Source organism: Siphateles boraxobius, unplaced genomic scaffold (assembly GCF_051911475.1).
Source record: "Siphateles boraxobius isolate OS27281-9 unplaced genomic scaffold, OSU_SipBor_1 13, whole genome shotgun sequence".
Lineage (NCBI taxonomy): Eukaryota > Metazoa > Chordata > Actinopteri > Cypriniformes > Leuciscidae > Siphateles > Siphateles boraxobius.
In genome coordinates this window covers 8,563,523-8,770,000 of record NW_027508733.1, presented here as the reverse complement: position 1 = coordinate 8,770,000, position 206,478 = coordinate 8,563,523, and the positions used below count along the sequence as shown (strand labels likewise).

The window sequence follows — 206,478 nt, the reverse complement described above, 5'->3', positions numbered from 1 at the left end:
TCATTCAGTAAGAAACACCACATGTTGTTAAGAGCTGCAGCGGTTCTGTGGAGTTCGGAAGTTTTTATTTTTTTGGCAAACGACAACAAAAATTCAGATAAACACTCTTCTCGTGTGATATCTATTATATCATATTATGTTATATAATAAAATGATCACATACATGGGCTTTTTTTACAGCATTTTTTACAATTCTTAATATATTTATTCGTGTATTTATTTACGTTTTATTATTTATTTATTATTATGTCAGCTTTGTCATTCAATAGTTGTGTACACTCCAGACAGTGCACTTTATGGTTAAGGCTTGTCTCCTTGTCTCTTCACTACACTTCCCAGAATCCTCCTCGTCGAACTCACTCCCTCACTTACCAGCCTGTTCCTCGTTATCATCATCTTTGTCACCTGTCTTCACAACATTATGGTTCATTTGTCTCTGTATTTAGTTAGCCTCGGTTCATTCAGTCTTTGTCGGTCGTTGTTGTTATCAATGTGAATGTTAGCACATGTTGAGTGTATGCTGTGTTTCTCGTGGATCTTCAACCCGTCTACCTGCCTGTACCATTTTGTTTCATTTTTATTAAGTAAATGTTTGTATTGGACTTCTGCCTATTGATTCATTCTTCAACCAGCACCTCGACCCTGACAGTAACACAATAGTAAAAAATCTAAATACATAAATAATATTATTGAGAAAAATTATCCAAAATTACTGTTGAGTCAAAAGTGAATTTCCATGTGCTTTAAGTTGTAAATAGATCTTTTAGATGCGTTTCTGGATGCAATGCTATTCGTGAACCACTAAATTAAACTAACACAGAAAACACAATTTCAGACATTACAATAACTATGAGGTGTGAATCAGGGCCGTATGAGCTCTAACATTTATTCCAGATACGGTACTTGATCATCGTTTTTGGGGGACATTTTCATACACAGCCTCCTCCTTTGATTTATATATATTATATATTTATATATATTAGAAAAAAAGTAACATTTGGCTTCAAATTTAAATACCTTATAATTAACTGTTTCTGTAAATAACTTTTTTGACTGGTCATAGTTTTAAGATTTGAAAATTGTAATTTATTATATGTATTGTTTAATGTTCGCTGTCGTCTATGTAATGTATAATCTTTTTATCTGGAGGATAGTCTGTTTTCTAGTTTGCAACAACCTCTTGCAACACAGTCATAATGATCTTACCATTTTCGTTTCGTACCATCTTACCATTGTGTTTTTTGTTGACAGGATGCTGAATTATTTCTGTCTTCCTCCCGGGTCTGAACTGCATTAACAATAATCACAGATACAATATGTTAAAACAACGTTTTTTAATCCTATGTTGAAATTTGTACCTTTAAAAAAGAGAAATATTTCACCTTATGCATTCATTGCTTGCTTTTCTGACCTGTTTTTCTACATTTCCTACAGATGCAGAAGATCCTAATGACTGCAACAACAATCAGCAGAGATCCAGCAGCAGAGATCAACACTATCAGAGACACTGAGTCTGGTTGTGAAGTAGACTGACCATTCCGATCTGTAATGATAAGAAAGAAGTGAATGCATCAGTCTGATCTACAACAGAAGACAGAGATCAGGTCAGTAAATACACACATATATCATCAGTGCTGTGGTACCTGCACATGTGTGACAGAGTGTGTTGATGTCCAGATGTGTGGTCTGGTTGCTGATGGGATTGTTCAGCACACAGCTGTAGGTGTTTTTATCCTGATATTCCACCTCCAGAGGTAGAGAGAGACTGATGCTGAGATCACACACACTGATGCTGGACAATACACTGATTCCTGCGTACCAGGAGAGAGTCACATCACTCACATTCAACACTGATGAACACACCAATGAACATGATGATGATGATGAACAGTTTGAAGAGTTACTGATGATGACAGGAACAGGCAGACGAGCTGAGAAAACATGAGAGAATAAACAGAAATCTGGATAGATCTAGTCAACTAAATTGTATTTTCGGCTCAATGTGTTGATTAAGTGTTTAGTGTGATGGTGGTGTTTCTATAATCTCAAACTACAAAATGATTAAACATTTCAAAAAGTAAATGTAACCAGTAATATTCTGGTTTCAGTGCTAGTTAATCTCAATTGACAGCATTTGTGGAATAATGTTGATTACCACACAAATGATTTCCATTTGCCCCTATTCATCAAGTAGCTTGGATGAATGGGGCTAGGGCTGGGCGATATATCGCACGATATTGTTATGCGCATCTCGTCAGTAAAGCCGGTTCCTTGATTAGTAGTAAAATCGCCTTCACCTGCTTTCAGATGGAGCGGCATTTATTCTACAGCACAAACTCCAGTGTTAAATTAACACTCAAGAGTGTTAAAGTTAATGAGATAATTAAGTGATTAATTTAGTGATGTTTGAGCATTATTGAAGACACCTGATGTTAACAAGCAGAATCATTGAAGGCGAAAATCACAAATTGTAAGCAACCGTTATGGCGATAAGTGTTAGCTTTAGTTGGGCTCTTAACCTTTATACATTCACTTTAAATTTGTTTGTCGGCTGTTATTTAATTATAACAGTCAAATGAACCAAGAAAACTGTGATCTGATAGTGTTGGTTGTTCTGGCATAATCATGCTGCGATCTGAAAATGAATGGTATTGAGACAGTTTGGTTTAACTTATTGGCAACAACTTTATGATTTTAGAGCATATATGAGTATAGGTATGTTTCTTACAATCCAAAATATTCAATAAACATTGTTCTGATCAAAACATTTTCAAATAATTTTATTTTGAAACACAGACATCAATAATCAGCCTATGAATCTCAAGAATGGTGACAATAATAAAGCATGTTGCAGTGGCTGTCACCAATCACAACTCATTAATGGCTCCCATCATGCATTGCGATAGAAAATTCAGATCATAATTTATTCATATGTAATTTACTTTTCCTAATTGAATATTCTGCTCGTCACCAATGTTGAGATGCATAGACTGAATCTTGAAGTCTGTGTGTGCCTAAAAGAAAGATTTTTTTTTTTTTAGAAAACAACTTTTAAGCTATCCTTTATATTATAGCTAAAATTCTGGATATTTATGCAGAATCACAGTTATGCTGTAACAAACAACCCAGATAGCAAAATCTTCCGGGCCTTTTCTGGATTCTTCTGGCATTTGTTTGGTTTGTGTACGATGTTGGCAAATGGATGGCAACCCTGAAGAGTTCCGGAATCGGTGGTGGCGCCTCTAGAGGTGGAGGGATATTATGGCATGAATATGGGCCCGTTTAGGGTCTTCTGGCTCTCGTCTGGTAAGGCATTGGCATTTTTCTGAGATGGTTCTCACTGCGGAACATGAAATCCACGGGGAGGAGTCGGATCCAGATCCAACTCCTCCCACCTTACATACACCTAAACCTAGCCAACTCCGCCCCCGTATCCCTAAACACACCCCTAATCCCTAAACCCAACCCTAATCCTATACCCATCTCCACCCCTTGGATCTTGATCCGACTCCTCCCCGTGGATCTCATGTACTGCATTGAGGTGCTACTGATTTTTCTGGCAGCTTTCTGGCGTGCTTTTGGCAAAACTGTTTGGGCCGGTTTTGGCCCTGCATTCCTGGCGGTATGATTGCCAGTTTTTGGGCCATAAAAGGCCCGGAACAATTTTGCCATCTAGGAACATAGATCAAAAACATAAAGTTCAAATGATGATTGTCATAATATAACCAACAGCATCAGATCACTTTTTTTCTTTGTTCATCTGGCAGTTATAACTCAGATAAAGCAGACAAACATAATTTAAAGTTAATAATATAAGGGTCAAGAGCCCAACTAAAGTAAACAATAATCGCTATAACGGTGGCTTACAATTTGAGATTTTCTCCTTCAGTGATTCTTCAGGTGTCTTCAATAATGCTCAATCATCACTAAATTAATCACTTAATTATCTCATTAACTTCAACACTCTTGAGTTTTTGCTGTGTACAAAGAGCCGTTAACCTGTTAACCTTCAAGGCCACTTTCGAAAAATCCCCAGAAATGGCATGCCCAAACTTAAACAGATACAGTTCATGAACCCTTTGCACTAAAAGCACAAGTATGATCTCATTTGAAAGCTGACACCTAGTAGTTTATTGTAAATGTAGAATTAATTATTGTCATAATGAAAAAAAAAATGTTTAAATAGCTTCAAAGTTTTGTAAAGTTATTAGAAATTTATTTTTATGAAACATCTTCATAAAAATATAATTGAAGTTGGCCCTGGAGCAATCTAGAAATGCACTGCAGCTAAAGCCATATGTGTGACCATTTTATATTTAAAATCTAAAAATGATAAGTCTAAAACTCTGTATTTAGTTAAATGTTTTTCAAGATCATGTCAAATTACTTTATTTTGATTAGACTCTAAAATGCAAACTGATGTTTAGTCATCTTCTGAGTCATCTATTCAGTCGATTGTCTCTATTATTTTGTGGTGCAAACGAGCCCCATTCAGTGTGAGTCTATCCCTGCACACATTTACACCTCTCCAGACTGGTTATGGCTCTGAATATGCATTTCTTTTGTCTGCATTATAGCTACTAACGACTGGCTATTCACAGGCTATTCATAGGGTTTCAAACCCTAATTTCTTTTATCAAAGTTCTCACTAAATATTTGAAACTGGTATCAAATGCACTGAAACATTTCAGTAAGCATTCCTATTTAGAAAAAAATCATAAAACTAGGGCTGGGCGATATATCGCACGATATTGTTATGCGCATCTCGTCAGTAAAGCCGGTTCCTTGATTAGTAGTAAATCGCCTTCACCTGCTTTCAGATGGAGCGGCATAGCCTATACTACAAAGAGCCGTAGTTCACTGACAAGCTGAGCCATATCGCATCAATATCACAGACGTATCGCCAGCGATAATTAATGCGATATGGCTCAGCTTGTCAGTTAACTACGGCTCTTTGTACACAGCAAAAACTCCAGTGTTAAATTAACACTCCTGGGAGTGTATATGAGTCCACACTCAAGAGTGTTAAAGTTAATGAGATAATTAAGTGATTAATTTAGTGATGTTTGAGCATTATTGAAGACACCTGAAGAATCACTGAAGGAGAAAATCTCAAATTGTAAGCAACCGTTATAGCGATCATTGTTTGCTTTAGTTGGGCTCTTGACCCTTTTATTATTAACTTTAAATTATGTTTGTCTGCTTTATCTGAGTTATAACTGCCAGATGAACAAAGAAAAAAAAAGTGGTCTAATGGCGTTCGTTATACTATGACAATCATCATTTAAACTTTATGTTTTTGATTTATGTTGTTTGTTACAGCATAACTGTGATTCTGCATGAATATCCAGAATTTTAGCTATAATATAAAGGATTTCTTAAAAGTTGTTTTAAAAAAAAAAAAAAAGGTGCTTTTAGGCACACACAGACTTCAAGATTCAGTCTATGCATCTCAAGAATGGTGACCAGCAGAATATTCAATTAGTAAAAGTAAATTACATAGAAAATTCAGATCATAATTTATTCATATCGCAATGCATGATGGGAGCCATTAATGAGTTGTGATTGGTGGCAGGCACGGCAACATGCTTTATTATTGTCACCATTGTTGAGATTCATAGGCTGATTATTGATGTCTGTGTTTCTAAATAAAATTATTTGAAAGTGTTTTGATCAGAACAATGTTTATTAAATATTTTGGATTATAAGAAAAATACCTATACTCGTATATGTTCTAAAATCACAAATTTGTTACCAGTAAGTTAAACCAAACTATTTCAATAAGATTCATTTTCAGTTAACAGCATGATTATGCCAGAACATAACCAACACTATCAGATCACACTTTCCTTTGTTCATTTGACTGTTATAATTAAATAACAGTAGACAAACAAATTTAAAGTGAATGAATAAAGGTTAAGAGCCCAACTAAAGCAAACACTTATCGCCATAACGGTTGCTTACAATTTGTGATTTTCGCCTTCAATGATTCTGCTTGTTAACATCAGGTGTCTTCAATAATGCTCAAACATCACTAAATTAATCACTTAATTATCTCATTAACTTTAACACTCTTGAGTGTTAATTTAACACTGGAGTTTGTGCTGTAGAGTAAATGCCGCTCCATCTGAAAGCAGGTGAAGGCGATTTTACTACCAATCAAGAAACCGGCTTTACTGACGAGATGCGCATTACAATATCGTGCGATATATCGCCCAGCCCTACCTTTGTATATGGCAGGCAGAGAGACAGCCCTGGTAACTTACCGTCGGCGTTGTCACGCGGCGCGCACACACGCACACACCACCCGCTCGCTGCCAGTGAGTGCAAGCACAAAAAGTAGTCCCAGCCCGCGCGTGTAGCCTGCCTGTCAGATACCCCGCCGCCAATCAAATTACGGCTTATCTTGTACTGTCGTCGTCCAGGGCTGCGTTTCCCAAAAGCATCGTAAGCCTAAGTTGATCGTAAAAACGATCGTATGACTGATCTAAATATTATGGTCTGTTTCCCAAAAGCGTCGTAGCTTAAGTAGCACTTGAAAATCTTCGTAGAACTACGAGTGCTCTGGAGTAATCGTACATCCCCAAGTGCATCGTAAGAAGACAGAGTTATGAGGACACCTGTAGGACAACCGGCAGATTACACTTTTATCTAGATTTAACACACTGCAACACGAGTAATAATAATGTTTTGATTGTACTTTATTGTACACTTTATTGTACTCGTTTTTAGTTTACATGAATTTGTAAATGAAATAATTAAAAAGGGAAGAAAAAGATAGAAATACACATCTAAATTGAATGAACAAAAAAATCATAAAAGAAGTAATGTGGGAAATATGCTTCAAAGACTGCATGGGCAAAATAGGGATGAATTCAAAAAAATCTGTCAATGGCTTGCTGACGTGCACGAAAACCAGCCATGTATTGAGCATTTCTTGGTTGGCCATGTGGTCCCATGCCATCTTCGTCCTCCACATCCTCCTCCTCCTCCTCCCTGTTAAAAGTAAGGGCACTCTCATCTGCACTGTAATGTTGTGCAGCATAGCTGTTACTATTATTACTGCACAGCACTTTTGTGGAGCAAACAAAAGACCACCGCCGGACTGGTGAATTGCCCAAAAGCACATCTTCCACCTCCCTATTGTGCGTTCCACAATACTACGTGCAACACGGTGTGCCTCGTTGAAATTTGTCTCCCTGTTATTCGTAGGATTAGCCACAGATGTGAAGAGATATGGACTCAATGGGTAACCACTGTCCCCAAGCAGCCTCCACTGTCCCTGTGAGTTTTGTGCCTCCTGACCCACAGATGAATTGGTGAACATGAAGGATTCGTGTGTGCTTCCGGGCCACCTTGCCACAATGTCTGTGATCAAACCCTTATGGTAACAGATCACCTGGCAGTTGATAGATGCATAGCCTTTGCGGCATATATATACATGGCCATCCACAGATGGTGTAAGGATCGGGATCAAGGTACCATCGATCACTCCAATGACCTGTGGGATGTGATGATGTGTTAAAAAATACTGTTGTATTTCTGTGATGTCCTGTCTTGATGCTGGATATTGAATGTGTTCCACAGCAAGTGGAAGTAATGCATTGGTGACTGCTTGAAGAGCTCTTGAAACTGATGACTTACTTAGTCCAAGCCCATCACCAAGTACCTGGAGAAAACTGCCTGTTGCATAAAATCTCAAGGGCAAGGCAGATAGGAGTTGGACTTCAGAGGACAAGGCAAAATTTCTCCTGATGGCACGCATCAGCTGAGGTCCAATGCTGTTTAGCAATTGGGCTATTTGTTCTCTTGGCAGACGGTATCGCCTTATTATAGCCATGTCATCAAGGATATCCAAGGGGTTTTGATGCTGTCTGATGAAGGCATTTAAAGTCACCAATCTACTTCGTGGTCGTCTCTGTCTTTGTCTGACCCTCAATTGAAGAACACGCTGTAGTGCAGCCATGATTTCCTCTGCAAGTCTAGTGCGGTGTAAACTCTATACTAATCCTAGCTTAATTGAAGGAACCATGTGAAGGTTATCAGGCTGTAATTATGTTCACATATCCCACTGCCTATCATCAATTTCAGTAATGATATTAGGCCCTACCCTGAATAAAGTGAAGGTGTGGAAATTGTATAGATTACATATTCCTTTAATCTATCCTCGGTATAATGATGAAAAGTTGTGCTTATAAAAATGTATACATAGAACAGTACTAGTAATTATTTTTTTTGTCTATACCTGTAGAAATGTATTGGCTATATGAAGTACATACTGTATGCATATTTGTGTTATCTGTTACGCTAAATATATACACTTTATATATTAATAATATTTAAACTTAAATGCTTATGTCTAAAAATAACCATCAACCATTAGCCATTTAGGCCTACTTCAGAAACATTTGGAAGAACTCATAACAATTATTATAGTATTTCATATGGCCTTAGGCCTTGTGTGCATGGTTCAACAAACACATGGACATCAAAAACATTGCATCTAGCTTTATTAATAAAAAACATTGCACAGTTTTATTAATTTGGATTATTCAGTTCCCCAACACCTGCAAAAGACCTTGTACAGTGAGATGAGTCATAACTACATATAGAAAACATTTCACATTGCACAATAAATGACTGAAACAATAAATCACATTACCTGTGTCTTCTGGCAAGATAATTGGCACAGAAATTGAGGGCCTTGCAAAACTCATCTCCTCTAGTGCAAGCCTCCTCTCTTCTAAGGCCAGTTTGGCCTTCTTGAGCTCAATGAGCTGCTGTTGGAAGTTGTTGTCTCTCTCATTGGCTTCTTGAAGCTATTGCCTAATGTCTTTCAAGACATCTAGCTTATCTCCCTCCAGCTGCACTAGGTCACGACTACAGCTACAGACATTCTCAAACTGCTGAGGTGTTGTGGCTGCAGTCTGGACCACTGAAGATGGAGGCTGAGGCATGCGAGGGTTGTTTGGAGGACTAGGAGATGGTAGGTGCTCAGAGGTGGCAGATGAAACTGATGGTTCCCCTGAGCATGAAGGACCTGTCTCAGGATCAGGTTGAGGTATCCCTACTCCTCCGTGGATGTCAATACCACCACTAATGCCATCTGAAGCACTTGTGCCAAGTATTGACAATGCCTTTTCTTCCTCGGCTGTGAGAAGGGGGGACTCATTGGTCCCACCACCTGTTTTTTTAATTGCAGTCCTCTGCAGTGCCCTCTTCCTTTTTGCCAGGCTTGCAAAATCCTGCCACTTCTTGCGGACCTCCTTCCCTGACCTTTCCCTGTTTAAATGTATATGTATTATGAGTGATTATAATCAAGGTATTAATCAATATGTTTCCTTCTAAATATCACATGAGTTGAATAACTTCTCTGGGCTTGTGAGATTTTACTCTGTTATGTATGTCTGTGTGTGGTGTGTGTGTGTGTGTGTGTGTGTGTGTGTGTGTGTGTGTGTGTGTGTGTGTGTGTGTGTGTGTGTGTGTGTGTGTGTGTGTGTGTGTGTGTGTGTGTTAGTCTTCTTGGTTACAGGTTAAGGAACCACTGGCATTATTGGAGATTGACTGAGTTGTTCGGGACATGTTGGCGCCCAGCAACCCAAATCTGCGACCTGGAAGGTCACGACGTGCCTAACTTCAGTGTCTGAGTATCAGCTGCATAATCCATGGAGATATGCTTCCGTCTCTCTAGCTTAGACCTTAGTGTAGGGTGTAATTGCTGTGATCTTTGTAACTGTAAGCGGGACGGCCTACAAACTCCTGTGTGAATCTTGAAACTGATGAAACTGTAAACTATCTTCATTAAATATTTCCTTTAATTTATTATAATTCTGACTCCAGGTCTTCTTTCATCATATCTGGTCCTGGGTCTCTGACGGGGCGACTTTTTACCGCTCCCCTTCACTATATAATAAAATGATCACATAAATGGGCTTTTTTTATTAATTTGATGTTTGCGAAGTGACAAAAGAAAGTAGGCCTATAAAGTGACTGACGACAGATGTCAGCGAAGGTTGGCTGTTTTTTATCATGGTGCGCAACTTGTAGTAAGTCGCAGTCCGATAAACGTGGATTATGGTAGTGTACAGATAAGAGATACAGTTGGGTTAGATGTACGGTGGCCGAGAGAGCTCAACCTGCTGCAACCTAAAGTAGACGCATGCAAAAAGAAAAAAACGCATGCAAATAGAAAAAAACGCATGCAAAAAGAAGAAAACGTATGCAAATAGAAAAAAACACCAGCAAATTAAGAAACATCTTCATCAGTTTCACAGCACACGTGTACTCCAAATACTCACAACACAACCAAATACAGAAACGCGTTGCAAGTGACTCAGACCACAACGGAAATGTTTCCGGGGGAACCAAATAAGTGACGAACCCGGCTGGGACGTGCTTCCAGCAAAGAACTGACAAGAAGTGAAAGCCTATTTTTTTTATATATAAATACACTATAATTTTAAAATAATATTGTATATAGAAATAATATTATAATATTATATTGTAATAGTATACTTTTTATAGTTCTTCTACTCTTTGCTTACAGCTCAAAATTCTACTTTATTTTATTTTATTTATTTTAACTTTTTTTTCCGCAAAACATACAGAGATTAATTTTTTATGACAACTTGTATACAATATAAATGTATTAACAATATGTTCAATGTCATCAGAAATGAGAAAAGAACAATGAGCTGAAAACTAAAATAAATAAAAAAGATAAAGAAGAAGAACATGAAGGAAAGATATTAATCTTTACATCAATTACACCAGAGCCATTCTCTCTATGGCTCTGAGTTACACTATACAAATTGTTTCATGTTATGTTTAAATTTTCATAAAGAAAAGTTTCATAAGAAGGTGTAGGTAATGTAGGGTCCAATGTTTTAAAGTTGAGACACTGACACACAGATATATAACGGATATATACAACGCATATTTTAACAGTTTTTTTGTAAAGTAAAAATAAATTTATTTGCAACCGTTATGTTAACAGCATTTCTGTCCTCAGAACAGCTATTCAGCTGATGGACAACGTGCTGCGTTGTCATGGGAACATCCCAGGTGAAAATAATTACGTTTGAAGTTGTCTTTCACTGCTCCCTTCATCAAGTGCATTCCAAACGGCTACATAAATGGCACACTACTGCCATGCTCACTCCAAAGTCCCACTTGAAGAGCTCTGCCGTCTGCCCTTGTAAGGGAGTAGGGCATAGGGATGCTCACGTGCAATAAGCACGTCCCAGCCGGGTTCGTCACTTATTTGGTTCCCTCGGAAACATTTCCGTTGTGGTCCTGGCTCCAAAGAGACTTGTCTTTACGAGGAAGAGCCCTCCTCGCCAAAGCGGAGGGTGTTTCTAGATTGACCTACCCTGCTCTTTCTTTACATGTGGACAAGACAATTTGTGTAGAGGTTGATAGAATGCTTTTTGATTTTTTATGGAAACACAAGAGACATTACATTAAAAAATCAGTTGTCATAAATAGCTTTGAACAGGGCGGTTTTAACTTTCTTGATTTTGCTTCTCTAAACAATACGTTTAAGATCAATTGGTTGAGGCAGTTCTTGAATGATTCTGATTCTATATGGAATACTATTCCAAATTATATTTTTTCTAAAGTTGGCAGTCTCCCCTTTCTATTAGTATGCAATTATAATATCTCTAAATTGCCCATCAAATTGTCAAATTTCCACAGGCAGGTGCTTCTGGCCTGGCACTTGATTTATAAACACAATTTTAGTCCCCACAGGTATTTTATTTGGAATAACCATGATATCCGATATAAAAATAAAACACTTTTCATTTCAGATTGGTTTAATAATAATATTATTTTGGTTTCTCAACTTGTAAATTCAAATGGTCATTTGTTTTCTTATACTGAATTCTTGACAAAATATTGTATTCCTGTCACCCCACGAGACTTTGCCATAGTGATGGATGCCATCCCCAGTGGAGCTATTGCACTTTTAAGAAACTCAGCTGATTCTTTACTCTCTTCTACCTCTTGGATGCATCCATGCGAAACTGCAATAGGGGAGATCTGTTTTTTATCCTGTCCCTCTTCAAGGAATAGAAAGATTAGACATCTTTTTCAGAGTGATATTATAACTGTCCCTTCTATAATTTCATATTGGAGTAATAGCTTTAATGATATTCCTTGGAAGAAAGTGTGGTCTCTATCCAATAAATATTTAATCACTAATAAGGTTAAAGAGGTATCATTCAAGTTGTTGCATCGATTTTACCCAGTCAAAGTCTTTATCAAAAAAATGTTTCCAGAGTTGGATCCCCTTTGCTCCTTCTGTGGAGTGGAAGATGAGTCTGTTCCTCATCTTTTTTGGGACTGTATTCATGTAGCTACTTTTTGGGAGAAATTTTGTCTGTTTGTACGTGCTTCTTTATTAGTCAACTTTTCTTTGATGTTTAAGGATGTCTTATTAGGATTTTATAATTCTGACAAAAATCTAAAAGAAAAGTATTTTCTTATAAATCTATTTATTTTTCTAGCCAAGTTTTTTGTACACAAGTGTAAGTTTTTGTCTGTCAAACCTCTTTTTATAATTTTTTGCAAAGACCTTAAATGTTATTTGGGTACCATCTCTTCTTCTAACAATGCCAAAGCATTAAAGTCTGTTACAATGTGCACAAAGTATAATATTTCAGCTTTTTTGTAATGAAAACTAAAAGGGTCTCGAGGCTTTTCTCTCTCTCTTGAATTTATTTTAAGTTGTTGTTACCCCTGGCTCAATTTTATGTTTTTATTTTTATCTATTTATTTTTATCATTTTTATTTTTCTTGCTTTTATTTTACTTCCCTTTACTGTATTTTTGTCTTCTGAATTATTGTTGTTTATTTTTGCTCTTGATTGTGACACTGTACTTGATGTTATATTTGTTCAATAAAAAAAAAAAAAAAAAAAAAAAAAAAAAATTTCCGTTGTGGTCTGTATTACTTGCAGCGCGTTTCTATATTTGGTTGTGTTGTGAAGTTTTGCAGCGCGTTTCTGTATTTTGTTGTGTTGTGAGTATTTGGAGCACATGTGTGTTGTGAAACTGATGAAGATGTTTTCTTAATTTGCGGGTGTTTTTTTATTTGCATGCGTTTTTTTCTATTTGCATGCGTTTTTTTCTATTTGCATGTGTTTTTTTCTAATTGCATGCGTTTTTTCTATTTGCATGTGTCTTCTTTAGGTTGCAGCACGTTGAGCTCTGTAGTCCACCGTATTGATGGGCCTACTTTCTTCCACCACTTCAAAAACATCAAAACGTAGACATAAATACATATATACATAAATAAATGTGAAAATAAATAAATGCATACATAAGTAAATGAAAAAATAAATATATTAGGAAAAAATACAATTATACATAAATAAAGAAATAAAAGTATAAATGCTCATTTATTTTTGTTAGTTTTTTGTACGTTTCTTAATATATTTATTTGTGTATTTTTTTATTTATTTGTTTTTATTTATTCGTATATTTATTTATTTATTATTATGTCAGCTTTGGCATTCCAGTTGGGTACACTCCAGACAGTGCACTTTACGGTTAGGCCAACGTAACTACATGAACATACAATAAGATACACGGTACAAAATAGGCAACAGAATCTAAATAAATGATTAATATTATTGACAAAAAATGTATCCAAAAAATACTGTATTTAGCTATAAATAGATCTTTTAGTTGAGTTTTTTTCGTCAATTCTATTCGTGAACCACTAAATTAAACTAACACAGAAAACACAATTTCAGACATTAAAATATCAACACATGAGAGTGTAAAAAGCATGAAACTAAAGTTAAAACATTGGCAGAGAATTAATGTGAACTATACATGGATTTCTCGGCGACGTCATCACTGCTTGCACACGCAGCCAGGGGGCAAAAGACCCGCGGTCTTCGTACCAGAGTAAAGCGTTTCTGATGGCAGATACATTTTGATAGACGTACCCTGCCATGCATTTGCATTTAGCCGCAAGGATGTAACCAAGGCCCTTATGGACATAAACCCAGGCATCATAAGGGTTGGCTTTAATGCCTTGCCTTTGACTAGGGAGGACATCTGACCTCAACACGCAAAAATTCGGTGCAGCATCAAAGTATTTGACGAAAGTATTTCAAAGTATTTGACGAGCTGCATATGACCACATAGTAGCTACGTAGTTGTATGCATCAAGGGATTTGTACGCTCGAATCATTTCTCTTGTATAGCCTACACACTTGGTGTCTGAATTAGATAACCTATATTTATGCAGGCCATACAATTGCTGTCCACTTCTTGTCATCCACAATCCAAAGATCGTCAGGAATTGCGTAGGGATCCGGCAAGATCTCACCATTGCTGAGAGTAAGTTTTTTAATATAATCGCCACGGTCGGAGGTAGGCTACTAGCCTCCCACATAATCCATCGTCAAATCTTTGATTTACAGTAGAGTAACGTTTTATGTGTGCAGTCATGATATGTTGCAGGTAACGTAAACAAGGTTAACTTATATAAAAGCAAATTCGGCCTCTATAGAGGCTATTATACACTACCAACTTAGTCTAACATGGTAATTCATAGATGCATCACAGTATGTCCGGATTTTGATTCGTAAACAGTTGGACGTTTTATAATATTAATATGAAACACAAACAAACAGATCCAACTCTGAAATTGCAGTTTATTATTGAGTCAACAAGAAATTACAAACAATGCGATATCTACGTTAATTACAATGTTCTTTTACATAACTCGGCATAACAGATAGCGTTTTTTTGCCCCCTGGATGCGCGCGCATCCGGTAGTGTTTGTATACAAGAAACCCATGTATGAGGTGTGAGTCAGGGCCCATATGAGCTCTAACATTTATTCCAGTAGCATATTCCACGGTATTTGGTCAGGGTTTTTTAGGGACATTTTCATACACCGCCTCCTTCTTTGATTTCTGCAAGGAAAAATGCAGTCATATTTGAAAACAAACAAACAAACAAAAGTAAAGTGGACATTTCAAGCTTTAGCCTACATAGGCTATACTTTGTTTGAGTTCTCGCACTCCAGTTCACGGAGATCATGAAAACGCGCATGATTGTTTTATTTTTGTCATGATCCTGGTATTCTTCTTTTACACTCTTCCTCCCTCTTCTGGTCACACTCATTGTTACATCCTTTTACACACACACATTCTCATTCATTATCTCGTTCGCTCTCAGCTGTTTCTCATCACCTCATCTCATCACTCTCTCTCCTCCTCAGCTGTGTCCCATTTTCTCTGATTATACCCTCTATTTCTAGGCTTTCCTTTCTTTAGTTTTTTGTCAGATTATTGCCGTATGTTACGTACCTGTTTGCCCGCTGCTCCAGCCTCTGTCCTTGTCTCGTCCTGTCTGGTGCCAGCTCTTTAATGACTACAATATTAGCTCGCCTCTCCTTTCACCAACCTCCAACAGACGTGAGTGGTCCACGGTTTGGCGTTCCCGTGCTCACTACGGACCCAGCCTGTCTCATCCCCCGGGGTTTCCCGTTGCCGGTCCTGACCGCGTATTTTCTGTTCCATTATTACTGAGAGACTTTCTGTTCCCTTTGACTGTGAGTGACCTTCTTCTGTTGGATTTAATACCGAGAGACTTTCTGTTGGATTTGGATGCCTTGCGGCCACCTGTTATTTTGCCTGAACTGTTTGTCATCTATTAAATATTGTCAAACTGCCTTTTGCTTTTGAGTTCTCTTCTAACTCGTGAGAATTTTAGCCTATTTTACAAAATCACAACGTTTTCTTGTTATTGTGAGTTTACACAAATAAAAGTATAGTTGCGAATAATGTATTATTATTTTCTGTATGACCAGAAATGATATGATTTCCATTACACGAGAGTAGATGTTAAAACTTCATGCTGATTTGTACTCGGCTTTCGCCAAGATAAGCAACACTAAGACGTAGCTTTACAGTAAACTATGCTTCACCCATTTACGCTTCTTTCCATATGGTGGTGTGACTCCCCTTCTGTCCGGCATTAACGACTGCAGTGTACTTGGCGCGTCAGCACTAGTGATGGCGAGATGAAGCTTCATAAAGCATTGAAGCGTTCCATCCAATTGGTTCACTCATGTGCCGAAGCTTCATGGTGCTTCATTTGCTCTATTGTGCCATCAAGTGGACAAATGTAAAACGTGCAGAGTGAATATAATGACATTGCATGGTTCCATCGCAAAAAAAAAAAAGCTTGAATAGATCGCTAACAAACTCGCAAAGTCCCAAGTCCACAAAATGTGAGGGGGAATCCATTGCATATTGCTGGCCCTTATATTTCAAATAGACCGCCAAACCGCAAACCACTTCCTGAAGCAGTCACGTGGTACAGGCGGCTCGCGAGGCTTCAAACGTGACCACATACGTCACCGACACAAGCCTCGATACGCGCTTCACAGAAATCATCCCGGATTACTCGACACACGCTTCGAAGCCTCGATACGGGAGGACACATCACTACTCAGCACACGCGACGGCTGCAACTACAGTGTGGTCTCCCTAGTGGACCAGCGCGACAACCGTCTGGATTGAGCCAAGTAGGGGACATCTCTAGGGTCTTCAAGTGGGTACCTTCCGTCCTCAGTGTTTCATCGACTAGCCCACGACACCTCAAGAGGGCTCGACAGTGACTCTGGTGTCCCAGAGTCACCCCATTCCGTCCCCCACTCAACTCAGCCCAGCTTACTGACCTCTACATCCCTCCTGCTGCGGAGACCTAACCACAATCTCACGATCTCTCCGCAACCCAACCATACGCGCCAACCCGTTTGACTAAGGCTGTCGAGCCCCACTGGTGCATTAATATGCAGTTTCAGTGGCAACGGTTCCGTATGGCATACCACCTACCGCAAAACACAATATCTGCCCAACCACCCGTCATTCACGCAATATACACAGGAACTTAATGACTGTAAATACTATACAACCTATACAAATAAACTAACAGACTCTTCAAGTTTTCAAGAATTCTATGAAACTGTAGCATGGTGGCCTGTACACAGCCAGCTAGAATCTTTCCGTCTCAACCACAGCCAGTTGCTGCTCCTTTCTGCTGCTTCAGATAAGTTCTTTACTGTTCGACGCAACTCTTGGCCATTGAATCCGACGTCTCTGAGGAACCGGGTTGTAGATGGGCCACAAAACCTCGGCAACCCACTTAAACTGGATAAACCTGGACTCTCCATCCTCGCTGTTCTGCTTCAGTGGCCAGATGAGCATACCGCAGTTTCTTCCTCTCATATGCCTCATCTACCGCATCCTCCCATGGCACTGTTAACTCTATCAGTTGAACAATTCGTGCTGATCCAGACCACAAAACAATATCTGGTCGTAGGTTAGTGGTGACAATCTCAGGTGGAAAAACAAGCCGTTGATCAAGATCAGCCAGCATCTTCCAGTCCCTAGCAGCTTCCAGTTGTCCTGGGCGAGAAATGGTGTTAGCACCTTTTCTTGGTGGTTGCTCGCCTGGGCGGAGGAATATTGTCTTCTGGGTGTAATGTTTTGCTAGAACAGGCGGCAACTTATTGGTCATACTACGCTTGCCTTCCAATGCTAAAGCCAAACATCGCAATACTTGGTCATGGCGCCAAGTAAATCGACCTTGGCTTAGAGCCACCTTACATCCTGTCAAAATGTGCCTTAATGTGGCAGGTGATGAACACAAAGGACAAGAGGGATCCTCTCCTACCCAGAGGTTTAGGTTCTGCGGTGATGGGAGAACATCATATGTTGACCTAATAAGGAAACTGATCCTACTCTCTTCCATTGACCAAAGGTCTTGCCAGCCCATTTTGCGTTGTTCCACACTCTCCCATCTCATCCACTCTCCCTGCTTGGCCTGGGAAATGGCCTTTATACATCTCATCCTCTCCTCCTGCTTTCGCACCTCGTTGACTACCAGCTTCCTCCTTTGAGCTGGGCCTGCCTTGTGCCATTTAGGAGGAGCTAAACTGAGCCCAATACCCCCTCTTCCATGCTGTACCTGTCCCACTATATCCCCAATTTGAAGGTCAGCCTTTGCCTCTACTACACATTTCTTTGCTGACCACTTTCTACCAGTTTTTACCACAGGGGCTGCCTCCCTTACACATTTGTTGTGTGACTCTGCTAAAGTCATGTCCAGTCTGACCTTGGCACACTTAAACTCCTCGGTTAAAGCAGAGACTGGCAGCTGCAATACTCCTTTACTATAAAGTCTCATTTACTATAAAGAACTCCCAACCATTTCCTGATGTATGAACTTATTAACGCATCCAGCTTATCCACTGTTGTCAAAGAAACCTCGTACACAGTCAGTGGCCACAGCAACCTTGGCAGTAGACCAAACTGAAGCACCAGAGTTTTAGTTTGCCTGGTAGAGAACAGCTGTTTATGCTCTTCAACCCTTCCACTGCTTGTCGTCTAACTTCTCCCACTCGAACTGTGTCCTTTAGATCCCCATCGTACCATGTCCCAAGACTCTTCACTGGCTTCTCAGAAACTGTTGGTATTGCCTCACCATTAATGAAGAATGTTTTATCTACTACCTTTCCTTTAACTATCGAGATGCTCCTTGATTTAGAGGGCTTAAATTGCATGCGTGCCCATTCAATACACTGCGTCAAAAGGGGTGTATGCGGGAGAATTCAGACAATGAATACGCCCGCTAAATGTGCTGTTTGGCAGGGATCTTTGGAACTTTGTTACGCGTACCTGTAAATGCCCGCAAAGGCCCAAAAACAGGAACTTGTCTGACCACATGCTGTTAGTTGATGGCTTGCTTTGTAAATGCTAATTTGTTTTGGGACTGGCAGCTCAAGATGCCCCCATTCCCCTGCCCCCCTCATTAGTATTCAGGAAAGGTGGGCTGATAAGTGCTTTACATTGTGTCAATCTACAACAAAGACTGTAGACCCTGAAAAGCAGTTTGTATCTGGGTGTCCTCTGCTCTTCAAGATGGCTTGCAAAAGATCGCTGGAGTTTTACGGAGAGCAGGGTAGAGATGTTACTCCTTTACGTCGGGACAATGTGGCTTTTCAAACTCCGAGTCCGAACGAAAACAGACTGGTGTATATGGTAAATGCAAGTTTGAAGAGGATATTTGAAAAGCTGGAGACGATGGACAAGAGGTTGGATAAGATGGAGGCTGACATCAATGAGCTCAAAGAGGCAAAAGAGGAGCCTGCTTCAAAGAAATTAAAGAGAGCTGGGAATAATTCTGTTGCGGTAAGTTATTTTCTGACCGTCACAAACATTTGGCGGTGTCCGCTTAACTTCGTGTGCTTTATTTATTAATGTATTTGAATTGAGTCCTCATACTTTGTTGGATGTTTACAGAAAGCTGTACGGAGATTGCACAATGGGGAAAACAACATACACAAATATGACCCACAGACAAGGTATATCTTTAAAACTATTGTTTCATAACAGTCCTTTCTTCTAAATTATATTTTTAATCAACCTTCTTTAATTACTGCTCCACAGTATATCCTCCCCCCACAACCTCGAGGTCACAACCTATCTTTATAATGGCGTCTCCATGGCTGTACTGGACGTAGATCCTGCTGTTTTTAAAGGTAAGTCACAAGAGAATGTCCCAAGGCTACAACTATTTAACTGTATAGATTAGTTAGTTATAAATAAACACATTCTCCCCCCTCACTATCTTCCTCTCTCTAGCATCCTACAAGACGTATTTTGAAACTGTTAAAAGGGGTTACAGGATGGCCCAAGATGAGAACAAAGACAAGATGGAGGACAGCAGGATCATTGTGCGCATGAGACAAAGAAAAAGAAGAGTAAGTGTAAATAAATATAAATCTCAGTAAAAGACTCAGCCTGGGAGAGGCTCCCATCCCAACCAATTTGATATTTTCAGTGGTTTAATTACTTTTTTCCCTCCTATTTTGCAGCTGCTGAGCAGCAGGACTGGCGTTCTCCAGACAAGAGGAAGAGGCAGCTATCTGGAAGACTACAACAGTTGACCACATGTCTGAAGAGGAGGATGCTATCTTGGATGGAAAGTCAGTGTGGGTAGTACAGTTTTGTCTGCGCTATGTGGGGTGCTACAAAAAAGACTGGAAGCAGACCAGAAGTACTTGGGAACTCACCATGCACGAGTTGGTGCAGATCGAGTCGCGGTGGAGACCACAGAAGCTGGCCTGTGAATTATTTTAGTATTACGCATCTAAATATTATTCTATAGTATAATTTGAATATTCTGTTGTTTTTTTATATGTAGTATTATTTATATTATAAAGTATTATTTATAGATTGTATTATATATAATTCTATATAGTTTTCTATATATATACTGCATTTATATATTCTATACAATTCCATACTGTTATCTATTTATAAATTGTATTATTTATATTTAAAAAAATGTTTTTTAATTATTTATATATTGTACTATTTATATATTCTAAAGTATTTGTATATTATATTGTTTTCTATATATTATACACAGGCCTTATATATTATGTGGGGTTATATATTGTATGACTAATAGTAAAGTGTATTCTGTGCTAATGTATTTTTATTTATAGAATTTTGAATGTGTGTATATATATGTCATGTGCCCAGTGTCATTTACAAATAATAAAAATAACAAACTCAACTTTGTCTATCTGATTGTCTTGACATTATAACCATGAACACCAATGATAATACATATTAATAATGAGTAATAATAAACCCAAATGAGGCCATAAACTGGACCAATAGTGTGGGGGTTTAGAGGAGGGACAAAGCATTGAGCAGCCAATCCTATGTAAGACCTCTGACCAATTGAAGGAGGCCACTGCCTTGTGTCCCATAGGTGTGAAATGCTAATATTCCCTTGCATTGACCCCGACCGGGGGATTATTCACCATGGCAACTGATGGCCCTTAGTGGCTCCCTGCTGTGCCCCAAACTTGGTACATATCCAGGAGTATTCGGGATTGTGTGACGGGACAGCAAACTCCCGTACACACACGTTTATTTGTGGAGTACACAGGAGTACTCAGGAGTTTTACATGCCCGATTACAGCTCTTTTTCATGCAATGATATTATCTGTTAACTTCCCCAATAACGGATTAGTGCAGGCTACTGCTGTAGTCATGGTTGTCATGGCATCCATGTATGCTCTGATTGGTGGTAGTTGCATCCCAGAAGCCAAGCGTTCTCCTCCTACTACCCATCTTGATGCCCTAATGATTACTTCCATTGCCATGGTAAAAGCCAGTGGAGAAATGGTGCATCCTGCCATTATTCCAACCTCTAAGCATTGCCATGCGGTGCTGAATTTTGGAGTTGAGAAACTAAATTGCAAATCTCCAAAATAGGCTTTCACTAAATTTATTATTGACATTGGTACTCTGAAAAAATCATGTGGCACTGAACCATATGCATTAGCCAAATCCAGGAATGTCACATGGAGCTCCTTCCTCTCCTTTTTTGCTGACTGAATTCGTTGCCAGATAACATTGTTGTGTTCTTAGCATCCTGAGAACCCTGGAATGCCCGCTTTTTTAACTGAAGTGCCAATGAACTCATTCTTTAATAGGTAGGTGGACAATCTCTGGGCAATAATGCTGAAGAAAATCTTACCTTCAACGTTTAATAGTGAAATAGGACGAAACTGACTGATGCTTGTAGCATCTTTTTCTTTAGGTATAAAGACTCCACCAGCTCTGCGCCATGCTCTAGGTACAACCTGTTTTTCCCATGCCACTTTTATCAATTTCCACAGAATTCGTAGAACTCCTGAAGCACTCTTGTACACTCTGTACGGAACTCCATTAGGCCCTGGAGATGATGAAGCCCTTGCCTTTCTCATAGCCTGCTCTACCTCTTTCCACTTAGGTGCACAGACCTCCATTTGGTATTCTGGTGGGTTGATAGGTGGTATGTCTGATGGAATTGACATAGGCTCATGCCTTTTTGCATCTGTATGCGTTTCCTCCAAATATCTCTCTAGCTCAACCCTAGATGCTTTTAAAGTGTCATTCTTCTCCCTGGTGAATAACTTCTTTACGAATTTGAATGGGTCTTTATAGAAATTAGCCCTCACACGTTCCTTCTTTTTGTAGCGTTAGACGCTCAGCTCTGCGTAATGTTGCCAGTTTATCTTTAATGGCCCTTTGTAAGAGATTGAGTCCCTCCTTCTGACTTTGTTCTGCTCGTTTCCATTGCTTCCTCAGCTGTCTCCTTTCTCTATCTAACCCTTCAATTTTCTGCTGACGTCTAGACATTCCAGGAGTAGTCTGTACTTTTTCCTTCCTTTTTTCCACACCAAACCTCTCACTTCCATATGCGTAAATGATGTCCCCAAATTTATCTAGCTTCTTTTCAACTGTACCAGTTAATCTTTCCAATGCAAAGCATAGATCTGTGTTTACCGTGTCCCATGCAGTTTTCTCACAAGCTCTTGGCCATCTAACTCCAGGCCTATGCCCGTTGAGGTTCTTTTCTCTCTTATGCTGTTTAGTCTGACCGGGTTCACAAGTATGAATATGTTCATCACTAACTGTGCAAGCCCTCCTCTCCTCTATGACAGGGGTGCTGATATCCTGCCAGCTGTGGTTTGCTTCCTGTCACTGGATTTCATTCGACTGACTTGACTGACTTCGTAAGAAGTACTGATCAATGTGAGGCCCTTGTCCCTTCTCCCTCAAGCATTTCATTTTCCCTTGATGAACCTTCAAACCCCTGACCGTTGTCGCCTTGCTCCAGCCACAGACACAAACTTGGAGTTCAATAACTTTACTAACTGCAGATCTTGGACTAGTCTTACTCTCCATACTCATATCCGTTTCCATTCCTAAGTCGTTAACCATGTTGTCCAACATTGAGTCATCTTCCGCCCCCGCTCTCGCAGACTCTAGGGGTATTTTTCTCTTTAATTTCTCAGAAGCCTTGGGCGGGTGTCTCCAGCATCCTGTAAACACGGAGCTGGATACTACCGACAATGGTAGCTAACCCTTACCAGCCCCATTGGGGTCTCTTTCCTCCTGTCAGCTGTCTCTCCAGGCTGTCACAAGGTCTTTCCCTTGTTGCCAGCACCACTATTCACCGCAGTCACTGGACGTATCTAGATCTTCATGATTTCCTCTTCTTTTCCTCTTCATGATAGAGTATTTTAAGTTGTTTGTTTTGTAGTGATATTTTTCTTTGTAGGAAAGTTAGAAGCTCAGACCAGGAGACGGTGGAAGTTTTCCAAGCAGAAGTTCTTTATTGCTTGTCGGTAGCTGCAGTCATTCCAACATCGTCTAACTAAGGGAACTTTACATTGTAGTTTATATACATTTCAAGGGGGAGGGATTACATATAGGTGAAGACTTCTCTGAAACAAAGCAAATGTAAATAAGGTATACAGATTGTGGAACCTGCTCAACAGGAGACACGAGAACAGGAAAAGTATAGACTTCTCGTACTGAGATGAGAACTCCAAAACAAACGGTCTCAGTAATAAAATAGCAGATGTTCAAACTTGCTCAGCATGAGTTCCACCTGGTGAGACACGAGAACAGGAAAGGCCTAGCCTTCTCGTACTGAGATGGGACAGTCAGGAATATGATGCTGGGAACCTCTACCGTTTGCAGAGATTTCCTGGTCTCATCATTTATAAACTTTACTATTGTATTGGAAATCTAAATTAAACATTTAAATAAAATTTGTAATCCTACATTTGAGAGTTCTAAATAACTCTTATTTAGAACTCCCTTTGAGAGTTCTAAATAACTCTCACAAAATACAAATTTAAACACTTAAACAAACATGCAATTTTAGGGTCTGTGACGTCCCTACGGGTAATAGTCTTTTCTGGTAGGAACTGTGATTTTCTCGAGAGAGGCGTGATTCATATGTTGAATGAAACACTTGATACTGTGGACGCATAGATAGTACGCCAGTAGAACAAACAACAACACAATTTCTATTTCCTTTATCCACAGCCAGGGTTTCCCAATCAGGTTTCCGAACCATGAAAAATTAATAGTTGGTTCGGCAGTGGGTCTAGTTATTTTCTGGAGGTTGTGGCTTCATACGCAGGTGAGGAGGTTGGTGCGTATGGGTCCCGGACTGTCATCAAGTGGTGTCTGCACAGAGTAAGAAAGAAAAAACAAAAGACAGTAGAGCAGTATTTGTTCAAACACTAGGATTGTGAACTTTTTCTGAGTCTGCTAGACAGTGGAGCAGTATTTGTTCAAACACTAGGGTTGTAAACTTTTCTGAGTCTGCTATGGTTGTTCCCTCTTTCCCTATTTCTTAAACCTTTGACACCTAAGGAACAGTGAGGTAAGGATGGACTAGGATAGGGCCTATGAGGGAAGTCTTCACCCCAGGGTTAACCCCCGAAGCCTGTTGCGTTAGGTTCTTCCCGTGGCTCCTCACTGGTTCCGTGTCCTAACCTATCCCTGTTGGTGGGGGAACAACCTTACAGTGTGTACAATGAGTCCAGGTTTTCCTTCCCTGACACAATACTGCAGCGGCTGTAATCAACATCACTTGATGTGGCCCATGCCACTTTGGTTCTAATGGCTTATTTCTGAATGACTTTATCATGACCCATTGACCTGGGATGATTGGGTGTCCACCTTCTGGTGGAGTCTGCCAACATGACTCAACTCTCCCTCTGGCACTCTGTACCGCCTTTGTTAGGTGTTCACAGTAAGCAATCAGGGCATCTGAGGCAATGTGTACATCAGCATTTCTAAGATCAATCACACCTGGCATCTGCATGGGGCGTCCAGTAATAATCTCATGAGGGCTCAGTCCTATTGTTCTGTTAGGTGATGCTCTCATACTACACAGTACTGCTGGCAGTGCTTCGACCCATGGTACCCCTTCCTGATGCATTTTGCTTAGTCTGGTTTTGATTGTTCTGTTCGATCTGATTTGAGAACCTGTGATTCATCGTTGCTGGACCACTGTGACCCAAATTGTGTATTTGTTGAGCCAAATATGGCAACAGTGATTCGGGAGCAACATACTTTCCCCCTTTGGTCCAGCAACCGGATGAATCCACGGTGGCTCCTTTGTCTGACCATGTCCATGCTTCATACAGAGGAACGTCTTTGTAAAGATCAATTATTGATTCAGGAGGCATAATTGTCTTCTGTGCTGCACTAGCTGACTATCTGTGCTGAACACACTTGTACAGTTGCATAGAAACAAGCCTGTTTAGCTGCCATATCAGCAAGAGCATTATCTTTAGCTTCCGTAGTATTAGTTGTGAGATGTGCTTTCACTTTGATCACTGCTAATTTCTTTGGAAGTTTCATGGTGAAGGGGGTGGATTGGAATCCACTGCTGCTTCAATGTATATGTAATGATTGATTATAATTAAGGTATTAATCAATATTTTTCCTTCTAAATATCAAATGAATTGAATGACTTCTCTGGAGATTTTACTTTATTTATATAAGTTACCAGTGTGATTACTGAAATGTTCTTTTCATGTATTCTTTAATGTCTGTATTTGATATCTGAATGCAGTGCTTGCTTATTTAACACAGCTTCCAGAAATGAAATAGGGACTTGTTTTGTGTTTGAGAAAGGTCTTCAATGTGTTAAAACATATAGGGGTCATTGAAGCCAATAGTTTAAGGGGCCATTTCTTTGTTAAAGCCTTTCTTTCCAGTTAGACTAAAGTTTAGCTATCCTTGAGAGAAAGAACGCATTATCTTGATGTTTTGAGAGGACTCTCCTGTTTATAGTGAGAGCCTGGCCAAATCCAACCTTGGAAAAGCTGTGTGTCGGTGTGTGTGTTAGTCTTCTTGGTAACAGGTTAAGGAACCACTGGCATTATTGGACATTGACTGAGTTGTTGTTCTGGACATGCTGGCGCCCAGCAACCCAAATCTGCGACCTGGAAGGTCATGACGTGCCTAACTTCAGCTGCATAATCGATGGAGATATGCTTCAGTCTATCTGTATATGTGTGGAAAATTACTGTGTTTATCTATTTCAAAGCCAATGAGAATCATTCATCCTGTAAGCAATGACGTAGCTTAGACCTTGGAAATCGTATAACTGCTGTGATCATTGTAACTGTAAGCGGGGCGGCCTACAAACTCCTGTGCGAGTATTGAAGCTGACTTCTGCTGATGAAACTGCAAACTATCTTCAGTAAATATTTTCTTTAATTTTTTTTATAATTCTGACTCTGGGTCTTCATTCTTCATATCTGGTTCTGGGTCTTTAACTGTATACCCCTTACAGTTTGGTGGAGGATGCGGCGGGCAATCATTCCGTGGTGACATCTCTGGCAAATCAACACAAAAGGTAGTAAGCTTTTATTAATTGTTAGGGCTGTCTGACTGGAAGAGATTTTGAAGGAGAGCGGGAGAGCCTTCACTCCGATGAGGCGAGTGAAGGAGTAAGTTGTAATGCTGAGAGGATAAGAAGTCGCTGAGAGTGTCGTTAAGGGTAACGGCAGCAGACAGCGCAAGCGAAGCGTGCTCTGTGGGGGCCCCGCTGGGCATTAATGGTGTAGCACCACCCCAGCAGAGTACGTCAATGGACGGGAGGTCCAGTGGCACCGTAAACCTGCTCAATCTCTTTCATCTCAGATAGGGGATCCCCGAATTTAGTGAATCAGGCAGTTAGGGATACTAACAAAAATAGGGTTGTTTACCAGGGATGCATCAGGAACGATCCCGAGAGAGAGAAAAAAAAAAAAAGAATTTGTGACCCAAATTGGCATGGACCAGTATATGTAACTGTGATTTTGGAGTATACTCTGCAGTTTCATCACGGAGAAGCCAAGCTGTGTTGTTCAAAGATCGCCGCCTCCATTTCTGCAATGACTTCAGGTGAGTTTGAACTCTTATTAAGATATGGCAGACAAACTGAATAACTTGATCAGTAACCTGAACAGTACTGAAACAAATAATGAGACAGAAAAGAGTGAACGCTGTAAGCAGCTGTGCTCTGAAGCCCTCACTTCAGAGATATTTGCAGAAATTTGTAAGTAGGCTAAATGGTAGTCTTGATAAGTTTTGATTCTGTTTGGAAAATTAAACAACAACTTGACTGGCTATAAACAAACAAAGAAACTGAAAAATTAAAATGTTTAGCCTTGTATTGCTTACGATGATTACAAAAAGCAAGTATATTAAATTATGTGTCGGAGATCATTTCCTTGGACAAGTGTGACTAAAGTTAAACAGAAACTTTGAAAAACCCTTTAGAGAATGTTGAGTGATTTTCAGTGCAGCTTATGAAAATTAATGTGCTGCCAATGATAATGATGAAGATTATGATTCGGCTATTGTGATTGAATCCGCCACTGCTAGACTGTAAAAGAATACAGAGAACTGCTTATCAGCTCTGTTTGAATTCCTGTTTGGGACACACTGCTTCAAGAGTGTGCAGTAAGTTGGAGCCGACAGAGAGTGTTTTAATTGTGGTCAGCAGGACCATCTAACATGTAACTGTAAATGCCCACTGAGAAGGTGTTTGAAAATGTGATAGTGGCACATTTCTGGTAATAATGTGGGTTTGAAAGTAGATCAGTGTTTATATGACGATATTAAAATTTTCGTCTGAGAAAGAATAAGAGATAAAAACAAGGTCAAAAGATTGAAGTCTTAAAGTGAATCCTTTTGAAGAAAAGATCTATAATAGTATTTTTTTTTTATAAGTGAACTGATGAATACAGGTTAATGTAAAATTACAGATAATGATTAAAAAAATTAGTTGCAAATTGTAAAAGTAACTAAAAGGATGATTTAAAATGATAACTGCAAAATATGTATGTGTATCAAAATGTGTCATAACCAGAGCGTGATAGCCTCGTAAAAGTTATTGTGAATCCTAATTGGAGATTGATAAACTCCTAGAAAAAAATAATAATTAAGTCAGTAACTAAGTCATAGTTTAATAATTAAGTATTAAACTATGATAATTGAGAAATTGACAACTAAAATTGAGTACAGTAGTACGGTTGCTAAAATGTAAAATGTGTAGAAAGGCATTTGATTGAACAAACAGCTTGAAAAGTGTTGACCAGGAAAGAACTAGAAGCTGAAGTTTTACTTTCAAAAGATATGCTTGTGATTTGGCTGAAACGGTTTGCTTATCTGAATCTGGTGTGTGCTGTGGCTGAAAGTGCCAGTGCGACAGACTCAATCTGAGTGGAAATTTGTTACGTCTAAATTCCCTGATGTATGGGCAAAAGACAACTATAAAATTATGTTTATTTGAAAACGCATGTAATTTCTGGCAAAGAGGCCTTACGCTGGGCCTCTTTGACAGTTAGGGATACTAACAATGGAAAACATTAGATCTTTCACTAATTCAGCATGCTTAATGGGGGATCCAGCAGAAGTTAGAAACTGTCTGGTTTGCCAAATGACACCAAAATCATGAATTACCCCAAAAGCATATCTGGAATCTGTGTAGATATTAGCAACTGATCCTGAAGCTAGCGTGCATGCTCTTGTTAGGGCTACTAGTTCTGCAGCTTGAGCTGAAAAATGATCTGGAAGACGTCCTGAAGCTAACACTTCCATGGTGGACGTTACTGCATAACCTGCTCGTCTGTTACCTTCAATTACTTGAGCTGAACCGTCAACAAACAACTCAAATTCTGAATTCTCTGTAGGAGTTTCTTTTACTTCACTCATAGGTGTATATGTAAGCGTAACACAATCGTGTGTCATTTCTCCTTCATCCTCTAACAAAACTTCAGTCATAGCAGACATCATACATGAGGACGGATTCGTGACAGGTGCACGCTGTAAGACAATATTCGGGGCTGTGAGAGTTGCTAACCAATTTCCCCAGCGAGAGGAAGTGACAGAAGTGACTTTTGCTTGATTCATTAATGCGGACACTGCGTGCGGACATCTTACTTTTACAGACTGTCCTAACACCATTCCTGATGAAGCCTGAAGCGCTAGATGCACTGCCTGTACTGCTCTGAGGCATGGGCCCATACCTTGAGCTACTATGTCAAGTTTACCAGAATAGTAATGAATTGGGCGTAAACTGCCCCCATGATCTTGCATTAGACATCCAGTCATGAAGCTTAAATGTCCATGGACATAAAGCACAAATGGTCTATCAGTTTGGGCAATTCCTAATGCTGGTGCTTGACATAGTGCTCTCTTCAAATCATTGAACGCTTTGAGATGACATTCTTCCATACAAACAGTATCAGAATCTTTACCATGGCCTTTCAATAAGTCATAGAGCGGCTGTGCAATTGAGGCATAGTCTTCAATCCAAGGTCTACAGTAACCTGCTGTTCCTAAAAATGATCGGAGTGTTTTAATGGTAGTAGGCGGGGGTATGGCTTTGACTGAAGCCGCTCGATCCTGTGTAATGGATCTATTTCCTGCACCAATTGTTTGACCCAGAAATGTGACTTGCTTTTTAGCCATTTGAGCTTTGTGAAAGCTGCATTTGTCTCCTTTCTTATGCAAATAGTCCAACAATGATGCCAATTCATGTTTAATGTACCTCGTGATCTGTTGAGGCAATGAAAATATCATCGACATATTGGATCATAGTGGACTGTTTTACCGGACATTCTGGGTCACACTAATCACGTCTTACAGCCTGGTGGTATATGGTTGGGGAGTTTTGAAATCCCTGTGGCAAACGTGTCCACTGGTATTGCTCATAGTCAACTGTGAAAGCTAACCTTGGCTGGCTGTCAGAGTGCAACGGTACAGAAAAGAATCCATTAGACATATCAATTACTGAAAAAATCTTACTCTCTAATGGTATGCCATTACAAATTGTGGAAGGATCTGCCACTAGAGGGGTGATTTTATCAATATTTTTATTGGCTACTCTGTAGTCTATTGTAAGTCTCCATGTCCCATTGGATTTCTTGATGGGCCATATGGGCGAGTTACAGGGACTATTGGTTTTAACTAGCACTCCCTGCATCAGCAACTTTTCTACAATAGGTTTGATCCCCTGTATAGCTTCCTTATTCATCGGATATTGTTTGGTGACCGGGGGTGAAGTCCTAGTCAATTTAATTGGCTCTACACCTGTCAACAAACCACAATCATCCTTGTCTTTAGCCCAAATTGGATGATTCTGTAAGAAAGCATACTCAGGAGGGACACATTATTGGTAGAAACTTGTGCTGAGGAAATTTTAATGCTAGCAGATTCTGAGGACATGTCTAAAGTTAGATGTATTTGTCTCAGGAGATCCATGCCTAAAATTGTACCTGTATTTAATGGAGCACATAACAATTTTGTAGTCAGAGTTTTCGGGCCAAATTGTACATCTATGGGCGGGGTTTCATACAAATCAGAATCTTCACCTATTACGCCAGTTAAAGAAAATTTGGTTTTCTTGTACGGAATGTCTAAACCTTTAGCCAATTTTGTAGGAATTATGGTAATTTCTGCACCTGTATCAAGCAAAAAATCAATTTCTTTCTCTTGTATGCTACCTTTCATAAAAATTATTGTGTCATTATGATGGATTACAGGGGTAAGGTAGCTACTCACAGCCCCAACAATTAGTTTTTTTCCTGGTCTTTTTGTGCTCTTAAAAGAGCCCGAACAAGCTGTCCTAAAGTTTCAGTGGACACTTGCGGAACTGCTTCCGGGTTGTAAGCAGGCTGAGAAGGAGCAGAATTATGCATAGCATTTCTTTTTGTATCTTGCAATTTCTTCCTACACTCTTTCTCCCAATGTCCTAATCTTCCACAATAGTGGCAGCTGCCTTCTTTTTTAGATCACCTGTTTTCTTGTTTTGCTGTGCTAAATGTAGCTGCTGCTGCTACTCTCACTTTGGCTTTAACATCAGCATCTCTTTCCCATGCAGCTAACCTCTCAACGTTACTTCTGAGAGTTCTGTTAGACCAAGTTAGATCTAGGAATGGCAAAGCTCTTCTGTATTCGGCTACAAGGCCATCTGACCAGATACGAATTAGTGGTCCTTTGTCATCGAGCACACTTTCAGAATCATCCGCTATTCCACTGTAAGTTATGGCTGACTGACAAAACCGTTCAGTATATTCATTTACCATTTCTTTTTTCTTTTGTACACAGCTATTAACTCTAGACCAGTTTTTTTTTTGGGTCCTAAGATAGTCTTTAGGATTTTCAAAACACCTTCTCTCATATCACCTCTACTGGCATGTTGTAGTTCAGAAGTCACTGCAGATTCAAAATTGTTGAATTCAGAATCAGTTAAAATTTGTGACATTAACTGTGTGACTTCTGTTAACGACATGTCATATAGACGAATTTCGCTGATCAATGCCCTTCTAAATTCAGAAAACTGTTTACGAGGTGAGGGTAAACTCTCAGAGAGTCGTTCTATATCCTTAGGTCCAAGGGCTTTTGAGACAGTTTGTATTCGGACTACAGAAGGGTGGGTAGAAACAATTTTCCTCAATTCCCTGTGATCTTTTTCTAGCTCCACACACATAACCTGAATTTACAGGCTTATCAGTGACTGATTGGATGGCTACATCTGTTTCAAAGTACGCTCGTAAATCAGGGTAAATGTTATCAGGCTGACTTACTTCTTCCACATCAGTTTTTTCTGCATCTTTGTTGCGGTTCAATTTCTTGGTCAGCGCGGAAACTCTGGCACGTAGCTCTTTGTTCTCTTTCTCTAGCTCTGAGTTATGCTGAGACTGTTCTGTAGCTTTTGCTAAAAGAAATTCTCTATGGCAACAAATTATGGCTTTCACATTGTTCTTGCGAATACTTGCTCCTAGTACTTTGTAGGGTATGAACCAATCAGACACATACTAATTATTCATTATATACAAAGGTTTATGAAACTCCTCACACAGCCCAAATGAACAAACACAAGGGCAGAAACAGTGTCATGTTACAGGGCATGATAAGGAGATTTTACGACCTCCGAGGAATGTGGCCACATACTCAAGAGTGAGACTATGAAACAGAAACCCTCTTTAAAACAGACTTTGCTGCATTAATCATAGACTAACTGATCTATAAATGAACATGCATAACACTGTGAAAGAAACAGTGTAAATGGTTTACTGTCTCGTGTACTATTAGGTATATATTATGGTATGTATCTTGGTATACAACCAACTAACGATCAATGTAACCTCACCTGTATCATGCCTCCTACCTAATTAATCCTCATTTAATGACTCACACTTTGATGTACATCACCTTCTTCTAGAATGCAGTGTGGATGTGTTATAGCTATCTGAGCATTAATGAAGGTATAATCATGCTAGGGACAAAGATCCGTAAATCAACTAAGAGCCACTTTCCCTCTTAGACCTGTCACCTTTCTGTTTGGTCGAGTTCAACCCTTAGGGGAGGATCTTTTCCAGGCCTTATTAGAGACAGTCCACATGTGACCTCCCTCTCTTAGTTCTTTCATCCAGCCGCAACACTGTTCTGGTTATACTGGGGAACCCCCTCCCCTTCAACGGGGGCCCCAGGGCCCAGCAGGCCTCGATTCCAACCAGATATGGGCTCAGGCAGGAGAGAGATGACTCTCTCACAAAGAACCAAGGACAATCTCAAGAGTTTTGGAACAAAGACTCCAACCAACGACGACTCCAATCACCCATCCTTCCAACTTCCTCACTTCTCCTGGGTGCTCGGCGTGGCCTCAACAGAGGGCCAGGCCTTGACCAAACCAGTCATGCGTTTCTGGAGAAAGAGAACGCTCAACCAACTTCCACTTGACACTGCCGGAACCATCAACGACTTCAATTTTCAACAACTTCAAGAATTGTTCCCATTACAAATGCAAGTATTCAATTCAATGAAATGTGAAAATGAAATTCTGATGGTTCTTCTCATAGACCCTCTTCCGGTTTCCAATTTCATCCTATCACTAACCTATTTATGTATTCATGTGTGTATGTTTTTTAGTTTATTTATATTCATATACATATCTATATTTAGTTAATAAAACTTGTACATAATATGTATGGTTCTGTTTTGTTTGCAATACAAGTCACTGTAGCGACAATGAGTCTTACATTAAATTAGCTCAAATTATATATAGGGAATTTAATAATTAATCATGAATGATTAATATATTGCATATTACAGTTAAATTATCGAAGCTGAAAATAAATCGATTGTATATATGAATGATCACCATAATGGGTTATGGTTCGTCATTAATATATCAATAGTCTTATTACAGATCGATTATATGAGATAACCTTAAATGGAATTAATTTAGTTATCGAACAATCTGTTTGTCCAGCAAACGGCCGTAAGATTAACTTATCAATTTTCAACAAAAATTATCTCTTTCTTATAATTCCCAAAAAAGCTATTTTCTGGCCATGAAAAATCACCTTCTTGTTATTATAAAATTTAGGTTACTGAAATAGTAACGAATTGTAAAGCTTTGTAGCAAAAGGGTCGAACACTTCATTGACTTTGTAAAAATGAGAACTTTAGACAATTAGCAATCAAGAATATAATGGTTTTAATAAAATGAAACTACGGATACAGAATTCTACATTTAAACCCGGGATACATGTATGTACAATAAACAGTAAAACTAACGAGAAAAACGAATAACAACGGGAGTGAGAGAGAGAGAGAGATTGAGTGAGAGAGAGAGAGTGAAATATATATATATATATAGAGAGAGAGATAGAGGATGAGAAAGTGAAACTAACGGTCAGGATGAGAGAGATCACCGGGGTGATCGCAGCATGGCAAAAATCACAGACAATAACCCTTAGAGAGGCAACAAGAAATCACATCAATCAAATCAAATCAAATCAATAACCTATACTTGCGTATATGGTTCTCTTTATGTGAGCTGAAGAACGCAGAGTCGTGTGCGTGTTTGTCCTTCGGCGCTATAGGCTTGTTCTCTCGTGTCTTCCGGGGCGAGCAGACTCGCGGGAAGTTTTAAAGGTTCACCGAACGTGAAGTTACCAAGGAAATCGTTCAGAGCTCATCTCCCTCAGGAGGGAGAGGCGAAAATGAAAATAAAACTTAGTAAAGAAAGGAAAAGAAAAGAAACGCGGTGTAAAGCTCCCTAAGGAGCCATGGGACCGGGGACCTCTCACAGGGAAAGTACTCTCTTTTTTTGAAACTCCTGTGTCAGTTTCTTATAGAGAGGAGGGGTTCACGCCTGCTTCGCGTATGTGAACCAATCATCTTAGAGCATCTCGAGCGGGAAAAGTTCTTCTTTGTCTTGTCAGGATAATTGATGATGCTATAAAATTTTGTCATTACTAGCCAGAAAGATTGTACACACAGAACAATACATTTTACTGTAATATCCTATGTATGACTGGTTTAGTCAAAACAAGACGGTCAAACAGGTACCAAGAATGGCCGGAAAGAGTAGAAGAAACATAAAGTTACATTCATATGCAGAATTACACACATTTAATGTTCACTCACATGACTATAAAGCCATAATACCGGCTACCATGACCTAGGAAAGATCAAATTCATGTTTATACATTTCTTAAGTGGTTATACTTATAGAAAATATATAATTGCAGAGTCTATTCCTCTTTCTTTATCAGAATTCAAGTGGGAGCTGTGATTCCCTTGGAATTCCTTTTGGGGGTCATAAAGTTTTATGACCTAGCAAGAGGGAGAGTTTACAGAAGATGATACTGTTAGGTAATCTTTCTTTAGAAATACACTTAAGATTTGAAGTTACAGACCAGTCTCCAATTACATCTATAGAATAAGACAAAACTAATTAGATATGCATGCATACAGGAAGGTTAGATACAATTCTGTGTTATATACATTAAGGACATTCCTATCCTAAGTTGCACACAAAGGACGTTTGTGTGCGGGTATGTGTGGTGTGTGTGTGTGTATCCTTAGGGCATATTGTCCATCCGTGGTGTGCACCCCGTGAGGGTTTCGAGAACAACGGGGACCTGTTTCTTGATTGCGCAATGCGTCATAAATGGAGTTAATCAATGACCTGCTGGCAGACATTGGGGCACCATTTCACATGATTCAAGGTTTTGTGAATTAAACATATATGTGTTCATATTTGTTCAGTAGTGAAAGGAAAACAGGATTCGGTCAGTCGCTACATCACTTTACGATCACAGTTTTTGCTACTGGCTCAAAGTACTGTACAGGCGAAGAAATAATTATTCTTCTGTGGCCAGGGAAGATACCCTTTTCTTAGAATAAATTAATAATCAAAAGAGTTCGTTGGAAGAACTGATTAATTGATTGTAATATTAATTCAGCCACATCAAGTTAATTCAATTAACTGACCCAAATATTTATAATTAATAATAACAAGATATTATTGATTATTAATATTTCCAAAGAGCTGAGTTCCTTACATCTTTTTTTACACTCTTCTACAGACCAAATCTTATCTGGATGAATCTCATATTTCTGTGTTAGTTCTTGTCTAACTTTTTCAGTGACTATTAGATCCATCTGTTCTCCAAACAGTGTTTTAAATTCGCTATCTGACCACAAAGGAGTAGCAAGACCACCTTTTTTAGTTGTGGAGATTAGTGTAGCACTTTTCTTAATCATTTTGTGGATTTCTTTGTTACCACACAAACAAACACTAAACTTCTCTGATCACAGAGGGTACGCTTGTTAACACAAATCAACTATTGTTAAACTTCCTTGTTACCAACACATCACAAACTATTAGTACGTTACGCTAATCTTCCCTAAAAGAAAAATGCAAAAGGATCTTTCACCTTCTTAACTTTTAGAGGATAAAACAAACAAAAACACTAAATCTTCTCTGATCAAAAGAGGCTACACTCGATAACACAGTTAACCTTCCTTGCCCAGAGCAAAGGGTAACACACAAAATATTAGCACGTTACGCTAATCTTCTCTAAAAGGAAATGCAAAGGATCTTTCACCTTCCTAACTTTTAGAGGATAAACACATCCCTGTTTGAACAGAGGTTCACCAATATTAACACGTAATGTTAACCTTCCCTAACTTTAGAGGATACCTTCTCTAGCAACGTAGAGGCTATACTTTCATCTTTAAAATAAACTTTTAAAGGGTAACTTTGTTAGCCAGACACTGCCTGATAACTGTTCTCTGACGGCGCAGAGATTTGTACTGGTCTTCAGTGGTTCTTTGTATAGAGTGAAACCCACCAAATCGTTGTTTATACGGAAAGAATTCCGTCTGGAACTCAGTCAAAAAAAAAGTTTGTTCTTTGTTGAGCTTTGAAGCTTCAGGATTCAGCTCTGGAACTCAGCCTTTGTTGAGTGGAGATTTCAGTTCTGGACTCAGGTAAGATTCTCTCTGGAATGCAGTCAGATCTTTGAGCTTGAATTCCAATCTGGATTCAGGTGAAGTTAATTCTATCCGGGTCACGGCACCATCTGTAGTGATCTTTTTCTTTGTAGAAAAGTTAGAGGCTCAGACCAGGAGACGGTGGAAGTTTTCCAAGCAGAAGTTCTTTATTTCTTGTCGGTAGCTGCAGTCATTCCAACATCGTCTAACTAAGGGAACTTTACATTGTAGTTTATATACATTTCAAGGGGGAGGGATTACATATAGGTGAAGACTTCTCTGAAACAAAGCAAATGTAAATAAGGTATACAGATTGTGGAACCTGCTCAGCATGAGACACGAGAACAGGAAAGGCATAGACTTCTCGTACTGAGATGAGAACTCCAAGACAAACGGTCTCAGTAATAAAATAGCAGATGTTCAAACTTGCTCAGCATGAGTTCCACCCGGTGAGACACGAGAACAGGTAATGCCTAGCCTTCTCGTACTGAGATGGGACAGTCAGGAATATGATGCTGGGAACCTCTACCGTTTGCAGAGATTTCCTGGTCTCATCATTTATAAACTTTACTATTGTATTGGAAATCTAAATTAAACATTTAAATAAAATTTGTAATCCTACAGTTTCCACTGTTGATAGGAAAATGCAAGTGTTCGCGCCCGCGCCTCCCTGCCGTGCGCGCTCCACACTCCGCACAAACACTTGGATATGCGTCAAAATCTTGTGTTTATTTGTGATAATCTTAGCCCTGTATTATTATTGTCTAACCATTATGAATGACATTTGACGAATTGCTTTGTTCCTTTTTTGGATAAAAGCGTCTCCTAAATATGTAGCCTAATAAATGTTATAATAATGATGATAGGCCTAATTATTAGCCTATTATTAATTGCGTATACCACACGGACCCCAAACACACATCGTCTTCTAAGTCAGGTGACTGTAAATGCGCAAAAACTGTTCCCATTGCAGTTTTGCGAAATATTCCTTTTTCGAATTGCCTGAAAAACCACCTCATGTGAGCGTAAAAACTTTTTAGTGATAAACAAGAGTTTTTGCGAAATTGATGTGTTTCCATTGTGCGTAGGCTATTTTCAATTCGCAGGAGGGGGAAGCTAACTCTGGGCTGCTGCTGCTGCACTCGGGGTCTTCAACGGGCACGGATGAAATTGAAGCAAAGTAGTTAGTTAATTTAGGAATTTTTGCATCCCTTTTCTGCCTTTCGAGTTTGTTTTTCCTTTTTTGTGCACCACTATCACTTTTTTTCATAATTTTTGAACTCCAGCCAGCGATTTATACCCATGTTCTACATAAAAGCATAACGAAAAGAGGCGTTTACCAACATCATGGCGCAAATTGTAGAGTTAATTTGATTGGGCGGTGAATTATATCAGTCAGGCACATTTTCCAATAACTTCTTGTTATTTTATTATACACAAATCAACCACCTATGACTTGACAATCTAATTTCCTCCAGCCAATCACGGCCCCCATAATCCCGCGGGCCCTGGGGCTTCAGCCCCACCTAGCCCTTATGTTAATCCGGCCCTGTGTCCTGCCTTCTTTATTTTGTAATTTGTTTGAGCTCTGTTTCTTTGGCAGGGAGTTATGTAAGCTAAATAGATTTTCTTTTGTTATTGGATTAGGTTATTAATTCTCTCCTCTTTTCTTTTTATATTTGTTCTGTTTGTTATTTTGGCCTTTGGGACACCCTGAAGAGATGCTCTTCATTTAACTTGTTATTTCTTAATAAATGTATTACCTTTTCTGCTTCATTTTGTGTAATTTGTTTGATTATCGACCGGAGTGATTTGTTGCTGGCATTCCCCAACCACAACCCAACTTATTTATTATGCCTCTTAAGAGTTTTCCGATTTCCCCTAGAGACGGGGCGTTCTAGCGCACAAAAAGTATTCTCATTGCTTGATAAACTGAAGATTGAGCCACTGTAGTCACTTGGACTGTTTTAACGATGTCTTTACTAACTTTTCAGGGCCGGCAGATGCAATTACATAGCAGCCTGGAGGAGTGGGCAGCTATCAGATTTCATCAAAAATATCTTAATTTCTGTTCCGAAGATGAACAAAATTCTTACAGGGTTGGAACAACTTGAGGGAGAGTAATTACTGACAGAACTTTCATTTTTGTGTGAACTAACCCTTTAAGGCATATTATTCACAAAAGCTTGAATCAGACTGACTGCAACAACTTCTTGCAACACAGTCATAATGATCTTACCATTTTTTGTGTTTTTTGTTGACAGGATGTTGAATTATTTCTGTCTTCCTCCCGGGTCTAAACTGCACAACAATAATCACAGGTACAGTATGTTAAAACAACAATGTTTTTTAATCATGTGTTAAAATTTGTACCTTTAAAAAAGAGAAATATTTTGCCATATGCATTAATTGCTTACTCTCCTGACCTGTTGTTCTACATTCCCTGCAGATGCAGAAGATACCAATGACTGCAACAGCAATCAACAGAGATCCAGCAAAGATCAACACTATCAGAGACACTGAGACTGGAGGATGAGAAGGAGGAGCCCGTTCTCATCCTTTGGCGGCATATGTGACGCCATATGACAAAACGCGAAATACTACGCACATGGCACCCTTTAGCGTGAATATAACACGCGAACCCAAGGCGTCATAAAGTTGACTGGCATCCTTTAGCGTGAATATGAGACGCAGACCCTACCCCACACCTAAACCTACCCATCACAGTGCGTGTTATATTGACGATAAAGGGTGCCATGTGCGTAGTATTTCGCCGTTTTGTCATATGGCGTCATAAGGATGAGAATGCGTTGGAGCGAGAGAGTGTGTCCAGCTCTGTAATAAAGAAAGAAGTGAATGTTTCAGTCTGATCTACAACAGAAGACAGAGATCAGGTCAGTAAATACACACATATATCATCAGTGCTGTGGTACCTGCACATGTGTGACAGAGTGTGTTGATGTCCAGATTTGTGGTCTGGTTGCTGATGGGATTGTTCAGCACACAGCTGTAGGTGTTTTTATCCTGATATTCCACCTCCAGAGGTAGAGAGAGACTGATGCTGAGATCACACACACACTGATGCTGGACAATACACTCATTCCTTTGTACCAGGAGAGAGTCGCATCACTCATATTCGACACTGATGAACACACCAGTAAACATGATGATGATGATGAACAGTTTGAAGAGTTACTGATGATGACAGGAACAGGCAGACAAGCTGAGAAAACATGACAGAATAAACAGAAATCTGGATAGATCTAGTAAACAAAATCGTATTTTTGGCTCAATGTGTTGATTGAATGTTTAGTGTGATGATGGTGTTTGTCATCTCAAACTACAAAAGGATAAAACATTTCAATTTGTAAATAGTTTTGTAATATTCTGGTTTCAGTGCCAGTTAATTTCAATTTACAGCATTTGTGGAATAATGTTGATTACCACAAAAAATATTTTCCATTTGTCCCTATTCATCAAGTAGCTTGGATGAATGGGGATATTTGTAATTTAAGGAGAGAGTGCAGAAAGTTAGAAAGTGCATGGAAATCAATAAAACTTAATGTTGATTTTGAGCAGTTGAAAGGGCTTTTAATTTTATATTTAACAATTTTATTTTTCCTGTTATCTCTGTAAAGCTGCTTTGAAACAATCTGTATTGTAAAAAGTGCTATACAAATAAAGGTGACTGGACTTTAAGTTCATCAGCAAAGGCTGCAAGCTCTGCTAATATCTCAAAATTAATAACTTCTAACTGCCACAATGCAGGGTTTTTAAATTAAATCCATGAATAGGCACTGTTCCATTGTCAGGCCAGTGCAGGTTTAGCTCCTGTCTTCAGGGCCGGCGCTAGCTATTTAGGTGCCCTAAGCACAAATGATTGGTGGTGCCCCCCGCCCACCACTCACCCCACCCCCAACCACCCACCCACTCACCCAAGGAATAACAACCATTCGGAATTTCTTAGTTAGGTTCTCTTTACTTCCAAAATAACTGCTGCAAATAAATAATTTTACATTAAAAATGGCACCAAATATGAAAAGAAATAATATAAAGGTTAAAATTATAAATACCAAGAACCACCACAATTACTAAAAACACAGATTTGGAACTGAACAATCTAAACACAGAAAGTTAAAAGTACAAAAAAAGTTTATAACTGTACAAGTATGAATTTTAAAGTGCACATTTTAAACTGCAAATAACCATACATAACTGCACAATAGAATTTACTCAACAGAGGGACTGTCTACATCTCTATAAAGAGACCATTCTGCTATTCTATAGGGCTGGCATCCAAAATAAAAGTTTGTGTCTACATGAATGATATATAGTATGTGTGTGTACTGTGTATAATTATTTTGTGTATATATATAAATACACATTTCCATGTATGTATTTAAGAAATATTTGTTATTTATATATAAAATATTTAAATGTATATATAATATAAATTATATATAAATATATACAGTATATATATGCAAATATTTCTTAAATATATACGTGTATATGTGTGTGTATTTATATATACACAAAATGATTATACACAGTACACACACATATATCATGTAGACACAAACTTTTATTTTGGATGCGATTAATCTTTTCCCAGCCCTAATAATTTGACAACTCTGTGAATATGAACATATACAAACACTGAGATTGTGGTTTTTTTTTTTCCTAATTGCAGTTTCACCAACAGATGTCGCCCTTGGGCCTTGGCCTATGAACCTCTTGAAAATTTCCGCATTAACCGCATAGAACAACAACGAAAAAACGTATCTAAGCGGTCTTCCTTTTCTTCTCAAACAAACTAACTGCATCTTAAACAGCCCAAGTTTCAAAATTTCCCGGGGGAGAAACCGGACCCCCGTTAAAATAAAATATTCAACATGCAGGGCTAAAAAAACCTGCCCCGGATCATTTGCACTACTAGCGACGCCCCCCTGGACATGCATACACGACGCAAGGGCGCCCGCGCTACAAAACTAACATTTTTATTTAAAACATTGTCTTACCTGCAAGTGACGCACGAGTATCATTCCGGTGTCTCTTCTTTTTCCTTTTTTCCGCCCCGACTCTTGGTGCCTTTTCGAGGCCATGTCTGAGGTCGGTGTCTGCTACATTTGACATTGATTGAGGCATAATCGAACAGACCACTGGGAGGTGGGGAAGGGGGGGGGCACCAGAGGGAGACTGGCACAGGAGATTCACCTTTTTCTCGACTAATTTGGTCTAGGCCTATATTACTTTTGTATTGCTTTTGTATATTAACATGTTTTAGACATATTTTATTTGTTATTTATACTAGTAGCCTATTGTGATGATTTTTCACGACCCAGATTTTTTGGTGCCCCCCCAAGCACTTGGTGCCCTACGCGCAGTGCGTGATGTGCGTGTGCGGAGCGCCGGCCCTGCCTGTATTTTAAACTGCCCTGCTCTAAGCAGGACTCAAAACTGGGCCTATCCGCACGGAAGCAGGGAATCTAACAAGTAGGATAAAATATCTAATGTCAGTTGCTAGAGCACCTCTTGAGATCAGGGAAATGAGGTTTACTCATACAGTTGGAGATAATTAATCCTCCTCTTCTACAATCTACTGTGGTGTTCCACAGGGCTCAATGCTGGGACCAAATTTGTTTTCAATTTAGATGTTCCCTCTTGGGTCTGTAATCATAATTCCCTTTCAAGGGAACTTCGAGCTGCGTCAAACGCTGCGGGAACGCCCCTGCGTTGTGCGTCATGAAGCACGTATGGAATCAGCCCAATGGAGAGATGAAACGTCATAGGCGGGTGACGTCATCGACCAGGAAACTATAAAGCACCCCAAAAACACAAGCGCATTAGCTTCTGTGCTTTCAGTCGCGCTACATGTGAATCTGTCCCTGTGTGATATTGTCTGTCTTACATACCCTGCACCACACAAACAATTAATCCCTATATATATATATATTGAGAGATTATGGCGGACGAACAGCAGTTTAGAAAGTGTGTTCCTCCCTGCTCGCGTTATTTAACGAGCGGGGATACACATGATCTTTGTGTTGTTTGTTTGGGAGTTCAGCATGCCCAGTTTGCTCTCGAGGGAGCAGACTGTGAGCATTGCGAGCGTTTGCTGTTAAGGACGCTCCGCTCCCGCCGATCGCTCTTTGAGGAGAGCGGTTCGGTGCGCTCCCCCCGCGGTTCGGGTCCCGCTTCTGCCGAGGCAGAGCGGCGGCGCTTATCGTGGGGATCGCAGATGGATCTCACAGCGGGGTTTGAGACGGGCTCTGCCTTATCTCTCCCTTCACCTGTGAGATCCAGTGCCTCAGTCCCGGGTTCGGAAGCACGCGCTGCGGTTTCTTCCGCTCGGGCTGAGGCACCAATGCTGCAGCTATCCAGTTCTGAGGAACTTGATGTTGTTAGTGTTGAGGGAGATGTGGAGGATTCGCCACCCCACACTCCTGAGAGTGATGAGCTTATGGAGGTGTTAACAAGAGCTGTTGAAAAACTTAATATTGAATGGCCAGTGACTAGACAGGAGTCTGTTTCTAAATCAAAGTTGGATGAGAGATTTTTGCCGTCACGTGTGCAGCCTCCACGCCGGTGCCTGCCGTTTTTCCATGATCTCCACACCGAGGTGTCGAAATCATGGAGAAAACCGGTGTCATATAGAGTGTTTAGTCCCCAGACTTCAACATACGCTAATATTATGGGAGCCAAGGCTCATGGTTATGGTGCTTTGCCTCGTGTGGAAGAGACGCTTGCGAGCCATCTCTCCCCCGAAGCAGCATCGTCTTTTAAGGCACCGGCATTACCCACCAAGCCTTTAAGAAACACTTCGGCTTTGGTGGGTAAAGCATATTCGGCAGCAGGTCAGGCTGCGTCATGTCTGCATACTATGTCAATCTTGCAGGCATACCAGGCTGATCTGCTAAGGGACATGAGTGAGAGTGAGGAGGTCAGTACTGACGTAGTTCGCGAACTGCGTCAGGCTGCTGATTTATCCCTGCGTGCCACCAGAGAATCGGCCAAATTAATGGGTCGTTCTATGGCAGCTCTGGTGGCCGCAGAAAGACATTTGTGGTTAAATCAGACTAATATTAAAGAGAGAGAAAAAGCTTTTCTTTTAGATGCTCCTCTTTCTCCCATGGGGTTGTTTGGTGATGCTGTGAATTCAGTTATCGATAAATTCCAAGAAGAAAAGAAACAAACTGCAGCTTTTAAAAAGTTTCTTCCCCTTAAAGTTCATGTCCCTGGGGCTGCTGGGCGGGAGCAGCCCCGGCCGTCTTCGAGCTCATCACATAGAGCGCAGCAGAGGCAGAGTGTCGCGTCTCGTGCTCCCCCTGCTGGACAGTGGGCTCAGCCGCGACACTCTCAGCCGAAGCCTTCTCCCAGTAGAACTGATCTGAGGACAGTTATATTGGCTAAGAAGGCTTCGGCTAAGAAGAAGTCCTGACGCCAAGCCGTTCAGGATGCTGAGGGTGGTCCCCACCGAGGCGGAAAGGTGTTCACCTCTTTTTACGGTGCCCATTCCTCCTCGGTGCCCTCAGGGGCTCGTTCTGCCAACCCCGCCTTTATGCCGGGGCACAGACGATCCCAGCGAGCGCTTTCCCGAGGGACGCTCGCTCCCTCTGAGGAGGGTCTCAGAGCGGTCAGACCAGTTGTTCCCTGCCGGTGCGCCGTTACAGGGCGCTGCGTCTGCTGCTCAAGTTACACCAGAGGCCAGTCTCGAGAGGCTGGTACCCTTAGTAGAATTTCTGGCAGAGTGGAAAAGCCTTCCAAAAATATCTCATTGGGTCCTGCAGACAGTAGAAAAGGGTTATGCTATCCAGTTCAGGTGTCGTCCACCAAAATTCAGAGGGGTTCTGCACACAGTGGTGGGCCCCGAGCAGGCTCTGGTATTGGAACAAGAGGTGAAAACGCTCCTTCAAAAAGAGGCTATAGAACGGGTTCCTCCTCCCAGTTTGGAGTCAGGTTATTACAGCCGATATTTCATCGTTCCAAAGAAGGATGGGGGGTTGCGTCCAATTTTAGACCTGCGCATATTGAATCGCTCGGTAGGGAAGCTAAAATTCAAGATGCTCACTATCAAGCAGATCGTGTCTCAAATCAGGTCCGAGGACTGGTTTGTCACGATAGATCTGAAGGACGCATACTTCCATGTGTCCATCCTTCCACAACACAGGAAGTTCCTGAGGTTCGCCTTCGGGGGCGAGGCGTACCAGTACAGGGTTCTTCCGTTTGGCCTAGCTTTATCTCCCCGCACTTTCACGAAATGCATGGATGCAGCACTAGTGCCTCTGAGGCTTCAGGGCATTCGTATTCTCAATTACATCGACGATTGGTTGATTTTAGCTCAGACCGAGCAGATGGCGGTTCGGCATCGAGATGTCGTCCTCGCTCATATCAGAAAGTTGGGGTTGAGGCTGAACGCAAAGAAAAGTGTATTATCTCCTTCCCAGAAGACCACTTTTCTGGGTGTCGTTTGGGATTCGGTATCGATGCGGGCGCGACTCTCTCCGACCCGCATCGCTTCGATTCTCTCAGCTGTGAAACAAGTGAAGCTAGGCCAGCTACTCACTGTCAAGCAGTTTCAGAGACTGTTGGGTCTGATGGCAGCAGCGTCCAACGTTATACCTTGCGGCCTGTTGTACATGAGACCGCTACAGTGGTGGCTCAGGACCAAGGGATTCTCCCCGAGGGGAAATCCGCTCCGCACGTTCAAAGTCACGCGGCGCTGCCTTCGTGCTCTGGTCATGTGGAGAGAAACTTGGTTCCTATCCAAAGGTCCTGTGCTGGGGGCTCTTTGTCGTCGCATAACGCTAACGACGGATGCTTCCCTCACAGGGTGGGGGGCGGTCATGAGTGGTCGCCCAGCCCAAGGTCTGTGGCAGGATCATCATCTTTCGTGGCACATAAATTGTCTAGAGATGTTGGCTGTGTTTCAGGCTCTGAAACACTTCCTAACAGACCTGAGAGGCCATCATGTGTTAGTTCAATCAGACAACACGTCGGTGGTCTCTTATATAAATCATCAGGGGGGCCTGCGGTCTCGCCGGCTTTACAAGTTGGCCCGTCAGATCCTCCTGTGGTCCCAAGGGAAGCTACTATCTCTGAGAGCAATGTATCTCCCTGGGTATTTGAATGTGGTAGCAGACTCCCTGTCGAGGCAGGGGCCGAGGCCAGGGGAATGGAGACTCCACCCCGAGGTGGTGGAGCTCCTTTGGTTGAGTTTCGGTCGCGCCGAGGTGGACCTATTCGCTTCCAAGGAGACCACTCATTGTCATCGGTTGTTCTCCATCACTCTTCCAGCCCCCCTGGGGTTGGATGCTATGGTGCAGCCGTGGCCGAGGTCACGTCTGTACGCCTTTCCCCCGATTGCTCTGTTACCAGGAGTTCTGGAGAGGGTCCGCCGGGACGGGGTCAGTCTACTACTAGTAGCCCCGTTCTGGCCGGCCCGAGTATGGTTTGCGGACCTGATTTCTCTCCTGGACGGTTCTCCTTTGGAGCTCCCGGTCAGGAGGGATCTACTCTCCCAGGCGGGGGGCACGATACTTCACCCCCGCCCAGAATTGTGGAAACTGTGGGCTTGGCCTCTGAGGGGGCCCAGCTCATAGACTCCGGTCTCTCAACCGAGGTTGTTGAGACCATTCTTAACTCCAGAGCTCCATCCACGAGGAAGCTTTATGCCTTGAAGTGGAAACTTTTCACTTCTTGGTGTGGAGAACACCTGCAGGACCCAGTTAACTGCCCAGTGGGTGCAGTGCTGGAATTCCTGCAGGAGCGCTTCTCCACAGGGTTATCCCCCTCCACACTAAAGGTGTATGTGGCGGCACTAGCTGCTTACCACGTCCCTTTCAGTGGTGTTTCTCTTGGGAGACACCCGCTTATAACTCGTTTCCTCCGTGGCACTTTGAGGCTGAGGCCAGCAGTTCGTACGAGGGTGCCGACTTGGGATCTGGCCATTGTATTAGAAGGTCTTTCCCTAGCTCCTTTTGAACCTATCGAAGAAGTTCCCGAGAAGTTTCTCACTTTTAAGACTATCTTTTTGCTTGCTATCTCTTCACTAAAAAGAATCTGAGATTTGCAGGCTCTGTCGGTTTCACCCTCGTGCCTGGAATTTGCACCTGGCATGGTTAAAGCTTTTCTGCATCCTAGACCAGGTTACGTTCCTAAGGTTCCTACTAATATTGTTAGACCTACGGTTCTGCAGGCTTTCTGTCCTCCTCCATTTATGTCATCGGACCAGGAGAAACTTAATTCACTCTGCCCTGTTAGGGCATTAGACGCTTATGTCCACAGAGCTGCCCTGTGGAGGAAATCAGAACAACTTTTTGTATGTTTCGGGCCACCCAGGAAAGGGTGTCCGGCGTCTAAACAGAGAATGAGCAAGTGGGTGGTTGAGGCTATCTCACTTGCTTATGAGTCGGCTGGCCAGCCTTCACCTTTGGTTGTCCGAGCTCACTCTACCAGGAGTATGGCTGCTTCTAAAGCTCTTTTGTCGGGGGTTTCCCTGAGTGATGTTTGTGATGCGGCTGGATGGTCTTCACCGCATACTTTTATTAAGTTCTATGACCTAGACTTAAGCTCTACCCCTGGGGCACAGGTGCTCTCGTCCTCTGTGCGCTAGTCTCACATGACGGTCATTTGGTCCTATGGCGACGTGGGTATTCGCGTTCCCGCAGCGTTTGACGCAGCTCGAAGTTCCCTTGAAAGGGAACGTCTCGGTTACGTATGTAACCCTAGTTCCCTGATAGGGAACGAGACGCTGCGTCACTCCGCCATACTCCCGGCACTCCCGTTAGCGCTTCCTTCAAGCCTATCAGAAGCTAATGCGCTTGTGTTTTTGGGGTGCTTTATAGTTTCCTGGTCGATGACGTCACCCGCCTATGACGTTTCATCTCTCCATTGGGCTGATTCCATACGTGCTTCATGACGCACAACGCAGGGGCGTTCCCGCAGCGTTTGACGCAGCGTCTCGTTCCCTATCAGGGAACTAGGGTTACATACGTAACCGAGACGATTGCATATTATAAAATATTTATATTTTATTTAATATAGTTATTTTTATCGCTGCACTTCAATTATCGACAAGCTTAGATGTCCTCCAAGCATAAGCAGATATAAATAACTGGATGGCTTGTAATTATCTGCAATTACATACTAAGATAACTAAAGTCATGGTAATCATTCAGGGCTTTAATAAAGTCAGATTGAGTTATCTCTTAATAGGGTGTTCCCCAATATTCAGCAAAAATGTGGGTTTTTATTTTCACACTAATTTGAATTTTGAATATCACGTTAAGAATTAAGTTGAGTCGTCTTTTTATCAGTTATGAAATATTTGCAAGGTGAGCCAGTTTTTAAGTTTTAAAGATATAGAGAAGCTTATTCTTGCTTTTATTTAATCTCGTCTGGATTATTGCAACGCCCCGGTTTCTATTTTAAATCAACACACTTGATCACGGCTTCAATTAATACAAAATGCAGCTGCCAGATTACTGACACAAACTAGATCATATTAGTTTTAGCTTCACTACATTGGTTACCAGTTCATTGAAGGATTGTTTTCAAGATATTAATATTGGCATTATGCTTACAATGAAAAGGCAATGGGGTCTATCTGTAAATGTTCAAAAACTATTACAAAAATAAAGACAAAATACGTAAGCCAAGAGTGTTAAGTTAACTAGTTTGGAGTAAAAATATAATTACATAATTGTATCTAATTGTATAACTTTATTTCCATTAAAATGTAACTCCTTAACCCCCTAAAATTACTTTAAAATTTATTTAAATTAAGCAATTGCATTGACGCAAGCGCTTCACCTTGAGTTATGCTTAATAAAATAAATAATTTTTATGATTATATTTTTGGTAATCAACATTACACGACAAATGCTGTTGATTGAACATAATTTGTACTGAATATTCCTTTAGAAAACAAGAATAATTGAAGGGCTGGACAAATGATCTCTACTCACCATTTACAGAAACATTGAATGTTTTTGATGTCATTTTCAGTCCATTTATTTCTAGTTGATAATCTCCAGTATGTTCAGTTCTGGTGTTTGTGATGATCAGAGATCCAGTTTGATCGTCCAGCTTCAGTCTGTCTCTGAATCTCCCATCATCATCATATGTGGAGAAGATTTGCTTCTTTTTATTCATTTTAGCTATGAGAGCCTTTTTAGCTCCAAATGTCCACATTATGTAGTCATCTTCAGGTATTTGAGTATGAGGGTTTAGAGTAACAGAATCTCCCTCCATCACTGACACTGAATCACCAAACACACCTGATGAACAAACAGATTTTACACAGATTAAGGCTCCTGATGGTTTACAAAGCCTGAAATCAGCTGTAATTTGTAAACTAATTTACTAATGAAAGGTGAGATATATGAACGTTATTAATGGTGTAATTACAACATGGAAAGTTGAGTTTTTCTGGAACTTAAGATCAAAACCCACGAAACGTGGCTTAGCTGTGAAGAATGCTACTGATATTTAGCAAAAAAATATAAACATTTTATAACTTACCTTTCAGATGGCACCAGCAAAAACAGAACAAAACAAGCGTGTGAAACATTCTCACATTGTGACACTAGCAGCTCATCTGAATCAAACTGAAACTGCTGTGGTCGGTTTTCTACAGAAATGTGTTTTGATCTGGGCAAACATCTTAAAGTTGAGAGGGGGCATTTAATGTATTTGTGTTTAGTTTGCAGGTGAAGTGTTTCTTCCTGTCCTGCTTTTAATGAACTTAAGAGTTGATTCCCTCACAAAACAGCTTTAAAGTAAAAAAAAAATACTAAATCCATAAAAAAACGTACTCGGTTACTAACGTAACCTCGGTTCTCTCTAGAGAGGGAACGAGTACTGTGTAATATCTTACGCTATGGGGAAACCTCTTTTCCAGGAGATATTGAAGCCAAAAATGATCCTTTAATTTTGATTAATGTAAAACGCTGTGCGGCAGCGTGCAGACATAGGCAAGATGGCTCGCGCGCCTATTGCCTGCCCTGCGGCCACAGCAGCAAGCCTATCGAGGGAGGCCCTGCGTGACGTGACATCCAATGGGGGTGCTTCGCGCCCATTTCGTCACGTCCCGCCAGAATAGGCGTGGCCTTGGCCTGTAAATACACTCGACAGGCTGATACAAACTGGTTTTCATCGCTGAAGCGAACCAGCGCTGTTGTATGCACGGCAAGATACGCAGTACTCGTTGCCTCTTACGAGAGTATCTCTCGTACTGCGTAATATCTTACGCTATGGGGAACACAATGTAAGACGCCGTGCGTACTGGGATCCCACACTAAAGTCCCAAGGGCAGTAGCCCGGGGCTCATATAGTGCATAATCACCGTAGACTCACAGAGAGTCGGAGAAGAGAGGCTACAAGCATCATTCCCCATGAAATAGCATCCCACAGGAGCTAGTTATGTTAACAGTATTTCCCGCAGACAGGGTGAACGCGTTCAGCCTGAACTGGGCAAAAGTACGGGTTATTCAACACCCATGGAGCTGTTCTATCGATCAGTGAGCGATACTCAAGCAAAACTCAGCATTCTGCGCCGGCGCAGAGGGACAGATAGTACTGAATTCTAGACCGACAGCAGCTTGGCCTGTAAGGCGGGAACCTCTAGGTTATAGAACCTTATAAATGTAGACGGCGAGGCCCAGCCCGCCGCCATACAGATATCATGCATGGAAATCCCACTAGACCACGCCCATGAAGAGGCCACGCCTCTCGTGGAGTGCGCTCTGGCACCCAAAGGACATTGCAGGCCCTTAGAAGTTTAAGCCAGTGCTATGGCATCGACTATCCATCTGGCTCTGTTTTGATGCGGCCAGTCCCTTGGAGCGTCCGCCAAACAAAACAAAGAGCTGCTCGGTCTGCCTGAAGACAGACGAGCGGGACACATAAGCTCTCAGCGCCCTGACGAGGCAAAGGAGATTAGCATCCGCCTCCTCATTGTTCACCGGGAGGGCGCACAGCGAAATAACCTGGGCCCTGAACGGTGTGTTGAGGGATTTGGGCACGTACCCGTGCCTTGGTTTGAGTATGACTTTTGAGTCATTAGGCCCAAACTCCATACAGGACGCGCTTACTGAAAGCACTTGTAAGTCCCCCACGCGCTTCATTGAAGCAAGAGCCACAAGAAATACCGTTTTGAAAGACAGGTGCTTCATGTCTGACAAATGGATTGGCTCAAATGGGGCACCTTTCAGGGCTTCCAGAACTGTAGAAAGGTCCCACATAGGGACTGAGGGAGGTCTGGGAGGATTCAGCCTCCGAGCTCCCCTGAGGAATCGCACGACTAGGTCGTTTTTCCCCAGTGACTGGCCAGACGTCAGTTTTGCAAACGCCGTTATGGCCGCCACGTATACTTTGAGCGTGGACAGGGTTCTACCCTTATCCAGCAGCTCCTGAAGGAAGGAGAGCACTTCCGTAACCCCGCAGTCTACGGGTGAAAAGTCCTGAGCTTGACACCAGGCAGAGAACACTGACCATTTCGAGGAGTAGAGCCGTCTAGTAGACGGGGCCCTAGCCTGCGTGATCGTGTTTAACACTCCCTCTTTCGTTTCATCAGCCTGTAATCAGCTTGACACCAGGCAGAGAACACTGACCATTTCGAGGAGTAGAGCCGTCTAGTAGACGGGGCCCTAGCCTGCGTGATCGTGTTTAACACTCCCTCTTTCGTTTCATCAGCCTGTAAAGGCTTCGGGACCTGACGTCACCCTGGTGATTTATGTACGCCACCACTGACATGTTGTCCGACCGGACTAAGACGTGGCGGCCTTTTATCTGGGGACAAAAGCGCCTTAGCGCGTTGTCTACTGCCAGCATTTCTAGACAGTTTGTGTAGATTATTACATAATCATAAATAGAGTGCATGTTCACAATGACACTTTAAATAAATAAAATAATGATTTAAACTATGTTTTACTTTTTATATAAACATTTAGATTAAATATGCCATTCCCATTAATGGAGTTAAACACTTAAACCACATGAAATCATTACTGAGAAGTTACAACATTTTTTTATATTCAATAAATAGAAATATTTGTTGTGGATGCAATGCTTTTGAACACTTTTCCTCTGGCATTCTGTGTTTTAATGTTTTACATACATAATTGCTTATCATGATAATAGCAGATTGTCTGAGAAAATAGTTTCGTGCAAATAATGCACAAGGTCTATCGGTTTCCATTAAAAATATAATCAATTAAAAATACTATTTGGCCAGTGAGATTGAGACACTTTCTCTGAAATGTATTTTACACTGTTTGATTTATTTATTCAAAAACAAGGCAAGGATAGGCTTATGATTTTTATTGATGTAATGTGACGGCACATCCGTATTTCATATTTTCCTAATATCTTTTATCGTTAAACACGGTAGGCTATCACGTGGATGAATAATCATATGCAAATGATATGCAGATGAGGATATGCATAGTAAAACTAGGCGTTGTAAGCTCCATATATGGTTATTTAGGGGAGGAGATGCATGTGCGCACATTCTTCCGCTGACTGGGATTCATAAAGTGAACATTGCGCAGGTTCTGGCGTACGTACGGTTTTATAAATCTGAAAACTTTTGTGCGTACGCAAATTCTGCCTTATGTGCATACGCACGCTTTAAGGATGAAATCTACGCAAAGTTTTATACATGAGGCCCCAGCGCTGTGCTGACCAATTTACGTAAACAGCGCAGCGCAAACCATACATGCAAATAAATGTACAATAAAGAAACCCCTCCTTCCTTACAAAATATTGGTTCTCTGCTGAAGTTTAGGAGTTTTTCCCCACAGAAGACAAAGAAGAAGAAAGACAAGATGAAATGCATACATTTCTTATGTTTATTATCTTTAATAGTGTTAGTAAAGAGTAGTGTTATGCGTCGATACTGTGAAGATCTGCACATATGTATAGAGGCTACGGAAAAAGATGTACAAAGCATAAACTTCAATGACTTTCAATATCGTAGTCGTCTTGAGGAGCACGCCAACCTTCTGGTAATTATATCGGACAGTTTACATGTTCAGGTAATGTATTTTATTATTGTAGTAAGTTTTGCATTCAGCCATCATTTGTAGACTTTAAGCTTTTGATATGTGAATTTCATAATTAAAACAATAATTTGTTAATTTTGAATAAAATGTTAAAACTAAAGATCGATTTTATGTTATTGACATTTTGTGATATTGATTTATAGGGCGAATTCAGTGTGATTTGGACACTTTTTGCCATTGAGATTAATTGGAAAAAGTGTCCCTCCCAATCAACCTGAATACACACACACACACACACACACACACACACACACACACACACACACACACACACACACACACACACACACACAATATATATATATATATATATATATATATATATATATATATATATATAATGCTTTAGAATGACCTTGACCTCATCACCACAATCAATGAACTTCAAGAGGCTATACAAGACTTATGTCTTCTGGTGGACCATACTTTCAACCCTCCTGTGAACGCCCGATTTTTACTAATTTTACATACCAGGTAACGGCCAAGGTAATGTTAATTTTAAGTTTGACACAGCAGTTTTGCAATTATTAATTTTGCAAGGCTTTTTCTATAGGTTCATGCAAATCAAAATCTGCTGTGCAGTGACAGGGGAATCTGTCAGTTGATGGGTCCCACACACACTACTCTTTACTAACACTATTAAAGATAATAAACATAAGAAATGTATGCATTTCATCTTGTCTTTCTTCTTCTTTGTCTTCTGTGGTGAAAAACTTCTAAACTTCAGCAGAGAACCAATATTTTGTAAGGAAGGAGGGGGTTTCTTTATTGTACATTTATTTGCATGTATGTATGGTTTGCGCTGCGCTGTTTACATATTGGTCAGCGCAGCGCTGGTGAGGATTGTTCGCGCCGCGCTGCCCACTGGGTGTCGCGAGGAAACACTTCGGCGCTGCGCTGACGAATCGGCCGCGCGGCTCGGACCATTGAACCGCGCAGATGACATGTCAGCGCGGCGCGAGCTCTGTAAACCCCCGCTGTCTCGTCCCACTTTTGGTTTGCTTGCTGGCGAGTGGCGAACATGACTTCTTTGTCAGAAAGATGTCGTTGGTGTAGACACTTGTGAATCAAACATGTCTGACCAATAGAGAAGCACCCGCCCACTGCGGAACGTTTGTGTCAAAATGATTCAATTAAAAAAAATTTAACTTCAAAACTTTTTGCACTTCAAACAAAAAAGTGATTCAAACTAAAAAATCTGAACTTCTAAACTTTTTTCACCTAAAAAAAAAAAAAAATGATTCAATCAAAACAATTTGAACTTCTAATTTTTTTTCACTTCAAATAAAAAAAACTAAAACAACGAAAAAACACATTCTCTTCAATACTTTTTTTATTCACGGGGTAATTTTTTTTTCTGCATTTGAATAGTTTTTTATTTGATTGAATTTTTTTTTTTGGATTGAAACAACTTTTTTTGGAATTGAATGATTAAGACACCATGTATCCTACCTATGTATGCCCAAACACAAAAAGATTACTTCAATCAAAGAGAACATTTTCAATAAAAAAAAAAAGTGTTCAAATGCAATTTTTGGAGTCTCAAATATTTTATTTGCATTCAAAAACGATTTTCTATATTTGAAAATGTTTATCTTTTCATTGAAGTGACCTTTTTATTGATTCTGTTGTTTGTTTGAAGCAACTTCTTTTTTGATTGAATGATAAAGACACAAATGTCCTACCCATTATATGATCCAATCAAAAAACAATGTTACTTCAATTAAAAAGGTTGCTTTAAACAAAAACAAAAAAACGGACTTCTATCAAACAAAACATTTTCAATCAAAGAAATGCAGTGTTCAAATGTATTTTTTTTTTGAGTCTCAAATATATTTTTGGATTCAAATACTTTTTTTCTTTAATTGAGAAGTTTTTTTTTTCATTGAAGTGAAGGTTTTTTTAATTGAAAATATTTTTTTTGATTGAATAATAAAGAAACAAAACTACCTTCATATATTGTTACAGTCCTGACTAGCTTCTGTTTCCTCATTTGTGTTTTCCTGTTGCCCAGGGGAATTTGTCTTGTTTGTGTGTGTGTTCTCTCTTTGTGTGTCTGCAGTGTCGAGTCAGGCTGTGGTTGATGTGGGCGATGAATCGACTGATAAAAAGTTTCTTCTTCCCCAGTGTGGTTGTCGATTGAGGCATTTCCAACAGCAGGAGTTTTTGAGTATTCATTTGTTATGTAGATCTTTTTTTCTGTTTTGATGTTGTTTGCTTTATTAATTTATGCGTTACCTTACTACAATCTACTTTTTGGTTAATTTAATTTGCGTGTGGCCTCCCCGTTTGTTATATTCCCTGAGTCAGGTGGTTTTGTAAAGGAACTCAATACTCAGTCATCTTTATTCCTCTCCAAGTAAAGAAGTTAGAATAGAAATGTATAGATAAAAAAGTAGTTGTAATGCTTCTCATTGGAGCTCTATCATGGGATACATGCTTTTATCTTTGGTTAACAGGCCCATCTGACCATCAACAACCTCTCTCTCATTTACATTTTTATTAATTTTTTTAATTTTATTTAGTGTGTTTTCATCATGGAGTAAAAATAATAATAAAGGCAATTCACCTCACAAGTCTGATATATATTTTTTTGCATTTTATTTCACACAATTCTTACTTTATAACTCGCAATTGATATGTTTAAGCAAGCAATTGCGAGGAGAAAAAAATGAATTGGAAGATAAAGAGTAAGAAAAAGATTCATCGTGGAAACAAGCTTCCATATATATTTAATAATACACAAGCATATTGCAGTCAGTTATAATGCTTATTGTGTAGTTTCAGGTTCTACCAGCAGGTGCTTATGGGACAAAAGTATTTTTTTGTATTTAGACTCATATGTATTTTATTTATTAAGTCTCTCAAATTAGGCTACTCATGTTACATGATAGCCTTGTTTTTACATACAACAAAAACAAAAAACAAAAAAAAACTATCATTTAAACTTGCTGTCAGGATAGTTTCACTTACAAGCAGCGGCACACTTTTATGAATCAGAATAGTCATTAAATTTCTGTGGGGAAAATGTCGCTTCTAGTTCATTTGCTCTCGGTGATCTTGATTTCAGCCGACCACGGTAAGACAAGACTTTTTACAATCTCTTTTCCGGCGTTGCACCGATTTATTTGAACGAATATGTATCGTATTGATGGTATAGGATTATTAATCTAACGTTTGACAACAAATCATACAATCTGCCCAAATCAGTTTCAGTGGCGTTAAAATGTGAACTTTGTAAATGACTTCGTATAAAAACAAAGCAAACAGACATAAGACAATACAGGAGTGTCAGGGCTCTGTCACAAAACCAAGAACAAACTACACCGAAGTGACACAGAACCCTGACAAACATGGTGATTCTGTTAGTAAATATTATTTTACATCAGTGCATTAACTGATCAAATGTAGCTTGAATGTAATGTGAGTGAGCTTCTGCCAAATTAATAAAATGTAGCCTAAACATGTTATTTACGGGGAGAACTAAACATATTTTAAAGAAAAGGTCTGTATTGTGAGTCTTGATGCTGTGGAAAATAGCATAATTTTTGTAAGGGTACTATTTATCGAATGTACATTATGAGTTTATGAAAATGTGTATTGGGTGTGTGTATAATATCATACATGAGATTCATATGTTTGTCTGATGAGTGAAAGTGTGAATCGATGTTTTTTCTGCTGTTTGTTTCCATGTGTTACATTACGAATCCAGACATATTTCTCTGCTCATAATCTGTATGATACGTTATAAAATAATAGTTGCATAGTTTTGTTTTTCTTATGTTAACTGTTTTTTCTTCAGGTGCCTCTGGTGTTGGATCTGATGAAGTGTTTGTAATGGAGGGAGATTCAGTATTTTTATACACTGGTGTTAAAACAAACCGACAAGTAGATATTAGATGGTATTATAAATACACTCGCATCGCTCAAATCAATGGAGATCTCAGTAAGATCTGTACAGATGTTCAGTGTAATGAATACACTGAGAGATTCAGAGACAGACTGAAGCTGGATCATCAGACTGGATCTCTGACCATCACAAACACCAGAAACAGACACTCTGGAGAATATACACTGAAGATCTTCAGCAGCAGCAGCAGTGGAAAGATCTTCAGTGTTAATGTCCAAGGTGAGTCATTTAATAACGTTTAAATGCAGTTTATATATTTTTAAAGCACATTGTTAATGTGTGTTTATAGGCACAGACCAAAATGTTTCTTTTCAAATCAAGAGTCAAGAAAGGACTTATGCAAAGTCATCTTTACAGTTCTTTCTTGTTGTGTAGTTTTTGTTTGTTTTCAGCAAAATATCCTCCAGCATCTGTTGGTTTGTGTTTCAGATGTCACTGCTGCTGAAATAGATGAAGTGAAGAGAAACAATGGAGAATCCATCACTTTTGATCCTCCTGTATCAAGAAAACCAAATGATGTGATGACGTGGTATTTTAATGACATTCTCATCGCTGAAATCACTGGAGATCAGAGTAAGATCTGTACAGATGTTCAGTGTAAAGAGAGATTCAGAGACAGACTGAAGCTGGATCATCAGACTGGATCTCTGACCATCACAAACATCAGAAACACAGACTATGGAGAATATAAACTACAGATCATCATCAACAACAGCAGCTTCAGCATCACTAGAGTGAAGAGATTCAATCTTACTGTCATTGGTGAGAATATCACTTAATCATTCAATGCATTTTCCTTTGAGTTGATTTAAAAAATATTGAACTGTTAATTTTTTATTCCTCAATGTTGAGTTGACTTTTTTTGAGCTTTGCCAAATAACACTTTGATTAATGTTATTAACTTAATAACTTGAAAAATGCATAATATTAGTTTTCCAGTGAACGCAGCTGTTTCCTGTTGATGTAGAAGTGTCTACAAAAAAAGAAAAAAAAAGTACTGGATGGATTATCATTCTCAATAATGTCTGTTTATCTGTAGATGTTCCAGATTCAGGTCTGTCTTCAGGAGCTGTAGCAGGAATAGTTGCTGTTGTTCTGCTGGTTTCTGCTGGTGCTGGTGTGATTTACTATCGTCACCACAGGACCCATGCACCAGTACTACAGTGACTGTAAGTATTACATATCAGCTGATTTAACAAGATATAAGAGATTTAATGTACAAAAACAAAGTTTTGCTCTTTACTTTTTTTATTTTTAACAGTTCAGAAGCAGATATTCACCGGTGAAACAGTCAAAACAATCAAAAACACCAATAACTCCCAAATAAACATTTTGTACAGTTTGTGTAACTGAAACATCAGTCCTTCTCATCTCTGTAACTGTCACATTTTGGGTTTTGTTTCTTGTTCTTGTCATTGTCATGTTTCTGTGTCTTGTTAATGTGATTTCTTGTTTGTCATGTGATCCTGACATGTGTCTTGGTCAGTTCTTATCTGATGCACTATTGTGGTTCTTCCGTTCCCGAGTCTTGTTCCTGTTGTAACCGCTAAGCTTAAAGCAGCTGAGGGCTACACAGAGGGTTGAAGTAGGCTAGTTGACACACTTACCGTGGCCGCTTTGTTCGGTTCAGAAATAATGTAACAGGAGTTTAAGTTCTGATTTCTTCTCTGTCGTGAGAGATATGATTTATTGTTACACAAGGTCTTCATTATCCAGAACGAAACGATATTGCATCTTCATCGACACTGTCACAATATCAAACATGCAGCCACAGCATCGGTAGCCGTCAAAAACTAGTTGGTCTTTTGGTCTCTCCTAAGTAGATGAGCCCCAATTAGATATGCCATGACCCTAGTACCACCGGGGGTGCTCCGAGCTCAGGATTTGGCCCGTACCAAGAGTACTCCACAAATAGTTAGAACTGGAAGTGTGGAGAAGGGGTGGTGGAGGGATGCTGATAAACTGTCAATGAACATGTATGTATACAGTAAATACACCTCTTATTGTTGATTAACTGAATGCTTTCCTCTCGTGTTAATTATGTTAATTATCTGAACATGCTCCTCCTGAACTTTGTTAAATGTTATTTAAATAGGGCATCCAAAACTGTTAGAATATATTAAATGATTTCAATGATAAATTAACACATTTAGCCTTAAACAGTATATGAGCAATAAAGTAAGAAACAGAGCAACAGTTTCCAGCAGTAGATCAGTGAGAGCTTGATGTTTATCAGTATATAGAGATTTATTAAAGCTGTTATAGTGATACAGACACAAACAGTGAGTGATTATCTCTGTTTCTTAACATTTGCACTATAATGCTGATCTGGTTTGGCAACTCAGTTATTTTGTCCCGTCTGTTTACATCCTCTTATTTAATCATTACCTCAACAAGACGGGCATTATGACTAAGATTTTCCTCCTCAGCACAAAGACAGTCTGCACTACTGTTATTGTCAGTGATTTTACTGGTATTGTTGCTGTTACTGGAAATGTCTGGTATTCTTATGTTGCTAATATTTATGGTTTAAACTGTTACATTAACCCTTACTTATCTACCTTTATCAGAAAACACTTTCCAGCAGCTAGACTGAAACCTAAACCAGCTTTAATAAGCGTGAAATATCATTTATTTGTTTTAAAGTTGGTGAAACATTCAGGTATTTATTGTTCAATGCCTGTAACTGGACTCATGTATGATACAGTCTGTGTTAAATGTTGCTGCGTTAAACCTGAGAAATACTTATGGAGGAGTGTTACAGACATAATAACACACGTGTGTATACTTGATAAAACAATGCAATTAAACTTGTAAATCTTCATACATTAGGTATATAGATATTTATCTTCATGGTTGAAATGTGCAAAAATTTAGTTTACATGAAGTTGTGAACAAACATCTGTGATATTTTATGAGGTGCTGATTCATTCTTTCATTTTATCTGTTAGCATGAGGAGATGAAGACATGTCGTGTTATATAACTTTTTCTCCATCTCGTGTCTTTTTCAGTTCTATTGAGCTGTGATTGCTGAGTGTGATTTAATTTTATTTTACTTTTTTAACTGATGGAATTATTGTATTTTGCTGATATTATTGTATTTTGCTGATAAATTTTGATCCCTTTGTTCTTTGGCAGTAATCTTGATCCATTGTTCCTGTTTTCGGATTTTTCTTTTGTCTGGTGCTCATTGTAAATATATAAAACAATGCTAATATATGCTAAACTCCTCTCAAAAGCTTTTATCACCGATCTTAATAAGATCATCTTATCATAAGTCAATAAGAACTGGACATGAATGTTTTTTTTTTTTTTTTTTTATAAGCTGTTTTAGTGAGAAAAATATTGTGTTTCTTGTATTCTGGGCAGAATTATGTCCTTATCTTTACATCAGCCAAGGGAAAAAGGTGCCTATAAGTAAAACCCACAAAACACATTTCTCTTCTGAAACAAGAATATGAACTTGAAAAATCGTTGTAAGCATATGTGATATTATTATATTATATAAACATATGATTCATTCTTAACATCTGGAATCTATGCATCTCCAAAATATTTTTGTTATCAGAAATTTCTAAGCTAATATTGAATCATCTAGTTATAGGAATTTCCTCTGTAAAAGTCAATTGGAGCAAAAGTGAAGCTCTACTAGTGGGAAACTGGAGTGGAGATCTTCCCACTTTACCTGGAGGATTGATTTGGAAAAGAGGAGGTTTAAAATACCTTGGTGTCTAACTTGGAAATGAAAACTTCATTTAGAAAAAATGGGAAGGTCTAATTGAGAAAATAAGGTCGATTGGAAAAATGGAAATGGTTGCTCCCTCAGATATCTTCTAGAGGACGTATTCTTATTATTAATAATCTTAACATCTTCATTATGTCATAAACATGCTTTTGTAGACCTTCCAAATGGACTCCTTGTAAATATTCAAAGAGAACTGGTGAACTTTTTTTGGGACAAGTATCATTGGACTTCTCAAAGCATTCTGCTTTTGCCCAAAGAAGAAGGAGGTTTAAGGTCTGGTTAATCTCGCAAGCAGAAGAGCCACTTACCGTCCCCAATACATACGGAAACTCTTAATGGGACCTTATTCACTTGTGTGGAGACCATTGGCTCTAAGCATTTTGAGAAGAGTGGGCAATATGGAAGTAGATTTAACATTGTTTTTAATGGATCATAAAAGATTGTCTTTTACTGGAATTCCTCCTTTTTATCAAAACTTGTTTAAAGTGTGGGGTCTCTTTAAACATCGGTGGATGGAAGCAGCAACTTCTCTGTATTGGTTGTTGGAAGAACCAGTTGTATTTGGAGCTAGGTTTGATACTTCAGGAGAAGATTTTCCTGGTCTAACAGATTTATTATGTTGTAAAAAAAAAATCATCATAAATGAATCAGGATATAGCTTATTGAGAGCTGAAAAAGTTGCTGTCCTTTAAGGAGTTCGATCAATACGTTGCGCAAAGAAGTTTTTGATAAATGAACTATAAATTGAACTGCTGAAGAGAAGACACTTTTAGAAGAGTTTGGAGCAGTGAAATGTAATCCCTCACAGTAAAGATCTAATTAATGATTATATTGATTTTTGCACAGAAGATAAAATATTGTATAAATGCATTGTGAAAGTTATTAATCAGAATGTTTTAATTACTAAAACAGATACAGTATGGAGAGAAAATTAGGAATTAATTCTGAAACTAAGCAACAAGAGCTTTACAAACGACCATACTTTACAAACGACCATTACAAAAATGTGGTGGTCTACAATAGAGGATTTTACATGGAGCTATTGCTGTAAATGCCTTTGTATCTATTTTAAACCCGACTGTAAGTGACAAAAAATGTCTTTTTTGTTTAGAATGAGAGACCATTTTTCATTATTTTATGTACTGTAATCGACTTAACCCTCTTTTTGACTTGTTTTTTTTTAGATTCTTTTAATATGACTTTTTCAAAGCAAGCTTATATATATATATATATATATATATATATATATATACACACTTTTTTACATTAAAAACAAAAATTCAAATGTCATGTCATTATTTTTTTTATGGGACAAGCAAAATATGCTGTCTATATCACTAGGAGAAATAAGAGAAGAGAAGTCAGGACAAGATGTATCAGTTTTTAAAAATATGGTAAAATCAAGAATTCTTAGAACATTTCACATCTTTCAGTGGTGTTGTAATTATGCTTTGTGTTCAGTTGACGATGAAGAAATTGTTTTTGTAAGAGAGTTAACGTATTTTTTTTTTGTTAGGTGTGTGTAAAGTTATATAAATGTTAACGATATTTTAAATACATAGATTGTAAAAATAAAAATCTCTCTCTCTCTCTGATGATTGACAGCAGAGACGAACCAATCAGCACATCACCTGCAAAAGTTGAAGTAAAAACGGAGAGCGGTAGAGAACAGCACGGAAGAGAGAAAAATATCAATACATCCAAACGTCACATAATGACGTAACAATGACAGTATGTGACTTCTTTTATTTATTAGAATAAACAGAAAATACTACACACTTTGCTAAAGTGATCGTTTTGAAAAAGTATTTACTTAGACATTATTTAAAACGTTATTTTAGCTTAAGTAATTTGTATCCATACTTTGAGCCTCTTGTCCAAAGTGTCTGTGGGGTAAAGGCTACTTTGCCACCTCATTCATTTATAATATTTTTAAATAAAATAATACACTTAATGTTAAAAAACGTCTCAGGTTACGTATGTAACCCTGGTTCCCTGATAGGGAACGAGACGCTGCATTTGAGACGCGACGGGAACGCTCTGTGTGATTACGTCGTGAAGCACGTGTAAAATCAGTCCAATGGAAGCCCACTACGACATAGGTGACGTCATAGACAAGGAAACTATAAAGCAGCCCTGAAATCAGACCGCGACAGCTTCTGAAAAACCTGAAGCAAGTCGATCAGGGCATGCAGGAAGTATGGCAGGCAAACGCAGCGTCTCGTTCCATATCAGGGAACCAGGGTTACACACGTAACCTGAGACGTTCCCTTTCAAGGGAACTCGACCTGCGTTTGAGACACGATGGGAACCCCATACCCACGCCATAGTGACAAATGCCCGTTCTGTGTGAAGTCCTGCGCACACTAAGAAGCAAGCAACCTCGCCCCAGGAGTGGAGAGGTCAAGGTCATAAAACCTGACAAATGTATGCGGAGAGGACCATCCTGCCGCATTACATACGCCAAGAAGGGAAACTCCCGAAATTAAGGCCATAGAGGCCGCCATACTCCGAGTAGAATGGGTGAAGGCTGTCCGGCCGCTTCATAAGCCAATGAAATAGCCTCGACTATCCATTTACTCATCACCTGTTTAGATGCAGGGCATCCTCTCTTGAGTGACCCAAACAAACAAATAATTGCTCAGATTTACGCCACAGAGAAGCTCTTTGAACGTAGGCATCTAAAGCCCGGACTGGACATAACAGGTTAAGCTGTTCCTGATCTGGGGTATTAAAGGGTGGAGGATAAAAGGCCTGCCGCACTATTGGGCCCCCAACATTTAGTGGGACCTTAGAAATATAACCCGGTCTAGGGTATGGAATCCTTTCACCATACCAGGTGCAAATTCCAGACATGAAGGAGCAACCGACAGAGCATGTAAATCACCAATTCTCTTGATAGACGAAATAACAAGGAGAAATATAGTCTTTAGAGTGAGGAATTTTTCTGAAACCTCCTCGATGGGCTCGAAGGGAGCCAAGGCCAGACCCTCAAGTACAATGGCCAAATCCCAAGCCGGTGCTCTAGATTGCAGTGCAGGCCTGAGCCTCAATGTACCACGGAGAAAACAAATAATAAGAGGATCTCTCCCAAGAGAAGAAGCCCCGAGAGGGGTGATAAGGGGAAAGGGAACCAGTCTCTCGAGACTGGCCTCTGGATTTGATTGAACAATCATTTCGGTGCCCTGAAGCGGCGAACCGGCAGGGAACAACCGAACTGACCGTTCTACAACCCTCCTCAGAGGATTGCACGGGGACGCTGACACCTCTGCACCCTGAAGCGGCGAACCGGCAGGGAACAACCGAACTGGCAGCGCTGCGACCCTCCTCAGAGAGTCGCACCCCAGAGGGTGCCGAGGAGAAACAATTTCTCAAAACCGTCCCTCTTTTTTTTTTTTTTTTCACAGGATATCTTGTCTAAGCTTTATTAGAGATGACGACAGTCCTGAGATCTTGCCTACCTCTAACTAGCTTAGTTCCTACGACCCTCCTCGGAACTGGAAATCGCAGCACACTGGATCTGCAGGTGAAAGCTGAGATAGGGCGGGGCCCGTCCCAACCCACGCTGTCAGATCCGTTTGCGAACCCCAAAATGCGAGTCACCGCCGTGTCTAGGCAACAGCGGGACCCGCGCGGGGAGCGCAAACCGAACCGTCCTCCTCAAAGAACGATCGGCAAGAGCGGAGCGTCTTCATAGATAGACTCATACAATGCACACAATCAGCCCCCTCGAGGACTGACTGGGCATGCTCCACTCCCAAACAAGCAACACAAAGCTGATGTGTGTCCTCACCCGTAATATAACGAGGGCAGGGAACAACACACCGTCTATAATCTTGCTTGCTCGCCATAATAATGATAGATATATTGGGCTTGACAGACAACAATAAATAGACAAGGACAGATATACAGAGAGTGCTTGCTGAAGGTACAGAAGCTGTCACGGTCTGATTTCAGGGCTGCTTTATAGTTTCCTGGTCTATGACGTCACCTATGTCGTAGTGGGCTTCCATTGGACTGATTTTACACGTGCTTCACGACGTAATCACGCAGTGCGTTCCCGTCGCGTCTCAAACGCAGCTCGAGTTCCCTTGAAAGGGAACATAATTTATTTTGTCACACAAAATCTGTTACTTTACATTTTTGGATTTAAATAGGCAAATACTTAAGAGCCTATGGATTTCACACATGAATTGGCACCTCTGAGTCCAGACCATAGACTGTAAAAGATCCAGGCTTTAAAATCATTTATTTGGGATGTGCTGGAGGAGACTTTACAGTGTGCTTGACCCTTGCATCGTCACTACAAGATCTTGACCAAAAATTGATGCATCTCTTTATTTCCATTGAGAGGTGCATACATTTTTGGTCAAGATCTTTTATATAATTATGAAAATACTTATGAAATAATTTCTGATGCAATTTGGTCGTTACATTTTATTTCGCTTTTGATCCTCTTTAGTTTCTCATAGCAGGCCCAGCTCGTGCGTGTCACATCAGTGAAGCTGACACAGTCAGAGTCTAAATAAATTTATTTTTACTTATATTTAGGGAGATCGGATAGTTAGTTTTTTTTGTTTTTGTTTGGCAAAACAGCAAAAAAAGAATTTTTTTTTTTCAGATAAACACTCTTCTCGTGTGATATCTATATCATATTATGGATTTTGGAATCCACTGCTGCTTAAATGTATATCTAATGAGTGATTATAATCAAGGTATTAATCAATATTTTTCCTTCTAAATATCACATGAGTTGAATGACTTCTCTGGACTTATTAGATTTTACTTTGTTATAGAAGTTACCAGTGTGATTACTGAAATGTTCTTTTCATGTATTCTCTAATGTCTGTATTTGATATGAATGCAGTAACAGTGCTTGCTTATTTGGCTTCCAGAAATGAAATATGGAAAGATGTTTTGTTTTGTTAAGAAATGTCTTTAACATGTGCAAATACATTACATCTGTTTTCCAAGGGTACCCTGACGACGATAAGTCATTGAAGGCTATAGTTTAAGGGACCATTTCTTTGTTAAAGCCTTACTTTCCAGTTAGATTAAAGTTTAGCTCTCCTTGACAGAAAGAACATATTAGAGGACTCTCCTGTTTATAGTCAGAGCCTGCCAAATCCAGCCTTGAAGAAGCTGTGTGTCGGTGAGTGTGTTAGTCTTTTTGGTTACAGGTTAAGGAACCACTGGCATTATTGGAGATTGACTGTGTTGTTGTTCTGGACAGGCTGGCACCCAGCAACCCAAATCTGCGACCTGGAAGGTCACGGCGTGTCTAACTTCAGCTGCATAATCAATGGAGATATGCTTCAGTCTATCTGTATATGTGTGGAAAATTACTATGTTTATCTATTTCTTAGGATAGCTTAGACCTTGGTAGACCTTAGACCAGAGGAAATGGTATAACGGCTGTGATCTTTGTAACTGTAAGCGGGGCGTGCTATACAAACTCCTGTGTTAAGTCCTGAAGCTGGTAAAACTGCAAACTATCTTCAGTAAATCTTTTCTTTCATTTATTATAATTCTGACTCCAGACTCCAGCTTCTTTCATCATACCTGGTCCTGGGTCTCTGAGGGGGTGACTTTTTACCGCTCCCCTTAAAATAAAATGATCACATACATGGGCTTTTTTTTATTAATTTGATGTTTGCGAGGTGACAAAAGAAAGTAGGCCTATAAAGTGGTTGACAACAGAAGTCAGCGAAGGTTGGCTGTTTTTATGGTGCGCAACTTGTAGTAAGTTGCAGTTGGATACACGTGGATTATGGCAGTGCACAGACAAGAGATACAGTTGGGTTAGATGGGCCTACTTTCTTCCATCACCTCAAAAACGTCAAAATGTAGACATAAATACATATAAACATAAATAAATGTGAAAATAAATAAATGAATAAATAAGTAAATTAAAAAAATAAATATATTAGGAAAAAATACAATTATACATAAATCTTTGTTTTTTGTACATTTCTTAATATATTTATTTGTGTATTTATTTATGTATTTGTTTTTATTTCTTTGTATATTTCTTTATTATTATGTCAGCTTTGGCATTCCATAGTTGAATATACACTCCAGACAGTGCACTTTATGGTTAGGCCAACATAAATGAACTAAATGAAAATACAATAAGATACACGGATACAAAATAGGCAACAGAATGTAACACAATAATAAAAAATGTAAATAAATAATTTAATATTATTGACCAAAAATGTTTTACCTAAAAATACTGTGTTAAATCAAAAGTGAATTTCCATGTGCATTTAGCTATACATAGATATTTTAGTTGAGTTTCTGGGCAATTCTATTCGTGAACCACTAAATTAAACTAACACAGAAAACACAATTTTAGACATTACAATAACAACACATGAGAGAATGTAAAAGCATGAAACAAAACTTAAAACATATTGGCAGAGAATTAATGTGAACTATGAGGTGTGAATCAGGGCTCGTATGAGCTCTAACATTTACTCCAGTAGCATATTCCACAGTATTTGATCATCGTTTTTTGGGGAAATTTTCATACACAGCCTCCTTCTTTGATTTCTGCAAAGAAAAATGCAGTCATATTAAAAAAAACAAAAGTAACTTCTTTGACCGAAAATTGCCTATTGTTTAATGATCGCTGTCGTCTCTCTCTCTCTCTCTCTCTCTCTCTCTCTCTCTCTCTCTCTCTCTCTCTCTCTCTCTCTCTCTCTCTCTCTCTCTCTCTCTCTCTCTCTCTCTCTCTCTCTCTCTCTCTCTCTCTCTCTCTCTCTCTCTCTCTAGAGCAGGACAACTTGCACTTTGAAGAGGACGCTCTGCCAGTGTGCTCCTTACCACTGGGAGCTCCCTCTGCTGTCCATAAGGTGCCTCTGCGCACCAGCCATTTCAAACCCAGCCTCCAGTATTTGGCCCACGCCTCCTTATTTGCATACACTCCTCAATCCTCAATCCTCAAATGCCCAATCCTAAATCCCCAAATTCCCAATCCTAAATCCTAAATGGCAAAATGACTAAATGCCCAATCCTAAATACAAAATGCCCTATCCTAAATACTAAATGCCCTATCCTATATACCAAATGCCCAATCCTAAATACCAAATTCGCCTCATTCGCGCGAATTGAGCATCTGGCGTGTTACGCGCGAATGATTTATTTAGTGCTTTTTGTGCATTCACGCGTTTGACGCGAATTCGCATCTGCCGCCCAAGTTGAAAAATCTGAACTTCTGCGTCAATTCGCACCGCGTTAACCAATCAGGAGCCAGCTTGCTGCCGTCACGTGAAGTAAATATTTTATCACATAAAAACTTGATTTTAATATATGAGACATTCATTTTGTATGCTATTTATTCCATATCTAATCTAGATTATATGAAACATTATTATTACTCTAATGTAAAGAGAACGTCTCGGTTACATATGGTAACCCTCGTTCCCTGAGGGAGGGAACGGAGACGTAGGTCATGACTGACCAATAGGAATCTCGCTAGAGAGGCCAATCTACTTCGAGTGAAACTAAAACAAGCCAATACACATTGGCGTGCAATCATTTGTATCAGCTGCGCGCCCTCGTTAGCGCGGGTATAAACGAGCAGCTGGTGCGATTGCACACTAGTTTTTTGCTGAGGAGCCAAGCCTGAGAAAGCTGGCCGCCCCGGCGGGCGGCAGCGGATGTGGCGACGGGACCTACGTCTCCGTTCCCTCCCTCAGGGAACGAGGGTTACCATATGTAACCGAGACGTTCCCTATCGGTCAGTCACTACAACGTAGGTCATGACTGACCAATAGGAATCCCTACCAAAGCGCCACAGCCGCTGCACCCCATCCAGCGCCCCCGTGCAAGCCTCTACACCTTCTTGCCTGGAAGGACGATAGGCGGAGGCTTACACAGAGTGAGTCTGACACTGTTGTTCCGTAATAACCCATACAGTGAGATATTGGATAACACTGGGAAAGCGTGCCCTTTCTGTTTAGGAAGGAACGCTGCGGAAGCCACTTCTTCAAAGAGTTATGTGGAAATGCATATGGACTAGCCGAAGGCTGTACTGCATATGAAATAAAGGGTGACTTAGCCCAAGGGAAAGACACGGGCTTCCGATAGGAGCAGCCGTGGAATATACACATATGGGATCCCCGTAGGGTCACACAAATGGAACCCAGCCCAGATCCGGTTCTCAAGGATTCAGCGGATAAGGGCCTGGCGCCGGACGCTCCGCCAAGTCCGGGCCGAGGGGTTTTGGAGGACTCAACAGGTTTTACTCTGGAGCAATAAGGGTGCACAGTAGGGTGCAGCAAGCCGACAGAGCCAGACCTCTCAGTGCTTCTACCCGTCTAGGGTGAGAACACGGGAGGACACCGGCTCTACACGTAGGCTATAGTATCTAGCGAACGTGTTAGGTGTCGCCCAGCCCGCAGCTCTACAGATATCTGTTAGCGAGGAGCCACGTGCCAGCGCCCAGGAGGATGCAACGCCTCTCGTGGAGTGTGCATGCAACCTGAGCGGGCAGGGCACGCCTTGTGCTTGGTAAGCCAAGGCGATGGCATCCACTATCCAGTGGGCCATCCTCTGCTTGGAGACAGCCTTTCCCTTCTGCTGGCCTCCGTAACAGACAAAGAGCTGGTCTGAGGTCCTGACGCTTTGAGTTCTGTCCACGTACATACGCAGAGCGCGAACGGGACAGAGCAAAGCCAGGGCTGGGTCTGCCTCCTCCAAAGGCAGCGCTTGCAGGTTCACTACCTGGTCTTTGAAGGGAGTGGTAGGAACCTTGGGCACATAGCCAGGCCGGGGTCTTAGTACCACGTGGCTGTCACCCGGCCCGAACTCTAGGCACGATTCGTCGACCGAAAAAGCGTGCAGGTCTCCTACCCTCTTGACAGAGGCCAGTGCAACCAGCAGCAAAGTCTTCATGGAAAGAAGCTTTAAGTCTACTGACTGCAGAGGCTCAAAGGGAACATCCTGAAGTGCTCGAAGCACCAGGGAAAGATCCCAAGAGGGTATGGAGGGGGGTCGAGGAGGATTTAATCGTCTCGCCCCCCTAAGAAACCTGACGACCAGGTCGTGCTTTCCCACTGCTTTGCCATCTATGTGGTCGTGATAAGCTGAAATAGCGGCAGCATGTACTTTGAGGGTGGAGGGAGACAGTCTACGCTCCAACCCCTGCTGCAAGAAGGAAAGCACAGACCCTATCGGACATCTTCGGGGGTCTTCTCGGCGAGAAGAACACCACTCGACGAACAGGTTCCACTTCAGGGCGTAAACACGTCTCGTGGACGGCGCCCGTGCTGAAGTGATGGTGTTAAGTACCTCAGGGGGTAAGTCACCTAAACCCTCCGCGTCCCGTCCAGGGACCAGACATGGAGTTTCCAGAGGTCTGGACGCGGGTGCCATAGGGTGCCCCGTCTCTGAGTCAGAAGGTCCTTCCTCAGAGGAATGGGCCAGGGAGGGACTGTCACAAGGAGCATGAGTTCTGGGAACCAAGTCCGGGTGGGCCAATAGGGAGCCACCAGAAGGACCTGCTCCTCGTCCTCCCTGACTTTGCACAGTGTCTGCGCAAGTAGGCTCACTGGGGGAAACGCATATTTGCGAAGGCCCCGGGGCCAGCTGTGTGCCAGTGCGTCCGTGCCGAGTGTTCCCTCGGTCAGGGAGTAAAACAGCTGGCAGTGGGAGGTCTCTGAGGAGGCAAACAGGTCTACCTGAGCCTCCCCGAACTCTCTCCAGATCAGCTGAACCGCCTGGGGGTGGAGTCGCCATTCTCCCGGGAGCACAGCTCGTGATAGCTCGTCGGCCACACGGTTGAGCAAGCCGGGGACATACATGGCTCGAAGCGACCTCAGATGCTTCTGACTCCAGAGGAGGAGATGGCGGGCGAGTTGCGACATGCGACGGGAGCGTAGACCACCTTGTCGGTTGATGTACGCAACGGTCGCAGTGTTGTCCGTACGGACCAGCACGTCCCTGCCCTGTAGCCGTCTTTTCAAGCGGGTCAGGGCGAGATGTACTGCTAGCAACTCGAGGCAGTTGATGTGCCAATGCAGTTGAGGGTCCGTCCACACCCCTGACACTGCATGCCCGTTGTACGTGGCACCCCAGCCGGTGGCAGAGGCATCTGTGAATACCACAGCATGCCTGGACACCTGTTCCAAGGGGACTCCTGCCCGCAGGAACGAGGGGTCTGACCACGGGCTGAAGGTCTGGCGGCACGCCGTTGTGATTGCCACCCGGTGAGTGCCATGATGCCACGCCCATCTCGGGACTCGGCCGTGAAGCCAGTGCTGAAGCGGTCTCATATGTAGCAGGCCGAGCGGGGTTACCGCTGATGCTGCTGCCATATGCCCCAGGAGCCTCTGAAAGAGTTTCAGTGGGACCGCTGTCCTGCCCTTGAACGTGTTCAAGCAGTTCAGCACCGTCTGAGCACGCTGCTCTGTGAGGCGCGCTGTCTGGGCGACCGAATCCAACTCCATACCGAGAAAAGAGATCCTCTGCACAGGGGAGAGTTTGCTCTTTTCCCAGTTGACCTGAAGACCCAACTGGCTGAGGTGCCTGAGCACTAGGTCCCTGTTTTCGCATAGCTGATCTCGAGAGTGTGCTAGTATGAGCCAGTCGTCGAGATAGTTGAGGATGCGAACGCCCTGTTCTCTCATGGGAACAAGGGCCCCCTCCGTGACTTTCGTGAAGACACGGGGGGACAGGGACAGCCCAAAGGGTAGGACTTTGTACTGATATGCTCGACCCTCGAACGCAAAGCGCAGAAATGGCCTGTGTCGAGGAAGAATCGAGACATGAAAGTACGCGTCCTTCAGGTCGATCGCTGCAAACCAATCTTGGGGACGGATGCATTCGAAAATGCGTCTCTGCGTGAGCATTTTGAACGGTAGCTTGTGGAGGCTCCGATTCAAAACTCGCAGATCCAAGATCGGTCGTAACCCACCCCCTTTCTTGGGTACAATGAAGTAGGGACTGTAGTGCCCTGACCTCATATCGGCTGGAGGGACCGGCTCTATCGCATCCTTCGCCAGTAGGACTGCGATCTCCGCACGCAAGACATGGGCATCGGCTGCTCTCACTGTAGTGGAGTGGATGGCCCGAAACTTGGGGGGACGCCGGGCGAACTGAATCGCATAGCCGAGCCTGATGGTTCGAATGAGCCAGCGAGACGGCCTGGGGAGCGCTAACCAGGCTCGCAGAGACCGTACAAGCGGGACCAAAAGGACCGAAGGCGTACCCGGAGTGGGGCAGCGAGGTGGAACACAGGGACGCAGCTCGGGAGGCTCTCTCTGGGAGGCGGCCCGTAGCGGGGTCTGAGTGTGCTGTGCAGCACTTACCTGGTTCCACGGGGCAGGAGGTGCGGGAGGCGGCTCGATGGCGTTCTCGGACCGTACGCAGCTGCCGGCTGGCGATAGAAGAGGCGGATGAGAGTGGTGAGGATTCTGACCCCCCACTACTCTCCGGGCCCTCTTCGGACCCAGAGATGATAGAAACTGCTCTTTTATTGAAAATTTGGGTACCGCTGGTTTTAAGGCCAGCGGCGGAACACAAACAAAACGGAACAAAGGATTTTCCACCCGGCCCTCTTCCGGGGGAGGGAGCGATGCAGTCATCGTCTCCTGGAGAGCAGTCCCTTCCACCTCTGGGTCGCCCGTCCTAGGGCCGCTTACCTTTGGCTTTGCCGCCCCTCTTGGCGGGGGCCTGGACGGGCGGGGCGCCCTGCCTGCGACTGGCTCCACGGTGCCGCTTGGATGGAGGCTGCTGCTGCGGCGCGGGAGCAGGGGCAGACGCAGGCGGACGCCCACGGCGACGAGCAGACCGAGGAGCCGCGGGCGGTGGGGTGGAGGCAGCAGCTGACCGCCGCGGCAGGATATGTTTAATGGCCTCAGTCTGCTTCTGTACAGCCGAGAACTGCTGGGCGAAGTTCTCGACCGCGTCGCCGAAGAGGCCGGTCTGGGACACGGGGGAGTTAAGGAACCTGATCTTGTCGGTCTCCCGCATGTCAGCCAGACACAGCCAGAGGTGGCGTTCCTGGACCACTAGTGTGGACATCGCACGACCCACTGACCGCGCAGTGACCTTCGTCGCACGAAGCGCGAGGTCAGTTGCGGCACGAAGTTCTTGGAGAACTTGTGGATCATGACCACCCTCGTGCAGGTCCTTCAGTGCCTTGGCCTGATGAACCTGCAACAACGCCATAGCGTGCATGGCAGAGGCAGCTTCCCCACAGGCCTTGTAAGCCTTGCCGGTCAGGTCCGACGAGTACTTACAGGCCCGGGAAGGAAGACACGGTTCTCCACGCCAAGTGGAGTTAGGGCACAGTTGCATAGCAACGGCCCGTTCCACTGGCGGGATACGCGCGTATCCCTTAGCTGCCCCGCCATCAAGGGTGGTGAGGGAGGAGGAGCCACCGAGACGGTTTCGGGCAGTAAAAGGTGCCGTCCACGTCCCTGTGAGCTCCTCATGCACTTCCGGGAAGAAAGGCACTGGGGTGGGTTGCTGAGAACCAGCGCGCGCCACCCCGAGATACCAATCGTCCAACCTCGAGGGCTCGGGACACGGTGGAGGGTTCCACACGAGCCCGATCCTGTTGGCGGCCCGGGAAAGCATGGCCATCATCTCCGGGTCCGACTCGGGCACCGCTGACACACCTGAAGGAGGCAGCGGCTCCGAGCCGTCGTCCGCAGAGAGGTCTGACCCACCCTCCGATGCAGCGATCGACATCTGGTCGTCGCAGGGAGCGCCGAACGAAACGACCGGTACACATCTCGAGGACGGTCCAGAACGTTCCGTTGGCAGCTCAACTGGTTGCGGAGCATGAGAGGAGTGAGGGTTCCTAGGGGGTTGGTTCCCCGAAGGAAGCGCGCTCACTGTAATCCTCAGGTCACCCGTGTCACTGCCCGAAGAAACCCGCGAAGGGGGGTTGGAACGAGGTGCAGGCACGGGGACTCCGCCCCTTTGCAGGAACGTGAGTCTCGACCTCAGCTCCGAGATGGTCATCTTCCCACAATGGGTACATGACTCATCCACGAACGCTGCCTGTGCGTGTTCGAGGCCCAGACACACGAGGCAGCGATCGTGACCATCCCGCGACCCCAGGTAACGACCGCATCCAGAAACACACAGATAGAACGTCATCTTGAAAAAGACGCGAACTATCTGTGTGAGCTCTTTTAGGGACTACTCTCACTGGTGCTGAAGCACGCAGGGGAACAGCCACAGCGATCACAGACGGGAATGTGCACCCGTCTGTGCGCTGGATCTCTCTCGCTGGAGGTCTTACCAGCTGTTACAACAGCTTTTGAGCGCTTGCCAGGCGCACCTTACCAGCTGTTATAACAGCTTTTAAGCGCTCTGAAGCGCACCTCACCAGCTGTTAAAACAGCTCTTTTTCTTTGCTCAGTTTTTAAAATAAAAATAAAAAAGAAAGAGAGAGAAAGAGAAACTGCTCGCGCTGCCGTGCTGTCACGCCCGCACCGGGAAGGAGAGGTCCAGAAAGGCTCGTAGTAGTTGGTTTCAACTGAAAGCAGAGACATCGAAGTGTTTGGCTCCGAAGCAAAAAGCTAGTGTGCAATCGCACCAGCTGCTCGTTTATACCCGCGCTAACGAGGGCGCGCAGCTGATACAAATGATTGCACGCCAATGTGTATTGGCTTGTTTTAGTTTCACTCGAAGTAGATTGGCCTCTCTAGCGAGATTCCTATTGGTCAGTCATGACCTACGTTGTAGTGACTGACCGATAGGGAACCAACATACTTTAGTGCAAGAACATAGTTCATGTCTGGACAGTTTTTTGTGAGGGAAAAAAATAATAGGACAGTTTAATCAATTTTGTAGTAGCCTAGGCTGGCTCCATTCATCATCAAAACAAAAATAAATGACAGGTTAGGTGGGTGAGGGCGAGGGTGACCCAAATATGGCGACGATTATCCCTACGCCGCTGTTCTGCTCTCCAGAGCAAATACAGAGTGGTGACTCTCTCGATGAATGCTCAATCAACATTAGCCGTCTTGTAAAAAGATGGCCGGCAACAGATTTCGCCTCCGACGCGCGTGACGCGTGTAAATTTCGCTTCAAACTTTTGTTTTTTTACTCGTGTCAATTTCGCTCTTGACACGAGAAAGGATTCAAAGTGTTCAAGCATATAACTAGATGCGGCAGGCTCAAATGTGACGCTCTATTCGCGTCTGGTGTGAACGCAGCATTAGACTTTTAGTTTCAGATTTAGACTTTTAGTTTTCGTTTAAGACTTTTAGTTTTAGACTTTTAGTTTTCAATCTGACCCAATAATACCTCCATAGTCCTGACATGGTTAGAGAGAAAGAAATAAGGGATGATGATACGCTTTCTGATATTTCTGAGATTGGGTCTCAAATATGGAGGAGATGTACTGTTTGGATGAGATCAATGATTTTTCGGTAAAGATCAATGATCTTTACCGAATTGAACTTTCGGTAAAGTGGTAGAGGTCACATCAGAGGCCCACACAGAAGAAAATGAACAGGTCTAGTTGAATAAAGTCGTTATTTTTGTTTTTTTGCACACATAAAGTATTCTCATTGCTTGATAAACTTAAGGTTGAGCCACTGTAGTCACTTGGACTATTTTAACGATGTCTTTAATAACTTTTCTGGGCCGGCAGATGCAATCACCTAGCAGCCTATGAAGGAGTGATCCCGCTCTCAGATTTCATAAAAAAATATCTTCATTTCTTTTCCGAAGATGAACGAAAGTCTTACGGGGTTGGAAGAACATGAGGGTGAGTAATTACTGACAGAATTTTCATTTTTGGGTGAAATAACCCTTTAAGGCATATTACTCACAAAAGCTTGAATCAGACTTACTGCAACAACTTCTTGCCACACCGTCATAAATGATCTTACCATTTTTTGTGTTTTTTGTTGACAGGATGCTGAATTATTTCTGTCTTCCTCCCGGGTCTGAACTGCATTAACAATAATCACAGATACAATATGTTAAAACAACAATGTTTTTTAATCCTATGTTGAAATTTGCACCTTTAAAAAAGAGACATATTTTGCTTTATGCATTCATTGCTTACTCTCCTGACCTGTTTTTCTACATTTCCTGCAGATGCAGACGATCCCAATGACTGCAACAACAATCAACAGAGATCCAGCAGAGATCAACACTATCAGAGACACTGAGACTGGAGGAACTAAAGGAGAGGAAAAGAGAGACAGTCATTAATGTGAGTGAATGCATCAGTCTGATCAACAACAGAAGACAGAGATCAGGTCAGTAAATACACACATATATCATCAGTGCTGTGGTACCTGCACATGTGTGACAGAGTGTGTTGATGTCCAGATGTGTGGTCTGGTTGCTGATGGGATTGTTCAGCACACAGCTGTAGGTGTTTTTATCCTGATATTCCACCTCCAGAGGTAGAGAGAGACTGATGCTGAGATCACACACACTGATGCTGGACAATACACTGATTCCTGCGTACCAGGAGAGAGTCACATCACTCACATTCAACACTGATGAACACACCAATGAACATGATGATGATGATGAACAGTTTGAAGAGTTACTGATGATGACAGGAACAGGCAGACGAGCTGAGAAAACATGAGAGAATAAACAGAAATCTGGATAGATCTAGTCAACTAAATTGTATTTTCGGCTCAATGTGTTGATTAAGTGTTTAGTGTGATGGTGGTGTTTCTATCATCTCAAACTACAAAATGATTAAACATTTCAATATGTAAATAGTTTAGTAATATTCTGGTTTCAGTGCTAGTTAAACTCAATTGACAGCATTTGTGGAATAATGTTGATTACCACAAAAAATAATTTCCATTTGCCCCTATTCATCAGGATGAACAGGGATATTTGTAATTTAAGGAGAGAGTGCAGGAAGTTAGAAAGTGCAGGGAAATCAACAAAACTTCGTGTTCATTTTGAGCAGTTGAAAGGGCTTTTAGTTCATCAGCAAAGGCTGCAAGTTCTGCTAATTTCTCAAAATGAATAACTACTAACTGCCATAATGCAGGGTTTTTAAATCAAAACCATCAATAGGCACTATTCCACTGTCAGGCCAGTGAAAGTTTAGCCCCTCTAGTTCAAACTGCCCCGCTCTAAGCAGGACTCAAGACTGGGCCTATCCGCACGGGAGGCGGGCGATCTAACAAGGAGGCTAAAGTCCGCAGTCTCTAGTGTCAGTCACTAGTGCGCCTCCTGAGATCAGAGGAGTGAGGTTTACTTGCACAGTTGGAGATCATTTATCCTCCCCTTCTACAATCAGCTGTGGTGTTCCACAGGGCTCCCTGCTGGGACCAAATTTGTTTTCAATTTAGATGTTACCTCTTGGATCTGTAATCCAGAAAATCATAAATTGCGTATCATTTACAGTTATATTCATCACTGAGCTCAAATTATCGACAAGCTTAGATGTCCTCCAAGCATTAGCAGATATAAGAAACTGGATGGCTTGTAATTATCTGCAATTACATACTGAGAAAACTGAAGTCATGATAATCGTTCAGGGCTTTAATAAAAGTTAGATTGAGTTAGCTCTTAATAAGGTGTTCTTCAATATTCAGCAGAAATGTGGGTGTTTATTTTGACACCAATTTGAATTTTGAATATCACATTAAGTATTAGGTTGAGTCGTCTTTTTATCAATTACGAAATATTTCCAAGGTGAGCCAGTTTTTAAGTTTTAAAGATATAGAGAAGCTTATTCTTGCTTTTATTTAATCTCATCTGGATTATTGCAACACACGGTTTTCTACTTTAAATCACCACACTTGTTCAGGGCTTCAATTAATACAAAATGCTGTTGCCAGATTACTGACACAAACTAGATCATATTAATCTAGTTTTAGCTTCACTACATTGGTTACCAATTCATTGTAGCATTGTTTTTAAGATATTACTATTGACATATGCTTACAATGAAAAGTCAATGGGGCCCATCTGTAAATGTTTAAAAACTGTTACAAAAATAATGACAAAATACGTAAGCAATAAGTTTTAAGTTAACATGAGTTTAGACTAAAAAAATAAATTAATAACTGTATCTAATTGTATAACTTTATTTCTATTACAATGTAACTCCTTAAACCCCTAAAACTATTTTAAAACTTATTTAAATGAAGCCCTCCAAAAATTGCGTTGACGCAGCCGCTTCACCTTAACTTTGAGTCTTGCTTTAATAAAAAAGTAAGGAAATATTTTATGTTCATATTTTTTGTAATCAACATTAAACCACAAATGCTGTTGATTGAACATAATTTGTACTGAATATTCCTTTAGAAAACAAGAATATTTGAAGGGCTGGACAAATGATCTCTACTCACCATATACAGAGACATGGAATGTTTTTGATGTCAATTTCAGTCCATTTATTTCTAGTTGATAATCTCCAGTATGTTCAGTTGTGGTGTTTGTGATGATCAGAGATCCAGTTTGATCGTCCAGCTTCAGTCTGTCTCTGAATCTCCCACCAGTGGCATTATATGTGGAGAAGATTTGCTTCTTTTTATTCATTTTAGCTATGAGAGCCTTTTTAGCTCCAAATGTCCACATTATGTAGTCGTCTTCACGTATTTGAGTATGAGAGTTTAGAGTAACAGAATCTCCCTCTATCACTGACACTGAATCACCAAACACACCTGATGAACAAACACATTTACACAGATTAAGGCTCCTGATGGTTTACAAAGCTGAAATCAGCTGTACTTTGAAACTAACTTACTAAAGAACGGTGATATATATGAACATTATATTAATGATGTAATTACAACATGGAAAGTTGAGTTTTTCTGGATATTAACATCATTTAAAACCCACGAAAATGTGGCTTAGCTGTGAAGAATGTTACTGATATTTAGCAAAAAATATAAACATTTCATAACTTACCTGTCGGATGGCACCAGCAAAAACAGAACAAAGCAAGCGTGTGAAACATTCTCACATTGTGACACTAGCAGCTCATCTGAGTCAAACTGAAACTGCTGTGGTCTGGTTGGTTTTCTACAGAAATGTGGTTTGATGTGGGCAAGCATCTTTTAGTTGAGAGAGCACATTCAGTGTATTTGTGTTTAGTTTGTAGGTGAAGTGTTTCTTCTTGTCCTGCTTTTAATGAACTTAAGAGTTGATTTCCTCACAAAACAGCTTTAAAGTAAAAGAAAAAAATACTGAATCCATAAAAAAACATAACATACACAGATTGACAGCTGAGCAATAGGTGTTATTTGCAGGTGGAACGGGAGGGACATGTCCCCACCTCTTTTTGAAACGTCTTGTGGTACAGATATACAAAGTAAACCCTGTAGTTGAGTAGCAGACTCTCTTTTCATTCTGGTGAAATTACAAAACAAAATGCACACAAACTTGTCCCTACTCTTGATATACAATCACCGATGAGCATCTTTGGTTTTAAAGGTACACTATGTAACTTAATGATAATAATAATAATAATATATATATATATATTTTTTTTTTTTACATTTTATATAGTGCTTCCCTGGGTACTCAAATACTAAAAACACATCTCTTTTGCCTAGCATACACATACCACATTATAGACTGAGATAACAATAATAACTGATAATCGTTTGCACCTTGGAAACTATTTTGGGGAGTGCGTTCTCGAGACACCAGGCACTGTTTTGTGCGGATGGGCGGCCAGAGCATGTTAAAGAGTTAGTTCACCCAAAAATGTAAATTCTGTCAGTATTTACTCACCCTCATGTTGTTCCAACCCCGTAAGACTTTCGTTCATCTTCGGAACATAAATTAAGATATTTTTGATTAAATCTGAGAGCTGGATCACTCCTGGCTTCTAAGGGGTTGAAACTTGCCGGCCCAGAAAAGTTATTAAAGACATTGTTATGTAGCAAATTAGCTCTATGAAATATTAATAATCAATAATAACTGGTTATAATTGATTATGAATATTTGGATCAGTTAATATAATTAACTTAATGTAGTAAAATAATATTTTCAATCATCCCACCTGTTTGTCCCGTGAACACTCAGCATTGTTAAAAAATATACATTTCCGGGGAAGGGAAATGTCTTTCTTACTGTACAGTACTATTAAGAGCATGTAGTCACAATCTAAATCGTAAAGTAAACTTCGTATGCAAGCAGATAATCAGAACCAAATACATATTGTGCACAAGTTTTATTAACAAAAACACGAAAACATAACTAACATACAAACAATTACACATTCATTCATGCAATCATGGTTAAAGTGACAGAATGAAAGATTGGTTGTTGTGGCCAGTGATCTCCCGGCCGTGAATAAAACTTAATTTCTACAAAGAGCAACTTGGAAGTCGTGTCAGTTATATGCTGCGCAGCTGAGAAATAGATTCTACGCTCAGAAGAAAACAACAGAACATCCATGTGTGATTGAGGTAGTAATAGAATTACTAAAGATTCTATGCTCAAAAGACAACAATAGAACATCTATGTGTGATTGAGGTAGTGATAGTAGCTTCTTGACGGGACGCCGTCACCTTACTTCAGGGAAGTGTTGTATTGTATTGTAAGATTATTTTAACAACTGCAAGTTGTTTAAATTGTCCGTGGTGAAGAAGTCAGATTAAGTTGATTGTATACGTTGTATACAAATTAAAGGGCACCTATTATGCAAAATTCACTTTTACATGGTGTTTGAACATAAATGTGTGTTGGCAGTGTGTGAGCAAAACCACCATAGAATGATAAAAATCCACCCAGTGTTTTTTTTACAATCTCAATAAATCATAAGCACTGTCTCCGAACGAGCTGTTCTAAGATTCGGCTCAGTGTGACCTAGAATTGCGCAAGCCCCACCGATGTGGTTTGATTGACACTGTGGTTCTGGCATAGACCCGGCCCTTGGTGATCTGTTCACCATCCTCCATTGTTTCAACGACAGCCGGTGTGCTGACGATTTGTGCTGCCTTGTCGAAAATGTCTCCTAAGAAACATAAGTGTTCTGTTGTGGGATGTAATAATGTACATAGTAGTTTTCACTTCCTTCAGACATCAGAGCCACTGAAAACGCAGTGGATGGATTTTATTTACGAAGGAAAGGCGCCACTTAAACTTCCAAAATACTTTTATGTTTGCGCAAATCATTTTCTGACTGACTGTTTTGTGAACGAGGGTCAATTCAAAGCAGGTCTTGCTTCAAAGTTAATCCTCAAGTGTGGATCGTTGCCTACTGTTCGCGATCCAACGTCACCTCCAGTAGAAGTAAGTGTATTTTATGATTTTTGAGCAAATAGTCATTTCAGTCGATGTCAGCCAATTCAACAACATTTGCCACATAAGCACCAGTATGACAAGTAATGTAAACATGACGCAACAGGTCCCTCGCATAAATGAAATTTCGTTTGTACGTAGAAAACGTTATCACAGTATTTGTGTTTGTAGTTTCAAAAAATTGCGCCAATCTTATCACAGTTAGTGTGTCTCTTTCTGTGTGTTGCACATCCATAATTGCAAAGGGGACGCGATTACAACTCTATAAGTACATAAATGTATCAAATAACCATTCCGAGACGTCCTGGTCGCGATTTTTTTTTTTTTTTTTGCAGGATGGTAGGGGAAGACTCATGAATATTCATTAGGGATGTCATCCCTGATTGGTCTTAACCCCAGGGACGGGTATGTTTAGGGGCGGGGTTAGGGGTAGGTCATCAGACCCCCATGCAGTGACGGTTAGGGGAATGAATATTCATGAGTCTTCCCCTACCATCCTGCAAAAAAAAAATTTGCGTCCTGGTCCATTCTCATTTGTGTTTCTTCTGCCGGAGTCTCTTCATCATCTGGGTCTGATTCCGGTTCAAACATGTACGGCTGAATGCCATACAAAACAGCGGGTCTCTCACTCTCAGCCATTCTGCTTTTACCGACTGTTTATTGCCAAAGGTATGCAAGTTACGCCCTCATCCAAAGGCAGGGCGGGGATATGCAGCTCATTTACATTTGAGGTGGTACACACCCAAAACAGCTCTTTTTAAAACAGGCCCCAAAAATGACATTTTCAAATGGTTATAATAAATTAACTGTGGGGTATTTTGTGCTGAAACTTCACAAATACATTCTGGGGACACCCGAGACCAATATTACATCTTGTAAAAAGGGGCATAATAGGTGCCCTTTAAGGATTTCCATGACAGGTCCCACCTCTCAGGGTTGGAAAGGTGGAAGTTCCAAGCGGGAGAATTTGGTTTATGGCTCTTTGTTTCAAGGGTGCACATTTGCATGTGCACGTTGGCGGGGAGAGTGAGTTTGCTGGGAGAGTTTGTTGGGAGAGTGAGTTTGCCGGACTATTCATTAAATAATGAATAATTTGTGTGTGTGATTGCTCCAGACGCTACAGTTAAAATAGTCCAAGTGACTAGAGTTGCTCGATCTTAAGTTTATCAAAAAACAAAAACAAAAAAAAAACGACTTTCAACTATTTTCAACTATTCAACTATTCATTTCCTTCTCTGTGGGCCTTGAGTGAGTTCACGTAGTGTAACAGCGTACGCAAACACGTCAGTGTACGTCACACGTAGGCTCACTATTGGCCCATGTACAACACAGAAGCGCTACGCTGTTACACTACGTGAAGTGACTCTCGAGGCCCACAGAGAAGGAAATGAATAGTTGAATAAAGTCGTTATTTTTGGGGTTTTTTCGCACCAAAAGTATTTTCGACGCTTGATAAACTTAAGATTGAGCCACTGTAGTCACTTGGACTATTTTAACGATGTCTTTGATAACTTTTCTGGGCCGGCAAGGGTTTTCTTCAACCCTTTAAGGGGCTCACACACCAGACGAGAAGCGCCGCGTCAAGCAGCGCCGTGTCTTTAAAATTCGAACACATTATTCTCTATGAGTGTACACACACCGGGCGGTGCCATTTGGCGTCTGTCCGCGGCGCCCAGCTACGGCTCAGGACCTTGTTCAAAACCCTGCCGCGCCACAGAGCGACATTTACATTACATAAGTTTTATGTTAAATTTACATTTATTTGTCTCAAATCGTCGTTAATGTATATACTGACTTCACCCTGTGCTGCAATATACATTTAGTTTAACATTCCTAATTTAACAGCTTGAATAAAGTCATATTGGAAAAAAAATATATAACAAACATAGCCCTTTTAAATCTTTAATTTTCCCCTGTTGGGCCATTTTTCAATACTCTACCATTCTAACCATACTCTAACCTCAGTGCGAAATATTAAAAGCATAGGCTATGTAACGTTTGTCTCTTGTGGTTACATTCACTGTCGTGTACTGCCACCTACTGGATTTACCAGTTCACAACACACTTCAGGTAATTTCTGTAGCGTAGTAGCGGAGCGAAATGATAGACACTTTTACTTGATTAACGTTCAAACATCAGCTATTATTCAATTAACATAAACAAACAAATAATAAATCAAGTTAAAACACAACCATCGTGCAGCTCTTCTACCAGGAGTTGATTCAAAATTGAGCTCGCATGTATAAAGTGCGCGATACCTGTGAGTTGTCCTAGACACTAGGCGCTTCGCTTCTCGTCTGGTGTGTGACCCCGTTTAGAAGCCTATGGAGGAGTGATCCAGCTCTTAGATTTAATCAAAAATATCTTAATTTATGTTCTGAAGATGAACGAAAGTCTTACGGGGTTGGAATAATATGAGGGTGAGTAATTACTGACTCATTTTTGGGTGAACTATCCCTTTAAGAGTTTTTCTGTTAGAACGGTGTCATGTTAGCGGCCCCTAAGTTAATAACTAATAATCTTCACAATGGAAGTGAATCAATCAATCAATCAAAACTAACTTTAGCTGGACAATAACTTTATTCTAGAGCTGCTGTAAAGCCAAAACAATCTCTGTTACTTTAATTTCCAATTATCACTGTAAAGCTGCTTTGAAACAATCCATACTGTTAAAAGCGCTATACAAATGAAGGTGACTTGACTTGACTATATGGGGATGATTAGGAAGAGGATGAAGGAGGACAATAGGCAAATTTGGCAAGGATGCTGGGGTTACACCCCTATAACTCTTTTTTCGAAGTACATCCTGTGATTTTTTAATGAACACAGAGAGTCAGGACCTCGGTTTAACGTCTCATTCGAAGGACGGTGCTTGTTACGGTATATTGTCCCCATAACTACTGGGGTGTTAGGACCCACACAGACCACAGGGTGAGCCGTACCCACTGCTGTTCTCACTAACACCTCTTCCAGCAGCAACCTGGTTTTCCCAGGAGGTTTCCCATCCAGGTACTGACCAGGCTCAGCCCTGCTTAGCTACAGTGGGCAACAGGGTGATATGGCTGCTTTGGCCCTTTGTTAAAAAACAAAACTCCATGCATTTTGCAGAATAACATTGTTTTGTTTGTGCTTGTGCTCTGCGTGACTGTGAAACTGTAAAAACATTTAGACCACTTAACTTATTGATTGCTATCAGGATGTGAAGAGAGTTTCGTCCAGCATAACAAAAAAAAAAAAAAAAAAAAAAGGTTTGGAACAAGGGATATAGGGGCCAATGAAATAGGAAAGTTGAGTTTTATTGTATTTTCTTTACTTTTTTCCACTAAATTAGATGTTTAAATTTTTTTTTAGTTTTTTGCTTAAGTTGCTTATTGAAAAATAAAACCTTAAAAAAGATTTCTATTCACTGATGCTTATATGTGTTCCCTTATTGCTAGACTATTTGTTGTCTTCAATTGCAATTCCTTATGCTTCTTTCTTAAAGCACATTTATCAGCATATCTCATCAGATCTGTTTCTTCTGAGTTCAGTACAAAAGTATCCAATGCATGGAATGAAATCATTGAGTATTGTTATTGTTCTTGGTTGCATATGCTTGAGCACATCTGATAAAGTTGTCAGTGACAACCAGTATGTATTGTTACAGTCCTGACTAGCTTCTGTTTCCTCATTTGTGTTTTCCTGTTGCCCAGAGGCATTTGTGTTGTTTTTATGTGTTCTCTCTTTGTGTGTTTGCAGTGTCGAGTCAGGCTGTGGTTGATGTGGGCGATGAATCGACTGATAAAAAGTTTCTTCTTCCCCAGTGTGGTTGTCGATTGAGGCATTTCCAACACCAGGAATTTTTGAGTATTCATTTGTTATATAGTCATTTTTTTTCTGTTATGATGTTGTTTGCTTGATTAATTTATGCATTACCTTAATAAAATTTACTTTTTGGTTTTTGCGTGTGGCCTCTCCGTTTGTTATATTCCCTGAGTCTTTTCCCTGAGGTTCAGTCATCTTTATTCCTCTCCAAGTGAAGATAGAAACGAGTTAGAATAGAAATATAGATAGAAAAGCAGTTTTAATGCTTCTCAATGGAGCACTATCATGGGATACATGCTTTTATCTTTGTTTAACAGGCCCATCTGACCATCAACAACCTCTCTCTTATTTACATTTTTATTAATTTCTACTTTTATTTAGTTAGTTAATGTTTTTCCATCATGGAATAAAAATAATAATAAAAGGTAAGTCACCGCACAAGTCTGATATTTTCTTGCATTTTATTTCACACAATTCTGACTTTATAACTCGCAACTGATATGTCTAAGCTAGCAATTCCGAAGAAAAAAATTCTGAATTGTGAGATAAATAGTAAAAAAAAAATTAAAAAAAAATCAAGCTTCCATAGATATCTCTATTGCCATAACATTAATACAGAATCATATTGCAGTCAGTTATAATGCTTATTGTGTAGTTTCAAGTTCTACCAGCAGGTGCTTATGGGACAAAAGTCTTTTTTCTTTATCTAGACTCATGTATTTTATTTATTAAGTCTCTCATATTGATCATGTTACATGATATATAGCCTAGCTTTGTGTTTACATTTTTTTTTAAATAACTAAAATAAACTATCATTTAAACATGGTATTTGAATTCTTTTTACATAATAACAAATTGGCTATACTAATACCATAAAGGTACATTTAGGCTATACGATATTTTACAAACGGTTGACTGAAAACCCGTTTTGCATGCAAATTGGAACGTTCACTACGTCATCGTCTCCTCTACATTCCATTCAGGCTGTCAGGATAGTTTCACTTACAAGTACGCCCTTAAAGCGGCACACTTTTATGAATCAGAATAGCCATTCAATTTCTGTGGGGAAAATGTCGCTTCTAGTTAATTTGCTCTTGGTGATCTTGATTTCAGCCGACCACGGTAAGACAAGATTTGTTACAATCTCTTTTCCGCCGTTGCACCGATTTATTTGAACGAATATGTATCGTAGTGATGTACTGATGGTAGGATTATTATCGGGTGATAAGAAATCATAGAATCAGCCCAAATCAGTTTCAGTGGCGTTAAAATGTGAACTTTGTAAACGACTTCGTATTAAAACCAGCACACACACATAAGATAAGACAATACAGGAGTGTCAGGGCTCTTTCACAAAACCAAGAACAAACTACACCGAAGTGACAGAACCCTGACAAACATGCTATGATACTGTTAGTAAATATTATTTTACATCAGTGCATTAACTGATCAAAGCTTGAATGTAATGTGAGTGAGCTTCTGCCAAATTAATAAAATGTACCCTAAACATGTTATTTACGGGGAGAACTAAAAATATTTTGAAGAAAGGGTCTGTATTGTGACTCGTGAGTCTTAATTGTAGCATAATTAAAATAGCGTAGTTTTCTGAAATATTTGTATGGGTACTATTTATCTAATATACATTATGAGTCTATGAAAATGTCTATTGGGTGTGTGTATAAGATCGTCCATGATACTCATGTATGTTTGTCTGATGAGTGAAAGTGTGAATCGATGTTTTTTCTGCTGTTTGTTTCCATTACGAATCCAGACATATTTCTCTGCTCAGAATCTGTATGATCCATTAGAAAATAATAGTTGCATAGTTTTGTTTTTCTTATGTTAACTGTTTCTTCTCCAGGTGTGTCTGGAGTTGGATCAGATGAAGTGTTTGTAATGGAGGGAGATTCAGTCACTCTAAACACTGGTGTTCAAACAAACCGACAAGTAGATATTAGATGGTATTATAATGATACTCGCATCGCTCAAATCAATGGAGATCTTAATAAGCTCTGTACAGATGTTCAGTGTAATGAAGGCACTGAGAGATTCAGAGACAGACTGAAGCTGGATCATCAGACTGGATCTCTGACCATCACAAACATCACAGACACAGACTCTGGAGAATATAAACTGAGGATCTTCAGCAGCAGCAGGAACAGTGAAAAGATCTTCAGTGTTAATGTCCAAAGTGAGTCATTTAATAATGTTTAAATGCAGATTATATATTTTTAAAGCACATTGTTAATGTGTGTTTATAGGCACAGACCAAAATGTTTCATTTCAGATCGAGAGTCAAGAAAGGGCTTATGCAAAGTCTTGTTCACAGTTCTCTCATGTTGTGTAGTTTTTGTTTGTTTTCAGCAAAAGATCCTCCAGCATCTGTTGGTTTGTGTTTCAGATGTCACTGCTGCTGAAATAGATAAAGTGAAGAAAAACAAGGGAGAATCCGTCACTTTTGATCCTCCTGTAGCAAGAAAACCAAATGATGTGATGACGTGGTATTTTAATGACACTCTCATCGCTCAAATCACTGGAAATCTCAGTGATATCTGTACAGATGTTCAGTGTAATGAAGATACTGAGAGATTCAGAGACAGACTGAAGCTGGATCATCAGACTGGATCTCTGATCATCACAAACACCAGAAACACAGACTCTGGAGAATATAAACTACAGATCATCATCAACAACAGCAGCTTCAGCATCACTAGAGTGAAGAGATTCAATCTTACTGTCATTGGTGAGTATATAACTTAATCATTCAATGCATTTTCCTTTGAGGAATAAAACAGAAAACAGTTCAATATTTTTTAAATCAACTCAATGTTGAGTTGATTTTTTTTAGCTTTGCCAAAAAACACTTTGACTAATGTTATTAACTTGATAACTTGAAAAATGCATAATATTAGTTTTCCAGTTAACGCTGCTGTTTCCTGTTGATACAGCTGATGATCAATATAGAAGGGTCTAAAGTAAAAATATTAAGTACTGGATGGATTATCATTCACAATAATGTCTGTTTCTCTGTAGATGTTCCAGATTCAGGTCTGTCTTCAGGAGCTGTAGCAGGAATAGTTGTTGTTCTGCTGGTTTCTGCAGTTGTAACTGCTGCTGTGATTTACTATCGTCGCAGACAGAGCCATACAGCAGTCCCACAGAATGTAAGTATATCGGCTGATTTATCAAGATATATGAGATTTAATGTGCAAAAACAACGTTTTTTTTCTGGATGTTATCTTTTTTGCTCTTTACATTTATTTTTTTATTTTTAACACTACAGAAGCAGATATTCACAAACAGTCAAAACAATCAAAAACACTAATAACTCCCAAATAAACATTTACAGTTTGTGTTTGTGTTTGTGTAACTGAAACATCAGTCCTTCTCATCACTGTAACTGTCAAGTTTTGGGTTTGTTTCTTGTTCTTGTCATTGTCATGTTTGTCTAGTTAATGTGATTCCCGGTTTGTCATGTGATCCTGCCATGTGTCTTGGTCAGCTCTAACCGTTGCACTATGGTGGTTGTTCCGTTCCCGAGTTTTGTTTCTGTTTCTGAGTCTTAGTCTGAGTTTGTATTTGTGAAGTTTTGAGTTTATTTAATAAAAGACTGCTGTACGTGGATCCTGCTTCCTCTGCTTCAACCAAACGTAACAGTAACCTTCTGTGATTCTGTATTTTCTTACAGGACAATAACCCATCACCTAATCCCAATGACATTCCTTTGGAGGACATGGAACATCATTAAATCAGACTCAGGCCGAGGCTCCCAATAAAACAATGGACACTGAAGAGAATTATGAAATGATGGAAAGACGAGGATCAGCTGAAACACTCATCGCTCACAGAGTAATTGTGTCACGATTTCAAGATTTCAGCACTCGGCACCAATACCAGTAAAAATTTCACCTTTTACATACCAATTTAACGAGTTCACCTTTACATATAATTATATAGAGTAAAGGTTTATGTGTATTTGGCGTGCTGTCTGGGGGAAAGGCTCCGAGCTCGGGATTTGGCCCAGAGTATTCCCCCGGAGGCAGGAATAGTTATAACTAGAAGTGTGGAGAAGGGGTGATGGAGGGATGCTGATAAACTGTTAATGAACAGAGGTAAGTCTGCTGTGTATATATATATATATATATATATATATATATATATATATATATATATATATATATATATATATATATATATATATACATACATATATATATACCTCTTATCGTTGATTAACTGAATGCTTTCCACTTGTGTTAATTATGTTAATTATCAGAACATGCTCCTCCGGACTTTGTTAAAAGTTATTTAAATATGCATCCAAAACTGTTAGAATATAATAAATGATTTAAATGATAAATTAACACATTTAGCCTTAAACCGTATATGAGCAATAAAGTAAGAAACAGAGCAACAGTTTTCCAGCAGTAGATCAGCGAGAGCTTGATGTTTCTCAGTAAATAGAGGTTTATTAAAGCTGTTATAATGATCCAGACACAAACAGTGAGTGATTATCTCTGTTTCTTAACAGTTGCACTATAATGCTGATCTGGTTTGACATCTCTGTTATTTTTTCCCGTCTATTTACATCATCTTATTTAATCATTACCTCAACAAGACAGGCATTATGACTAAGATTTTCCTCCTCAACACAAGGACAGTCTGCATTACTGATACTGTCAGTGGTTTTACTGGTATTGTTGCTGTTACTGGAAATGTCTGGTATTCTTATGCTGCTAATATTTATGGTTTAAATAGTTACATTAACCCTTTCTACCTTGATGATAGATGATCTACCTTCATCAGAAAACACTTTCCAGCAACTAGACTGAAACCAAAACCAGCTTTAATAAGCTTGGAATATCATTTATTTATTTTAAAGTCGGTGAAACATTCAGGAATTTATTGTTCAATGCCTGTAACTAGACTCATATATGATACAGTCTGTGTTAAATGTTGCTGCGTTAAACCTGAGAAATACTTATGGAGGAGTGTTACAGCCATAATAACACACTAATGTGTGTATACTTGATAAAACAATGCAATTAAACTTGTAAATCTTCATACATTAGGTATATAGATATTTATCTTCATCGTTGAAATGTGTGACATTTTATGAGGTGCTGATTCATTCTTTCATTTTATGTTGGCATGTGAGGCGATGAAGACCTGTCGTGTTATTTAACTTTTTTCCATCTCATGTCTTTTTCAGTTCTATTGAGCTGTGATTGTTTTTTTTTAACTCATGGAATTATTGTATTTTGCTGATGTGTTCGTTAGAACATTATCACTGTTTGATGGAGACGATTGTCTTCACTTTAATGCTGTTTTCCAGTCTAGCCTTCAGCTTTAAACTTGCGGTATCTCTTTGTTCTTTAGCAGTAATCTTGATCCCTTGTTCCTATTTTTGGATTTTTCTTTTTGTCTGGTGCTCATTGTAAATTATATAAATCAATAGAGGTGTTTCGTTATTTTTATTTATGTCAGGTAAATATTTTAAGAAAAGCCATTTAAGTTTCAAATCTATATGCTAAACTCCTCTCGAAAGCTTTTATCAGATTACAGATCTAATCATAAATCAATAAGAACTGGAAATGAATGTTGTAGTTTTCCTAACACTAAGGTTTTTTATTTTATTTTTTATAAGCTGTTTTAATGAGACAAATATTGTGTTTCTTGCATTCTGGGCAGAATATTTCCTTATTATTTACATCAGCCAAGGGAAAAAGTGACGAAGTAAAACTCACAAAAACTCAGGAAATGAACGTGAAAAATGTTTGTATGTTTATGTGATAAATATGATTAAAAACATATGATTCATTCATAATGTCTGGAATCTGTGTGTCTCTAAAATACGTTTGTTATCAGAAATTTCTAAGCTAATATTGAATCATATAGTTATAGGAATTTCATCACTGATACAGAACTTTCACTAGCAACTTTATTATGGTTGTTACGTCTTGTAATGTCATAATCGATGGACTGAGTTTGTTTTTCTCTGTTCTCTTCCTCTCTACTGTTCATTTTTTCTTTGTGCTGCTGCTCTAGATATTGATCACATAAACCCAGTCAAAGAAGCACAGCAAGCAGAGATATGTGGACTCCCTCTGCAAACTGTCTGGGACAGAAGAGAATGTTGCTTTTTTACCTTTGATGTTCATCAGTTGATCTTTAGTGTTTGTTGAACTGAAACTACAGGAATGTTCAGCCAACCAAAATATGTTACCTGTAGTGTAGTGGATGCCATTGCCTTTGTAATCTACCTTTATCTCCTGTTATTCTGGGCGAGACAAGGAAGTAGTCTACTGGAGGACTTCTTTTAAATAAGGAATTGCTACCAATAAATTACTGGCAGAGCCACCGTGAAACAGCAGATAAATGTATTGCAATGATCGGCAACATATGTGTGTGAATGTATATATATATATATATATATATATATATATATACACACACACACACACATATATATATATATATATATATACACACACACACACACACACATATATATATATATATACACACACACACATATATATATATATATATACACACACATACATATATATATATATATATAGAGAGAGAGAGAGAACCTGAGAGAACATGATTTTTAATTTATTTATCCAAATAAACAGAAAATACTACAAAATTTGCTAAAGTTGGTGTTTTTAACAAGTATTAACTTAAACATTATTCAAAACATAATTTTAGCTAAAGTAATTTGTATCCATACTTTGTGTCTTTTGTCCCATGGTTCTGTGGGGTAAAAGGCCCCTTTGCCACCTCATTCATTTATAAGATTTTTAAATAAAATAAAACACTTCTATGATTTATTTTCACACAAAATATGTTATTCCATTAGTGATCAATAAAAAAAGCATGTATTTTTCTGGGAAAAGTAGGGAAAAGCACATTTTTCTTAAAGTGGGACTTTACCCCCGTTGTTACTCAATCCCTCTAGTGTTCAAATAATGTTTAATTTCTTATGTTATTGTTTAATTCATAATGCTAGCATTCATTTTGTTGGTGTGTGACAGAGAGGGTATAATTTAGTGACACTGTACTAGTCTATTAATAGGTTTGTGTAAGGGTTTGTATCAACTGTGTATATGTGTACTGTATACACTGCCCGGTCAAAACATTTTTATTGAAATGACATCATTTATTTCCAGTAAGAGGTGCATACATTTTTGGTCAAGATCTTTTATACACTTATGAAACAATATACTTATGAAAATAATTTCTGGTACCATTTGGTCATTACATTTTGTTTTTTGTAGTGCTGTCAAACGATTAAAATATTTAATCGCGATTAATCGCATTAATGCCATAGTTAACTCGCGATTAATCGCACATTTTTATCTATTCTAAATGTCCCTTGATATTCTATTTGTCTCATTATTTTTTCTAATTTTAATGCTCTTATCAACATGGAAAAGTGGATCAGCAGTAAGTTTGTTCTTAGCTGTGGTATCCATGTGCTTCTGTCTGAAGTCATCCATTGTAGAGCTTAGATCGGGCCCAAAAAATCAAGCCCGACCCGAGCCCGTGCGCATTGTGTCCGAGCCCGGCCCGACACATAAACTGTAATTATGAGCCCAAGCCCGATTTAAACCCGTCAATTTTTTTCATACGTGGGTCGTTATAACTGACGTTCTCAACTATTTTCTATGTTACTTTCTCCCGCCCGCAACATTTTTGTCCCGCTCCCGCCCGCAAATAGACTCTTTTTTTGTAGGCTACCTCCAAATACTTTCGCCTACGTGTCGCCACCATACACATCAGCATAAATGCTCCTGATAAATTATTTGTTATTAAAGCATTAACACACAAACCACTGTTATAACATAAAGCAAGCAGGCTACTGAGTGCATGGTTTGGCATGACTGAATGCGCGCCAAGTGCGCCCCCTTAATAATTCCTAAAAAGCTGACATCAGTTCATCGCAATCTCACACATCTGTTATTATCAGTGAAGCTGACTGCACAATGCATCTTTCATAATATATACACTTTGTTTGCTAAAATTTGAGGATTTGCCAGCTTACAGAATTCAGCACTGAAAAAAAAGTCTGTTTTGAGCGGTGAGGGGAGTCTATTTTAAATGCTTCTGATGCTTCTTCATATGTCTGTGATTGGCTACATCCCTCAACGCTGCAAACATGTTATAAAAAGAAACTCTGGCCTGTAAATCGTTTCTATTTTGTTTTAGTTGTTCTTGTTGCTTTTCTGCAACATGAATAAAAATGTATTAGTTTTTATGTTTTATTCATAGATATTTCTAGTTTGCGGGAGTCCCGCGAATCGTTTTATTCTCCCGTATCCGCACACAGAGTGAGTGCATTCAGGGGCGCTGCTAAGGATTTTGGGCCCCATGAAAAGAATCTTGACAGGGCCCCCAACACAGCTGAGACTTTTTTCATATTAATTTACATAAAATCATCCGCTTTTATGGTATTTTGACTATCATTCTCATATATTTAAGTCAATCAGACAATTGAACTCTATGTCCTCACCCGTAATTTGTCCTCTGTAATACAAAGCCGTGCACCCGCTGCACCCTGTCGAAACGTGCTAACTTGTCGAAAAATGCTACCATATAGACCTGGGGCCTCATGTACATGTAGTCTGGCTGGGGAGATTGTAGGAATTGATAAGAAAAGTAGAACGGAAAGAGAAACGGGTAGTGTAAATAAGCAATCAATTTTTATAAGAGGAACAGATGGAAAAGAAATAATTGATATTGTCAGATCATTTAAAAATAAGAAGTCAACTGACTGGAATGACATGGATATGTCTGTAGTAAAACATATTATCGAGTGTGTTGAGAAACCCCTGGTACATATATGCAATTTGTCTCTTCAAAATGGCATTTTCCTAAAAAAAATTAAAATAGCTAAAGTTATACCCATATATAAAACTGGAGATAGACATACCTTTTCAAACTATAGGCCCGTTTCTTTGCTTTCACAATTTTCCAAAAATATTGGAAAATTTATTTTACATAAGATTAAATGATTTTGTTATAAAATACGATATACTAAGCAAGCAACAATATGGGTTTAGAATTAATAGAACAACCTCACATGCATTAATAGATTTTGTGGAAAAAATATCTAACGCAATAGAAAATAAACAATGCACAGTTGGGGTATTTTTAGATCTTAAAAAAGCATTTGACACTGTCGAACATGACATATTACTAGAGACACTGAAAAAATATGGAGTAAGAGGGGTAGCTCACTCTTGGATAAGTAATTACTTAGAGAAAAGGCATCAATATGTCAAAATAGATAATTGCAAGTCACAATTGGTGCAGGTAACATGTGGGGTTCCCCAAGGCTCTGTGCTGGGCCCATTGCTTTTTCTGTTATACATTAATGATATATGTGAGGTTTCCAAAGTATTAAATTTATATTATTTGCAGATGATACAAACTTATTTTGTTTTGGTGACAATCTGAAACAACTTCTGGATACAATGGAAAAAGAAATGGTACTGCTAAAAAATTGGTTTGATTCGAATAAACTAACATTAAATATAAGGAAAACAAAATTTATTGTATTTGGTAATCGTTTATCGAATACAATAGGAAAATTAATGATTAATGAAGTTGAAATAGAAAGGGTGTCAGCTATTACATTTCTTGGAGTGATTATAGACAATTTAAATTGGAAGCCCCATATATCTGAACAAGATATCAATTCAATCGCAATATTGTATATAGTTAAAGATCTCTTAAATGAAAAATCATTATATACTTTGTATTGTTCCCTTGTGCTTCCATACATTACTTATTGTGTGGAAGTATGGGGAAATACATATAAAACAAACACTGACCCAATATTTATGCTTCAAAAGAGAGCCATACGAATAGTAAAGAAAACCACCAATAGGGAGCCAACAAACTCCCTTTTTATTGAATTAAAGGCTTTAAAGTTTAAAGAATTAGTAGAACTTAAAACATGACAAATCATGTACAAAGCAAAAAAACATCAATTGCCAGAAAGTATCCAAGGGTTGTTCACAGAAAGAGAATGCCAACATGACTTAAGGGGAACTTGTATATTCAAAAAGTACCAAGTGAGGACCAATGTAAAATACCATTGTATTTCAGTTAAAGGTGTAAATCTATGGAACAGCTGTGATGAGGAATTAAAAAACGTGGGACACTTAGCAAGTTAAAGAAATTATTTAAAAATAATGCAATGAAACTATATGAAACAATTTAAAGAGCGATAAATGAACAAACTGTTTTTGTTGTATTTTGGATGGTGCAACTGTATTTATAGGAAATAAAAAAAATTGTATTCTGTTTAGATTTGTTTGTCAAGATTATAATGATAATTACTTTTATTTTTTAAATATGAGAGGTTTTCAAAAAAGGGTATAAGCAAGAGCTTCAGCCTACACCTGTTTCAGACTGTTGTAAATATGCTGCTGTTTGTCAGCTCAAATGTGTTGAGAGAGACTAAGTTTTTTGTCTGAAACTATCTATCTACAAAGCGTCCTTTCTTTTACTGTCTATGCAAAGCGTGCGTACGCCATAGCTGTCAACATTGAAAATAAGGGAGATTTCCCGGAATCCATCCCCAAAATAAGCGATTTTTTTACACGATTCTTAACCACACACTTTAAAAATAAAGCACTAATCATTAAAAGTCTAAAGAGTTTATAACTAGCCTACATATGTGTGAGAGAAAGAGAATGTGTGTGTATGAGACTGAGAGAAAGAGACTGTGTCATTTAAAAAAAATTATCATAGAGAATGTTTAAATACTAATATCAGCTTATGAGGGAAACGGAGGCGGAGGCTGAGTGCTGGAGATGATTCGGGAGAGGTCTGTGCACCTTTACCGATCAGAGCGCGCGCTGACACGGAGTAAAGTTTATAGCGTCCGCACGAGCGCGGCAAAAGTGACAAGTTCGGTGCGCAAGACCTCATTTCGCTTAGCGGCACCGCATCCGAGAATGAACGACTTCAAGCCGTATCTGTCCTAGCGTGTAACTTACGTCTCACACAATCGGAGCGTAAAATACGTTGCCTGAATACAATTTGGGCGGACTGAACCATTTTAAGATAATCGAGAGGGGGAGAGGGGCCCACGGACTTTTTGTGTTTCCTAAACAAATACATTTTTTGACACCAGGAAACAGCAAATAGAATAATTTAAAGTTCATTAGTTTTACTATCAAATATATTTTTTTAGCACCACAATTTTATTGGGGGCTTCTCTGGGCCCCCTCTTAGTCATGGGCCCCGAGAATCGTCATCGTTTACCCCCCCTTTACTGCGCCCCTGAGTGCATTACCGCTCGAGCCCGCCCTTGCACTCGGCCATCAATCTAGTCCCGCGCCGCACTCTACTGCGTTGAGAGTGCACGTCTCTAGATCGGCGTCTCGCGCTCGCGCCATCCACTCAAAACGTACCGTTAGCCTACTACTCTTTGGCCGGCGCGCAAGCCCAAACAAGTACGTGCGGCGTGCCTGTTGTTTTGTTTCCGGTCTAGCTATCCGGTGTGATGTTGTTTGCTAGGCCAAAAAGAGCGTTAATCTCGCGATAAAAAAATTGACGCCGTTTAAATGTGTTTGCGTTAACGCCGTTAATAACGCGTTTAACGCACAGCACTAGTTTTTTGCTTTTGATCCTCTTTAATGTCTTATAGCAGGCCCAGCTCGTGCGTGTCATTGAAGCTGACACAGCCAGAGTTTAAATAAATGTATTTTTATTTATATTTAGGGAGATCGGATAGTCCATAATATTTTTTTCATATATTTTTTCATTACTGGAAATCTCAGTGATATCTGTACAGATGTTCAGTGTAATGAAGATACTGAGAGATTCAGAGACAGACTGAAGCTGGATCATCAGACTGGATCTCTGATCATCACAAACACCAGAAACACAGACTCTGGAGAATATAAACTACAGATCATCATCAACAACAGCAGCTTCAGCATCACTAGAGTGAAGAGATTCAATCTTACTGTCATTGGTGAGTATATAACTTAATCATTCAATGCATTTTCCTTTGAGGAATAAAACAGAAAACAGTTCAATATTTTTTAAATCAACTCAATGTTGAGTTGATTTTTTTTAGCTTTGCCAAAAAACACTTTGACTAATGTTATTAACTTGATAACTTGAAAAATGCATAATATTAGTTTTCCAGTTAACGCTGCTGTTTCCTGTTGATACAGCTGATGATCAATATAGAAGGGTCTAAAGTAAAAATATTAAGTACTGGATGGATTATCATTCACAATAATGTCTGTTTCTCTGTAGATGTTCCAGATTCAGGTCTGTCTTCAGGAGCTGTAGCAGGAATAGTTGTTGTTCTGCTGGTTTCTGCAGTTGTAACTGCTGCTGTGATTTACTATCGTCGCAGACAGAGCCATACAGCAGTCCCACAGAATGTAAGTATATCGGCTGATTTATCAAGATATATGAGATTTAATGTGCAAAAACAACGTTTTTTTTCTGGATGTTATCTTTTTTGCTCTTTACATTTATTTTTTTATTTTTAACAGTACAGAAGCAGATATTCACAAACAGTCAAAACAATCAAAAACACTAATAACTCCCAAATAAACATTTACAGTTTGTGTTTGTGTTTGTGTAACTGAAACATCAGTCCTTCTCATCACTGTAACTGTCAAGTTTTGGGTTTGTTTCTTGTTCTTGTCATTGTCATGTTTGTCTAGTTAATGTGATTCCCGGTTTGTCATGTGATCCTGCCATGTGTCTTGGTCAGCTCTAACCGTTGCACTATGGTGGTTGTTCCGTTCCCGAGTTTTGTTTCTGTTTCTGAGTCTTAGTCTGAGTTTGTATTTGTGAAGTTTTGAGTTTATTTAATAAAAGACTGCTGTACGTGGATCCTGCTTCCTCTGCTTCAACCAAACGTAACAGTAACCTTCTGTGATTCTGTATTTTCTTACAGGACAATAACCCATCACCTAATCCCAATGACATTCCTTTGGAGGACATGGAACATCATTAAATCAGACTCAGGCCGAGGCTCCCAATAAAACAATGGACACTGAAGAGAATTATGAAATGATGGAAAGACGAGGATCAGCTGAAACACTCATCGCTCACAGAGTAATTGTGTCACGATTTCAAGATTTCAGCACTCGGCACCAATACCAGTAAAAATTTCACCTTTTACATACCAATTTAACGAGTTCACCTTTACATATAATTATATAGAGTAAAGGTTTATGTGTATTTGGCGTGCTGTCTGGGGGAAAGGCTCCGAGCTCGGGATTTGGCCCAGAGTATTCCCCCGGAGGCAGGAATAGTTATAACTAGAAGTGTGGAGAAGGGGTGATGGAGGGATGCTGATAAACTGTTAATGAACAGAGGTAAGTCTGCTGTGTATATATATATATATATATATATATATATATATATATATATATATATATATATATATATATATATATATATATATATATACATACATATATATATACCTCTTATCGTTGATTAACTGAATGCTTTCCACTTGTGTTAATTATGTTAATTATCAGAACATGCTCCTCCGGACTTTGTTAAAAGTTATTTAAATATGCATCCAAAACTGTTAGAATATAATAAATGATTTAAATGATAAATTAACACATTTAGCCTTAAACCGTATATGAGCAATAAAGTAAGAAACAGAGCAACAGTTTTCCAGCAGTAGATCAGCGAGAGCTTGATGTTTCTCAGTAAATAGAGGTTTATTAAAGCTGTTATAATGATCCAGACACAAACAGTGAGTGATTATCTCTGTTTCTTAACAGTTGCACTATAATGCTGATCTGGTTTGACATCTCTGTTATTTTTTCCCGTCTATTTACATCATCTTATTTAATCATTACCTCAACAAGACAGGCATTATGACTAAGATTTTCCTCCTCAACACAAGGACAGTCTGCATTACTGATACTGTCAGTGGTTTTACTGGTATTGTTGCTGTTACTGGAAATGTCTGGTATTCTTATGCTGCTAATATTTATGGTTTAAATAGTTACATTAACCCTTTCTACCTTGATGATAGATGATCTACCTTCATCAGAAAACACTTTCCAGCAACTAGACTGAAACCAAAACCAGCTTTAATAAGCTTGGAATATCATTTATTTATTTTAAAGTCGGTGAAACATTCAGGAATTTATTGTTCAATGCCTGTAACTAGACTCATATATGATACAGTCTGTGTTAAATGTTGCTGCGTTAAACCTGAGAAATACTTATGGAGGAGTGTTACAGCCATAATAACACACTAATGTGTGTATACTTGATAAAACAATGCAATTAAACTTGTAAATCTTCATACATTAGGTATATAGATATTTATCTTCATCGTTGAAATGTGTGACATTTTATGAGGTGCTGATTCATTCTTTCATTTTATGTTGGCATGTGAGGCGATGAAGACCTGTCGTGTTATTTAACTTTTTTCCATCTCATGTCTTTTTCAGTTCTATTGAGCTGTGATTGTTTTTTTTTAACTCATGGAATTATTGTATTTTGCTGATGTGTTCGTTAGAACATTATCACTGTTTGATGGAGACGATTGTCTTCACTTTAATGCTGTTTTCCAGTCTAGCCTTCAGCTTTAAACTTGCGGTATCTCTTTGTTCTTTAGCAGTAATCTTGATCCCTTGTTCCTATTTTTGGATTTTTCTTTTTGTCTGGTGCTCATTGTAAATTATATAAATCAATAGAGGTGTTTCGTTATTTTTATTTATGTCAGGTAAATATTTTAAGAAAAGCCATTTAAGTTTCAAATCTATATGCTAAACTCCTCTCGAAAGCTTTTATCAGATTACAGATCTAATCATAAATCAATAAGAACTGGAAATGAATGTTGTAGTTTTCCTAACACTAAGGTTTTTTATTTTATTTTTTATAAGCTGTTTTAATGAGACAAATATTGTGTTTCTTGCATTCTGGGCAGAATATTTCCTTATTATTTACATCAGCCAAGGGAAAAAGTGACGAAGTAAAACTCACAAAAACTCAGGAAATGAACGTGAAAAATGTTTGTATGTTTATGTGATAAATATGATTAAAAACATATGATTCATTCATAATGTCTGGAATCTGTGTGTCTCTAAAATACGTTTGTTATCAGAAATTTCTAAGCTAATATTGAATCATATAGTTATAGGAATTTCATCACTGATACAGAACTTTCACTAGCAACTTTATTATGGTTGTTACGTCTTGTAATGTCATAATCGATGGACTGAGTTTGTTTTTCTCTGTTCTCTTCCTCTCTACTGTTCATTTTTTCTTTGTGCTGCTGCTCTAGATATTGATCACATAAACCCAGTCAAAGAAGCACAGCAAGCAGAGATATGTGGACTCCCTCTGCAAACTGTCTGGGACAGAAGAGAATGTTGCTTTTTTACCTTTGATGTTCATCAGTTGATCTTTAGTGTTTGTTGAACTGAAACTACAGGAATGTTCAGCCAACCAAAATATGTTACCTGTAGTGTAGTGGATGCCATTGCCTTTGTAATCTACCTTTATCTCCTGTTATTCTGGGCGAGACAAGGAAGTAGTCTACTGGAGGACTTCTTTTAAATAAGGAATTGCTACCAATAAATTACTGGCAGAGCCACCGTGAAACAGCAGATAAATGTATTGCAATGATCGGCAACATATGTGTGTGAATGTATATATATATATATATATATATATATATATATATACACACACACACACACACATATATATATATATATATATATATATATACACACACACACACACACACACACACATATATATATATATATATACACACACACACATATATATATATATATATACACACACATACATATATATATATATATAGAGAGAGAGAGAGAGAACCTGAGAGAACATGATTTTTAATTTATTTATCCAAATAAACAGAAAATACTACAAAATTTGCTAAAGTTGGTGTTTTTAACAAGTATTAACTTAAACATTATTCAAAACATAATTTTAGCTAAAGTAATTTGTATCCATACTTTGTGTCTTTTGTCCCATGGTTCTGTGGGGTAAAAGGCCCCTTTGCCACCTCATTCATTTATAAGATTTTTAAATAAAATAAAACACTTCTATGATTTATTTTCACACAAAATATGTTATTCCATTAGTGATCAATAAAAAAAGCATGTATTTTTCTGGGAAAAGTAGGGAAAAGCACATTTTTCTTAAAGTGGGACTTTACCCCCGTTGTTACTCAATCCCTCTAGTGTTCAAATAATGTTTAATTTCTTATGTTATTGTTTAATTCATAATGCTAGCATTCATTTTGTTGGTGTGTGACAGAGAGGGTATAATTTAGTGACACTGTACTAGTCTATTAATAGGTTTGTGTAAGGGTTTGTATCAACTGTGTATATGTGTACTGTATACACTGCCCGGTCAAAACATTTTTATTGAAATGACATCATTTATTTCCAGTAAGAGGTGCATACATTTTTGGTCAAGATCTTTTATACACTTATGAAACAATATACTTATGAAAATAATTTCTGGTACCATTTGGTCATTACATTTTGTTTTTTGTAGTGCTGTCAAACGATTAAAATATTTAATCGCGATTAATCGCATTAATGCCATAGTTAACTCGCGATTAATCGCACATTTTTATCTATTCTAAATGTCCCTTGATATTCTATTTGTCTCATTATTTTTTCTAATTTTAATGCTCTTATCAACATGGAAAAGTGGATCAGCAGTAAGTTTGTTCTTAGCTGTGGTATCCATGTGCTTCTGTCTGAAGTCATCCATTGTAGAGCTTAGATCGGGCCCAAAAAATCAAGCCCGACCCGAGCCCGTGCGCATTGTGTCCGAGCCCGGCCCGACACATAAACTGTAATTATGAGCCCAAGCCCGATTTAAACCCGTCAATTTTTTTCATACGTGGGTCGTTATAACTGACGTTCTCAACTATTTTCTATGTTACTTTCTCCCGCCCGCAACATTTTTGTCCCGCTCCCGCCCGCAAATAGACTCTTTTTTTGTAGGCTACCTCCAAATACTTTCGCCTATGTGTCGCCACCATACACATCAGCATAAATGCTCCTGATAAATTATTTGTTATTAAAGCATTAACACACAAACCACTGTTATAACATAAAGCAAGCAGGCTACTGAGTGCATGGTTTGGCATGACTGAATGCGCGCCAAGTGCGCCCCCTTAATAATTCCTAAAAAGCTGACATCAGTTCATCGCAATCTCACACATCTGTTATTATCAGTGAAGCTGACTGCACAATGCATCTTTCATAATATATACACTTTGTTTGCTAAAATTTGAGGATTTGCCAGCTTACAGAATTCAGCACTGAAAAAAAAGTCTGTTTTGAGCGGTGAGGGGAGTCTATTTTAAATGCTTCTGATGCTTCTTCATATGTCTGTGATTGGCTACATCCCTCAACGCTGCAAACATGTTATAAAAAGAAACTCTGGCCTGTAAATCGTTTCTATTTTGTTTTAGTTGTTCTTGTTGCTTTTCTGCAACATGAATAAAAATGTATTAGTTTTTATGTTTTATTCATAGATATTTCTAGTTTGCGGGAGTCCCGCGAATCGTTTTATTCTCCCGTATCCGCACACAGAGTGAGTGCATTCAGGGGCGCTGCTAAGGATTTTGGGCCCCATGAAAAGAATCTTGACAGGGCCCCCAACACAGCTGAGACTTTTTTCATATTAATTTACATAAAATCATCCGCTTTTATGGTATTTTGACTATCATTCTCATATATTTAAGTCAATCAGACAATTGAACTCCATGTCCTCACCCGTAATTTGTCCTCTGTAATACAAAGCCGTGCACCCGCTGCACCCTGTCGAAACGTGCTAACTTGTCGAAAAATGCTACCATATAGACCTGGGGCCTCATGTACATGTAGTCTGGCTGGGGAGATTGTAGGAATTGATAAGAAAAGTAGAACGGAAAGAGAAACGGGTAGTGTAAATAAGCAATCAATTTTTATAAGAGGAACAGATGGAAAAGAAATAATTGATATTGTCAGATCATTTAAAAATAAGAAGTCAACTGACTGGAATGACATGGATATGTCTGTAGTAAAACATATTATCGAGTGTGTTGAGAAACCCCTGGTACATATATGCAATTTGTCTCTTCAAAATGGCATTTTCCTAAAAAAAATTAAAATAGCTAAAGTTATACCCATATATAAAACTGGAGATAGACATACCTTTTCAAACTATAGGCCCGTTTCTTTGCTTTCACAATTTTCCAAAAATATTGGAAAATTTATTTTACATAAGATTAAATGATTTTGTTATAAAATACGATATACTAAGCAAGCAACAATATGGGTTTAGAATTAATAGAACAACCTCACATGCATTAATAGATTTTGTGGAAAAAATATCTAACGCAATAGAAAATAAACAATGCACAGTTGGGGTATTTTTAGATCTTAAAAAAGCATTTGACACTGTCGAACATGACATATTACTAGAGACACTGAAAAAATATGGAGTAAGAGGGGTAGCTCACTCTTGGATAAGTAATTACTTAGAGAAAAGGCATCAATATGTCAAAATAGATAATTGCAAGTCACAATTGGTGCAGGTAACATGTGGGGTTCCCCAAGGCTCTGTGCTGGGCCCATTGCTTTTTCTGTTATACATTAATGATATATGTGAGGTTTCCAAAGTATTAAATTTATATTATTTGCAGATGATACAAACTTATTTTGTTTTGGTGACAATCTGAAACAACTTCTGGATACAATGGAAAAAGAAATGGTACTGCTAAAAAATTGGTTTGATTCGAATAAACTAACATTAAATATAAGGAAAACAAAATTTATTGTATTTGGTAATCGTTTATCGAATACAATAGGAAAATTAATGATTAATGAAGTTGAAATAGAAAGGGTGTCAGCTATTACATTTCTTGGAGTGATTATAGACAATTTAAATTGGAAGCCCCATATATCTGAACAAGATATCAATTCAATCGCAATATTGTATATAGTTAAAGATCTCTTAAATGAAAAATCATTATATACTTTGTATTGTTCCCTTGTGCTTCCATACATTACTTATTGTGTGGAAGTATGGGGAAATACATATAAAACAAACACTGACCCAATATTTATGCTTCAAAAGAGAGCCATACGAATAGTAAAGAAAACCACCAATAGGGAGCCAACAAACTCCCTTTTTATTGAATTAAAGGCTTTAAAGTTTAAAGAATTAGTAGAACTTAAAACATGACAAATCATGTACAAAGCAAAAAAACATCAATTGCCAGAAAGTATCCAAGGGTTGTTCACAGAAAGAGAATGCCAACATGACTTAAGGGGAACTTGTATATTCAAAAAGTACCAAGTGAGGACCAATGTAAAATACCATTGTATTTCAGTTAAAGGTGTAAATCTATGGAACAGCTGTGATGAGGAATTAAAAAACGTGGGACACTTAGCAAGTTAAAGAAATTATTTAAAAATAATGCAATGAAACTATATGAAACAATTTAAAGAGCGATAAATGAACAAACTGTTTTTGTTGTATTTTGGATGGTGCAACTGTATTTATAGGAAATAAAAAAAATTGTATTCTGTTTAGATTTGTTTGTCAAGATTATAATGATAATTACTTTTATTTTTTAAATATGAGAGGTTTTCAAAAAAGGGTATAAGCAAGAGCTTCAGCCTACACCTGTTTCAGACTGTTGTAAATATGCTGCTGTTTGTCAGCTCAAATGTGTTGAGAGAGACTAAGTTTTTTGTCTGAAACTATCTATCTACAAAGCGTCCTTTCTTTTACTGTCTATGCAAAGCGTGCGTACGCCATAGCTGTCAACATTGAAAATAAGGGAGATTTCCCGGAATCCATCCCCAAAATAAGCGATTTTTTTACACGATTCTTAACCACACACTTTAAAAATAAAGCACTAATCATTAAAAGTCTAAAGAGTTTATAACTAGCCTACATATGTGTGAGAGAAAGAGAATGTGTGTGTATGAGACTGAGAGAAAGAGACTGTGTCATTTAAAAAAAATTATCATAGAGAATGTTTAAATACTAATATCAGCTTATGAGGGAAACGGAGGCGGAGGCTGAGTGCTGGAGATGATTCGGGAGAGGTCTGTGCACCTTTACCGATCAGAGCGCGCGCTGACACGGAGTAAAGTTTATAGCGTCCGCACGAGCGCGGCAAAAGTGACAAGTTCGGTGCGCAAGACCTCATTTCGCTTAGCGGCACCGCATCCGAGAATGAACGACTTCAAGCCGTATCTGTCCTAGCGTGTAACTTACGTCTCACACAATCGGAGCGTAAAATACGTTGCCTGAATACAATTTGGGCGGACTGAACCATTTTAAGATAATCGAGAGGGGGAGAGGGGCCCACGGACTTTTTGTGTTTCCTAAACAAATACATTTTTTGACACCAGGAAACAGCAAATAGAATAATTTAAAGTTCATTAGTTTTACTATCAAATATATTTTTTTAGCACCACAATTTTATTGGGGGCTTCTCTGGGCCCCCTCTTAGTCATGGGCCCCGAGAATCGTCATCGTTTACCCCCCCTTTACTGCGCCCCTGAGTGCATTACCGCTCGAGCCCGCCCTTGCACTCGGCCATCAATCTAGTCCCGCGCCGCACTCTACTGCGTTGAGAGTGCACGTCTCTAGATCGGCGTCTCGCGCTCGCGCCATCCACTCAAAACGTACCGTTAGCCTACTACTCTTTGGCCGGCGCGCAAGCCCAAACAAGTACGTGCGGCGTGGCTGTTGTTTTGTTTCCGGTCTAGCTATCCGGTGTGATGTTGTTTGCTAGGCCAAAAAGAGCGTTAATCTCGCGATAAAAAAATTGACGCCGTTTAAATGTGTTTGCGTTAACGCCGTTAATAACGCGTTTAACGCACAGCACTAGTTTTTTGCTTTTGATCCTCTTTAATGTCTTATAGCAGGCCCAGCTCGTGCGTGTCATTGAAGCTGACACAGCCAGAGTTTAAATAAATGTATTTTTATTTATATTTAGGGAGATCGGATAGTCCATAATATTTTTTTCATATATTTTTTTTATAATTTCATTGGTGACCAGGTGTTATTCCTATTATGATATGTATATGGCAACAGTGATTTATACTGATTTACTGATTCATTCAGTAAGAAACACCACATGTTGTTAAGAGGTGCAGCGGTTCTGTGGAGTTCGGAAGTTTTTATTTTTTTGGCAAACGACAACAAAAATTCAGATAAACACTCTTCTCGTGTGATATCTATTATATCATATTATGTTATATAATAAAATGATCACATACATGGGCTTTTTTTACAGCATTTTTTACAATTCTTAATATATTTATTCGTGTATTTATTTACGTTTTATTATTTATTTATTATTATGTCAGCTTTGTCATTCAATAGTTGTGTACACTCCAGACAGTGCACTTTATGGTTAAGGCTTGTCTCCTTGTCTCTTCACTACACTTCCCAGAATCCTCCTCGTCGAACTCACTCCCTCACTTACCAGCCTGTTCCTCGTTATCATCATCTTTGTCACCTGTCTTCACAACATTATGGTTCATTTGTCTCTGTATTTAGTTAGCCTCGGTTCATTCAGTCTTTGTCGGTCGTTGTTGTTATCAATGTGAATGTTAGCACATGTTGAGTGTATGCTGTGTTTCTCGTGGATCTTCAACCCGTCTACCTGCCTGTACCATTTTGTTTCATTTTTATTAAGTAAATGTTTGTATTGGACTTCTGCCTATTGATTCATTCTTCAACCAGCACCTCGACCCTGACAGTAACACAATAGTAAAGAATGTAAATACATAAATAATATTATTGAGAAAAATTATCCAAAATTACTGTTGAGTCAAAAGTGAATTTCCATGTGCTTTAAGTTGTAAATAGATCTTTTAGATGAGTTTCTGGATGCAATGCTATTCGTGAACCACTAAATTAAACTAACACAGAAAACACAATTTCAGACATTACAATAACTATGAGGTGTGAATCAGGGCCGTATGAGCTCTAACATTTATTCCAGAGACGGTATTTGATCATCGTTTTTGGGGGACATTTTCATACACAGCCTCCTCCTTTGATTTATATATATTATATATTTATATATATTAGAAAAAAAAGTAACATTTGGCTTCAAATTTAAATACCTTATAATTAACTGTTTCTGTAAAATAACTTTTTTGACTGGTCATAGTTTTAAGATTTGAAAATTGTAATTTATTGTATGTATTGTTTAATGATCGCTGTCGTCTAATGTATAATCTTTTTATCTGGAGGATAGTCTGTTTTCTAGTTTGCAACAACTTCTTGCAACACAGTCATAATGATCTTACCATTTTCGTTTCGTACCATCTAACCATTGTGTTTTTTGTTGACAGGATGCTGAATTATTTCTGTCTTCCTCCTGGGTCTGAACTGCATTAACAATAATCACAGATACAGTATGTTAAAACAACGTTTTTTAATCCTATGTTGAAATTTGTACCTTTAAAAAAGAGAAATTTTTCACCTTATGCATTCATTGCTTGCTTTTCTGACCTGTTTTTCTACATTTCCTACAGATGCAGAAGATCCCAATGACTGCAACAACAATCAACAGAGATCCAGCAGCAGCAGAGATCAACACTATCAGAGACACTGAGTCTGGTTGTGAAGTAGACTGACCATTCCGATCTGTAATGATAAGAAAGAAGTGAATGCATCAGTCTGATCTACAACAGAAGACAGAGATCAGGTCAGTAAATACACACATATATCATCAGTGCTGTGGTACCTGCACATGTGTGACAGAGTGTGTTGATGTCCAGATGTGTGGTCTGGTTGCTGATGGGATTGTTCAGCACACAGCTGTAGGTGTTTTTATCCTGATATTCCACCTCCAGAGGTAGAGAGAGACTGATGCTGAGATCACACACACTGATGCTGGACAATACACTCATTCCTGCGTACCAGGAGAGAGTCACATCACACACATTCAACACTGATGAACACACATGAACAATTTGATGATGATGAACAGTTTGAAGAGTTACTGATGATGACAGGAACAGGCAGACGAGCTGAGAAAACATGAGCGAATAAACAAAAATCTGGATAGATCTAGTCAATTAAATCGTAGTTTTTGGCTCAATGTGTTGATTGAGTTTTTAGTGTGATGACGGTGTTTCTATCATCTCAAACTACAAAATGATTAAACATTTCAAAAAGTAAATGGTAACCAGTAATATTCTGGTTTCAGTGCTAGTTAATCTCAATTGACAGCATTTGTGAAATAATGTTGATTACCACACAAATGATTTCCATTTGCCCCTATTCATCAAGTAGCTTGGATGAATGGGGATATTTGTAATTTAAGGAGAGAGTGCAGGAAGTTAGAAAGTGCATGGAAATCAACAAAACTTTGTTCATGTTGAGCATGTTTGTCACACTTCGTCTAGTATTCAAAACCAGACTAATTTCCTTAAGATTTATATTAGGGAGGGAACCACCGGCTACGGTCTGTGATAGTCTTAATACTCAGTAAGACAAGAACCGGATGCAAGAGTGAGTATTTCGAGTGATTATTTTGTAATTCGCAAGAGAATGATGTAAAGAATACATACAACCGGCAATACATGATAGGAAGTCACACACATAAAAACCAGAGACGAAGCATTTCAAAACTAGAAGGAAACAATCACACATCAACAACAACTCTATTTACAGTAGTGCAAAAGTTCTTATCTGGATAGACAGAAATGACTAAGTCCTTTCTGCTGTTCTCAAGTGCACGAAAGCCTTGTGACGAAGTGGCCTGAATCAGGCCATTCTAATCTGTCAAATCATGTGCGTAACCAGACTTTTCTCCTTGTATATCGACCCAGACGATAACAAGGAGGGTAGAAGTAAGGTGTCCTGGGGTTAAACAGTCTTTTTGATGATTAATCCTCCTGGGTATTATCAGGAAGGACTAAAGAGTCCTTCTACAAACAAGCAAACAAAAATCAACATCATACCATACGTGCATCAACACAGGCCACAAATAACCAAAAATAAAACAAAAAAACACCAACATCTTACATTGACTGAGCAGAAAATCCCATAGATTCCCAGTCTGGACTCCAGGCACCACCCACCATGCTGTTAGCCTCAAAGAAATCTTCATTACCTTACTGATATCCAAATCTATTATTACCTTACTGATCTCCTAGAGCAATAAGCACACTACCTCCCCCTAGTGTCAGTTAGTAGCTTTACATACCAAAGGGAAACTAATGTGACAGGTCAAGTCTGTAACAAGTTGAAAGGGCTTTTAGTTCATCAGCAAAGGCTAAAATGTTTTGCTAATATCTCAAAATTAATAACTACTAACTGCCATAATGCAGGGTTTTTAATCAAAACCATCAATAGGCACTGCTCCCTCTGTCAGGCCAGAGAAAGTTTAGCCCCTCTTGTTCAAACCGCCCCGCTCTAAGCTGGAGTCAAACCTGGATGATGCGACGGCAGCCATACTGCGCCAGAACGCCCACCACACACCAGCTTACTGGTGGACAGGAGACAGAGTGATAGAGACAATCAGTACATGGGGATGACTAGGAGGAGGATGACCGAGGCCACTGGGCAAATTTGGCCAGGATGCCGGGGTTACTTTTTTTTTTTTTTTCGATGGACATTCTGTGATTTTTAATGACCACTGAGAGTCAGGACCTCGATTTAACGTCTCATCTGAAGAACGGCGCTTGTTACGGTATAGTGTCTCCATCACTATTGGGGCGTTAGGACCCACACAGAACACAGGGTGAGCCGTACCCCCCTCTGGCCTCACTAACACCTCTTCCAGCAGCAACCTGGTTTTCCCAGGAAGTTTCCCATCCTGGTACTGACCAGGCTCAACCCTGCTTAGCTTCAGGGTGATACGACAGAAAAACATTGTTTTGGTTGTGCTTGGGCTCTGCGTAACTGTGTGGGTGAATATGATTATCGCGTTCCGGGGGACACCGTGATACGACCGAAAAGTGTGTTATAGCATAGCATGAGACACGCTGATGACGTGTGATGTCTGTGCGAGCAGGTGCGCGGAGGTATGAAAATACATACGCTGAACGGCAGGTGGGACCATTCTGTCATTGAAATCGGACTGAATGCAATGATTAGACGAACATTTTATGGTCCTACGCCTTCCACAGATGATATATATATATATATATATATATAGAGAGAGAGAGAGAGAGCTCTAGAAAAAATCAAGAGACCACTGCAAAATTATCAGTGTCTCTGGTTTTACTATTTATAGATATGTGTTTGGGTAAAATTTACATTTTTGTTTTATTCTATAAACTACTGACATAATTTCTCCCAAATTCCAAATAAAAATATTGTCATTTAGAGCATTTAATTGCAGAAAACAACAACTGGTCAAAATAACAAAAAAGATGCAGTGTTGTCAGACCTTGAATAATGGAAAGAAAATAAGGTCATATTCGTTTTTAAGCAACACAATACTAATGTTTTAACTTAGGAAGTGTTAAATATATTATAAATAATACCAATTTTTGGTGGAATAACCCTGATTTTCAATCACAGCTTTCGTGCGTCTTGGCATGTTCTCCACCAGTCTTTCACATTGATGTTGGGTGACTTTATGCCACTCCTGGTGCAAACATTCAAGCAGCTCGGCTTTGTTTGATGGCTTGTGACCATCCATCTTCCTCTTGATCACATTCCAGAGGTTTTCAATGTGGTTCAGGTCTGGAGATTGGGCTGGCCATGACAGGGTCTTGATCTGGTGGTCCTTCATCCACACCTTGATTGACCTGACTGTGTGGCATGGAGCATTGTCCTGCTGTAAAAACCAATCCTCAGAGTTGGGGAACATTGACACACGTCAGCATGACATCAGAGCAAGGCGGACCGCACTCGGACACATTTCTAACCGGCATGCATTACGCGCTGATCAGCGGTGATCGGTTCTGCGCAGATTTTGCTCATCTCAAACAAGCCTAATGTCTAATCTTTGCTGCGTTCCAGTCCACTTTTAGACACGCACTTGCGAACTTCCCTAAGCACTTCCCATCGGGGAAGTTCCCTCCCTGCCGCCATTTTGAAGAGCATTCCACTTCATGAAGTGGACGTGGGAAGTGTATATGGACAGACCCTCGTTCCCTCGATTTTGACCGAGGGAGCAAGTCTACTTCATATGTACACTTCAGGCAGCTCCATTTACCACAATGCAATACGATTGTGACGTCACTGCAGATCTCGTCTAATCACCATCACCAAAAACAACTCTATGATATATTAATTAGATTTTTTTTATATAAAACAACACAAACACACCCATATACATTTGGATGCTGCATTAAACAAATTCTTAAAGGGAAAAAAATTGTAAATAATAAATCAACTCCATAGCTGATTCCATGTGATCAAGGGCTTAGGACGTTCCAGTTCAGCCAATTGCAGTTTCCACCAGAAGTGGGCACTCGTGCAACGTAAGCAATGACGCACATCCGAGTGAACGAGACGGAGGGAAGTTAGCGAGTGAAGGGCATGCCAATCAATATACATGCCCTTCACTTGCTAACTTTCCTCCGTCTCGTTCACTCGGATGTGTGTCATTGCTCATGCAATGGGCTGAACTGGAACGTCCTAAGCCCTTGATCACTTGGAATCAGCTATGGAGTTGATTTTGCTCATCTCAAACAAGCCTAATGGTTCACCGCTGGAGCGTGGTGATCTCCGTCAACCCATGAATCATGAGGAGTCATTGAGAACCAATGAACAAGTGTCTGTGGGTTTTACCTGATCTCTGATCAGTTTTATACATTTGTAGACATTTTAATTAGACAATAGGCTTGTTTGAGATGAGCAAAATCTGCGCAGAACCGATCACCGGTAATGCATGCCGGTTAGAAATGTGTCCGGGTGCGGTCCGCCTTGCTCTGATGTCATGCTGACGTGTGTCAAAAAGCTATCGCGAGCGCAAGGCGTACGTGTCGGATTCTGCAGTCGCGCGCAGTTGCTCTCCACCGACTGCGCTGATCAAAAGCATGATGGGAAACGACTTGCTGACGACACAGCTCAATGTTGATTGGTTTAAACAACCGTGATGTATAGATACAGTCGGCATCTAGTCATAGTTGGGTGCGTGGTCGGTGTGGGGGAAAAACCCGCGAACGTCATGTGTATTTGAATGACAAAATGTCGGATTTCATGTCATTGATGCCTGCCGACCGGGAACGGTACATTGCAAAATTAACTGCAATACATTATGATTGCCCTTATTTAATTAAAAACTGGATCAATGACCCAACCAAATGGCCGGAGGTGTCGTTTCCAGACATATTTTGTCATCTGGTTGAATCTCCAGGTAAGACATCGCGGTAGCTGTAGCGGTAAATTAGCCTATAACTCAATCAACTTTCGTATATGTTGCATACTATAACTCCATAAAACCTTGTCACTTACCAATTGTACGCATGCTTCACTCCAAACTATTAATCCTTTTGTAAAACGGTGATCAGTAGTACGAAGTTGCCGAGGGACTGTGCTGACAGTTATCCATAACTCACAGACTGCAGTCTGAATTGAGTGTAGACCGTAGCGATTGGCCTATCAAGCGAGCCTTCAGCTGATAACGCTAATGTGCATGAGACATCCCTTATGAAAAACAACTATAGGAATCTTGTAGTATTTTAGGACAAAATATTATAGTAATCCTATAGGAATACTATAGTATTTTGGGACATACTATAGAAGTACTATAGAGATATTACAGAACATCACAGAAGTATTACACTACTATTTATTGCTTTTAGCCATTTTGTCCTCCTTTCCGGTTCTGTGTGTTTATTAGGAAGGATGTAGAACTTCAATTCATAATTTGTTTGTTTATAGGCTGTACAGAAAACGACACAGCACCTCTTCGGCATGATTGTCGCGTGTATTTCAATGAGCGCCAAGGCAATGTTTTCCCCCACGGGCTAAATTCACATCACGTGACGGGGCGTTCCCGGGGACGTTCCCAGACCAACCGACTGTATCTATCCGGTTGTTAAGTCGTGACGTAACCACTCTCCGATAATACTGTTTCCTCTCTACCTACCTTCGACTTTCGCTGGTGTTTTTGCCTCAGTGCTATAAAGTGCTACCATGCCGCAGTGCTATTAAGATCAGACTCTGTTTATCTGTTAACAGATCAGAGTCAACAAAAAAAAAGTGACATTCAGTTGTAATTTTACCGCTTTCCCTGTGACGAGAAAGAGAAGAGGAAATGGCTGCAGGTGATAAGGTAAGTTACAAATCTTAAACGAATGAAGACTCTGGGGCCAGAACAAAATACCTTTGAGAAAAAAGCTATGTAGTCTATCAGTTTTATATGTTGTTTGTTGCTAAAACCCTAAATCTTGCATGTTTGGTTGTTATGTGCCGCCTAAAGATGAAACTAGCTAGCCACGGTTAACTAGCTAACGTAAGCTTTGGACAAGCTGAAGCACGAAGGTGTGTGTACGTAGCTAGAAAAACATTAGACAAGTTAAAGTATGAAAATCTGCTAACGTTTTCATTTCTATAATACATCCTGGACATCTTTTAATATAACTTCTATTGTGTCCGTCTAAAAGAAGAATCATGGGCTAATTTTCATTTTTAAGTGGACTATCCCTTTAACTGTATTTTACATACAGGTCCTTCTCAAAAAAATTGCATATTGTGATAAAGTTCATTATTTTCCATAATGTAATGATAAAAAATTAAACTTTCATATTTTAGATTCATTGCACACCAACTGAAATATTTCAGGTCTTTTATTGTTTTAATACTGATGATTTTGGCATACAGCTCATGAAAACCCAAAATTCCTATCTCAAAAAATTTGAATATTTCATCCGACCAATAAAAGAAGTGTTTTTAATACAAAAAAAGTCAACCTTCAAATAATTATGTTCAGTTATGCACTCAATACTTGGTCGGGAATCCTTTTGCAGAAATGACTGCTTCAATGCGGCGTGGCATGGAGGCAATCAGCCTGTGGCACTGCTGAGGTGTTATGGAGGCCCAGGATGCTTCGATAGCGGCCTTAAGCTCATCCAGAGTGTTGGGTCTTGCGTCTCTCAACTTTCTCTTCACAATATCCCACAGATTCTCTATGGGGTTCAGGTCAGGAGAGTTGGCAGGCCAATTGAGCACAGTAATACCATGGTCAGTAAACCATTTACCAGTGGTTTTGGCACTGTGAGCAGGTGCCAGGTCGTGCTGAAAAATGAAATCTTCATCTCCATAAAGCTTTTCAGCAGATGGAAGCATGAAGTGCTCCAAAATCTCCTGATAGCTAGCTGCATTGACCCTGCCCTTGATAAAACACAGTGGACCAACACCAGCAGCTGACATGGCACCCCAGACCATCACTGACTGTGGGTACTTGACACTGGACTTCAGGCATTTTGGCATTTCCTTCTCCCCAGTCTTCCTCCAGACTCTGGCACCTTGATTTCCGAATGACATGCAAAATTTGCTTTCATCCGAAAAAAGTACTTTGGACCACTGAGCAACAGTCCAGTGCTGCTTCTCTGTAGCCCAGGTCAGGCGCTTCTGTCGCTGTTTCTGGTTCAAAAGTGGCTTGACCTGGGGAATGCGGCACCTGTAGCCAATTTCCTGCACACGCCTGTGCACGGTGGCACTGGATGTTTCTACTCCAGACTCAGTCCACTGCTTCCGCAGGTCCCCGAAGGTCTGGAATCGGTCCTTCTCCACAATCTTCCTCAGGGTCCGGTCACCTCTTCTCGTTGTGCAGCGTTTTTTGCCACACTTTTTCCTTCCCACAGACTTCCCACTGAGGTGCCTTGATACAGCACTCTGGGAACAGCCTATTTGTTCAGAAATTTCTTTCTGTGTCTTACCCTCTTGCTTGAGGGTGTCAATGATGGCCTTCTGGACAGCAGTCAGTTCGGCAGTCTTACCCATGATTGCGGTTTTGAGTAATGAAACAGGCTGGGAGTTTTTAAAAGCATCAGGAATCTTTTGCAGGTGTTTAGAGTTAATTAGTTGATTCAGATGATTAGGTTAATAGCTCGTTTAGAGACCCTTTTCATGATATGCTAATTTTTTGAGATAGGAATTTTGGGTTTTCATGAGCTGTATGCCAAAATCATCAGTATTAAAACAATAACAGACCTGAAATATTTCAGTTGGTGTGCAATGAATCTAAAATATGAAAGTTAAATTTTTTATCATTACATTATGGAAAATAATGAACTTTATCACAATATGCTAATTTTTTTAGAAGGACCTGTACATGAATTTCTGCATATTTGCTTGCAGAAATCAGATTAAAAAGTTTTTTTTTTTAAAAAGGTGTGGTGTAATGGGTGTAATGTTAATGAGAAACGTTAGCAGCTTATCATACTTTACCTGGTCTGTTTTTTTCTTGCTATAATAGAGTATTGTTGGAAGGAGTCTGAGATATAAGATAAGAATCATGATTAATGACCAGGTATGTTTACATATTTTACACTTTTTATGATTGTTCTGTGTACACTGAGAGCAATGTAAGATCAAACAGCACAAGCTGAATAAAAACACAAACTACAGTGTACAATACACACACCTGAAACAAAACATGTGTAGACAATTATTGCCAATGACTGCTTTACTGTTATTGTAGTGCGTTCACATGACAAATAATTTAAGTAATATTTAACTATCTTTTTTCTTGTTTTTTTACAGACGTGAAAACTTCACCCCAAACTGCAAATCAAGGGTGTGCAGTTGGCATTGCCCCAGTGGAAAAGCTGCTCTCATATCAAACCATCTAGTACGGTCTCTGCACGGCTTGGCTCCCCCTATCTCTGTAACCTGCTCCACCCCTACACCCGACTCACACTTTACGATCCTCTGATCCTCCAGATCATTCAGTGTTGTTGCACCTAAAATGTGGAACTCTCTCCCCCGATTACTCTGTTCTGTTAACACTATTTCAGAATTCAAATCCATGCTCAAAACTCACTTATTTTCTGAATGTCATAATTCTTAAGTTGTATTGCATTTTTTTTTTTTTTTTATTCTGCTGGGTGCCACCCTTTCTACCTAATTTATCATTTACTGTACTTTACACTTTCATCTACTGTTGTTTTTTCTGTGGTCTTTGTCCATTGCCTTTATTGTTGCTTGTTTATTGTAAAGCGTCCTTGAGCCCTGGAAAGGCGCTATATAAATAAAACTTATTATTATTATTATTATTATTAAAGGGATAGTTCACCCAAAAATGAAAATAAGCCCATGTCCATTTACTCACCTTGAAGCCACCCTAGGCCTATATGACATTCACCCTTGAACTTGACACACAACGTAATGACGAAGATGGTTGCACAGCCCTGTTTGTTTGAACCATGAGAGGCGTCAATTGCAGTCATTGCTTTGTGTGTCAAGTTCAAGGGTGAATGTCATATAGGCCTAGGATGGCTTCAGGGTGAGTAAATGGACATGGGCTAATTTTCATTTTTGGGTGAACTTTACATTAACCTGTATTGCACATGAATTTCTGCATACTTGCTTGTAGAAATAAGTTAATGGGTGTAATACAATGTTTGTATATAAATAGCTGTGTATATATAGTTGTATTTGGTTACTCTTTATTTTAAAGGGGTTTATTTGAATGCCCTTTTTACAAGTTGTAATATGTTTGTGTGTCCCTTTAAATGCAAATGAGCTGTAAAATAAAGTGTTACCTTTATAACTTCTGTGTGTGCAGCATGAATGGCCTACAAACTTGTATAATAAATAAATTAGTGTGAAATGCCAAAATTTCATTTATTTTCAAGTTTAACAGTACTTACATCTGTGAGAGAATGTATGGTAGGAAACAATCTTTATAAAATGTTTCCAGAATGTCAATGTTAACAGCCCATGTAGGGTCTTTGAGCACTGGCAGAAGGACAAGGTCAAGAGGAGTCCACACAAGCAGGTGACAGCTGTTAGCACCGGTCAGGAGCAGGTTTCCCTGGATCTGATGCCAGTAGTTCGAGTTTGTTTTAGTGTCAGGGAATCTACCACTTAATCAAACTCTAGGAAAAAGTCCCTGTTCTCTGCTGCCTGCAGGATAATCTTAGTTCTGGCTGACCACGGACACTTGACTTCAATTGCGCTGTGTTTATAATAACGTTAATACTTCTGTAGCTAACGTTAACACGGGGCTGTCAGATCATACTACTAAATTGACCTAATTTCACTAACGTTAACCCCTTTAAAACCTGGCTGTCACATATTTACCTTTTCATCTTCGTTTACATCCACAATTAGAGGAGTTCTATAAATTTTTTTATGTGGACGAGCGGAGCGCTTGGACCCGGAAGACGCTAAACGTCACGCGTGACGTCAGACTTAACAACCGGATAGACCCCTTTTGCGACGACGTCACAGTTACGTCACGGCGCTAACTGGAGGCAAAACAAAGTGAAAACTGGAGGCGGCAAATAGCCTACAAACCAGCACAGATTCGGCTACATAATAAGGAGCTTAAATTAGTATTATTATTATTAAATGTCATCTTGTTGTGTTGTTGGGTGCTAGAATCAATGAAAAATGAATATGCTGTATCTGGAATTTTTATTTCTAGAAAATATTCACATCATTAAAATTGCACTGTAATGTCACTCTTTACATTGTCGTCTTCTTGGCGCTGGCTAGGCAGAACTTCGGATCATACCTGTCGTGGAAATTCTGTTCACAGACCTTAAATAACAATTGAAAGACAACTGGAGATCTCGAAAATCATAAGTACTTTATTTCTTGCAAGAAAGGCAGTTCACACACAGACAGAGTCTGACATGAGAAGGGCAAAGGTCTTCTCATTTTGCACAGTTTATATACATAAGAACATCCCCAAAAACATACCCCTCCCTTGCTTATCTTTGTTCAAGAGCTCATCTTTTCTCCTAGCCTGAGGCCCCTTGCACGTACACATTTCTTAGTTCCCCATATTCTAACACTTCTTATCTAAGTATATACACAGACATATGTCATTTCAAAAACAACCTCTTAAAAACAACTAAATACGTATATGTTTTGCTCTTGGTGCAAGCAGGCTTATCTATTTTTGAGAAGAACAGAACTTGCTGTTCTTCTGCACACGTCCCTTTGACCCTTTCTTCTTCTGTATAGAAGATGATGCAACTTGCAGTTTCTTTAAACACATCTATATTCTTAAGAACACATCTAATATAATATCTAAAATAAAATTTTCTCTTACAAGTCTATTACATGACCATTCAGCACATAGTTATAGGCATCTAAAGATGTATATGCCTTCAGTTTCTCTTTACGCTCTGTTTCTCTATCGGATAGGTGTAGAAGTCAGGCCACTCAACCGGAGGTAACGTTAGCCTAGCGTTAACGTTAATCCTGTCAGATCGTCCATCCATTGAGTGAGCGTGTAACGGCGGGTCAGCCAATCTGGTTCCGTCCGTTAAAATTAACTTTTGCAAATAACAATCACGGTCCTGGACAGTGAGTGGCCTTGCACATTAAGATAAAATCGGATTTTCTCCAGTCATTGTTAAAAAAACAAGCTAACAAAACTTGCAAACTAACGTTAGTGAAGCGGCCAGAGTGATCGTTCTGCCTCCACCTAAGCTCCGCCCACAAAAAAACGTCACCATGTTTACCAACTGAAAAGGGGTCTAGTGTTCTCTTTTAAAATGTTTGATTTTAACACTCGGATATCATGTTTTATGTGTATATGCTATGTGTGAATATTCCCAAACTCTCGGACAGTGCGATCTCTATGGGTTATGCAATGTCATTTTATTATATATATATTTAAATATATATATATATATAAAAACACATAGCCTATGTCTGTATTAAAGAAAAAATGATTGATAAACACTTATTTGGAATGGAATTAAATAACAAGTAGCTTTGGGTGTCTTGTTCATTATATTTATTTTCATATAAAAGCAACAGAGCTTAAATTACATCCAGTTTATTAGCAACACTGTGCACGAGCGTGCACATGTTTAATTACAGATTATATTTGTAATTTTACATACATTTTTATGTAATTTAAGAAAACAGAAAATAATACTGTATGAAAAATACAATAAATTTTCTGTATAAAAAATGTGAATTACTGGAATTTGTCATTAATGTCACAATACCTAAAATAACAGCTGAATTTTTATTTTACAGATATTATTTGTAATTTTACACTGTTTTGAGTGCAATTTAAATTTAAAGAAAATGATCACAGTTATATTCTGTAAAATTAGGATTTTTTTACAGTGTAGTTTACCAAGGGAAAGAGAGCAGAAGAAGAATACAGGAAAGCAATAAGTTATAGCATTGTTTGAAATTCAGCAGATTCAGCAAATTCAAACCCATCAGTTCCAACACGTCCTTTAAAAGGTGTAAGTAACTTGTATCAATGTATCAAAAAATTAGACTAAGTTTGATACTTGCATGTCTCGCCCATTTGAATTAAACTGTCCTGATGCAATTTGTTAAGGCTCCAGTTGATCTTTGCTGATGTTGTTTTGATGAAAGAGAACCAGTTGGAGTCAGAGGATCTTTGGTGAATGGAAAGACAAGGCCACAGCCTGGCACAAGCTTGGGGGTCCTTAGAACATTTCTAGTTTAGCATCATCTTCACATCTGGACTTCTCAGGAAGGACCAAGAGAAAGAGAAAGCTAAGAGAAGCTCAGAGAGTCAAGTGGGTCCAGAGGGTCAAGAGAGAGCTGATCTTGTGATCAGTGAATTTAAAGTGTGAAGATGTCACACCCTCTGGAGGTGTGTGAGCCAATAAGAAGTTGTCCCTTTGGAGGGAGATTTTACAACCCTTTGTGTTCACGCTGGACATTTGAATCTGTAATTTTTTGGGTGTTTAAGAAAAATTATCTTCAAGATTCTTATAATACCCATTCGTCACAAAGTTAGCAAAATGTAATGTAAATTAACAAATGGTGAACAAAGATTGGAGTTTATAGAGACCAAATATGCCACTCATATGATTTTGGTTTACCATAGTATGCAAAGTCTGAAACATTAACCCATTCAAGTTTACAAGAAGAAAAAAAACAACATAAAAGAAAAATCATGAGATGGGAAAATTAGATACATGTTTATACATTTCTGAAGTGGTTATATATATGGAAGATATAGGATTAACAGGGTTTATTTCTCCTTCTCAGAGGAATTAAGTGAGTGTCACATCTCTCAGGAAAGCCTTATCAATGTAACAGGACACTGTGAGTGTTATGCCAGTGGTGTTAGCTTCGGGGGAAGTTACACAGATCTTTGTTGGGAGAGTGAGTTTGCCGGACTATTCATTAAATATAATGAATAATTTGTGTGTGTGTGTGATTGGTCCAGACGCTACAACAGTATTTGATCATTGTTTTTGGGGGACATTTTCATACACAGCCTCCTTCTTTGATTTCTGCAAGGAAAAAAGCAGTTTTATCAAAAAAAAAAAAAAATGGCTTCAAATTTAAATATAACTTATAATTAACTGTTTCTGTAAAATAACTTATTTGACCGGTCATAGTTTTAAGATTTCAAAATTGCCATTTATTGTATGTATTGTTTGATGATCGCTGTCGTCTATTTAATGTATAATCTTTTCTTCTGGATGATAGTCTGTTTTCTTGTTTGCAACAACATAATATCAAAATTACCATTTTTCGTGTTTTTTGTTGACAGGATGCTGAATTATTTCTGTCTTCCTCCCGGGTCTGAACTGCATTAACAATAATCACAGATACAGTATATTAAAACAACAATGTTTTTTAATCCTATATTGAAATTTGTACCTTAAAAAAAGAGAAATATTTCACCTTATGCCTTAATTGTTTGCTCTCCTGACCTGTTTTTCTACATTTCCTACAGATGCAGAAGATCCCAATGACTGCAACAACAATCAACAGAGATCCAGCAGAGATCAACACTCAGAGACACTGAGTCAAGTCAAGTCATCTTTATTTGTATGGCGCTTTTTACAATACAGTTTCAAAGCAGCTTTACAGAGATAACAGGAAAATAATGATGTAATATTATTGTTAAATATGAAATTAAATGTCCCCAACTAAGCAAGCTAAAAGCCAATGATGACAAAGGTGAAGAAAGGCGAGAAAGGCAACAGTGGCAAGGAACCAAAACTCCATCAGTGACAGAATGGAGAAAAAAACCTTGGGAGAGTCCAGGCTCAGTCAGGGGGCCAGTTCTCCTCTGGCCAACAAACAAACAGTGTATGATTATGATTAAGGCAGCATTATAGATCAGAAGTCAGACTGGATCAGAACTTTCACAATATTTATCCAGTTCCATCTGGTTGGGGGTCGGAGTCATCGCGCCAGTACGGAGACGAGTTTGTTGAGGTGTAGTAGACTAACCGTCCCGTTCTGAAATGATAAAGTAAAGAAGAGAATGCATCAGTCTGATCTACAACAGAAGACAGAGATCAGGTCAGTAAATACACACATATATCATCATGCTGTGGTACCTGCACATGTGTGACAGAGTGTGTTGATGTCCAGATGTGTGGTCTGGTTGCTGATGGGATTGTTCAGCACACAGCTGTAGGTGTTTTTATCCTGATATTCCACCTCCAGAGGTAGAGAGAGACTGATGCTGAGATCACACACACTGATGCTGTACAATACACTCATTCCTGCGTACCAGGAGAGAGTCACATCACTCACATTCAACACTGATGAACACACCAATGAACATGATGATGATGATGAACAGTTTGAAGAGTTACTGATGATGACAGGAACAGGCAGACGAGCTAGAAAACATGAGCGAATAAACAGAAATCTGTATAGATCTAGTCAACAAAATTTTATTTTCGGCTCAATGTGTTGATTGAGTGTTTAGTGTGATGGAGGTGTTTCTATCATCTCAAACTACAAAATGATTAAACATTTCAATATGTAAATAGTTTAGTAATATTCTGGTTTCAGTGCTAGTTAATCTCAATTTACAGCATTTGTGGAATAATGTTTATTACCACAAAAAATAATTTCCATTTGCCCCTATTCATCAAGTAGCTTGGATGAATGGGGATATTTGTAATTTAAGGAGAGAGTGCAGGAAGTTAGAAAGTGCATGGAAATCAACAAAACTTCTTGTTCATTTTGAGCGGTTGAAAGGGCTTTTAGTTCACCAGCAAAGGCTGCAAGTTCTGCTAATATCTCAAAATTAATAACTACTAACTGCCATAATCCAGGGTTTTTACATTTACATTTACATTTATTCATTTAGCAGACGCTTTTATCCAAAGCGACTTACAAATGAGAACAATAGAAGCAGTGAAACTAACAGTATGACAACAATACGCAAGTGCTATAACCCCTCTCAGTTTAATTTTAGTGCAGTTTTTTTTTTAATAAATAGAATAGAAGAGAAAGTGTTAGTATTACTGAATCAAGTCATATGTCTGAAGTAATGAGTTTAGGTAAGAGGGAGCAGTGCCAGTGGTTGTTCTGTAGGCAAACGTCAGTGCCTTGAATTTAATGCGAGCGGCAACTGGCAACCAGTGCAATTTTGTGAGGAGAGGAGTGACGTGTGCTCTCTTTGGCTCATTAAAGACTACTCTGGCTGCAGCATTCTGGATCAATTGTAGAGGTTTGACAGAGCAAGCTGGAAGACCAGCCAGGAGAGCATTACAATAGTCCAGTCTGGATAAAACAAGTGCTTGGACAAGGAGTTGTGTAGTATGCTCTGTAAGGAAGGGCCTGATCCTCCTAATGTTGTGCAAGGCAAATCTGCAGGACCGGGCAGTTCTAGCAATGTGGTCTGTGAATTTCAACTGATCATCAATTACAAGCCCTGAGGCACCCCAGTAGCTAGATGTTGGGTCTTAGATGCCACACCTCTCCACGACACCCTAAAAGACCTACCTGAGAGGTAAGACTCGAACCATTGGCGTGCAGTTCCCGAGATGCCCTTCATCTTTGGATTGACAGGAGGATCTGGTGGTTAACGGTGTCAAAAGCAGCAGACAGATCCAGCAGGATGAGGGCTGAGGATTTGGAAGCTGCTCTTGCCAGTCTCAGAGCTTCAATTACTGAGAGCAGGGCGGTCTCAGTTGAGTGTCCGCTCTTGAAACCAGACTGATTTTTGTCCAAAAGGTTGTTCTGTGTAAGAAAGGAGGAGATCTGGTTGAAAAGAACTCGTTCAAGTGTTTTCGCGACAAATGGAAGAAGAGATACCGGTCTGTAACTTGTTAGATGTGCTGGATTTAGATTAGGTTTCTTAAGCAGTGGGGTTACTCGAGCCTGCTTAAAAGCTGTGGGAAAGGTACCAGTGTGAAGAGAGGTGTTTATGATGTGCGTGAGTGTGGGTACAACGGAGGAAGAAATGGCTTGAAGTAGATTAGTGGGGATAGGATCAAGCGGACAGGTAGTAGGGCGATTGGAAAGGAGGAGTTTAGAGACTTGTGCCTCTGAAAGTAGAGAGAAGGAGGGTAGAATGTGTGCATTTGCTGGTAAAATGTGTGTGTCAGTTTGTGGATTGGTAAATTGGCCGCTGATGGTGGTTGTTTTTTCTATGAAGAATGTGGCAAAATTGTCAGCTGTTAGGGTTGATTAAGGAGGAGGAGGGTTAAGAAGAGAGGAGAAGGTTTTGAAAAGCATGCGAGAGTCAGAAGAATTGAAAATTTTGTTGTGATAGTAAGCCATTTTAGCAGTAGAGATATTAGCAGAGAAGGAAGAAAGGAGGGATTGATAAAGACCCAGGTCTGTCGGATCTTTCGATTTGCGCCACTTCCTCTCTGCACCCCTGAGTTTAGTACGATGTTCGCAGAGAATATCAGATAACCAGGGGGCAGAGGGTGTGGCGCGGGCTGGCCTGGAGGAAAGGGGACAGAAGTTGTCCAAGCAGGATGTTAAAGTGGAGAAAAGAGTATCAGTTGCACTGTTAGTATCTAGTGTTGAGAGCTGATCAGGTGGAGGAAGTGTGGATGAGACCAAAGAGGATAGATGAGAGGGTGAAAGTGAGCGTAGGTTCCGTCGAAAGGTGACCTGTGGAGGAGTGTGTGTTGTGTTCTGAGGCAGGTTGAGGTTGAGAGTGAGGAGGAAGGGATCTGAGGTGTGCAGTGGAGTGACCAGTGTATTGTCCGTGGAGCAGTAGCGCGTGTAGATAAGGTCCAATTGGTTACCTGATTTGTGAGTAGCCACAGTAGATACTCGTTTGAGGTCGAATGATGCAAGCAGGGTGTGGAAATCGGCAGCCTGAGGTTTTTCTAGGTGGATGTTGAAGTCTCTAAGAATTACGAGAGGAGTACCATCTTCAGTTTGGTTTTTAAATCAAAACCATCAATAGGCACTATTCCACTGTCAGGTAAGTGAAAGTTTAGCCCCTCTCGTTCAAACTGCTCTGCTCTAAGCAGGACTCAAACCTGGGCCTGTCCGCACAGGAGGCGGGCGATCTAACAAGGAGGCTAAAGTCCGCAGTCTCTAGTGTCAGTCACTAGTGCGCCTCTTGAGATCAGAGGAGTGAGGCACAGTTGGAGATCATTTATCCTCCCCTTCTACAATCAACTGTGGTGTTCCACAGGGCTCCCTGCTGGGACCAAATTTGTTTTCAATTTAGATGTTACTTCTTGGGTCTGTAATCCGGAAAATCATAAATTGCATTTACAGTTATATTTATCTGAGCTCCAATTATCGACAAGCTTAGATGTCCTCCAAGCATTAGCAGATATAAGAAACTGGATGGCTTGTAATTATCTGCAATTACATACTGAGAAAACTGAAGTCATCATAATCGTTCTGGGCTTTAATAAGAGTTAGATTGAGTTAGCTCTTAATAATGTGTTCTTCAATATTCAGCAGAAATGTGGGTGTTTATTTTGACACCAATTTGAATTTTGAATATCACATTAAGAATTAGGTTGAGTCATCTTTTTATCAATTACGAAATATTTCCAAGGTGAGCCAGTTTTTAAGTTTTGAAGATATAGAGAAGCTTATTCTTGCTTTTATTTAATCTCATCTGGATTATTGCAACACCCGGTTTTCTACTTTAAATCAACACATTGATCACGGCTTCAATTAATACAAAATGCTGCTGCCAGATTACTGACACAAACTAGATCATATTAATCTAGTTTTTGCTTCACTACATTGGTTACCAATTCAGTGTAGGATTGTTTTTAAGACATTACTATTGATTTATGCTTACAATGAAAAGTCAATGGGGCCCATCTGTAAATGTTCAAAAACTGTTACAAAAATAATAACAAAATACATAAGCAATGAGAGTTAAGTTAACATGAGTTTAGAGTAAAAAAAAAAAATTTAAATAACTATCTAATTGTATAACTTTATTTCCATTACAATGTAATTCCTTAAACCCCTAAAATTACTTTAATTATTTATTAATGAATTATTTATCAATTAATTATTTAAATGAAGCCCTCCAAAAATTTTGTTGACGCAGCCGCTTCACTGTAACCTTGAGTCTTACTTTAATAAAAAAGTAAGGAAATATTTTATGTTCATATTTTTGGTAATCAACATTACACCACAAATGCTGTTGATTGAACATAATTTGTACTGAATATCTTTAGAAAACAAGAATATTTGAAGGGCAGGACAAATGATCTCTACTCACCATATACAGAAACATTGAATGTTTTTGATGTCATGTTTGCTCCAGTTATCTCTAGTTGATGATCTCCAGTATGTTCAGTTCTGGTGTTTGTGATGGTCAGAGATCCAGTTTGATCGTCCATGGTTCAGTCTGTCTCTGAATCTCTCATCAGTGCCATTATATGTGGAGAAGATTTGCTTCTTTTTATTCATTTTAGCTATGACAGCCTTTTTAGTTCCAAATTTCCACGTTATGTAGTCATCTTCACGTATTTGAGTATGAGAGTTTAGAGTAACAGAATCTCCCTCCATCACTGACACTGAATCACCAAACACACCTGATGAACAAACACATTTACACAGATTAAGGCTCCTAATGGTTTACAAAGATGAAATCAGCTGTACTTTGAAACTAACTTACTAAAGAATATATAAGAATTATATTAATGGTGTAATTACAACATGGAAAGTTGCGTTTTTCTGGATATTAACATAATTTAAAACCCAAGAAAATGTGGCTCAGCTGTGAAGAATGTCACTGATATTTAGCAAAAAATATAAACATTTTATAACTTACCTGTCGGATGGCACCAGCAAAAACAGAAAAAAGCAAGCGTGTGAAACATTCTCACATTGTGACACTTGTAAGGAACTCAGCTTTTTGGAAATATTAATAATCAATAATATCTTGTTATTATTAATTATAAATATTTGGGTCAGTTAATTGGATTAACTTGATTTGGCTGAATTAATATTACAATCAATTAATCAGTTCGTCCAACGAATTCTTTTGATTATTAATTTATTCTAAGAAAAGGGTATCTTCCATGGCCACAGAAGAATAATTATTTCTTCGCCTGTACAGTACTTTGAGCCAGTAGCAAAAACCGTGATCGTAAAGTGACTTGTATCGCAAACAAAACAGAACCAAATACATATTATGTACAAGTTTTAGAGGTCACATGTGGACTGTCTCTAATAAGGCCTGGAAAAGATCCTCCCCTAAGGGTTGAACTCGACCAATCAGAAAGGTGACATGTCTGAGAGAGAAAAGTGGCTCTTAGTTGATTTACGGATCTTTGTCCCTAGCATGATTATACCTTCATTAATGCTCAGATAGCTATAACACATCCAAACTGCATTCTAGAAGAAGGTGATGTACATCAAAGTGTGAGTCATTAAATGAGGATTAATTAGGTAGGAGGCATGATACAGGTGAGGTTACATTGACCGTCAGTTGGTTGTATACCAGGATACATACCATAATATATACCTAATAGTACACGAGACAGTAAACCATTTACACTGTTTCTTTCACAGTTTTATGCATGTTCATTTATAGATCAGTTAGTCTATGATCAATGCAGCAAAGTCTGTTTTAAAGAGGGTTTCTGTTTCATAGTCTCTCTCTTGAGTATGTGGCCACATTCCTCGGAGGTCGTAAAATCTCCTTATCATGCCCTGTAACATGACACTGTTTCTGCCCTTGTGTTTGTTCATTTGGGCTGTGTGAGGAGTTTCATAAACCTTTGTATATAATGAATAATTAGTATGTGTCTGATTGGTCCATACCCTACACACTAGCAGCTCATCTGAGTCAAACTGAAACTGCTGTGGTCTGGTCGGTTTTCTACAGGAATGTGTTTTGATCTGGGCAAACATCTTTTAGTTGAGAGAGCACACTCAGTGTATTTGTGTTTAGTTTTTAGGTGAAGAGTTTCTTCTTGTCCTGCTTTTAATGAACTTAAGAGTTGATTTCCTCACAAAACAGCTTTAAAGTAAAAGAAAAAATACTGAATCCATAAAAAACATAACATACACAGATTGACAGCTGAGCAATAGGCGTTATTTGCAGGCGGAACGGGTGGAACATGTCCCCACCTCTTTTTGAAACATCTTGTGGTACAGATACACAAAGTAAATCTCTAGTTGAGTAGCAGACTCTCTTTTCAGTCTGGTGAAATTACAAAACAAAATGTACACAAACTTGTCCCTACTCTTGAGATACAAAGACTAATGAGCATCTTTGGTTTTAAAGTTACACTATGTAACCTAATAATAATAATAATAATATATATATATATATATATATATATATATATATATATATATATATATATATATATTTTTTTTTTACATTTTATATAGTGCTTTCCTGGGTACTCAAATACTAACACATCTCTTTTGCCTAGCATACACATAACACATTATAGACTTATATAATTCAATGTTAGGCTGCGTAGTTTAGATCAGCCAGAACCGGGAACACTTCCCATAAATCCTGATGAACTTGTTACATCATAAGAAGGATGGCATCTACGCTAATATAAGTCTCTCTGTTTATCCCGAGGTTTATCGCATTCCGCCGGATCCAGGCCGTATCCAGATCTGATGAAGGACCATCACCTGGACACGACGACAACGCAGTCCTGAAGTGTCAAGTCTCTCCCTGTGAAGGCCCCCTTCTCCTTCCCTTTACCTCTGTACAGATTAAACGTTGTTGGGATAATTCATTTTGCGTGGCTACGTGGACGTGATAAATAATTCTGTTTTATACATTTTTAAGGCCAGACAAGTAGTTTGTTGAGGGTTGATTTATAAAGAAGGACTGCATGCCTGCGCACATTTATATTCAAACGCGCATACCTATCGACTGAACACGTGATGCGCATATGCGCAGAGATAACTGATAATCGTTTGCACCTTGGAAACTATTTTGGGGAGTGCGTTCTCGAGACACCAGGCACTGTTTTGTGCGGATGGGCGGCCAGAGCATGTTAAAGAGATAGTTCACCCAAAAATGAAAATTCTGTCAGTAATTACTCACCCTCATGTTGTTCCAACCCCGTAAGACTTTCGTTCATCTTCGGAACATAAATTAAGATATTTTTGATTAAATCTGAGAGCTGGATCACTCCTCCATAGGCTTCTAAGGGGTTGAAACTTGCCGGCCCAGAAAAGTTATTAAAGACATCGTTATGTAGCAAATTAGCTCTATGAAATATTAATAATCAATAATAACTGGTTATAATTGATTATGAATGTTTGGATCAGTTAATATAATTAACTTAATGTAGTAAAATAAAATTTTCAATCATCCCACCTGTTTGTCCCGTGAACACTCAGCATTAATTGTTAAGAAATATTCATTTCCGGGGAAGGGAAATGTCTTTCTTACTGTACAGTACTATTAAGAGCATGTAGTCACAATCCAAATCGTAAAGTAAACTTCGTATGCAAGCAGATAATCAGAACCAAATACATATTGTTCACAAGTTTTATTAACAAAAACACGAAAACATAACTAACATACAAACAATTACACATTCATTCATGCATTCAAAGGGAGATGGTTAAAGTGACAGAATGAAAGCAGAGGCAGGAAATGGAACTATGGAAAATATCCATTTAACTATGAAAAGAACCATCAATATTATCATTTTCAAAGCACCTTCTTAAAAGCATACTTGCATGGCCTTGCAGTGAACACAATTCTTAAAGTTGTTGAAAATTGACGTTTGTTGGTTCTGTGAGTGTCAAATGTTGAAGTTGCAATCGTTTTCTTCTCCGTTGGATGAAGAAGATAACTTGCGTGGTTAGTTCGACTCTGTTGGGAGAGTGAAGGCCTGCAGCCTCACAGCCTGCCTGGGCCCATGCAGACATCAACCCGAAGAAGCAGCAATGAAGGCCAGAGGAAGAGAGGACTAAGAGAGCAAATGGTAGGAGTTGCGATGGACTTCTTCTGCGTTGAATGAAGACGTTGTGCCAAACTCCTGAGGTTGTCCTGGATTCTGTTGCGGTAGAGAGAGCCCTCTCTCTCCTGAATGAGCACATGGCTGCTTGTGAGTCAAGGCCTGGGGCCCTGGGGCCTGCTGAGGCCACGCAGGACAGCACAACACCGCGAACGTACCGAGAAGTCAAGAGAGCAAATGTTGGGTGTAGATGCAATATAAAGCCTGAGAAAGGTCTGTGATAGAAATATCTTATTTAATAGGTATTTTCAACATTAAATGTACAGAGAAATGCAGACTAAGGATGCTCAGGTCAAAGGTCATATATACTTAACCAAAAAGTGCTTAACACAGTAGAACTAACAGTCACATGATTAGCTTAGATCATTACAAACCAATCACCAGAACAAATCACAGTGAAGAAGACTTGAGTGACATTGATTTTTACTCAACTGTATGATATAAATGTACATGAAGACAACAATAGAACATCTATGTGTGATTGAGGTAGTGATAGTAGCTTCTTGACGGGACGCCGTCACCTTACTTCAGGGAAGTATTGTATTGTATTGTAAGATTATTTTAACAACTGCAAGTTGTTTAAATTGTCCGTGGTGAAGAAGTCAGATTAAGTTGATTTTATACGTTGTATACATATTAAGAATTTCCACGACAGGTCCCACCTCTCAGGGTTGGCTCGGCCAATAAGAAAGGTGGAAGTTCAAAGCGGGAGAATTTGGTTTATGGCTCTTTGTTTCAAGGGTGCTCACTTGCATGTGCACGCTGGAAGGGAGAGTGAGTGTGCGGGGAGAGTTTTTGGGAGAGTGAGTTTGCCGGACTATTCATTAGATAATGAATAATTTGTGTGTGTGATTGCTCCAGAAGCTACAGTTAAAATAGTCCAAGTGACTACAGTGGCTCGATCTTAAGTTTATCAAGCGACGAGAATACTTTTGGTTCGCAGAAAACCCCCCAAAAAACGACTTTATTCAACTATTCATTTCCTTCTCTGTGGGCCTCAAGTGAGTTCACGTACTGTAACAGCGTACGCAAACACGTCAGTGTACGTCACACGTAGGTAGGCTCCCTATTGGCCGACGTACAACACAGAAGTGCTACGCTGTAACACTACGTGAACTGACTCTTGAGGCCCACAGAGAAGGAAATGAATAGTTGAATAAAGTCGTTATTTTTGTTGTTTTTTTCGCACAAAAAGTATTCTCGTCGCTTGATAAACTTAAGATTGAGCCACTGTAGTCACTTGAACTATTTTAACCATGTCTTTGATAACTTTTCAGGGCCGGCAAGTTTCAACCCTTTAAGGGGCTCACAAACCGGACGAGAAGCGCCGCGTCAAGCAGCGCCGTGTCTTTAAAATTCGAACACATTATTCTCTATGAGTGTACACACACCGGGCGGTGCCATTCGGCGTCTGTCCGCGGCGCCCAGCTACGGCTCAGGACCTTGTTCAAAACCCTGCCGCGCCACAGAGCGACATTTACATTACATAAGTTTTATATTAAACTTACATTTATTTGTCTCAAATCGTCGTTAATGTATATACTGACTTCACCCTGTGCTGCAATATACATTTAGTTTAACATTCCTAATTTAACAGCTTGAATAAAGTCATATTGGAAAAAAAAATTAACAAACATAGCCCTTTTAAATCTTTAATTTCCCCCTGTTGTGCCACTTTTCAATACTCTACCATACTAACCATACTCTAACCTCAGTGCGAAATTTTAAAAGCATAGGCTATGTAACGTTTGTCTCTCGTGGTTACATTCACTGTCGTGTACTGCCACCTACTGGATTTACCAGTTCACAACACACTTCAGGTAATTTCTGTAGCGGAGCGAAATGATAGACATTTTTACTTGATTAACGTTCAAACATCAGCTATTATTCAATTAACATAAAAAATCAATAATAAATCAAGTTAAAACTCACCCATCGTGCAGCTCTTCTACCAGGAGTTGATTCAAAATTGAGCTCAATAAAGTGTGAGTTGTCCTAGACACAACGCGGCGCTGCGCTTCTCGTCCGGTGTGCGACCCCGTTAAGAAGCCTATGGAGGAGTGATCCAGCTCTTAGATTTAATCAAAAATATCTTTACTTATGTTCCGAAGATGAACAAAAGTCTTACGGGGTTGGAACAACATGAGGGTGAGTAATTACTGACTCATTTTTGGGTGAACTATCCCTTTAAGAGTTTTTCTGTTAGAACGGTGTCATGTTAGCGGCCCCTAAGTTAGTAACTAATGATCTTCACAATGGAAGTGAATCAATCAATCAATCAAAACTAACTTTAGCTGGACAATGAATTTATTCTAGAGCTGCTGTAAAGCCAAAACAATGTTTCTCTGTTACTTTAATTTCCAATAATCACTGTAAAGCTGCTTTGAAACAATCCATACTGTTAAAAGCGCTATACAAATGAAGGTGACTTGACTTGACTATATGGGGTTGATTAGGAGGAGGATGAAGGAGGACAATAGGCAAATTTGGCATGGGTGCTGGGGTTACACCCCTATAACTCTTTTTTCGAAGTACATCCTGTGATTTTTTAATAAACACAGAGAGTCAGGACCTTGGTTTAACGTTTCATCCGAAGGACGGTGCTTGTTACGGTATATTGTCCCCATCACTACTGGGGTGTTAGGACCCACACAGACCACAGGGTGAGCCGGACCCCCTGCTGTTCTCACTAACACCTCTTCCAGCAGCAACCTGGTTCTCTTACGAGAGTATCTCTCGTACTGCGTAATATCTTACGCTATGGGGAAACCTCTTTTCCACGAGATATTGAAGCCAAAAATTATCCTTTAATTTTGATTAATGTAAAACGCTGTGCGGCAGCGTGCAGACATAGGCAAGACGGCTCGCGCGCCTATTGGCTGCCCTGCGGCAACAGCAGCAGCCTATCGAGAGAGGCCCTGCGTGACGTGACATCCAATGGGGGCGCTTCGCGCCCATTTCGTCGCGTCCCGCCAGAATAGGCGTGGCCTTGGCCTATAAATACGCTCGACAGGCTGATACAAACTGATTTTCATCTCTTCAGCGAAGCACTACTGCATCGCTGGATCCGGAGTGAGAAGCCGCGCCGTCTGATAGTAAGCCTTCTGCGGGACGAGCCTTCGAGCCTGAAGCCGCTGGCCTTCACCTCGCCGCCTTCAGCCGCCGTACCTGCTACGCTTTCCGGCGTTAATATCCTTTTTCACTGCTAGAGTGTGTGTTCGCCGTCGCGACTCACACTCTCTCTCTCTCTCTCTCTCTCTCTCTTTATCTAAAAGAGCAGCGTCTTTTTGAAGTCGCTTCGTTCCTGTGGAACTATTGCCATGGTGACTCTGAGGACTTGCCTGGCATTTTTTCTCAGAGTCTGCACTCCCGCCCGCTGTAGTGCCGTGCCGAAAAGCCCGTACTCAGCGGGTCCTCGAGCCTTCTCCAGCCCGTGAAAGCTCGCCGGTTCGCCCGCCAGCTTCACCAGCTTCAATCGAGTCGCTCACTGACGGACAGCGGCCGCCGCGCGCCGCCGCTTCCGCCATTAGTGACGACGAGATAGCTGCATCGGTAGAGGAGGCCAGCTATTGCCATGGTGAGTGAGACTCCCGCCCGCTGTAGTGCCGCGCCGCAAAGCGCCGTACTCAGCGGGTCCCCGAACCTTCTCCAGCCGTGAAAGCTCGCCGGTTCGCCCGCCAGCTTCACCAGCTTCAATCGAGTCGCTCACTGACGGACAACGGCCGCCGCGAGCCGCCGCTTCCGCCATTAATGACGACGAGATAGCTGCATCTGTAGAGGAGGCCAGCTGCTCTATCCCCGCGTCGGACAGTGAGGATTGGGCGAGCTCTGTGGACCTCCCCCTTCTGCCCGCGGGCCAGCATCAAAACTGCGGCTAGCTTTCTTTACGTTATAAGAAAGCTACCCTGCCCCCGCCCCCCGTGGGCATGCGTCACCGGCGAAATGAGGAAAGAGTGTATTTTTAGTCCCGCCGAGGCCGGACCAATCTCCATTTCTCAAACATTTCTCAGCTCCTCTTAGTTTGAGCGGCTGAAAATGTCAATATTGCAGCAGTGAGCCTGTTGTATAACACGCACGCCTGCAAACAAACGCCAACACACACAAAACTGTGATGACGCTCTATTATGTGCTCGAGCTATTTAAAGCTTTTGTTGTTTCACCCTGTGGCTCAGTGGCGAAACCTAAAGCCATCGCACGGGAGACCCGTGTTCGATCCCAGCTCTCGCAGCAGATAATATTTAGTCTCGCCGCGGCCAGACTTGCACTGAAACTTTTCGCTCGTTCAGTTCCAAGAAAATGTGACTGTTCCAGTGTATTCTGCAGTAAACAAGCCGGTACCATGGCCCACTTGCCTGCACACAAATACCGTTTCCACGGCGACCCAGAAAAATCATATAAGCAATGTATTTTCTGGTATTCCGGCCACAGCCGATGGTGTTATGAGTGTAATAAAAATGCCCACAGCCCAGTGTTCATTTCTACACACAAACACAGCCCGCCACAATGCAGGGCTCGCACATATGAAATTGACTCATGTCAATTGTGCATTAAATGTAGTGAATGTGCCCACAACCCAGTGCCCACAAACACTACACACTGCATCTGCCACGTTTTCTGTAAAACGAAACCAACACACATACAGTCAGCTATGACCCACGGTGTTTAAGTCTCGCCGCGGCCAGACTCCACCGAAACCTCTCGCTCGTTCAGTTCCAAACAATGTGACTGTTCCAGTGTATTTCGCAGTAAACAAGCCGGTACCACAGCCCGCTCGCCTGCACATTAACGCCATTTTTACGGCGACCCAGATAAATCCCAAAAAAGAGTGTATTTTCTGGTATTCCGGCCACGGCCGATGGTGTTATGAGTGTTGTAAGAATGCCCACGTCTCAGTGCCCATTCCCACACACAGACACAGCCCGCCACAGTTCAGGGCTAGCACAAATAAAATCGACTCATGCTGATTGTGCAAACGTAGTGAATGTGCCCACGACACAGTGCCCACAAACACTACACGATGCGTGTCCCTCGGTTTCTGTAAAAACGAAACCAACACATATTCAGTCAGCGCAAGCCGACAGTGTTTTCAGTGCAGTAAATGTACCCGCTGTCCCGCGCCCACATTCGCTCACAGACACGCTGAACCCTACGGGGTTTGTCCCGCTCGCTCTCTCTCTACAATCTGTCATAGAGAAATCGAGCGCGACCAGGCTGCCTGCCGTGATCGGCGCGCCCCCCGCCTCGCACACTTTAAACACAGAGCCGGCGCCAGCCGAGCGCTGATGAGGGGGCGTCTGAAATACCGAGAGGGGGCGTTCACATTAACGCACGTCACCACTTTTTGCCAGGGTCGATCTTCTCCCCACCACTTTTTAAAACATCTTCGCGGCACGGATGTACCAATACAAATTAATAAAACATCTCCAGTTAACTAGCAGAGGATTCATTTTGTTCGTTTGTCAAATTAGAGTTGTTCTAGCGCTGAAATGTGTTGCTTTTTAAATCAAGTGATCAAGTGCTCGTGGCCGCTGCGATCAGTGAAGCGGATACAGTGTTGTCTTGTGGCTCGCGCAGTTTTCACACTTACGCGCGTTTCAATCTATCGCTGTTGCGGGAGACTCTATTCGTTACAATGAAATCACAAAAGAAAATGCACACAAACGTGTCCCTGCTTGATATAGACTGTTATAGACGATTGATAAGACGTTTTGATGAGAGAGAGAAAAAAAAACTTTTTGCTAAAAAGGCTTAGCCTTCCCCTGGCCACGGACTTGAGACTAGCAATATACAATTCGAGTGAAATTTTCTCCCTCAAAAGCAGCCTGACTGCTTCTACTAGTTGCTTTTATAAAGAAATGCTGCACATAATTGCTGGTCTAGGATCAGTTTCCTCCACTCCATAACCAAATGATAAGCGCGACTGGGCTGGCTCAGCTGTGGTCTGTGGAAAACGACGTAAACTGCATGCGTGCGCACGCGTAGAGATAATTCATGCGCGTGATAATTCATTTTATGCAGGATTTATGCATTTTTTTTCGATAAACAATTTTTAAATAAATGAAAGAAATATAATTTATAAATTGCAGGATTTATGCATTTTTTTCGATAAACAATTTTTTAATAAATGAAAGCATTATAATTTATAAATTGCAGGATTTATGCATTTTTTTCGATAAACAATTTTTAAATAAATGAAAGCAATATAATTTATAAATTGCAGGATGTATGCATTTTTTTCGATAAACAATTTTTAAATAAATGAAAGCAATATAATTTATAAATTGCAGGATTTATGCATTTTTTTCGATAAACAATTTTTAAATAAATGAAAGCAATATAATTTATAAATTGCAATGTTTTTATTAAAATTTTATCACTTTAAATACTCATTCATTTGCACGTTGTGTCCGAGCCCGGCCCGGCCCGACAAATTAACTGTAATTATGAGCCCGAGCCTGTTTAGGGATAAAAATTGCTAGCTATGAAATTAGCCTTGGCAAGACAAAGACGTCAGCTATTTTGTTTAAAAAATCAGCAACATTTCCTCTAAATTTACTGACGTTCTCAACTACTTTCTACACTGTAAAAAAAAAAATCGTAAAAAAACGGTCAATGACTGGCAGCTGCGGCTGCCAAACAAAAACCGTAAAAATAAAGTAAAATATCGTAATTTAAATGAAATGCAAAAAACTTTTACAGAAATTTTCCTTAATTTTTTTTACAGAAAAACACTGTTATTTTACAACTATTTCCTGAATTATTATGATCAAACACCTTCATTGTAAAAAAATCCCATAAAAAACAATCAAATGACTGTCAGCAACGGCTGCCATACAAAAACCATAAAATTAATGCAAAATATCCAAATTTAAATAAGTGCAAAATACTTTTACAGAAATCTTCATTAATCTTTTTTAACATAAACACACAGTTAAAACACACAGTTAAAACAGTTATTTCACATTTATTTTCTGATTTATTTACTGAAAAACATGCAGTTAATTACATGCATGATTTGCTTTGACTATATACGTCACTACATCAGCAACTACACAGTTACTGTCACTTAAATAAAGAAACATGCAGCATTTCAACAGTGTTTATTTGCTCATCCTGGACTGAAGCTCAGGCTCTACTCTTCAACACAATGGTGACACACGAAACACACCATACAGAAACACTTTAAACCCCAACAGAACATTAAACACTACCAGATCTCTCAGGATTGCAGCATCTTCACTTATTACAATCCAGACTTTATTTCTTTCATACTAACATTATTGAGAATTAACAGAGGTTTAGAAGTTGAAGCTTTATTGAAAAGAATAAAGTTTGATGTCACCATGATGGAGATCAGTATTTGCTTTAGTTGGTCTCTTGAACTTTTAGTGTTGAACTTTAATGTTTCTCTGGTTGCATTAACTGTGTGTCTCTGATGCATATTTGTTATGGTAAGAGTCTAAGAGAAACTCAGGTCGGTTAATGTTGGTCGCTTAGTAGTGAGTATAGTCATCATGTAGAGTCCGGCTCCATTGATACCATCTGAAGTATAATATCTGATTATGTCATTAAATATTAGTTATTCATTTTGCATGACAAGGCTTCTATAAAACATTCTCCAGTGCTGTGATAATAAGATTTTATGAAGTCATTATACAGAAAATATTTGACAGGATCATATAGACTCACTCAGACATCAAGAATCAGCGTATGAATCACAACAATGGTGACAATGAAAAAAAAACTTTTTTGGTTGTCACCATTGTTGAGATTCATATGTTGATTCTTGATGTCTCTATACAACTAAAAATCGACAAAACTATTTTTTGTAGTATATATATATATTTTTAAATGCAGGTTATTATAATACTGATACCACAATATTCAAAGGTCATGTGAAAAATTATGACATTAATTAAAAACTTTGTACAAAGCTAAATTCCACCTAAATACTCTGTAATCTAAGCTATCACATACAGAGATTTGACTGTCATATCGGTGAATCAGATCATCATATGATGACTATAACATCATCAATTAATGATTGAGATCATCTGATATTTTCTCCAGCATTTATGACGAACGTGTATCAAATACACAGTTAAAGCAACCAGAGAAAAGCATAAGTTAAATCTCAAGGGTCATGACCCCAACTAAAGCAGACACTGATCCCAATCATGGTGACATCAAATTTATTTTAAAGTTTTTTACACTTTATTTAAATTAGCATATTTTACTTTAATTTTATGGTTTTTGTTTGGCAGCCGTAGCTGCCAGTCATTTGACCCTTTTTTTACGATGTTTTTACAATGAAGGTATTTGATCATAATAATGCAGGAAATACCTGTAAAATAACAGTGTTTTTACGGTTTATTTAAATTAGCATATTTTACTTTAATTTTATGGTTTTTGTTTGTTTGTTTGTTTGTTTCAGTCATTTGACCATTTTTTTACGATTTTTTTTTACAATGAAGGTATATGATCGTAATTATTCAGGAAATACCTGTAAAATAACAGTGTTTTCCAGTTTATTTAATTTAGGATGTTTTACAGTTTTTTGGGGAGCTGACAGTCATTTGACCATTTTATCATTTAACTGTTTTGTTTCTATTAAATTACAGATTATATTTGTAATTTTACATAAATTTTTATGTAATTTAAGAAAACAGAAAATATACTGTATGAAAAATACAATCAATTTTCTGTATAAAAAATGTGAATTACTGTAATTTGTCATTAATGTCACAATACCTAAAATAACAGCTGAATTTTTATTTTACAGATATTATTTGTAATTTTACAGTGTTTTGAGTATAATTTAAAATTAAAGAAAATGATTGTCAAAAATCACAGTTATTTTCTGTAAAATTAGGATTTTTTTTTACAGTGTAAGTTACTTTCCCCCGCCCGCAACATTAATGTTTTATCCCTCTCCTGCCCACAAATAGACTTTTTTTCTGTACCTCCAAAATACAAATACTACGTGTTGCCATCATACACATCAGACATAAGCATAAATGCTCCTGATAAATTTGTTACTAAAGCATTAACTTTAAAGCTTGTTAAAGCACACATATAGTTGTTCTTGTTGCTTTTCTGCAACAGAAGAATAAAAATGTATTACTTTTTATGTTTTATTCATAAATATTTCTAGTTTGAGGGAGTCCCGTGATTCGCGAATCGTTTTATTCTCCCGCAACCCGCACACACAGAGTGAGTGCATTACCGCCCGCGCTCGGCCATCAAATCTACACTGTAAAAAAAAAAATCGTAAAAAAACGGTCAATGACTGGCAGCTGCGGCTGCCAAACAAAAACCGTAAAAATAAAGTAAAATATCGTAATTTAAATGAAATGCAAAAAACTTTTACAGAAATTTTCCTTAATTTTTTTTACAGAAAAACACTGTTATTTTACAACTATTTCCTGAATTATTACGATCAAACACCTTCATTGTAAAAAAATCCCATAAAAAACAGTCAAATGACTGTCAGCAACGGCTGCCATACAAAAACCATAAAATGAATGTAAAATATCTTAATTTAAATAAGTGCAAAATACTTTTACAGAAATCTTCATTAATCTTTTTTAACAGAAACACACAGTTAAAACAGTTATTTCACATTTATTTTCTGATTTATTTACCGAAAAACATGCAGTTAATTACATGCATGATTTGCTTTGACTATATACGTCACTACATCAGCAACTACACAGTTACTGTCAGTTAAATAAAGAAACATGCAGCATTTCAACAGTGTTTATTTGCTCATCCTGGACTGGAGCTCAGGCTCTACGCTTCAACACAATGGTGACACACGAAACACACCATACAGAAACACTTTAAACCCCAACAGAACATTAAACACTACCAGATCTTTCAGGATCGCAGCATCTTCACTTATTACAATCCAGACTTTATTTCTTTCATACTAACATTATTATTGAGAATTAACAGAGGTTTAGAAGTTGAAGCTTTATTGAAAAGAATAAAGTTTGATGTCACCATGATGGAGATCAGTATTTGCTTTAGTTGGGCTCTTGAACTTTTAGTCATGAACTTTAATGTTTCTCTGGCTGCATTAACTGTGTGTCTCTGATGCATATTTGTTATGGTAAGAGTCTAAGAGAAACTCAGATCAGATAATGCTGGTCACTTTGTAGTGAGAATAGTCATCATGTAGAGTCCAGCTCCATTGATACCATCTGAAGTATAATATCTGATTTTGTCATTAAATATTAGTTATTCATTTTGCATGACAAAGCTTCTATAAAACATTCTCCAGTGCTGTGATACTCAGATTTTATGAAGTCATTATACAGAAAATATTTGACAGGAACATATAGACTCACTCAGACATCAAGAATCAGCGTATGAATCACAACAATGGTGACAATGAAAAAAAAACTTTTTTGGTTGTCACCATTGTTGAGATTCATATGTTGATTCTTGATGTCTCTATAAAACTAAAAAAAAAACTAAAAAACTTTTGTGTAGTATATATATATTTTTTTTAAATGCAGGTTGTTATAATACTGATACCACAATATTCAAGGGTCATGTGAAAAATTATGACATTAATTAAATACTTTGTATAAAGCTAAATTCCACCTACATACTCTGTAATCTAAGTTATCATATACAGAGATTTGACTGTCATATCAGTGAATCAGATCATCATATGATGACTATAACATCATCAATTAATGATCGAGATCATATGATATTTTCTTCAGCATTTATAACAAACGTGTATCAAATACACAATTAAAGCAGCCAAAGAAAAGCATAAGTTAAATCTCAAGGGTCATGAGCCCAACTAAAGCAGACACTGATCCCAATCATGGTGACATCAAATTTATTTTAAAGTTTTTTACACTTTATTTAAATTAGCATATTTTACTTTAATTTTATGGTTTTTGTTTGGCAGCCGCAGCTGCCAGTCATTTGACCCTTTTTTTACGATTTTTTTACAATTAAGGTATTTGATCATAATAATGCAGGAAATACCTGTAAAATAACAGTGTTTTTTCGGTTTATTTAAATTAGCATATTTTACTTTAATTTTATAGTTTTTGTTTGGCAGCCGCAGCTGCCAGTCATTTGACCATTTTTTTACGATTTTTTTTTACAATGAAGGTATATGATCGTGATTATTCAGGAAATACCTGTAAAATAACAGTGTTTTTCAGTTTATTTAATTTAGGATGTTTTACAGTTTTTTGGGGAGCTGACAGTCATTTGACCATTTTATCATTTAACTGTTTTGTTTCTGTTAAATTACAGATTATATTTGTAATTTTACATACATTTTTATGTAATTTAAGAAAACAGAAAAAATACTGTATGAAAAATACAATCAATTTTCTGTATAAAAAATGTGAATTACTGTAATTTGTCATTAATGTCACAATACCTAAAATAACAGCTGAATTTTTATTTTACAGATATTATTTGTAATTTTACAGTGTTTTGAGTATAATTTAAAATGAAAGAAAATGATCGTCAAAAAATCACAGTTATTTTCTGTAAAATTAGGATTTTTTTTTACAGTGTAGTCCAGCGCCGCGCTCTATTGCGTTGAGTGCACGTCTCTAGATCAAAGGCCCGGCCCGGCCCGAGGATATTGGCAATGTTTATTTATATTGGCTGCCAGGCATACAGTGCTTGTTTTTTTTTTTGCTCAAATTAACAGTTTGTAAACGTATAGTTGCGCTAATAACAAGTGAGTTAACGGGAGCGTTTATACTGGGACGCTTAAGTTGTTGTTGGCGACGTTGGTTAAAACTACATGGTTAGGAAATCTATTTAAATGCAGGGGAAGCGCACATCTTAGCCTGACCCTGGAGTTGGTTCACCCTCCGCCTATGCCGACTCTCCCAATTGCCCCCGATATGCATTATTCAACCTTGAAATTATGGAATATCCGTTCTACAGTCCGTAGCCGTCGTGTGATCTTTCCCGTATGAGAAATTTAACGTAATGCTAGGGTGAGCGAGCACGCAAAATCAAACGACCAATCAAAATACGACTTTGTCTAACAGACTGTCCTTAATTAAAATATTATTAATTCAGCTTAATATTCACAAAAACAAGAAAATGTGAAAATGTAATTGGCAAATGTGATTTTTAAATAGCATATTTTATCAGTACAATCCCGTTTACATTCATGGTGATCTGAGGGGGCGGGAGAGTCCCGTTGAGGGGGCGTCGCCCCCTCACGCCCCCCCGTGGCGCCGGCCCTGTTTAAACATAGTGTTTATGTCTCAGCACACCGAAGCTCTGCAGCTGCCGCTATGCCGCGGCCAGAGCCGGATCTCATTCTGCCTCTAGCTATTCACGCAAATGCGTGGGCAAAGCTTCCCGGGGTATCAGAATGGGTGTTGAACACTATAAAAAGAGGCTATTCGCTACAGTTCGCTCGACGTCCGCGCCGTTATACGGCGCGTGTCGAAACCATGGTAGACAACGAAGTATCTCATCTACTTCGAACCGAAATAGTGAAACTACTGAGCAAAGGGGCCATAGAACCTTTATCTCAGGCTCAGAGCGAAGGGGGTGTATACAGCAGATATTTTCTGGTACCGAAAAAAGACGGGGGTCTCAGACCCATTCTAGATCTGCAACAGTTGAACAAAGCGCTTCTGAAACGCAAGTTCAAAATGCTGACAACCAGCAAAATCCTCGCGCAAGTGCGCCAGGGAGACTGGTTCATGTCAATAGATCTGAAAGACGCCTATTTCCAAATACAGATTGCGTCACGTCACAGGCGATTTTTGAGATTCGCCTTCGAGGGCCAGGCATATCAATACACAGTCCTACTGTTCGACCTGTCCCCAGCATCCCGTATATTCACGAAGTGCATGGACACGGCTCTCGCACCCCTGAGACTTCAGGGCATGCGAATTTTTAACTACTTGGACGATTGGTTGATTCTAGCTCGATCACGATCAGAGCTCATAGAACACAAGACCACATTACTCGAACATCTCGAGAATCTGGGTCTCACAGTCAATTGGGCGAAGAGTTTGCTGTCTCCCAGCCAGAAAATTTATTTTCTGGGAACAGTGATAGACTCGCTGCCTATGACAGCAAGTCTGTCGCCGGAGCGGGGACTGGACATTCAGCGCGCCGTGAAATCCTTCCGCCGCGGCTCTATAGTCCCGCTCAAGCGGTTTCAGAAAATGCTGTGTCTCATGGCCTCTGCATCTTCGGTACTTCAGCTGGGCCTGCTTCGCATGCGCCCACTGCAGTTATGGCTGAAAGCGCGAGTTCCGCCCGGGGCATGGGCCGCTGGTCTGTTTCGCCTCAGGGTCGACAGGAAATGCGTCTCGGCTCTGAAACCTTGGAAAAAAGCCGACTGGTACCAGTCATGCGTGAGTCTGGGGACTCCCTCGAGTGTGATGGTGGTGTCCACGGACGCCTCCACCTCGGGATGGGGAGCGCTGCTCGAGGGCAGACCGTTCTTTGGCCAGTGGTCAGAACGGGAGAAGCTCCTACACATAAACTGTCTAGAAATGCTGGCAGTAGACAACGCGCTAAGGCTCTTTTGTCCCCAGATAAAAGGTCGCCACGTCTTAGTCCGGTCGGACAACATGTCAGTGGTGGCGTACATAAATCACCAGGGCGGCGTCAGGTCCCGAAGCCTTTACAGGCTGACGAAACGCCTCCTGGACTGGGCTCAGCACAACCTGCTTTTACTGAAAGCAGCGCATGTGCCTGGTCACCTGAATCTGGGACCAGACAGACTGTCCAGAAACAATGTCCCAGCAGGGGAATGGTCGCTGCACCTGCAGACGATCCAAATGCTGTGGGAGACATTCGGCAGAGCGCAGGTGGACCTGTTCGCGTCCCAAGAAAACGCTCACTGTCCGAACTTTTTCTCCAAGAGCAGGGATGCGCTGGCCCACGTATGGCCCCGACGCCCCCTCTATGCTTTTCCCCCCATCTCGCTCCTGCCTCAAGTGCTGGAACGAATCAGGGAAAATGGATGCCCAGTGCTGCTCGTGGCTCCGCTATGGACGAACCAGACTTGGTTCCCAGTCCTGATGCAGCTGACCAGCACTGCCCCGTGGCCGATACCGGTGAGGAGAGACCTCCTCTCTCAGGCAAAGGGCTCGATTTGGCATCCTCGCCCGGAATTATGGTCCCTACATGTGTGGGCCATCAACGGGTACCCTCTAACCTCCCGGAGGGAGTGTTAAACACGATCACGCAGGCTAGGGCCCCGTCTACTAGACGGCTCTACTCCTCGAAATGGTCGGTGTTCTCTACCTGGTGTCAAGCTCAGGGCTTTTCACCCGTAGACTGCGGGGTTACGGAAGTGCTCTCCTTCCTTCAGGAGCTGCTGGATAAGGGTAGAACCCCGTCCACGCTCAAAGTATACGTGGCGGCCATAACGGCGTTTGCAAAACTGATGTCTGGCCAGTCACTGGGGAAAAACGACCTAGTCGTGCGATTCCTCAGGGGAGCTCGGAGGCTGAATCCTCCCAGACCTCCCTCTGTCCCTATGTGGGACCTTTCTACGGTTCTGGAAGCCCTGAAAGGTGCCCCATTTGAGCCAATCCATTTGTCAGACATGAAGCACCTGTCTTTCAAAACGGTATTTCTTGTGGCTCTTGCTTCAATGAAGCGCGTGGGGGACTTACAAGCGCTTTCAGTAAGCGCGCCCTGTATGGAGTTTGGGCCTAATGACTCAAAAGTCATACTCAAACCAAGGCACGGGTACGTGCCCAAATCCCTCAACACACCGTTCAGGGCCCAGGTTATTTCCCTGTGCGCCCTCCCGGTGAACAATGAGGAGGCGGATGCTAATCTCCTTTGCCCCATCAGGGCGCTGAGAGCTTATGTGTCCCGCTCGTCTGTCTTCAGGCAGACCGAGCAGCTCTTTGTTTTGTTGGGCGGACGCTCCAAGGGACTGGCCGCATCAAAACAGAGCCTATCCAGATGGATAGTCGATGCCATAGCGCTGGCTTACACTTCTAAGGGCCTGCAGTGTCCTTATGGTGTCAGAGCGCACTCCACGAGAGGCGTGGCCTCTTCCTGGGCGTGGTCTAGTGGGATTTCCATGCATGATATCTGTATGGCGGCGGGCTGGGCCTCGCCGTCTACATTTATAAGCTTCTATAACCTAGAGGTTCCCGCCTTACAGGCCAAGCTGCTGTCGGTCTAGAATTCAGTACTATCTGTCCCGCTGCGCCGGCGCAGAATGCTGAGTTTTGCTTGAGTATCGCTCACTGATCGATAGAACAGCTCCATGGGTGTTGAATAACCCGTACTTTTGCCCAGTTCAGGCTGAACGCGTTCACCCTGTCTGCGGGAAATACTGTTAACATAACTAGCTCCTGTGGGATGCTATTTCATGGGGAATGATGCTTGTAGCCTCTCTTCTCCGACTCTCTGTGAGTCTACGGTGATTATGCACTATATGAGCCCCGGGCTACTGCCCTTGGGACTTTAGTGTGGGATCCCAGTACGCACGGCGTCTTACATTGTGTTCCCCATAGCGTAAGATATTACGCAGTACGAGAGATACTCTCGTAAGAGAACGTACTCGGTTACTAACGTAACCTCGGTTCTCTCTAGAGAGGGAACGAGTACTGCGTATCTTGCCGTGCATACAACAGCGCTGGTTCGCTTCAGCGATGAAAACCAGTTTGTATCAGCCTGTCGAGTGTATTTACAGGCCAAGGCCACGCCTATTCGGGCGGGACGTGACGAAATGGCCGCGAAGCGCCCCCATTGGATGTCACGTCACGCAGGGCCTCTCTCGATAGGCTGCTGCTGTTGCCGCAGGGCAGCCAATAGGCGCGCGAGCCGTCTTGCCTATGTCTGCATGCTGCCGCACAGCGTTTTACATTAATCAAAATTAAAGGATAATTTTTGGCTTCAATATCTCGTGGAAAAGAGGTTTCCCCATAGCGTAAGATATTACGCAGTACTCCTTCCCTCTCTAGAGAGAACCGAGGTTACGTTAGTAACCGAGTACGTTTTCTCAGGAGGTTTCCCATCCTGGTACTGACCAGGCTCAACCCTGCTTAGCTACATTGGGCAACAGGGTGATATGGCTGCTTTGGCCCTTTGTTAAAAAACAAAAGTCCATGCATTTTGCAGAAAAAACATTGTTTTGGTTGTGCTTGGGCTCTGCGTGACTGTGAAACTGTAAAAACATTTAGACCACTTAACTTAGTGATTGCTATCAGGATGTGAAGAGAGTTTCGTCCAGCATAAAAAAAAGGAAAAAAAAAGGTTTGGAACAAGGGATATAGGGGCCAATGAAATAAAGTTGAGTTTTGTTTTATTTTCTTTACTTTTTTCCACTAAATTAGATACTTGAAAAAAATTGTTAGTTTTTTGCTTAAGTTGCTTATTGAAAAGTAAAACCTTAAAAAAGATTTCTATTCACTGATGATTATGTGTTCCCTTATTGCTAGACTATTGTTGTTTTCAATTGCAATTCCTTATGCTTCTTTCTTAAAGCACATTTATCAGCATATCTCATCAGATCTGTTTCTTCTGAGTTCAGTGCAAAAGTATCCAAAGCATGGAATTAAATCATTGAGTATTGTCATTGTTCTTGGTTGCATATGCTTGAGCACATCTGATAAAGTGGTCAGTGACAACCAGTATGTATTGTTACAGTCCTGACTAGCTTCTGTTTTCTCATTTGTGTTTTCCTGTTGCCCAGAGGCATTTGTCTTGTTTGTGTGTGTGTTCTCTCTTTGTGTGTTTGCAGGGTCAAGTCAGGCTGTGGTTGATGTGGGCGATGAATCGACTGATAAAAAGTTTCTTCTTCCCCAGTGTGGTTGTCGATTTAAGGCCTTTCCAGCACCAGGAGTTTTTGAGTATTAATTTGTTATATCGTCATTTTTTTCTGTTTTGATGTTGTTTGCTCGATTAATTTCTGCATTACCTTAATAAAATTTACTTTTTGGTTAATTTAATTTGTGTGTGGCCTCCCCGTTTGTTATATTCCCTGAGTCAGGTGGTTTTATAAAGGTACTCAATACTCAGTTATCTTTATTCCTCTCCAAGTGAAGATAGAAACGAGTTAGAATAGAAATATATAGATAGAAAAGTAGTTTTAATGCTTCTCATTGGAGCTCTATCATGGGATACTTGCTTTTATCTTTGGTTAACAGGCCCATCTGACCATAAACAACCTCTCTCTCATTTACATTTTTATTAATTTTTAATTTTATTTAGTTAGTGTGTTTCCATCATGGAATAAAAAAAATAAATAAAGGTAAGTCACCTCACAAGTCTGATATTTTCTTGCATTTTATTTCACAAAATTCTGACTTTATAAGTCACAACTGATATGTTTAAGCTAGCAATTGCAAGGGAAAAACAAAAACAAATTGGGAGATAAAGAGTAAAAAAAAAATCATGGTGGAAACAAGCTTCCATAGATATTTCTATAGCCATGACATTAATACAGAAGCATATTGCAGTCAGTTATAATGCTTATTGTGTAATTTGATCATTACACTTACATGCAATTTACATCCACATGACACACTGGCCATTAATACATTTATTACAAAAGCAAATTTGACAACAAATAAATAAACGTTAAAAATATTACAGTATTTTACAAACAAAATATTAAATAAAATACATTATAACAAATATTAATAAAATACCAACAACATAAATTGTGCATATTTGCACTTTATTAAACATTTCTTTGCTTTTAAACAGGCCATTTTTTTAATTTTCAACTTCTACATATTTTCCTATTTAGCAATGTTCAGATAGACATTTCAATTTCAACGTCTTTTTATTTTTAATTGCTGATAAAGATTTTCTAATCTTTAAGCTTCAGATTGGTGTTAAGGAAAACTACTTGTAAGTGAAACTATCCTGACAGCTGAATGGGGAGTAGGGATGTGCACATCGATGCTGCAGTATCGATATATCGATACTCACAGGCTACTTACTTGGTATCGATATCCTACCTCTACAAAAATATCGATATTAAAATTATATTCATAATTTCTGCATCGTAAAGTGTTTTTGGTACTTCTGTTTAATGTTTGTGCTAAATAGAAAACACCCCTCCCTGACATATTTAGCTGGCCCGTGAGAGAAGCGAGCGATGTGCCCTGCCCACACGTACACGACACGCATCAGACAGTTGCACACTTCCGCATAGACCGGCTCTATGGCAGAAAGAAAGCGAAGCGTGGTGTTACTTTTACAATTACGCCCTTAAAGCAGCCAACTTTTATGAATCAGAATAGTCATTCATTTTATGTGGAGAACATGTTGCTTCTAGTTAATTTGCTGTCGGTGATCTTGATTTCAGCCAACCACGGTAAGACAAGATTTGTTACAATCTCTTTTCCGGTGTTAGGGATCAACTGGGGATCATGGGAACTACTCGGTTACTCACGTAACCTCAGTTCCCTGAGTTAGGGAACGAGTATTGCGTAGCTATACGCAGTGGGGGGGAAACTCCTTTTCCTCGATTTACTGAAGCCTTTATGTAAAGCGCATTTGCAGCTGCACAGCTAGAACATGAGCGTCTGGCTCGCTCATAGGCTGCGCTGCGGCAACTGCACATCCAATGGCGCAGGCGCCTCTGACGTGCAACCAATGAGATCACTCTGCGTCATACACGTCAGAGCCCGCCAAGGGGGCGTGACCTCAGTCTATAATAGTCCCCGAATTCGCCATTATAGCAGGTTTAACGACTGAAGCGACAACTTGCCATGTTACTATAGTGCGGCTGGCTACGCAATACTCGTTCCCTAACTCAGGGAACTGAGGTTACGTGAGTAACCGAGTAGTTCCCTTTCGAACGGTCACTTCGTATTGCGTAGCTATACGCAGTGGGGACGCCATGCAAAACGCCGCACTGAGTAACTGGCTGCCACTGCAACTCAGGCCCCTGAGCATACAGAACAAGCCATAACCGCATAATTATGTATAAATAGACCAGACACCGTCAGGTCTAAAATAGTACACATCAGTTAGAAATAACCCAACATACTACACCAATGAACCCAGACACTGTCGGGGTTATTGGTATATGAACATATAACCAGTCAAGTGGGTTTATATATGAAATTATAACCGGCCAAAGCAGGTTTTATATATGTATGGAATTTAACCGGCAAAAGCGGGTTTTATATATGTCATATAACCGGCCAAAGCGGGTTTTATATATATGTAAATATAACCGGCAACAGCGGGTTTATGCATGAATACAACCAGCCAGCAGCGGGTTTTATATATATATGTGAATTTGATAGTGCACAGTAATATATGACAAGACCAGCCACCGACGGGTCTTAATCATACCGAAAGCACCTTCGCCTGCAGGGAAGGCACTTCCCTATTATAGAAACTCATAAATGTGGAAGGCGAGGACCAGCCGGCCGCATCACAAATATCACTAATGGGAATGCCAGATGACCAAGCCCATGACGAGACATACCTCTGGTCGTATGGGCCTTGATACCTATAGGGCAAACTTGACCCGCTGCGGTATAAGCCATAGAAATAGCATCCACTATCCATCTAGACAGTCTTTGCTTAGTGACTGGATCCCCCTTGGATCTACCACCAAAGCAGACAAAAAGCTGTTCTGATTGTCTAAAAGACGCAGAAAGCTCCCGATAGATTCTCAGCGCTCAGACAGGGCAGAGAAGATTAACCTCTCCATCCTCTGCAGAAGGAGGGAGGGCTGATAATGTCACCACCTGTGCTCTGAACAGTGTTGAGAGCACTTTAGGAACGTAACCATGTCTGGGCTTGAGGATGACTCTGGAGTCATCTGGACCCAACTCCAAACATGCAGGGCTCACAGAGAGCGCCTGCAGATCTCCCACTCGTTTGATAGATGCCAACGCCATAAGGAGAGCGGTCTTCAGCGAGAGGGTTTTTAGATCAACCGATTGGAGCGGTTCGAAAGGCGGACCTTTCAGAGCCCCCAGGACCGTGGAGAGGTCCAGAGGCGGCACAGACGGAGGCCTGGAGGGGTTCATTCTCCTCGCACCTTTCAGGAATCTTACGACCAGGTCGTTTCTTCCCAGTGACTGGCCAGCCGTCAGAACATGATGTGCTGCTATGGCTGCCACATACACTTTGAGCGTGGACGGGGAGCAACCCGCGTCCAGCAGCTCCTGTAAGAATGAGCGAACCACTGATATCACACATGACTCTGGGTCAGCCTGATTTTTCGAGCACCAGCTGGAAAAACCTGACCATTTTGAAGCATACAGGCGCCGAGTCGACGGGGCCCTGGCTTCAGATATAGTGCTTAAAACCTTCTCAGGAAGGTCCTTGGGTACCCGTTGAGGGGCCAAACATGAAGGGCCCATAAATCGGGTCTCGGATGCCACAATGTCCCGTTCACCTGTGTGAGGAGGTCTTTCCTCAGTGGGACAGGCCATGGGATTGTGTCCGATAACTGAACTAGTTCCGGGAACCACGATCTGGTTTTCCAGAGAGGGGCCACCAGAAGGACTGGGCACCCGCTCTCTCTGACCCGTTTGATGACTTGTGGAATCATCGAGACGGGGGGGGGAAAGGCATAAAAGGGACGGTTGGGCCAGACATGGGCCAGCGCGTCCCTGTTCTTCGAGAAGAACAATTTGCAGTGGGTTTTGATTCTCGAGGCGAAAAGGTCGATTTCGGCCTCGCCAAACACCTTCCATATTAGACTGACCGTCTGTGGGTTCAGGGACCACTCGCCGAGGGGAGTGTTGTCCCATGAAAGCATATTCGCGCCCACATTCTGGACGCCCGGGATATGCGCTGCTCTCAGAGAGCTCAGGTTGGTTTGTGCCCATATAGAGGAGGTCTCTCGCCATCGCATGCAGGTTCCCTGACCTGATGCCCCCCTGGCGATTCATGTAGGCCACCACTGACGTATTGTCTGTGCGGACTAAGACGTAGTGACCTCTGAGGTTCGACAGAAATGCCTTCAGGGCCAACCCAACTGCTTTCATCTCCAGACAGTTGATATTTAAGCTCTGCTCCGTGCTCGACCAGAGGCCGGATGCAGGCATGCCCTCGTGCAGCGCTCCCCAACCCAGGTTGGACGCATCTGTAAGAACCACTTTCCTCCTGGAAATTGTTCCCATTGTCACCCCCTCGTGGTGCCAGTTCTGAGCCCGCCAGGGAATCAGGGTTCTTAAACAACCGTGATTCACCATAACGCGCAAACTGCCTGACTGCCATGCATGAGTTGGCACACAGCGTTTCAGCCAATGCTGCATCGGGCGCATGCGCAGTAATCCCATGCGGAGTACTGGCGATGCTGCTGCCATGAGACCAAGCAGTTTCTGAAATTTCTTCAGTGGCGCGCGCTCGCGCAATCTGAAAGTGCCTGCAAGCGCTCGCACCGAGAGCGCGCGCTCTGTGTGAGTCACGCTGTCATAGCTCTCGAGTCTAAAACTGTGCCCAGAAAGATCATGCTCTGGCTGGGGGTTAGTTTGCTTTTTGAAACATTGATTGTGAAACCCAGGCATTTTAGATGGCCGAGAATCAAATCCCTGTGAGCTAATAGCTCGATTCTCGACTGTGCCCGCACCAGCCAGTCGTCGAGATAATTTAACATGCGCACTCCCTGAAATCTCAGAGGAGAAAGCGCTGCATCCATACACTTCGTGAATGTACGGGGTGCCAACGATAGACCGATCGGCAGAACGGTGTATTGATAAGCCCGGCCCTCGAAGGCGAATCTCAAGAATGGCCTGTGACGAGGATTTATTTGAATGTGAAAGTAAGCATCTTTCAGATCCATTGTGACAAACCAATCCCCCGGGCGCACTTGCGCGAGGATATGTTTGATAGTTAACAATTTGAACGGCCGTCTCATGAGAGCTTTGTTCAAATGTCTCAAATCTAGAATGGGTCTGAGACCGCCGTCTTTTTTCGGAATCAGAAAATAGCGGCTGTAAAAACCCATATTTTTTTAGCGCGGGGGGGACTAATTCTATCGCCCCTTTTGCTAATAGATTTTGTACTTCGGTGCGAAGCACGTGACCCACGTTACTTCTCACCGAAGTCTCGAGAACCGCCTGAAATTCCGGGGGTCTGCGAGCGAATTGGAGCGAGTAACCTCGCTTTATAGTGTTTATGACCCAACTCGACACATCGGGGATAGCTTGCCAGGCTAGAACCCGTGTGGCTAGGGCTTGACACACTGATTGGGGCTGGTCGCCTAACGTAGGGGGACCTGATACCCTTATATTGTGATTTGTGCACACATTGAGTATTGGACTGACTGTACAAGCATTTGCGTGTGGGGAAGTCAGTGTTACAACGGGGGAGGGGCCACCTAGTGAAGGGGGACCGTGAACCCATATATTGTGATTTGTGCACACATTGAATGTTGGACTGACTGCACAAGCATTTGCGTGTGGGGAAGTCAGTGTTACAACAGGGGAGGGACCGCCTAGTGAAGGGGAACCGTGAACCCATGTGTTGTGCTTGTGAAACTGATAGCTAACATTTTGAACGGCCGTCTCATGAGAGCTTTGTTCAAATGTCTCAGATCTAGAGTGGGTCTGAGGCCGCCGTCATTTTTCGGAATTAGAAAATAGCGGCTGTAAAAACCCGTATGTTTTAGCACAGGGGGGACTAATTCTATCACCCCTTTTGCTAATGAATTCTGTACATCGGTGCGAAGCATGTGACCCACGTTGCTTCTCACCGAAGTCTCGAGAACCGCCTGAAACTTTGGGGGTCTGCGAGCGAATTGGAGCGAGTTGCCTCGCTTTATAGCGTTTATAACTCAACTCGACACATCGGGGATAGCTTGCCAGGCTATAACCCGTGTGGCTAGGGCTTGACACACTGATTGGGACGGGCCGCCTAACATAGGGGGACCTGATGCCCTTATATTGTGATTTTTGCACACATTGAGTGTTGGACTGACTGTACAAGCATTTGCGCGTGGGGAAGTCAGTGTTACAACAGGGGAGGGGCCGCCTAGTGAAGGGGGACCGTGAACCCATATATTGTGATTTGTGCACACATTGAATGTTGGACTGACTGCACAAGCATTTGCGTGTGGGGAAGTCAGTGTTAAAACAGGGGAGGGGCCGCCTAGTGAAGGGGGACCGTGAACCCATATATTGTGATTTGTGCACACATTGAATGTTGGACTGACTGCACAAGCATTTGCGTGTGGGGAAGTCAGTGTTAAAACAGGGGAGGGGCCGCCTAGTGAAGGGGGACCGTGAACCCATATATTGTGATTTGTGCACACATTGAATGTTGGACTGACTGCACAAGCATTTGCGTGTGGGGAAGTCAGTGTTACAACAAGGGAGGGGCCGCCTAGTGAAGGGGGACCGTGAACCCATGTGTTGTGCTCGTGTGCTTTATTTGAGTCGCCGTGAAAACGGCGTTTGTTTGCAAAGACGTGCTCACTGCTGCGGGCCTGTTTACAATAATAAAATCCCCAGCCGCCTGAACTGTACAGGGGGCTGTGGGAAGTTTTGCTGGCTTCTTTGAGGGTGGTCCGGCAAGCGCGGGATACGTGCCCTCTCTTTCCTTTGCGTGCTAGGACGGCTTTGGCGGGAAGCGTTCGGCATCAGCCGCAGGGCGGGGCTGAGAGGCCTGTTTCGCGGGCTTTGCTGGTCGGCGCCAGCTAGCACGGTTAGTTCCACTCGAGCTCGAGGTCCGCGACGGCCTGTGTTAGGATCCGAAGCATTTCAGCGTCGGAGTTAGTCCTGCCTCGCTGGGTCCGCCGAAAGAGACGAGGCCCGCCACGTGGTGGTGGGGGGGCGCTGATCTCCCTCGAACGGGACCGGAGATGACTGAGCTGGAGTGAGTGAAGCACGCGGGGACGTGGCCGGCGTGCATTCACAAACGTCCGTGCTCTCTGGATGCCGTTGGCTGCGGCGCTTCTTCTTCCTCGGCTGAAGTAGGGCCGGAGAAGGGAGCGCGGGAGATGCGGCGCCGCCGTCTCGAGAGAGAGCTAACGTTAGCCGAGTTCGCAGCACGGAGATAGGCATGCACGCGCAGGCCGCACATCCGCCGACAGAGAGTGCATTCTCTGCGTGGTAGAGTCCCAGGCATGAAATGCAGCTCGCGTGTTCGTAGGCCTCGCATAACACGAGGCATATGGAACAACGCTGATACAGATATAAACACATAATAAACAGATATTGAAAAGGATATCGCCGGATAGCCACAGGAGAGACGGCGTCAGGAGAAACACGGTTGAGATGTGTAGTCTGCTGAACTGTAGCTCGCTCAGGCTGAAGGCTTGTTCGACGGCGAAGGCTCAATAAATGGTCAGAGACGTGAAGTTTGTCGCTGAAGGAGTAAAATCTGCTATAATGGCGAATTCGGGGACTATTATAGACTGAGGTCACGCCCCCTTGGCGGGCTCTGATGTGTATGACGCAGAGTGATCTCATTGGTTGCACGTCAGAGGCGCCTGCGCCATTGGATGTGCAGTTGCCGCAGCGCAGCCTATGAGCGAGCCAGACGCTCATGTTCTAGCTGTGCAGCTGCAAATGCGCTTTACATAAAGGCTTCAGTAAATCGAGGAAAAGGAGTTTCCCCCCCACTGCGTATAGCTACGCAATACGAAGTGACCGTTCGAAAGGGAACGCGCGTGCACGCAGATAGTTTTACCTGGATTTCCAGCAGATCATGTAAAACTTCGACAGATTCATGCCCTATTTCACGGATCACCTATTAAAAACGATTATTTCACCAGTTGTATACACTGGTATGCGAATAAAGCGCGTTGTTTTTGCAGTGGATGCTATATTCCTGCGTATTTGACGCGATTTCAAAGAAGTTTAACATACTTCAGTGTCAAGCTCAGAAACCACGCCTATGTTAACATGTGACAATCGGTTTCATTGGATGAACAGACTTGCTAGCGCACGTGTAAGAATTTTCTTCTCAACATCATATTTTCTTGTGTGTTGTCATGAGTTCTAATCACAAATAACAACAGATGTAGATTATAGCTAGGCTACCTAAAATAAACATAAATTGCAAAGTCATTTCCATTTGTTCAACATGTTGCATTTATTGATCTGCATATAGGCTATAGCCTAATTTTATAATGGATCTATTATTTTTTATTTAAAAATACTTATCGGCTTATTTTACTCTGCTGATTATATTAAGATCTCTATACAACCAGCTCTCTAATATAAAGCAGCTATGCTTATAGGGTCATGAAGTTAATTAGCTCATAAACTTGTAAGACTGAAAAATCTGGAAGGACTTTAAGAGAGGGCCACTCTCTGAGAAAACAAAGGAAATTAACATTGGAACTCACTCTTGTGCTAATTTACATCTCTTTCCCTCGATCCCCACTCGTGGTGAGATCTCCCAAACTCACACAAGAATCTAAATGGTTTAATGTGAATGATTATCATTTTATTATCGTTTTATACATGTTTGGTATTATTTGAAATGTCTCAGTGCGACTGGTACAAATGTCTCATTCCCAAAGAAGTAAACTAAAAGGTAATAAGTTCTGAAGAGTTTGTAAATATCTTCCACACAGAAGGGTGTGAATTAACACCTTCCGACCATTTGTCTGAATGCAAATGTCTCACTGTTAGCAAATGGTTACTAGCAGGTAAATTTCCACTGTGACTGTTGTTTAGATCTGAAATGAGGTCTGGGTATATAATGAAACGCAGCGAGAGCTCGGGGCCTTTTCTGTACTTCAGATCGGTCCGTGAGGCTGAGAGGAAGACCTCTCAGCCTCATGTATTTCTTAAAGTCGGGTTTGCATTTTCTCTCTATTCCAGAGCATTTGATGTTTTGTATCGATTATCTTTGAATTGATTATGAAATTGGCATGATACATTTACCTGACATAATAAATTGTTACATTTGATTATTTTAACTGACTCTGACATTGTTTTCATTGAAGAGTTAAATGGAATAGTCAAACATTCGCTCACTTTTAGTGAGGCACAGATATTATTAAAACCTTTCATTTTATGGAGTCAGATGAAACGAGTTAATACATAAGATAAAATGTATTGCATTTAACCAAAAATACTTTGCCGTGAGAAAAGACAGTAACACGCAGAGACCTTCACCGCTAATTCGAATACCGCCATTGGATCGAGTTAGACGGCCTTACAAACTTGTAACATTTCCAACAGATAATAAAAAAAAATCATTTTGACTCTTCTTCTTTCAGAACAATTCTGTATGTAATACTGCATCTTCTTAGAATCATATAGCCTAATCACTTAAATTAAGTGAATTTTATAAATGCTTGTATGGTAATATTGTATTGTAGGCTACATTATGCTCAGTAGGAGCATGAACCCACTGAGCAATGTGACGTCTTTTCTATGTCATTTTTGGACATCCAATTTGGGTCCACTGAAGGGCTTGTTTTGTAACGCCAGGCAACGTCTTTATTCGACGTTTATTGCACGTCTAATGTTGACGTCCGTGGGACCAAATGTGGTCGTTTGTGGACGTCTTTTCAACATAAAATTAGACTAATTTTAGACGTCGTTTCTATACAACTTCTATAACTGTAGTCCCATGTTTGGAAGGGTGGAGGACAAAGGGTGGAGGACATGTTTTCTGTACCATGTATTTACATGTACGCATTTGGCAGACGCTTTTATCCACAGTGACTTACATTGCATTACACATTTACATTCCTGCAGTTCTTGCTTTCCCTGGGAATTGAACCCATGATCTTTGCATTGTAAGCACCAACGCTCTACTGTTTGAGCTCCAGCATTACACCTTAGTATGCGTCTCCAGTTATCACCTGCTGCTGAGACAATCAAATGGAGTTTTGGGAAAATTATCTTAAATAATTATAAATAATCTGTATTCATATGTATTAATCATGTTGATAACAACAATGTTGATATTTGTAAATAAAAAAATATTGAATGTTGTGGACTTGTTGGAACTTTAATGTTGTGTATCTAATGTCTTTTTTGGACATGTAGAGAACACTTTGTCTTCAGTGATTAAAGTCCTTTGATTTTATTACTGAAATAAGCAGAATATATGATATAGTGATGATGATGAATTACTACAAATATATACTGATATTCTCTATGGCTAATATTCACATAGGCGTACATCACTAACCTCTTTCTTAATCATTTGTCACCTCATGAATACCTTGACCCTTTCTAAAACAACAGGAAATGCTTTATTGTTTACTTTTTTGTTGACCTCTTTAACAAAATAAATATGACACAATTCTATCAGTTTTATTAATAAAATGTAATGGGTGTGGGCCTCTTTTTATGTAATATAAATTTGAATTATGCCATTTTTTTCATTTGACTGGTACCATGATTCTCATTAACATATTCTCTTAACTTGTTATTCATCACATCATGTGCTTTCATGGTTGTCGTCTGCTAACCGTTAGGAACAGATGAAAAGGTCTATAAATTATTGTCATTATTGTAACTGGTGTCATTGTTATTAGGACATATTACTACAGCAAATTGATACAAATCAAAAACTTTGCAGGATAACCAATATCCTGATAGCTGCTCAAGAAAGGAACACTATATATAGAGAAGATGTGAAATTTTCACAATGAAGGGTAATGGTGTGTTAAATTGGTCTTACTATAAAAAGGTATTACAACTGTGACATTTATTTACTAATATAACATGATTACATTAGATGGAGAGCAGTAGGTATGAAGGCCAAACTGACCAATGGGAAAGAAACATTTATACATTGCAAAACAAGTAACTGTTCTTCATTAACATGTAACTTATTCTATAGTTTGTTCTTCCTTCCTGAGATTGAATGTTCAGAATGTGGAAGGTTGTACTGTGTGATCAGACCTTCACAGTTGGCAAATACAGCTGTCCTGCATGCATGTACATTTGCCAAATTTTTTTTCTTTTGTCGTTCTTGCTTTCATACCTGTTAGCTAATCAATATGTTTTTTGAACATTCCCCTAAATAAATGCTGTGGGTAATTCACTGGATCCATAAACTACGGCTTATCAATTTTCACCTCTATTTAGGAACATTTATGGAGTGTACTGTATGCTTGATGCTTTAACTCATTACTCAGCAACATTAAAATAAATAAATAATAAATAAATAAATGTTTGACATGTCCCTTTAACCCCAGTATTGCTGCTCAATTTAAATTAAGCCACAAATTGGCATCATAACAATAATCTGTGAATATACACGCACTGCAAAGACTGTAAATAGCATAATTTATTTAATCTACTTGTCATCATACGAATTTCATTGAAACGAATGTAACAAAATAATGTGGGCGTGGTCTGTGCTTCTCGCGAAATTAAAAATCAGTTTCAGTGGCGTTAAAATGGGAACTTTGTAAACGACTTCGTATTAAAACCAGCACACAGATATAAGAAAATAAAATACAGGAGTGTCAGGGCTCTGTCACAAAACCAAGAACAAACTACACCGAAGTGAAACAACCCTGACAAACATGGTATGATACTGTTAGTAAATATTATTTTACATCAGTGCATTAACTGATCAAAGCTTGAATGTAATGTGAGTGAGCTTCTGCCAAATTAATAAAATGTAGGCTACCCTAAACATGTTATTTACGGGGAGAACTAAAAATATTTTGAAGAAAGGCTCTGTATTGTGACTCGTGAGTCTTAATTGTAGCATAATTAAAATAGCGTAGTTTTCTGAAATATTTGTATGGGTACTATTTATCTAATATACATTATGAGTCTATGAAAATGTGTATTGGGTGTGTGTATAAGATCGTCCATGAGACTCATGTATGTTTGTCTGATGAGTGAAAGTGTGAATCGATGTTTTTTTCTGCTGTTTGTTTCCATTACGAATTCAGACATATTTCTCTGCTCAGAATCTGTATGATCCATTAGAAAATAATAGTTGCATAGTTTTGTTTTTCTTATGTTAACTGTTTCTTCTCCAGGTGTGTCTGGAGTTGGATCAGATGAAGTGTTTGTAATGGAGGGAGATTCAGTCACTCTAAACACTGGTGTTCAAACAAACCGACAAGTAGATATTAGATGGTATTATGATGACACTCGCATTGCTCAAATCGATGGAGATCTTAATAAGCTCTGTACAGATGTTCAGTGTAATGAAGGCACTGAGAGATTCAGAGACAGACTGAAGCTGGATCATCAGACTGGATCTCTGACCATCACAAACATCACAGACACAGATGCTGGAGAATATAAACTGAGGATCTTCAGCAGCAGCAGGAACAGTGAAAAGATCTTCAGTGTTAATGTCCAAGGTGAGTCATTTAATAATGTTTAAATGCAGATTATATATTTTTAAAGCACATTGTTAATTTGTGTTTATAGGCACAGACCAAAATGTTTCTTTTCAGATCGAGAGTCAAGAAAGGGCTTATGCAAAGTCATGTTCACAGTTCTCTCATGTTGTGTAGTTTTTTTTTGTTTTCAGCAAAAGATCCTCCAGCATCTGTTGGTTTGTGTTTCAGGTGTTTCTGCTGCTGAAATAGATGAAGTGAAGAGAAACAAGGGACAATCTGTTACTTTTGATCCTCCTGTAGCAAGAAAACCAAATGATGTGATGACGTGGTATTTTAATGACATTCACATCGCTCAAATCACTGGAGATATCAGTGATATCTGTACAGATGTTCAGTGTAATGAGAGATTCAGAGACAGACTGAAGCTGGATCATCAGACTGGATCTCTGACCATCACAAACACCAGAAACACAGACTCTGGAGAATATAAACTACAGATCATCATCAACAACAGCAGCTTCAGCATCACTAGAGTGAAGAGATTCAATCTTACTGTCATTGGTGAGTAGATCCCTTAAAGGGTTAGTTCACCCAAAAATGAAAATTAAGTCATTAATTACTCACCCCCATGCTGTACCAACCCCGTAAGACCTTCGTTCATCTTCGAAACACAAATGAAGATATTTTTGATTAAATCTGAGAGCTGGATCACTGCTACATAGGCTGCCAGAGGGAATGAAACTTGATGGCCCAGAAATTCATTAAAGAACATGTTTAAATATTCCATGTGCCTACAGTGGCTCAACTATAAGTTTATCAAGCGACGAGACTACTTTTTTCCCGAAAAAAACCCCATAAATAACGACTTTATTCGACTATTCCCTTTCTTCCTTGTGGGCCTGAGACGAGAGTTCAAGAGATTTCCACGACGCATGCGCGATGCATAATATTAGTTTTACAGTTAACGCTGCTGTTTCCTGTTGATACAGCTGATGATCAATATAGAAGGGTCTAAAGTAAAAATATTAAGTTCTGGATGGATTATCATTCACAATAATGTCTGTTTCTCTGTAGATGTTCCAGATTCAGGTCTGTCTTCAGGAGCTGTAGCAGGAATAGTTGTTGCTGTTGTTCTGCTGGTTTCTGCAGTTGTAACTGCTGCTGTGATTTACTATCGTCGCAGACAGAGCCATACACCAGTACCACAGAGTGTAAGTATATCGGCTGATTTATCAAGATATATGAGATTTAATGTGCAAAAACAACGTTTTTTTTTTCTGGATGTTATCTTTTTTGCTCTTTTTATTTTTATTTTTAACAGTACAGAAGTAGATATTCACCGGTGAAACAGTCAAAACAATCAAAAACACTTATAACTCCCAAATAAACATTTACAGTTTGTGTTTTTGTAACTGAAACATCATTCCTTCTCATCTCTGTAACTGTCAAGTTTTGGGTTTTGTTTCTTGTTCTTGTCATTGTCATGTTTGTCTAGTTATGTGATTCCCGGTTTGTCATGTGATCCTGCCATGTGTCTTGGTCAGCTCTAACCGTTGCACTATGCTGGTTGTTCCGTTCCCGAGTCTTGTTTCTGTTCCTGAGTCTTAGTCTGAGTTTGTATTTGTGAAGTTTTGAGTTTATTTAATAAAAGACTGCTGTACTTGGATCCTGCTTCCTCTGCTTCAACCAAAAGTAACAGTAACCTTCTGTGATTCTGTATTTTCTTACAGGACTATAACCCACCACCTTATCCCAATGACATTCCTTTGGAGAACATGGAACATCATTAAATCAGACTCAGGCCGAGGCTCCCAATAAAACAATGGACGCTGAAGAGAATTATGAAATGATGGAGGGACGAGGATCAGCTTAAACACTCATCACTCACAGAGTAATTGTGTCACGATTTCAAGATTTCAGCACTCGGCACCAATACCAGTAAAAATTTCACCTTTTACATACCAATTTAACGAGTTCACCTTTACATATAATTATATAGAGTAAAGGTTTATGTGTATTTGGCGTGCTGTCCGGGGGAAAGGCTCCGAGCTCGGGATTTGGCCCAGAGTATTCCCCCGGAGGCAGGACTAGTTATAACTAGAAGTGTGGAGAATGGGTGATGGAGGGATGCTGATAAACCAACCCATTCTCACTCCCAAGGCGTCAACAACTGAACCATGGTCAATCGCCCGAGGCGTCACATAGCAGACGCCGAAGGCGCCCCTTGGCGTCACTCTGTGGCGCATTAGGAACTCCATTGCTTTCAATGGGAAACCTGTGGCGTGAATAACAGACGCGAATTTTATCAGTAGGAAATAGCATTGAAGAAGTCTCATTCCGAACACATCGCGATGTTTGGCATCAGGTCACGTGTGCCAGATGTTGGTAAGTAGTCGTAAATACGCTGTCCAAATAATGTTTGCTATAATGTCTTTTCTGTTTGTCGATATTAATCAGATTAGCTCTCTCATGTTCTGTCACTGCATTATATCTGCCATCTCCACGGAGGCTTTGCGTTTCATTGGTTTCTAATTCAAAACACATTACTAAACTAACGTGATTAAACACTGTCTGTCACGTGACGTGCTATAACGTATGCCTAGACCTTCAATCAGTTAATCATGAAATATATGTACAGGTTCAAAGTAGTAATTAGTTCCAACGTGGTATTTGTAGTAGAAGCGCAGTAACCACAACACTTACCATGCTTTTACCACAGTATTTGCAGTTTTAATGTGTCATTTGTTGTAAATGCACAGTAACCACAAAACATACCATCCTTTTACCACAGTATTTGCAGTTTTAATGTGTCATTTGTTGTAAATGCACAGTAACCACAAAACTTACCATGCTTTTACCTCAGTATTGATAGTTTTATAGTAATATTTGTTGCAAATGCATAGTAACCACAACACTTTCCATGCTTTTACCACAGTATTTGCAGTTTTAATGTGTCATTTGTTGTAAATGCACAGTAACCACAAAACTTACCATGCTTTTACCTCAGTATTGATAGTTTTATAGTAATATTTGTTGCAAATGCATAGTAACCACAACACTTACCATGCTTTTAATGCCTAATAATTTAAAATCCAAAGATTGTAAGGTAAATCTGTAATTTTTCTTTTAAATAATCCTATATATTACACATAATGATATTTTATTTTCTCTTTTTTCAGCTGAAAAGACCAAAAGGGCCTTTCGGACTCAGTCAGCTCATTATTGTTTGAGGAGAAGTAAACGGGAGACGAAAAGCTACAAAGGCAAATATTCACAATGGTATGTATGTGTTGGTTTTAACCTGTAATCAAATATTTTATCAATCATTTGTTGTTTCTTAAACCTTTTCTTACAAAACCCATAGCCCAATCAGTACAAACATAGTCTCTAAGTCTTTATAATTCACAAGATTTAACAAGATCTCAAATTCATACGATGCACATACATATTTGTATACTCGTACATAATCCTGCAGCTTTTACTCCTAGTGCTGTCATTGGCTACTGCCTCAATTCCTGTACATAATTATCGCGATATTTGCAAATCAGTTGCGGATGCCCCACACACTGTCAGAAAGTTTATATTAATTGCATTATTTAAAATTATTACAAATTGGACCCTGTCTGTTGATGTTCCAATGATACATGATGTCTCTCCACACCTCATGACCTACCTCTGTCTGTTTGCAAGAGTGGAAAAGCTAATCTGACTTGTCACACGACATCAGATACTCGATTGTTTTGTCATGATCAGATCAGTTACACTGCTGATAACTGTCCCATTTGCATGTAAATCGTGTTATTTTTGCTTGCTATTAATGACATACTTTTAATCATGCCCACATATCAGTAAACTTATTACATAAATGCATTTACGATTTAATTATGCAACACTCTATACAGAAATAAATCCTACTGTTATTTATAAACTTTCTACTTGCTTGTAATGTAATAAAATTACCTTCCTTTCTGTCTTGCAGGATTACTTAGTCCTTTTTTTAAGATCTCTACAACATCAAACTCAACAGCTCTTTTAAGAGCCGACCCTCACAAGAGCTACTAGTGAGTCTCAGTGAATGCTCTCTCCTGAATCATATAGTAAAATAACTTATTTATAACTGTCTTCATTTCTATGTTTTAAGATCAATAGTAATTGCACATAGAGTAAGTAGAGACTTTTTTTGTTTTACAGCAGAGAAGGAAGACCAGTCCTTATATCAACGCAAGCTAATCGAATGAATCCTTTGTTTCGGTGAGGAAGGAACATCCGGTGCCCAAAGACAGAAAGGTGCGCGTGGCCATTGGTATGTCTTGTATTTAAACAATGCTGTAATATGTAGGCTAGTACATCATTTGATGTAGGGCTGGGCGATATATCACGCGATATTGTTATGCGCATCTCGTCAGTAAAGCCGGTTCCTTGATTAGTAGTAAATCGCCTTCAACTGCTTTCAGATGGAGCGACATTTACTCTACAGCACAAACTCCAGTGTTAAATTGACACTCAAGAGTGTTGAAGTTAATGAGATAATTAAGTGATTAATTTAGTGATGTTTGAGCATTATTGAAGACACCTGATGTTAACAAGCAGAATCATTGAAGGCGAAAATCACAAATTGTAAGCAACCGTTATGGCGATAAGTGTTTGCTTTAGTTGGGCTCTTAACCTTTATACATTCACTTTAAATTTGTTTGTCTACTGTTATTTAATTATAACAGTCAAATGAACAAAGAAAAGTGTGATATGATAGTGCTGGTTATGTTCTGGCATAATCATACTGTGATCTGAAAATGAATCTTATTGAGATTGTTTGGTTTAACTTACTCGCAACAACTTTAATTTTAGAGCATATATGAGTATAGGTATGTTTCTTATAATCCAAAATATTTAATAAACATTGTTTTGATCAAAACACTTTCAAATAAATTTATTTAGAAACACAGACATCAATAATCAGCCTATGAATCTCAACAATGGTGACAATAATAAAGCATGTTGCAGTGGCTGCCACCAATCACAACTCATTAATGGCTCCCATCATGCATTGCGATATGAATAAATTATGATCTGAATTTTCTATGTAATTTACTTTTCCTAATTGAATATTCTGCTCGTCACCATTGTTGAGATGCATAGACTGAATCTTGAAGTCTGTGTGTGCCTACAAGAAAGATTTTTTTTTTTTTTTAGAAAACAACTTTTAAGATATCCTTTATATTATAGCTAAAATTTCTGGATATTTATGCAGAATCACAGTTATGCTGTAACAAACAACATAAATCAAAAACATAAAGTTCAAATGATGATTGTCATAATATAACCAACACCATCAGATCACTTTTTTTCTTTGTTCATCTGGCAGTTATAACTCAGATAAAGCAGACAAACATAATTTAAAATTAATAATATAAGGGTCAAGACAAGAGCCCAACTAAAGTAAACAATGATCGCTATAACGGTGGCTTACAATTTGAGATTTTCTCCTTCAGTGATTCTTCAGGTGTCTTCAATAATGCTCAATCATCACTAAATTAATTACTTAATTATCTCATTAACTTTAACACTCTTGAGTGTGGACTTATATACACTCCCAGGTTTTTGCTGTGTACAAAGAGCCGTAGTTAACTGACAAGCTGAGCCATATCGCATTAATTATCGTTGGCGATACGTCCGCGATATTGATGCGATATGGCTCAGCTTGTCAGTGAACTACGGCTCTTTGTAGTAAATGTCGCTCCATCTGAAAGCAGGTGATGGTGATTTTCTACTAATCAAAGAACCGGCTTTACTGACGAGATGCGCATAACAATATCGTGCGATATATCGCCCAGCCCTAATTTGATGTTGACAATTTTACGTTGTACAGGTTATCACTTGGTTATTGACCAAGTAAAGCTCTTGAAACAAGTGACAGAAGAGTACGTTGTCTTGAAAGAAATCATGCATCACTGGCAAAGGCTCAAAAGAGACCATGCCTTTCTAAAATATCTTTTAAAACAGGTTGCTGTTGATATGGGTAAAACAGTTTTTTTTTTCAGTACTTAACTTATATTACAGGTGAAACTCGAAAAATTAGAATATCGTGCAAAAGTTAATTTATTTCAGAAAATTCAACTTAAAAGGTGATACTAATATATTATATAGACTCATTCATGACATGTGTAACCCAGGTTAAAATCTGTTAATCCATTCAGTGTATATTATATATGGTAGTGGTGGTGAATTGCTATGTGTATATTTGCAAGGGCGTAGGTTTGGTTTTGAGATTGGTGGGGACATTCCCAGAAGCTGAGGAATCAGGAAATTAATAGGATAATATTAAGGTTTTTAGTCTATATTGACCTTAACAATACATTAATGAATTCTGTAATGTTAGGACAACTATTAAAGACAAGAAGGGAGTTTACCAGAGACTGAACTTTCCTCCGTTCATAGTGCAGTGCAATAGTGCAATGCGGTCTTGTTGCTTGCTTTTTGAAGAAGCCAAACACATGTCTGCATCTGTCATTAGAGGGTTAGTTAAGGGAATAGTTCACCCACATGAAAATTCGGTCTCTCCCACAAGTTGTTTTAAACCCTTATAAATGTCCTTCTTCTACTGAACAATAAGGAAGATATTTTGAGGGAATGTTGGTAACCAGACAGTTGATGGGCCCCATTGACTTCCATAGTAAGAAAAAAAAATACTATGGAAGTCAATGGGGCCCATGAACTGTCTAGTTACCAACATAGTTCAAAATAACTTCTTTTGTGGTCAGCAGAAGAAAGAAACTGGTCTGAAACAACTTAATGATGACAGAAATTTCACTTTTTAAGGAAACTATCCCGTTAACAGAAATTAACTTTTCGCATATTTGTTTTCACATCCTTACTGTCCAGTTTGTCCTGTTGGACATAACACACAACACACACTAACGACATGTTTGCCACTTATCCTGCGATTGTCACACATTATATTGTAAAAACGGAGCTGTCCCCGAATCATTTGACGCGATTTGCCCCGTATGTTTGTGCACAGAACTGTAGATTACTCCCTAGTTTACCGCATCGAGGAGGTTTCCTTCGAGGTGCATTGCCGCTTCGCACAATCAAATGTAGCTACACAGCCTCTCACAAGTTAGAAAGAAAACACAAAGCCAATCAGTTTAGCGATGTGTGTTCAGGAGGCGGGACTCAGATCTATTAACCGTTTGTGTTCCAGGATTTGCGCATTTTTCTCAGAACGCTCTTATAAGAGATGTTTATCTAAATTAGATGTTTCCTGGTTAAATAAAATAAGAACTACGCAAAACCCACTGGCAACAGTGGTTATATATAAAAATATTTGCATTTTTGATCGAAATTATTGCTAGGGACAAATCAGTGTCAATGGATATTGGTAGGGACACGTCCCTAGCGTCCCTACTAAATTCTACGCCCCTGAAAAACATAATAAGGTGGATATTTGTATATTGATTGATGTATTTGCGCGGAGTACGCGTGTGCCCCGCGATCTAACGTAACCCCGGTCATGTGACTATGCTTGGCCAATCGCGTCTGGGAGCACGAGTGTCTAATCAGGCCGCGGCGTCTTCCTCATTCAGAGGTGTGGGGATATCGATCGACGGCTGTGGACAGGTTTGTGTTGTACAAACTTTTCACTCTTGTGATCGATTCATGCTTTAAGTTAAGCATATTATTGTAACTTTTTAGAACAACTTACTGGCTGTAGGGAATCCGTCGCCGCCATCGGGTTATATTTAAAGAGGAACTGGTGAGTAATCTAAATGAATGAGCTATGTTGGATGCCAATCAGTGGCACTGAACATTGATATTAGCATTGCCTGCTTTAAACAAATGTTTTGATCCATTGTATTGGCATTGCTTGCTTTAAACAAATGTTTTGATCCATTGTATTGGCATTGCTTGCTTTAAACAAATGTTTTGATTCATTGTATGTTATGAAGGCTATTATTTTTTATTTTTTGTTTATGTATTAAGTGTGTTTATATGCACTATGGAAATTAGTTTACAGTAATGTTGGTTTATGTGGTTGAAGTTGTGCCGGTAATGCAACTTCAATATTGTTTTGATTGTTGATTTAATATTGCATTTAATGTTAATTATTTGTAGGTTGTACATTTATTGATTATTTTGTAAGGACTTAGAGTTGGGTACACATGAACATGATGTTTGAATGTGGATTTAGCTAAAAAATTTAATGCAAACCTAGTTCCAACTCAGCTCTATTATTTACTGGTCCTGTTGTGTACTATAGGCCAGGTTCTTTCTCTCAGGTTGGAGATAAATGATGGCGAGCTGAATTACTACAGTTGGGAGCCGATCATCTGCGCAGCATCCATTGAACAGCCGCCCTATTGGTCTGGTAGGAAGGTTGTCCGCAGTTTGTCCCCCACACACTTCTCTATAGACTAGCGCTTCAGTCCCTCATGTCCATCTTTTCCTTTGACGAACAATAACCTATAGATAAACTTTCAACATAAACTTTCATAAAAACCCTTCTGGGTTGTTGCGTGTGTCTGGAAGAAAGTCAACATTGTTGGGATAGTTTTTTTTTATTATTAAACATACATTATTACATACTGTAAACATACATACTAACATTATTCTCTCAACAGACATTTACATCGACAGTCTGGCGTTATAATTTATTTGCTTTTGGTGTACTGTGGAGTGGGTAAAACTATTTTTAATGGCAGGCTAGCAGATACCGTTGACTCGCGCTAGCCTAGCACCGGCGAACTTTGCAACTTGAACGACTAGATGACATTTTTTGAAAACTGTCTCCACTGATAAATAACACTAAGGCTCACTTGGATGTTCTATTCACGTTTGGTGTGAACGCACCATAAGACAATGCATGCACTGAGACAAAAATGCGTTTGCCCACTTATCTAAATATAGGGGAGACAGTGAAAAACCCCTATTTAAAAAAACGGTAGCGTGTTCCTTTAAACTTAAATACAATGTAAGTTGCTTTGGATAAAAGTGTCTGCCAAATGCATGAATGTAAATGTAATGTAAAAAATATATATATTTTGGGTTACCTAATTCTGCATTCGACAAAATGGACAGCTAATGCTGAACCAGAGTCTGTTAGCTGGATGATGATTCTGCCCTTCATAGTCAGCATCCATGTTTTTGCTTAGAGAACAGACTCTCCTGAAACAGACACAGTCACAGCAGCCTTTTAGTGATATTATAGTTCACAGAAATAAAATACAATAACAGAACTTGTTACTAACAACAACGACATGAGGGGTAAAGATGATGTAAGATATGATGTTGTATGGTGTTTATAGTTTTTAATAAATGAAACAACATTTAAAATATTAGTTAGCAAAATTTTGCTATATTGATAATGGTATATTGCTAACCCTTTCCTCCTCCTCCTCAAATGTCAACCTCTGTGTTTTAGTGGAGAGCGTCAGCAGTAATATACAGTCCGGAGGGAATGGCTTCTGCAAATTCAAAATAAAGAACAGAAACTGATGGACGATTATTTAAAAGCACTTTAACTCTGCTGCCTGGTAAACCCGTTTTCTCCCCTTCCGTTGGTTTCATCGGCAGTTACATTATATTATGTTTGCCTGCTTAACTAACGCATACTTCAGCTAATTTAGTTGATGTCATGTTACTCACCAGTAGATGTCATCACCATCACGACGGCAATCACAAGACTCCAAAACACACCTCCGACATTGCAGACATGATTCAGACCACAAACTTGAAAATAGAACAAAAGATGTAATTAACAATGGTGTCGCTGAAAGGGTTAGTTTACTTAAAAAATGAAAATTATGTATTCTCAACTTGTTCACAACCTGTATTAATTTATTTCTTGTGCTGTATACAAAAGAAGATATTAAAAAAAAACATGAGTAACCAAACAGTTTCTGGTCCCCATTGACATCCATAGTATTTTTTTATTATTATAGAAGTCAAACTGTTCCATTACCAACATTCTTCAAAATATCTTCTTTTTATGTTCAGAAGAAAACTTCATGCAGGTTTAGAACAACTTGTCGGCAAGTAATTATGACAGAATTTATTTTTGAGGTGCACTATTCCTTTAACTTATTTTTTCACGTTAGCTCACTGTGCACGTTGTTACATCTGCCTAACTAGCTAAATTGTGATAAATAGGGGACGGAACATACAAAAGTTATTATTTTTCTCTGTTTAATAAGTTTACTTATTTACAGTATTTCATGACACGTTAACGTTAGTTCGTTGCGGTTAACATTACTAACCGACGACTTCGCCTGGCGAGCTTACGTTAAAGAGGCAGAGGAATACACAAACGTTATTGTTATCGTTTTACTAAAAGAATATTTCGGATAACTTAGCTTAACGTTACTTACCAGTTAATATTATCACCGTGACGGATATCCGGCCGACAGTCAGGAAAAAAAGGCACCAAAAACCATTCCGACGAAAACAAAAAGTCAAATCATGTTAGTTTGCTGTTAACATAAATGACAACATTTGCAAATGTTTGTTTTACATACAATAGAAATAATATACTAACCTTTTTGGAGTTACCGGTACATCTTTTGTCCACATTAACTGCCACTTCAACCATACAGTCAAAAAAATTCAAAAGAAATCTCTCTTGCCATTGGTCAGTTTTTCGCGGGCAAGTTTACTACTGTAAATTGATTTACAGTAGAGAAGAATTACAGTAGTGACCATATATTTTCCCATAATCCTTTGCTGTTTACAGTAACATACTGTATAAACATTTTACAGTATCTTACAGTACATATTACAGTAAAATACTGTTCAAATTACGGAAACCAGTTACAGTGAACTTAATGTAGATTAATTTAGCCTCCCTCATGCAACCAAGTAAGGGCTAAATTCAGCCAGGATAACTGGAAAATCCCAGCTTAATCCCTTATCTTGCTTTTGTGCAATACCCCCCAGGTTTACTTGTAGACAATAGGCAGGAGGGTTTGAGGTTGGAGCTAAATCTGCAGGACAGTGGACGCTGAGGGCCAGAGTAGCCCATCACTGCTTTAAATAACACACAACAGAAGCTGACCTGACTGTCCATTAAACAACTTAATTTGAATTGTTTGTTTTACTTTCAGACCAGGACTGGAGAACGCCTCACGATGAGATGTTGAGACTTCTTCCTCTGGTTGAGAAAAAGCTACACCACATCAGTGATCACATCTTCTGTTCATCAGTTGTACTGTAGGGCACAACTGAACAAACTGTTTAGATGAGGAAGAAGAACATGAAGACGATAGAGATGTACAGGGAAGAGCGAGAAACCAGTTTAGCTGTGATAATGAATCATTATTTTCCAACACAATATCAAAACTGTTTTCTGTATCATAGGTGACTATGTGGCTTCAGCAGCTGTGAATGGATTAATGTGATGTTAATGTATTTTCGAAGACCCATTTTTATTTATCTTGAATCTCATTTGTCTTTATGCTACTTTATCAACTTTATGCTGTGTCCTCCAATAAAGTATTGTGTAATAAAATTTGGTGAATATTGTGTATTGAAAGTGGTGTTTGGTACAGTAAATGTAATATTTTATTTGAGAAATTTTAATTTCTTATGAGTTTAGTTCATAATTTAAAAATAGGACATAAACATTTTTGATCTAGATAATGATATTTGGGACAACAATGCACTAAAAGTTGCACATACTTGCATGTGAGAAGTATGCCAGTTTTCAGTGAAATAAAGGGAAGGTGTGTGAATAGCAAGAGGCTGCAGTGGGTTATATTACTACAAACACTTCAATCATAATTGAAGATGATCCATGTTGATCATTCTAGTACATCTACTGCATTTAGTATGAAATCATAGATATTACTGATGTCAGGCATATAAGAAGCAATCAGAGGGGGTGAAATAGAAATGTTGGCACTGTTTCTTTGTTGTTTTACTAAATAGTGCATTATCCTTGTGTAATAGTAAAGTGTAAATATATAAATCGATTTTTGTTTACTGCCAACACTGGAAATTGGATAATGACAAGTTGTTGCAGGTTCATCCATTATATTTGTTGGTGTTCATGCAAAAAAAGTAAATACATATTAATTATTATTATTATTGTTATATATTACAGCATTTCTTTAAAATATTTCCATATCAGATGGTCTCACAATACCCATCAAAACCTAATACAAGCATGATGTTAGAAAAGAAAAGGGGGGAAAAGATAAAATAGTCTGGTATTTAAATGTGACTAAACAAAGTTTGTTGTCCATGATGAGGAGAATAGATGTGTGTAGATTGCACTGCCCTTCCACCCTCAGGGGCCCAGCAACGACCCAGCAACAGCCCAGCAACGGCGCCCGGAAGAGCAAACAAATTCACATTTCAAATGGCTGTAACTTAAAGTCTGGTTAGTGTATCAAAGAGAAAATCGGCAGGACAAATGCTTATGCTATATTTACTAAATGTTGGGCACAGTTTTCAGACATATATGGAAAGCTGGCATGAAGGTTTTTTAAAAGTGCTCACAGTAAAATATCACATTTCAGTCTGTCATAAAGGTTTACAAAATGAACATTTAGATATCCAGTTGTCCATTAAATATATTATTTATTTAAAATGTATTGTTTCATTGCTAAACGTTTTAAACTACATTACCCACATATCTCTGTCATTCTATCAATGCAACAGGAAACGTGGTGCTGTAGTTCATTGACATGTGCAGAAATGCTAAGGGTTAGGGTTGGAATCTCGATAAACGAGTATTTTCCCACAGCATATAGACATTTTATAGTTAACTTATTGTATAACTAACGTGATAATAACACCAAAACATACTTTGTAACATGAAGCGCCGTTTTATATGGGTTAAAAGATAATCCAATCACACCAAGTTCTGCGATGCAGTCACAGCCAATGACAACCAAGCTGAACAGATGCGTCACACTTACTTGCCCATTTATGGTAAATGATGACAGATCTCTTCCGGTTCCGGCCGCAGGGATAGATTTAACATTTGGCCTGTTAAATATGTATTCCTTCTAATTAAATAATAAAACTCACATTTAAAAACAAGACTCCCGTGTGTGCTTACCATCCAAAAACGAGTTCACACGATCAATGACACAAATTAGTTTTTTTGATTATTTGACTCATGCATAAATGCATTTGAAAGAGAAACTTTTTTTCAAAGCAATGGTCTACAGCAGGAGTAGTTTTGCAGTATTTTAATTAAAGATAATTACATTTACTAAAGTGTTTCTAACATTTACAGTGTATATATAGTATATCAAAGGTATAAACTTAATCACTTCTTTGTGCCATTCTCCACCATCTGAACTATTGGAATTCAAATAAATGTAACAAAAGCATAATGAATGCACACAATTTAGATTGTAAATACTGAATTCCAATATTTAATGTCAAACTGTTTAAAGACAAATGTAGTGCCAAAACGACTGCACAACTGTATAAATATCAGTTAATTATACAAAAAAAATAGCCAGATACAGAGGCAATCTATTACAGTTACACATACAGTAACATTTAAAAAAAATCACTATGATGAAGTAATATTTTTTACAAACCAAGAAATGAGACTTAACTTTGTTATGTGAAAATATATTTGTTTCTTCCTCCCTTTAAATAACAAATAGGCAGAAACTTAAGCACAACATTTTACATTCTCAACTATAGTTTTATATCCTTGTGATTATTGTTCACTTTTATTAAATGAAACTAAATGAAAGGAAACTTAAAATAGTTAATGATTATAAATGTCAGCAAGAAAATGTTTCTATAAAATACATTCACGGGTATATTACATTTACATTAACCAGGCAGTGATATAATGATACCATAGATGCAATTATGGTGGATATTTACTATAGTAACCACTGTAATAAAAGATTTAATGAAGCTAAATGCAAGACATTAAGTTCATCTAAATGTAAAGGTAACAAACTCACGGAATAATGTCCAGTTGTCAAGTGTCTCATTTCTGTAATACTCTTTCAGCACCAAACAGAACTCCATAAATATTGCTTGTTTCAAAAGGTTTTCCTGAACACTCTCACTATCTTCAATTGTTCGGACAAACACCTGCTATATACACTTGCAGAAATATACATTTGACTATTGCACTATGAAGTCGCTGCATGACTAGAACTAATGGATGTCAATGAATATGTCCTTTACCAAAACCCCTGATGAGCACTGACGCTTATTTGATAAAGGCATTAGGCAGACCTCAAGTACACATCCTACGCATGCCCAAACAACACCGCACAAAGACAGTAATGAAGTGGACACCACCAGGAGGATCAGGAGACAGGGAAGACCAAGGAAGACATGGAGACAGATGTTTCACGAACACCTGAAGAATGTCAGTGTCCCATGGGAAGATGTGGAGAACTAGTCCACGGATCGAATACGTTGGAGGACACTTGTTGCCCAATGTGCCCAGCACAGGACTTGATGATGATGTTGTGAGTTTATCCATAACTGTGGGATATTTTTCTGTAAAGAGATTGGATAATTAAATGTTAAATGCCTTTATGTAATAAGTTTACTGATATGTGGGCATGATTAAAAGTATGTCATTAATAGCAAGCAAAAATAACACGATTCACATGCAAATGAGACAGTTATCAGCAGTGTAACTGATCTGGGGCATAAAAAAAAAAATTGTTTGGTTCCGGTTTCCGACCGACCCTGTCCATTTATGTGCGACCCAAATTTATTTTATGAGCTTGGGGAAGAAATAATAAAAAAAATATATAAATACACAAATAAAAAACTTTGAGGCGAACTATATTTACGTTTTTGTACAGCACCGTATTTTTATAGCACGCGATGCAAGATCCCTGTTGTCCTCCAGCAAAACAAACGAGGCAGCTACATGGTCATTCACACATCGTTCGTCAAACTGAACTATAATACATATACACGTCTTTTTTGTTTTTTTGTCATTTAGGACACTTTTATTCATATACCCACACATACAAATGCATGCATTAGGCACGCACACACCACATGATACGTTAAAGTGTAACCTCCATCCTACTATGGCAAGCCGTTTTAACTTTTATTCATTTCCAGGATATGAATTCTTGATATCAACAATTCAATTTTAACTAGTTAAAATTATAGTTATTGATATCAGGAATTAGATTTATACTAGTAACAATGGCAATTTTTGATATCAGAAATTACATTTCCACTAGTAACAATGCTAATTCTTGATATCAACAATCACATTTTTACTAATTAAAATGCTCATTCTAGATATCAAGAATTGTATTTCAACTAGTAAAAACTATAATTCTTGATATCTGTTATTGTATTTTCACTAGTGAAATGTCACCATAGGCTGCCATTCAAAATCAATTGTTGATATCAATAATTGATTTCTTACTAGTTGCAATTCCAATTTCACATATCAGAAATACAATTCTTACTAGTAAAAACCTTTATTTTTGATATCAAGAATTCAATTGTCACTAGTTGAAATGTCTATTCTTGATATCAACAATTGAATTGCTACTAGTAACAATGTTCATTTTTGATATCAATAATTCCATTTTCACTAGTGACTATGTTAATTTCTGATATCATGAATGTGATTGTTACTAGTAAGAAAGCCATTTTAGATATCTGAAATAATATTGATATCAGAAATACATTTTCAGATATCAAAAATTAAAGTTTTTACTAGTAGCAATTAAATTGTTGATATCAAGAATAGACATTTCAACTAGTGACAATTGAATTATTGATATCAGGAATTCACATTCTTACTAGTAACAATGTAATTATTGATATGAAAAATTATATTTCTACTAGTAAGAAATCAATTGTTGATATCAACAATTAATTTTGAATGGCAGCCTATGGTGACATTTCACTAGTGAAAATACAATTACAGATATCAAGAATTAAATTGTTGATATCAAGAATCTAATTGTTGATATCAAGAATTAAATTGTTGATATCAATAATTAAATTGTTGATATCAAAAATGTAATTGTTGATATCAAAAATGTAATTGTTGATATCAAAAATTGAATTGTTGATATCAACAATTCATATCCTGGAAATGAATAAAAGTTAAAACGGCTTGCCATAATCCGCCTCCCAAGTTTCATTAAAAATCATTCCAAATCCCAATGCCCTCTTCTGCTGTCTACCACTTCTTTCGCCATGTATTTGTTCGTTTCTTTTATTATTTTATGCAATCCAAAACACTATAACCTGCCGCGCTTCGTATCTCCAGAGCACGTCTAACTTGTCCGCTTGTCTGGGACAAATGGATTTTTGAAGGGACAAGTTAAAGAGAATTTTACTTGCCCGAATGGACAAGTAGCCTGATTAGAACGTCAATAACAAACAAATAAAAATAACTAGGGAATCACTAAACCGCGAGAATGATTCTGATTTTATTAAATTTATTGTAAGTTGCGATCGATTGTGGATAATAAATGTATTAGCCTACTGACGGTGAGGTTGCGCTGTTGACGCTCGCGCAGCCTCTCGAGGAGAAACACACACACACACACACACACACACACAGTTAACAACATACTGCCTATAAAACATCTAAATGTGGAGTTTCTATATTTTAACATAGGCTATGTGTTAAGCAGCCTCAATTATTTTTCCTGAATACCATCACGATTGAAAATGTGACATTGATTTCCTACAACAGTTCAATAAACAATTAAAATTAAGTCACTTACATTTTAGATGCAATATTGGCTGTTTTTGTTCTGTTTCAGCAGCGAAAATAGTTCCAAACCAAAATCACAGCAGAACCACGGCGCATCTCACATGAACACTCACTGTTTTCATTACTGAATGATTCAGCATTTTGAGTCAAAGATTCAATGACCCATTCATTAACAACTATCTCATTCTTGAATGAATCAACCGTTTAAACGAATCGTTTGAATTAATGAATCAATGACTCACTCATTAATACGGCCGCCTGCCGCCACCTATTGGCAGTTTAGTGTTATGTTTATAAGTAGCCTAGTATACTTCTTTCCATTGTTTCTTATTTGTACATTTAAATCAATTTCATAACATTATTTTATGCAATTGTAATTTTTCAGTGTAAATGATTTAATTTGATCAGCCCCTCCTAGGGTAACAGTATGCTTCAGCTTTCATTTTAAATTCCCAAATTTGATCAATAAATTCAATTATTTAGAATAATAATACACTATAGGGCATTTAATAAGATTGGGGGAGGGGATGCCCTTCAAAGGTGCAGATATTACAAAATGCCGATTTAAATATCAAAGCTGATTGAACACTGATGAGAATATTGCTTCAGAATAAATAAATAAAAAATAAAAAAAATCCGGACAAGCAACTTTTTTACTCGGACAAGTGAATGACAGATTTACTTGTTCGGAGGGCAAGCACATGAAAAGGCTTAAGGTCGCGCCCTGAATAATTTCCTACCTATCCCTTGCTGCCACTGAAAAAAAAAAAAAAAAAAAAAAATCCCTACCGACCCATGACCTCAACTGACAACCAACCGGAACCAAACTTTTTTTTTTTATGCCTGATCATGACAAAATAATCGAGTATCTGATGTCGTGTGACAAGTCAGATTAGCTTTTCCACTCTTGCAAACAGACAGAGGTAGGTCATGAGGTGTGGAGAGACATCATGTATCATTGGAACATCAACAGACGGTCCAATTTGTAATAATTTTAAATAATGCAATTAATATAAACTTTCTGACAGTGTGTGGGGCATCTGCAACTGATTTGCAAATATCGCGATAAATATGTACAGGAATTGAGGCAGTAGCCAATGACAGCACTAGGAGTAAAAGCTGCAGGATATACGAGTATACAAATATGCATGTGCATCGTATGAATTTGAGAACTTGTTAAATCTTGTGAATTATAAAGACTTAGAGACTATGTTTGTACTGATTGGGCTATGGGTTTTGTAAGAAAAGGTTTAAGAAACAACAAATGATTGATAAAATATTTGATTACAGGTTAAAACCAACACATACATACCATTGTGAATATTTGCCTTTGTAGCTTTTTGTCTCCCGTTTACTTCTCCTCAAACAATAATGAGCTGACTGAGTCCGAAAGGCCCTTTTGGTCTTTTCAGCTGAAAAAAGAGAAAATAAAATATCATTATGTGTAATATATAGGATTATTTAAAGGAAAAATTACAGATTTACCTTACAATTTTTGGATTTTAAATTATTAGGCATTAAAAGCATGGTAAGTGTTGTAGTTACTATGCATTTACAACAAATATTACTAAACTAACAATACTGAGGTAAAAGCATGGTAAGTTTTGTGGTTACTGTGCATTTACAACAAATGACACATTAAAACTGCAAATACTGTGGTAAAAGCATGGTAAGTGTTGTGGTTACTCTGCATTTACAACTAATATTACTTTAAAACTACCAATACTGAGGTAAAAGCATGGTAAGTTTTGTGGTTACTGTGCATTTACAACAAATATTACTTTAAAACTACAAATACTGAGGTAAAAGCATGGTAAGTTTTGTGGTTACTGTGCATTTACAACAAATATTACTTTAAAACTACAAATACTGTGATAAAAGCATGGTAAGTGTTGTGGTTACTATGCATTTACAACAAATATTACTTTAAAACTACCAATACTGAGGTAAAAGCATGGTAAGTTTTGTGGTTACTGTGCATTTACAACACATATTACTATAAAACTACCAATACTAAGGTAAAAGCATGGTAAGTTTTGTGGTTACTGTGCATTTACAACAAATATTACTATAAAACTACCAATACTAAGGTAAAAGCATGGTAAGTTTTGTGGTTACTGTGCATTTACAACACATATTACTTTAAAACTACAAATACTGTGGTAAAAGCATGGTAAGTTTTGTGGTTACAGTGCATTTACAACAAATATTACTTTAAAACTACCAATACTGTGGTAAAAGCATGGTAAGTGTTGTGGTTACTATGCATTTACAACAAATATTACTTTAAAACTACAAATACTGTGGTAAAAGCATGGTAGGTTTTGTGGTTACAGTACATTTACAACAAATATTACTTTAAAACTACCAATACTGAGGTAAAAGCATGGTAAGTTTTGTGGTTACAGTGCATTTACAACAAATATTACTTTAAAACTACAAATACTGTGGTAAAAGCATGGTAAGTTTTGTGGTTACAGTGCATTTACAACAAATATTACTTTAAAACTACCAATACTGAGGTAAAAGCATGGTAAGTGTTGTGGTTACTGTGCATTTACAACAAATATTACTTTAAAACTACCAATACTGAGGTAAAAGCATGGTAAGTGTTGTGGTTACTGTGCATTTACAACAAATGACACATTAAAACTGCAAATACTGTGGTAAAAGCATGGTAAGTGTTGTGGTTACTGTGCATTTACAACAAATGACACATTAAAACTGCAAATACTGTGGTAAAAGCATGGTAAGTGTTGTGGTTACTGTGCATTTACAACAAATGACACTAAAACTGCAAATACTGTGGTAAAAGCATGGTAAGTGTTGTGCTTGCTGCGCTTCTACTACAAATACCACTTTGGAACTAATTACTACTTTGAACCTGATATGATTATATATTTCATATATGATTAACTGATCGAAGGTCTAGGCCTAAATTATAGCACGTCACGTGACAGACAGTGTTTAATCACGTTAGTTTAGTAATGTGTTTTGAATTAGAAACCAATGAAACGCAAAGCCTCCGTGGAGATGGCAGATATAATGCAGTGACAGAACATGAGAGAGCTAATCTGATTAATATCGACAAACAGAAAAGACATTATAGCAAACATTATTTGGACAGCGTATTTACGACTACTTACCAAAATCTGGCACTTGTGACCTGATGCCAAACATCGCGATGTGTTCGGAATGAGACTTCTTCAACGCTATTTCCTACTGATACAATTCGCGTCTTTTATTGCCGCCACAGGTTTCCCATTGAAAGCAATGGAGTTCCTAATGCGGCACAGAGTGACGCCAAGGGGCGCCTTCGGCGTCTGCTATGTGATGCCTCGGGCGCTTCACCATGCTTCAGTTTTTGACGCCTTGGGAGTGAGAATGGGTTGTGTATATACATAATCGTACACAAGACAGTTAATCATTTACACAATGCTATGAAGCATGTTCATTTATAGATCAGTTAGTCTATGATTAATGCAGCAAAGTCTGTTTTAAAGAGGGTTGTCATTGTCCCATAGACGCTCTCTTGTGCATGTGGCCACATTTCTTCGGAGGTCGTAAAATCTCCTTATCAGCCTTGTAACATGACACTGTTTCTGCCCTTGTGTTCGTTTCATTTGGGATGTTAGTTTTGGAGTTTCATAAACCTTTGTATATAATGAATAATTAGTGTGTGTCTGATGGGCCCAGACCCTACACACATTATGAATTAGGTTGAGTCGTGTTTTTATCAATTACGAAATATTTCCAAGGTGAGACAGTTTTTAAGTTTTAAAGATATAGAGAATCTTATTCTTGCTTTTATTTAATCTCGTCTGGATTATTGCAACACCCCAGTTTTCAACTTTAAATCAACACACTTTATCATCGCTTCGTTGATGCAAGCGCTTCACATTGAGTCTTGCTTAATAAAAAAGTAAGGAAATATTTTATGTTAATATTTTTGGTAGTCGACATTGCACCACAAATACTGTTGATTGAACATAATTTGTACTGAATATTCCTTTTAAAAACAAGAATATTTGAAGGGCATGGACAAATTATATCTACTCACCGTATAAGCTTACTACGGAAGCCCTAAGAGGCCATGGAATATAATTTTTTTCTATCTTGTTTTCTCGTGTTTTCACGACTTGTTTTTCTCCTGATCTCGAGATAACAAAGGTTTTTTTCTCGTGATCACGACTTAATTTTCTCGTGATCTCGAGATAACAAAAGTTGTTTTCTTGTGATCACGACTTGTTCTTGGCAAGAAAAGAATAAGCAGAATAAAAGCAGAATAAAGCAGCATCATGGATGATCGCATTCGCTTTTACATTGATAACGGACTCACTCAAAATGAAATCGCTCTCTGTCTGTCAGTGATTGACGACTTCCACATTAGTGTCCGACACTTGAGAAGGAGGCTGTCAGGTCTGCAACTTTATCGTAGAAGACAATATAGCGACCCTGAATGTGTAGTCAGTTTCATTGCAGCCAACTTCAGGGACCGGGACGTCTGCATGGCTACAGAATGATGTTTGAAAGATGCCGATTAAATGGTTTGCGGCTGACCAGAGAAATGGTCAGAGAGGTACAGTTAAGTCTGGATCCATCAGGTGTGGAGGAAAGAAGAGGGAGAAGGTTGCGGAGACGACATTACCGAGTGCCAGGCCCTAACTATCTATGGCATATGGATTCTTATGACAAATTGAAGCCGTATGGCATAGCAGTTAACGGGTGCATTGATGGTTTCTCGAGGCACATCATCTGGATGCAAGCCTACTTCACCAATAATAATCCCAGAGTAATTGCTGGTTATTATTTCCGCGCTGTTGCTGAAAGAGTCGGTTGTCCTCAAATAATCAGATCCGATTTTGGTACCGAAAATGTTCACGTCAACAGGCTACAAGAGTATCTTCGTGAAGACTCAACAGGAACTGTGCATGGACCGTGTGTCTTTCAAGGAACAAGCCCAGCAAACCAGAGAATAGAAAGTTGGTGGGGTATCTACAGACGACAAAACGCAGATTACTGGATGGATACGTTCAAAGAACTGCAGTCAACTGGTGATTTCACAGGCGATGCAACTGACAAATGTCTCATACGGTTCTGTTTCCTCTCATTAATACAGGTAACTGTTGTTAAGTCTGCTATTAATCTATCTTGAACATTTGTCCAAAATAATTTAAATGGGGCACATCTCTTTTGGCAAGTTCAGGCCAATTGCTCAGTCTATTAGGCCAATAGCCCAACTGTCCAATTGACCTTTATTATTATTGCTGTTGGTATTATCTTCTTATAGCCTGCTATTCAGTACAGATATACTGCTTTTTATCAGGCATTATCTGCTTTACATATAAAATATTTTGCGGTCAATGATAAAGGCTGTTGTGTAGGCTAGGCTAACCCTATTAGAGTTTAATTAATCGCGCATATGCTTAAGTTAAATAGGTTGTTCAAATAATAGTCTATTTTTAATGTATTTGAAATAAATAAATACATTTTTAAGTGAATTCATCTCTTTCCCATTCGCGATTTTTTTAATTTGGTTGATCGGTCGCTGTTCGTTTGCTGTGGTGCTGAATTTCGTGATCACATTTGCGGCATAGGCTACACACATAGTGAAGTAGTAGACCGCGGCATTCAGCACTTAAATAATGCCGCTCAGATCTAAGCTAAGCTCTAATATTTTAATTTATTTCATGTTTTTACATGCTACTAGACAATTATGGTTTTTGGAAACAGATTGAGTAGTTTTTTTTTTTTTTTTTTTGCAATTAAGTAGCCTAGTTTATGGCAATTGATGTTCAAGTTCTACTGCTTCAGTAAACCCTGCGTACGGTGTTACGGTGTACATTTTAGTACATCCTCAGACCTCAGACATATGAAGACAAGGCATCATGCCTCAGACTAAACGGCTTCAGTCATTGGACAAAACGGCATCGCGTCTCAGACTGAAAAGCTTCAGGTCTCACTCAGGAAAAACAGTGTCAGGTGTCAGGTCTCGTACAATTAGGCATCAGACGAAACAGCCTCAGACAAAAGACATCAGACATAAAGGCATCGGACGAAATGGCATGAGACGAAACAGCCTCTGAGAAAGAGGCATCAGACATAAAGGCATCGGACGAAATGGCATCAGACGAAACAGCCTCTGAGAAAGAGGCATCAGACATAAAGGCATCGGACGAACGGCATCAGACAAAACAGCCTCAGACAAAAAGGCATCAGACATAAAGGCATCTACGAAGCGGCATCAGACCAAACAGCCTCAGACAATTCCATACCATAGCAACAATCCAGAAAACCCTAGCAACCGCCTAGCAGCCACCTGAACACATGAATAAGACATATCAATGCAAGTGATGCACCGGCGCCTCCATGTCCTAAGGATTATATTGTCTGCTATATTTGCTTCTTATTGATTAAATCCAGGTAATTGGTTGATGAAAATTTTATTAAAATTAAGATACAATTTATACAAAACGAAATTCACTTTAAAGAAAGGCTTTCTACAAAACAAAACTTAATGATGTGGTCAAAATCATGTCTGACCCATATTTGCGCATCTTATCTTACTCATGCTGTTCACTTTTCATAATCAACATGGGAATAAATAACATTATAATATTTTAACAAATATGAAACTAAATGCGCTTATTTAATGGCTATAGCAGGGGCGGGCAAACTACGGCCCGCGGGAATCCGGCCCGTCGAGTATTAAAAAAATTGTCTTAAAGATCGCATTCATTTAGCCTTTTTCCTACAATACGTTGCGTTATAAATTTGTGATTAAGTGTAGGCTACACAAATTCGTGTTCGCTTCAGTTATAATCAGATTCAGCGCGTGCTTCATCTTCAGCCCTTCATTAATCCATTACATGCTGTTTTTATTAATCCCTGATATGATTTGTTTTTATTAATCCCTAATATGGTTTGTTTAGGATGAACTGGACACTGTTGTAAATATGTGGAATAACCATCGAATCTGACGTAGCAATGGTCGTGACTTACAACATGGAAAACCCTTCCTCATGTACAACTTACCAGAACTTTATCAATCAAAAGACTTCTTGAATCCTGTAGATGCTGAAAAGTTGGATGTGATTATCCATGAAAATGTCTGCCTGTGGAAATCAGACATACCCTGTGATCATGACTTCTATGACCTCTGCATTCTTGTTTTGGAGGAGAATAATCTACAGCCAAGTGCAGCAGCCACAGAGGCATTGAGACTCTACAAAAACATTCGACCTCTGGTTAGAGAACTTTTAGGTTTATAGATGTCACAATCTATAAAATATGCCATAATTGTTTTTGTGTGTAAACATGAAATGTTAGTTTTTCTAGGTTGCAGGTTATACCCTTTAGTTTCATAATTTAATGTTTTTTTATTTTTTTTATTTTGTCACCTAATGGAAACAGAAACAAAGTACAGTAAAGGATGAGTCAAAGAACTTCGTTTTAATATGACAGCAATAGAAAGATCCATACAACTGTGTAGAAAAATAAGTGAATCAGTTGATGCAAATAAAACTATTTAAGAGCAACTCCTGCTTCAACAACAGATTATTTAGCTTAAATGTTGGATGTATAAATAATCATGGAAGAAAAACCTGATGGGAAAACAAAACTGTCCCATATAAAGCACCCACTCGACTTCTATTAGAAATAATGTAAAATTGAAAAGCCCATATTAGGCAACCATTCTATTCACAATAGTTTTTAAAAATGACTCCCATTTTAACTTCATGAACTGGATATAATATGAAAACATTACTTTCAATTTATAATGATAATGTAGTAGACTATTGTTTACAAAAATATATGAATCATTTGATGCAAATAAAAACAATCATGTGCAACAATATTGTTTCAACCATAGATTTAGATTTAGTGCTGGATATATAAATGGGAAAAAGTGTAAACATGGAATAAAAACCTGACAGGAGAACATAAAACTGTCCCATTCAAACTAAATCAAATAATATTAAAATTATGTAAATTCATTGACCACCACTCAATTTCTTTTCAATTTCAACTTCATGAACAGCATATAACATAACATTACCTTGAGTTTATAATGATAATTTATCAACTCATAGACATTTTTTTCTTTTATGCAGGCACTCCAACTTTAACCTTCATGTGTCTATGACATATCCATGACCCACACTCAACTGTTTAACACAGAGCAAAACTCTGCCCTAAATTCTGCACAGGTGCTGTAGTCGCTCGCCAGTTCCAGGTTCTGTGTACAAGTGTGGGCAATGGGCCTTCTTGAAAACTCACTCATTTCTTTAAATGTTACTTCAATTGTCTTAGAGAGAAATAAATCAGTTCCTGTGCAATATCTGAGAAAAAGACCAAGCTCCTTCTGGTCTCTCTCCCTAATGAATCGCAAGAGATGATTTGATACAATTGTTTCAGACTGGGACATTGATTGTGGGAACTTAATGGATTTTGCCACATTTCTTGCATTTGGTTGGAGATTTTCAGTAATATTGTCCAGATTTTCAGCAGTCATGGTTTCTCCAATAGATCGCAGAATGGGTTTCCAGCATTTTATTATGTAGGCTGGTTGTTGCACCATCTCTTTATGTGCAATTTCTTCCGGTATTTTCTGGAGATTGTTTTCATCAGGTAGCACTGTGCAGCTGTGACTGCTAAGAACACTGAGTACTTCATCCATGTCAGCACTTTGGAAGTCTTGGAGCGCTTCACTTAAAACATCCTTCTCTGTTGGACTATTGTAATTGAAAAACACCTCCATAAGACTGGTTTCTGGTGAAGGAAGGGACAGTGCTTCTTTTAGAAAAGGAGGTGCTAGCTGAATTGGCAAGTAACCGAAGCGCAGCCATCCAATGGCAAAAATACGTGCAACAGCTTCCCATTCGCTTTCTTGGTAAGTGTGATGTAGAGTAGGTATCTTGAAAGTTGTTCCACAAGTTCGTGTTGCAAAAAATGTGTCCCAGAATTCAGTAATACAGTCCTGGAACACTCCATCACCAATGCCAGCTTCCTCCTCACCATTTTCGAGTACCCGTTTAAATGTTACATTTGCATGCAGAATGTTTTTGTCTGAGAAAGCTTGAATCATATCACTTACACAGTGAACTCTGCGAATCATAACTGTTTCACTTTCAGTCACATGTCTTGGATTTCCAAAGAACGAGTCATTGTTCCTTGTCCTTCAGCATCTGTAACTTCATAGAATGTGCTACCTGGAATGAAGATTGAATCTGACTCGGATGGAACTGATTCCAGTATTGTTTCAACAAATGTTTCGTTCCCCACATAATCAACATGTACAGGTGAATAATATAAGCGTGTCAGAAACCATGTCAAAAGATGTGTTCACATCATTACCCAGAAACACCACTTCATCATCAGAAGATGGGAGAACATCATCATAGGAGCTTACAGGCGTAGAAGGGGGGGAATGCAAAGTTTGACTTCTGGTCTGATTGTTGCATCCTGAAGTACATGGAGTGACGTCTGGCGTTGGAAGTAAGCCCGGGGTCTCTTTAGAGTCAGATTCCTGTCAGTTTCATCACTCTGATCAGAATCCTGATCTTTCAGTCTTGTGCACACATACAGTCTAAGAACTTTGTAATGTGTTGCCTCGTACAAGCCACCAATTGTCTGAACTTCTTTGAGTGGTTCTTCAGACCCACTGACACATACCATGAAGTTGAAATCATCAGCATTCCCTTTTGCTGATTCACCATCAGGGAAAAAAAGTTTTCTCCCGATATCCATTTGACAAAGTGTCTTCTTTTTTAACAACAATTTCTCGTGTTCCACCACCTTTGGGTCTTCTAACTTGTTTATAACTGCCATCTTGGTAGCTCATCCAGCCAAGCTCAATTTTCCTTGTCTTGCTTTCAGCATTCTTATTGCCAACTCCATACTTTTTTTTCTGATTTTTAATTGCTGGAAGTTTCATTTTTTCTCTGATTTGGTTAATCAATTTCTGTTTTCTGTCTTCATTCCCATGATCCTCTACATTTCTCGGCATCCAGTTCTTTGCAAAGACCCTGTCGCCATAACGAGGAATATACTTAGACAGTTCCTCTTCATTCAGAAGTCTGGTAACAGCAGGATCAATCTGAAACACATCATCATAATATTTTTTTTTAGTATGCGTTATAGTTTTAGGTGTTAAAGTGTTTTCAAAAATAAGGACTAAAGAAGTTATCTGAGCCGCAATTCTGCATATTCATATTATATGTCTCTCTCTCTCTCTAATATATATATATATATATATATATATATAATATTCATATTACATAAATACAACATTAGTATTTTCACCCCCAAAAAGTTTGTATGCACAAGGAGTCTGATATGATCTGATCTCACCATCATCGAGTCTGTCTGTGATTACATGAAGAAACAAACAAACAAAAAAAACAGACAAAGCTACAATACAGTGAAACATTTTCGGTACTTGTGCTCTTACACTTGCTGTAAAGTGAGGATGGTTTAAAAAAATAATGTCATAAACAGATTTTATTTATCAATTAACTTATATTAACTAAATGAAAGAAATATTTGGTATGACCACCCTTTGTTTTTAAAACTGTTTTTGTCCTCTATACACTTCCGAATAGTTTTGCGCATAGGTAGTTTTATAGGAAGGTTTCTTCAAACATCTTATATATATTGGCACAGTTCTTCTGGATTAAGTCTCAGTTTTTTTTTTCTGTTTCTTCATGTAATCATATAAAACCTCAACGATATTGAGATCAGTTCTCCGTGTGGATCAGACGCTCCTGTCAGGCTCCTAGTGCATACGAAAATGTCACTGGATTTTAACAATTAATAGCAAAAGGAATATTTAGAAATGTAAACTGATTTTCTTACTGACACACTACAGCAAAAGATATAAATAACTGGCTTTTTTTGTGTGTGTGAAAATATATAAATGAGACAAAAATGGCTACAAATCATTTTAAAAAATGCAGTTACACCCTTAAGAACACATTCACAGTTTTTGGCAATGTGTTCTGCAGAGTGTGGTATAGACATTTAAATTAATTTTTTTCAGTATTAACTTATTAAGCCCAACTATAGGGGATGGTTTGCATATACATACAAATATAAAGAGCAAACAATTACACAGGTCAGTGATTTCTAGTGATTTCTAGTTTTCCAGCGACATCTAGCGGTGGAAAATCGAAAATCGTATCTCCTTTACAGGTGCTTTACAGAGGAATTATGAATAGAATTCTCTTTGCATATTTGAATAATTATTTTACTGTTTATCCCTTTAAAGGTGCTTTGAAACAATCCGTATTGTATAATGCGTTATAAATAATGATGAAAAAGTATTTGATTCGCAAATCCGATATTAGCCTACTGGATGTGTTGTGTTCTCGTCCCGTTAAGACATAGGGCCTATTGGTTTTCAAATCAGGTGCTATCAAGTCGACCATTTCAATAATCATTAACAGAAGTTGCAATAGCACAAGTAAACACCACGTTAATCTAGCAAGTGGCATAGGCCTACCTTATCTTCCTCCATTTTTTTCAGGTTCTCCTCTGGGACACCCCTCTCTCTCAATGCAGTTATAAAATCCATCTCTTCTGCGGGCTTTTATGAAGGAGATTTCAAACTCAAAGACGCAAGCTCGCACATAGGCCGCACCATGATATACACAACATTCAGAGAAAGCGCAAGATTTTCTCGCGAGAAAGCGGTTTAATGTCGAGATCATACATTAGAAATGATGTCGTGATCACGAGAAAACGTCTCTGGTTACTTGCGTAACCTATGTTCTCTGAATAGGGAACGAGACGCTGCGGAAAGCGCAGTGGGATATTCTCTGAATGTGCCGATTGTCTGAAGCCTTATAGAATCATAGAATCACGCCTATTCATTGGCTGATGGCGTCCGCGCGATATGGCTCCGCCCAGACGCTCTTACGTCGCATCATTACATATTCGCGCGCGCGCCATCTGCTCCTCAGATTTCTCTGCCGAAAAGAAACTGTCAGCAGCGCGAGGAGCTTGGCCGCTAACGCAGCGTCTCGTTCCCTATTCAGAGAACATAGGTTACGCAAGTAACCAGAGACGTTCTCTTTCATAGGTTCACTCAACGCTGCGGAAAGCGCAGTGGGAACGGACTACCAAACTCGCCAAGCCAGAGCGCTTTTATAACTGGTAGAAAAAAGAAACAACGACCGAAATGAGTTCAAACAGAAAGAACCTGGGAACCCGGGGTCATGTCAAGATCCAAGCTATAGAACCTTACAAAAGTGTGCGGAGAGGACCAGCCTGCCGCAACACAAATATCCCCCAAAAGTGCTCCTCTGAAAAGAGCTTGAGAAGATGCTACACTTCTGGTGGAATGTGCTTTAATGCTAAGAGGTGAAGGCAAGCCACGCACCTCGTAAGCCAACGAGATAGCCTCTGTGACCCAGTGAGAAATCCTCTGCTTTGATGCAGCAAGCCCACGGCGGCTAGCAACGAAGCAAACCAGAAGCTGGTTAGATTTCCTCCAACCGCCTGAGCGGTCTACATATATCTTAAGAGAACGAACTGGGCAGAGCAAGTTAAGCTTCCTATCTTCCTCAGACGAAAATGGAGGAGGGTGGAAAGCGTTAAGGTTAACTACCTGTGAGCGGAAAGTTGAGGAAAGAACCTTGGGGACATACCCTGGTCTCGGCCTCAAGGAAACTTTGACCAGGCCAGGGGCAAAGTCCAAGCAAGACTCGCTAACAGAAAGAGCTTGTAAATCTCCCACCCGCTTTAACGAGGACAAAGCTAACAAAAGAGAAACCTTGAGAGTCAGAATCCTCTGCGGAGCTGACTCCAGGGGCTCAAAGGGGGCTTTCGTCAAACCCTCTAAGACAACAGAAAGATCCCATGGGGGAACTCTAGGGGAGCGAGCCGGTTTCAGGCGCTTCACCCCACGCATGAAGGCAGAAACTAACCTTAATTTGCCCAGGGGAATCTCATCCGATTCCCTATGCGCTGCAATATAAACTCTGAGAGTGGTAGCGGCTGCTCCAGCAGCAAACTTCTCCTGCAGGAATTCCAGTACTGAACCAGCAGGGCAGTTAACTGGGCTCCTATCATGTGCTAAGCACCAAGTCTCAAACACCCTCCATTTGGAAGAATATAATCTCCTTGTAGAAGGGGCTCTAGCACTCGCAATGGTCTCCTGAACGTCAGTTGGGAGACCAGAGCTTAATGCCGACGGCCTCTGATCGGCCAAACGAACAGCTTCCACATGTCTGGGCGAGGATGCCATATCCTGCCCTGTAGCTGGGACAGAAGATCTTCCCTGACCGGGATCCTCCAGGGGGAAGATTCCAGTAGAGGAATTAGCTCCGAAAACCATGGCTGAGATGGCCAGAACGGAGCTACCAGGAGGAGGCGGACTCCGCTCTCTCTCACTCTGGCCAAGACCGCCTGGATCAGTTTGATGGGCGGGAAGGCATAGAGTTTCTGCGTTGGCCAAGGGTGAGCGAACGCATCTATCCCCAATGGGGCCGGGGGACTCAGGGAGAACCAAAGCGGGCATTGGGACGACTCTTGAGATGCAAAGAGGTCCACCTCCGCCTCTCCAAAAACCTCCCAGATCAGGGCCATCGTCTGGCGGTTCAACATCCATTCCCCCGATCTGAGTTTCTGTCTCGACAGAAAATCTGCCGCGAGGTTCAGAACCCCTGGGACATGAACCGCTCTTAGAGATAGGAATCTGCTCTGAGACCACAGGAGAAGGTGACGCGCATGCCTGTCTAGGGTGCGCGACCGAGAACCTCCCTGCCGGTTCACATGAGACACCACTGCCATGATGTCTGTTCTGACAATGACATGGTGACCCTCCAGAAGAGGGAGGAAATGATGCAGAGCCAGAAAAACGGCTCTTAACTCCAGGCAATTTATGTGCCAAGAGAGAGCCTCTCCGGTCCAGACCCCACACGCTGGTCTGCCCTCGAAAACTGCTCCCCAGCCGGTGAGAGAGGCATCCGTCGTAATCATCTGGCGACGAGATACCGCACCCATGCTGATCCCTTTCCGAAGAAAAAGAGGGTCCCGCCAAACTGACAGGGCTCGAAAGCAACTGCGCGATACCTTCAGTAGGCGAAGGGTTGACCCGGAGGGTCGAACCCCTGAGAGTTTCACCCACCACATGAAGGGTCTCATGAGGAGTAGGCCCAGCGTTAGCACGGAGGAGGCCGCGGCCATAAGGCCCAGCATCCTGCGGCAGGTGCCCACAGACACATGATGGCCTAGCAAAAAACGAGCCAAGCATGTCATCAGGCTGGAAATCCGTGCAGGGGCCAAGCGGGCCTGCATGAGAACGGAATCCATGTGCACCCCCAAGAAAACGGTGCTTTGAGCCGGAGCAAGAACACTCTTCTCCGAGTTCAACCTCAAACCGAGAGACTGGATATGACTCAGAACGATGTCTCTGTGGTGGGCCACTAGGTTCCTGGACTGGGCTAAAATGAGCCAATCGTCTAGGTAATTTAGAACACGGATGCCCTGGAGCCGCAATGGGGCCAGAGCTGCATCCATGCACTTTGTAAATGTCCTCGGGGCCAGAGATAGGCCGAAGGGAAGGACCCTGTACTGGAACGCCCTTCCTCCAACGGCGAACCTGAGGAACTGCCTGTGTCGCTGTACAACCTGGATGTGAAAATAAGCATCCTTTAGGTCTATCGTCACGAACCAATCCCCTGGCCGAATCTGAGATATGATAGCTTTCAGCGTCAACATTTTGAATTTCCCTTTGTAAAGGGCGAAGTTCAGTCGGCGGAGGTCCAGTATGGGACGCAAACCGCCGCCCTTCTTCGGGACCAGGAAGTAACGGCTGTAAAAGCCCCGCTCGGTTTCCCCTGGAGTAATCTCCTCTATTGCTCCTTTGAGAAGGAGGGAAGAGATTTCCTGCTGAAGTACAGAAGCCTGAGTGGCGCTGTCTACTACAGTAGGAAACACCCCGTTGAAACAGGGGGGATTGCGGCAAAACTGAAGAGTGTAGCCGAACCGAATTGTGCGAAGAACCCAAGACGATACCCCTGGTAAGCGCTCCCACTCTGGAAGGAAATGTGATAGAGGAGGAGGGATGTTGTAATGCAGACGACATACCTGAGTGAGGGTGCCGTGCTGACGCTCCTGGAGTAAAGAGGTTGACTGTGCAGGAGGGCCATCGGCGTCCTGGCATGTGATGGGAGGCATCGATGCTGGGGTCATGGTGACCAGATCCGCCTGCTCCGGAGGAAAACGGAAAGTGCCTCCGAGGATGCGGCCGGTAGTTATAGAGAGTGTGGGGGGTGAGGGGAGAAAGCAGAAAGCGTCTCCTTCCTCCCGCACCAGACTGAGTAGAGAAGGTGAAATATGACCTGCACTTCGAGACACTCTGAGTGGCGAAGGTGACAGGGCAAGGAAAGGAGAGCTGGGAGGTGGGCAGAAACGCTTGTGCGGTCTGACCCAACCTTGAGGAAGCAGAGGAGCTCTCCTTTTTCTGACCGGAAGGTCAGGAACGGCTCTGGGCCGCCGGAGCAGTCGGTTTGTCGGACCGCCTCAACTGGATGCGCTTGTGAGGCCGTTGACGCGGAAACGGGCGACCGCGGGCTCCCCAAGCCGTGGTAGGTGGGAGATGCCCTGGTTCGCTTCTTCTGGAAGAGAAATCCGGTCTATGAGAGGGACGTTCTCTGGGTCGCACCGGGGCGGGAGCAGAAGGTTCCCTAGCCCTCCTGGGCATGAACTGTCTGAACGCGGTCGATTGGGATTTGGAGGAGCGGAATTTCTCAACCACTGTGTTGACCGCCTCACCAAACAACCCCGTTTGAGAAATGGGGGCGTCCAAGAGGAAAACCTTCTCTTTGTCACGGATCTCCGTGAGATTAAGCCACAAGTGGCGCTCCACCGCAACAGAACCAGCCATAGAGCGACCTATAGCGCGTGCGGTATGCTTGGTGGCTCTTAAGGCTAAATCCGTAGCCTTACGAAGCTCCTTGACCGCTTCAGGAGTCACGCCGTCGCCCTCGTCCATTTCCTTCAGGACGTCCGCCTGGTAGGCCTGGAGAATGGCCATAGTGTGCAGGGTCATGCCTGCCTGCCCAGCCGCCATGTAGGATTTCCCAATGAGAGAGGAAGTAGTCCTACATGCTTTAGAAGGGAGGAGGGGGCGCGATTTCCAGGACGGCGCAGACGACGGAGCAAGAAGGTCGGCTAAAGTTTCCTCAATCGCCGGAATGGCTGAATAGCCCTGTTCCACAGAGCCTACCAGGTTGGTGAAATCAGCAGCAGCCGCATTAGTGAGGCGCGAAGAAAAAGGCTGCTTCCAGGATCTGGAAATCTCATGATGCAGATCACTGAAAAATGGCAGCTTCCTCCGTTGAGGCCTAGAATTAGGGCCACTGAGAAGCCTTTCGTCGAGTTTCGACGACTGAGACTCACGTGGCTCGTCGGGCCAATCAATAGTGAGCTTCTCCGTAGCGCGTGAAAGCACGTCAACGAGCTCCGCATAGGCCGCAGTAGGCCGCGCTTCCTGGCCGTTCGGCGGGATAACCTCGTCGGCGAGAGTAGGCCCGAAATCCTCGGAGTCGGAAGCCTCGGTAAAAAGTATATCCTCCAGCCCGAAAGAAACCGCGTCGCGTGCTCCCGGGCTGGGGCGCAAATAATCGTGTGAAAATTCGACTGGCATGCCTCGCGCGTGCCGAGGGGAGGGAGGGAGAGAAAGAGCGGGGCTCGTCTGCTCGAACTCCACATCCTCAAGCTCTACATCCGAACCCCATGTCGCGGATCCTCGAGAGGCCTCGGGAGCGCGACAGGGGGAGACGAATGATTCCCTCTCAAAGACCGCGAGCCGCGATTTAAGGGTTTTGAGCAACAAATTTTCACAGAATTTGCATTTAGACGATCCTATAACTGCCTCACGTGCATGTGAAAAACCCAAACACTTTTTTACACTTAGCGATGTAACGAGCACATGGCGGAGTACAGCGTCTGAAATCCATGGCAACTTCACCGTAAGGAGAAACAGAGTTCCGCTTGAACAGTCGCAGAAGCGCCGAGAATAATCCAGATGTATTTGTAGCTCAGAAAAATCACGAGCGAAGGGCAACGTGACCGCTTCGCTCTGAAGGTAGAGAAATCTGAGGAGCAGATGGCGCGCGCGCGAATATGTAATGATGCGACGTAAGAGCGTCGGGGCGGAGCCATATCGCGCGGACGCCATCGGCCAATGAATTGGCGTGATTCTATAAGGCTTCAGACAATCGGCACATTCAGAGAATATCCCACTGCGCTTTCCGCAGCGTTGAGTGAACCTATGAAAGAGAACAACTTTTCTTATGTCAAGATCACGAGAAAATTATGTCGTGATCACGAGAAAACAACTTTTGTTATCTCGAGATAACGAGAAAATTTAGTTGTGATCTCGAGATAACAACTTTTGTTATCTCGAGATCACGAGAAAAATAAGTTGTGATCACGAGAAAACAAGATAGAAAAAAATAACATTCCATGGCCTCTTAGGGCTTCCGTAGCTTACAGAAACATTGAATGTTTTTGATGTCAGTTTCAGTCCATGTATTTTTAGTTGATAATCTCCAGTATGTTCAGTTGTGGTGTTTGTGATGATCAGAGATCCAGTTTGATCGTCCAGCTTCAGTCTGTCTCTGAATCTCCCATCAGGAACATCATCATATGTGGAGAAGATTTGCTTCTTTTTATTCATTTTAGCTATGAGAGCCTTTTTAGCTCCAAATGTCCAAATTATGTAGTCGTCTTCACGTATTTGAGTATGAGGGTTTAGAGTAACAGAATCTCCCTCCATCACTGACACTGAATCACCAAACACACCTGATGAACAAACAGTTTTTACACAGATTAAGGCTCCTGATGGTTTACAAAGCTGAAATCAGCTGTAGTTTGTAACTAACTTACTAAAGAAAGGTGAGATATATGAACACTAAATTAATGGTGTAATTACAACATGGAAAGTTGAGTTTTTCTGAAACTTAACATAATTTAAAACCCACGAAAATGTGGCTTAGCTGTGAAAAATGTCACTGATATTCAGCAAAACATATAAACATTTTATAACTTACCTGTCAGAAGGCACCATCAAAAACAGAACAAAGCAAGCGTGTGAAACATTCTTACATTGTGACACTAGCAGCTCATCTTATTGAAACTGAAACTGCTGTGGTCGGTTTTCTACAGAAATGTGGTTTGATCTGGGCAAACATCTTTTAGTTTAGAAGGAACATTTATTGTAATTGTGTTTAGTTTGCAGGTGAAGTGTTTCTTCCTGTCCTGCTTTTAATGAACTTAAGAGTTGACACCCTCACAAAACAGCTTTAAAGTAAAAAAATAAATACTAAATCCATAAAAAACATAACATACTCAGATAGCAATAGGTGTAATTTGTGGGCGGAATGGGTGGGACATGTCCCCACCTCTTTTTGAAACGTCTTGTGGTACAGATGTATCTACAACAAAGTAAACCTCTAGTTGAGTAGCGGACGCTCTTTTCATTCTGGTGAAATTACAAAACAAAATACACACAAACTTGTCCCTACTCTTGATATACAATCACTGATGAACATCTTTGGTTTTAAAGGTACACTATGTAACTTAATAATAATAAATATAAATAATTCTGTATTATACATTTTTAAGGCCAGACAAGTAGTTTGTTGAGGGTTGATTTATAAAAAAGGACTACACGCCTGCACACACACACATATATTTATATATTCAAACGCGCATACCAATGGACTGAACACGTGATGCGCATTGCGCATATGTGCAGAGATAACTGATAATCATTTGCAACTTGAAAACTATTTTGGGGAGTGCGTTCTCGAGACACCACTGTTTTGTGCGGATGGACGGCTGGAGCGTGTTAAGAGTTTTTCTGTTAGAACGGTGTCATGTTAGCGTCCCCTAACTAATGATATTCGCAACAGAAGTGAATCAATCAATCAATCAAAACTAACTTTAGCTGGACAATAGCTTTATTCTAGAGCTGCTGTAAAGCCAAAACAATCTCTGTTACTTGAATTTCCAATTATCACTGTAAAGCTGCATAGAAAAAATCCATACTGTTAAAAGCGCTATATAAATGAATAGTGACTTGACTTGACTATATGGGGATGATTAGGAGGAGAATGAAGGAGTCCACTGGGCAAATTTGGCCAGGACACCGGGGTTACACCCCTACTACTCTTTTTTTCGAAGGACATCCTGTGATTTTTAATGAACACAGAGAGTCAGGACCTCGGTTTTACTTCTTATCCGAAGGACGGTGCATGTTACTGTATAGTGTCCCCATCACTACATTGGGGCATTAGGACTCACACAGAACACAGGGTGAGCGCCCCCTGCTGGCCTCACTAAGACCTCTTTCAGCAGCAACCTGGTTTTCCAAGGAGGTTTCCCATCCAAGTACTGACCAGGCTCAACCCTGCTTAGCTTTAGTGGGCCACAGGGTGATATGGCTGCTTTGGCCCTTTTAAAAAAAAAAAACCTCCATGCATTTTGCAGAATAACATTGTTTTGGTTGTGCTTGGGCTCTGCGTGACTGTGAAACTGTAAAAGCATTTAGACCACTTGACTTAGTGATTGCTATCAGGATGTGAAGAGAGTTTCGACCAGCATAACAAAAAAAAAAAAAAAAGTTCTGGAACAAGGGATGTAGGGGGCTAGGAGATATGAAAGTTGAGTTTTATTGTATTTTCGTTACTTTTTTTCCAGTAAATTAGAGCTTTAAAAAATGTGTTAGTTGTTTTGCTTAGGTTGCTTATTGAAAGCTAAAACCTTAAAAAAGATTTCTATTCACTGATGATTATATTTTTTCCCTTATTGCTAGACTATTTGCTGTCTTCACTTGCAATTCCTCATGCTTCTTTCTTGCAGCACATTTATCAGCATATCTCATCAGATCTGTTTCTTCTGAGTTCAGTGCAAAAGTATCCAAAGCATGGAAGGAAATCATTGAATATTGTTATTGTTCTTGGTTGCATTGAGCACACCTGGTAAAGTGGTCAGTGACAACCAGTAATATTCACAATTACATCATTCCGCCAAAAGCTTTTCCCAAAAAGGGTGTTTTTTGGCCTCTGAGACCACACGGGGCCAAGTTGGGGGTGGTCATTATCAACTTGTGATGGCCCAAGGTATAAGATAATGGGAAATAAAAAAAAAGATTAAAAAAAGGTAGCAAAAAACATCCCGAGGAGTGGACCTGGCTCCCGGCCTATATATATTGTTACAGTCCTAGCTTCCTCGTTTGTGTTTTCCTGTTGCCCAGGGGAATGTGTCTTGTTTTTGTGTGTTCTCTCTTTGTGTGTTTGCAGGGTAGAGTCAGGCTGTGGTTGATGTGGACAATGAATCGACTGATAAAAAGTTTCTTCTTCCCCAGTGTGGTTGTCCATTGAGGCCTTTCCAACAGCAGGAGTTTTTGAGTATTCATTTGTTATGTAGTCTTTTTGTTCTTTTTTGTTTTTGTTTGCTTGATTAATTTATGCATTACCTTAATAAAATTTACTTTTCGGTTAATTTAATTAGTGTGTGGCCTCCCCCATTTGTTATATTCCATGAGTCAGGTGGTATTGTAAAGGTTCTCAGTCAGTCATCTTCATTCCTCTGCAAGTGAAGATAGAAACGAGTTAGAATAGAAATATACTGTATAGATAGAAAAGTAGTTTTAATGCTTCTCATTGGAGCTCTATCATTGGGTACATGCTTTTATCTTTTCGTTCATCAACAACCTCTCTCTCATTTACATTTTTAGTAATTTTTAATTTTATTTAGTTAATTAGTGTGTGTTTCTTGCATTTTAGTCACACAATTCTGACTTTATAACTCTCAACTGATATGTTAAGCTAGCAATTGCGAGAGAAAAAAAAATTCTGAATTGTGAGATCAATAGTTAAAAAAACAATTCGTGGCGGAAACAAGCTTCCATATTTCTATACCCGTGACATTAATACAGAATCATATTGCAGTCAGTTATAATTCTTATGGTGTAGTTTCAAGTTCTACCAGCAGGTACTTATGGGACTAAAGTATTTTTACCCGGACTCATGTATTTTATTTATTAATAATGTCTCTTATATCACTCATGTTACATTATATATAGGCCTTGCGTTTACATTTTTTTTAATAACTAAAATAATAAACTATAATTTAAACTTGACATGGTCTTTAAATTATTTTTTTGATAATAACAAAGTGGCTATACTAATGCCACAAAAGTACATTTAGGCTATACAATATTTTACAAACGGTTGACTGAAAAGCTGTTTTGCATATTATGCATAGCCCATACGCAAACGTTCACTGCGTCATCTCTACATTCCATTCAGGCTGTCAGGATAGTTTCACTAACAAGTAGACTACTAGTTTTACAAGATACCCCCTTAAAGCGGCACACTTTTGTGAATCAGAATAGCCAGGCAACATTTTCTGTGGGGAAAATGTCGCTTCTAGTTAATTTGCTCTCGCTGATCTTGATTTCAACCCACCACGGTAAGACAAGATTTGTTACAATCTCTTTTCCGGCGTTGCACCGATTTATTTGAACGAATATGTTTAGTGATATATTGATGGTAGGATTATTATCGGGTGACAACAAATCATAGAATTGGTCCAGATCAGTTTGAGTGGCGTTAAAATGGAAACTTTGTAAATGACTTCGTGTAAAAACCAGGCAAACACAGACAAGATAAGAAAATAGGAGTGTCAGCTGTCACAAAACCAAGAACAAACTAGACCGAAGTGACCCGTGACAAACAAGGTATGATGCTGTTAGTAATTATTCTTCTTTAACATCAGTGCATTATCTGATCAAATGTAGCTTGAATGTAATGTGAGTGAGCTTCTGTCAAATGAATAAAAGGTAATGTAGCCTAAACATGTTATTTACGGGGAGAACTAAAACTATTTTGAAGAAAGGCTCTGTATTATTAGTCTTGATGCTATGGAAAATAGCATAATTTTCTGAAATATTTTTATGGGTTCTATTCAGTAATAGGCTCTACATTATGAGTCTATGTAAATGTGTATTGGGTGTGTGTATAAGATCATCCATGAGACTCATTCATGTTTGTCTGATTGAAAGTATGAATCGATGATGTTCTTCTGCTGTTTGTTTCCATGTGTTACATTAGGAATCCAGACATATTTCTCTGCCCACAATCTGTATGATCCGTTAGAAAATAATAGTTGCATAGTTTAGTTTTTCTTATGTTAACTGTTTCTTCTCCAGGTGCGTCTGGTGTTGGTTCAGATGAAGTGTCAGTGTCAGTGATGGAGGGAGATTCAGTCACTCTAAACACTGGTGTTCAAACAAACCGACAACAGGATATTAGATGGTATTATAATGACATTCGCATCGCTCAAATCAATGGAGATATTAATAAGACCTGTACAGATGTTCAGTGTAATGAAGGTAATGCGAGATTCAGAGACAGACTGAAGCTGGATCATCAGACTGGATCTCTGACCATCACAAACATCACAAACACAGACTCTGGAGAATATACACTGAAGATCTTCAGCAGCAGCGACAGTGAAAAGATCTTCAGTGTTAATGTCCAAGGTAAGTCATTTAATAATGTTTAAATGCAGTTTACATATTTTTAATGTGTGTTTATAGGCACAGACCAAAATGTTTCTTTTCAAATCGAGAGTAAAGAAAGGGATTATGCAAAGTCATGTTTACAGTTCTTTCTTGTTGTGCAGTTTTTGTATGTTTTCAGCAAAAGATCCTCCAGCATCTGTTGGTTTGTGTTTCAGGTGTTTCTGCTGCTGAAATAGATGAAGCGAAGAAAAACAAGGGAGAATCCGTCACTTTTGATCCTCCTGTAGCAAGAAAACCAGATGATGTGATGACGTGGTATTTTAATAACATTCACATCGCTGAAATCACTGGAGATCTCATTGATATCTGTACAGATGTTCAGTGTAATGAAGGTAATGAGAGATTCAGAGACAGACTGAAGCTGGATCATCAGACTGGATCTCTGACCATCACAAACACCAGAAACACAGACTCTGGAGAATATACACTTCTGATCATCAGCAACAACAGCAGCTTCAGCATCACTAGAGTGAAGAGATTCAATCTTACTGTCATTGGTGAGTAGATCACTTAATCATTCAATGCATTTTCCTTTTTGAGTAATACAAAAAACAGTTCAATATTTTTTAAATCAACTCAATGTTGAGTTGTTTTTTTTTTAGTTTTGCCCAAAAACACTTTGACTAATGTTATTAACTTGATAACTTGAAAAATGCATATTAGTTTTCCAGTTTTCTTTTATTTTTTATTTTCAACAGTACAGAAGCAGATATTCACCGGTGAAACAGTCAAAACAATCAAAAACACCAATAACTCCCAAATAAACATTTTGTACAGTTTGTGTTTATGAAACTGAAACAGTCACTGTAACTGTCACGTTTTGGGTTTTGTTTCTTGTCATTGTCATGTTTCTGTGTCTTGTTAATGTGGTTTGTCATGTGATCCTGCCATGTGTCTTGGTCAGTTCTTATCGTTGCACTATGGTGGTTGTTCCGTTCCCGAGTCTTGTTCCTGTTCCTGAGTCCGAGTTTGTATTTGTGAAATTTTGAGTTTTTTAATAAAAGACTGCTGTACTTGGATCCTGCTTCCTCCTCTGTTTCAACCAAACGTAACAGTAACCTTCTGTTAATCTGTGTTTTCTTACAGGGGGGTGATGCTGACCCAACACCAGATCCCAATGGCATTCCTTTGGTGGACATGGAACATCATTAAATCAGACTCAGGCCGAGGCTCCCAATAAAACAATGGACACTGAAGAGAATTATGAAATGATGGAGAGACGAGGATCAGCTGAAACTCTCATCACTCAGAGTAATTGTGTCACGAGTCCAAGATTTCAGCAGTCGGCACCAATAACAGTAAACAGTAAGAAGTTTATTAAAGCTGCAGTCCGTAGCTTTTTTGGGTTAAAAATTATCCAAAATAAATTTGAGAAAATACATAACCAGCCAGTATTCAAAACTATCTGCTTGCCTTAGCTCAATTTAAAACGGTAAGCTTGTAATAATGTTTTTAACTCCAGTGGTACTGGTGGATTTCTGCGGGAAATTCGAGCATGTCTTTGCGTCATTACGTCACATCTGATACACATAAAGAACAGTCACGGCTAGTAGGCTATGAGTGTGAGGATGCTGGAGGTGGAGATTTATAGTCTTTTCTCACAGCATTTGATACAATTAAACAATTTGATGGCGGATCCAGAAAGGTTCAAACGACAATCACCAGTGACGACTGGAGATTCACCCGGTGTAAAATGCAAAAGGACATTAATTGTAGTCACGCAATGCTGACATTGTTAACATTAACAATTTGGGAACAAAGTATAATTTGCACGGTTTTGTGTGATATCATAAGCGTTTGTTAGATTTAATCAGCGCGATTTACTGCAATGTCAGAAGCAGAACAAAAGTGGATGTTACTTGTTCAGATGACATTTTCCGGTGAAAATTATTATGTTGGTCATACTTCCAAAAATAATAATCTGTGATTCTGAATGCCAGTATCCACACCGGCGTGGCGACTGACCGCAAACTGACCTCAAACATTGTGTTCATCTGCGCTGTGCCGTGTCGTACAACTCACGTAAAGTTGTTAATTCTGCGAATAACTGCAATTGCAGATTTCGAACAGAGATGGTGACAAAGAGGATAAACTGCAGACTGCAGCTTTAAAGCTGTTACAGTGATACATACACAAACAGTGAGTGATTATCTCGGTTTCTTAACATTTGCACTATAATGCTGATCTGGTTTGACATATCAGTAATTTTCTCCCGTCTGTTTACATCTTCTTATAACTGATAGAACTGATTTTTACAATTACCTCAACAAGACGTTGACGTACATGACCTCCTTCAACACAAAGACAGTCTGCACTACTGATACTGTAGGTGTTTTTACTGGTATTGTTGCTGTTACGGAAATGTCTGGTATTCTTATGTTGCTAATATTTATGGTTTATACAGTTACATTAACCCTTACTTATCTACCTTCATATCAGAAAACACTTTCCAGCAACGACTGAAACCAAAACCTGCTTTAATAAGCTTGAAATATCATTTATTTATTTTAAAGTTGGGTAACATTCAGGTTTTATTCTGTTTAATGACTGTAACTGGACTCATGTATGATACAGTCTGTGTTAAATGTTGCTGCGTTAAACCTGAGAAATACTTATGGAGGAGTGTTACAGCCATAATAACACACAAATGTGTGTATACTTGATAAAACAATGTAATTAAACTTGTAAATCTTCATTCATTAGATTATTAGATCTTTGTTCATGGTTGAAATGTGCAAAAATGAAGTTCACCTGAAGTTGTGAACAAACATCTGTGACATTTTATGAGGTGATGAATCATTCTTTCATTTTATCTGTTGGCATTTGGAGATAAAGACCTGTCGTGTTATTTAACTTTTTCTCCATCTCGTGTCTTTTTCAGTTCTTTTGAGCTGTTATTGTCAAGTTTTTTTGTTGTTTTTTTTACTAATGGAATTATTATAATTTGCTGATGTGTTTGTTAGAACATTATCACTGTTTGATGGAGATGATTGCCTTCACTTTAATACTGTTTTTCCAGTATAGCCTTCATCTTTAGACTTGTGGTATCAATTTGTTCTTTCTTTAGCAGTAAAGCTACATTTTTATTTTATTTTATCTTGATCCCTTGTTCCTATTTTTGAAATTTGATTTTTGTCCGGTGCTCATTGATTAAATATATAAATCAATAGAGGTGTTTCATGATTTTTATTTATGCCAGGTAAATATTTTAAGAAAAGCCATTTAAGTGTCAAAGCTAATATATAATTAACTCCTCTCAAAACCTTTTATCACAGATTTAATCATAAGTCAATAAGAACTGGAAATGAATGTTGTAGTTTTCATAACACTAAGGTTTTTTTAAAAATTTTTATAAGCTGTTTTAATGAGACAAATATTGTGTTTCTTGCATTCTGGGCAGAATATTTCCTTATCGTTACATCAGCAAAGGGGAAAAGTGACAAAATAAAACCCACAAAAACACTGTTTCCTTTTCTGAAACAAGGAAATGAACGTGATTTTTTTTTATAAATATGATTAAAAACATATGATTCATTCATAACGTCTGAAATCTGTGCGTCTCTTAAATACGTTTGTTATCAGAAATTTCTAAGCTAATATTGAATCATCTAGTTATAGGAATTTCATCACCGATGCACTACTTTAACAAGCAACTTTATTATGGTTGTTACATGTCATAATCGATGGACTGAGTTTGTTTTGCTCTGTTCTCTGTCTCTCTACTGTTATTTTTTTCTTTGTGCTGCTGCTCTAGATATTGTTCACATAAACCCAGTCAAAGAAGCACAGCAAGCAGAGATATGTGGACTCATTCTGCAAACTGTCTGGGACAGAAGAGAATGTTGCTTTTTTACCTTTGATGTAGGGCTGGGCGATATATCGCACGATATTGTTATGCGCATCTCGTCAGTAAAGCCGGTTCCTTGATTAGTAGTAAATCACCATCACCTGCTTTCAGATGGAGCGGCATTTACTACAAAGAGCCGTAGTTCACTGACAAGCTGAGCCATATCGCATCAATATCGCGGACGTATCGCCAACGATAATTAATGCGATATGGCTCAGCTTGTCAGTGAACTACGGATCTTTGTACACAGCAAAAACTCCAGTGTTAAATTAACACTCCTGGGAGGAGTGTATACGAGTCCACACTCAAGAGTGTTGAAGTTAATGAGATAATTAAGTGATTAATTTAGTGATGATTGAGCATTATTGAAGACACCTGAAGAATCACTGAAGGAGAAAATCTCTAATTGTAAGCCACCGTTATAGCGATCATTGTTTGCTTTAGTTGGGCTCTTGACCCTTATATTATTAACTTTAGATTATGTTTGTCTGCTTTATCTGAGTTATAACTGCCAGATGAACAAAAAAAAAAGTGATCTGATGGTGTTGGTTATATTATGACAATCATCATTTGATCTTTATGTTTTTGATTTATGTTGTTTGTTACAGCATAACTGTGATTCTGCATAAATATCCAGAATTTTAGCTATAATATAAAGGATTTCTTAAAAGTTGTTTTCTAAAAAAAAAAATTCATCCTTAGGCACACACAGACTTCAAGATTCAGTCTATGCATCTCAACAATGGTGACGAGCAGAATATTCAATTAGGAGAAGTAAATTACATAGAAATTTCAGATCATAATTTATTCATATCGCAATGCATGATTGGAGCCATTAATGAGTTGTGATTGGTGGCAGCCACTGCAACATATTTTATTATTGTCACCATTGTTGAGATTCATAGGCTGATTATTGATGTCTGTGTTTCTAAATACATTTATTTGAAAGTGTTTTGATCAGAACAATATTTATTAAATATTTTGAATTATAAGAAACATACCTATACTCATATTCTAAAATCACAAAGTTGTTGCCAATAAGTTAAACCAAACTATCTCAATAAGATTCATTTTCAGATCAAAGCATGATTATGGCAGAACACAACCAACACTATCAGATCACACTTTTGTTTGTTGATTTGACTGTTATAATTAAATAACAGCAGACAAACAAATTTAAAGAAAATGTATAAAGGTTAAGAGCCCAACTAAAGCAAACACTTATCGCCATAACGGTGGCTTACAATTTGTGATTTTCTCCTTCAGTGATTCTGCTTGTTAACATCAGGTGTCTTCAATAATGCTCAAACATCACTAAATTAATCACTTAATTATCTCATTAACTTCAACACTCTTGAGTGTTAATTTAACACTGGAGTTTGTGCTGTAGAGTAAATGCCGCTCCATCTGAAAGCAGTTGAAGGCGATTTACTACTAATCAAGGAACCGGCTTTACTGACGAGATGCGCATAACAATATCGTGCGATATATCGCCCCAGGGGCGTAGCACAAGATCCCGGACCCTATGTATAGGCAGTCCTGATGGGCCCCTATGTTCCAAATAAAATATATTCCAGACTTTTCAAGGGCCCTCTCTCCCCTTGGGGCCCTGGTAATCAGTACTGGTTTTACCCCCAGTCCGACGCCCCTGTATCGCCCAGCCCTACCTTACACTATTATAATAAAACCTATTAATACACTAGTGCAGTGTCACTAAATTATACCCTCTCTATCACACAACAACAAAATGAAGGATAGCATTATGAATGAAACTATAACATTAGAAATTAAACATTATTTGAACACTAGAGGGATTGAGTAACAACGGGGGTAAAGTCCCACTTTAAGAAAAATGTGCTTTTCACTACTTTTCACAGAAAAATACATGTTTTTTAATTGAACACTAATGGAATAACATATTTTTTTGTGAAACTAAATCATAGAAGTGTTTTATTTTATTAAAAAATCTTATATATTAAAAATCTTTAATAAATTAATGAGGTGGCAAAGGAGCCTTTTACCCCACAGACGCATGGGACAAAAGACACAAAGTATGGATACAAATTACTTTAGCTAAAATGATGTTTTGAATATTGTTTAAGTTAATACTTGTTCAAAACACCAACTTTAGCAAATTTTGTAGTATTTTCTGTTTATTCGGATAAATAAATTAAAAATCATGTTCTCAGAACATCAGGTTTTCTCTCTCTCTCTCTCTATATATATATATATATATATATATACATATATATATATATATATATGGTCTATACACACACATATGTTGCCGATCATTGCAATACATTTATCTGCTGTTTCACGGTGGCTCTGCCAGTAATTTATTGGTAGCATTTCCTTAATTAAAAGAAGTCCTCCAGTAGACTACTTCCTTGTCTCGCCCGGAATAACAGGAGATAAAGGTAGATTACAAAGGCAATGGCATTCACTACACTACAGGTAACATATTTTGGTTGGCTGAACATTCCTCTACTTTCAGTTCAACAAACACTAAAGATCAACTGATGAACATCAGTCTGTCAGTGATTAAAATCCCTGCACCAAACTCTTCTAAAAGTGTCTTCTCTTCAGCAGTTAAAATTATAGTTTATCAAAAACTTATTTGAAAAACGTATTGATCAAACTCCTAAAAGGATAGCAACTTTTAAGGATAGCAACTTTTTCACCTCTCAGTAAATTATCCTGATTAATTTATGATGTTTTTGTTTATCTTAAAAAGCTTTTCAACTACAACTGGTTCTTCCAACAACCAATACAGAGAAGTTGCTGCTTCCGTCCACCGATGTTTAAAGAGACCCCACACTTTAAACAAGTTTTGATAAAAAAGGAGGAATTCCAGTAAAAGTCAATCTTTTATGATCCATTAAAAACGATGTTAAATCTACTTCCATATCGCCCACTATTTTCAAAATGCTTAGAGCCAATGGTCTCCACACAAGTGAAGAAGGTCCCATTAAGAGTTTCTGTATATATTGGAGACGGTAAGTGGCTCTGCTTGCGAGTTTAACCAGACATTAAAACTCAAAGGATAAGGAAGAATCACTGAAGGTGAACAAATATACATAAAACAAATCAATGTTTTGCAAGGTTAAAGCTTTTGAAATTCAGTGGTGTTGTAATTATGCTTTGTGTTCAGTTGACAATGAAGAAATAGTTTTTGTAAGAGAGTTAAACGGTTTTTTTTTTGTAAGGTGTGTATAAAGTTATATAAATGTTAACAATATTTTAAATACAAAGATTGTAAAAATAAAAATCTCTCTCTCTCACTCTCTCTCTTTCTCTCTCTCTCTGATGATTGACAGCAGAGACGAGCCAATCAGCACGTCACCTCCAAAAGTGAAAGTAAAAACGGAGAGCGGTAGAGAACAGCACGGAAGAGAGAAAAATAGCAACACATCCAAACGTCACATAATGATGCAACAGTGACAGTATAAGACTTCTTTTATTTATTAGAATAAACAGAAAATACTACACAGTTTGGTAAAGTGATCGTTTTGAATAAGTATTTACTTATATATTATTTAAAACGTTATTTTAGCTAGAGTATTTAGAAAATTGATTTTTAGAAAGTGCAATCCCTGGAAAAGTCCAGGTCCAGACAAAATATGTGGAAATGTTTTAAAACATTGTGCAGCTCAGCTAGCGCCAGTTTTTACAGACATTTTTAGTGCATCTTATGATTCTGGTATCGTCCCTGTTTTATGGAAAACATCTACAATAATTCCTGTGGCGAAAGTTCATAGGCTGTCTGAACTAAATGATTATCGTCCAATGGCACTTACATGATGAAGAGTTTTGAACATTTAGTAAAAAAAATATATTTTATCCGTAACACAGCATCTCATAGATCCTCTGCAATTTGCATATCAAGCCTCTAGAGGGGTTGAGGATGCAATTGTAACTGTATTGCATCTGTTGCATTCACACTTAGAGAAACCAAAAACTCATGCAAAAATTTTGTTTGTGGATTTCTCTTCAGCTTTTAACTGTATTTCCCCCAGTATATTACTGTATATTACTGTTTATCTATTTCTTAGGACGTAGCTTAGACCTTAGTGTAGGGTAGGCTGTGATCTTTGTAACTGTAAGCGGGACGGCCTCCAAACTCCTATGTGAAGTCTTTAAGCTGGTGAAACTGCAAACTATCTTCATTAAATCTTTTCTTTAATTTATTATAATTCTGACTCCAGGTCTTCTTTCATCATATCTAGTCCTGGGTCTCTGACGGGTGACTTTTCACCGCTCCCCTTCACTATAAAATAAAATGATCACATACATGGGCTTTTTTTTATTAATTTGATGTTTGCGAGGTGACAAAAGAAAGTAGGAATATAAAGTGGCTGACGACAGACGTCAGCGAAGGTTGGCTGTTTTTTTTCATGGTGCGCAACTTGTAGTAAGTCACAGTCGGATAAACGTGGAATATGGCAGTGTACAGATAAGAGATACAGTTGGGTTAGATGGGGCTACTTTCTTCCACCACTTCAAAAACATCAAAATGTAGACATAAATACATATATACATAAATAAATGTGAACAAATGCATACATAAGTAAATGAAAAAATAAATATATTAGGAAAAAATACAATTATACATAAATAAAGAAATAAAAGTATAAATGCTCATTTATTTTTGTTAGTCTTTTGTAAGTTTCTTAATATATTTATTTGTGTATTTATTTATGTATTTGTTTTTATTTATTCATATATTTATTTATTTATTTATTTATTATTATGTCAGCTTTGGCATTCCAGTTACACTCCAGACAGTGCACTTCACGGTTAGGCCAACGTAACTACATGAACATACAATAAGATACACGGTACAAAATAGGCAACAGAATGTAACACAATAATAAAGAATGTAAATAAATGATTAATATTATTGACAAAAAATGTATCCAAAAAATACTGTATTTACCTATAAATAGATCTTTTAGTTGAGTTTTTTTCGTCAATTCTATTCGTGAACCACTAAATTAAACTAACACAGAAGACACAATTTCAGACATTACAATAACGCATGAGAGTGTTAAAAGCATGAAACTGATGTTAAAACATTGGCAGAGAATTAATGTGAACTATGAGGTGTGAGTCAGGCTGTATGAGCTCTAACATTTATTCCAGTATTCCACGGTATTTGGTCATGGTTTTTTAGGGACATTTTCATACACAGCCTCCTTCTTTGATTTCTGTAATGAAAAATGCAGTCATATTTAAAAAACAAGCAGACAAACAAAAGTAACTTCTTTGACCGGTCATAGTTTTAAAATTTTAAAATTGAGGATAGTCCGTATTTTCTCTTTCTTCTTCTCTCTCTATCTGCATCTCTATAGCTATCTGAATATTTATTACAATACACATTGGCACTTAATCCCCATGAAAAGTGTTCTGCAAAAGAGAAAAACTTTACGAAATCGTTTAGATAGGAACGAAAGACTAACTCCAGCCGAACCCGAAGACTAGATGAACTAGCCTAATCATTTCTCTTTCCGGTACTGACAGCAGAGTCGACTGTAGTGGTGGGCGATACTGCAAAATTTGGTATCGAGTCTCCACTCCCCGGGCCTCGGCCCCTGCCTCGACAGGATGTCTGCCCCCTGATTTAAATACCCCGGGATATAAATCGCCCTTAATGAAAGAAGCTTCCCCTGGGACCATAGAAGGATCTGGTGAGCCAGCTTGAATAACGGGCGTGAACGCAGACCCCCCTGATGGTTTATGTAAGAGACCACCGATGTGTTGTCTGACTGGACAAGAACATGATGACCTCTGAGGTCTGGGAGGAAGTGTTTCAGAGCCTGAAACACCGCCAGCATTTCTAGACAATTTATATGCCATTGAAGATGATGG

The 206,478-nt window shown here is 39.5% G+C and overlaps 6 protein-coding genes and 3 long non-coding RNA genes across 10 annotated transcripts in view; 8 read left to right on the top strand and 1 right to left on the bottom strand.

Moving 5' to 3' along the window:
* LOC143736319 (uncharacterized) overlaps window positions 1–1,533 on the top strand; it is a 9,995-nt gene extending 8,462 nt beyond the window's left edge. Inside the window, exon 5 of the mRNA XM_077227060.1 lies at window positions 1,435–1,533. Within this exon, the coding sequence (XP_077083175.1) occupies window positions 1,435–1,533 (99 nt within the window). The remainder of the gene's footprint in view (window positions 1–1,434) is intronic.
* LOC143735264 (uncharacterized) overlaps window positions 1–57,337 on the top strand; it is a 71,773-nt gene extending 14,436 nt beyond the window's left edge. The window contains exons 2-4 of the mRNA XM_077225382.1: window positions 56,063–56,389; window positions 56,600–56,932; window positions 57,210–57,337. Of these exons, the coding sequence (XP_077081497.1) occupies window positions 56,063–56,389; window positions 56,600–56,932; window positions 57,210–57,337 (788 nt within the window). The remainder of the gene's footprint in view (window positions 1–56,062; window positions 56,390–56,599; window positions 56,933–57,209) is intronic.
* A 20,950-nt stretch (window positions 57,338–78,287) lies between these two features.
* On the top strand, window positions 78,288–87,679 carry LOC143736318 (uncharacterized). Its single transcript, XM_077227059.1, has 7 exons — window positions 78,288–78,309; window positions 83,866–83,934; window positions 85,793–85,945; window positions 86,042–86,122; window positions 86,279–86,674; window positions 86,965–87,095; window positions 87,620–87,679. Exons 1-7 carry the CDS (start codon window positions 78,288–78,290, stop codon window positions 87,677–87,679), a joined length of 912 nt encoding a protein of 303 aa, XP_077083174.1.
* Window positions 87,680–98,421: 10,742 nt separating this feature from the next.
* Window positions 98,422–199,929, top strand: LOC143735380 (uncharacterized). The gene is made up of 2 exons (XR_013203144.1): window positions 98,422–98,468; window positions 199,724–199,929. It is a non-coding gene; the product is annotated as an uncharacterized LOC143735380 (long non-coding RNA).
* LOC143736317 (uncharacterized) lies at window positions 146,535–158,799 on the top strand. The gene is made up of 5 exons (XM_077227058.1): window positions 146,535–146,586; window positions 157,156–157,485; window positions 157,696–158,028; window positions 158,542–158,682; window positions 158,789–158,799. Exons 1-5 carry the CDS (start codon window positions 146,535–146,537, stop codon window positions 158,797–158,799), a joined length of 867 nt encoding a protein of 288 aa, XP_077083173.1.
* LOC143735564 (uncharacterized) lies at window positions 159,654–161,544 on the top strand. The gene is made up of 3 exons (XR_013203227.1): window positions 159,654–159,852; window positions 160,647–160,746; window positions 161,447–161,544. It is a non-coding gene; the product is annotated as an uncharacterized LOC143735564 (long non-coding RNA).
* On the top strand, window positions 165,007–168,979 carry LOC143735563 (uncharacterized). Its single transcript, XR_013203226.1, has 3 exons — window positions 165,007–165,084; window positions 165,160–165,220; window positions 165,725–168,979. It is a non-coding gene; the product is annotated as an uncharacterized LOC143735563 (long non-coding RNA).
* On the bottom strand, window positions 181,579–192,302 carry LOC143735218 (uncharacterized). 2 transcript variants are annotated; one of them, XM_077225302.1, is made up of 3 exons: window positions 192,220–192,302; window positions 189,251–191,971; window positions 181,579–184,256 (listed from the first exon to the last, which is right to left on the bottom strand). In XM_077225302.1, exon 2 carries the CDS (start codon window positions 191,343–191,345, stop codon window positions 189,639–189,641), a length of 1,707 nt encoding a protein of 568 aa, XP_077081417.1. In that variant the 5' UTR covers window positions 191,346–191,971; window positions 192,220–192,302; the 3' UTR covers window positions 181,579–184,256; window positions 189,251–189,638. The 2 variants fall into 2 exon arrangements, 1 of the variants encoding a protein (XP_077081417.1); XR_013203069.1 differs by lacking the exons at window positions 189,251–191,971; window positions 192,220–192,302 and adding an exon at window positions 185,661–185,787.
* LOC143736316 (uncharacterized) lies at window positions 196,204–197,265 on the top strand. Its single transcript, XM_077227057.1, has 2 exons — window positions 196,204–196,718; window positions 196,916–197,265. The coding sequence occupies exons 1-2, from the start codon at window positions 196,364–196,366 to the stop codon at window positions 197,263–197,265; spliced, it is 705 nt and encodes a 234-aa protein (XP_077083172.1). The 5' UTR covers window positions 196,204–196,363.
* Window positions 199,930–206,478: the final 6,549 nt, after the last annotated feature.

What these genes read in the sequence shown, in the direction of transcription:
- LOC143736318 (XM_077227059.1), top strand. Translation starts at nt 78,288, where the DNA reads ATGAGCATCTTTGGTTTTAAAG. An exon ending in GAGCATCTTTGGTTTTAAAG is followed by an intron (nt 78,310 to 83,865) that starts GTACACTATGTA and finishes GTGTGTTTGCAG; the next exon opens with TGTCGAGTCAGGCTGTGGTT. An exon ending in TGGAGATCTTAATAAGCTCT is followed by an intron (nt 85,946 to 86,041) that starts GTACAGATGTTC and finishes CAAACATCACAG; the next exon opens with ACACAGACTCTGGAGAATAT.
- LOC143735218 (XM_077225302.1), bottom strand. Translation starts at nt 191,345, where the DNA reads ATGGCGTCCGCGCGATATGGCTCCGCCCCGACGCTCTTACGTCGCATC.
- LOC143736316 (XM_077227057.1), top strand. Translation starts at nt 196,364, where the DNA reads ATGTTAACTGTTTCTTCTCCAGGTGCGTCTGGTGTTGGTTCAGATGAA. An exon ending in CTTCAGTGTTAATGTCCAAG is followed by an intron (nt 196,719 to 196,915) that starts GTAAGTCATTTA and finishes TTTGTGTTTCAG; the next exon opens with GTGTTTCTGCTGCTGAAATA.
- LOC143736317 (XM_077227058.1), top strand. Translation starts at nt 146,535, where the DNA reads ATGTTGCTTCTAGTTAATTTGCTGTCGGTGATCTTGATTTCAGCCAAC. An exon ending in CTTCAGTGTTAATGTCCAAG is followed by an intron (nt 157,486 to 157,695) that starts GTGAGTCATTTA and finishes TTTGTGTTTCAG; the next exon opens with GTGTTTCTGCTGCTGAAATA. An exon ending in ATTCAATCTTACTGTCATTG is followed by an intron (nt 158,029 to 158,541) that starts GTGAGTAGATCC and finishes GTTTCTCTGTAG; the next exon opens with ATGTTCCAGATTCAGGTCTG.